Source organism: Cavia porcellus, unplaced genomic scaffold (genome assembly GCF_034190915.1).
Source record: "Cavia porcellus strain 051 isolate PalLab524CR breed Dunkin Hartley unplaced genomic scaffold, mCavPor4.1 scaffold_3, whole genome shotgun sequence".
In the NCBI taxonomy this organism is placed as follows: domain Eukaryota; kingdom Metazoa; phylum Chordata; class Mammalia; order Rodentia; family Caviidae; genus Cavia; species Cavia porcellus.
Genome location: NW_026947486.1, coordinates 75949704 through 76238061, shown reverse-complemented (window position 1 = coordinate 76238061; position 288358 = coordinate 75949704). Strand labels below are relative to the sequence as shown.

At 35.9% G+C, this 288358-nt stretch overlaps 2 protein-coding genes, 1 long non-coding RNA gene, 2 other non-coding genes and 2 pseudogenes across 8 annotated transcripts; 4 read left to right on the top strand and 3 right to left on the bottom strand.

Moving 5' to 3' along the window:
- Nucleotides 1-21829: 21829 nt before the first annotated feature.
- Nucleotides 21830-21922, top strand: LOC111756160 (small nucleolar RNA U13; annotated as a pseudogene).
- Nucleotides 21923-44485: 22563 nt separating this feature from the next.
- Luzp4 (leucine zipper protein 4) lies at nucleotides 44486-53076 on the bottom strand. The gene is given in 6 exon segments (XM_023564143.2): nucleotides 44486-44589; nucleotides 44592-44710; nucleotides 44712-44986; nucleotides 47687-47853; nucleotides 49310-49423; nucleotides 52962-53076. Coding segments are annotated over 6 exon segments (894 nt in total).
- An 805-nt stretch (nucleotides 53077-53881) lies between these two features.
- LOC100720963 (small ribosomal subunit protein eS12-like) lies at nucleotides 53882-54246 on the top strand (annotated as a pseudogene).
- A 47275-nt stretch (nucleotides 54247-101521) lies between these two features.
- On the bottom strand, nucleotides 101522-247849 carry LOC106027193 (uncharacterized). Of its 2 annotated transcripts, none has more exons than XR_010046629.1 (4): nucleotides 247798-247849; nucleotides 116469-116570; nucleotides 102548-102643; nucleotides 101522-101805 (listed from the first exon to the last, which is right to left on the bottom strand). It is a non-coding gene; the product is annotated as an uncharacterized LOC106027193 (long non-coding RNA). The 2 variants fall into 2 exon arrangements; XR_001200754.3 differs by lacking the exon at nucleotides 247798-247849 and adding an exon at nucleotides 117797-117852.
- Lrch2 (leucine rich repeats and calponin homology domain containing 2) lies at nucleotides 164218-268565 on the top strand. Of its 3 annotated transcripts, XM_013150180.3 has the most exons (20): nucleotides 164218-164615; nucleotides 195404-195548; nucleotides 198084-198210; nucleotides 203290-203395; nucleotides 203479-203615; nucleotides 213798-213931; nucleotides 217347-217434; nucleotides 217720-217831; nucleotides 218012-218109; nucleotides 218198-218256; nucleotides 220321-220428; nucleotides 234166-234214; nucleotides 234293-234409; nucleotides 240156-240200; nucleotides 250191-250241; nucleotides 252958-253015; nucleotides 254393-254505; nucleotides 254744-254881; nucleotides 255027-255104; nucleotides 266395-268565. In XM_013150180.3, the coding sequence occupies exons 1-20, from the start codon at nucleotides 164252-164254 to the stop codon at nucleotides 266512-266514; spliced, it is 2247 nt and encodes a 748-aa protein (XP_013005634.1). In that variant the 5' UTR covers nucleotides 164218-164251; the 3' UTR covers nucleotides 266515-268565. The 3 variants fall into 3 exon arrangements, with proteins under 3 accessions (XP_013005634.1, XP_013005635.1, XP_023419923.1); XM_013150181.3 differs by lacking the exon at nucleotides 250191-250241; XM_023564155.2 differs by lacking the exons at nucleotides 240156-240200; nucleotides 250191-250241.
- Nucleotides 250904-251032, top strand: LOC111756156 (small nucleolar RNA SNORA35). The gene has a single exon (XR_002790636.1). It is a non-coding gene; the product is annotated as a small nucleolar RNA SNORA35 (small nucleolar RNA).
- On the bottom strand, nucleotides 254013-254149 carry LOC111756148 (small nucleolar RNA SNORA2/SNORA34 family). Its single transcript, XR_002790629.1, has one exon. It is a non-coding gene; the product is annotated as a small nucleolar RNA SNORA2/SNORA34 family (small nucleolar RNA).
- Nucleotides 268566-288358: the final 19793 nt, after the last annotated feature.

Sequence of the window (288358 nt, the reverse complement as noted above, 5' to 3'; positions counted from 1 at the left end):
AAAATAGACCTCTCATCAATTCTTAGATGCTTAAATGGTTTCAACAGTTACCTGGGCACTTAACTGGAAAGAAGACTAAATAAAAGCATAATCAAGCAAAATTGGCAGTTACCAGACTCCATCTTTTTATGAAAATGTTGTTAACAGGCTTTTGGCCCATTCCATAGCTCTCAATGTATTCTATATTCTTCTTGTATGATGAAAATGTGAATGAAAGGGATCCTTGGCTCTCAAAACCTCCCCAGTGTAGTACCAGATATGGTGGAAGGCAATCGTGATCCCAGCTACTCAAGAGGTTGAGACAGGAGGATACTTTGAGCTCAGGAGTTCAGGGCCAGTCTGAGAAACAGAGTGAGACCCCATTTCAAAACAAAACCAAACCCTCACCTATGGCAGGACATGAAAAATTGGCTTATCTTTGCAGAGAAAACAGTTTCACTATGTTGAGAAGTCAAGCCAGTCCAAATGATTTTAATAGTTTTATACTTCCAGCCTGTTCCATAGCTGGAAAGTGTCGTGTTTTAGGAAAAAATACATGACACTCCTCTACTCTTAGCTATGTGAACATGCAGAATGTTCCCTATTCTCCTCTGTTTTTCAAGCAATGCATATACTGCGTTTGAGAAGGATGGCCTTACATCCAGGTGCATGAAAGGACAGTAGATGCTAATGGGCAAATTCTCAAAGACTGATTTAACAAAAGAGAAATTGTCTTCATAGTATCATATCTTCGTAGTCTGATTTTCTGCCCAAATTTACAGACTTTATATGAGGGAACACTTTTGCATATATGAAGGTACACCCTTGTATGTGGCTAAGTGTCTGCAAAGTCCAAACTAATCTCTTTTCTTTTTACTGATTTCCGGAATAGTTTCAAAGCAGGCCAATGGTTGTAGTTCCCTAGTAGAGTGTATACCTAGTATGTACAAGGTGCTGGGTTAGATCCCTAGCATGGGACAATCCAATAACAAAAACAAAAACCCCAAAGAGGATTCAAGATACTTCCTAATGTCTGATTAACCTCACCCTCCTGAGGTCCTTCTCAACTCATTTATCCCTTCTGATTTCCATTAAAGTCTTTCCCAAGTCTGAGAAAATAGAGACACAGTTAACCCCTGTCAGAAGCCTTTTCTTACCCCCAACAGAAACATTTTATTTTTTATTATTAATTTTCAATAAAGAAACAAAAATATAAGCAAGAGTAATTTTCTATTTACTTAAGAATTTTAAAGTACTACAAAGTGAATTCTTTGCATTTTAACAATAAAAGCAGTGAACAATGTTTTGATAGGATAAACAGCAGCCCACTGGCTGGTAATTCTTAACTGTTATTTATTAGGCACAACAAAATAGACACCAGACTCTTCTGGCAGAGAGAGTTCATTAAGAGTCAATTTTGAAAACCAATCTAGGGTGCCGAGTACAGTTTGCTGTGCTGCATATGCAAATACTATTGGTAATATCATAAAGAAAAGCAAGGCATATCTCGACAAAGGCTTTGTGGATGGTCACACTTTGTCCACATGGGGTAGAAGAGATACAAAGACACTGGACCTTAAATTGAAGTGTCTTCTTGTTCAGCTTTGTGAGTTCAACATCTTGAGAGTCAGTTTACCCAAGGATGATTCAGCCCCATCATGATTCACAATTCTAAATCTGCGCTGCACCAAAATTCATATTTTAACTGTCTGCTTTCCTCCTATCCTATCTCCTTGGTCAGGAGGCCCATTAATATTTAATATATTGTGGTATAATTTAGTGATGCGAAAATCAAAATAAGTGAAATAAGGCAACCCTAAGGGGCCTTTTTCACCTTCCTAATGGAGCAAACTCTACCATCTAAATATTTCTTCCCAGATCTGTGCCCAATTATCTGAGATAAGAACATTCTCTCCCTGGGTAGTGCTGGAGACAATGTAAATGGACCTATAAATTGAGTGCGGTGGTGCATGCCTATAATCTCATCTCTCTGGGAGGCTGAGTCAGGAATATTACAAATCCAACCCTACCCTGGGCAATGTAACCATTTGACAAGACCCCGTCTCAAATTTAAAAATTTAAAAAGAGGCTAGGAATGTAGCTCAGTGTGAAGGCCCTGTTGATTTTAGAAGAAAAGTCTATAAAACACTTAATGAAATTCTTATTTTTCCCATGATTCATTAAAAACTTCTGACTCTGTGTGTGTGTGTGTGTGTGTGTGTGTGTGTGTGCACATGCTCATGCTCCTGTGTGCATGTGTGTTTGTACACTGGGAATTAGGCAAGCACTGTACCTCTGAGCTATATCCTTAGGTCTTAAATTCCCATTTAAAAGTGAAAGATTCCCTTGTTTATCAGGTGCTCTCATCAGAACAAGGGTTCACCCTAACCCCTTTGAGAAGAAGTCTGAGATGCCCTCAATCCTTTGGTAATGCCTAAAAAGTCCTTTTTCCCTTCTAGCAAGGAATGATCTCTCTTGGAACTTGATGTCTGCCACAATGTGACAAGGAGGCAAGGTGAAAGCAGTGGCTGGGATTTGTGAAAAAGCAGCAGCTTTACAAAGGGAGAATGAAGATGCCTAGACCATCTTTGTGCTGGATATGCTACCAATTTTCCCTGATTTAGTAAGTTCTTTTCTAAGCCTTTCAACCTCAACCAGACATCACTTGCCGCTTTTTTCTTCTCATCATCCCTTCTTTCCTCAGATATGTTTTGACTACAGTACTGTTGCAGTTACCAATATGTGGCTGCAGGGATTTGTAGCATCTTTTATTCCTTACTATTTCCAACTTCACATAGGGCTTTCTAAACTGGTGTACATTCTACCTCTGAACTGGACTCTGCAACCGATACTAATCTTTTCTTATCACAGAGAGACATTTTCCACAAAGATAATGCAAATGAGTTCATTTGTACTCTGCAATAAACTTCTTAAGATATGTAACTTGGGGCTGGGGATTTAGCTCAGCGGCATAAGTACCTGCCTTGCAAGCAGGCAGTCGTGAGTTTGATCCCTGGTACTGATAAAAAACGAAAAAAAAAATATGTAACTTACTCTCTCCTGATTCCTTAATATAAATACTATGTACACTCCAATATTATCATAGAAATGGAAATTTCAAATCATCAGAGTATAATAAGTAGTGTATTGAAGTGTTGAGATTATTTATGTGTATATAATACTGAAAGTTGAAAGCAAGAGCATTCTATCACTGAGCTACAGCCCCAACACTTTTCTTTTTTTATTTTATTTTGAGACAAGATCTCACTAAGTTGCCCAGACTGGTCTTGAACTCCTCTTGCCTCTTGAGTAGCTGGATGATAGTCATGCTCCACTGTACCTAGAAAGTGTCAAGACCTTAAAACAGAATTATTTACTAAGAAACTCCAGTGACATTATAAAATCAGTAAGACAAACACGATTTGCATAAATTACATGGCAGAGAGACTCCTCTACTTACGTAGCCTGCTGTGATGAAAAGAGGACTAAAAGTGCAGGGATGAAGAGACCTAATTTGTTATATGTTTCGTGCCATTTAATTTAATTTCCATATGAAGACTGACATTGGGCTGTGCAGCAATTACATACTAGTATGCTCAAATTGTTTTCTGTGGAGTGTCTCTGATTGGTCAAGGCCCAAATCCCATCAATTGTTAAATATTTGTAATATTATGTAAAAACACACTAAGGTTATATTTTTATTTACATTTTAGAGAAAGGTTTAGCAAAATTTAGACAAATCTATAAACAGTAAAAGGCTTCATGTGAACCGTCCTGTTAATCCCTTTTAATACTTCTTCTACATTATCCCTTACTATTGGGTATTATCCCAACTTTAGAGATGAGGATACTGAGACTAACAAGATTAAATAAATTTTCCTAATCTGCCTGGTTGGAAAAAAGCAACAGTTTAAACTCAAGCCCAGATCTACTTGACTCAGAAAGGTTCATTCATTTCATTATACTCCACTGTCTTCTAGATGTTTTTGCTCTGTATTTGCCACTAAGCCAGTCCTATGTCAATATGGGTTCCTAGTTTTGTACTGTTGGTCTTAGTCACCTGTTTATTTCATCTGTATCCAATTCTAAGGTCTTTATTTAAGCATTCAAAAAGGCATTTATGGATAATTCATCCCCATATGGTGCGTGCTTTTGATGATCAGTTGTATCATTCTGCTTGACAATTTCTCTTCTGTACAAAGAGAGGAGGAAGACCTCCATGCTCTGGCTGGGTATTTTCCAAGTATGCTTTGTTCAGCATATGTCTTAGCTATTTTTTGTTATTGCTGCTGCTGAGACAAAATACCCAACACTCACAAGTTCAAGGAGGCAAGGTTTATTTAGCTCACTGTTTGTAGAGGTTTCAGTTCATAGTTGGTTGGCTTGAAGGCAGAGTGGCATGGAAGCAGGGGATCACAGAAGAGAAAGAGTCCTGGGATGGTAGGCAGAAGACAGCAAACAGCTATCTTCTTCCTTTTATCCCATCCTATCCAGGCTACCAGCCTTTTGGATGGTGTTACCCATATGCAGAATGTGCCTTCCTACTATCCATACCCAGAGCTGTGCTAAACCAATCAGTGGACTCATTTAGTACCAGACACATTTAATTTCAGTGTCATACACACTAGATCCAGCCAGCTCTGAAAAGTTTCAGGTAGGAGCTCACGAGGCTTTGTGGGGACATCTAGATAAAAGCCATAAGAGTGTTATTGAGGATATAATTAGTTAATTCTGACTCTGTAACTGGAATGCCTGGGGTGCCAAAACACTTTATGGCTTCAGTATCTGCGCTGTTCAATATTGTTTTTGAGAGTCTTTTCTCTTCCATGTTTTGTACCACAGCCAAATTTTGAAAATATAGTGGAGTGGAGATTAGATTAAAAGTCAACTTCAGAAAACCTGGGTTTTAGTCATCATTCTTCCATTCCCTAGCTGCAGGAGTTTAAACAAGCAGTTTCTTTTTTCTTGGTTTCTCATACTTTAGTCTTCTTGGGTTGCTTTGGTATTAAAGGGGATAATGGTGTCAAAATGAGTTTTTCGACTTTTTTAGGGAGGCACTTTGTGCATGCCAGACAAGAACTCTACTACTGAACTAAATGCCTAGCCCCCTCAAAATAATTTTCTCCTCTTTTATAGTAGTAGAGATTGATTGAACCCATGACCTTCACACTGAACTATAGCCCCAGTCTTTTAATATATATAAATATAAACTTTCAGACGAGGTCTCATTGAATCACTAAATTGCTTGAATTTGCAGTCCTCCTGCTTCAGCCTCCCACAGTGCTGGGATTACAGGTATGTGTCACCATGGCAGGTTTCCAAATGATTTTTAAACTATATTTTCCTTTCAAGATACATTATTACATTCAATATTTGACCACAGAATTCCTTTAGAACTACAGAATTTTAGCATGTCTTTTATATCTATTTTGATAGTTGGAAAATATTTTCTAAATAAAATCCTTATTTCAATAGAATCTGTACTAGCAAGAGCAATAAGTAAAATAAAAAGATAGTCACCAGATTTAGCTCCTCTTATTGAAGTAACTAACATTGGATATGCTCAATCACTGTAACTGCTGTTCTTTACCTTCACAGAGCTGCCTGAATCTCCTGCTTAGAATCTTAGGTTCCCACAGAAACACAAACTGAAAATCATTATACAGTCTACACCCTCACGCACAGATGAGCCCAAGTCCCAGAGAAGGAAATTTGCTTAGTGCCATCCATCTCATAAAGGGAGAACTGAGATTAAACAGCTCTCAACTCACACACAGTATGGCAATGTATTGTTCTTATGTAATGGTAGTTTTGATTGAGACAGGAAAGAATACTTTAATGGACATAAATTTTCTGAATTATCATAAAAATATTTTAAGTGACTTTTGATTTGGTTTGATTTAGATATTTTGGTATGAGGAACATAAATCTACAGAGTCTGACTATAAAACTTGTGCCCTTTATGTGTTAAAAGAACATACATACCATAGTGTCTTTCACATAGCAATGTTAAATATATATTAATTCTCTCCTAATCTTAAAGCAAACAGGAAAGAAAGAAGAGAGAGGTGGCTAAAACAACTGACCATCAACTCAGAACATATGGAAAGGCAAACATGGAGTTAATATTCTTAATCACCTTCCCTACTTTCCACCCTTGAAAATCGTCCAGTTTGATCTTCAAGTCAATGCACTCCAGCTGGCTGCTTTCCTGCCATAGGACTTCATCCAATCTACACCCACACAAGCCATGTGTCTGCTCCCTCCTGTATCTCATTAAAGGCCATATTGATGACCCAAACAAAATGGGAAAATTATGTTTAGAGAGAAGACAATATATCTGGATACACTTGGCTAGGAAAGAGTTTGCCTGTCTGCAGAAGTTCACTCTGATGAAAGAGGAAATGCTACTTCTTATCCTCTCCGGATATAGTTTGTAATAAAGTTGCATTTGTGTTACACTTTATTCTTTCCAAAGAATTTTTGAAGATTTATCACACATTATCCTCACAAGAAAATTTTTAGTGAGGTAGAGCTAGTTCTTTCAGTAAGTAATGCATCCTACTATGTGCCAGGCCTTGTGCTACGCCTTGGCTGCAGCATCTGAATAAGGTTAACAACTAGTCATCCTCCTAGGTGGACACAAATGTCATTTTCCCAGAGAAGGCTCTCCTCCCCCTGCCCATGCCATGTTTGTATCTTTCATGGGATTTGTGATACAACTATTTAATTATATACTTATACATTTATTCTCTGGCTTGCCTTCCTGCCCTGCAAGTTTTCAGAGGGTTAAGACTTTGTCATGTTCCCCAGTGTGAGAGTCTTGATGCCTTGGAAAAAAGACGTCTGTTTGGAGCAGAGACCTAACAACAAAAGGAACAAATTATATTGATATGTGTTAGAAAAAACTTACCTGAGGCAGTTATATCTGAGCAGAATCTTGGAAGATTATGTGAGAACAAAGACAGGTAAATGTGCCCAAGAGGAACAGCTATATAGGCAGTAACATGGAGTCCCAAAGCAGCATGCCATACTCCAAGAACTGTACCATTTTGGTGATTTCTGGAGCATGCTCAAGTGAAAAGGATGTGAATTGGCAAGGGATGATCTTGAAGGAAGCAGGAGTCAGATTAGTATGAGGTCTTTGATGCTGCCTACCCTACGTGAACTTCATCCCATTCATAGTAATGCAGCTACCATTTATTGACTATTTCCATTTATAGTGACAGTATTTATTATTTTATTGACCACTTTGATCTGAGTGTTTTACACACCTTTTCTTCCTCCCCATTTTTTTGCCATACTGGGGATTAAACCCACACTTTTCACATTGAGCTATATTCCTATCTATTTTTTATTTTGAAATGGAATCTTACCCAGGCTGGTCTCAAATTTATGATTCTTTTGTCTTGGCCTCCCAGAGTGTTGGGATTACAAGAACATGCCACCATACCCAGCTATATATATATTTTTAAATTTTATTAAATATCAAATATATGCAATAAGTATAGTAAACTTCCATATACCTGCTGCTCAGCTTCAACAATTATCAACTCATGCCAGTTGCTCTGGTTTCTTAGTTTGTTTTCTATTGCTAATTAATCCAATACTAGACTTGGAAAGTTATAAAGTGAAGAGGTTTATTTTGACTCATGATTACAGTCCTAGGTTGAGAGGCCACATCTGAAAGTGGCCTTTTGGCTAACAGGGTCCTGAAGCAGTGAAGCGCATCACATAAGAGACAGGGAGCTCATATGGCATCTAACCAAGCTGGCTTTTATAGAATATCCACTCTTCCCGAAAAACCACTTATCTCTTAATTCATCAATCCACTAGCCATAGCATCTGATTATATATTAGATTAAGAAAAATCACCCTGAAAATTCAGTTGCATATATAAAGAATTTTTTCATATTCCATGATTGGGGAGCAAAAAATTGGGCAGGGCTTACCCAAGGAATTCTGCTCCTTCTAAAACCAACTGAGGTCACTTAGTATTACAGATGATGGAGGGACTGGCCTAGAGGTCCGAGGCAGCTTCATTCCTACATCTGGTGACTTCATGGGAATGGAATTCCTAAATGTAACTTCTCTAGCATGATAGTCTCAAGCTAGTCAGAGTTCTTAGTGTCTTCTCCGTGAGGAAGTGTCCCAAGAGCACTAGATGGAAACTTCATTACCTTGTCTCTGAAGTCCCGCAGCTAACCTTTTGCTATACTGGCTCAAGTGAGCTATTTTTTTCCTTAGGCTTGCTAAGGTTCAAGGGGAGTAGAATCAGATTCAGCCTTATAGTCAGAGTGGGTGGCAAGATTATTTTGTAAAGATATACATAAGATGTGAGGTATTATTTCTACCATGTCTGAAAAAGTCTGCCATACCAATCTAGTTTCATCATCTATACAACCTGCCACATTCTCTGCATCTCAACAGCTAATCAGAACTAAAGCCTAAGCCAAGTGTGGAGGTACACACCTATAATCCCAGTACTCAGGTGGCTGAAGCAGAATAGCTGCAAATTTGAAAACAGCTTGAGCTACAAGTGAGTGCAAGGCCAGCCTGAACTGCATAGTGAAATCCCGTCTCAAAGAGACAAAAAACAAACACAAAAAACTGAACCCTGGGTCACCTTCTCCATCTTCAAAACTTTCTGCACAGCATATACAAACTCATTTAATCATTAGCCAACTTCTAGGAGGTTAGACATATTTATTGGCATTTTACAAATGGAGAAATTGAGGCAAAGAAAAATGTGTGTCACCTGTCAAAAGTCACAAAATTAAAGATGGTTCAGGCAAAATTTAAACTTAATATTTTTGATTCTAGACACTATGTCTTTTGTTATAATAGAGAACCCATGAGGATTGTAAATAGGGAGTAGTATAATCTTAGCCTGTTGTAAAGAACTTCCTAGTCTCACTAAGTGGCCAAAACGAGACAGAGAAACCAGCTACAAGGCCTTAATTAGTCTAGACAATCTTCTTCTCAAACTTTAATGTGCATATGAATCACCTGAAGATCTCGTTAAAATATCTGTTCCGATTTGCAAGATCTAGAGTGGAGTTCAAGATTCAGTCTCTAACAAGCTGCTGTTTGGTGGGAGACTACATTTTAAGTAGCAAGGCCCTAGGCCAGTGATGGCAAACTCTTTAAAGCTTTCAATAGTAAAAACCTCTCCGGCACACATGCTATTGATTCTCCCCCACTGGCCTAGGATAAGGATGAGGAGATTCTGAGCCAGGGAAGTGATACTAGAGAAAAAGGATTAGCAGAGAAAAGATGATAAAATGGATAGGAATTATTTGTCAAGACCTAGTACCAGTCGCACTTTTCAATTGATCCATAGAGGGAGTTAAGAGTAGTCACACAATACTGCTAGAAAGTATGAATGTTGCAAATAAAACCAAGCAACATGTCTTTTATTAATGCATTACACACAAGTTTTAGCTTGTATTCATTCCCTTTTAAATGTATCTCCTTTATTTTTTAAAACTGTTTCTGCACCTACCACCATTTCTGTAGCATTAGGTAGGAAATATAATGAAAAACTGTGTGCTTTACTAAATGAAGCTAAATAAGGTAACATTTCCTGGTGTTTATTTAAAGAGTACTAGGATACCCAGGTGCTATGTTACAGGGGTTAGGGGAGTACTTATACCCTAGGGTTGAATGAGAAAAGATTTTATAGACGGGATAGAATTTAATCCGGATTTCACAGAATGGGGAGATCTAGACAAGATGAAAGGAGAGGGGCATTTCCACAAGTACAATGGTGGGCATAAGACTCAGAGGCAAGAAAATAACATAATGTGATTGGCAAGACAGCTGTAATGGTGCCTACCTGTGGCCCAGCTACTCAGGGAGGCTGAATAGCTTCAGTCCCATAGTTTGAGGCCAGCCTGAAAATAAAGTAGATTCTGTCTCCAAAAAAAAAAAAACAACCCACATATTTTCCATATGTGAACTATATGTTGAGTTACATAGTAAACTGTTGCTCATATTTCCAAAAAGAAACCAGTTATAACAAAAAGGGAAAACACTGTGGAGAACCCCTGCTGAGCCAGTTGTTTTGGAGAGTGTTCTCATTTCTATTAGGGAGGGAAGGCAGATTGGGGATAGTGTAAGAATAGGAAGTAACAACAGAGATGAACACCATATCTACATACCCATCTGTCTGCTTAATGAAAATGTGTTTAATGATTATCCTACCTCTAGGGGAGAAAGCTCTCTAATTATTGTATTCAAGTCCTTATCACTATTTCCCAAGTCCAGAAAAATCCACAACTGCAGCAAATTTATGTTAAAACTATTTGTTTTCACAAGAAGCTGTACCATTTTACAATGTCACCGGCAACAACCAATTTCTCTGTATTCCTCATCAACAATTGTTTATTGTGTGACTTTTTTATTATAACCAACTTAGTGGGTGTGCAGTGTTATCTTATTGTGATTTTGATTTGCATTTCTCTGATGGCTAATAATGTTGAGTGTCATTGCATATCTTATTTCCAACTGTCTCTTCTTTGTTGAATGCAGGCATGTCTTTCATGACTCTGGTAACAGAGTCACTATAATACCCAATTCTACTCTTCTGTGAATACCCCAGAGAATTAACAACATCTGTTCATGCCCAAAAAACTATATAGGAGTGTTTATAGTTACAATATCAATAACAGACAAAAAGTGGAGACAACCCAAATTTCCATCAAAGGATGAATGTTTAAAACAAGCTATATACCTATGTATTGGAAAGTTATTCAACCATAAAAAGAGATGAAGTACTGCTGTATAAAATAAGAGGGAGAACTGGGGATCTAGCTCAGCGGCATAAGAGCCTGCCTTGCAAGTGTGCAGTCATGAGTTCAATCCTCAGTACCAAAAAAAAAGAGGGATAAAATTTTAAAAGCATTACGTTAGGGTGAAAGAAATCAGACACAAGAGGTCACAATTTCATTTATGTATAGGAGATACACAGAATAGGTAAATCCATAAAACAGAAAGTAGAATGATAGTTACCAAAGTTCATGGCGGGGAGCGGCGGTGAATGCGGAGTCACTGCTTAATGAATACAGGATTTTGTTTTCGAATGGTAGAAATTCTTTAGAACTAAACGCATACCACTGAATTGTCCACTTTAAATGGTTAATTTCACCTCAGGGAGCCAACTGAAGCCACCTCCTCCACAACACTACCTCAAGATTTTGTTCTGCAAAGTCAGAAAGATTCCACTGTTTATGCCTTGTGATACGCCTATGCCATTGACACAATGAGTACAGAAATGACCAGCAACTTGAATGGGAAGGCAAATCCCTAGTAGGCAAAACTTCAATAATAACACAAATACATTATCCCATAACCTCTCCGCCTACTTCTCTACCTTGTTGTTCACATTTATTGGATATATATTATGTGTCAGATGGTGTGGTTGATAATACTTTCTTCTTGTACTTCTTATAACATTTTTAGATCCAGGAAAATTGAAGACTTGAAATAACTAAGATTACACAATTTAAGAAATGGTAGACATGGAATTTAAATGTTGGTCTGCCATACCCTGTGCTGTCAACTTCAAACAATAGCCATAGATAGCCATGCTATAGCCCATAGCATGTTCCTTAGGTACACCCAAGCCATGGAATAACTGTAGCGGAGCAAGCACACGGCTGTTTGCCAAGACTTCAGTCTCCTTTCAAAACTCACGGCTCTAGAAGCTTCTGAGGAGCACTGGTGCTACTCAGTGTCAGAAATGTTGAGATCAGGGCCATGGGGCTTACGTTGATCTGAAGTTTGTCATCTCTTTCAGAAAATCCCAAGAGGAACTTAAATATTGGAGGAAGGATTACAAGGAGCTAAGACCTATGTTGTTTCCAGATACTTTTAGGACCATCTTTTCTGAAGACCTCACTGACTAGGTAAAGAAACACGTTTATAAGAGGAAAATGACTCTCCTAAGCTCACCTATCTGGTGTAGTTGAGCACTGAAACTAGGTCGTCATCTTCAACATCTCCCGTTCATCCCCTCTTCATGCTCCCTCCTTGCTTAGTTAGTCTGGATGTACTTTAAGGAGACTCTAGCGCACTCATTCAGACCAAGTTATAATAAGATAACACTCTTAAAAGGGGCTTATGGAATTTGCATGTTATTTGTATATTAATATCTATTTTGTTTACATATTTACATGTAGTTATTTATTTTATATGTAACCATGTTTTATATATGATTATATTATGAAAAACTTTATGGAATGATTATTGATTACTGGAATATTTTAATGCGTCAAACAGCATACTATTGCAAGGTATATATTAGTAAAGAAAGGTAGTGCGACATAGCAAAACACAAACATAAACTCCACATGGGGCTGAAGGGAGGAGACTTAGGTCATGTTTTACTTAACACCACTACTAGCCAAATAATCATGAAGAAGTTGTTTAAGTTCTTAGTCTCACACTTCTTTCCCTTAAAAAGAAAAAAAAAACTGAAAAAAAGATTTTATTAGTTTTCAGTGTTAAAATTCTGTATTTAAATTCCTCTAGGAATATTTGAATTTTTAAAGGGAACAAATATTTAATGTCACCCAGTTATCTGGCGAAGTATAGTGCATTGGGGAAGCACTGGTTAAAGCTGTGGGATGGGAGAGGAATTATTAAGAGGTAAAATAAAAAGTGTAAAGTCACACTTTGCAAGCAGCTGCCTAAATATCGTCACAAAAGGCTGGTCTTAACTACAACTGCCAAGTAGGACCCTAAGAAATGTGGAATTATGCCACCATTTCTAATTACTAGTGGACTTTCAATATTAGTTGTTTAGCCTGAAGGTCATCTGTTCAAACTAAACTGGGAAACTTCTGTAAGGACAAAATGCTTTCCAGCTTCAAATAAATGTCTATTTTCTGGGGTATTCAAATACTCCACAACTTGTTTAACTATAAGGTTTTTTGTTTTGTTTTGTTTTGCTTTTCCTTTTTTTTTTTTTTTTTTTTTTGTCTTTTAATGCAATGCATGTGCTGATTTCTGAAGGTCGAATGCTGCCATCTGCTGGCTTCTGGGCAACTCTTAACTGGAGCACGAATATCTGCCAGAATCCAAGTAAAAAATTCAAGTAATTTAAGGCATTAGATGTGTAAATCAAAAAGGTAACTTAGTTTTATGCGATGTTATTTTACTCACAAATGTGTTTATTTTTGATATCAGTAAAATAGGATTATCTCAAAATTTTGTAAGAATGGAAAAGGGAATATGAAAAAGTTTCTTTTAGCTCCTGAATTTTAACACATTACTGAAATTTTCCAGTCTTTGGTGTGCTCGCGCATGTGCGTGTGTGTGCGCGCAAGCGCTCGCATGTGCATGTATTGCTGCAATGGAATGGAATGCAGGGCCTTCTGCATGCTGGGCAAACACTTATCACTGAGCCACATCCTCAGCCCATTGCAATGCTCTTTCGTTCAAAATTCATTGAGTCTTGTTCAACAAATAATTACTTAGAGTCTTCTATATGCCAGGCATTTTGTTAGGTACTTAGGATGGAACTGCAAAGGATTCGGGGTGTAGCTAGAATAATATAACTAAGGATCAAATCACAAAGGGGCCAGGCCACACATAGAGCGCTTTGTAGTCTGCCCCTATTTTAATCCATTTAACATAACTGAGCTGCAGCTTGATGGATGGTTAGGATTCAGTCAGCGAAGGAGGGAAACTGCATCTCAGAGAGAGAAAGCATTAAAATAACGAAATGAATGTTCAATCTTTAGCACCAAAAGATAAGAAACAGAAAGACTGAGACAGGTGATAAGAAGCAGACAGGCATTTTAATTTCACTTGATCTTAGGTAGAAATTTTAGCTACCACTATGAGATAGTAATGTATAATGTCAGACCTTAGTATACATCACAGTTCTAAGTTTTGTTAAAACACAGATTGTTGGAGCCCACACCCTGTCTGAAGTGAGACCCAAAAATGTTTAAGTCTAAGGCCACACTTGAAAAATTAATACTGTGACTGATGTCCAATGAGGCATCAAATGACCTGATTCGTTACTCACAAACTGCCAAAGGTGGGGTGCTTAACTCTTGGCATTATCCAAATCAATGGCTTGTGTTTCTGTACTTTCAATACTATTTAGAAGAATAGAGTTCTATATTTTAGAGAAGAGTGTTCTGAGCTTTAAGCCTACTATTTAACATAGATAAGAGGACATTCAGAACTTGGAACATATTGCTTAGTTCATTACCACATGCTGTTTTTTAACAGTTATGACACATCAGCAAGCAAGACATTGGAAACAATTTCCATAGCATATTCTGTCAAAGAGAATAAAGAAAACAAGCCTTTCCTGGTAATGAAGATGTCAACTAGTAACACCTTTCTGGGCAGCAATTATCAGTATGTGTAACATTCTAAGCGTATATTATTTGATTTAGAATTTTACTTCTAGAAAATTATCATATAGGATGAATTAGAGATGTACTATGAAGACAGAAGTACAGTACATGGAGCTTCTCATAAACATAACTTATAAAACTCAAGCTGTAAACACCCTTAGCTGTCCAGCAATGAGAAACTGAATACTACAGAGAGCACTGCTGTGGAAATCTTAGTGACAAAAAATAAACATGGAGAGAGACAGATACAACTCTTACGCATGTGTACGTTCTTTCTTTCTTCCTTCCTCTTCCTTTTCTCCTCATCCCTCATCCCTCATCCCTCATCCCTTTCTCCTTCTCTTCCTTCTCCTTCCTCTTCATCCTCTCCCTCCCTATCCCTTTCCTTCTCCCATTTTCCTTGTATAAGTACACTGTTAAATGTGAGAACAGAATTTACAAATGCTAGATTTAAAAATACCAGTCTTACATGTAAGTACCGGTCCAAATTACACTTCAATAATTTGTCTGTAACCGGTCTCTATTACTCTGAACCCCAAATATCAATGGACCACAAAACTGTCATGCTTATATTCAAGCTTTATTTATCTGATGTATTCACAAAAAAATGATAGAGGAGTCTTAAGTTCTTATAAATCTGTCTCAAAGGTAGAAATACAAATTTCTATAAAAATGGAAAAGCCAGAATACAAATGTAATGGTTTCATAACCGGAGAGTAGAATTCAAACTTACAGACTCACTTGTCAGAGTATTTGGTCATAAAAGATACTTAACTACTTTGTCATATGGATAAAATGGAGGTTTCTTAGGAGTTAAGCAGTTTCCAGGAGAATAAAATCAAAGAAGCAATTTCTCTAATGTTGGAAAGACATTAAGTTCTGAAGTAGCTATCTTCTTAAAATCTCTTATTTGAAATAATCTCCCTTCTTGCTTTCCTTGCTATTTTATGCAAACAAAAGTTATACATTTCTTTCATTTAATTGCTTAATTTTGGCAGGGTATATAAAAACTTACACAGAAAAAATACTTTAACAATAACAGTAAAAGGGTAACTATTAAAGAATAATTCACCAGGAGCATAATTCACCAGTAAAGAACATTCTGGTCTTCAGGTCTGAAGAAAACTCCTGGTTGTCTCATGACTCTCAGTTTAGAGAATCTGTCATGGAGGGAAATCCTAGTCTGTTAAGAAGATAAAAACATTACTTTAGGTTACCAATATTACCAAATATTCATGAAACCTGGTTACTAAAAAGAGATAAGATGATTGGAAAAGATTCAGAGAGAAAGGCACAAACCCTTGTCAGCTTGAAAACACTGTGTAGTGTTTTCTGTGACCCTTAAAGCATGAGTATGCGTGATTGCTGGTGTAGCACTGAGGCTACTTCTTAGGTCTTATACCTAGATGGTGGAATCCAGGGCCTTTAATAAGCTGGACACTGAGGTTTATTCCTATAATTCCAGCTATTCAAGATGACACGTAGGAAGGTCACATGTTTGAGGCCAGCCTGAGCAAATTAGCAATTTATAATAAAATAAAAAGGACAAGAAATGCAGTTCTGGCCTCCCTAGGTTCATTTCTCAGTGCTAGAAAATAAACCTCAAACTTTAATGTAGGGAAGAACACATTCTATTACCCTCATTGTTAGTAGATAGGGTTTCACGGTGGCATGAGGGTCAGATTTATTTCTTCATAGCAGAGAAGAAATGCCTGAACTATCCCTAGAGGTTTGGTGATTTGCCTTTTGAAGGCAATCCTGGGGACAAGTGACTTCTAATTGCTGTTACTAGTCTACAACTGACTAGAATTTGGTCAAAAGTTGACCAAATTTAACTTCCAGTTGAGCCCATGTTCTCCCCCACATCTTCCACATATATCCTTCTTAACACATCCCCAAAACTTAAACCAGAAACCAGATTAGTACTGCTCTAAGGCACAAGTAGTCTGTATTTATTAGTATGTATTGCATGTTTTCCACTTGTGGCTTTTATACTTTTATGCACAGCACGATTAATCAGAACATGGATGGAAGAGTATATATACACCGTCACTATTCAACCTGTCACTAGCCGAAGATTGGCAGAAAATTCTGCCCCTACTGTGAAAATCCTTAAAAATATGTTAGCATACTTTCTTCCCTTAGTATGTAATCTGATAAATAGCTGTCTCCTTGACAACTGAGAATCACATTCTGTCTTAAGGCATCCACACATGTAAACACATAGCAGCTTGGGCTAAAACCATGTACAACTTGGAGTTCAATTTAAAGAGGAAGTAGTCAACAAGGTAGTACAGGCCTGTAATCCCAGCATTCTGGGAGGTTAGGACATGAGAATCTTAAATTCAAGTTCAGCATAGGCAATTTAGTAACTTAGTGAGATTCTGTCTCAAAATAAAAAAAATAAAAATGACCTGGGGATTTAACTTAGTATGAAGGCTTTGGACACAATCCCCAGTGCTGCAAAAAGAAAACAAAGTAAGTAATCAAGGCTAGCTTATTTGTTGGCTTGTGTGTCTTTCACAAAGGTAGAATACAGGGGAGAGATTTCTTGTATATTGAAGATTTTAGGCAGACTCCAGTTAACCACATTTTTTCCTATACATAAAGATACCCTTATATATATCAAGCAGGCCTATTTGTGTCTATTTTGTAGACACCAAATCTTTAACATTTAGGGAACAAGTTTATTGTACAATTCTATTCCATTTACCTGATTTCCTAGTGCATTAAAGTTGAATTTCAGGTATACTCCTTTGGGCTGGTGAAAAGAACCCTCTCCAGTATATCTGGTCTTTAGGAACACGGTTTCACTTTCATGAATTGTGTATCTGTCAATTAAACATGATATTTAATAAAATGTATATGGTAGCCACTAACCAGATGACAACTCTGGGGCCATTCAAAATAACCTTTCTGGGTCTTATTTGTATCAACTGTAAAATTAAGAAGGTATACTCAACGATTGATTGATTGATTGATTGATTGATTTTGTCTTTTTGAGACAGGTTCTTGCTATAAAGTTAAGGCTGGTCTTGAGCTCACTTTGTAGCCCAGGCTGCTCTCAAACTCACAACAATCTTCCTGCCTCAGTCTCTTGGGTGCTGGGATTATAGGAGTGCACTACCACGCCCAGCTCAATATTCCTTTTAGTAGTAAAATTTCAAATTTGGAAGGATTTAAGAATCATATGCACATAAAATCCTCATTGCTTGTTTGTTTGTTGCTGGGAATTGAACCCAGGATCTCATATGTGCTAACGACATGTTCTGCCATTGATCCAGTCTTTTTTAAAAAATATCATTACTGGGCTGGAGGTTTAGCTCAGCGACATAAGCGTCTGCCTTGCAAGCAGGCAGTCGTGAGTTCGATCCCCGGTACCGATAAAAAGGAAAAAGACAAAAAAAATATATCATTACTTCAAAATTTCCAGGGGTATCTTTCTACTGTTTAAATTCCAGGGAAGTTTTACTCTTATTTAAGTATGGCTATGCTTATAAGCACTTTGGTACAAAAGTGTCCAGAGCTTCCATATATAGAGAAAATTGATTTGTGATTGCCTTGGGCTGGGGTCAAGGGACTAACAGAAGGGGGAACCATTATCAGTGGGCTGGAGTCAAGGGACTAATAGAATGGGGAAACATTATCACTGGGGAACCATTATTAATTTGGGGATGGTGAAAATGTTCTAAAATCAGATTACAGTGATAGTTGCAAAATTCTGTTAGTATGCCAAAAGCCACCAATACCCCGTAGCTCATTAATAGACTTACCTGGCATGAAAGAGGCCCTAGGTTTGACTTTCAGCGCTGCAAAAATAAATCTCAAAAGCCACTGAATTGTGAACTTGGCAAACTTTATGGTATGAAACACACATCTGACTGGAAATGCAATTCAATGTTAGAATACTTGCCTAACATGCACAAGGCGCTGGGTTCAATCTCCAGAACCACACAAAAATTTTCTTCGGAATGTTGTTAATTAAATCTTAAAATAAAATTGCTACCAAAAGGGTAGTGTAGGCACTGGAGCTGGAGTTCAGTGATAGACCATTTGGCTAGTATATAGGAGGCCTGGATGGCTCTTCAGAGATATAAACTAAACAAAATTAAAAAAAAACTGTAGCACACAGATAACTTAGTAATTAATATGAAAAAGCAGTCTAGCTTTCCATAATTTTCATTCTGTCACATTACAAAAATATGCTCTATACAGGGCCCCCTGAATGGTTGCTAGTGGATCTGGTTTTTGCTTTGTCTTATAATAGCTCTTTGTGTAAATAAACAGTACAGAATGTTTTTTTAAAAATTTTTAATTGTTGGCTAAATAGTTCAAGGGAGTATCTATCACATATAGTCATAATCTATCAGAGGCACAGTACAAATGCAAAAATTGTGTTGCTATCTTGATACTCTCAATTCAGTTGTTGTAGTTAGTGGTTTTACATAAGTATTTTTAAGTTTTATTTTTGCTCTGGTTATAAATATTGTTCCTACTAGGAAAAGAGGAGACAGTGCTCTGATTAATTAACTAAATGTTAGTTCCTTTTTGTCCTTCTGGTGCTGAAAATGAAAAGAGTGTTCTACCACTGAGTTACCCTCTATTCCTGAGATGTTAATTTTTATTATAATTTTTTTCTTTCTTTTCCTTTAATAACACGTGTCTGATTTGATCTAATCTAATTTAATCATATAACGAAAGCAAAAGTCAGAATGGTTCAAAAGGAAAAGGATATGATATATCCTTGCCGGTCTAAATATGAAGAAAGACACGGGAGCGGGAATTCAGGCTGTCTCTGGAAAAACAGTGGTTTCTGAATGACAGGCAGCAAAGAACTGGATTCTATCTAACACTAGAATGACCTTGGAAGCAAATTCTTCCCCAGTCATGGATAGAAGAGCAGCCTGGCCACCACCATTTCATCTCTTTGAGACTCTAGGTAGAGAACCAGCTAAGCCCATTTGACCCACAGAAATGTGAGATAAATGAGTGCTGTTCTAAATTGTTTCTGGTAATATTAGTCCCTAGGCAGGTGTATTTAGGGTCAAAGTACACATACAGGGTGTAGCAGAGCTGTGACCTGTTAAATGACTGTTATGCCTTCCATCTTTGTGGTTGTTCCTTCAGCTAAGATGCTTTGAAGAAACAAGGAACCAGCAAAAACTACCAGGTCAATCTGACTCATTTTTTTAAAAGATAACCTAGAGTAAATCATGCTCTTTATGACGCAAAATTCCCCATCTACAGGCATTAGTATCTGTCATTTTTTTGAACATGTGATATACGACATCGAACAAGGATACTCAAGAATGTACGTGTCTCCACAAGGTACACTGCTCTCAGTCCTTGCTCCAAGTGTCTCTCATTTATCTCCTGGTTGTGCTTATTGCCTTTGCACTTACTAAGATGTGAACTCATTATGTTCAGTTTTCAGTAATTTAATTAGCATCAAAAAAGGAATACACTAGACTTTCCAGGAATTTAAACTCTTCTGGAAGCTGTGGATAGGCAACATGAAAGAGTACAGAGTCCGCAGGTTTTGTAGAAACATGAACTAAACTCAGACATTGCTTCTAGCACTTAGTTATTTGACTTTCGCTTTGGTGAAGCTAAAACAGTTTATCGGGTAAGTGTACAGCTCAGTGGTAGAGGCCCTGGGTTTCATCCCCAATGCAAGAGGCAAAATAAAACAAACCCTCGTGAGTTTTAGTTTATCTGTAATATGGAGGTGTTTATACTGACTGCACAGGATTGTCGGGTCTAAATTAAATTACAAAAGTAAAAATGCAGTGCTTAGCACATACTGTAATAAGCACTCAACAAATTTAGCTGTTTTTATTAATTTGCTTCTAGATTCACTGTACTTTCAACACTTTTCACAGGTGCCTTTGGTTAGGATCATTTCAAGGAGATTATAATAACATTTTTTTTTCTTTTCAGGCTGCATAGATACTCTTAAAAATTACTGTAGAATACTAGAAAATGCCATTGGAAATACACTTCTTTTTCATAAAGATTATTCTGAGCTAATTATTTTGAGAAACATGAGATGGGAAAAGCTTTGAAAAGAGTAGAAGGTACCCATTCGTGAGCGAAATTTGTATCTTTAAGGGAAATCCTCATTTGTAGGTCTATCTCCCCTCTTGTGCAGGAAGAGAAGGGTAAGCAATGAATCTTGCTCTTGTTTACCTTGCCCTTTAGGCCTCTCTCCTGTATAAGCCTTTCACCACCGTTCTTGATTTCAGGAAGGATGGTATTTAAGTATACAATCTAATACAACTCTTCAAGATCTATTCTTGGAGAGTTCCTTGAGAAACTCCCATATGTGCAGTAGGTATACAATGTTAATAAGCTTTGTTGTATTTCTTTCTTTTATTGCAAACTAAAAAGGGTAGAAAACTAATTATTTTTTGCACCCCAAAATCATCACGGGGCAAAAATTTGTAGTAGTGGGGCATAAACCACTTGGAAAATTAGTATACACAATTATTAAAATGTAGAGGTTTTAATCTTAAGAAAAAAATGAAGAAAAATCTTGAGAACACTGAGTTCTTCAGGGTTACAATTACTTTATAGAGATTACAAATACTTTAAGCAGATTACAAATACTTTAAGCAGAAAAGATACAACAAGGGTATATCAAGATATTAATACTTACCATAGGAAGGTGATGCATAGAACTTTTAAAAGTAAAAACAAAACAAAACCAATTTAAGAATTTTCTGATTCCTCATTAAGATTTCTTACAAAAGTTGTTAAAGATCATTTAAAGTCAGATTCTAAGATTCCCTGCTGGAGACTATATTTAATCTCTTTTTACCATCTTTTCTCCTAAGTATAACCAAATTAGTTGTACAGATGTCTATCTGCAATTACCTTGTAAAAGTTCTTTTATTTTCGTAAAAGTTATGCTCTTTTTCTCGTGCTACCTAAATTTTAAAAAAAAAAGTTGAGATAAATCATGTAAAAATCATCTTTATTCGGCACAAAGTACTTATTGGCTATATTTAAAATTGGCTCTGCATTTTCATTGACAATATTCTCTTTGCTTGATTCTAAGTCCGAAGGCTCAATTTCTTATGTTTTTGTCCTAAATCATGGATTCAAGAATACAAAGCCAGCAAATACATAGAGATCAATAAGTCCCACTCCCTCTCATAAAGTATAAGGAAACTGCAATTCAGATAAATCAAATGATTTCTCCAATGTTTTATGGCTAGTAGTGACTAGAAGAGAAGTCTATAGGATCTCTATGTGGCCTGAGTCTGAACACTGATTATATGGGTGTAGGGAAAAAAAAATCATAATTGTACATAAAATCTACAAAGAGTGGCCTCAAAATCTTAACTTATAATAAAGCTGAGACCTTGACTGTATTCAAGATAGCTAAGTGAGATTAAAAACTATTATTCCCAAAATTTAAATTTACAATAGGTCACTTCTACATCAATCAAACATTTCAAGTGAAAGTTAACTTTTTCAATAATTAATTTAAAATTCTTATTCTGCATGACATGTGCCTCCTTTGAACCTTGTTACGACCTCGGCACATTACCCATCTGACGTGAAAAAATAAATAAATAAAATTCTTATTCTTGTAGTTACTTTATAAGTGACAACATAGGTTACATCTATGTGTGCCAATGAAATGGACCAAAACATAATTAAAGCATTAAGTGTTAATTGACCCAGATCATTCTATAGTTGAACTGGGTTACAGTACATCCAATTATATGTGCTGCTGTTTTGTATAGTGCAGCTATTTTTATGTAATGGGCTAGCCAAAGTTATATAGATGTCCAAGTGGGTTTGGTATCAAAAACCTTGCAAATTCCAGGCAAAGTAGAAATCACTGAATAATGAACGAGCATGTTATAGATTTATATACTTACGTGTGTATGTTAAAATATGAATCATACAAAATTAATTAAAATATTAGAACTCAGAAGTTCATATTTTTAAAAGTATACATTTAAAAAGTAATCACATGGATATGAAATTTCAGTGATTATAATGAATAATTTGATATAATCATAGTCTTGAAATAAGTTCAACTCATACAATTCTTACTATAATCCATCTTTGTCCTAGAATGTTTAGACATATTTAAATTCATCAATCACAACAATCTAACCCCCACTTTGTAGTTCAGAAAACAGACTCAGAGTCTTTCTGAAGGTTCCTCAGCTACCATGTTTCATCAAATTTAAAACATCGTGATTATGACATACACATGCTATCATTTTTAAGTACCATTGATGTAAAACAATGTCACTTTAAGTATGATATGGCATTTAATTTAAGACATTTCGTCATCTCAGAAAACGTGAAACTTGAAAAAAACCAAGTGTGTGTTAGAATTGATGAACTGGAGTATTAAAGGCAGAAATATGATTGTTTCCAAGTATATATTTGTCATTAACCAGTAAGCTCCTGTAATTAACTACTGCACCATAATGCTTACATCTTTCACAATGCATAACTCTCTATTCTAAACCCTTCATTTGACAGGTGACTAAAACTACAACTAAAAGAAAGAAAAGTGACTTGTTCAAGGTCCTATATACACTCAGAATGTAGAAAAACTAAGAAAGGAAACTACATGTCTGCAATTATGTATTCTAGGGAGAGAAGTATCAGGAAACCAATTGTGAGCAGGAGTAAGTACTAGGTAATTTATATAGGAGGCACATCTATTCAGCAAAATAATTGAGTTAAATGTTTATGTCAAATACAGAGGCTATGTACTAAAAATAGATTTTTTCAGAAAAATGGGCTAAATTGGCATAATCCATAAACTATTCATATTATTTCTGCTATTAATATTCACAGATCTTCAATAAACAATTAATGAAGACAGTACCCTAGGAATATTAGGGTTGCAAAAGCATTATTTAAAACAATACGTGTTACAAATATTATTTTATCATCTCTTTTCATTTTTATCTTACACTCCTTTAGAACCTAAAAAATACAATGGGTTACATTAGGATGAGGAATAATGGACAGAAAGAGGGAAAATTTTATAAGCAATTGTACTATAAGGCTGGAAATACTTGGCTACACATGCAGACACGTGTGACAAGATATGCAGCTTCTTCATACACTGATGTTGGTAAATAGATTTAAAACTTATCAATCAATGTAAGTAAATTCCAAAAATAATGCAAGAAACAAAATCCGTAAATGGAAAACCTTGTCAAATGAAAAATGCTATGTAAAACCACAAATATTCTGAGCTATAAAGTTGAAAGTGTTACACTTACCCATTTATCTTTATTCGCTGGATAATTTCTTTGTGACATCCTTTCATAAAAGTAGTCATTTCTTTTTTCTATTGTAAAATTCCTGATTTAATCAAAAAAGGTAAACATTTTTTAAAAATCAATTTTTTACTTCAAAAGAACTTATTTAGATTATGCTCTGAACAGTATTTTTATTTTATATTTACAAGTTATTTAACATTTTTTATGATGAGAACTCTAGCAGTTAACTGACATTCAAATGTACAGTACTCAATTATTAGCTATATTCTTCATTATCTGTTATTTATCTCAAAAAATCAGATTAAGGATGCATCCAGGGGTAGACTACATGCTTACCATGGGTAAGCCCTGGGTTCAATCTCCAGCAACATGACTACGCATACACACACACTCACAGATAGACACGTGCTCTCACATCAGAGACTAGGCTTCAATATATGAATTTCTGTGACACAGAAACATTCAGATTATAACAGCCATATTGTTGACCCCATGCCCAGAAAACAAAGGCAGAAGGATCCCGAGTTCAAGTTCCTCCTAGACAACTTAGTGAGACCCTGTCTACAAAATATAAAATAAAAAAGAAGTTGGGGATCTAGCTCAATGGCAGAGTGCCTTTGATCCCCAGTACCAGAGAGGGAGGGAGGAGGGAGAGGGAGAGGGAGAGGGAGAGGGAGAGGGAGAGGGAGAGGGAGAGAGAGAGAGAGACTTTAAATTTAATGGGATTAGTGACATTATAAGAACAGTAAGAAGGGAGGAAAAAAGATGGCAGAGTAAAAACTAGCAGCAAATCAGCAAATCATACCCTTTGCAAGGCCTGCACTTGAGACTCTGGGAAAGCTGTGAAGAGAAAGCAAGAAAGATCTGGTAGGAAGACTAGAAAAGCACAGAGGAACTGGAGAAACTATAGATAATGCAAAGAAATGAACAAATCAGTCTGAAACACACCAGATCCCAGGGAGGAGGACCTGACACAAAATCAAAGTTCACAAAGAGTTGTCAGTCCCAGTGATAAACAATGAATGACAGCATTAGCCCCACGAAAAGCCCATGGTTGTTGTAATAAGAGTGCAAATATAGTGTGGGATTTCCCTCTGAAAATGACTCCCTCATGGCACGCTAAGCATTGGAAAAGAAATCCACTGCAGTACCTATCATATTTGGCAGTGCTACAATCAGAAGCCATCTTGAGTAAGAGTTTATTATTTAAGACTGAGCTACTTTGGTAATCAGAAGTCACCAAAAAATCCACATCAGGTTTCTGGGGTCATTACACTGCAGTGACTAGATCAGAAACAGGAATGAGAAGGTCATGCATAGGAGATGGACTAGTCACAGACCCCTTGAGAAGTTTAAGTTGTGATAAACTCCAGGTGTGGACAACATGGTGGTCCTATCCTCTGTGGTAAGAACCCAGACATGTTGCATATGGTTTTCTGAGAGAATTGGGTCTGAAAGGGCTGGGATTAAGTCCAGTGGATTGCCTTGCCCTATCACTACCTGCTTCTAGGACTGAACTCAGGGGACTGTTTGCTTTCCCTGTCTGCCAATATGATCAAGAATATCCCTTGACTTGAACATCTGCCACATCACAGAGTGAACAATGGGGCCTCTGGAGCAAGGCAAGTATTCATGAGCCCATAGTCACGAAGGTAGTTGAGGATACCAGTGGTTCAGTGCACACAGAATTGCATGAACACTAAAAGTCATTGGAGTGAATATAACCCAGAGACAGACAACAGATCATTGATGGGCCCCACACAGTGGGGCAAGTGGGATAGAAATCACCATCCACAAAGCCAAAAATGGGCAAGGAAACAAAATAGGATTCCTCCTTATATGGTAGATTCCAATACCACATGCCCTGGAAAGAAACTACTTACTCAAATGCTTCAACACAGTTCTTGGATTCATTTCTCTTTTTTGTTTGTTTTTGGGTTTTGTTTATTTTTTTCTTTTTTTTTTCACTTTGTTATTTTTATCTTCTTGTTTTTCTGTTACTTTTACTTAATTCAGTATACTTTGTCTTTCACTGAAATTTATTTTTCTTTCTCATCTTACTTTTCTTTCTTTTTCAAATTTTACTCATTTTCCTGTTCCCCATCCCCTCTTTTCAAATATTTTTTAAAGAGCAGAATATATTTATGGAGAGAAAGAAAGCATCTGTCTGAGAGAGAGACAGAAGGGATCCTAAGTGGGTTGCCAAAGACTCTGTCTTTTCTAGGGACATTTATAGAGTAAAATCATGAAGTGGGTCCAAAGTGAGGGAAAATGGGAACAAGCAAGGTGGGAATAAGGTGGGACAGAACTGTGTTCAACCAATAAGATTAATTGCTCACGTAAAATTGACCAAATCAGGGACAAATGGGGAAGCTAGTCATGTAGCAAGCGGGTATTCTTACAGAGCAGTGACTCTTTCTGTGGGGAGTTGGGATGGTGGCTCCTGGCTTCCTCAGGATTACTGAGAACTATTTAGGCTATCAATCCTTAAGATGCCTGTGTATTTGGTTTGCCTTGAGATTTGGCCCACATCAGGAGGTGTTTGTCTCCTCCAAGTTTGCAAGGTATATGGGTCTTCTGCACTGGCTCCTTTGAGGACCTAACCCTGTCTTAGTGCCTATAATATTTCTAAATAACTCATCTGCCTGTAACATATCCCCTTTGAAGTAACCCAAACTGCCATGAGAGGGAAATGGTGGTCGCAGTTGCTGAATAGCAGTCAGGGATATTCTGCAGAGGTAAAAGCAACATTTTTTTGTTTTTGTTTATTTGTTTGTTTTTAGTTGGTACTGGGGATTGAACTCATGACCTCACACTTGCCAGACAGGCGTTTGTGCCACTGAGCTAAATCCCCAACTACTCTTTTTAAATATTACTGTTAATCTTTGTTAATTCTTAGCTATTGAGCTTACTCTATGCTATTATTGCTGATTTCTTCACTATTGTGGATGATGGCATTATTATTTGCAGTAGATATTTACTGTTATGCCAATAGTTGGCTTATTTCTGTATTATTATTATTGCAGATCTTTCTATTATTAAGAATGGTATAGTTGCAGCTTTTATTGGTTTTTATATTATGTGACTATCCAGTTTGTCTTTGACTTTATTATTTATTGCTGATTTCTTTCCTATTGTTAAATGTGGCATAGTTGTTGCTTTTAATATTTTTTAATGGTATGTCAATATCTGATTTGGTTTTATGTTGTTTACTGTGGTTCTCTTTCTCCCCAAGTGGTGCTGGGAATCAAGCCTCCAGACAAAGGCTGAACACTAAAAAGGTCCCCAAATATTATGTTGAGTGAGTTGAAGAGAGCTATTAACACCAAAACATAACCAAACCCAAGGTAACCGAATCTGATTAAAGAAATCTCCACAGTAACAACAGTTTTTCAACCCTAACTGATGTTCGTGTAGTAGAAAAACTATAGAAACATAAGAAAGCAAGACAATGAAATGCCTCCAAAAAATCCTTAACTCCTCAAAGTTGATCTCACAGACACTGAAATAGAGAAAATCACAGGAAAATAATTCAAAACCAAATACAGATATTCTTTAAGAACCAAGTCCCATTCCTGTAACTAGGTCATTAAATGAATTTGTCACTAACTAAGGAATTACATATAGTAGATACGATGCAATATTTAGAATACAGAATTGGTCAGAGGAATCTCCAACTTAATTACTTTGCTTTTATTTGCATAACTCTTACATGCAATACTATAACGTATAATGGAACACAAACTATAATACTGTACTGTACAGGACAATCGGCAAAAACGATAGTACTGTAAAAACAGTGTACTACACAAAACAGACATTGAGGCTTTATAAACAAGATACGGAACTGTACAAAAAAAGATGAATAATCAGTCTGAGCCATGGGTCTTAAGTCTGAATAGGGCAACTTGGTTCTAAGTCACCTCAGTTGTTAAACAAGGAGGTCATTAAACAAGGGATATCTGCATTAAAAATGTTTGAAAAGATCAAAGAATAAACATATAAGCAAGTTCATTAGATGTATAGTACAACCAGGTGCGGTGGTCCAGGGAAAGAATTCAATACAATTGAGTACAAAAGGCATATGACCACATGACCATATGGCCACAACCAAAAATTACACATTTGTAATTCTGGCACTTGGGAGGCTGAGGCAGGAGGGTCACTGATAATTTCAGGCCAGCCTGGGCTACATAGTGAACTCAAGGCCAGGGTAAACTACACAGCGAGACCCTGTCTCAAAAAAAAAAAATGTTTAGTGAACTTATAGAGGACTTAATCAATAAAAGGTACAGCAAGCTTAAAGAAGAATCAAATGATTTGTTGATTGAGTTAAACAAGGTAAAAGAAGACAGTAATGGCCATGTTGGTAAATAATTAGAAATTACAAAAAATAAAAAAGACCAAGTAGGAACACAGGATATGAAAAATTCAATGGAAAGCATGGGTAACAGATTTGACCAATGTGAAGAGAAAGTAACAGAACTTGAAGACAAGGTTGACATAATAAATCATGTACCCACAGACATCCTAAACAAGACACCATGGAAGCTGGGTTCAATAGTTGCTAGATGACTAAACACACACACACACACACACACACACATACACACACACAATGTAGAATTAAAAGAAAAATTAGAAGACAGCTCAGAAGGTCTAGAAAACTTATTGACAAATAATAGAAAAATTTTCAAGTCCAGGGAAAGAATTCAATACAATTGAGTACAAAAGGCATATGACCACATGACCATATGGCCACAACCAAAAATAAAATCTCTTCCTGAGACTGCATAATCAAAATTCTAGAAATTCAACAAAAAATGAAAATAGTAAAAGCTATTAGAAAGAACAGCAAGGACTTAATATATGTCTATAAAATATTTCATTCCAACAAAAGAATACATATTTTTCTCAGCAGCCATGGAACATTTCTCAAAATTGATCATATCCATGCCATCCTTAATTAAATAAAAAAATTAAAACAATACTATAGTATCAAAACAGAATGCAATGAGAAATAAGCAATGACAGAAACTACAAAAACTCACAGAAATTAAACAGTGCATTGTTGACTAATAAATGAATCACAAAACTAATCAAGAAAGAAGTTTAAAAGTTACTAAAATCAAATGGCAATGGAAGTACAACATATAAAGACCTATGGGACACAATGAAAGCAGTGAGAATTTTAGAGTTCTACTATACACATTAAAGGATAGAGCAACCCTATAAAACAACCTAATTATGCATTTCAAGAACCTAGAAAAACAAGAACCATCCGAACAAGAACCTCCTTGTTTATAAAGGTAGAAGAAAGGAAATTATAAAGTTTAAAGCCAGAAATTAATGAAATTGAGACTAGAAAATACAAAGATCAATAAATTAAGGAGTTGGTTATCTGAAAAGATAAATACGATTGATATACCCTTAATCAAACTACCAAAGAAGGAAAGAAAAATAGTGTAACTATTTTTGAAATGAAAAAGGTGAAATCAAACGCGACACTACCAAAATCCAAAGGCTTACAAGAAACTTTCAAAAACATATCCCAATAAATTAACCTGGAACAACATAGAAATTCCTAGACACATGTAAACAACCCAAATTGAGCCAAGAAAATATAAAAAAACTGAAGAGATCAATAATAGGCAATGAAATTGAAGCAATAATAAAAACTCTACCAATTAAGAGTTTGAGTTTGATGTGAAAGCCTTAAACCCACCTCTCTCCTTCACTGCACCTGGAAGCCTGAGGGAACTCCAGCAGTCTGGGCGCAGAAATCCAGAGTCCTCCAGACACGCAGAGAGGCCAGTGAGGGCACCCCAGATCTGCCCAGCTCCTCCTCTGCAGACCTATGGCCAGGCGCAGCTGCCGCAAGACCTTATCACTTCGCATTTGCCAAGCAGGCACTTCAGCCGCTGAGCTAAAGCCCAGCCCGCGAGTTTGAGTTTGAGACCTAATGAGCGCATTGTAGAATACTACCAGAATATCAGGGAAGTTACAATGCCAATACTCCTAAAATTCCATTGAACTGAAAGAAAAGGATGGTAGTCAAATTCATTCCGGAAAGTTTGCATTACCTTGACATCAATACCAGAAAATAAAACTATCAGCCAATCTCCTTAATGAGTATAGATGTCAAAATCCTCAACAACAATATTACAACCATTGTCAAATTACTATCATCTTGTTTTGTAAATCTATGCTGTTATTATATTTGTTTTCTTATTGTTTGTCTGTCTGCATTGCTTTTTGTTTTTCTTTTCTGTCTTTTTAATATTAAATAAATAAAAAAGTAATTGTAAAAAAATCCTCAACAAGGTACTGGCAAACAGAACTCAGCAAATCATTAAAAAGATTTTATATAATGATCAGGTTGGTATCATCCCAAGGATGTAAGAACAGATCAACATATATAAATCAATTAATGAATACATCGAGTAGAAGCTAGAACAAAAATTACATGATCATCTCAATAGATGCAGGAAAAGTCTTTGACAGTATCCAACATCCCCTCATGATAAAAACTCTAATGAAAACAGAAATAGAGAAACTTATCTTAAACTAATAAAAGTCATTTATATCAAACTCACTGGCAACATCATAGTAAATGGGAAAAAATGAAAGTATTTCTTGTAAGAAGAAACTCAATAAAAGTGTCCATTCTTACCTCTTCTGTTCAGTATAGAATTCAAAACTTTAGCCAGAGCAATCAAGCACGAGGAAGAAATAAAAGGGATAAGTAAATAAAAAAGAAGTCATACTATCCTTACTTGCAGAAGACATAATCTTTTATAAAGAAGACCCACACCAATCCACCAAAAGACTCTTAGAATTAGTAATTCAACAAAATAGCAGGATACAAGTTACACAAAAAGTCAATAGTGTTCCTTTGTATCAACTACAGTATGAACCTTCTGAGAAATATATCAGGAAAACAAGGGGCCAGCTGTGGTAGTGCATGCCTGTAATACATACACTCAGGAGGCTAAGGCAGAAAGAGTCAGAAAAACAATCTCATTTATCGTAGCTTCAAAAATAACTAAATATCTAGGAATTAACCTAACTAAGGAAGTGAAAAATGTCCATAATTACAACTATAGTACTCAGAAAAGATTAAACTGGACATCAGAAAATAGAAAGATATCCCCTGTTTTTGGATAGGTGAGATCAATATTGTCAAAATGCCCAAATCATCATAAATAATATGTAGATTTAATGCAATTCCAATTGTTATGGTTTGTGTCTAGATGTCCTACCAAAGTTTTGTGTACTCACAGTTGAGGCTTTTCAGAGGTGGCTGGATCTAGAGTGTGTGATGTGGGTATTAAGGATGTGTGATTACTAAATTAGTCCACTGATTGGTTTGGCACAGTTCTGGGAGTGAATAATGAGAAGGTTCTTACTGGGTGTGAGTGATACTAGCCCTAAGGTCATGTAGTCTGGAAAGAATATAAGGGACCAAAAGATGCCTGGTGGGGTTGTTTGTTGCTTGCTGCTTGCTATGTTATTGCTTTGCTGTCTCCTGCCTTCTGCACACTACGAATTGTTTCTCTTCTTGTGATGGCCCTATCCCATGCCACCCTAGCTTGAAGCCAGCTGACTGTGGACTGAAATCTCAACAAACTGTGAAGTAAATATTTCTTCCTTTAACTTTGGGTGTTGGATATTTTGTCTCAGCAACAAGAAGAGTAACTAAGACACCAATCAAAATAGCAACAGCATTATCAACTAGAAGGAACAATCCTAAAATTTATATGGAACCAGAAAATACTCAGAATAACAAAAGCAATCCTGAGCAAGAAGAGCAAAGCAGAAGGCATCGCATTGTTGGATTTCAACTCATATTCCAAATCTACAGTGAGTAAACAGCATGGTTCTTGCACAAAAATAGATATGTTGATCAATGGAACAGAATTAAAAATTCAGAAATAATGCTAAGTTCCTTTAACCACTCAGTATTCAACAAAGGGACCAAAACATACACTGGAAAAAGGGTAGCCTTTTAAACAAATGGTCCTGGAAAAGCTGGTTGTCCACAAGAAAAGAATGAATCAATATCCATATTTCTCTCTATACTAAAATCAAGTCAAAATGGATCAAAGATATAAAACAGAAACAGAAAACCTGATGTCAGACACCCAGCCTCCTAGAATTGTGAGAAATTCCTATTTCTCACAATCCATGGTATTTTGCTATTGGAGCCCAAGCAGATTAAGATAATAACGGATGAAGAAGCTAGAGATCACTTTCTCCAGTTAAAACACCAAGTTAACAATGTATAGACCAAAATTCTTCTGTAAGAATTTGTGTCTAGTTGAGAGTTTATGGCACCTAGGCCACTATAAAAGCAAGATGAGATTCCAGTAAAAATGTGTAGCATTTGGTACACTCTCTTATGCTTATTCCCATATATAGCATCAATCAGAGCAATGGTGAAGAAAACTCCCACACTGGGATGCACCCTTTGGCATGGGAACAAAATAAAATTCATGCATCCAACATTCTAGCTTGTCCAGGTGCTGGCCAAGGAACTGGTTTCTGTTCTACCTGATACAGAGTGTTAAAAGAACTAATGACGAAGTTCAGAACCCACTGAAAACAGACAAGTAAGAGCCGCAGTTCATGGACAGATGTTAGGGTGAATAAGAGACTGGAAATGATTTGAAAAGTTCCAGCACCTCTAGCCAGGCTGACTGGTAATGGTCTTGCCTTGCATAAAGCCAGTATGCAAAGGTCATACGACATGCTTTTTGACATGCTTTTTTCTTTAAATATGTAAATTCCAGCAAAACATTTACTAAGCATAGAAAAGGAGAGGCATGACCCAAAGAAAGGAATAACAAAATACCTGAAAATGACCCTAAAGAAATACATATCTGTGAGTTGCCTGACCAAGAGTTTAAAATACTGTTACACTGGATGAGCTAAAAGAGAACACAGACAACTAAACAAGCTAGGAAAGGATACATGAACACAATAGGAATACCAATAAAGAAACAAACAAACAAAAAAAGAAACAAACAGAAATTTTGGAATTGAAAAACACAGTAACTAAAAATGAAAAATTCATTTGAGGGATTCAACAACTGACTTGATCAGGTAAAAAAAGAATTATCCCGAAGACAGATCATTTGAAATTATTGAGTCAGCGAAGATAAAAGAAAAAATGAGTGAAGTGAAAAGAGCCTAAGAATCTTATGGGGGCACTATCAAACTAATAATCAGATCCAAGAAGAGGAAGACAGAGATGACAGATAGCCAATTTAAAAACTTTTTAAATCTGAGGAAATCAACATGCACAGGTTAAGAAGCCAAGAACACTCCAATTAGAATAAATTCAGAAAAAAATTACACCAAGATTTAATATAACCAAAGTGTCTAAAATTAACACATAAAAAGAATATACTGAAACCACTATTATAGATTATATCTAGATCCCCCCCAAGAGCCTCATATACTCTTGAGCATAGCTTCTGGAATGTGTCTGAATTATGGATGCTTATAAATTAGTTGCTATTAGGAGGTGGGGACTGGTCAGAAGAGGTGCATCACCGGGAGCATGGCATGGCAGGATTTACCTCCCTCCCTAGCTCTTCCTTTGATTTTTCTCTCTGCTTCCCTGCTGCCATGCCATCATCAGCTTTTCTTCTTTTTTATCTCTCTGCCATGCTGTTCTGCCTTGAGCCAGGAAACTACATACTAAAGCCTCTACCAACTGAACCAAAATAAATCTTTTTTCCTTTAAATTTGTAGGTGTTTGGTGTCATATCTCAGTGATGAGAAAAGTGACAAGATGATCAAGAGAAAAGTGATTCATCACATACAAGGGAACTTCTGTAAATTATCAGTAGATTGTTTACAGAAACTTTGTGAACCAGAAGAGAGTAGAATGATACATTCAAAGTGGTGAAAGGAAAACAAAACTATCAATCAGAAGTAATGACTTAGGAGTTTTTTAACTGACTCAAAACTTGGTAGTTTTTATTTGTATTATAATTATTAACATATATTAATTATGCAAATTAATGAGATTCACTGGACTACTTTAATACATGCATTGATATGTTCCTCCAAACCTCTTGTATAGTCTCCCTTCTTTCCTTGGCCTCCTTCTTAGTCCCTAAAAGTTGCTATTTTCAGGGCATTTTTTTTCAGTTTCCACATATGAAAGGAAACGTGTGATACATGTGTCTGGTTTATCTCACTTAACCTAACAACCTCCATCCAGTTCTATCTATTTTCTCGTAAATGATGAGATTCCATTATTCTTCGTGGCTGAATAATATTCTATTTATACCACTTTTTAAAAAAATATATCCATTTGTTGATGGGCACCTAGGCTGATTTCATATCTTGATTATTGTAAGTATTGTGAAACAATCATGTATATGCATGTACATCTTCAGGATGACTGTTTCCTTTGGATGCACATGTAGGAGTGGGATACCTCTGATTATACAGGAGTTCCATTTTTAGTTATTTTGGGGAATCTTCATCATTGTTTTCTAAAGTGGCTTTACCAATTTACTTTTACACCAAAGGTTTCATTTTTAAGAGTTTCACTTTATTGAATGATTGATTGATTGATTGATTGACTGATTGTCTTTTTGAGACAGGATCTCACTATGCAGTTTGGGCCGGCCTTGAACTCACTTTTTGCCCAGGCTGATCTCGAACTTGCAATGATCCACCTGCCTCAGCCTCCTGAGTGCTGGGATTACAGGTGTGAGCCACTATACCTGGCAATAGTTCACTTTAGATCTAAGGACAATCATAGGCTTATAGTGAAAAGACAGAAGAAGGTATTATATGCAAATGGTAACAAAAAGAGGGCATGAATGGCTGTATTAATATTGAGAACATTAAACTTTAAACCATATTATAAGAGACAAAGAAAGGCATTATATAATAATGAAAGAGAAAACTTATCAAGAAAACATATCAATTATAAATATTTATGCACTAAATCTCAGGGCATCATGAAGTAAACTCAGCAAAATTGAAAGGAGGAACAGACTGACAGGAAGACAAAAATATTAATAAACCTCCATGTTGTACTTTAATGATGGGTGGGAACACCGATCATTAAAAGATCAGTAAAGAAACAGAGAAATTCAAGAATGGTGTAGACTGTACCTAAAGGACATATGAAGAACACTGTATTCAACAACAGAAGAATATAATTCTTCTCAAGTGTGCATGGAACATTCTCCAGGACAGACCATTTTAGGCCACAAAATAAGTCTTGAGAATTCAAGAAGACTGAAATCATACAAAGGATCTCTCTCTCTCTCTGCCTCTCTCTCTCTCTCTCTCTCTCTCTCTCTCTCTCTCTTTCTTCCTCCCTCCCTCTCTCCCTTTCATAGTAATTAAACCTAAGGCCTTCACAATGAACTATATCTCCAGCCCTTTTTAAAATTTTTACCCAGGGTCTGGCTAAATTGCTATATTGTGTAGTCTGGGCTCAAAGTTACAATACTCCTGCCCCAGCATCCCCGAGTGTTAGGATTATAGAGTGTGCCTCTACTCCCAACTCTCTTCTCTTCCCATCTCTCTCCCTGTTCTGTCAAATTATCAGCAAACTAGGAACAGAAGGAAACCATCTCAACATAATAAAGGCCATTTTTGAAAACTGACATCAAACATCATATTTAATTATTAAAGACTAAAATGTTTTCCTCTAAAACTAGAAAAAGTGAAAGGATGCTTGCTTAGGGTAACTTCTATTCAACACAGTATTAGAAGCCCTAGACGGATTGATTAGGCAATTCAAAAAAAGAAGTAATTCAAATTAGCCAGGAGTGATGGCACATGCCTGTAATCCCAGCACTTGGTAGGCCGAGGCAGAAGGACCACCATAAGTTCAAGGTCAGTCCCGGCTACATAGTGAGTTCAAGGTCAGCCTGAACTACACAGAAAAACAGTGTCTCAAAAAAAAAAAAAAAAAAAAAAACAAACCCGAGTGAGAGACAAGAAGATGGAGGCTTGATAGGTAGCTGGGTAGAGAGCCTCTTTGGGATCATGCAGAGGCCTGGACGAGGGGAGAGGGATTTCTGCAACCCGAGAGGAAACTGAGGGAAAAAGAAAAATAGGAAGAAGAAGAAAAAACGCGAGTGGAGGGCTGGAGCCGGATGCGATCACAGGGACCCGTCCCACGCTATTCTGGGCATGCAACAGAGTCAGACTATTCAAGGTTGCACTGAAGCCATTGCAGCCAATAATGGGAGTTGGCGAGTCACGAGCCCTTGGCAGGAAGACACGGCACAGTGTGGAGTGGAGCCAAGGGGGAGATCTGCATTAATTCTAGGTGAGGGCTAGAAATTGGGTCCCGCAGTGAGTGTGGCCAGCTGAAAGACATCTTGGAGTTAGGTAGAATAAGCCTGAGACCTGTGCCACAGTGCATCAGTCAGCTGCCCCTGGCCCAAAGCGGAATGGTGGGATCTGCCTGGGCTGAGTCAGGCCCCTGATCAGGATCCAGTAGCCAGGGATGAAACTGTCCCAACCCTGTGATGTCTACCACAGCACAGTCTAAGTTGATGAAGGTGCTTGCTGGTTGACTGGCTCAGAGGAGAGGGGCCAGCTCACAGTCCCTTCATGCACCTCAGATAATAGCAAACTGGGGAGAGCAGCAAACCCTCAGCCAGCACACTTCACAAAAACCTTAAGCAATATGAAGAGGGCCTGAGACCTCTACCACTCACACATCTGTCTGAAGGAAACCAGAAACATGACAAGAGAAAGAAATTTAAAAAAACCTCGAGCCGCTGATCCTGGGAAAATAAACTCAGGAGAGGTAAATACAAAAGGAGAACCAGTGCGGCAATCATGCAGTACTGGCCACAACATCAGTAGACATAAAAAAATACCTTTGTGATCTCATAGAGAAACTTAAAACTGAAATTCTAACACAAGTGAGGCAAGATATAAAAAGATTAATAAAAGAAATGCTAAGCCCCTCTGAAGAAGGCACAGGTGGAGAAACCCAGAAAAGGAAGAGAAACCTTTGGTGAAGAATATAAACAAAATCTAGAATACATGAAACAGATCCAAAGAGATTACCAGGAAATTAAAAACTCCATTGAAAGCTGGCAAAATGCCTTGACAGAAACTAAAGTTTCAAAACTTGAAGGTAGATTTGCAATGTGTGATCATGAAAGAATACACCTCTTAAAAATAACAAGGAACCAGTAAGCAAAAATTCAAAGGCTAAAAGATGACAAGAGGATCTATAACTTAAGAATAAAAAATGTGAGCGAAGAAGCAGGAGTAATCACAAAAGAATTACAAAGGCTATTCACAGAAATAATTAAGGAAAACTTCCCAAGTATAGGAAAAAGAAATGATATCCAGATAAATGAGGCATACAGAACTCCAGCCAACTACAACCAAAACAGATCTACACCCAGACATATAATAATCAAGATCCCAGAAATACACCATAAGAACAGAATATTAAAAGTGGTCAGAGAAAAGAAGCAGCAGATCACCTGTAAAGGAAAATTCATCAAAATAACAACAAATTCTCAACACAAACTATGAAATCAAGAAGAGCCTGGGGAAAAGTAGTCTAAGCCCTAAAAGAAAATAACCTCCAGTCCAGATTGATGTACCCTGAAAAACTCTCTCTCAAAATTAATGGAGAAACAAGATGTTTCCAAGACAAGGGAGGAACTGTGGGAGTTCATGGCCACCAATCTAACCCTACAAAAAATACTGAAGGACGAGAGAGAGAGAGAGAGAGAGAGAGAGAGAGAGAGAGAGAGACAAAGAGACAGAGAGAGAGAGATAGATAAATACCAGGATTCCAGCAACAGTGGCAGAGAGGCCTCAATGAATGGGGCAGACAGTGGAATGAAGGAGAAAAGTGGACAAATAATAGCAGAAAAATAGAATAGCGAAGATAAGGCAGAAAAGGTGGGCTATAATCTCTAATATAGATAGCCTTGATACACTAACAAAAAGAAATACAGGTAGAGTAGAATAGGAGGCAGGATCCATCGAGACGCTCTGAATAGGAAATGTACTCAACCTGAAAGAGGGTTAATAAACTGAAAGTCAAAGATGAGAATACGATGCCCTATGTGAAAGGGAACCAGAGAGAAATAGGGACAACTCGTCCAGCAGCTGCAGATAGGTTGGAAAGTCATGACACTTTGTGCAGTGGAGAACTGCTCAGCTAAAAGGATGTAAAACCTGTGGCTTTAGTTGATAAAGGAATAGAGTTCAAGATCAAGCTCAGGGGTAAAAAGGTTCAGCACTACTCAGATAGATAATGGGCTGCCCCCCTAATCTAAAAACTAAAGGAACTAGAGGGACCCAAAATATACAAAGCACCCTGAGAAAGGGAAAGGTGAGGAATTGCCTAAAAAGGAAGGCAAAGGACATTGTTAATAGTGTAGCAGGATTTAAAAGCCACATTAGTCTTATTGCTCTGTTTAGTTTGATTTTATTCTGTTCCAATCTGTCTACTCATATTAGATTGAGGACACAGACAGCTATCCCCAAAATAGTAGGTTATACCATGGTAACTATCCTTAATTTCCTATTAACTTAAACTGAAACCCTGTATTACTTACATTGTCTTACTATGACTGATCTTATCTGAAGCTGGTTTGTTAGACCACTGCTTTGTCTTGACTGATTTTTATTCGAATTTGGTATGCCTGATAGTATCAACTCTAAGAGTCGAGGCAACTACTCTGAAGATGACAAGCTGTAATAAGATACCCATTCTGGTTTGATTATTAACTGCTTTTGAAGTCCTACAATGTCTCCAATGTTGTTTTTATTAAAATTTCTATGTAATGCTATGTTCAATTATATTATGTCTGCTGATGTAGACAGTTCTATTGAAAATAAGAGAAAGCATAGTAACTACTATAGATCACCTAGTATTGTGTTTTTATATGTCTTTTTCATTTCATGTTTTTCTAGGAATTGGTTTTGTTACCTTGTTTTGCTCTGTTTTTCCCTATAATACAGAAAGGATAGGTATACATGTAGAGAATCACACATGGGGAGAATTTCTAAATAGTTTATGGGAACAGATTATATAATGCACGATGTAATGAACAGATACTCTGAAGAAGAAGAGACACTAGGATACCCAGTGCTAATTCTGTAGCATTATGATATAAAATCTCACAATACTATTATTCACTGTTCAGAGTGATATTAGACTGGTCTCTTATGTTTAATTTCAACATATGTAAAGATATGGACAGCTACTTTGAAGAGAATGAGAGACATTATGGCAATCATTGTTGACTTCCCCAATGTCAGGTCTTGAAGACCTAAAAAGCCTTCATCATCCTGTTATGATTAGATTAGTTCTATAATGTTCAGTAATGTATTCAATATGTGTGAAGATGGGGGAAAATATTTGGAAAAAATCTAGAGACAATATGATAGACAGTGAAGATCTCCAGTGGACTTGCTTTGAAATCTGTGTTTCTTTATTTTGTCTATCATATTGTCTCTAGTTTTTTTTTTAAAGAGGGTAAGATTAAATAAACTTAAAAAAATGGAGCAAAACAAATCATAAGGAAACAGTTTTGAAATCTGTGTTTCTTAAAACTGTTTCCTTATGATTTGTTTTGCTCTGTTTTTTAAAGTTTAATCTTACCCTCTTTAAAATAAAAAAAATTAAAAATCCGAATTGGAAATAAGTATAATTATTTGCCTACAGATGGCATGATCGTTTATGTAGAAAACCTTAAAAATTACACACACACACACACACCTATTGTATGTATTTTTTGCAATGCTAGAGATTAGACCCAGGGGCCTTATGTTTACAAAGTGTGCATCCTACCACTAAGTCGTTTTTTTGAGGTACTGAGGATCAAATTAAGATCTCATGCTTGCTAGGCAGGAGCTAAATCCCCAGTCCCCCCAAAATAATTTAAATTATAAATAAAATTAGCTGCACTTCAGGGTAGAAACAACATACAAAAATCAGTTGCAATTTTATATACTACCAATGAGCAATTCAAAGAAGAAATTAAGAAAAGAATTCCATTCATATTAGCATCAAAAAGAACAAAATACTTAGGTATAGACCTAACCAAGGAGGTAAGGTAAAAGACTTGTACACTGAAAACATCACTGAAGAAAATTTTAAGGACGCAAATAAATGGACAGGGATCCAGTATTCTGTAAAGATGTCCATGCGACCCTAAGTGATTTATAAATTCAATACAATCCATATTGAAATCCTAATGGCCTTTTTTTGCAGAAATAAAACATCACCTTAAATTTCACATGGAATTTCAAAGGACTCGAGATAGCAAACAGATTTTAAAAAGAAAAACCAACTTAGAGGGCTTATGCTGTCTGACATCAAAATTTTATAAAGCTACAGTTATCAAATTAGTATTATACTTGCATAAAGACAGAAAAAGATCACTGAATTAGAATAGAGAGCTTAGAAATAAGTCCGGATGTATGTAATCAAGTGATATTCAACAAGAGTGCTAAGTCCACGCAACTAAGAAAGGACTGTATCTTCAGCAAATAGTGTTGGAAAAGCTGGATCACAAGCAAAGGAATGGCTTATTGTCATATGCTGTGTACAAAAGTTAACACAAGATGAATTAAAAACTTACATATATGATCAAAAACTTTAAAGCTCCTAGAAGAGAGGTGGGGATTAGCTCAGTGATAGTTTGTTTGCCTGGCATGCACGAGGCACTGGGTTTGATCACCAGTACCACAAAACAAAAGAAAACAACCCTTCTAGAAGAAAACGAAAGGGAAAAGCTTCTTGAAATCAAAATAGACAATGATTTTGTGGGCACAAAGAGCACAAACAAAAAAACTAAAATTATATAAATGTGACTATATCACAATTTAATTCATTTATCGGTACTACTGAGGACTGAACCCAAGTCTTTGTGCACAGTTAAGCAAGCACTTTACCAGAGTTGCATCCCCAGACCTCCATTACCATTTAAAAACTTTTGTGTGCCAAAGGGCATAACCAACAGAGTGAAATGACAATCTATATAATGAGTGAAAATATTTGCAAGTCATATATATAAGGGATCCGGAATATATAAGAACTCCAACAACTAAGAGTCAACCCAATTAAAGTAGGCAAAAGACTTAAATGGATAATTTTTAAAAGACAATGCAAAAATAGTCAACAAGTATATGAAAGGATATCCCTCATTATTAGTAATCAGAGAAAAGCAAAGCAGAACCACACTGAGATATCACTTTATAACCATGAGGTTGGCTTATCAGAGAAATAGAAACTAACAAGTGTTGAAAACCATGTGGAAAAATTGGAAACACTGCTCACTGTCAAGACTGTAGAACGGTGAAAAAACGATATGGAGGTTTTTCAAAATATTCAAAATAGAGTTACCACAGGAACCAGCATTCCCACTTCTGGGTGTATTTCAAAAAGAACTGCAAACAGGATCTCAAAGAGATGTGCACGTGTATGTTTACAGAAGCACTATTCATAGCAGTCAAATTGTGGAAACAACCCAAATACATATTGCCACATGAATGAGTGAACAAAATGTGGCCCATACATAAAATGGAATATCATTTAGCATTGTGACACATGTTATAACATGGATGAACCTCGAGGATATTATGCTAAGTAAAATAACGAAGTCACAAGAGGCAAAACCTATATGATACCTTATATGAGGCATCTAAGTAGTCTAATTCATAGAAAAAAATAGAGTGATGGTTACCAGGGATTGAGGGAAAGTGAAAAGGAAGGGCTTTACGTTTAGGGATTTCTAAAATGAAAAAGTTCTAAAGGTCTAGGATATAAATGTAATTAACACCAATAAACTATACCCTTAAAAATGGTTAAGACGGGACCTGGAGGCATAGCTTAATGACAGTGTGTGTACTACGCATGCATAACTGGTTTTAAATCCCAGTACCAAAAATATTTGGTTAAGATGGTAAATACTATGTTATCTGTTTTAAACCACAATTAAAAGAAAAACCCAAACAATCCATTTTTAATGAACTAAGATTTTTTAGTTGGTATGTTTCTTTAAAGTCATGCAGTTGAAATGTTTTCTTCTATTAAGAAAGTGAGACCCAGAAGATTAATTTGTTCAACGTCACATTTTGTGATAGATTTGGGACATGGAACCATGTTATTGTGTTCTTATGTTGCTCCCACTCACTCAAGTTACTCATACTCCCTTATCCTTGAAAAGTATAGATCAAATTCTCACTGGCATCTTCAAAAAAACGTAATTGGGCAATAAATGGAATTAGGAAAAATGAAGAATGTGAGAATAAAAAGAAGGAAATCAAATAGAAAAACTTCATCCTTTAAAGTGAAATATGTTAGGGATCTGCAACCCAAAGGTCTGATTTAATTACTATAATCAGGACTGAAACAATTTCAGAAATTACTTAGAATATAGTAATATTAATATCCAAATAACGAGTGGCAATGAAACATTAATCATCAATCTTTAATTGGAGGCTTGTTTTTTTGTTTCTGCTTTTGACTGTTTTGCTTTGACATTAGCAGTTGAACCTAGGGCTTTATATACGCTAAGCACTCGCTCAGCCCACTGAGTTATGTCCATTTTGCCTGTAATTGGAATGGTAATAGTAAGCACTCCCAAACTAAATATCTCACTTTCTCTGAAGCTCTTATCTATACTTTCATCAGGTGAATAGGCCAGCTAATTTAAAATCCACAGATTTTGACTCTCATTTTATGTAAGTTATTTAGTGGGAGTACAAAAAATGGGTTTTGTTCTGCTATTCCTCTGTATTTATGAATCCAGCCAAAGAAGACATCAGACTGTCAATATAATATCAAGAAAGGGTAAATGAGATAACAATATCATCAAGTATCTTTTCTTATCCCCAATCCTGGGGTTTGAATATAGGGTCGTTACCCAAGCTACATGTGATGACACATTCAAGTTATTCATTATTTGTGCTATGGACATAAAATGTAATAGTAAAGATAAAGGAAAAACTAAAAAGATTTCTTCATTATATTTTAATTTGCGTTTTTTTTGGAGTGGTAGGGATCAAACTTAGGGATTTGCTTATAAAAATATATTTGCTAAGGCATAGAAATATATCACTGGACAATAATTCTAATGAAATTTTCAGTGCCTTATTGAAAGGCACTGACAAAAATTAATATATAAAATGAAGTATATCATGAGAAATCATAATAAATGCAGACATACTAATTGCTTGCTACCATTGTTAAATATATTTTAATTTTGCATAAGACATTATGCATATACTGCTGATATAAGTGGTATGGAGTCTTTATATGGAAGTGATGTCTGCAACAGATAACGCATGTATATATAATAACTGAAACACGCATTTTAGAAATATTTTAACTGTAATTGGCAATGCATAGTGGTTAGTACAAAGTCAAGTACTTGACCAGACTATTGGGATGTAAACAGAGGGCAAATACTGAGAAACTGAAACTATATTTTTATTTGCAATTCAACAAATTGAAATAAAAAATGTTGCCTAGAGCCATACCATCTTCATCTTTTCCAAAAAATGTCTTGTGATTTTAAAAAACCCATAGTACTATTTAAATTTCTCTGTTTTTCTTTTTTGCTAGGATCGACAGATCTATCCTACTAGGTTTAGAAGGTAACAGTGAATACATATATAATATATTCAAAATATATTCAGGCAGCTAATATTACATCCATGGATAGAATAAGCATCTTGTCCTATGGTTTGATTTGAGGAAAACAGAGAAGTTCAGCTGTCCAAAGACATATCTAGCACTTGTCTGCCGAAGACTCCCTAAGGACTCTTTAGGAAGAAGATAGAGAAGGGAAACAGAGATTTATTACTATAAATTATTATCTTATCAATTTAGCATAATTTGTTGTTATATTAGTTTCCTACCAGGTTGAAAAGTCCAAAGGGAATAGGATACTGAGTCAGTATGTTTTGATTGTTGAGTAGCCTTAGGAAAGTTTAACTGTTGGAGACCACTACCCAGTGGCTCTGAGCAGGATTTAAAATTAACTAATTGGCTTTCTATGTTTATCTGTGAGTCTGTCCTAGGCCTAGGCCCCTTGCCTGGCAACGGGAGCTGATGCATAGTAAGTGAACCTCTATGAATCACTGGTCCTGGCTGAGGCCTCTAGTGGCCTGTGAGGCCAGACATACCTCAAAGGGCAGGATAAGGCCACAGCTGAGGATACCTTGGCTCCAATACTAATTAAGTAAATAGAGACTGCAGCTGAAGGAATTTCACTTCTGCAGTCGCAATCCTACCATAAATATCATCATGGAGATAAGATGGCTCTCCTAAATTGACATAATTTATTGCTTGGAGAAGTCTTTAAAGTGACTCCCAAGGTCCTGCTCATTTCCTGCACTTTCCTCAGTTTCCCTGTCTTTTGTTGTTGATCCTATTAAAAGTGGGCTAGTCCAGAGAAGTCTTTGTTTTAGCCCTTGGAGTCTCAATCTCAACTAAAGGGTTTTGACCCTCCTGTAACCCTAAAATCATATGATTTGTCTCATTTTATTTAAACTTTCGTCATACACTTGTTTGGGAGACCAGGGATATAGGTCAGGACCTGATAACTGGAGCCTGAACAGGGACAGCTAACAAGTACATGGGACTCTGTTTAGATAAAATAATGGGACACCACGGGAAACAGGATGACAGCTAGAAGACATGAACAAGAAAGAACAATGATAAGCATGTACATATTACCTCTTCTCTCTTAACACTTGTGTCACAGTACATGTCAGTTGCACCAGATAGATATCTAGCCATTAAACTATAGAAATTTAAAGCATGCCTTTACATTTCCATGTTACTCAATACATTGTAATAATGAGTATGTATTCATTGTATTTTTACCTGTCAGATTTAAAGTCAGTTTCAAATGATGTTTTGAATCTTCCTCCTGAAGAGTATCTTCCATATCTCTCTGATTGGTCATAAAATCTCCCAGATTGACCATATCTCTCTGAGTGACCATATCTCCCTTTATAACGATGATATCTCTGTGAGTGGCCATGAAATCTCTCTGAGCGGCCACAAGATCTCTCTGAGCGGCTACGAGATCTCTCTGAGCGGCCACGAGATCTCTCTGAGTGGCCACGAGATCTCTCTGAGTGGCCATGAGCTCTCTCTGAGCAGCCATGAGATCTCTTTGAGTGGTCATGAGATTGCTCTGAGAGACCATGAGATCTTTTTGTGTTGCCATGAGATCTGTCTGATTGACCATGAATTTTCTTGAGTTGGACATGAGATCTCTCTAAGTTGTCTTGATTTTCTTCCAACTGGTGTTCTTTCTCCTCCAGTTGGACTTGATTTCTCTCAGATTGGGCCTTATAACTGTTGCTGTATTTCTCCTGCAAAGTACCACAATTATACAAAACATATGAAATATATACCCTATGATTTGATTAATTTATAGTGACACTTTTAAAGACCATTTCTATGGGCAACAGTTTCTTCTAGAGTTTCACGGTTCCCTTATATACCAATTCTCAAAATTAACTTGTAGAAGAATGCTGATGATTCATATCACTGGCACAAAGAATAGTATGCATATAAATCTTTAATAAACACATGGAATATTAGTAACTTTAAGAATATGAATATATCCAAAAATCAATTCTACCTAACATTTTCTAGATATATATCTTATACTAAAGGAACAAATTGTGTGACTTTAGTGAGGAAAGGCAAAATATTTAATAATATACTACAAGTCCTTGAGATTAAAGGAAAATCCAAAACCATACCAGTTACTCTTTGCCTGTCTGATGACCATTTTAAAAACCAGCTCTTCAATGTAAATAAGTAATTCTAAAGAGGAAAAAAAAGTGAGGAGAAAGAAATTTATAAAGGAAGCAAAAGGTTGTCATAATATTGTTCCAATAACTTGACCAGGTAACAAGTCAGCCTTTCTATCTTTCCATTTTTATAGAAAGAGAACTGTAGAGCGAATCAGTCAAATATAAATAATGAAAACTTGACAGACCTCTATGATGGTACGTAAAAGTTTAAATAAGGTCAGGTGGACTGAAGCTGAGGAATCAGGTTTATATGAGTTATGTTTCCTGAAAAACAAAATGTACCCTAGATTTGGGATTATAACTTTATAGTATAGCACTTTCTTGTTTGCCAGAAACTGAAAGCAACTACCAGTAGTAGAGAAATCAAAAGCACAAAGAACACTACGCACAGAAAACCTTAATAAAACAAGAAAAAATTAGTTGCTTGGCTAAAGAACAAATCCACAGACACTCTTCAGCATTTCTCTGACAAACCTAAATAAGTAGGCTGGGTGGAATGTGCAGGTACCTCTTCTTTGCCAGCCACTAGTATTGGGAGCACAGTGGGCCATCAAGAAAGATGGAACTGAAACCTACTTCCCTTTCCAGAGAAGATTATAGACTTTTCATAAATACTTACATAAAAATCTTCTTAGGGCTGAGGGCTGAGTATGCATGTGCAAAACCCTAGGTTCAATCCTCAGTACCCCTCCCCGAAAAGAAATATATTCATCAAGTTGAGTGCTACAGATTTCCTACTTTTAAAAAACAAAATGTATATCAGTTTTCTTTCCGTATAGGTAAAGCAGAAAACCTATGAAAAAGAATTATCGACTAAATACAATTGTGTCCTACAGATATGACGATTAAATCTTGCAAAGTCCAAAATCAGCTTATTAGAATTGCAAAGCATCGTTGAAAACTGACTATTCAATTTATTGGTAAGAGAGCTATGCTTAAATTTTCTTTACTGTATTTGTCTGGTGCATCCTGCTATACTTACAGTCTTAAGTTTCAAAAGTATGAATGATATAAAGATGCTTTCAATTTGAAAATATTGTTTTATATTATTCTGTTTATGCATTTTGGACTTCAGAAAAAGGAAATTTGTGTTCTTTGCAAACTTTATTTTTTAAAAAACCCTCATCCCATAAGGCCTGAATCAAATGACATCTCTTTCATAAAACTTTCATAAGTCTTCTTAATCAGAATGAATTACTTTATCCTTGCAATGTAAAACATTAACCCTATTAGAACATTTATTGCCTGACTGCATCTTTCTTCTCTTTCCATTTCACCTCCATGTATAATATTTGAAGCCAGCTGTTCTGATACTATAATGTCTGCATAGAGTAGTCACAGAATTAGTATTTATTTAGTCAACTTAAATTAATTATTCAAATACTTGAAAATGCAACATATCCCTTTCTAAAATAAATCAATGGATAAATTACATTTATATCATTTGACAAAAATGGTTTAAGCTTCCACAGTCATCGTTTTCTTAAATTATGATCATATAACATCAGAAGAATCCATTTCTATGCCAAGCTGAAACATTAACACCTTTTTGTCCAGTGACCAGAGGTGATGAATTGTACTACACTACATCCCTCCTGTTGATTTAAGAGTCTATTTCATAATCCACTTCACCTGGCTTCTGTTTTTTTACAATTGATATACAAAGCTATTAAAACTATTTTTATACTATAAAAAAATTAAAGACTGTATGGGTACAAAAATTCAAAAGATTATATGCAATAAATGACAATAACCAATTATCTATTTTAGCAATTTATAAATTCAAACTTGATAGTGAAGATTGAAAACAACAAAAATTCATGTTTATTAAAACAGAGGGGCAAAAATTTAACTAACAAATATTGAATTTAAATTATGTTCAAGGCACATGGGAAAATCTCTGCAATTAAAATAATTAAAAATAATTCTTTTTTGTATTCTTTGAGATAGAGTCTTGCTACATAATTCAGACTGGCCCAGAACTCACTATATACCCAGGTTGAACTAGTGAAGATCATCCTCTTTCAGCCTCTCACATGCACAACTACCCCCTGCTTAAAATAATTCTTTTTTTTTTTTTTTGGTACTTGGTTTTGAACTCAGCACTTTGTGCTTGCCGGTCAGATGCTTATGTCACTGACTTATATACCTAGCCTGAAAATAATTCTTAGTATTAAGAAATATATATATATATATATATATATTAAATTTGGGACATTCTGTATCAGTTAACTATTAGTATTTATTTACCTGCTTTCCTAAAGGTTGCTCATTTTTTAAAGGGCTTTGTCCAGATTTGCATGCAGAATTTTCTTGATGTGGATTTTTATCATCATTTGGGCTTTGTCCAGATTTGCATGCAGAATTTTCTTGATGTGGATTTTTATCATTTCTTTCTTCAATGTCTTTTGCTTGTTCTTTGAAAAATAATGATTTTTTTGTATGTTCAATCAGTAAATTCAACATGTCTTTCCAAAATACTGTCTAAGAGTTAATTTGTAAAGCTATACACTCTTTGCAAGACATCTTGATAGTTAATCTGATACCTGGTACTCTCACTGAATTCTACAACAGTATTTGCTATACTCTTTCTATTTAATTACCTTAATAGGATGTTATAGCTTGTATTTAGATGTTGCCCCAAAGCCTCATGCGCTCATAGGTGAAGCTTTACATAGGTGACTGGATTGAAGGTGTGTGAGTATCATTTAAGGGTGTGTGATATCTGGATTAGTCCACTGATTAATTAACATAGTTCTGGGTATGTTTGAATGGATTTACCCCTGTGCATGGGTGGCATCAATCAATAGGTTTGTAGACTGGACAGAATACAAAGCAACAGAAAGAAGGCAAAACAAGGCAGGGTCACTGCTTCCTGCCCGCCCTATCACGGACTATTTGTCCTTTGCTATCCCCCTCTGTCTTGAGCCACTTGTTGTAGGGCCAGCAACCTATGGACTGAAACCTCTACAAACTGTGAGCCAAAATAAACCTTTCCTCCTTTAACTTTGGGTGTCGAGTATTTTGCTTTTATGTAATAAGCAAATTAAACCATAGGATAAATTTTTTTAGAAAACTCATATATAATACCTCAAATTTGACTTCATACGTCACCAAAGTTTGAGCATGTTATCCTAAATTAATTGAACAAATACTCCAATAGAAAAAGGAAAGATGGCAGAAAATTGTCAGCTTTGCATTAGTCATATGGATATTTGTTCCAATTATGTTTGTTTTGGGTATAAAGTTTTAGAAACAACTTCTACTATGGCAATCTGTGCTACATTTATATTAAAATATGTTCACTGTACTGACCAAGGTGTTTAGGGCTACAGAGTTTTGTTTTGTTTTGTTTTGCTTGAGACAGGGTCTTTGTATGTAATCCAATCTGACCGTGGACTTGCTATATAGTCCAAGCTGTCCTCGAACTCATGATCCTCTTATCTCAACTTCCTGAGTACTAGAATTACAAGGCATGAGCCACCATATCTGGCCAGAGGACATTTTTCAAATGTTATCCTATTCTCTTTTTCCAACAACATTCCTGTTACAAAGTGTGGATATCATGGTTCCCAAATTATAGACCATGTTCTTAACCCTCCCATTTTACCTTCTAATGCTGGAATTTGACTAACCAGTCGGGTAGTGACATTTCTTAATCTATAAGAGTATTTTTTATCCTGCCCTCCCTTAGGGAAACTACTCATATAAGTTCAATATTTTTTGTTATAAATTTTTACCAATCCTTTATGAGTCAATGTCCAGGAAAAATAAAACAAGTAATATGATGCAACTTTAGAACAACACTGCAAGTTTTTGATTTTGTTACCTTTGTTGTTTAACAGATAATTGTAGGATTTTAGTGTACTTTACCTTTCTGCCAGTGATGCTCATGAACATCCAATTGTTCTTTTATATCATCCTCAGTCTTGTCAATTTCTTCTTCAGTGCAGCAATCTCCTATGTTTTTAAGGATTATAATGTCATCTGTATTCAAAAATATAAAAAAGTAGGGCTGGGGGATTTAGCTCAGCGGCATAAGCGCCTGCCTTGCAAGCAGGCAGTCGTGAGTTCGATACCTGGTACTGATAAAAACGAAAAAGACCAAAAAACAAACAAACAAACAAACAAAAATATAAAAAAGTGAAGAAAATGAGACAAGACAAATAACTGCTTTGATAAACATTTTATGTTATCATGTTTAAGAACATTTCAAAGAATTCGTAGCCCTGAAAAAAATGGTAATACTATAGTAATAATGGATTTGGAAAACCACAACAGATATCAAATAACACAGAAGTTTTTAGATTATTTTCCTCAAGCAGCAAGGAAAATTCCTTGAAACAGTTTTATGGTAACCTTATCTACCAAAAAATAAAAGCAATATCCCCTTAGAAAAACCACAAAATCATAATAATTCATTTATTTTGATGATTTTACTAAATGCTTTTTCTTTCCTTTTTTTCTTTCTTTCTTTCCTTGCTCCCCATTCCCCCTGCCTCCCGCCGTCTCCAGCAATCCAGATCAGGATCTTCACACTGAGCTACATCCCCAGTCTTCTTTTTGATTTATTTTTAAGACCGTCTTGCTACATAGCTCAGGCTGGGCTCAAATTTGTGGTCCTTTTGCCTTAGCCTCCCAGAGTGCTGGGGTTGCAAGCATGTGCCACCATTACTACATGTTATTTCAATTTCAAACACATAGAAGTCTTGACCCACAATGCAGTAATGTTCAAAGGTGGGGTATACATAAGTGATTAGATCATGAGGGTACCAGTCCTATCAATGAACTTGATGAATTCATAGCTGAGTGAGTTCCTAGGAGGTAGAGCCCAGTTAGAGGAAGTAGGGTACCAGAGGCAGGCTAGTGGTGACTACATCTCTCTAGTCCTTTGTTCTTTTTCTCTCTCCTGGCTGCTATGAGATCAGCTTTATCCCACCACACTCTTCTACCACAATATTCATGACTTGCCACAGGCCTAAAAACAATAGGGCTTGGCAACCACGAACTAAAACATCTGAAACCATGAACCAAAATAATCCCCCAACCCCAATTTTTTAAATCTTTTCTTGCTGGGATACAGGGATTTGAACTTGCAACCTTGCACTTACCAAGCAAGTGCTTGAACCACTAAGTTAAATCCTCAGCCTGTCTTTATTTTTCTTTTATCTTTTTGAGAAAAGGTCTCACTATGCAGTTCAGGCTGGCCTTCAGCCCACTTTGTAGCCTGGACTGGTCTTGAGTTCACAACAATCCTCCTGCCTCAGCCTCCCAAGTGCTGGGAGAGAGATAATCTGCTCTAAAATGTCTTTTTTTCTGAGTGTAGCCGTGCACACCTGTAATCCCAGCATTGAGGGCAGCAGAGGCAGGAAGATTACAAGTTTAAGCAACACCTGGACAAATTAGTGTCTCAAAATTTTAAGAATAATAAAATAGACTGGGGATGTAGCTCAGTGGTAGAGCACTTCTTAACATCTAAAAGGCCAGACTTCCACTCCTAGCACTGCAAACAACAACAAAAACTCTACAGGGATTTTTTGTTTTTCTTTTTGTATGGGGTATCAAACCCAGGGTGCTAGACATGGCTAGACATGTGCTCTACCACTAAAGTGTATCTCTAGATCCCTATTTTTTTTCTATTGCAGTATAAGGGCATGCAAAAAGGAATATTTTATAGGATACGACAAGAATATTTTAAAATCTATCTCCCTATTATCATTACCCAGCTTACAGGGACCCAAAGATGTTGACACCCTAAATAGGACTGAAGACCTTCAGAGAAGAGGAAGTGAATAGCAAGTTCACTTTTTTTTTTTGGTCCTTTTGTTTGTTTGTTTTTCGTTTTTGAAACAGGATCTTGCAGTGCAGCACAGGCTGGCCTTTAACTTGGGGCAATGCTACTGCTTCAGTCTCTCAAATGTAGAAATTACAGCCATGCAACATCATGGCCAGTGGGGACCAGCCTGTCTTATATCAGTCATTTAGAATTTGCAGTGACTCTTAATTCTTCCACTCCTCAGAGTCATCAAAGATAATTCTAGTGCCTAGTTTTGTCTTAATCTTATATAGGAAATTAAATAAAATAGTAAATTTCTTGGGGATCATATAGACCTAAAACTATAATTGAAAAACATTTATGTAGCTGGGTATGGTGGTACACACATGTAATCCCAAATACTCAGGGGCTGAGGCAGGAAGACCATGAGTTAGAGCTCAGTCTGGGCAATTTGCCCTGACATGTATCAGACACTCAACATATGGTATAATAAATAATAAAAGCAAAAAAACATTCACTGAGAGTCTATTATATACCAAGTTCTGTGCCACATCCTTTTTAAAATTTATTTAAGAGAAAAAAAAGACAAAAAAGAAAAAGGAAAAGCAAAACAGTCAAACGAACAACAACAAATTGCAAAACCACAAAAGTATAGGTTTTCAAAACAAGATGATAGGAATTTGACAAAGGTTGTAATAGTACACATAATTACCTTCAAAAAAGTTGCTTAATTACCAAATATAGACATGTAAAACTGATCTAATCATAAGAGTATTAACTGTTCTTTTCCAAGAACTAATAGAATGAGTAGTACAGTCATCTTAGCCATCTTACATATATATATATACCCTAATTTATGTCTTTTTCCATTTCCTTTTTTCCTCCTTTGCCCTATTCCATTTACTTTTCCTCTTTGAGTAGTTTCTTATCCTTACACAGCATTTATTGTGCACTTTGGATCTGAGGGACAGTTGGCTAAGATGTGCCCCATACTTAAAGGGCCACAGAGATTATCCTCGGATTATGAAGATGGAAACAAACTCATGAAGGTTATATGACACTTGAGGTCAAAAAATTAATACATTAACAAGTTGAGACAAATTCTAAGCTCATGATTTTTTTGTCTTTCTGAGACAGTGTTTCACTCTGCAGTTCAGACTGGCCTTGAACTTAATTGTAGCCCAAGATGGCCTCAAATTCACAGCAATTCTCCTGCCTCAGCTTCTTGAGTACTAAAATTACAAGAGTGCACCACCACACTTGGCCTAAATTCAAGATTCTTGCCATTCTACTTCTCCTTCACAAGAAGAATTATCCCAAGAATTAAGACAGTAGTTCCCAAGACAGTGGCCATTCACTGAGTTTGGTATTCCTTTTCCTTTCAATTCTATTTGAAGTTAACTGCATAATGCCAAGTTTTGAGGTACTAAGAAAGGAGTAGCATTTAAGTAGTATATCACCAACCTCTAATCCAGTACAAAGGCAGTCACTTTGCCCTGTCCCCTAGATTTCTTTAGCCTAAGATTCAGTATAAAACTATTGTCGGGCTTCTTTGAACCATCCAGTCCTACATAGGAAAGCTATAACATGGTTTTATATCCTGCCATTAGCATCATTTGCCTAAAGGGATTTAAGTAATAAGAAATTTCAATCAGACCACCCTGAAACTCACATTGTCCTTTTCAATTTAGGAATAAAACATATAAAATGGGCTACAATCAAATCATTCTCAGTTTATTTTTAGCTTACATATAATACTGTAAACATTTTTAGTGTCATTCTGGCAACGCCACATTAATCCCATAGGATTTTTGGAATTCTCTTCTGAATGTATCACTGTATGGAAGCATTTTTCCATCAACATGTCCTAATCCAAACAATATATGACTCTACAGCTGTGAATGAATAGATATCAAAGGAAGAGTAGCAAATAGCAGTAATATTTCAGAAAGCGAAGGGTTATAGATTTCATGCGGGATGGGCTTTTTATAGAAATATCTGGTAGAATCTTTCCCCAGTAGGCTTTGAAGAGATTGCAGTTTACATTCAGCAACCACTTATGCTCTTCATTATCTGCTACCTGGCCAACAGAATCAAGATATTTTGACTAGAAAATTGATCTGTTAATAAAAAGGCAGAAATAGACTCTAGTAGCTATGTAAACATACATTAAAAGGAATCTGAGTTGACAGTACATTGTTTTCTCAGTTAGCCTTAACCTATGGCTAACCCCACAGTGTAGAAATTTAGGTTTTCTTCACAATGGTCACTGCTTTCACCTAATTTATAAGTGATAGTACTGGCTTCTCTTTTAAGTATCAACATCCTATAACATGGGCTTAGTTTCTAACGACCACATTCACAACTGCTATGCAAAATTCTTTATACCAATCTTTGGTATGATACGTTTTCCATTTTTGTTATATTTATCTCACAATTTAATTTCACTTCAAAGAGGTTACTTGTGCAACAGAAGATAAAGAGAGCAGAGAGCAGAAAAATGAGCCACATAATAGGAAACAATCATTTGTCCTGATAGGCTCTAACACAGGAAAATGAAATTCTATTTGAAAGAAAAAGTTTTCCCTGCTGCCACCTAGTCATGTGGAGGCAGAAGCTTGCATGTGTTCAAGATTCGAATTTCATTCTAACCATTGTGGGAGGAGACAATGGACTGCAGTACTGCTTTACGAGAGATGGTGAAGATCGCTCTCATTCATGAGGATCTAACACATGGAATACGTGAAGTTGCCAAAGTTTTAGGCAAGCACTAAACCCACTTTTGTGAGTTTGCATCCAACTGTGATGAGCCATATATATGTGAAGGTACTGGAAACCTTTTGTACTTAACACCAAATCAACCTAATTAAAGTTGATGACAACAAGAAATTAGGGAAATTCATAGGCCTCTGTAAAACTGACTGAGAAGGAAAATTGTGTAAAGGTTGCTTGCAATTGTGTAGTGATTAAGGACTATGGCAAAGAATCTTGGACCAAAGATGTCGTGGAACAGTACTTCAAATGGAGGAAATGAACAAATAAAAAATTTGGCTCACTTAAAAAAGAAACATAGGATATCATGGATATAATTTACATTCAAAAATATTCATCAATATATTTGTTTCATTTAAACTGTCTCCTAAATTAGCTTTCTTAAAATAAGATTAAAACATAGCATTAACAAGCTGGGCATGGTGGCTCACACCTGTAATCCCAGCACTTGGCAGGCTGAGGCAGAAGGATCATTGCAAGTTCAAACCCAACTCAGGTTATACAGTGAGCTCCAGGCCAGCCTAAACTGCATAGTGAAACCCTGTCTCAAATATATATATATATATTTAACAAAAATATACAGGTAGAAAGAGACCAAGAATCACCCTGATTTTGGAATGGAAATATTTTGTAGTAAAAAGTCAATCTTTCATTTTACAGATGGAAAAATGAGACTAAATGTGAGGGAAGTGTTTCAGCTATGGTTACCTAGTGGCAGAACTAGATATGAACATAAATCTCTTAAACACTGGGGGCTTTGGAAGTCAGAGTATGATTTTTGGGGGGGGGGGAAGCAAAGGCTTTATTAGGTAAAATCCAGGCCTGGTGACGAGTCTCCGGGAGCCAATTTGGAGACTGTGCACCTCACAGCTTAAAGTCAGGACTTTATCTTTTTTTTTGGATCGAACTCAGGACTGCCTGCTTGCAAGTCAGGCACACATGCCGCTGAGCTAAACCTCCAGCCCTGACTTTTTATCATGTAAATCCACAATCAGCTGCTGGTCACACAATGTAAGGAGGGGGATGGGCGTGTGACACACTACAAAGCAGAAACGGCAATTGCAAGTCTCCCTGCATACTAGCAAGTTTAGATAAGAAGAAATCTTGTTTTTCTTAGTGAAGAATAGAGAAGTCTAACAGCAATTAACAACCTTAGTTACCTTACTTTAGCAACACAATTGTTATTTGTAGAGGGCAACAATGGTTAACATATCAATTAGGTAAGATTTTACAATTCTTTACAGAGGAGAGCATTGATTAACATATCAATCCTTTGCCCAGAGGGAAAGGAAAACACACATTTACAGTAAGGCCAAGTTACAGGTATTGCTATGATACAAACGAAGCTATTTTTGTGAAGAATGTACAATCTAATACAATCTAATGCAACTAACACAATTTGTGACGGGCTACCAGGTAGGGAAGACCTGGGGTGTCAGGAGCTATTACCTCAGGCCTTTGTTTTATGGCCTTTAGGAAGTTAAAACTTAACCTAGTTAGATTTGAAGGGAGAAGGGGAGGGGAAGCAGCAGGTGGGCTTATACAGAACAGACCTTACGGTGCGATCGCGATAGTTAGGGGGCCTTAGGTTATAACATTCCCCTCTGATGTTGTGACTGAGGTCAAATCTTTGACCTAAAGATCTCGGGGGACAAGTTCATACTTTGTTGTTTTACCATCATTAATTTTTTATGCTGCTAGAAGTCTGTGGTTCTCTACCTGGATGTGTATCAGAATCACTTGGGAGAATTCTTTGAAACACAGGACCTTTGTCCAAGATAATCACTCAGTCAGACTAGAGTGGGACTGAAGTATCTGTATTTTTAAAAAATCCTCCAAGTAATTTTGTTGCTCAGCTTGTACTCCAGACAACTGCTGTGGGCAATAGAGACCCTTCAAAGCTTACAAAAGTGAAATTATGAAAAGGATGCTTTAGGGAACTGTCAATTTGTGACTGGCAGATTATAGAATAGAATGACACTATGGAAACAGAAACTACTAATTTGGGGGTGAAGCAGATGGATGGTAGCAATCTTAGATTAAAGAGATAAAGTTTACACCACGGTGGTATCAGGGGAAAAGTAAAAGCTGTCTTGTCCTTTGCATCTCAGACATAAGGGGAACAGGGATGGTAGCTTCCCTCTTCCATCATGTTGTAGCTTGGCACAACTGATGCTGTCTTGAGCCCTGCATTTAACTAGTGCCCTGTATTTGACCAGGAAAATGGAAAATTACTCAGAGTGTAAGTCTCATGAGAAAAGCAGAAAGAGCTGTACACACAGGAGAAAAATTAACGTGCTCAACAAAAGAAGCAGGACACAGGTGTCAACCAAAAATTAACGCAAGATTCTAGCTAAATTGTTTCCAACAGGATATTTTTTGTGATTATCTCTTTTTAAAACTCTGTAACTTTCCAGTTCTGTGCCACTTGTTTGGACTCTGAAACGGGGCGGGCAGGGGGGGGGGTGTCGGTATACGAGTCGTCCTGAGCTCAGTTAATTAAATTCCAAATTTATCAATTTGGCTGCTTGGATTCCTATATTATTGTTCATGAACCCATCTCATACCACACACTTAAAAGCAGTAAATTCTTCCTTTACAGTTCACAGCATTCTTGCTGAGCCACCAGTTACCAAAGATGCTCTTGCCCCAGGTCAGTCAGCAAGGAAATGACACAAAATTGAGAAAGAAGATAAACAGAGGGAGGTGTTCTTAGAATTGTGTCAGTGGGAAATGCCTTCGTAGAATTATTTGATCCTGAAATACATCATTGCATAAAGTATTAATGTAAATGATCAATGTGACCTGAATATTAGCATTATACATTTGCTATTATATGTGTCAAATAGACTTGTACATTGCCCTAGAAACCTATTCATCCTTTATAATATTATTTCTGTGGAGAGAATTCTTTAGAAATCCAACTGCTTTCATACAAATGAAGTACTGAAACATAAAAACACATTTACCAGTTGTGAATTGCCTGCCTATGATTCAGTACCAAGTGAATGACACAGAAAATGAGTGTTTCAGGACTTCAAAGAAAAGACAGACTACTGTATCCTGGAACAGCTGCAAATCCTGGTGGTAGAGGAGGGTGAGATGTATAGAATTTGAATGAGAGGAGAGGTCTGGGCATTCCAGGAAAGAGAAAGAACTCAAGAAAAGATTTGGAATTAATATAATATGTTCATGGTAAGGATTATTTTGTTTAGAATGGAAGATCAGTGCTGAGGAGTTATGGGTTTAGACAAAAGTAATACAAATAATGAAAAGTCCTGCCTTTCAGCATCTCAACATACAGACTGGGATAGCAGTTAAGGCACAGTAATGAAGGTTAGTGACAGTCGTGAGAGAAAATCCCATATGATTTCTAATACAGACTCGTGTCAATCTACCAAATAACAAACATATTTTGAAAGAATTATGCGCGCTTGTTCATATGCTAGGTATAACAGGCTATCGAGACATTAGCCAAGGCTTTCAAATAATATAGAATTTATATGCTTCTTGTACAGCTATTTGAAAGGAATGCAACATTCTTTGTTACCTAATAATTTTTGCATTACATTTGCTACTTTTATAAAGGAAGTCCACTTTTTTGGTTTTCTGAGACACAGTCTAACTATATAGTTGAGGATGGCTTTGAACTCACTATGTAGCCCATGATGGCCTCGAACTCACCAGATGCTCCTGCCTCAGCCTCCCGAGTGCTGGGATTACAGGCATACATCAACATGCCCAATAGAAGTCCACATTTGAAAGAAAATTTATTTTAGTTAAAGCTATAAAGCTGTGAAACCACGAAAGAATACAATGCCCAGCTTAAATTTTATATAAATTATGTAATTACCTTGCGTGTGAAAAGCATTGCTATACTTTATAATGAGTTCAAAGTATTATTTTATATTTATAAGCATTTAAAACACAATTTTTATATATACTACTTCACCATTTTGAAAATATTTAAGACAGTAGAAACCTCAAAAACTATAAATGACAATGGTGCATCTCAGAGGTACAGTGTTTGTACAAACATGAGGGCCAGGGTCTGCTCCCCAGATCTGTAAGATTTTTTTTTAAAAATGAAAAAAGGAAAGAAGTGTGAGGCTCCTAAACATCGCACTGACTACATAAATTTTCAGAACCCTTAAAATACTGTGAATTGTACATTACTTGTTTAGTGGTCTCTTCAACTAGTTTATTAGGTATTTGAGAAAAGTTTATTGTTTATTTTAGTGTACCATTTCTAATACTGAGTGAATACTCTGTGGATATTTGTGGGTTTAGGATCTAACACACAGAAGTAAAGAGTTCCTTTCTTTCTAACCATAGTACTTTTCCTTAGTTTTTTTTTTAGACAGAATTAATGAATAGAGCTGGTACACTCTGGGAGGTTGAGGCAGGATAGTCACAAGCTTGAACTCAGCCTGGGAGAGGGGACACTGAGATGTAGCTCTATGCAAAGGCCCTGGGTTCAATTCCTAGTACCATAGACAAAGGAAATGGTGACTAGAGAAGCACAGTTCCTATTAAGTTCTTGCTATTGACCATTCCAATCTTGTTTTATTTTTTCTTGTATTTCTTTATACAAGAACTATAATATCTTTTGGGTATGTTTGCAAAGCACAAGAAGAAAAATAGATTTGTACAGTCCTATTTCAGTACTTATTAGAAGTGAAGCAATATCCTTTCATTCAATAACAAACTTTTTCTAACGCTTATTTTAGTTATCCAAAGTCAAAGATATAAATTGTTGAAAACTAGTATTTTCACTTTGAAAACAAGAAGAAATTTATCACAAAAGTAATTCATTAAATAGTAAAAATTAATATGCATTTGCTCATTATGATGTATTTTTCTTGCGTTCAAATTGGAAGGGCCTGGAACTAGTAAAAGTTTGCCCTTTTCTCAGACTCTCATCTAAGATGGTATCAATAGGTTATGAAGAGACAGTATTTAAAAAGCTGAAATAAGATCTCTCAACATTTTTTTACAACTCTATAGTACCAGATTTTATTCTCATATTCAGTCTTCAACTAACCTATTTGATTCAGCACCTTTCGTTAGCCTTAAGGAAATATGATATAGTATAATAATAATATAATATAATTCAAGCCAGTCTTTCCCAAATCAGACTCTTCAGTAACCTAGTTGTAATCACCTATTGAAATTTCCTAAATTCCTTAAATCTGCTATTGTCCATGTTATACCAAACAATCACTGCCTCAGTCTTCCAGACATCTAAAAGAAAACATCTAGGAGAAAACATCTAGCAGAACGCATTCTACATTATCAGTTGTCTAAACCTCGTATTTGTCCTGGATTTTTAAAATATTCATCAAACCTACTACATACTTAAAGTCCAATAAACAAATTCTGAGAAGGGCGGTTGACGAGCCAGGCACACTAAAATTTTAGGTATCCAAAAGTGAGGCTTTAGGTAGACTTTCTGGGACACCTATAATAAACATTTACTCTGCTTTCTCAACATATCAGGAACCATATGTTGTACACAATGTTTGTATTATCTCATTAAATTCTCAACAAGTCTACAAGATAAATACTATGTACTCAGATGAGGAGCCATAGGTCCTATGAGATACAGCAAGTATTACATTTTTTTTTTAACCAAGCCATTCTGTGACCACAGCCCCTATTATCTCTGAATTGTAACATAAAACTGTTTGGGCATAAAACTGTTTTCAGATTACATTATTTTTCTTCTTTTACTAGCAGCTGCTAAAGCACTAATTGTTAACATCAACACAATAACAAGTAGGAAAACTGTGAAGTTTTATCTCAGCACTATAAATTCCCTCTAGTCCTGGGTTTATCTGCTTTCTAGATCCCAGGAATGGAGCAGAAGCTGGCATGGCCTAAAGAGCATAAAATGTAGGAAAGTTTAAGCTAAAATAATATTTAATACAAAATTTTAATACAAATAATATTTAATACAAAATTTTCAAAAATACAAATTAATGCAAAAATAACCACTGATGAACCAAATGTCAAAATTTATGAAAGGATCAAGTCCTACACTTGCACAGCCCTAATTTACTTTGTCTTGTTTTAATTTCTAGGCCAATAAAATTATGTTTGTAAAATCAACCAAAAAGCTGTCGTGTTCCCATTTGATTTTTTAAAATGTTTCATTAAAATCTTAATTATTCCCATTACCAAAAATTTTAGCTTCTGTAAATATTTTTTGTTTGCTTGCTTGTTTTTTGCCACAGGCTTTCACTGTGTAGTTCAGGTTGGCCTTAAATTCACTATTTATTCCAGGCTGACCTCAGACCCATGGCAATCTTCCTGCCTCAGCCTCCTCAGTGCTCAGACTACAAGCATGTGTCACCACATCCAAATTTAAATTTTTTATACTTTGAAACAGTGCCTCACCTTATCCTACCTCCAAGCAATTACCAAATTGTTTTCATTTTTATGTGGTTCTGGCAGTAGAACCCAGGGCCTCATGAATACTAGGCAACCACGCCCCACCTCCAACCCTACAAATAGTATTTTTAAAAGTCATTTTATTGTCACAAATATTTCAGAACTCATGATTGTATTAGGCCTGGGAGCCACCCACCATTATGGAATCCACAAGGACTATGTATTAGGAAAGCCTATTGATACCAATCATGAAATGAATTGCTAGGAACACCTTAAAGGCAATAAGTAAGTAAATAAATAAAAGGCTTAGGTACTATTCATGGTGAGTCCCTCTCAGAAGTGAGGGAGGGAGTTAACTTCATCAGCCTCATACAGGCATTTGTGAAACCCCACACATATAATGATAATTAATGGCTGAAAACTGAAAACTTTCTCAGCTAAAATCAGAAATAACTCAAGAATGTCTATTCTCACTTCTAATTAGCATTATACTGATAATTCTTTTTCAGTGCTGGGGGTTAGAGCACAGAGCTCTGGTGTGTACTAGTAAGCACTCTACCATTAAGCTACATTCCCAGCTATGTTAGTCACTTTCAGTCCTTAAGTCAAAATACCTGACACCAATAGTTTAAAGGAGGAATTGCTCATTTTGACTCATGGTTTCAAAGAATTCAGTCCATAATTGGCTGGCTCTAAGGCAGAAAAGGCATGGCACAAGTACATGGTGAATGACAGTTGCTGGAAAAAGAGACAGAGAGAAACTGGAGACAACAGTAAACCATTTCAGATCTCCCTCCCAGCAATCCATTCTTCCAACTAGGCCCCGCCTCTTAACAGCATGAGCAGCTATGAACACAATAAAGTAATCCATTGATGAGCCTAGTGCGTACAAGACCCAACCACTTTCCAAAAGCCCTATTTTTAAGTACATGAGACTTTGGAGGAGGGCATTTTAAATTTAAACCATAACACCAACCCAAGAAATTCTACCTATCCAGAACAATTATTCCAGAATAAAAAGCAAGTAAACTAGATTGGAAAAAAGAAATATATCTATTCTCAGATATCATTACTGTGTATGTAGAAACAGTTATGTATACAGATTGGGGGAAGAGAAAGAAAGAAAGAGAGAGAGAGAGAGAGAGAGAGAGAGAGAGAGAGAGAGAGAGAGAAGGGAGGGAGGGAGGGCAAACATAAATTTCAGAAAGTGGCAGGACAACATCTAGACAGCAAAACAAATTCTAGTATTCGAGTTCTATATACAGATTAATATCCCCAAACTTAAATCTGAAAAGTGCTGAAACTTTTTGAAGACTTTAGTTTCAGATTTCAGAGCATTAAGGAATTTTAAAATGGTAAAATCTATAAAAATATTCCCAAATCCCAAAACTCCAAAATTTTAAACACTCTTGATTCCAAGCACTTCAAATGAGGCAAACTTAACCTGTACTAAGAATGAATTTTCCAAAAATGAAATTAAGAAAGCAATTCCACTGAGTGTGTTGGCACACGCTTGTAATCCTAGTACTCGGGAGGCTGAGGCAGGAGGTTTGCTGTGAGTTTGCGATCAGCCTGCACCACATAGTGAGTTCAGATCAGCCTGAACTATAAAGCAAGACCCTGTCTCAAAAGAGAGAGAGAAGAAAGGAAGTAAGGAATGGAGGGAGGAAGGAAGGAAGGAAGGAAAAGAAGTTAGAACCTATTTCACACCATATAATTAACTCAAAATGTATCAAAGATGGAAATGATAGATGTAAAACTAGAAAACTTAGAAGAAAATATGGGGTAAAACTATTTGATTTCTTACATATGACAACAAAGGATGAACAACAAAAGAATAACAAGATAAACTGAACTTTACCGAAATTACCCAGCACCAATTAAAATTAAAATTAAAACTCTGCTCCTTCCTTGTATACATTTAACCCTCACTGCTTGGCTCTGATTGGCATCTCTCGTTTCTAAACTCCACCCTTGTCATTCCCTGTCCTTTTCCAGGATGCTACCACAGCTCTACTCCTCCCCTCTTTTTTTAAAAGGGGCCTTGGTTCATTTCTACGTTCTTGCTTGAGTTTCTTTCTTTGATTGTTTTAAACAAATTCTCCTTATAGCCCAGTCTTGCCTCCACCCAACATCTTTCAGTCTCAGTCTCTTCTTCGTTTTGGGGTTTCTACCTTTAATGGCTTCCCTGCCCCACAGTGCCTCTTCAGTTTAAAAAGTCAGCCTACCGTTTGTCTTTCCTCATCCCCCATTTTGACGTCTACCTTCACATCCCATCTTGTTTTTTAAAGCAGATGACAGCCAAGCGGAAAACGTGGTCCAAATAAAACCTGTTTTTTTTATTGAGAATAGTGTGAGTGCTGTGGAGAGGGGAGCGCTAGGGGCCTTGGTAACAAATTTCATTTTTCAGGGCTTCCATCTTTACTTACGTGGTGGTAGGGATGGAGGTAAGAAGGGAGAGGGCACCAAACAGAGGAGCAAGTTGACCCAAGATTCAACAGCCCTGCGTTCAATTTCCAGCACCAAAACACGTATGAGAGTAAACCAACAGCCCAGGTGCCCCTTCTCTGTCTTTTCTGTACTCTCCCCTCAGCAAACTTGCACTGTGAAGAGCGTGTGTGGCTCTGTAGGCCTTAAGGTCAGGCTGCTAGGCGTCGTTCCTCAGGAAATAAAAACATAATGAAAAACCTACCTATATATCTACCCCAAGACCCCCTTACAGCAACTACTACTCCCCACACCAGTTTTGTTAGCTTCCGATTATAGAAGAAGGAGCATAAAGTTGCCACTTCCAGCCCATCCCACGCGGCAATATCCTGAGCCCTGACTAGGAATGGAGGTGGGAATCTGGGTTCTACATACCTAGAGACATATGTAGAAAGGATAGAATCCCCTTGTTCTGAAAGTCGGCCATCCCTTTCCAAGGAAACTTCAGGCTTCACCAGTCTCCTGAGGAGGACTGTATGGCAGCGCCCAAGAAACGGCTCCTCTAATAAAGCGCTTCCTACTGACGCAAGAGTCTGAGCAGCCAATCAGCATCTCCCTCACTGTTGCCAGGTGTCAAACAAGCTGTGAATTTTAGCATTACATCACTCAGAACATCTCCAATCAGAACCTGGATAATTAGGCGGGAGGACAAACTCACTCAGTAGCCCCTCCCCTTTCTACTCTACCCCCTCCAGTCAAGCTGAGACACACATTCTTTTTTTTTTTTTTTTTTTTTGTCTTTTCTTTTTTATCCGTACCCGGGATCGAACTCACCACTGCCTGCTTGCAAGGCAGGTGCTTATGCCGCTGAGCTAAATCCCCAGCCCCGAGACACACTTTCATAACTCCAGGAGTTTGAGCCTAGCCTGAGCAACTTAGTAAGTCTGTGTCAAAAAAAAAAAATACCACAACAACAACAACAACAACAACAAAACGGCTTGGAACTATAGTTCAGTCTAAAGGCCTCGGGTTTAATTTTTTTTTCCTTTAAAAGCTTAAAAAAAACAGTATAAGGGTACAAGTAATACAGAATTACAAAAAAAAAAAACCATAACAAAGCACTAGTTAATAGATTACATATTGTCATCTTAGAAATAGTTGTTTAAGTTACAGGATTAAAGCATACAAAGTGAGCACTCAAACAGTGAGACTGCAAACAGTTGAGTTCAACTATCCACCAAAAACTCAGTAATACAGTCATCTATATTAACATACCTAAACACACTTGCAGTTGTATCCTTTAGAGGATTTTTTTCCTCTCTTTTTTACAACAAAATTTACTCATTTTGGGTTTTATAACTCTCATAGTACTTATTACCCTTTTTTTGGAAGGGAATAAAACCAAATATGACAAAACAAAGCAGTCGGTCAAAACAAAAGACAGCACATGTTGTAAAAACAGAGTACAAGGTTATCAACAACGGTTACCATAATGCCTCTTGCTTCCTTAGAAAGAATTATCTATATCATTAGGTATAATAAAAGTGAACAAAACAGTACAGAACAAGACCAATGAAACCTAAACAATGGAAACATTACAGAACTTCAAAAGAAGATAATAGTCAAACCAGAATGAGTATCATAGTGAATCTTATTGCCTTCAGAGTAGTTGCCTATACTATCAAACTTGATACTATCAAACAGAACGGAACAGAGTCTAACCAGTCAAAACAAGATAGTGGTAGTAATACAGGGTTTCAAATCAAGTTAATAGGAAATCAAAAAAGTTACTATAATATGTCCTGCTGACTTTTTTATTTTTTCCCTTAATTAAAAAATAATTTATTAATTTTTTTAATGAATAAGGGAGAAATTGAGATAAAAGAGGACATAACATAACAATACAGGTCAAAGCATGACAATTTCAGTAACCTAGTGCTTCACCACCAAATAACCCAACTTAATAGTACTTACCATAGTGGCTCTTTCCTTGAAATATTTGAAAATAACGTCATACACTATAGCATCAAACATATCAAGACAGTGTGAAACCATTCAAGTGGATGAAAGTATTACAGGGTATTTAGAACCAGCTAACAGAAAAATGAACAATGGTTTTTATATATCTCCTTGCCTATAAGAATTTCTGTTTACACTATTACATACAATAAAATCCAGTAAGATACAACATGATAAAAACAATGGAAACAGAAAAGCAACAGTTTGGTGGGGCTTCAAAACAAGATGATATTAAACCAGCACTAGTTATTATGATGTCTTGTTTTCTTATAGCTGTTCATTTCATCACAGGCAATAATATCAAACAGCCCAGAATAAAGCCATTCCAATTAATGAGTGAAAACTTTAAAAGGCTTCAAGGCCACATAAGGGGAATCATGATTACCACATACTTTTATATATTTGAATCATTTCTTACACTAGGGAAACTATTCGGTATTCACACATGTGAGTTTGATTTATTTCACTTGTAGGTATGGTCTTAAGCTGCGCCCATTTATTTATAAATATCTCAATGAAATCCTTCTTTATAGCTGAGTAGTACTCCATTGTATAAAAATATCACAACTTTTTTTATCCATTCTCAGTTGATATAGACTTGAGTCGTTTCCAAGATCTGGGAGGCTGTACCAGTCTACACTCCCACCAGCAGTGCAGGGGAGTTCCTTTTTCCCCACAGCCTCTCCAGCATTTGTTGTTGATGGTTTTCTTGATCCTGGCCATTCTTTCAGGAGTAAGGTGAAATCTCAGTGTGGTTTTAATTTGCATTTCTCTAATGACTAATGATGATGAACATTTTTTATGTATTTATTTGCTATTTGTATTTCTTCATCTGAGAACTGTTTATTCATCTCAGATGCCCATTTTTGGAATGGATTTTGAATTTTAGGGGTCTGACTTTTTAAAAATTCTTTATATGTTTTAGGCAGAAATCCATTGTCTGAGGGAGAGTTCACTAAGTTTTTTCCCAGTTTGTGGGTTTTCTTTTCACTATGCTGGAGATTCCTTTTGACATGCAAAAACTTTTTCATAAGAGGTGATCCCAGTTATTGATTCTGGGAAGTATTTGCCATGCGGTTTGAGTCCTGTTAATGAATTCTCTACCTACCCCTATGTCTTCGAAGATTTTACCCAATTTGTCTTCCAATAGATTTAGTGTTCCTGTTTTAATATTCAGATCTTTGATCCATTTAGATTTTAATTTAGTGCATGGGGTTAAAATCTTTTTCATCTACTCTACAGTTTGTGTGCATTTTAGTTGTTTCCAGGATTTACCTATCACAAATTTTGCAGCTATTAAAATGGGTGCGCATATATCACTGTGACATGACCTTTTCAGTGTTTTTGGGAAAGTGCCCAGCAGGAGAATAGCTGGGTTGAATAGAATTTCCAATCCTAGCCTTCTAGAGTTATTTATACTGATTTCCACAGTGGCTGCACCAGTCTGCACTCCCACCAAAAGTGGAGAAGTGTTCCTTTTTCTCCACAGCATCGCCAACATTTGTTATCAGTTGATTTCTTGTTGGCAGCCATTTTTTCCGGAGTGAGATGAAATTTCAATGCTGTTTTAATTTGCATTTCTTGAATGTGGTGGTGGTGAACATTTCTTCGTATACTTTATTTGCCATTTCTATATCTTCATCTGACAACTGTGTGTTCATGTCAGATGCTCATTTGTGGAGAGGGTCTTTGAATTTAAGGGGCTTGATGTTTTTCACTTCTTTATATGTTCTGGATATAAATCCTCTGAGGGATTGCTGGCTCACATTCTTTCTCATCCTGTGAGTTTTCTTTTGACTTGTTGATTTCTCTTGAAGTGCAAAAACTCTTTAATACTGTGAGATTCCAGTTGTTGATTCCTTGAAGTATTTCCCATGTGGTTTGCATTTTATTCATGAATTTTCTGCCTACCCCCATGTCTCCAAGATTTCTACCTACCTTGTCTTCCAGTAGAACTGTTTCTGTTTTAATATTTAGTGTATCTCATTTAATATTTAGATCTTTGACCCATTTTTACTTTAGTTTACGAAATGTTTAGAGGCATGGATCTAGTTTCAGTCTTTGGCATGTGGAGAGCCAATTTGCCAACACCATTTATTAAAGAAACCATTCTTCCATTGAACATGTGTAGTCCCTTTATGAAATATAAGGTGGCTGAGTGTCTTTATAGTTGTGTTTGCATCTTCTAATATGTCCCATTGATCCACAGGTCTATTTCTTTGCAGTATAATGCTGATTTTATCACTGTTGCCTTGTAGTATAGTTCCAAGTCAGGAATTGAGATGCCTCCTGTCTTGCCTTTATTGCCCAGAATTGCCTTTGCTATCCTAGGTTTCTTCTGTTTCCAAATGAATTTTACGAGTGTTTTCTCTAGATTTGTGAGGTGTGTTAATGGTATTTTGATTGGGATTGCATTAAATATGTATAACAGTTTTGGGAGTATGGCCATTTTCACAATGTTGGTACTTCCTAACTAAGAGCAAGGAATATCCTTCCATTCTCTAATATCCTCTTCAACCTCCTTTTTTAGCATAGCATAATTTTCTGCACATAGGTGTTTTACATTCTTGGTTAGGTTGATTCCTAAATATTTCATTTTTAAAGATGCTATTGTGAAAGGAGATATTTTCACAATTTCTCTCTCAGTGGATTTTTTGAATGTGTACAGGAATGCTATTGATTTTTTAGTTTTGCCTTTGTATCCAGCTACACTGCTGAATTTGCTTATTACCACTAGTAGTCCTTTAATAGAGTTTTTTGGGTCTTCCATATAGAGTATCGTGTCATCTGCAGATAGTGACAATTTAACTTTTACCTTTCCTATCTCTATTCACTTTATTTCTCTCTATTGTCTGAATGCCCTGGTTAATATTTCTAGAACTATATTGAATAGGTGTAGTGATAGTGGACATCTTTGCCTTGATCCTGATTTTAGAGTGAAAGCTTTCAGTATTTGTCCATTTACTATAATGTTGGCTATTGGTTTGTCATAGATGGCCTTTAGGAGATTAAGGTAGACATGGTCTATTCCAAGTTTCTGAAGGCTTTTAAGTGTTGGATTTTATCGAAAGCTTTTTCTGAATCTATTGAGATGACCTTGTGGGGTTGTGTTCAGCTCTTTAATGTGATGAATTACATTTATTGATTTGCGTCTGTTAAACCATCCTTACACTCCTGAAACAAATTCCACTTGGTTGTGAGGTATAACATTTTTGATGAGTTGCTGCATTCTATTTGCGAGTATTTTATTGAGATACTTTGCATCAGAATTTATTAGTGAGTCTGGCCTGTAGTTCTTTTTTGGTTCAGTCTATCTCTGGTTTTGGTATCACAGTAATACTTGCCTCCAGGAATGAGTTTTGGAGGATTTCTTCCCTTTCAATTAAATTTTTGAAAAATTTATTAACAATTGATTATAGCAATGATATTTCTTGGCAGAGAAACCAACACTACATATATGCCCTATGAAGGTTTCGCAATTCCCTGTAGAATTGATCAGTGGAGATTATATCATGAAATAACTCTGTAAAATTATGTTTTATGCATCATAATCACCTGAAGAACTTATTAACACAGCTTTCTTGGCTCTACAGCTCTCTACCAGCAGCCAATTCAACATATGTTGCCTAGGTTAGATACTTTCCTAACTGATGATTCTACTGCTGCTGTGCCCAACTGTGTTAATTCATCATACAAAACCAAAACAAGCATTTTGAAGCATCAGTGAAACTATGTTATTATGATCACAATCCTCTAATAATTCATCAGCTCACATAAAATCCAAAGTGATTAGGAAAGGCTACATGCATCCCCAGTGACTTTCTTTAAACCCATGGAAATGAGGCCACATGAGGTGGGTTCCCAGCACACCAGCACAGGCCAGGGAGAGTTTAAGATGATCACTCCCAGCAGTTAAGTGCCCACCCAGCTTCCAGGAGCACTAAACTAGGCTAGACAGGTTTCCAAGCCTTAACTGAGCCATGCCCAGTGATCTTCCCTTAATCTGGGATGCTCAGGCCAAGACAGGGGAGTTCCAGCACACTGGCATGGGCCTTGGAGAATTTAAGATCAGGTTCCAGCCACACTAGTCTAGGGTGAGCAGGTTTCGCGGGCCTAACTGGGCCACGCTCAGTGACCTTCCCTTAATGTGGGGAGCTGAGGCCTACAGTGGGGAGTTCCCATCACAGTGGTGTGGGCCTGGTGAAAATTTAAGATTAGCATCCAGACACACTAGATTAGGCTTGGCAGGTTTCTCAGCCATAACTGGACCAGCACCAGCGAACTTTTTCAACCTTACAGGCCGAGGGCACGTGAGGGGAGTTCCCAGCACACCAGTGCAAGCCTGGGGGCAGTTTAAGTTCAAGGCTCCCCCAGTTCAGTGCTCATTCAGCTTCCCCCAGCAACACTAGACTAGGCTCAGCATGCTTCACAGGCCTAACTAGGCAACACCCAGCAACATTTTCTCAATCGCAGGGCTGAGGCAATATGAGGTTGGATCAACAACCACAGTGGTTAGGAGCATCCAGAATTCTGGAACACCGAGGTGGCACATAAGGTCCTATTGGCCTGAGGGATCATTGTCAGAAACCTCTGTTTAGTCCTAGGAGCCAAGGGCATAGGAAGTGATTTCCAACACACTCAGGGGAAGCTCTGTAACATAATTGGAAACACAGAAATATAGGGAAATGACAAAGCAAAAGACCAAAATGCAATCTCAAACCTCCAGTCCATCACAAGAAAGCGCAGGAGCAATGTACATAGAAGAAAATATAAGCCATATGTTGAAATAACAGCAACTGAAATAAAGAAGCAATTTGGAGAACCACCAAAGGAACTCAAATTAGAAATAATCTCACAGGTAAAAAAGAAATGACAAAAGGAATGAAAGAAATGCTGAACACATCTAAAGAAGACACAGCCAACAAATTAGAGGAACAATGCAAAAAGATAGAATCTCTAGATGAACAATATAAGAAGCAAACAGAATGCATGAAGCAGATTTGAAGAGATATGCAGGAAATCAAACAGTCCACTGAAAGTTGTCAAAAGCACCTCAATGAAAGTGAAAATAGAATTTCAGAACTCAAAGACAAGACTGCAACTAGTGAACAGGAAAGGCCAGATTTTTAAAAATAACAAGGAATCAGGAAATAACAATTCAATATCTAAAGATGATGCAAAGATTATGAACATAAGATGGATAGGGGTAAATGAAAAAGAAGGGGACAACACAAATGATTTCAAGAGTCTATTTACAAAAGTAAAAGCTGAAAATTCCCCAAACATGAGAATGGAAACTGACATTAGGATTAGTGAAATATCCATAGAACTCCAAATAATGATAAACAAAATAAAACTACACCCAGACATATAATGATCACCATCCCAGAAATGCAACACAAGCAAAGAATATTAAATGTGTTAGAGAGAAAAGATAGGTCACTTATAAAGGAAAACCTATCAGAATCCCATCAGGTTTCTCAATACAAACAATGAAGTCAAGAAAAGCATGGAGCAAAGTATTTCAGACCCTAAAAGAAAACGACTTCCAACCTAGACCAATGTAGCATGCAAAACTTTCCCTGAAAATGGATGGAGAAATAAGATACTTCCATGACAAAGAACAGCTGAAGCACTTCATGACCACCAAACCAACCCCACAAAGAATACTGAAAGACACTATAGATGAACATAGGAAAAAACCACTAAGCAAGGCAGACAGTTAAACAGAATGGAAACGAAAAGATACAACAGCAGAAAGATAACATGTCAACAATAAATCAGTGTATAACAGTTATAGCCATTAATGGAAATGGTCTCAATTCATCAATTAAAAGAAACAGACTGGCAGAATGCATCAAGAAATAGCTGCCAACCATATTCTGTCTACAAGAAACCCATGTAACCAAAAAAGAAACTCATAGACTGGAGGTCAAAGGATGGAAAACAATTCTTCATGCAACAGGAACCCCACCTAAAAAAGTGGGGGTATCTATTCTGTTTGCAGGCAAAGTGAACTTCAAAGCAAGAAGGATCCAAAGATATAAAGTCACTACATACTATTTAGGGGGAAACTTCAAGAGGAAGACATAACAATCTTAAATATATATGCACCAAATTCCAGAGTACACAACTACACAAAGCAAGCACTAACAGAAATGAAAAATCAAATAAGCAATATCACAATTATCACAGTAGACCTTAACACACCATTGACACAAAGGGACAGATCAACCAGGCAGAAAAAAAGTAAAGAAATAACAGAACTGGAGCTGGGGGTGTAGCCCTGTTGTCACAAGCCCTGCCTACCAAGCACAAGGTGGTGAGTTCGATCCCTGGTACCAAAAAAAAAAAAAAAAAGAAAGAAAGAAAGAAAGAAAAACAAATAACAGAACTGGATCACAACTGTGGATAAATGGATTTGATAGATGTCACAGAGTGTTCCATCCAACAACATCAGAATATACATTCTTTTCAGTAGTACATGGGACATTTTCTAAAATAGACCATATACTAGCCCACAGAACACATTTAAGTAGATGCAAAAGATCCCATGCATCTTATTGAATTATAGAAACAAGAAATTAATCATAAAAGAAACTGCAAAAACCCCACAAACACATGAAACTTCAATAATACACTCTTGAGCAATCAATGGATCACAGGGGAAAATGAAGAAGAAACAACAAAATACCTACAAGCAAGCAAAAATACAAATACAACTTCCCAAAATCAGTGGGATGCAATGAAAGCAGTCCTCACAGGAAAATTTATTGCACTGAGTTCCCATATCAGGAAAACAGAATGAATGCAAACAAGCAATCTGGTGCTACACCTCAAACATCTAGAAAAAGATGAGCAAGTAAAGCCCAAAGCCAAAAGAAGAGAGGAAATTATAAAAATCAGAGCAGAAATTAATGCAGTAGAGACTAAGAAAACAATCCAAAGAATCAATGAATCAAAGAGTTGGTTCTTTTAAAGAATAAATAAAATTGATAAGCCCCTAGACAACCTTATTTTAAAAAGGAGAGAAAAAGCTGAAATTCATGCAAAAAGGAATGAGAGAGGTGAATTCACTACAGAATCTGGAAATACAGAAGATCTTTAACACCTATTTAAAACATCTTTACTTTCATAGGTTCTATAACGCAAAGGAAATAGACATGTTCTTAGAAATATATGAAATGCCAAAGCTGGGTCAAGAAGATCTAAAATTGCTGAATAATGCATTTCTATTAATGAAATTAATAATATAATTAAGTCCTTATCTACAAAAAAGAGCCCAGGCCCAGATGGATTCACAGCAGAATTCTAGAATAAATACAAAGAAGACTTAATGCCGACACTCCTTACAATCTTCAATGAAATTAAAAGGGAAGCAATTTTTCCTAAGTCATTGCTGGAAGCAAATATTACCCTAGAAGCAAAATCTGAGAAAGAACCAACTGTAAAAGAGAACTACAGGCCAATCTCCTTAATGGACATAGATGCAAAATTTCTCAATAAAATATTGTCAAAGAGGATGCCGCAAATCATCAAGAAAATTACACACCAGGACTATGTTTGATTCATCACAGGTATGCAGGGATGGTTCAACATACATAAAGCAATAAATGTAATCCACTTTATCAATACAGCCAAAAGTAAGAATCACATGAAAATTTCTATAGATGAAGAAAAGCTTTTGATAAGGTCTAACACTCATTCATGATAAGAACCATATAGAAAATTGAGGCATTCTATATGAAACCATATAGAACCATATAGAAGAACCATATAGAAAATAGATGGCATTTGCCTCAATATGATAATGGCCATCTATGACAAACCAACAGCCAGCATCTTATTTAAAGGCCAAAAACTGAAAGCTTTTACTCTAAAATCATGCACAAGACAAGGATGTCCCTTATCACTGCTCATATTCAACATAATACTGAAAAAACTAGCCAGAGCAATTAGACAAGAGAGAGAAATAAAAGGGATAAAGATAGGAAAAGAGGAATTTAAATTATCATCATTTGCAGATGATATGATACTTTAGATAGAAGACCATCAAACTCTATTGAAATTCTCCTAGATATAATAAATAAATTCAGCAATGTAGCTGGATACAATGTCAATACTCAAAAATCAGTAGCATTTCTATACACTAACAAAAAAAAATCTTTGAGAGGGAAATAATGCAGCCACACCCTTCATGCTAGCATCCAAAAAAAAATGAAACACTTAGGAATTAATCTCACAAAACAAGTAGAAGTTCTCTACAGGGAGAATTATAATACCCTGAAAAAGGAATTGAAGAGGATCTCAGAATATGGAAAGCATCCCTTGTTCATGGATAGAAAGAAGAAATATTGTGAAAATGGCCATTCTCCCAAAACTGTTAAACAGATTCAAGGCAATTCCAATGAAAATATCACTAACATACTCATAGATCTAGAGAAATCACTCCTAAAATTCTTCTGGAACCAGAATAAAACTAGAAAAAGAAAGACAATTCTAAGCAGCAAAAGCAAAGCAGGAGCCGTCACAATCCTTGACTTGAAATTATACTTCAAAGCAACTGTAATTCAATTAACATGGTACTGGAATAAAGCAAATCTGAAGATCAATGGTATAGATTAGAGAATACAATCACAACTACACACACACTGAACCACCTTATCTTTGATAAAGGGGCCAAACATATTCAGTGGAAGAACTATTATCTCTTTAATAAATGGTGCTGCAAAAATAAGCTCTCCATATGCCAAAAACTAAATCCAGATTCATGCCCATCACTGTGTACTAAACTCAAATCTAAATGAATCAAAGATCTAAATAATAAGTAGAAATACTGAATCTGTTGGAATACCACGTAGGTAAAAATCATGAAGGTACACGGGTAGGTAAAAAATTCATGAACAGTTACTTCCAGAATCAATAACTGAGATCATATCTTATTAAAGAATTTCTATATGTCAAAAGAAATTTCCAGCATGAGTTCGGACTGCAGCTGCCGCACCACCTGGTGGATTGAGCTGTGTTACGGGTGCCTACTTAGGCCATGCTGGTGACCTTCTCTCAGTCCAGAGAGCACCACTGCCACCGCAGCCTGGAGGAGGGAGCTGCACTGCGGAAGCCTACTTAGACATGTTGGTGACATTGTCTGAGTCAGGAAAGCACTGCTGCCACCACCACCACTCCTGCCGCCACCTGGTGCACCAGGGAGAAGGTTTGAGGCTTGCCTGGGCCATGCAAGGTGACCTTCTTTCAGCCCAGGGAGCTTCGCCAGCCAAGGAGGTACATGCCTGCACAATATCTGATTCCCAGGAAAGTTTGAGATCCTTGCTCATGGTGGTTTGGGGACCCACCCAGCTGGCAGCCACACTGGATTGGGCTTGGCAGGATTCAGGCTCCCTGGACCATGCCTGATAGCCTTCTGTCAGTCTGGGGAGCTTTGCTGCCAGAGGTGGGAGCAGTACTGTTCGAGGAGGCTTTAGGCCTACATGACCGCGCCTGGTAAACTTCTTTTAATCTGGTGGCCTCACTGCCCAAGGAGGGAGCTATGCTAACAGAGCAGACCCAGGAGCCTAAGAAATAGCAGAAAATTTCCAACATGCCCGGGGGAAGCTTTGGAACAACAATTGAAACAGGGAAATACAGGAAATTGACAAAACAAAAGACCAAAATGCAAACTCAAACTTTCAGCCCATCCCAAGAAAACCTAGGAGACAAGTACACAGAAGAAAATATATGCAATACACCTGAAATTCCTGAAATAATAGTAACTGAAATAAAGAAGAAACTCCGGGAAGCTTTAAAAGAACTCAAACTAGAAATAATCTCCCAGGTTAAAAAATGATAAAAATAATGAAAGAGATGCTGAACACATCTAAAGAAGACACAGTTAAAAAATATAGAAAGAAATCAAAAAGATAGAATCCCTGAATGAACAATGTAAGAAAAAAACAGACTACATAAAGCAAATTCAAAGAGATACACATGAAATTTAAAATCCATTGTAAGTTATCAAAACTGGTTCAACAAAACTGGAGACAGAATTTCAGACTGTGAAGACAAGATTGCAGCTAGCAAACAGGAAATGAAAGGTCTCTTAAAAATAACAAGGAATCAGGAAATAACAATTCAACAGCTTCGTGATGAGTAAAAGAAAAACAACAAAAGATTGATAGGGATAAATGAAAAAGAAGGGGAGAAGACAAATGATATCAAGAGACTATTTACAGAAGTAATAGCTGAAAATTTCCCAAACATGAGTACATAAACTGACATTAGGATTAGTAAAGAATGTAGAACTCCATATCACCACAATCAAAACAAAACTACACCCAGACATATAATAATCACCTTCCAGAAACCCAACATAAAAATAGGATATTAAAACCTGTTAGGGAGAAGAGACAGATCCCCTATAAAGGAAAGCCTATCAGAATCACAGCAGACTTCTCAACACAAACAATGAAGTCAAGAAGAGCATGGAGTGAAGTATTTTAGATCCCAAAGGAAAATGATTTCAAACCTAGACTGATGTACCCTGAAAATCTGTCCTTCAGAATCGATGGAGAAATAAGATACTTCCATGACAAAGAACAGTTGAAGTACTTCATGATCACCAAGCCAACCCAGCAAAGAATAACGGCAGACAGTTTAGATACACATGGGAAAAAACCAACTAACAAGGCAGACAATTAAACAGAATGAAAAGATAAAGATGCAACAGCAAGGGGGCTGGGGATTTAGCTCAGCAGCATAAGCGCCTGCCTTGAAAGCAGGCAGTTGTGAGTTCGATCCCTGGTACTGGTAAAAACGAAAAAGCCAAAAAAAAAAAAAAAAAAAAAAAAAAAAAAAAAAAAAAAAAAGATGCAACAGCAATAACATCACGTCAAAATAAACCAATTTATAACAGTTGCAACCATTAATGTAAATGTTCTCAATTCACCAATTAAAAGAGAAAGACTGGCAGAATGGATCAAGAAACAACTTCCAACCATATTCTGTGTACAAGAAATCCATCTAACCAAAAAGGAAACTCATAGACTGAAAGTCAAAGGATGGAAAACAATTCTTCATGCAACAGGAACCCCCCTCGAAAAGCGGCGATACCTACTCTGTTTTGCAGAAAATGTGAACTTCAAACAAAGAATGATCCTAACGCGGTATCTATTCTGTTTTGCAGAAAATGTGAACTTCAAACAGAGAATGATCCTAAGAGACATAGTAGGTTATTACACAATGGTTAGGGGAAAACTTCAAGAGGAAGAGATAGCAATCTTAAGTATATATTCACCAACTTCCAGGACACTCAGTTATGTAAGTATTAATAGAAATGAAAAATCAAAAAAGCAATATCACAATTATAATAGGTGACCTTAACAAACCATTGACACCAAGGAACAGATCAACCAGACAGAAAATCAGCGAAGAAATAACAGAACTGAATCACACTTGTGAACAAATGGACTTGATAGACATATACAGAATGTTCCATCCAACAACATCAGAATATACATTCTTCTCAGCAGCACTTAGGACATTCTCTAAAATAGACTTTATACTAGCTCACAGAAAATATTTAAATACAAAAGAGTATTGAAATTATCTCATGCATGTTATCAAATCATAGCACTATGAATATAGAAATTAATGATGAAAGAAACTGGAAAAACCACACAAACACATGGAAATTGAATAATGCACTCTTGAGCAATCAGTGGGTCAAAGGGAAAATTAAAGAAGTAATTTAAAAATACCTACAAAGAAATGAAACTACAAATACAATGAACTGGAATCTTTGGCTGCAAGGAAAACATTTCTCAGAGGAAAATATATTGCACTGAGTTTCCACATCAAGAAAACAGAATGAATAAAAAAAAACCTGTTGCTATACCTCAAACATCTAGAAAAAGAAGAGCAAGTCAAGTCCAAAGCCAAAAGTAGAGAGGAAATTATAAAAATCAGAGCATAAATTAATACAATAGAGACTAAGAAAACAATCCAAAGAATCAATGAATCAAAGAGTTGCTTCTTTGAATGAATAAATAAAATTGATAAGTTCCTAGCCAACTTAATTTTAAAAAGGAAAGAAAAAGCTCAAATTCATGCAATAAGGAAGGAAAAAGGTGAAATCATGACAGACTCTGTGGAAATACAGAAGATCACCAACATCTGTTACAAAAACCTCTACTCTCATAGAATTGGTAACACAAAAGAAATGGACAGATTCCTAGAAACTAAGTACGAAAGTTGGGTCAAGAAGATGTACAACTGGCTGGGGATTTAGCTCAGCGGCATAAACGCCTGCCTTGCGAGCAGGCAGTCGTGAGTTCCATCCCTGGTACCGATAAAAAGGAAAAAGACAAAAAAAAAAAAAAAAGATGTACAACTGCTAAATAACCTAATTTCTATAAATTAAATTGAAAATGTAATTAAGTGCTAATCTACAAAGAAGAGCCCAGGCCCAGACGGATTCAAGGTGGAATTTTACGAGAAATAGTAAAAAGACTTAATGCCGACACTCCCTACACTCTTCAATGAAATCGAAAGGGAAGCAATTCTTCCTAAGTTACTCCTGGAAGCAAATATAACTCTAGTACCAAAACCTGAGAAAGTCCCAACTAAAAATAGAACTACAGGCCAATCTCCCTAATGAACACAGATGCAAAAGTCCTCAGTAAAATATTAGAATACAGGATGCAGCAAATCATCAAGAAGACTATACACCACAACAAAGTGGGATTCATACCAGGTATGAGGGATAGTTCAACGTACATATGTCAATAAATGTAATCCATCATATTAATAAACCCAAAAGTAAGAATCACATGATCATTTCTATAGATGCAGAAAAGGCTTTTGTTAAGATCCAATACTTACTCATGGTAAGAACCTGACAGAAAATTGGAATAGAAGGTCTCTACTCTCAATTTGATAAAAGCCATCTATGACAAACCAACACCCAGGATCATATTAAATGGCCAAAAACTGAAGGCCTTTACTCTAAAATCATGCACCAGACAATGATGTCTCCTATCACCAATCCTATTCAATATAGTACTGGAAACACTAGCCAGAGCAATTAGACAAGAAAGACAAATAAAAGGGGTAAAGATAGGAAAAGAGGAATTTAAATTATCATCATTTGTAGATGATAGGATATTCTACACAGAGGACCCCCAAAACTCCATTGAACATCTCCTAGATATAATAAATAAATTCAGCAATGTAGCTGGATACAAAGTCAATACTCAAAACTCAATAGCATTTTCTATACACTAACAAAAAAATCTCTGAGAGACAATTAAGTGCAGGCACACCCTTCATGCTAGCATCCAAAAAAATGAAATACTTAGGAATTAATCTCACAAAACAAGTAGAAGTTCTCTGCAGGGAAAATTATAATGCCCTGAAAAAGAAACCAAAGAAGACCTCAGAATATGGAAAGCATCCCTTGCTCATGGATAGGAAGAATAAATATTTTGAAAATGGCCATTCTCCCAAAACTGTTATACAGATTCAATGCAATCCCAATAGAAATACCATCAACATACCTCATATACCTGGAGAAATCACTCCTAAATTTCATCTGGAACCAGAAGAGACATAGAATAGCAAAGGCAATTCTAAGCAGCAAAAGCAAAGCAGGAGGCATCACAATCCCTGACTTGAAGTTATACTACAAAGCAACAGTAATAAAATCAACATGGTACTGGAATCAAAACAGATCTGAAGATCAAGGGAATAGATTAGAAGATACAACCATAACTACCAACGCACTCAACCACCTTATCTTTGATAAAGGGGCCAAACATATTCACTGGAAGCACCACTGTCTCTTTAATAAATGGTGCTGGAAAAACTAGCTCTCCATATGCTGAAAACTAAAACTAGACCCATGCTTATCACCATGTACTAAAATGAATCTAAATGAATCAAAGATCCAAATAATAAAAGAGGAAACACTGAATCTGTTGGAAGACAAAGTAGGTAAAAATCTTGAAGGTGTAGGGGTAGATAGAAATATCACAAAGAGTTGCCAAACTTCATTGGAAATACTTCCCAGAATCAATAACTGAGATCACATGTTATTAAAGGGTATCTTCATGTTGAAAGAAATCTCCAGCATGGTGAAAAGAAAACCTACAAACTGAGAAAAATTCTTAGTGAACTATCCCTCAGACAAAGGACTTCTGTCTAAAACATATAAAGAATTTTTAAAAAATCAGAACCCTGAAATTCAAAGACCCAGTCCAAAAATGGGCATCTGAAGTGAATACACAGTTCTCAGATGAAGAAATACAAATGGCAAATAATAACATGAAAAAATGTTCATCATCATTAGTCATTAAGGAAATACAAATAAAAACCATACTGAAATTCCATCTCACTCGTGAAAGAATGAGCAGGATGAAGAAAACTACCAACAACAAATGCTGGAGAGGCTGTGGGGGAAAAAAAAAACTCTCCTGCACTGTTGGTGGGAGAGCAGACTGGTGTACCCAGTATGGAGGTCAGTCTGGAGATTCCTCAAAAATCTAGGATGGAGGTCCCATTTGACCTAGCTATTCCACTTCTGGGCATATTCCCAGAAGAACTGAAAACATCATACCACACTGATATATGGGCAGCCATATTCATAGCAGCACAATTTGTAACAGCCAGATCTTGTAAACAACCTAAGTGTCCATCAACTGAGGATTAAAAAAAAAATTTGTGAGACTTTTATACAATGGAGTACTACTCAGCTCTAAAGAATGATCACATTGAGAATGATCACATTGAGATATTTATAAATAAATGGCTGCAACTTGAGACTATACTCATAAGTAAAATACGTCAAACTGAAATGTATAAATACCATATAGTCTCTCTGGTGAAACAAATGGTATGAGTACATAAGATTTTATGGTACCCATGATTCTCCATTACATTGCTTTGAAGCCTTATAATGATTTCATAATTAGTTGAAATGATTTTACTCTGTTTGGTTTGATTTTATTATGTGTGATTGTATGAACAGCTATTTTTAAGAAAAAAAAAAAGACATTATGGCATCCATTGCTGATTTAATACCATCTTGCTTCAAAATCCTACCATGCTCTTGTTCTTCTATTTCCACTGGTTCTATCATGTTGTGTCTTATTAGATTTTAACATGTGTGACAGCATAAACAAATTTTCTACGGAGAATAAGGTAATACAGTAGCCATTATTCATTTTTGGTTATTTGGTTCTGAATGCCATGTAATACGTTCATTCTCGTGAATGTTTTTATGTTATTTTTTATGTTTGATACTACTGTGTGTGAAAGTGTGCTCAACTATTTCAAAAAAAGAGACATTATGGTAGCTACTCTTAATATTCGTTTGTGTTGTTGGAAGAGCTGTATGGCTTACATTGTCCTGTTCTGATCTATTTTGTTCTGTCCTCTTTTGTCTTAATCTCTTTAAAATAAAAAAAGGAAGGCCTACATGGTCCCACATAATTAGCCTATTCAGCTACTCCAGTCCAGCTATATCAGCGTCTTTGTTGTTCCTTGAGTACACTAAACATATTCTCTGTCTGAGGGCCTTTGCACTTTCTGCTCCTTTGTCCTGATATCAGCATGCTCTTTTTCCAAATACTTTCATAGTTTACTTTTTCAGGATTTTGCTCACATACCACCCTTTCTGTGAAGCTCAATATAGGTACTGTGCCTTAAATTAAAATCTTACCCGTTTTACTTGAATCCTCTTTTCTTAGCTTATTTTCTCCATTGTACTAATTTTATTTTATTCTTATACTTGTCTTCCTCTCCCTCCCACTAGAAAGTAAGTTTCATAATGGCAGAAAGTTTTGTCTAACTTGTTCACTGATGTATTTCCAGCACATAGGGTAGTAACCGGCACATAATAAATATTTACACATTATGTTTCAATGAAGAAATTAGTATAAGATTCTTGGCCCTAAACTCTTATATCTCACTAGGTAAATAATATTTACTCAGCAAACTTGCACTGCGAACAGCACGTGTGGCTCTGTGGGCCTTAAGGACAGGCTGCTAGGCGTCATTCCTCAAGAAAGAAAAACATACTGAAAAACCCACCTATATATCTACCCCACGACCTCCGTATAGCAACTATTACTCCCCACACCAGTTTTGTTAGTTTTCGTTTATAGAAAAAGGAGCATAGGGGCTGGGGATTTAGCTCAGCAGCATAAGCACCTGCCTTGCAAGCAGGCGGTCGTGAGTTCGATCCCCGGTACTGATAAAAATGAAAAAGACAAAAAAAAAAAAAAAAAAAAAAAAAAAAAAAAAAAAAAGAAAAAGAAAAAGGAGCATAAAGGTGCCACTTCCAGTCCATCCCACGTGGCAATAACCTGAGCCCTGACGAAGAATGGAGGTGGGAATCTGGGTTCTACATACCTAGAGACATATCTAGAAAGGGTAGATTTCCCTTGTTCTGAAAGTCGGCCATCCCTTTCCAAGGAAACTTCAGGCTTCACCAGTCTCCTGAGGAGGACTGTATGGCAGCGCCCAAGAAACGGCTCCTCTAATAAAGCACTTCCTACTGACGCGAGAGTCTGATCAGCCAACCAGCATCTCCCTCACTGTTGCCAGGTGTCAAACGGTGAATTTTGGTGTTACGTCACTGAGAACATCTCCAGTCAGAACCTGGATCATTAGGCGGGAGGATAAGCTCACCCAATATGCCCCTCCCCTTTCTACCCTACCCCCTCAAGTCAAATTGAGAAACACTTTCACAGTTCCAGCAGGTTGGGAGTGGAAGGAGTTCGAGCTTAGCCTGAGCAATTTAGCATGTCTGTGTCAAAAAAAAAACAAAAACAAAAAACGGCTTGGAACAGTAGCTCAGTGTAAAGGCCTCGGGGTTAGTCGCCACTACTATAGATAGATAGATAGATAGATAGATAGATAGATAGATAGATAGATAGATAGATATAGATATAGATATATAGATAGATAGATATAACGTACATGTATATCATATATATGAATGTATTTCTTTCCTTATATAAACCGTCAGTTGCCTGGGAACTTTTTGATTCTGGCCTTTCCTTGTTCTTTCTTTCTTTATTTTTATTTAAGATTAAAAAGATACAGAAAAGAAAAACAAAGCAATACAGACAACAAGAAACCAAATACAATAACAGTAGAGATTTACAAAACAAGGTGACATGAATTTGACAATGATCATAATACTGCATATTGTTATCTTCAAGAGAGTTGCTTAGATTAGCAGATATAGACATGTAAAATTGATCTAGACATGAGTATTAACTGTTCTTTACCAATAATACAATTAGTAGTATAGTCATTTTAGCCATGTATATATCCACACAAATTTATATCTTTTCCATTTTTTTTCCTTCTTTCATCCTTTCCCTTATTCCAATTACTTTCTTCTTTGAATAGTTTCTTACCCTTAGCTAGTATTCATTGTAGATTTTGGAACGTGTATAATTTTTCATTTTCTTACACTAGGGAGACAGTATGGTATTTACACATGTAAGTTTGATTTATTTCACTTATGAATATGGTCACAAGTCGTGTCCATTTACTTATAAAATTCTTGATGTAATCTTTCTTTATAAATAAGTTGTAGTCCATTGTATAAAAATACAGCATCTTTTTTTTTATCCATTCCTCAGCTGATGCACATTTAGGTTGTTTCCAAGACTTGGCTGTTACATATCGTGCTGCTATAAACGTGGGTGCAGATATATCACTGTGGTATGATGTTTTCAGTTCTTCTGGGAAAATGCACAGAAGTGTAATCAATTTCCTTGCTCTTAAAAGGACCCATTTCTTACCAGGCATGGTGGTGCACTCTTGTAATCCCAGCACTTGGAAGGGTGAGGCAGGAGAATCCTTTGCAAGTTCGAGACCCTCCTGGGCTACAAAGTGAGGCAAAGGCTAGCCTGAGCTGTAGTAAGACCCTGTCTCAAAAGACAAAACAAACAAAAACAAACAAACAAAAAACTCATTTCTCCTCTTTACTGTTGTCACTCAAATAAAATCTTATGGCTTGATAGACTGTTTCTCTTCCCACAAGTTAGAAAAGCTATCACAAATCTTAGTAACTAGGGCCTAGGCCTGCACGGCCACATCTGTTAGGAAAATCTTAAAGGTATCTATGGCATTTCTTATGAAAAAATGTCATTGTTGCTGTAAAGGCCTAAATTTCACTCAAAAACACTTTAAAAATGTTAGTGGACTCAATGTGTCACTAGATCTTCAGTGGAAATAAAAATAAAATTAATAAATTTTGAAAACTGAAAAAGTATTCACATTCTTACAAAAATCAGAACAGAACGGTGTGAGGTGCAACTCCCGTCATCAACAGGACTGTTGTCCAGCCAGGGCAATTTAATGAGACCAGGTCTTAAAGTACAATTTAAAAAATAAGGCAAAGTAAAACAAATTGGAAATGTACTTTAGTGAGAAGGCCCTAGGTTTAGTCGCTGGCACCAGAAATAACTTTTTTTAAAAGTCTGAAAAAGCCCAGTGGTGCTGGCTCAACCCACAATACTAACTACTTAGGAGTTCAAAGCACAAGAGATGCCTTCAGCCCAGGAGTTTGAGTCCAACCTGCGCAAAATAGTGAGAGATCCAACCCACACCACATCTCAAAAAGAGTTGCATTTAATTAGATGTTTGACACCTAAAGTCCAATGATTAATAAAGATTTTTTCCACAAAGGATATATAGCTGATGGAAAGTAAGAAATACATACAAAATATTGATGTAGGTAGTATAATTCATTCTGCCTTTAAATATAGAAGGTATTTAGGTTCTGGGGATTCAAATGTCTACAGAATGTATCTGCAACCTAAAGGAGAAAATTCACCTAAGGAACCAAGACAAAATACATTTAAATTTTTTCTCCTTTTTAATTTTTTTATTTGCAGAAAAAAGCAAAACAGAAAAATGATAGAAATATTACACAATTTCAAAAAAACACTAAGAAATCACTAGTTGACATTTTGTCATCTTAGAAACTGTTCAAGTTACAAAATCAAAGCATAAAAAGTGGACATACAGTCAAACAATGATAGTACAAACCATTCTGTTCAACAAACCAACAAAAACATAGTAGTATGGTTATCTATCTCACACACTTAAACATACACTCAGTTATATCCTTTAGAGCATTTTCCTTCCCTTTCATTATTACAATTTCTATTATAGAGTTTGGATCTTATTACTTCTTCAGTTTTTATTGTTTTTTACACTACAGAGACAAAGTGATATTTACAAATATGAGTCATTTATTTCACTTATGAGGATAGTCTCCAGTTGTCTCAATTTACCTATAAAAGCCTCAAGATCATCCTTTTATATACTGAGCAGTATTCCATTTTATAAAAATACCAAATCTTTTTCATCTACTCTGCGGCTACTACTCTGTGATATTAATTTTTTAGTTTTGCCTTTGTATACAGCTACACTCCTGAATTTGCTTATTACCGCTAGTAGTCCTTTAATAGAGACTTTTTGGGTCTTCTGTATAGAGTATTGTGTCTTCTGCAAATGGTGATAATTTAACTTCTACCTTTCCTGTCTCTATTCCCTTTATTTCTCTCTCTTGTCTGATTGCCCTGGCTAATATTTCCAGAACTATATTGAATAGGAGTAGTGATAGTGGACATCTTTGTCTTGCTCCTGATTTTAGAGTGAAAGCTTTCAGTATTTGTCCATTTACTATAATGTTGGCTATTGGTTTGTCATAGATGGCCTTGAGAAGACTGAGGTAGACATGGTGTGTTCCAAGTTTCTGAAGGCTTTTTATCATGAACAAGTGTTGTAATTTATTGAAAGCTTTTTCTGCATCTATTGAGATGATCATGTGGGGGGTTTTATTGGTTCTTATTTTTTTGGATTGTAAAATGCAACAGAATAAAGCCAACTGCGACAGTGTAGTGAAATTGGTACAGAACTTCACAGAAGGTTACCAGGATAACAGTAATAGACATCAGAGTATATGTCATTATTTTCACAGTAGTCATACCTTCAGTCTCGTATATCAAAATAAAATGAAATACAGAACATTATAGAACTTATCAAAACAGAATATTGAATAGAGTAGTACCATTAATCAGAATAAAGCAAAACTGTAATAAAAATATTTACCTTCAAAGAGATGGTAGAAGCAAATCCCCCTTATTTTCTATGGTCCACCTCCCAAGAACTATGGTTCCCATTTGATAACAGGGGACAGGGGATTGGGGATAGGGGAAGTGAGATGGTTGAATCTCAGCCCATGCACCAGTATGCTCACTATTGCTTAGCAGGGAGGCAGGCTAGTTGCTTGGTTTCCCAGCATTCTAAGTTCCAACATGGTGCAGATCTCAGGAGACCCTGGTGGTTCACCCCATTCAGGGAACACAGCCTGCCACACCACAGCAGCCTACCAGAGAGGAGAACTGCTTTCTTGGTTTCACAGAGTCCTAAGTTCCAACAACATGCAGATCACAGGAGATGCTTGTGGTTCTCCCCATGGAGTGGCTGCAGCCTACCACACAACAGCTGCTTACCAGAGAGGTGAGATGCTTGCTTGGTTTCTCAGGGTCTTAAGTTCCAACATGGTGTGGATCTCAGGAGACACTAGTGGTTCTCCACTTGGAGGGGCCACAGCCTGTCACACCACAGCCACTTACAAGGGAGGGGAGTTGCTTGCTTGGTTTCCCAGGGTCCTAGGTTCCAGCATGGCTTGGATCTCAGGAGACACTAGTGGTTTTCCAATTGGAGGGGCCACAACCTGCCACACCACAGCTGCTTACCAGGGAGGGGAGCTGCTTGCTTGATTTCCCAGGATCCGAAGTTTCAACATGGTATGGATCTCAGGAGACACTGGTGGTTGTCAACCTGGAGGGGCCACAGGCTGCCAAACCACAGCCGCTTACCAGGGAGGGGAGCTATGTTTGGCTCTTTTGATGTGATATATTACATTTATAGATTTGCGTCTGTTAAACCATCCCTACATTCCTGAAATAAATTCCACTTGGTTGTGAGGTATAATCTTTTTGATGAGTTGCTGCATTCTATTTGCAAGTATTTTATTGAGAAACTTTGCATCAGAATGTATTAATGAGTCTGGCCTATAGTTCTTTTTTGGTTCAGCCTATCTCTGGTTTTGGTATCACAGTAACACTTGCCTCCAGGAATGAGTTTTGGAGGATTTCTTCCTTTTCAATTAAATTTTTGAAAAATTTATTAACAATTGATTATAGCAATGACATTTCTTGACAGAGAAACCAACACTACATATATGCCCTGTGAAGGTTTCGCAATTCCCTGCGGAATTGATCAGTGGAGATTATATCACGAAATAACTCTGTAAAATTATGTTTTATGCATCATAATCACCTGAAGAACTTATTAACACAGCTTTCTTGGCTCTATAGCTCTCTACCAGCAGCCAATTCACCATATGTTGCCTAGGTTAGATAGTTTCCTAACTGATGATTCAAATGCTGCTGTGCCCAACTGTGCTAATTCATCATAAAAAACCAAAACAAGCATTTTGAAGCATCAATGAAACCATGTTATTTTAATCAAAATCCTCTAATAATTCATCAGCTCATATAAAATCCAAAGTGATTAGGAAACGCTACATGCATGCCCAGTGACTTTCTTTAAACCCAGGGAGAGGAAGCCATATGAGCTGGGTTCCCAGCACACCAGCACAGACCAGGGAGAGTTTAAGATGATCACTCCCAGCAGTTAACTGCCTGCACAGCTTCCAGCAGCACTAGACTAGGCTAGGCTGGTTTCCAAGGCCTAACTGAGACATGCCAAGTGACCTTACCTTAATCTGGGAAGCTGAGGCCAAGAGAGGGGAGTTCCAGCACAGTGGCATGGGACTGAAGAGAATTTAAGATTGCCTTCCAGCCACACTACTCTAGGTTCATCAGGCTTCACAGGCCTAACTGGGCCAGACCCATCAAACTTTTCTCAATCAGAGAAGTGAGGCAACACGAAGTTGGATCAACACCCACAGTGATTAGGAGCACCCACCTTCTTGGACCACTGATGTGGCACTTAAGGTCCTGTTGGCCTGAGGGGACCATGCTTAGCAATCTCTATTCAGTCCCAGGAGCCAAACGGACAGGAGATGATTTCCAACACACCCAGGAGAAGGTTTGGAACATGACTTGAAACACAGAAATATAGGAAAATGACCAACAAAAGACCAAAATGCAATCTCAAACATCCAGTCCATCACAAGAAAACCTAGGAGCAATGTACATAGAAGAAAATATAAGCCATATCCTAAAATAATAGCAACTGAAATAAATAAGCAATTCTGGGAACCATTAAAGGAATTAAAATTAGAAATAATCTCACAGGTAAAATAAGAAATGACAAAAGTAATGAAAGAAATGCTGAACACATCTAAAGAAGACACAGCTAAAAATTAGAGGAAAAATGCAAAAAGATAGAATCTCTGGATGAACCATATAAGAAGCAAACAGAATTCAAGAAGCAGATTCAAAGAGTTACACTGGAAATCAAAAAGTCTATTGAAAGTTGTGAAAACCGCCTCAATGAAAGTGAAAATAGAATTTCAGAACTCAAAGACAAGACTGTAGCTAGTGAACAGGAAAGGCCAGATTTTTAAAAAGTAAATAGCCTTTTGTTGTTCCTTGAGTACACTAAACATATTCTCTGTCTGAGGGCCTTTGCACTTTCTGCTCCTTTGTCCTGATATCAGCATGCTCTTTTTCCAAATACTTTCATAGTTTACTTTTTCAGGATTTTGCTCACATACCACCCTTTCTGTGAAGCTCAATATAGGTACTGTGCCTTAAATTAAAATCTTACCCGTTTTACTTGAATCCTCTTTTCTTAGCTTATTTTCTCCATTGTACTTATTTTATTTTACTGTTATACTTGTCTTCCTCTCCCTCCTAATAGAATGTAAGTTTCATAATGGCAGAAAGTTTTGTCTAACTTGTTCACTGATGTATTCCCAGCAAATATGGTAGTATCTGGCACATAATAAGTATTTATGCAGTATTTTAATGAAGAAATTAGTGTAATATTCTCGGCACTAAACTTTTATATCTCACTACCTGAATACTTTTTCTTGCTTTGAATATCAGCTCTATTTGCTTATTTGTATACAGAAAATAATATCTTTCTTCCACACTAGATCATGTTACTTCAAACATTGACTACAGAATTTGATTGCCCGAACTTAGGAGGGCTGTCTACTTTTTGGCCAATTAATTGTAGCCAACATTATATATTAAAACATAGGTCCATTGGCCACTTAGGTATACATGAATGTGCTTGCATATGGACATGTGTGCTTGTGTGTATGGGGCAGTTTTCAGACAAGAAGATGTGGGTTTTATCATATATTACAAGAAGTAAAAACTAAAAATGAGTATGGGGGCAAATGCATGTAAATTCAGCACTCTGAGTAGCTGAGGTAAGTGAATAGCAAATTTGAGTTCAGTCTGGTGAAATCTTGTCTCAAAATAAAAAAAAAACTGAAGGATATAGCTCAGTGCAAAAGCTCTGCGTTCTATTCCCAGAACCTCCCCTTGTACCTCAACTATCAGGAGATGATCAGACTACAGATCATAGAGATAAGCATATGGAATAGGATTAAATAAAGACAATGCAAATATGGTTTGTGGAGAGTCCAGGAAGGCCAGAACGTTCTTAGAGCAAAGACAAAGACTTCTCTGGATTGCCCATATTTACTGGATCCATAGCAATTCAGGATACTGCAAGAAGTAGAGGGCACATCTGATGCAAGTCTGCAAAAATGTAAAGGTCTTGAGAAGTTAGAACAAAGACATGCAAAGCATTAAGTCTTGCTAAATGGGAGAACTGTCTCATCTCTTAGGTTGGCAGTTTATTGCTCTTGGAATTCTGAATGAGAGCCAAATGTCCTCTGCTGGGGTTTTACCTTGCCATAAAGAGGCTGTGAATATGAACTATTTTCAACATAGCCAGAGAATATTGTGGTCAGTCACTTACCCCTTACCAGCACAGTTCCCAAAACCTGCCCAAAATGAAAACTGCTTTGCCATCCTGCACTAAGAATAACATGCATAAAACAACACGTAGGTATTTTTGATGGCTAATTCTTCATAAGCCTCAGTAGTAGTATGTGATTGTTCAAAAAAAAATCAAGTAGTACTTCAGTTTTTGTAGAGGACTTTTGCCCTTACTTTGGATAATCAAGAAATGAAAACTACCTATTTTTGTCAAAATGACACCACTAGGATTTTATTGGGAGCCAGAGCCTGACTCCATTACAGACCCAGAAAATTTGCAGGAAACACAAGCAAAAACATAGGCACTGTTTTTCATCAATAAAACACACTAACTGTATGGACTCTGGCATTTGTAATTCAAGAAAAAGTAACAGCATCAGTTCATTCTGACAACAATAGAAAGGGCAAGAGCCATTTTATAGAAGCAGCAATGTTAATAGTGACAGCTGTAGTATGCAGTGGTTAGCAGAGGGACTGGAATAATTTTGAAGTGGAATTTCAACCGCTAGTCTAAATTTCTAAGTCCAGTTAGTCTAAGTTTCTGCACTTTTTGCTGAGTCTCTTTTTCTACACACTCTGACTATTCTTTGAGCTATCTAACACACTTTCAGTAAAATCTTTTTGTGCTTAAACCAACTAGAGCTTGTTTCATACATCTAAAAAACTAATTCTTGTTGACATCAGTGGAAATATTCTTGGTGCTATATATGATAACATCTTACTAAATGGACAAAAACTGAAAACTTTCAACTTAAAATCAGGAACAAACAAGGATGTCCATGGTCACCACTTCTATTCAAGATAGCTCTGAAAACATTAGCCAGAGCAATCAGACAAGAGGGAGAAATAAATGCAATACTGATAGGAAATGAAGTCATAAAATTATCTTTATTTGCAAATGATATGATACTCTACATAGAAGATTCTCAAAATTAAACCGAAAGACTTCTAGATGTAATAACCAAATTCAGTTATATAGCTGGATACAAAGTCAACACTCAAAAATCAATAGCATTCCTGTATACAACAAACTGACTGAGAGAAAAATAAGGGAAACCACACCCTTCATAGTAGCATCCAAAAACTGAATCTTAGGAATCAATGTAGCAAAGAAAATAAAAGATCTATACATTAAAAATTATGTTACTCTGAAAAAAGATATCAAATAAGATTTCAAAAAATGGAAAGATTTTCCCTGTTCATCAATAGGAAGAACAAACATTTAATGTCCATTCTCCAAAAACTGTTATATAGATTTATGCAATTCCAATCAAAATACCATTTGCATGTCTGACAGACCTAGAGGAATCACTCCTAAAATTCATCTGGAAACAGAAGAGGCCTAGAATAGCAAAGGCAATTCTGAGCAACAAAAGCAAGGCAGGAGGCATAATAATCCCTGACCTGAAATTACACTACAAAGCTATTGTGATAAAATCAGCATGGTATTGGAATAAAAGCAGACCTGAAGATCAGTTGAATAGATTAGAAGATACAGACACAACTAGAAACACATTCAGCCACCTTTTCTTTGTCAAGGGGCCAAACATATTCACTAGAAGAAAGATAGCCTCTTTAATAAGTGGTGCTGGAAAAACTGCCTTTCTATATGCTGAAAACTAAAACTAGAATAATGTCTATCACCATATAGTAAACTAAATTCAAAATGGATCAAAGATCTAAATATTAAAAGAGAAGCACTAAATCTACTGGAAAACAAGGTAGGCAAAAATCTTAATAATTGTAGGGGTAGGCAGAGAGTTCAAGAACAAAAATCAAACTGCATGGTAAATACTTCCCAGAACCAACAACTGGGCTCTAGTCTTATTAAAAAAGTTTTGTGTGCCAAAAAAATCTCCAACAGAGTGGAAAAAAAACCCATGAATTGGGAAAATAACTGCTGTAGTTAGGGGTTGTAAGGAGAACAATTAAAATCAGGACATGAAATTTATAATATTATTTTATGATGGTCACCCAGAATTAACACAAGAAAATGCAGGAAATATCCACAACACTAAAACCATGTGATATTTAGCCAAGGGCCTGAATTCCACAGCAATGTTCCACACAATGTCCAGTTGACCATCATGAGCTCATGACCATGTCTCCCACGAGTCAAACAGGAGATCTAGAGACCACAAGAAGGACTCATGCCATGGATCCATAGATCCTTGCTTGGAAGATCAGCAGTGGAAGCTAGAAAGGCTATGCCAGCAGGGTGAAAGAGCTGTGCTGGTAAGTTGAGAGTTCTGTACTGGAGCCGAGCAGTCACACTCAAAAAAAAGACCAGATCTGTCTGAAAAGTACCACAGCCATCCTCAGCGACATGGAGGTCTCGAGCTCCTCCGACGACAAGCATGGTCAAGTACATGCCAGGAAGCCAGCATGACAAGTTCATCCTGGAGATTAAGCAGCACATGTCTTCCCCTCCGGAGCCAGGTACCAATGCTCGATGTAAGGACCAGAGTTTCTCCAGAACCAGTGGCTCAAACAGCAACATGTAGGAGAACCCACAATGCCTCAGTGCCTCAATGCCTTTCTTTTCCTCCTTCTCCTTCTCCTTCTCCTTCTCCTTCTCCTTCTCCTTCTCCTTCTCCTTCTCCTTCTCCTTCTCCTTCTCCTTCTCCTTCTCCTTCTCCTTCTCCTTCTCCTTCTCCTTCTCCTTCTCCTTCTCCTTCTCCTTCTCCTTCTCCTTCTCCTTCTCCTTCTCCTTCTCCTTCTCCTTCTCCTTCTCCTTCTCCTTCTCCTTCTCCTTCTCCTTCTCCTTCTCCTTCTCCTTCTCCTTCTCCTTCTCCTTCTCCTTCTCCTTCTCCTTCTCCTTCTCCTTCTCCTTCTCCTTCTCCTTCTCCTTCTCCTTCTCCTTCTCCTTCTCCTTCTCCTTCTCCTTCTCCTTCTCCTTCTCCTTCTCCTTCTCCTTCTCCTTCTCCTTCTCCTTCTCCTTCTCCTTCTCCTTCTCCTTCTCCTTCTCCTTCTCCTTCTCCTTCTCCTTCTCCTTCTCCTTCTCCTTCTCCTTCTCCTCCTCCTCCTCCTCCTCCTCCTCCTCCTCCTCCTCCTCCTCCTCCTCCTCCTCCTCCTCCTCCTCCTCCTCTTTCTTCTCCTTCTCTGTCTCCGTCTCCTTCTCCACATTTCTATTATGTGCTGGCAAGTTTTCTCAGGTGAAACATCTATGCTCAGAAGCATGGTAATTTAATTCTGCTGGTGTTAAATTGACCACCAGTTTTTAATCCATAACAATGTCTTAGTTAACTGCCCCTCAGACAAAAGACTTCTATCTAGAACATATAAAGAATTTAAAATGATTAGGCCCCCAAAATTCAAAGACCCAATCAAAAAATGGATACCTGAGATAAATACACATTTGTCAGGTGATGAAATACAAATGGCAAATAAATACATGAAATAAGTTCAGCATCATTGGTCATTCAAGAAATGCCAAATACAACAACAGTGAGATTTCATCTGACTCCAGAAATAATGACTAAAGTCAAGAAATCAACCAATAAAAAATGCTAGAGAGGCTGTGAGGAAAAAGGAGCTCTTCTCCACTGTTGGTGGGAGTGTAGACTGGTGTAACCACTGTGGGAATCAGTGTGACATTTCCTGAAAAAGCTACAATTAGAATTTCCATTTGACCCAGCTATCCCACTTCTGGGCATTTTCCCAGAAGAATCGGAAATATCATACCACAGTGATATATGTGCACCCATGTTTATAGCAGCACAATTTGTAATAGCCATAGCTTGGAAACAACTCAAATGCCCATTAATTGAGGAATGGGTAAAAAAGATGTGGTATTTTTATACAATGGAGCACTATCCACCTATAAAGAAAGATTGCATCTAGGTATTTTTAAGTAAATGGACACGACTTGAGGCTATACTCAAAATGAAATAAATCAAACTCACATGTGTAAATACCATATTGTCTCCCTTGTGTATGAAACTGAAAGAGCAAATATGATTCAAAATCCACAATAAATATTGTGTAAGGGTAAGAAATTGCTCAAAGTGGATAAGTAACTGGGATAGGGGAAAGGAGGAAAAAAGAAAGAGAAAAGGAAAACACATAAATTTGTATATATCTATGTACGATAGCTAAGATGGCTGTACTACTAATTCTATTCATTCTTGGGAAACAGCAGTTAATACTCGTATGATTAGATCAATTGTGTAAAATTGTAAATATGTAAGCCTATGTCTGGTAATCTAAGCATCATTTTTGAAGGCAACATTATGCAATATTAAGACCACTGTTAAATTCCTGTCATCTTGTTTTGAAAAACCTCTACTGTTATTGTTTAAGATTTGTTGTGTTGTTGGGGTTTTTTTTATATCTTTTACTTTTTATTTTTCTTTTCTGTGTCTTTTTTCTTTTAAATACATAAAACAAATTTGTTAAGCAGGTAATACACTGATTTTTCCTTCATTTGTGTGCATCATGTTAACTGATGAACTTGATTGAAGCCAGGGAAAATCAACTAGGTTTGGGAAGAGCTTTAAATTATGTTACATGAGATACTGATGGAAGACATTGTGGATATTTAGTTTTTAGAACAAAAATCTCAGGGATCTGATATAACTATGTTCAAACAATCTGGTGGTAGAGGGAGCAAATTTATTACTCACTCTAGCAGGAGATGGCAGCACTAGCTCAAGTAAATGAAGTTACAGGAAAACAGATTTCTGCACTATATTAAGACAAACTTTCTGATAACTAACACTATCACAGTGAAATAAGTTCTCTTGAATAGTGGTGGAAATATTCAAGCAGAAATACATTACAGATTATTCAATGAGTTATATTCATTAACCTCTCAGATTGCTTATAACTCTGATATTACAGGAAAAGCAAACATTAACTTCTATGCTCCGACATATCAGATACATAATTTAAGAGATCCTTCTCAATTTCTCAGATTTTTTAAATGATAAGTGAGCACGATAGGAAAAAATGTATTATTGTTGCCACCTAGATAGATGCTAGCAAAATAGAAGATTGTTCATACTTTGAAGGGAGATTAAGCACTATGATAGTTCAGTAAAAAATTAGGTATAATTTACATAGCACAGAGTTATCATTTCATAAGCAGATTTTTTTCTTACACAGGGCAAAAATAAACTATGTTAATTTAGAGGTTGAATTCTTTAAGGAACGAATTCAATTATACACTTTTATTAGAATATTTTAGAAATAAAATATTGGCTAATGCTGGATTACATATTTATTTACTTATGGTGCTGTGCATGGAACCCAGAGCCTTGTACATGTTAGGTAAGCATTTTACTACTAAATTATATCAGTATCCTTCATTATACATTTTTAAAGTTAAGTGCAATATATTGTTTGGTTAGTAGTTATGTGATCTCTGAGAAACTAAATATTTATCTCAACAATATTTATGACAAGCCTTTACTTCCTCCTGTTTAAAAAGAACTTGCTATGAAACTATAATTTACATTGTCAACTTCATTTATATTTTGTATGCCATCTAGAAAACACAGATAGAAAAAATGACCAAATATTTGAAGATCACTGTGAACACTTTTTATATTTTCTCCTATCTATACTATTTGTGCAAAAATATTTTATACAAAACTTTCTTGGAGTCAGATTTGATGATGGACATCTGTAATCACAACATTTTTGGAGGATGAGGAAGGCATATCACTAGTGTGAACTATCTTGATAATTGAGACTCTGTCTCAAAATTTAAAATTTTTTAAAGAATTGGAATGTAGCTCAGTGTGAAGGCTATTGGTTCAATCTCAAGTATCACCTCCTCCCCAAGAAAAAACATATTATGCTATGGGTAATACATTTTACAATCCCACCAACAGTGTCTCAGTATTCCAATTTTTTCCATGTTTATGCCAACACTTACTATTTTTAAAAAAGCAGTAATTATCCTACTAATTGTGAAGTAATACTGTAGTTTTGATTTGCAGTTCTCTTATTAGTGATATTAAACATCTTTCATATACTTGTTGGTCATTTGTACATTAGTCCCTTTATTTCTAACTCACCATCTTCCAACTCTGCAGATGATTGAATGATAAGGTTTTCTATACTGTTATACTGATTTCAGTAATTTCCAGATGCAAGTATTTTGCATGCCTTTAAAAGTTATATTGTTTAAACTTTAAATGTTTATTGTATCTCATAGAAATGCTTTACATATAAATCATCTTTAATATAAGAAAATATATGACACAATGCCTAGTGTTCAGGCTCAGAAAATGCTACCCTACAGTGCTTTGGATTGAAGTGCAGGGGGAGGGCTTCAGAAGCAAGACAATCCCTCTAAAGTTCTTTTCTGTATAAGAGTTGTCCTTAAAAAAAATCTGTACTCAGTCCTCACACTGTGTTCCACATCCAGTACAGATTTGGGCTCTCACTGCCTCCCTTCTCATGAGTGAAATAAATTTGACCACATGTGTAAAAACCATATTGTGCCCTTAGTTTAAGAAACTGAAAAAGTAAATAAGATCCAAAATCTGCAGTAGATATTTTAAAAGGGTAAGAAACTGCTCAAAGGAAAGAAAAGGAAAGCTGTACTGAGCAGCCTGCCCACACCTGGACACCATCTCTGAGGCCTATGGGGACTGGGATTCTTCATCCAGCAACTGTCAGTCATCCATGAACCCTCTGTGAGGCCGATGGGAACTGGGAGTCTGCTCCCAGTGACACGCAGTCATCCAGGAACTCTCCAGTCCAGCAAGGCCTGCAAAGCTACACCCAGTAACCCATGTATACTCGGGAAAAACTGGGGAGGTTTGTGGCGATTGAGAAGCTGTGCCCATACTTGAGAATGCTATCTGAGGCATGCAGGGACTGGGGACCTGTGCCCAGTGACTCATAATAATAGGGGAGCCCTCAGTGAGGCCTCCTAGGACTAGTAGTCTGCACCCCACAACCCATCCATGCCTGGCAGCCATTTCTAAGGCCCATAGGGACTGAAAATATGTGCCCAGAAATGTGTAAGCATCCCAGAACCTTCAGTGAGGCCCTCAGGGACCAGGTGTCTGCACCCAGTGACCCAGAAACAACAGGAACATTCAATGAGGCCCATTGCCAGACAGCCCACCAGAACAGGAAGCAAGTAGGATATGGAATCTAGCTGATTCAGAGAAGCACAGGAAAATCCCAAAACAAAACAACAAAGTGCAATCTCAAACTTCCAGTCCATCCAGATCTAGTACAGGAGACAGACATAGATGGGTCTGAAAATCAGACACCGGAAATCTCTAAAATGATAACAAGGAACATAAAGAAACAACTTCAGGAAGCTGTAAAGGAAATCAGATCAGAAATAATTGCAAAGGTAAAAACGAACATGATAAACACAATGAAAAAAATTGATGAGTATATCCAGAAAAGACATAGATAAAAAAAATAGGGGAGCTTAGAAAAGTTCGAAACCCTGAATGAAGAATACAGAATACAGCTAGAATACATGAACAGTTTCAAAGAGATATTTAGGAAACCAAAACTTCCACTGAAAACTGGCAAAACCAGATAAATGGAATTGAAGACAGACTCTCAGACTTTGAAGACGTGATTGCAGCTAGTAATCATCAAAAGAAAGATCCTTTAAAAAAATCAAGAAATAACAATTCAACAACTGCAAGATAATACAAAGAGCAACAATTTAAGGCTGGTAGGTGTCAACACAAAAGATGAAAACACAAATGACATTAAAAAGACTATTTGTAGACATAGTAGCAGAAAATATCCCAAAAATGGAAAAGAACCTGACATACTTAGACAAGTAAAAAATTTATAACTCCAGTTATAATAATCAAGATCCTAGAAATTCAGCATAAGTACAGATTATTAAAAGCTGCTAGAGAAAAGAAAAAGATCACCTATCAAGGCAAAACTCACACCAACAATCCCAGTGCTAGACAATGAATTAGTCACAAATCCTAGATTCAGCTGCCTCCATGACTACACGAGTCCTGAGAGGTCACCTAGACACAAACCATACCCTTTCACCGCTGGCCACCCAAAGTCTCATGTACATCCTTTATGTAAAAGACATTTAATCCATCTCCAAGAGTTACCATGCACAATCAGCCACCTGATCTTTGAAAAAGGGTCAAAAACACACACTAGAGGAAAGACAGGCTATTAACAATTTGTGCTGGGAAAACTGGCTAATCACATATAGCAAATGAAATCTAGATCTATATCTCTTATGATGTACTAAACTGAAATCAAAATGGGTCAAGATCTAAATGTTAAAATAGAAATACTTAGTGTGCTGGAAGATAAAAATGGTAAACTTTTGAAGACATAGGCACAGGTAAGAATGTTCTGAAAAGAACCTCAATTGTACAAGAAATAGCATCAAGAAATGAGATCATACCAAATTAAAAACCTTCTGCACAGTACAGAAAACACTCAGCAGCATAGAGAGACAACATAAAGAGTGGGAAAATGATTTTGTCAGCTATTCTTCAGACAGAGGATCAATGTTCACAATATACAAAAACTAAAAACAATCACACCTCACCAAAGAGAAGACCAATCAAAAATGGACAATAGAAATGAATACTTCTAAGAAGGAAAAAGGCCAACAAATATTTAAAAAGTGCTTGATATATCTTGTCATTACATGAATGCAAATTAAAAAAACATGGAGATTCCATCTTACTGTGAAAATGATGGCTAATAACAAGAGATCAACCAATAGCAAATGATGGAGAGGATGTGGGCGGAGGAGGACCTTCTACATTATTGGTGGGAATGTAAATTAGTTCAGCTACTATGGAAATCAGTATGCAGATATCCCAAAAACTAAAAGTAGAAATTCCATTTGAATTAGCTATTCCTTGTCTAGATATCTTCCTCAAAGAGTTAAAGACATCATGTTGCAGTGATACATGCATATACCCATGTTTATAGCAGCAAAAGTCATAATAGCTAAAATCTTGGAACTAGCCTATATATCTAACAACAGCTGAACAGATAAAGTGTGGTATCTATACATAATGGAATACTACACTGCCATAAAGAAAGATAAACTTGAGTCATTTTTAGAACAATGGATGTACCTCGAAACCATAATGTTAAATGAAATAAATCAGACAGAATCTTAAATATCTCATGATTTCTCTTATATGAGAGAACTAAATTATAGACAAATTAATGGATAAATTAAGGGATAAATAATAGGAAACAGGGAGATAGATCTTTTGCAAATGTAAAGGAGACCTAGAGATGGAGGGAGGTAGGAGGGAAGGGGGAGGAAATAGGATGAAAAAAGAATTAAGATGTGTTATGTACGTCTACCAACTTCCATGATGAATGCAATCATTATGTACTGCAAACATGGACTAATAAAAAGAAAAAAAATTCCAAACAGGAAAAATTAAAATAAGTGACTAAAACTAGGCCATAAATATGATATTGAACATGAAATAAAAATATTCCATAAATATCTAAATGTGCACTGTATTTGTTGTTGTTGTTGTTGTTGTTGTTGGAGACACAGTTTAGCTGTGTAGTTCAGGATGACCTTGAACACACTCAGTAGTGCAGGCTGGCCTAGAAGTCAGGCTGATCCTCCTACCTCAGCCTGCCAACTGCTTGTATTTGCAGGTGTGTGCCACCACGACTGACTTAAATGCTCACTGTGTAACCAGGGAATGATGAAAAATAGCACCAGCTGAAGATTAGCTCAGCAGCAGAGTGCTCCTCTAACATGTAGAAGACCCTGGGTTTGATATTCAACACTGTCAAAAGATAAAAGAAGTAAAATGAAACTCAGCCCTTGGGTGGTGCCTATAATCTCAGCTATTTAGGAAGTTGAGGCAGGAGGCTCACAAATTTTAGGCCAGCCTATGCAATTTTTTCACCCTCTTTCGAAATAAATAATGTCTGAGGTATAACTTATGGTTGAGCATCTGCCTAACATGTATGAGACCTCGGTTTTATCCCCAATGAGGATTTGATCAGTAAGCCAACCAAGCCCTGAAGATGGCAGAGGAACAAAGAATAAACAGAAAAACTATATCTTGTAAGTCTGAGGCTCAGAAATGACAAGCTTTCACATCAGACCATATCCCTTTGACCAATGCCAAACCTTTTGAACCCTAACATTAAAAATATGGGCCTAGAACATGACTCAATGGCACAGCACCTGCCTGGCAAGTGCAAGGTTCTGAGTTTGATCCTGTTACAAAAAAATATCAGATAATATGCTTCAGTCCTCCTGAGATAAATTGCAAAATCATATGACAGATTGTGTGGAAGCTGTAACGGAGTGAAGAATTGTGACCCGTTGATCCATCAACCATAGACACCTTCACAATTATTTTCATTCCTCTATCCGCTGAGCCTGCTTCACCATTAGCAGGAAGTTAGCACAGCCATGACATCAGAATAGATCCCATGATCACCTGTCATTTATTGTTTGCCCTAGAGAGGCTTTCTCATTGCCTTTCATGCCTTTCTTTGCTGTCTCTTTCATTTAAAATGTTTGTATTTATATACAGTCAATTCCCTGTCTCCAAGTTTGTTCGTATAATCACTGGCAGCATTCATGATCTTCTGTTCTCACATATTCACAGGCCACACACGCAAGCAAATGGCCACAGGAATTTTCAGAGGAATACTTCACCTTGTCTTGGTGGATTATTATCGTATGACCCATGCCTGAATCTTTGGCAGGCCTCAACTACCTTTTGTTGGTACATTTGCATTCAGATATGGGCCATGAAGTGACTACTTGGAATCTTATTGACCCTAAGTGAGTTCGTTATCTTTCTGGCTTTATATACAGATAATTGCTTGAGGTCTCACATTATTGATCTAAAAGTTTAGAAGTTCCATGTGGCTTTTTAAAAATTTTGTTGAATTAGATAACTACTTTTTGATTAACTCTACACTCAAGAAACTGACTCTCATACTGGTATGTTAGCATGCTGCCCTGCAGGCAAATGATATCCTGATATAATTTAGCACCTTACCCTGGGACTGTTTCAACCAAGTCAACTAAACCAAACCCAAAAAGGCAAATATTATGCCCCAGCTTGGTTGCACGCACCCATATAATACCAGCACTCTGAGAGGCTAACGTAGCAGGATCACAAGTTCAAACCCAGCATGGGCAACTTGGTGTCTGAAAATTTAAAAAAAATTAAAAGATTTGGAGAAAAAAATTCAGTGTGAAGTACCAGGAATTGACAGCCAGTACCACAAAAACAAAATGTTATATGAGTCTACTTATCTAGGGTATCTAGAGCAGGCAAATTATTAGAGCTAGGAGAATAGTGGTTTTCAGAGTCTCGGAGTAGGAGGGAAAGGGAGTTACTTTTTAAAGGATATGAAGTTTTACCTAGATGATGAACAAATTCTGGAAATGACCAGTTGTAATAGCTGCACAACACTGAAAATAATTAATGTCACTGAATCATAGCATTAAAATGATAAACTTTGTTATATTTTATATATTTATATTACCGTAATAAACATCATGTTGTATTTGAAAGTTGCTGTGAAGTAAAAATCATGCAGTACTTGAAAAGAACAACTATACTGTTTGGTGATCAGTCAAAATAGTGTTCAGAAAAAGGCACTTTAATTACCATATTAAAAGTGACTAGGTTATGACTATCATTAAAGGTCACCACCTATTTCATACTATTTGAAGGTTTAAAATTCAATTGAAATATAATCCTCTAAGAACAAAAGTTACAAAACAAGGCTCAATAATAAAGTATTTATATTTATAGGAAGAAAACTTATAGTACTTAATGATGATTAAAAATTTAAATTGCATTCAGTTTGGCAAGGTATTTCCTCTAGTATTGTAGTACAATAATTAGTATATTGCAGAAAGATACACCCAGATCCTAACCTGTAGAACTTACAAATATTGTCTCTCAAAGCAAAATATGTGGCTATATTAAGGATTATTTGTGCCGTACTAGAGGTGCAACCTAGGACCTTGCACTAGCTGAGCACTCTACCACTAAGTTATATCACAGCCCCATAAGGGTCTTGAAGAACGAATTTGTCTTGTATTATCTGGGTAGATCCTAAACGCAGTTACATGTATTCTTATTGAAAGAGTTGCTGGCCCAGACCGGACACTTTAACCAAGAAAAGCCGCAGCCAAGATAGGGGGGTCCTGCCTCCCCCGCCCCTATAAATTTGCCTGTAACCCTATACCCCCATCCCTGGGAACCTGTTTCTGGCGCCAAGCATGTGCCAATGAAATACCTGTGCATCCCTAATGCCCCTTGGGGTCCACCCCAGTCAGAGGCTACTTATGGGCCTGACTCCACATGTTAGAAAAGAAGAGAAGGAGAAGAAGAAGAAGAAGGAGAAAGGGAGAGTGTGTTCCAGAGAGAGACCACTGGCCCCGGGTGCAGAAAAGCAGGGAAGTATACAGAAGGGAAAATGTAGAACAGAAAAAGATGCGACCACAAACCAAGGGATACCAACAGGAAGACAAAAGGTACAGATTCTCCAGGAATGGTGGTGCAACCTATGTTCCCGGCATTGAGGAAATCTGAGGCAAAAAGATCACAAGTTAAGGACCAGCCAGAGCAACCTATCAACTTAATAAGAACTTGTCTCAAAAAAAAAAAATGCAAAAAGAAATGGGGCTAGAGCACAGCAGAAAGACTCTAGGTTCCATTCATAATATCATTAAAATAGTCAAAATATGGTTTTCACATTTATTACTTTATTTCTACTTCATTTTATGTGATGGAGCAGGGGGCGAGCCTAAAAAGAGGGACCTCTAAGAAAGATGATGGTAGAAGCAGAGGCTCCAGACAAAAGTGATAGCGGTGATGTTTACCACTTAGTGCAGGTAAAGCAGTTGGAGAAAAAACAGAAGATCTTGTGGGGAGGGTTCATAGTTTTGGGGATAGAGGTGGGGATGGGTATCAATTTGATGGTGCGTGTGTTCGAAGAGCTCCTGAAATCGACGCGTCGTCTGAGGGCTCATACTCCTGCAATGCAAATAATCAAAAGTTTAAGTACTTGCCATGAAATATACAGTCCTGAATACACAAAAGTAGATGCTCATGGGAATTTTAGAGGTTATGTAGTTTATTAATTTATCAGTCATTAATTTATCACACTAAATATTTATTATTGCTTTGTTCAGGATTGAATTCAAGGCCTTACAAATGACCAGCAAGCGTTTTACGACTGAGATATGTACCCTGCCCTGGATTTTCTTTTTGAAAGTGAAATACCAGCTGAGTGTGTTGGTAAATGCTTGTAATTCCAGCACTCTTGGAGGTTGAGGTAGGAGAGTAGAAATTCAACACCCAGGGTAATTTAGCCAATGAGTGAAACTCAAAATTAAAAAAAAAAAAAAGAATAAAGGGCTGCAGATATAACTTAATGCAGGGGTCTTGGGTTAAATTCCCAGTATCAAAAAAGCATTTTGAACGTACTTTTTGACATCATCAAATGTTTTTCTCAAAAGTGTTTTTGTGTAGTTTATTGTCACAAAACATTCAGTACAATTTAAACAGTATAATTTAAGAAAATAATACCTGGATCTTTTCCATGCATGAAAAAGGTTTATTGTCTTAGAAATAAGATATATGGAGTTATTTAAACTAAAATGCAAGTTTACCAAAAAGTCTTCCTTGAGTCTTATTTTTTCTCTATTTAACAAGATGAATTTCTAACATAGCACTGAAAATGCTGTGCAACACAAAGTATAGTTACTATCATTACCTGGTTTCCGCATTGATCGAATTTTGTTTCTTGTTCTTTGATCTTTTATTTCTTTTTCTGTGTCTACGACGCTTCGACCTTGAATCCCCCATTTGCCTTCAAAAGAAATATACATTTAAGAATACTGTTTTTGGAAATCTTTAAATGATGTTGAATATAATAAAGCATTTTTACAACTTAAATTCTGAGTCATGACTATTTTCATAAAAATGAAGTATCTATGTGGCTGTGGGGCTAAGCACTTGTAGTGAGAGTAGTAGGCATGAAGAAATCTGCCCACAAGTCAGTTAAAATGAATAGAAACTTCTCAACAACAGAAGTATAATTGCCCCATAGGTTCATGAAAAACAGTTCAGCATCTTTGGCCATTAGGGAAATGCAAATCAAGATAACACCCAGATTCTATCTTACTCCAGAAAGGATGGCTGCCATCAAGGACTCCCACAACAACAAATGCTGTTGAGATTATGGGGAAAGGAACTCTTCTATATTGTTGGCTGGAATGTAGATTCCTATAACTACTTTGGAAACCGGTATGGAGATTTACAGAGAGCCATTCTGGACCTTGCTGCAGTCCAGTGGAGTTTATATTTGCAATCCTTAGGAAGTTATTGGAATTCCAATAAGCAATTCCAATCTACCACTTCCAGAGCAACCCACAGCGGGAATAAAGATATAAGCACATATATATATAGTGATGGGGAGCCCAGGAGGTCCTAAGACTACTTAGAACAATAACTAACCAGAACAAAGACTTCCACCCATTGTCAAACCTGGGTTTTATTAATTCATGAACAGGAGTGGCTCCATGATAAGTGATTGTGAGAATGGTGGGAAGCAAGTGAGTGCTGTGAGCTGTGCTAGTTAGGAAGTAAAATAGCACCTCTTGGCACCTCTGCAGCATGAAGAGAGAGGTATGCAACAAGACGAATCTTCATGCCTCAGTTTGAAGAAGTAATTTGTGTTTTGGGGTTGATGCTTTAGCTTTGATGCTCTGAGATGTCATAGATTCCTTTATGCTCTGAGATGTCATAGATTCTTTCTGGAGCTTCAGTCTCAGTCAACAGTCCAGCCTCAATCCACCTAGCTTACATATACTAGTTGGAGACTGTAGGTGGAGCGTCACGGACTTGTCTCACATTGCTTTAAAAGCTACAGATCACCATCTAGACTAGACCCATTTGCATTGTTTAATGCAAATTGATGTGGTAAATAAATATTCCAGCCAGTTCTGTGTATATCAATACACAGAATTAAGGCTAGTTTAACCAAAATGAAGACAAATGCTCTTCTTTTCAGTAGAACCACCCTGGTGGTCCTCTATGGAGATTCTTAAAACTAAGAATAAAGATTCTGTTTGACCCAGCCAAACCTCTTCTGTGTATGTCCCCAAAGAAATTAAATACCTCATATTAGCAGTGATACAAGCATACTCTTGTTGCTAGCAGCACAACTCATAGTAAGTAAAACTTGGAAGCAGCCTATAAGCCAACTGACAGATGAATGAATAAATAAAATGTTGTATATATACAAAATGGAGGACAACTTAGTCATAAAGAGGGATAAATTTGAATAATTTGTAGGAAAATCCACTCCTCTCCTCATGAGTTCTTACTGCTAAGTAAAATAAATTAGACACAGAAGGTTAAATGTGGCATGGTTTCTCATATGTCAGAAACTCAAAGTATAACAACTTAAGGAGAAAAATAAAAGACAAATGACAGGAAGCAGAGAGGTAGACTTTGTGGAAATGAGAAGAGATGGGAGGAGAAGAAGAAAGGAGAAGGGGATATAAAAAGAATGTGATATGGATATGCACCAATTCCTCATAATAAATGTATTTATTATGTATTGCACACACATACTAATAAAAACATTTTTAAAACATATTTTTAAAAAATATACCCCCAACTAGAGGCAAATAATCGCACATTTACTCCTAGAAAAAAATGAAAGTGAAAAAAGAGGTGAACCAAGTAGTTTTCCTTCATTCGTTGTGGACATTTTGACTGTTTTGCTATTGAAATTCAGACCTTAGAAACTAATACAGGAGAGGAGGAGCTGGGCAGATCTGGGGTGCCCTCACTGGGCTCTTTGCGTGTCTGGAGGACTCTGGATATCTCTGTCCAGACTGTTGGAGTCCCCCCAGGCTCCCAGGTGCAGTGAAGGGGAGAGGTGAGTTTGAGGCTTCCACATCAGCCTCCCCATTCCTGTTGCAGTTGGAGAACTGCTGAGCTCCCGACGGATGGGCGGGCCCACACTATCAGCCGAGCCCAGCCTGTTGTGCTGCCGCACCTGGCCATCGGTGTGCAGAGGAGGAGCTGGGCGGATCTGGGGTGCCTGCATCTGCCTCTCCGTGTGTCTGGAGGACTGTGGATATCCATGCAAGCAGGGAGGGACCACAGGTTCCTGAGGCGCTGAGGCCTGTGGTGAGTACCCTAACCTGGCTGCAATTGAAGAACTGTGGAGCTTCCAAGGGGCAGGTGGGCACACAGTGTCCCTGAGGCCCAGCTTGTCTGGAACTGCTGAGTTCTGAGCAGGCAGAGGAGGGCCACTGGTTCTGTAGTCCCAATGGCTTGGGGTAGCATGGTGCCAGAGTCTCAGTAGCTGCAAACATAGAAGGGGATTTTCAACAGATCCTGAGGAAGCTTTCAAATAAAACTTGAAACACAGAAATATAGGAAAATGACAAAACGAAAGACCAAATTTTTTTTTTTTAAGAGGAAAAAGAGATAAACACAAAACAAACCAAAGCGGCGTAAGGGTACACGCAATACAGAACTACAAAACAAAATAAAACAAAACAAAACAAAACAAAAAAACATAACAGTAAGAAATTACCTGCTAGTAGATTACACACTATTTTCTTGAAAATAGTTCCTCAAATCACAGTATCAAAGAACACAAGGTGGACATTCAAACAGGGAGACTGCAAACAGCTGTGTTCAATGTTCCAAAAACATTGATAAAGTCAGCTATTTAACACCTCCAAACACACTTGCTGTTATATGCGTTAGAGCTCTTTTTCTTTTTTTTTTTTTTTCCCTCTCTTTTTTACAACAAAATTTACACATCTTGGATTTTATTACACCTTAGTGCTTATTACTTTCTTTGGGGGGGGGGAAGAATACAGTCAAATATGGCAAAACAAAGCTGTCAGTCAATACCAAGGATAGACATAGCACATGGTGTAGAACAGAGTACAAGTTTATCAACCATGGTTATCAACGTCGTCCCTTGTTTCCTTAAAAAGAATTGTCTATCTTATTAGATATTATAAAGTTGGACAAAACAGTAGAGAACAAGACCAATAAAACTTAGGCATTGTAAACATTACAGGACTTCCAAAGAAGACAATAGTTAAACCAGAATGGGTATCTTAGTGAATCTTATTGTCTTCAAAGTAATTGCCTATGTCTTCAAACTTGATACTATCATATAGAATGGAACAGAGTCTAATCAGTCAAAACAAGATCGTGGGAGTACTACAGGACTTCAAAACAAGTTAATAGGAAATCGAAAAGAGTTGCTATTTATATATCCTAATTTTTTTGAATTTTTTCTTTAATTAAGACAAACATAAGAAATGACTAAATAATTTTTTTTGAAACAATAAGGGGAAGATTGAGATAAAACAGGACATAACAATATAACAATAGAGGTCACAGCATGACTGTTTCAACAACCTAGTACTTCACCACCTTATAACCTGACTTAATAGTAGTTACCATAGTGTCTTTTTCCTTGAAATATTTGGGTAAAACTTCATATACTCTAGCTTCAAATATTTGCGTATCAAGAAGCCCAGAATAAAGCCTTTCTAATTAATGAGTGAAAACTTTATAAGGCTTCAGGGCCACCTAATGGGGAATCATGATTACCACATATTTTTATATATTTGAAACATTATTTACATTAGGGAAACTATTCGGTATTCACACATGCGAGATTGATTTATTTCACTAATGAGTATGGTCCCAAGCTGCGCCCATTTATTGATAAATATCTCAATGTGATCCTTCTTTATAGCTGAATAATACTCCATTGTATAGAAATACCACAACTTTTTTATCCATTCCTCAGTTGATGGTCACTTGGGTTGTTTCCAAGATCTGGCGATTACAAATTGTGCTGCTATAAACATAGGTGCACATATATCACTGTGGTATGATGCTTTCAGTTCTTCTGGGAATATGCCTAGAAGTGGAATAGCTGGAATAAATGGGATTTCCAGTCCCAACTTTTTGAGAAATCTCCAGACAGATCTCCACAAAGGCTGTACCAGTCTACACTCCCACCAGCAGTGCAGGAGAGTTCCTTTTTCCCCACAGCCTCTCCAGCATTTGTTGTCGGTTTTCTTGATCCTGGCCATTCTTTCAGGAGTGAGATGGTATCTCAGTGTGGTTTTAATTTGCATTTCTCTAATGACCAATGATGATGAGCATTTTTTCATGTATTTATTTGCCATTTGCATTTCTTCATCTGAGAATTGCATATTCATCTCAGATGCCCATTTTTGGATTGGATCTTTGAATTTCGGAGGTCTGAGTTTCTTTAATTCTTTATATGTTTTAGACAAGAGGCCCTTGTCTGAGAGAGAGTTCACTAAAATCTTTTCCCAGTTTGTGGGTTTTCTTTTCACTATGCTGGAGATTTCTTTTGACATGCAGAAACTTTTTAATAAGAAGTGGTCCCAGTTATTGATTCTGGGAAGTATTTCCCGTGCGGTTTGAGTCCTGTTCATGAATTCTTTACCTACTCCTATGTCTCCAAGGTTTCTACCTATTTTGTCTTCCAATAGATTTAGTGTTTCTGTTTTAATATTCAGATCTTTGACCCATTTAGATTTTAATTTAGTACATGGTGATAGACATGGGTCTAGCTTTAGTTTTCGGCAAATGGAGAGCCAGTTTTTCCAGCACCATTTATTAAAGAGACTGTCGTTCTTCCAGTGAATCTGCTTGGCTCCTTTATCAAAAATAAGGTGGTTGAGTGTGTTCGTAGTTGTGGTTGTATCTTCTAATCTATTCCACTGATCTTCAGCTCTGTTTTGATTCCAATACCATGTTGATTTTACTACTGTTGCTTTGTAGTATAACTTCAAGTCAGGGATTGTGATGCCTCCTGCTCTGTCTTTGCTGCTTAGAATTGCCTTTGCGATTCTAGGTCTCTTCTGGTTCCAGATGAAATTTAGGAGTGATTTCTCTAGATCTATAAGGTATGTTGATGGTATTTCTATTGGGATTGCATTGAATCTGTATAACAGTTTTGGGTGAATGGCCATTTTCATAATGTTTGTTCTTCCTATCCATGAGCAAGGGATGTCTTTCCATTTTCTGAGATCATCTTCAATTTCCTTTTTCAGTGTATTATAATTTTCACTGTATAAGTCTTTCACTTGAAAGACCAAATTACAACCTCAAACCTCCAGCCCATCTCAAGAAACCCTAGGCGCGATGTATATAGAAGAAAATATATCTCATCCACCTCACATAACGGACACAATAGCTACTGAAATTGACAAGCAACTCCAGGAAGCTTTAAAGAAATTCAAACTCGAAATAATCTCCCAGATAAAAGAAAAAATGATAAAAGAAATGAAAGAGATTCTAAATATATCTAAAGAAAACACAGATAAAAAATTGGAGGAACTAAACAAAAAGATAGAATCCCTAGACGAGCAATATAAGAAACAAACAGAATACATAATGCAGATGCACAGAGATATACAGGAAATAAAAAACTCCACTGAAAGTTGTAAAAACCGCCTTAATGAAAGTGAAGATAGAATTTCAGACCTTGAAGACAGGATTGCAGCTAGTGAACAGGAAAGGAAAGATCTTTTGAAAATAACAAGGAATCAGGAAACAACAATTCAAAAACTGCAAGACGACGCAAAGAAGAATAACATAAGAATGATAGGGATTAATGAAAGAGAGGGAGACAACATGAAGGATGTCAGGAGGATATTTAGAGAAGTAATAGCTGAGAATTTCCCAAGCATGAGATCAGAAACTGACATCAGGATCAGTGAAGCATATAGAACTCCAAATAGTCATAATCAAAATAAAACTACACCCAGACATATAATAATCACCATCCCAGAAATCCAACACAAGAATAGATTACTAAAAGCTGTCAGAGAGAAAAGACAGATAACTTATAAAGGAAAACCTATCAGAATCACACCAGACTTCTCAGCACAAACGATAAAGTCAAGAAGAGCATGGAGTGAAATATTCCACATCCTAAAGCAAAAATGATTTCCAACCAAGACTGATATATCCTGCAAAACTATCATTCAAAATAGATGGTGCAATACTATACTTCCATGACAAAGCAGAGCTGAGGAACTTCATGAACACCAAACCAACCCTGCAAAAAATATTGAAAGACAGTCTAGATACACAAAGGAAAAAACCACTAAGCAAAGCAAATAATTAAACAGAACAGAAAGATAAAGATGCAACAGCAGAGAGATAACATTCCTACAATTAACCAGCATTTAACAGTAATAACCATTAATGTAAATGGTCTCAATGCACCAATCAAAAGAAACAGACTAGCAGAATGGATCAAGAAACAAAATCCAACCATATGCTGTTTACAGGAAACCCATCTAACCCAGAAGGATACTCACAGACTGAAAGTCAAAGGATGGAAAACAATTCTTCATGCAGCAGGAATCCAAAAAAAGGCAGGAGTAGCCATTCTGTTTGCAGACAATGTGAACTTTAAACCAACAATGACCATAAAGGACAAAGAAGGTCACTACATACTCGTAAGGGGAAAACTCCAAGAGGAAGAGATAACTATCTTAAATATATACGCACCAAACTCCAGAGCACCCAGTTATATAAAACAATTACTAACAGAAATGAAAACTCAAATTATCAGTAACACAGTTGTAACAGGAGACCTTAATACGCCATTAACACCAAGGGACAGATCAACCAGACAGAAAATGAGCAAAGAAATAACAGAACTGAATCACACCTGTGAACAAATGGGTTTGATAGACATATACAGAATGTTCCACCCAACAACATCAGAATACACATTCTTCTCAGCAGTACATGGATCATTTTCTAAAATAGACCATATATTAGCTCACAGAACATATTTAAGCAAATGCAAAAGAGTTGAAATCATCCCTTGCATGTTATCGGATCATAGCGCTCTGAAATTAGAAATTAATGATAAAAGATACTGCAAAAATTCTGCAAGCACATGGAAACTGAATAACACACTCTTGAGCAATCAGTGGGTCACAGAAGAAATTAAAGAAGAAATTAAACAATACCTAAAAGAAAATGAAAATGCAGATACAACTTACCGGAATCTGTGGGATGCAATGAAACCGTCCTGAGAGGAAAATTTATTGCACTGAGTTCCCACATCAGGAAAACAGAACGAATACAAATAAATAACTTGATGCTATACCTCAAACAGCTAGAAAAAGAAGAGCAAGTCAAGCACAAAGCCAAAAGAAGAGAGGAAATTATAAAAATCAGAGCAGAAATCAAAGCAATAGAGACTAAGAAAACAATCCAAAGAATCAACGAATCAAAGAGTTGGTTCTTTGAAAGAATAAATAAAATCGATAAGCCCCTAGCCAACCTTACTAAAAAAAGGGAAGAAAAAGCTCAAATTCATGCAATAAGAAATGAAAAAGGAGAAATCACTACAGACCCAATGGAAATACAGAAGATCATCAACACCTATTTCAAAAACCTCTACTCTCAAAAGTTTGATAACACAGAAGAAATAGACAGATTCTTAGAAGCATATGAAGTACCAAAGCTAGATCAAGAGGATGTAAAACTGTTGAATAACCCAATCTCTGCTAATGAAATTGAAAATGTAATTAAGTCCTTACCCACCAAGAAGAGCCCAGGCCCAGATGGATTCACTGCAGAATTCTACAAGAAATACAAAGAAGACCTAATGCCGACACTCCTCAAACTATTCAATGAAATTGAAAGGGAAGCAATCCTTCCTAAGTCATTCCTGGAAGCAAATATTACTCTAGTACCAAAACCTGAGAAAGACCCAACTATAAAAGAGAACTATAGACCGATCTCCCTAATGAACACAGATGCAAAAATCCTCAATAAAATATTGGCAAATAGGATGCAGCAAATCATCAAGAAGATTATACACCATGACCAAGTGGGATTCATCCCAGGAATGCAAGGATGGTTCAACATACGTAAATCAATAAATGTAATCCACCATATCAATAAAGCCAAAAATAAGAATCACATGATCATTTCTATAGATGCAGAAAAAGCCTTTGATAAGGTCCAACACTTATTCATGATAAGAACTTTACAGAAAATTGGAATAAATGGTCTTTACCTCAATATAATAAAGGCCATTTATGACAAACCAACAGCCAGCATCATACTAAATGGCCAAATATTGAAAGCCTTTACTTTAAAATCGGGCACAAGACAAGGATGTCCTTTATCACCACTCCTATTTAATATAGTACTGGAAGTACTAGCCAGAGCAATTAGGGAAGAAAGAGAAATAAAAGGGGTAAAGATAGGAAAAGAAGAAGTTAAATTATCATTGTTTGCAGATGACATGATACACTACATAGAAGACCCCCTAAACTCCATTGAAAGACTCTTAGATACAATAAATAAATTCAGTAATGTGGCTGGATACAAAATCAATACTCAGAAATCAATAGCATTCCTATACACGAACAACAAAATCACAGAGAGGGAAATAAGAGAAACTGGACTATTCACATTAGCAAGCAAAAAAAATGAAATATTTAGGAATTACTCTTACGAAAGAAGTGAAAGACTTATACAGTGAAAACTATAATACACTGAAAAAGGAAATTGAAGATGATCTCAGAAAATGGAAAGACATCCCTTGCTCATGGATAGGAAGAACAAACATTGTGAAAATGGCCATTCTCCCAAAACTGTTATACAGATTCAATGCAATCCCAATAGAAATACCATCAACATACCTTATAGATCTAGAGAAATCACTCCTAAATTTCATCTGGAACCAGAAGAGACCTAGAATCGCAAAGGCAATTTAAGCAGCAAAGACAAAGCAGCAGGTATCACAATCCCTGACTTGAAGTTATACTACAAAGCAACAGTAGTAAAATCAACATGGTATTGGAATCAAAACAGAACCGAAGATCAATGGAACAGATTAGAAGATACAACCACAACTACGAACACACTCAACCACCTTATCTTTGATAAAGGAGCCAAGCAGGTTCACTGGAAGAACGACAGTCTCTTTAATAAATGGTGCTGGAAAAACTGGCTCTCCATTTGCCGAAAACTAAAGCTAGACCCATGTCTATCACCATGTACTAAATTAAAATCTAAATGGGTCAAAGATCTGAATATTAAAACAGAAACACTAAATCTATTGAAAGACAAATTAGGTAGAAACCTTGGAGACATAGGAGTAGGTAAAGAATTCATGAACAGCACTCAAATCGCACAGGAAATACTTCCCAGAATCAATAACTGGGACCATTTCTTATTAAAAAGTTTCTGCATGTCAAAAGAAATCTCCAGCATAGTGAAAAGAAAACCCACAAACTGGGAAAAGATTTTAGTGAACTCTCTCTCAGACAAGGGCCTCTTGTCTAAAACATATAAAGAATTAAAGAAACTCAGACCTCCAAAATTCAAAGATCCAATCCAAAAATGGGCATCTGAGATGAATACGCAATTCTCAGATGAAGAAATGCAAATGGCAAATAAATACATGAAAAAATGCTCATCATCATTGGTCATTAGAGAAATGCAAATTAAAACCACACTGAGATACCATCTCACTCCTGAAAGAATGGCCAGGATCAAGAAAACCAACAACAACAAATGCTGGAGAGGCTGTGGGGAAAAAGGACCTCTCCTGCACTGCTGGTTGGAGTGTAGACTGGTACAGCCTTTGTGGATATCTGTCTGGAGATTTCTCAAAAAGTTGGGATTGTAAATCCCATTTATTCCAGCTATTCCACTTCTAGGCATATTCCCAGAAGAACTGAAAGCATCATACCACAGTGATATATGTGCACCTATGTTTATAGCAGCACAATTTGCAATCGCCAGATCTTGGAAACAACCCAAGTGTCCATCAACTGAGGAATGGATAAAAAAATTGTGGTATTTCTATACAATGGAGTATTATTCAGCTATAAAGAAGGATCACATTGAGATATTTATCCATAAATGGGGGCAGCTTGAGACCATACTCATAAGTGAAATAAATCAATCTCGCATGTGTGAATACTGAATAGTTTCCCTAATGTAAGTAATGATTCAAATATATAAAACCATGTGGTAATCATGATTCCCCATTAGGTGGCCTTGAAGCCTTATAAAGTTTTCACTCATTAATTAGAAAGGCTTTATTCTGGGCTTCTTGATACGCAAATATTTGAAGCTAGAGTATATGAAGTTTTATCCAAATATTTCAAGGAAATAGACATACACTATGGTAACTACTATTAAGTCGGGTTATATAGTGGTGAAGTACTAGGTTGCTGAAACAGTCATGCTTTGACCTCTATTGTTATATTGTTATGTCCTGTTTTATCTCAATCTCCCCCTTATTCTTTTAAAAAAATTATTTAGTCATTTCTTATGTTTGTCTTACTTAAGGGAAATAATTTAAAAAATTAAGATATATATATATATATATATATATATATATATATATAGTAACTCTTTTTGATTTCCTATTAACTTGTTTTGAAGTCCTGTAATACTCCCACGATCTTGTTTTGACTGATTAGACTCTGTTCCGTTTTGTATGATAGTATCAAGTTTGAGGATATAGGCAACTACTTTGAAGGCAATAAGATTCACTAAGATGCCCATTCTGGTTTGACTATTGTCTTCTTTGGAAGTCCTGTAATGTTTACAATGCCTAAGTTTTGTTGGTCTTGTTCTCTACTGTTTTGTCCAACTTTGTAATATCTGATGAGATGGACAGTTCTTTTTAAGGAAACAAGAGACAACATTAATAACCATTGTTGATAACCTTGTGCTCTGTTCTGCACCATGTGCTATGTCTATCCTTAGTTTTGACTGACAGCTTTGTTTTGCCATATTTGACTGTATTCTCTCCCCCCCAAAAAAGTAATAAGCACTAAGGAGTAATAAAATCCAAAATGTGTAAATTTTGTTGTAAAAAAGAGAGGGAAAAAAATAAAAAGAGCTCTAACGGATATAACAGCAAGTGTTTAGGGGTGTTAAATAGCTGACTGTATCAATGTTTTTGGATCATTGAACACAGCTGTTTACACTCTCCCTGTTTGAATGTCCACCTTGTATTCTTTGATACTGTGATTCGAGCAACTATTTTCAAGATGATAATATGTAATCTATTAACAGGTGATTTCTTACTGTTATGTTTTTTTTTGTAGTTCTGTATTACGTGTAGCCTTACACCGCTTTGTTTTGTTTTGTGTTTTTCTCATTTTCCTCTTAAATAAAAAAAAAAGAAACTAATAGGGATATTTAATGCTTTATAGCATACATCTAAGTGCAACAAACCAGGAAATGTGACCTAAAATAAGATGTATTTAATAGGTGCATAGTAGAAAAACCATAGTATATACATACAATGAAATGGTATTCCATATTTAAAAGAAATGAGCTATTAAGCCAAAAATAGAAATGGAAAAACCTTAAGTGCGTATTAAGTGAAACAGTCAAGCTGAGAAGACTGCATACAACAGTTTATAAATTACATCACATTCTGAACAAGAAAGAACTATGTAGACAGTGAAAAGATAGATAGTGTCCAGGAAATGGGAGGATAGGGAAAAGGAGGGAAGTACAAGTGGTTTTTTAAGACAACAAAAATATGTTTTGTCTGTAATGATAGACATCATTTTACAATTTTTTCTTCTGCTTTGCTGCAGTGCAGGGGATTGAACTTTGTCTCTTGTTCATGACAGGTAAGTGCTCTACTAGCAAGTAACATCTCCAGCTCTCATTTTGCATTTTTGAAGCCTACAGAATATATTACACAGAGTAAACCCTAATGTAAATTAAAGACTTCAGTTAATGATAAAGCACCTATTATAATCCATGGCTTACCTATTATAACAAATATCCACACTAATTCTGGGAAACTGGTAATGGGACAGGAGATATATGGGGAATCTCTTTATTTTCCACTCATTTTTCTTTAAGCGTAAAACTATTTTAAATATCAATTCATTTTTATAGGCAAATGCTTTACCACTAAGTTATAACCCAAGCCCAAGAAAATCAATTAATGTTTGAAAAGCTATTGAAACATTTCAACTTCTTCATTTCCTATATCTAAACTTGAAAATAAGCAACAATATGAGAATTCTCAAATTGATGCCCCTCAACTCATAATAGAATATTTTTACTGCAGTATGAATTGCTCAGAATCCAAAAAGCAAAATCAGATAATGGAATTACATATGGCACAGTGGCATTATCTTTTCAATGGTTAACCAAATCATGTGTGTGAAATGTTGCAAGTGGGAATGTGAAAAAAATAAAAGGCTGTGGTGTTGACACATACGATGGCACATCGCATCATTTTACCACCACTCACAAAGGCAGTGCTATGTCATAAAGACAGAGAACAGTGAACATTCTTGGGCTATATTTGGATTCCACCCTTACCTCAAGCAGTCATCAAAACAAACCAATGGAGGCTGAATATTTAGAATGAGCACTGCTCAAGTCCCGCTATATAAGACTAACATCTTATTTGACTTTTGTTATCAATCTCATTTCAGGGAATTTACAAGGTTTTACAAGTGTCAATTATGCCATTTCTAAAATTGGCATAATTTCCTATTTATAATCATCATTAAAGTTTCTATAATAATAAAAATCACTTTCACTGCTGTATGATATCAGAGGTGTCAAATGATTGGCTCAAAGTAGGAGGTCATAGTGAGTTTATGATGCTGACCCCTTCTCACCCTTGGCCCCTTACATCTCTCTGCACAGGTGCTTTAGAGCAGAGTCAAAAAGACATATCATACCGAACAATGAGCTAGTGATGCCTGAACTCTAAACTAGCTAGCCCAATTCCCAGGAGAATGTACATGGACCAACACTGTGATTTTTAGGAGTATAGGCAAAAGCAAAGAATTGAAAGTAGCTACTATTTAGGCTGCTACTTTGAGCCTAGCCTGAATATGCTATGGAAAAAGAATATACAATTAGAGTTAGAAACCTGCCGTTCTCTACCCTTACACTTGAGTTCATGAAGGATCATGAATTAATACTTTACAGTAGTGATTTCAGTTAGGTGTCAAGAAGGCCACACAACAGACTCCATACCACAAAGGAAGTGTCACATCAGGCTTCAGAGAGTCCAGTGTAGGAGGAGAGGAGACACTTTCCTCAGTAATACAAGAACACGCAGGATCATCCCCAAATTTTTCCTCCACGCTAAGGCTTCCTATCAGACGACTGATAGCTTCGAAAGGTCTCAGCTCACTGAAATAACTCTGACTTTGTCAGTTCATTGTCAAGCTCTGAAGGATAGAGTTATGATAGTGATTAGAAGCCTGGCTGACACATGATTTCCACCAAACTTCCACAATGGCAGAAGAAACTGGACTAGGGCATTTCAGGAAGGCACACCTCTAAAAGGCAAGGCATTCAACTCTGGTTAAGTAGTGGCTTTGAGCCTGACCTGAACTCAGAGTGGTGAAGCTTATCAAATAGCTTGGTTTCTTCAACCACATTGGCTGCTTTCCCAACATACCATACTTAACAGTGATAGCTAGTGAGTGTATGTGAACATAGCGCATACCCAGATAGGAACACAGGAAGCTCCCTGAGAGGATGACCATGAAACAGAGCCTACTGCACAGAAGGACTTGATAAAACACAATCTAAATACAACTGAGAGTCATGTTACATACCCTGCGGAAGGGCAAAACCAGGGCCTGAAGTCTGTCTGCGCTTGAGTCTGTACCCGCACTGGGGGAGGGTGGTACCCTTTGATTTTCTTAGAATACTGTCACCTGAAAAGGAAAGAAACTGTTATTGAAAACCCTTCCACAGATTACAAGGCAATATTCTCAAGAATTCAGTATTTAAAATGAAAAAAACCCAGTCTGTTTTAAATGGTTAAAACAATAAAATCTTTTGAGCCACTACATACCCTGAGGAGAAATAAGCTCAGTGCAGGGATGGCCTGGACTGCCTAGTGCAGAGCCCATTGAGATGTCATCCACTGTGATCACTGACTTCACAGTGTACTCTGCAGGCCTTCAGGCTGGCGGCAAAGGTCCTGATCAGACTTTTCTGCTCAGGTGCGCCACTGTCCTGAACTTTCTGAAATAAATGACCTATTGGCCCTACATCCACAAATACAGAAATGACCTCTCTCTTGTAGGGTATTGATCATGGTACTAGGTGTCAGTCAAGCAAAAGTTCAGATTCTACACAGACTTGTTACACAGGTAATTGTAAATAAGGAGCTGGTGACTTAGCTCTATGGATTTACAAAAAAGAAAAGAAAAGAAAGTATTTGTACATACAAGAATCTACTGGAAGGACCTGTTTATATACACATTCCAAAGAGATTGCTGTTATAAAAGCGTACATACGTACTGTGCTTGGCTCCAGGCTTAGTTTTTCAAAGTGTCAAAGGTTACAAGCCATGTACTATTGTATGAGCAACCCCAGAAATTCTGACCTTAATTGGGACCAGTTTCTACTGACAAACACCACAGTGTGCCTTGTATCAAATTCCAGGTGTTACCATCCAGCTAGTGGGTTTTGCTTTCAACCCAGAAGGAATTACAATATGGAGTCAGCAGAAGGTAGAGAAAAAGTGTTTATTGTAGAGCAAGAGAAGAAAGCAACATTTCTTGTAAAGCAAAAGCAAATAGTCCCTAAAGCAAATGAACCTAGAAGGGGACCCAAAAAGGATTATTAAAAAGATTTCTTTGTTTAGGGGTTTTTATACACAAAAATGATTACTTTTTTCCCAAGCTGAGATTGATCTACAAGGTTACAATCAGGAAAGTCTGGCATAGAAGTGAACCTATAGAGCTCAGGATAGGTATCAGGAGTACTTTTGGGAGTGCCATTAATTGTAATTTCAAATAGCCAATTTGAAAAGTCTTGCTGACTTTCTCTGTGGCTTGGCCTCCTCCAGGTCTCCTGGGTATCTATCTGGAATGTGAACCTCCTTTTGACAAAATATGTCCCACAATTCCCTCCCTTTGTAGAGGAGAATTACCTTGAGAAATCTGCTCACCCACCTATAGGATCCTGCTCTTGTAAGGTTAGGAAATGAAACTCAAACCTTAGAAAACAGAACCTCAGTCCTATCACAGCAGCGCAGAGCGCCTATTGTTCACTCTCCCCAGATCTTTTATTATCTACAGTTTCATTCTCCTTTTGAGTATGTTCTCCATCTGCCACTGGAGTAGAGGCTCAGGTCTTTTGTTATCTCCTTGTTTCACTAGAGGCATTACTATTTATTAGTGATGAATTCATAGAGAAAATCAATAGGAAGCAAAGTGCAGGGCTTGTAATATTGTGCACCGGCAGCTCTATACAAAGCTAACTCCTCAACTCCCTCAGGTGTTCACTTTTCTGTGGACTTTTCACCCAGGCTTCTGGGGAAATCTACCAGAAGGTACAAATGTCACTTTCATACCACACCATTCCCTTCCCCTGCTTAGTCTGCTGCATAGAATAGGAGACTATCCATCAGAAAATAGGAAAAACTTAAAGACAGGCATACAGAAGGACTTTCTAATCAAAACTACAATTACACAAAAATAATACCAAGAATCAACAAATGAGATTGTATAAAATTAAAAATCATCTGACTACCAAAGGAATCAATCAACAGAGTAAAAAGACAACCTACAGAATGGGAGAGAAATTTTTATTGACTACTTACTACTTCTAAGTACTTCTAAGTACTACTTCTAAGTACTACTTCTAAGTACTACTTACTACTTACTTACTTATTAAGGTTAGGAGCTTACAAAATGACACCTCTATCAGTTATAACATTAAAGTATAACACATTTAAGATTAGTACTATTTCTGAAATATGATTTTCATGATTAACTTGTATATTTTTTTCATGGGTAAAATAAATTTAGAAATTGATGTAATGATGTAGCCTATGTGTATAAAAGAAAATATAAGATTTGAGAGGCTAGGTTTATTTCATTTTGTTTGACAAAATTTCAATTGAAAATAATAGTTTTTAAAGTATTATTTTTAGTTAATAACATCCTCTAAGGGAAATATTTACAAATTCTTTTTCTCTATAAAAACACAAAAATTATTAAACTCTGGTACTGGGGGCCTTTTCAATTACATACATCCCCAGATTTTTTTTAAAATTTTGATACAGGGTCTCATTAAATTGCCCAGGGTAGGGTTGAACTTCAGATTCTCCTGCTTCAGTCTCCCAGAGTGCTGTAATTACAAGCATGTGCCATTGTGCCAACCTTCCATTGTAATACTGAAGACAATTTAGCTTACTACTGTTTTAATTCGATATATTATTTTATTATCTTAAATTTGATGTCAGAAAAAATGTTTATTCAATTTATCCTTTTTAGCATTATCCTCCCCCTCCTTTTCCTTAAGTTGCCTAGAAACAGCTCCAACTTGTGATCTTCCTGCTTCAGAATTCCAGAGTTCTGGAATTACTGGCATTCACCACCATGTTCAGCTAGAAACATTTACTTTTAAACTCTGGAATTCAAGTTACATGAAGCACTAATTTTAAAAGTAAAAAAGTAAAGAAAAAGAAAAAACATAAACTTTCTTTAGACGTCATAATGGTTTTTGTACAAAAGTGAAAAATGCATCCCTGGTTATATAGTACCTAAAAATCACAATCAAGAAATATGCAACTTCCTAGGTTTATGTGATTTTGAAACTACTCTCTTGCTAGGAATGTGGAGAAGCAACTTGCTTTAAATTCTGCTACAAATTAACACATTTGTCTTCTAAGTCTGCTTTTTGTTTACAATTCTGAACACTGAATCCAAGGCTGGGTAAATGCTCTACCTCTACCTAGCCCCTAAGAATTTTTAATGTCATTTTGTACTTTTATGAGAAGTGATTTTTTAGTAAAATATTTGAAATTAATCTGTCTCCGTATGAAGACATTCTGAATATTGCTAAGTGTTGGGAGCCGCGTCTGTGATAGCTCGCCTTGCGCGGCGGACGTGCGGCCTGTGGTAAAGAGCAAAGCCTGAGGTAGATTACCCCTCCCATCGAATATGTTAGTTTCCTGCTTACCGCGTAAACAACCCGCTCAACAATATAGTCTGCCTGGCAACTGATGATGTTAGCCAATCAGCTTGCCTTGCTTACTTTAACATGATTGGACACTGTACCCGTATATATACCGGTGCCACCCCTGGGCGGAAGAAGAAGCCAGGTAGAAGCCCAGAAGTAAAAGCCCAAAAGGAGCCGCGGAGAGCGGACCGGTAGAGGCTTTGGGGCAGACTGAAGCACAAAAGGAGCCGCGGGGAGCGGACCAGAGGAGGCTTCAGCTGGGAGAACCCAGGGCAGGCTGTACGGAGAAGGAAAATAAAAAGAAAAGGTTGTCCACTACCAGACTTTGTCGTGTGTCCTTCCTGCCGGCCGGGAGCGGACATCGACAGCTAAGTGCATTACAAAAGTATATAATTGTATACTACTAAGTGAAGTTCTAGAAATTGTATCTCAATCTATGACATTTGAATAATTTGAGTCCACAAGCTTCTTTTTTTTTTTCTGGTATAAATTGGCTAGGATTTTCTTACTCATTTTCTTCCAGTTCTCGCTTTTGTTCTACACCAAGTAAATCCAACTTAAAAATAATAATTCTGAAATGGTATACAATTTTAAAATAGAAAAAGCATTCTTAGGACGGTTCAGGTCAGCCCTGTCATTTTAGGGGCAAAAAACTGAACTCCACATCTGAAAAGGAATCTTTTCTGGACAAGGGCTCCCTAGATCTTGATAGAGAAGTCAGGAGGGACAGCCGAGGTGGCTGGGATCAGAGGGCCCCATAGCACAAAAGAAAGCCATTAACTGCAATTTCTGGAGGCTATTGATTATTAACATTTTTGTTGGTTTTTTTTTTTTTAATAATGACTTTTAGTGTTTTGTTTCTCTTGGGAAGAAATGCACTCATTCATGTGGCAAGGTATTTTAAAGATGTAAGCATAGGAGAGAGGGAGAGAGTATTTATCCCTGTGGGGCATATAAAGAGAAAGAGATTCATAGGAATTCATAGGAATTTTCAATTGCATTGACAATGTTTTATTTCTTTGCCTTAGTATTGGGAACTTGGCAAACTATATTTCTTCTTCAATAGTTTACTAGTATATCTGAGTTAATGCAGAATAAATGCCTTAAAATAAAGAGAAAGGAATAGAAAAAAAGAAACAGTTCTACAGAATACAGCTATTTTGTCTTCAGGAATTGGTAAAGGAAAACTAGAGAACTGATTTCCTGACTATTCTCCTTGTATATTCCTTGATAACTGCTTGTCAAGGTAACCTTGAGGTAGAAAGATGGTGGTGTTCTATTTGAAAATTTTTTTTGTCAAAACATATGTAGAGCATCTTAAGATTTAGCAAACATAGCTAAGAAGTTTCCCTTTGGAGTGAGAATTTTTGCTGCCTGCTAACTGAAATAAATTTGAAGGAAAACACAAGCATTAAAAATATGAAATGGAACAAGAAATCACTCATCCTTGTTCCTTTACTTGTCCCTTATGCTTAGCTCTGGAAATTAAAATATGCATATCTATAGTTATATGCATATCTATAGTTATAACTTCACAAATCCTCAGTGTCATGGTTAGGCTTTCATAAGCAATGTGCTCCACATAGACTTTGCTAATTTACACTCTTTCCACCCCTAGGCTGTATTTTTTTTCTCATTAGAGATGCAACATTCATGAGTTCCATTATATAAGCTCAGATAGAGGTACGTAGTTGAAGTCCTTCCTGAAGAGTACACCCAAGGAAACATGCATATTATGCCTCTCTCTGTCTCTGTCTCTGTCTCTGTCTCTGTCTCTCTCTCTCTCTCTCTCTCTCTCTCTCTCTCTCTCTCTCTTTCTCTCTCTCTCTTTCTCTCTCCTGTTCCTCGTTTTTTTTTTCTGAATGAATGGGAACAGCCCACATACAGCTCTATCCTAGCTGTGTGCAGAAAACCCATACAACTGAGTTTGGAAAATGCAAGAAAATAATTTAGAGGCCTGAATATGGAATATTCTACTTCATTTCTTTTAGTTTACTTTCTCTATGTGTTTATGGAAATTGTTACAGTCAAGTTATCACTTAACTATATCTTCTAATTAACTAATCAGGGTATTTTGCTATCTTCTACCTGAAAGAGAAAGAGAGACATCACAGCTATTTTTAGAGATTTTTTTTTTTATTTATTAACAAAACAAGCAAACACAACCACACATTCTTTCACTTTCTCCATGTAGACTACTGGGGAGTGATGTTTTCCAACATGATAATCCAAAAATGTATCACATGCTAAAACACCCAAGTAGCTAAAGTTTTGCTGTACATTTTAACTCAATAAAGAAAAACAATATTCTTTATAATATTTTTATTTAACAAACATTTGAGCAAAAATAAATTTAGCTCAGCCTACATTTAATCAAAAAGTCTATTTGGTCAAGGTATCTTAATCCCTGAACACTCTTTCAGGTTTCATAATAGATCATTTGTCCCTAAATCCCCATTACAGACATGGTATTGAAACAACTTCATTCCTATGAAAAACATATATTGTTTCAATAGAAAAAGTATTTTTTAGTTTTACCATATCTTTCCTTTGGAATTTCAAATACCCTTTTTATTGAGTAAAACATTCAGTAAGAGAGCTACACTCCTCATTATTGTAACCACTTCATTTTCTGGGATGAATCTTGTTTATCACTCTCTCCCACTGAGATATTTAGATAAATTACCTACTTTTGCAAGCTCAGTGAAGCATTATCAGATATATATATATATATATATATATATATATATATATATATGCATATTCAACAATTCTGAGATTACCCTAAGGATATATGAGCGTTGTTTTTCTTAAGAACCTTCTGCAAAAAGGGAACATTTTGTAGTTTCTCCACTATTGTACAAAGTAGCACATAATAACAGTAATTATGTCCTTTCAGTAAGCATCACATTGAATTGCTTACTCAAGTGCTTTTATTATGTAACATTCACCATTTGTTCTAATTTTTCATACAAAAAAGGTTTGCCATAATTGCAGTCCTACATATTGGACTGATGCTTTAAAATAGATGTAGTGTCTGGTGATGTTCAGAATATAAAACCAGGTAAAATAAATGAACTGAAACACCTTTAAAAGATAGCAAGTGAATCTCTTTACTTTTATCTTCTGATTTTAAGTGCTTTTTTGTCATTTTGAGACAAAATCTCACTATGCAGTTCAGGCTGGCCTTGAGCTCTCTTTGTAGCGATGGTCTCAAATAATGATTCTCCTGCCTCAGTCTCCTAAGTGCTGAGATTACAGGTGTGCACCACCGCACACAGCTCTTGAATTTAGTTTTTGGTTTTTATACGAGTCAATGATTATTTTTCAGATATTGTTACTGCTTTAGTTTGTAACTAAATAATTCTGCAATAATCTGTGCAATGCTACCTGGGCATGTATATTTTAGTAATAATACTGACTAACTAGAAAGCAAATACACTATCACTTGGACATAGGAAACTTACCAACTGTCCTCATTTGAAATGACTTTCTCTAGGCTTCCTTTTGCTCCAAAAAAATGGTAAATTTTTTACAACTATCTTAGTTGAGTTTGTTCAGGAAATGGGGTACGCAATTAACTCCACACAATTGATTCCTCTTTGTGAATTATATGCTCAATTTGAAATACATGTTAATATGTGTTCATTTATATATTTTGTGCAAATAAAAACCTCTAACCTTTATATACATATGCAGTCAGTATGTTTATACCAAGTTTTTCAGTAAAAAGAAAATAGAGTAGTCATAGACCTGCAAACCATGAACAGAAGTTGAGCTTTGACACCTCACAACTGCTCCTCCATCCAGGTGCGACGGAGAGTAGATTCTCTAGGTGTGGACACTTAAGGATGAGAAAAAAGTACTGGCTCAGGTTTTCCTGAAAAGCACAATGTGAAGCTATAATAATGAATTTTATTTAACTTGTTTTTAGCATGGGAAATAAAATACAAGACCACATAGTTCAAGAGTTAACATGTTTGATTACCATCAGAAGCAAATCCATGAACTGAACATATTGCAGTCCAGAGTTGTTAAACGTTCCACGAAGTCAAGATTCAAGTAGCTTCACCTGGTATTATTGGAAACTTTTGGATGATTGTCAGGTATATGCTAAAGTATAACACCTAATATTAGAGCGCTTGCCTAGCATATGTGATGCCCTGAGTTCAGAATCTAGGAGAGACTGAGAAAAAGAGAGAGGAATAAATCCTAATGGAAAAGGAAAAAAAGAGTTCAAAGAATATTGTCTCCATGTTTACAAATAGTAAATTATTTAGGACATTTATGTATCATATATGGAAAGCATTCTCTCAGTATTATCTCATGTGCCTCATTTGTTCATTCAACTACTATTTATTGAGCCACACAGTCATAACTAAAGAACAAAACTATTTGCTTTTGTAGAGTTTACATTCCAGCAAAAGAGATGAACTATAAACAAAATAAGCAAATATAATAAATTACATATACGATGGTAAATTGTGTACAGAAAATAAAAACAATGAAGAAGGTAAGAAGTTGTGCGTAGGAAGAGGCTGTAATGTTAAATAGGCAGCTTAGCAAAGATCTTGATAAGAAGTGACATTTGAGCAAAGACCTAAAGGAGAGAAGAGGGTCAGCTACGGGGAAACCTGGTGAAAGGGTCACAGAGAAAATACATAGCCACTTCGAATCCCCCAAGGTTGAGACAGTTACTGGCATCTTAGAACAGATTAATGTAACCTGAGTAGAGTGAGAGGGGAAAGAAAAGTAGAGGGACATGAAGTCAAAGTTTTAAGGCGGGGAAAGAGCTACTATTAAGCTGAATTTTTAAAATACTGTTATAAAAGTCTATTTTCAGTGACATAGCAGCAGTTCAAGTATACTCACTTTTTATGTAAAACGACACCAAAAGAGGCTTAGCTGACTGCTTACATTGTACCTTGCAAAGTTTCCAAATGTTGGTAGGAGAAGTAGTCACAATATATTCAGAGTCTGATTATCAGAGACATGGAAGGCAATGCTCGTAATAGAAACCCATTGGGCCACATAAAAATTTGCTTTAGTATAGAGATAGAAAGGAGACCTGAATTATCTCAATGGGTTCATACAACACAAACTATAACAATTAGATGTATTATTCACCTCTATAGGGAGGGAGTTGCCAAGAATAGAATCCTCTGTCCTGCGTGGCACTGGAGAAGTTGGCAAATTGTTTTACTTTTAGTTGGTTTTTGTTTGTCTTTTTTGAGACAGGATCTTGCTATGTAGTTCAGGCTGGTTTTGAGCTCACTTTGTAGCCCAGGCTATTCTCGAGCTCACAACAATACTCCTGCCTCAGCCTCCCACATACTGGGATTACAGGAGTGAGCCACCACACCCGGCTCTGGGTTTGTTTAATAGTCTGTTGGTCATCAAAATTGTTTGTTTTTGTTTTTGCATCAGGTTTGGTGGCACACAGCTGAAATCCCAGTTACTCTGAAAAATTACTAATTTGAAGGTAGCCTGGGCAATTTAATGAGATAAAATTAAAAAGGGGCTGGGGATGTAGCTCAATGGTAAAACATGCAGGAGCTCCTAAGTTCAATACTCAGCACTATAAAACCAAACAAAGACCCCCCCTCATGCCATCATTTTAGTTCTTTCTCATGATAGACATTGATTGCAGTTCATTATTATATTTAAAATTGATGCCTTGTGATTTAGCAACTCCTGTTTCAATTGCCAACATCCTCATCTCCTATATGGGTTATTTTACTGGAAACATTTGCCCATGTGTTAATTTTGTCTATTTGCTTTTGATTCTTTTAATTTTTAAGTTCAGACCATAACATTTCCTGACCTTGTCCAAATGTACTGAGGATGTGTTGTGTTTCTGTTGACTGAGTACAATTCACATGAAGACATTCTATTTTTTAAAAAATGTATATTAAATACATTTTACATCACCCAAAGATTATGACTTTCATATTCTTGATTTTAGTTAAATATCTCTTGAGTTTCTGCCATATCTCATCCTGAGGTATATTTGAAAACTTCTTCTGGGATTAGTCATGTCTCATTCCCATCACTCAACTGATTAACAAGTAAAGATCCCTTGCTTTCAAGCAACCAGTGAGGTATTTCCACACATTTAACCAATTTCTCAAATTGTGGTATGAAGACTGCCAAGGAAGAATTAAAAGCAGGAACCAAGACATTTGTTTAGTTTTATCCCACTAAACTGAGTTTTTCCTTATCTCAATTTAGATATCTTCTTAATGCTAAAAGGATAACCAAAACATGTCAGAAGTTTTGTAGTAAAAATGTAACCACATTATATTTCTTTAGAACAAAAGAAAAAATGGTCATTTGAGGGGAAGATCATTCCTGCTTTTTTATATTTTTGTGATTCCAACATTATCTATAATGATATTTTGTGAGATCATTTTAGTTTCCAAATACTTTCATGTTCTTTTGTTTTTTGTGCTATAACTATGAACTACCCTTCGTAATTCCTGAGAAATTATATTGTTGTGAGTTGAAATTTTCACTAGGATTTATATATAAATCTCTATGATAATATGTTACTAAAGGTGAAGAATGATTTAAACTTGAAGCTCAGAAAATGAACATTGCCAAAGCACTATGGCTGACCCATCATTATATTTTAAAGTGCAAGCCTTTTAATGATGAATCTCCAAGCCTCTCTGTGGGAGTTACCATGGACACTAAGAGACACTCCACTGTCAAATCGCATGGATATAAAAGCATGATTCTTTTAATATATTTCAGGTATCTGCAGCTTCCAGAATTGGTTCTGTCTCAAATAAATGGGATTTAACCTTAATTTATCAGAGACTTCCTGGCAGCATTTCATGTACACGTTTTCGTTTTATTCTCCTCTGCACTCTGCCTCAGTCTGTATTTCATTTACATGAAAGACCCAACAGGGCAGACATATGATCATTTCCTAAATGTTAGTTAGCTCTAACAACAAAGCCTAAATTGAACTGGTTGGACTGGAAGATAAAGTAAGAATTGCTTATTGTCTCCTCCTCCGCAAGGAGAAACGTTAAATCTTGGAGATAAAGACACATTTCTGCTTGCACCCTTTCATTTGATATCCTACATGTGATGTGTTCTTATAATATTTTGTTGCTATGCATATCCTAAAACAATGCATTTAAAATCAGTTTACGTTTATGGGAGAATCTTCTTTGATCGGAATTCATAATATCATCAAGTTGATAGACCTATAAAAGCTGTTTATTTAGGAAAATGTTTGATACATGGGGAAAATAATTATGCTATTATTTTTACCATAATATATATTTTGTCTTCTACAATATCTTTTAATTAAAGGTTATGAACTGAATTCAGTTCTATGGAGAGGGTAAAGATAGGATCACTTCTCTAATTATTACACAATAATTACATCTTTTCATATGTTATCAGTTTTCAAATATTCAATAAATTTATATCCTTTTATTATAATTTTACATTTATAAGAGTTCTAAAGCTGACCTATGATACTGGCTCACCAAGATACCATCAAAAATGCATGTCTTTTCTTCATTCTAATCATTTAAATTATCTTTACTTTTGAGCAAATTAAAAATTATCTTGGTATTAAGCCTACACAAATAAGTCCCCTTTCCATGAACTGCTCTATGCCCTTTTACAGATTAAAACATTAAATACACATAATTCAGCAAAGTGATACATAACACGATTACTGTCTTACCACATTAATTACCTTTATCTAGTCCACTTGTGCAGAATTTCACCTATATTGAAAAGACTATTATCTATTTTCATTTCTACAGCAAATACTCAATAGGTACATTACCCTAACAGGCAGACAGCTGGTAAATGATTCGTTTTCTGCCTCAGGGTTAGCAAAGCAGTTCTTCAAATCCATCTTTGCCTAATTCATTTCACATTATCATAATTTCCACATCCTCTGCTTTTGCTTCCTAAAGATTTGAGCATATCTAGTATATAAAAGATGATGAAACCAAACCTGCTTTTCATAAGTTTTGATATTAGGTAACAGAGTTTTCTTTCAGTAAGTTCTGAACTATGTATTCTTGTTATTTTTGCTGCTGTTGAATTAAAAGTGCTGTAACTGACAAATAAAATTACATATATTTTATGGTGTGTAATATGATATTTTGATATATGAATATATTTTGGAATGTCAAAATCAAGCCAGTTAACATATCCAATAGCTCACATACTTTTTAGTTTTTGTGATAGTGACACTTAAAATTCACTAAAATGCTTTTTTTAGTTGGTTCATCTTTCTTTTATTTTTAGTTACATTTTACAGCACCACTTTCAAAGATTATGATCATGAAGGTGGTAAATGTTATGCTTCTAATATGCTAAATTATACATATTCAGCATTTAATTTCAATATAATTATAGGTGGTTATTATTGTTGTTGTTGTTACAATGCTGATGATGAAATCCAGGGCATTATAAATGCTAACCAAGTACTCTAGCACTAAGCTATATCTTCAGCCCTTATAAAATTTTTGAGTCTGACTAAGTTTTCAATGCTGGCCTTGAACTTTTGGTCCTCCATTCTCAGCCTCTTGAGATAACCTTAAATTTTAAAAAATGGCATTTCTATTATTCTTCCTGGTCTGGTTAAAATCAGAACCATAGCTATAGAAATACAAGGAATATTGAAACCATTACTAAAATCTGAGGCAACTAGCAATTTTATTATGCAAAATACCAGGGTCAGAGCCAGGCACAGTACTGCACACTTGTAATCATAGCATTTGGAAGGCTGAGACAGGAGAATTTCCTCAAGTTCAAAGCTACCCTGGCCTCCACAGTGAGTTCAAGGTCAGCCTGAACTACATAGTGAGACCCTGTCTCAACAAAACAAAACACAGAACAACACAGATAGCCAGGTGTTCATCTGGAAATGTAAGCTATATTTAACCTGTGATTTTAGGTACTAGCTACTCCTGAACCAAAAGCAATAAAATATCATGATAATCTAGACAACTACTATTTACGGACCTTCACTCTGTTCTAGGCACTATATGTGAGCACTAACCAGGTGCAATTCCAAAACATTTCTGCTGAAAGTCAGAGCAAAAGACTGTTATACACACTAAGCAAATTATTAGAAATTATGGCAGAGAAATGGGATAATAAGTGCATTTTAATGTATACTCTATTTTTATTACATTGCAGTGGCTCTCAAAAACAGGTAAAAACAATACAGGTACATGAATCAGAAATCTGGATATTCCCAGTGTTCCTAGACTCTTCTTTCCCATCGCATAGCTTAATTATAAGTTTTCAAAGATCTTTTCACTTAATATGTTCTCCCTGGGTGAACCTATACACTTACAGTTTCAAAAGCTGGAGACTTGCAAATTTACAGCTCTGCCTCAGAGTCTTCTGCTTTACATACTATTTCCTATTACATCTGGATGGTCTAGAGGCTGCTCAGATTCCCTAAAATGAATGACCCCAAGCTCACAGATAAACAACAAACCAGAGTAAATGGGATATGATGATAGTACATTAAGGCATATCATAAAGAGCAGTAACAATACATAACATTCCCATCAAAAGTGGAACACAGACTCATCAGCAACTCAGTCCTCCATTTCAACAATCCCTGAGATTTTTTCACTGCAGTTGTTTTGGAAAGCTACCCATCACTATCAATTACTGGTTTTTCTCTAAAGTCACCAGACTAATAGTTTGCTTTGCCCCTTATTAGAAAGACGACAGACATACTATCTATCTTTTCTAACTCACAGTAAGAATAAGTACTCTGTAGCCATCCAACTCCACTCCAAATTCTGGCACATCAGAAGTAGTGAGAACCTTGAAAAACTTTGGAAATATTTTTGATCTCTAACAGATTAATGATGCCACCATGGCATACCAGTGGAGGGAGATCTCACACTATAAAAACAGTCATAAGCATAATTTTCTCACATGTATACAATTTGAAGAGGCCTGGAAAGATGTTTTTAAATTCATAAAAGTATCACAGAATGTTCTATTTTGGCTTTACATGCTTTAGTACATGCAGTGTACAAGATTAGTACCTTCTGTTATGATATCCTCTACTTCAAACATCAGGAAAAATTTATGAGGCAGAAAACATTTCTTAGATTTGGCTTTAGGAAAGTAAGGAGTGAAATTTTGTTGCTCATAAACCTGGAGTCTGAGGCTTTCAAAAATTGAAGCCAGAAAGATCATTGTTCCCAGTGGTCAAGGACTCGCACAGCTCCCAGCCACTAGGCTGGACTCCGCAGGATTCATGCTTGGCAGGGTCACTCTCAGTGACCTACTTTCAATTGGGAAACTCAGCTGCTGGCTGGGGTGAGTCCTACACACCATCTCAAGCCCCAAGAGACTTTAAGATCATCGCTCCCGGTAGCCAAAGACCCACCCAGCTTCCAGTCACACTAGACTACCCTTCGAAGGTTTTGCAGCCTGACTAGATTATGCCCAGTGACTATCTTCAATCAGGGGAGTTAAGAGAACATGAAGTGAGTTCCAGGGCATTAGTCTTGCCCAGGGAGAGATTTAGCCCATCATCCACATTGGTTAGGTGCTCTCCCAGGTTCCTGGAACACTGGAGGTGGCACAGGAGGGCCTGAGGGCCTGAATAGACCACGCTCAGGAAACTTCATTAAGTCCCAGGAGCCCAGGACTATATGAGATGATTTCCAACACACCCAGGGGAAACTTGGAACAATACTTGAAACTCGGAAATATAGGAAAATGACAAAACAAAAGATCAAAATGCAATCTCATACCACCAGCCCATCCCAAGACAACCTAGGAGCCATGTACATAGAAGAAAATGTATGCCATACACCTGAAATACCTGAAATAATAGGAACTGAAATAAAGAAGCAACTCCAGGAAGCTTTAAAGGAATTCAAATTAGAAATAATATCCCAGGTAAAAGAATGATAAAAGTAGTGAAAGAGATGCTGAGTACATCTAAAGAGGTTACAGTTAAAAAATTAGAGGAACAAAACAAAAAGATAGAATCCCTGGATGAACAATATAAGAAACAAACAGAATACATAAAGCAGATTCAAAGAGAGATACAGAAAATCAAAAATTCCATCGAAAGTTGTCAAAACTGACTCAACGAAACTGAAGGTAGAATTTCAGACCTCAAAGACAAGATTTCAGCTAGTGAGAACAAAAGGAAAGACCTTTTAAAAATAAAAAGGAGCCAGGAAATAACAATTCAACAACTGAAAGATGATGCAAAGAAAAACACCATAAGATCGATAGAGATAAACGGAAAAGAAGGGGACAACACAAATGATATCAAGGGGCTATTTACAGAAGTAATAGCTAAAAATTTCTCAAACATGAGAATGGAAACTGACATTAGGGTTAGTGAAGCATAAAGAAATCCAAATAGCCATAACCAAAATAAAACTACACCCAAAAATATAATAATCACCATCCCAGAAATCCAACATAAGAACAGAAAATTAAAAGCTATTAGAGGGAAAAGACAGATCACCTATAAAGGAAAATCTGTCAGAATTACAGAAGACTTCTCAACACAAACAATGAAGTCAAGAAGAGCATGGAGTATTTCAGATCCTAAAGCAAAATGATTTTCAACTTAGACTGATGTACCCTGAAAAACTGTCCTTCAAAATGGAAGGAGAAATAAGATACTTCTATGACAAAGTACAGCTGAAGAACTTCATGATCACCAAGCCAACCCTGCAAAGAATACTGAAAGACAGTATAGATACATAAGAAAAAAAATCTCTAAGCAAGGCAGACAATTAAACTGAAAGGAAAAATAAAGATGCAACAGTAGAAAGATAACATGTAAACAATGAACCAATATATAACAGTTATAACCATTAATGTAAATGGTCTCAATTCACCAATTAAAAGAAAGAAACTGGCAGAATAGATCAAGAAACAACATCCAACCATATGCTATCTGCAAGAAAAACCCATCTAACCCAAACGGGAACTCACAGACTGAAAGTCAAAGGGCAGAAAACAGTTCTTCATGCAACAGGAACTGAAAAAAAAAAGTTAGGGAGCTATTCTGATGGCAGAAAATATGAACTTCAAACCAAGAATGATTCTAAGACATAGAAAAGGTCACTACATACTGGTTAGGGGAAAACTTCAAGAGAAAGACATAACAGTCTTAAATATATATGCACCAAATTGCAGAGCACCCAGTTACACAAAGCAACTATTAATAGAAATGAATAATCAAATTAACAATAACACAGTTATAACAGGAGACCTTAACACATTATTGACACCAAAGTCAATCAACCCAACAAAAAGTCAGCAAAGAAATAACAGAACTGAATCACACCTGTGAACAAACGGACTTGATAGACATATACAGAGTATTGCATCCAACAACATCAGAGTACACATTCTTCTCAGCAGTACATGGGTCATTCTGTAAAATAGACCTTATACGAGCTCACAGAACATATTTAAATAAATGTAAAAGAATTGAAATTATCTCATGCATGTTAACAGATAATAGTGCCATGAACATAGAAATTAATGACAAAAGAAACTGCAAAAACCCTACAAACACATGGAATTGAATAATACACTCACGAGCGATCAGTGGATCACAGGGGAAATTAAAGAATAAATTAAACAATACCTACAAGCAAACAAAAATACAAATAAAACCTACCAGAATCTGTGGGATGCAATAAAGCAGTCCTCAGAGGAATATTTATTGCACTGAGTTCCCACACTAGGAAAACAGAATGAATACAAATAAACAACCTGATGATACACCTCAAACATCTAGAAAAAGAAGAGCAAGTGAAGCCCAAAGCCAAAAGAAGGGAGAAAATTACAAAAATCAAAGCAGAAATCAAGGCAATAGAGACTAAGAAAATAATCCAAAGAATCAATGAATCAAAGAGTTGGTTCTTTTTAAAGAATAAATAAAATTGATAAGCCCCTAGACAACCTTACATTAAAAAGGAAAGAAAAGGGGGCTGGGGGTTTAGCTCAGCAGCATAAGCGCCTGCTTTGCAACCAGGCAGTCCTGAGTTTGATCCCTGGTACAAAAAAAAAAAAAAAGATCCTGTCCCAGGAATCCCACCCCGGTCTGGGGGAACTCTCTTTGTCGCCTGGGGACAAGCGCACAGTTTCCTGCCGGGCCCAGCCAGTAGGGCCTAGGCATGGAATCCCGTCCCAGTCTCGGGGAACACTCTTCCTCGCCTGAGGGGCCAGGCTGCGGTTCCCTGTAGGCCCAGCCAGTCGGGCCTAGACACGGTCTGGGGGAACCTCTCCCTCACTTGGAACAACACTTGAAGCTCAAAAATATAGGAAAACGACAAAACGAAAGACCAAAATGCAGCATCAAACATCCAGCCCATCCTAAGAAAGTCTAGGAACCACATGCATAGAAGAAAACACATTCCACATACCTGGAATACCTGAAATAATAGTAACTGAAATAAAGAAGCAATTCTGGGAATCCTTAAAGGAATTCAAACTAGAAATAATCTCTCAAGTAAAAAAAGAAATGATAAAAGAAATGAAGGAGATGCTGAACATATCTAAAGAAGACACAGTTAAAAAATTGGAGGACCTAAACAAAAAGAATCCCTAGATGAATATAAGAAACAAACAGAATACATAAAGCAGATGCAAAGAGATATACAGGAAGTCAAAAACTCCATTGAAAGTTGTAAAAATCGCCTCAATGAATGTGAAGATAGAATCTCAGACCTCGCAGACAAGATTGCAGCTAGCGAACAGGAAAGGAAAGATCTTTTAAAAATAACAAGAAATCAGGAAATAACAATTCAACATCAGCAAGATGACACAAAGTGGAACAACATGAGTTTGATAGGGATAAATGAAAAAGAAGGGGACAACATAAAGAATGTCAAGAGGATATTTAGAGAAGTAATAGCTGAAAATTTCCGAAACACGAGATTAGAAACTGATATCACGATCAGTGAAGCAGATAGAATTCCAAATAGCCATAACCAAAATAAATCTACACCCAGAAATATAATAATGAACATCCCAGAAACTGAACAAAAGAATAGAATATTAAAAGCTGTCAGATAGAAAAGACAGATCACCTATAAAGGAAAAGCTATCAGAATCACAGCAGACTTCTCAGCACAAACAAGTCAAGAAGAGTATGTAGTGAAGTATTTCAGATCATAAAGGAAAATGATTTCCAACCTAGGCTAATGTACCCTGCGAAACTGTCCTTTAAAATCGATGGAGAAATAAGATACTTCCATGACAAAGAACAGCTGAAAAACTTCATGATCACCAAGCCAACCCTGCAAAGAATACTGAAAGACAGCCTAGATACATTTAGGAAAAAACCACTAAACAAAGCAGACAATTAAACAGAGCGGAAAGATAAAGATGCAACAGCAGAAAGATAACATGTCAACAATAAACCAATATATAACAGTTCTAACCATTAATGTAAATGGTCTCAATGCACCAATTAAAAGAAACAGACTGGCAGAATGGATCAAGAAACAAAATGCAACCATATGCAGTCTACAAGAAACCCATCTAACCCAAAAGGATACTCAGAGACTAAAAGTCAAAAGATGGAAAACAATACTTCATGCAACAGGAACCCAAAAAAAAGTGGGGGTGGCTATTCTGTTTGCAGATAATCTGAATTTCAAACCAATAATGATTAGAAGGGATAAAGAAGGACACTACATACTGGTTATGGGAAAACTTCAAGAGGAAGAGATAACTATCTTAAATATATATGCACCAAACTCCAGAGCACCCTGTTATATAAAACAAGCACTAACAGAAATGAAAAACCAAATTAGCAGTAACACAATTCTAACAGGAGATCTTAATACACCATTGACACCAAAGGACAGATCAACCAGAAAGAAAATCAACAAAGAAATAAAAGAGTTGAATCACACCTGTGAACAAATGCACTTAATAGACATACAGAGTATATCACCCAACAACAACCGAATGCACATTCTTCTCAACAGTATATGGGTCATTCTCTAAGATAGATCATATATTAATTCACAGAACATATTTAAATAAATGCGAAAGGGTTGAAATTATCCCTTGCATGCTATCGGACCATAGCACTATGAAATTAGAAATTAATGACAAAAGATACTGCAAAAATCCCACAAACACATGGAAACTGAATAACACAGTCTTGAGTAATCAGTGGGTCACAGAAGAAATTAAACAATACCTACAAACAAATGAAAACACAAATACAACTTACCGGAATCTGTGGGATGAAGTGAAAGCTGTGCTCAAAGGAAAATTTATTGCACTGAGTTCCCACATTAGGAAAACAGAACGAATATAAATATATAACCTGATGTTACACTTCAAACATCTAGAAAAAGAAGAGCAAGTCAAGCCCAAAGCCAAAAGAAGAGAAGAAATTATAAAAATCAGAGCAGAAATTAATGCAATAGAGGCTAAAAAAACAATGCAAAAAATCAACGAATCAAAGAGCTGGTTCTCTGAAAGAATAAATAAAATTGACAAGCCCCTAGACAACCTTATTTAAAAAAGAGAAGAAAAAGCTCAAATTCATGCAATAAGGAGTGAAAGAGGCAAAATTACTACAGACCCTGTAGAAATACAGAAGATCATCAACACCTAATTTGAAAACCTCTACTCTCAAAGGTTTGATAACACAGAGGAAATAGATTCCTAGAAGCATAAGAAGTACCAAAGCTAGGTCATGAAGATGGAAACCTACTGAATAGCCCAATTTCTATTAATTAAATTGAAAATGTAATTAAATCTCTACCTACAAAGAAGAGCCCAGGCTCAGACAGATTCACTGCAGAATTCTACAAGAAATACAAAGATAATCAAATGCCAACACTCCTCAAACTATTCAATGAAATTGAAAGGGAAGCAATCCTTCATAAATCATTCCTAGAAGCAAATATTACTCTAATACCAAAACCAGAGAAGGACCCAACTGAAAAAGAGAACAGACCAATCTCCCTAATGAACACAGATGCAAAAATCCTCAATAAAATATTGGCAAATAGGATGCAGCAAATCATCAACAAGATCATACACCTTGACCAAGTGGGATTCATCCCAGGCATGCAGTGATGGTTCAACATACATAAATCAATAAATGTAATCCACCATATCAATAAAGCCAAAAGTAAGAATCACATGATCATTTCTATAGATGCAGAAAAAGCCTTTGATAAGGTCCAACATTCATTCATAATAAGAACCTTACAGAAAATTGGAATAGATGGCCTTTACCTCAATATAATTAAAGCCATCTATGACAAACCAACAGCCAATATTATATTAAATGGCCAAAAGTTGAAGGCCTTTACTTTAAAATCAGGCACAAGACAAGGATGTCCCTTATCACCACTCCTATTTAATTTAATACTGGAAATAATGGCCAAAGCAATTAGACAAGAGAGAGAAATAAAAGGCGTAAAGATAGGAAAAGAAGAACTTAAATTATCATTATTTGCATATGATACTCTATATAGAAGATCCCCAAAACTCCATTGAAAGACTCTTAGATATAATAAATAAATTCAGTAATGTAACTGGATACAGAATCAATACTCAAAAATCAATAGCATTCCTATACACTAACAACAAGGTCACAGAGAGAGAAATAAGAGAGGAAACACCCTTCACACCAGCAACCAAAAAAAATGAAATATTTAGGAATTACTCTCACGAAAGAAGTGAAAGACCTATACAGGGAAAATTATAATACACTGAAAAATGAAATTGAAGATGATCTCAGAAAATGGAAAGACATCCCTTGCTCATGGAAAGGAAGCAATAATATTGTGAAGACGGCCATTCTCCCAAAACTTTTATACAGATTCAATTCAATCCCGATAAAAATACCATCAACATACCTCATAGAACTCGAGAAATCACGCCTAAAATTCATCTGGAACAAGAAGAGACCTAGAATAGCAAGGACAGTTCTAAGCAGCAAAAGCAAGGCAGGAGGCATCACAATCCCTGACTTGAAGTTATACTACAAGGCAACTGTAGTAAAATCAACATGATACTGGAACCAAAACAGAGCCGAAGATCAGTGGAATAGATTAGAAGATACAATCACAACTACAAACACACTCAACCACCTTATCTTTGATAAAGGGGCCAAACAGGTTCACTGGAAGAACGACAGTCTCTTTAATAAATGGTGTTGGAAAAACAGGCTCTCCATATTCTGAAAACTAAAACTAGACCCATGCCTTTCACCATGTACTAAAATAAAATCTAAATAGATCAAACATCTTAATATTAAAACAGAAACACTAAATCTATTGGAAGACAAATTGGGTAAAAACCTTGAAGACATAGGAGTAGGTAAAGAATTCATAAACAAGACTCAAACCGCATGGGAAATGCTTCCCAGAGTCAATAACTGGGATCACCTCTTATTAAAAAGTTTCTGCACATCAAAAGAAATCTCCAGCATAGTGAAAAGAAAACCCACAAACTGGGAAAAAAATCTTAGTGAACTGCTCCTTAGACATGTTTATGTCTAAAACATAAAGAATTAAAAAAAAATCAGACACCTCAAATTCAAAGACCCAATCCAAAAATGGGCATCTGAGATGAATAAACAATTTTCAGATGAAGAAACTCAAACGGCAAATAAATACATGAAAAAATGTTCACCATCACTGGTCATTAGAGAAATGCAAACTAAATCGCCAAAAATTGAAGGCCTTTATCTCAAAATCAGGCTCAAAACAAGGATGTCCCTTATAACTGTTTCTATTCAACATAGTACTGGAAATACTAGCCAGAACAGTTAGACAAAAGAGGGAAATAAAAGGGGTAAAGATAGGAAAAGAGGAAGTTAAACTATTATTATTTGCAGATGACATGATACTCTACATAGAAGACCCCCAAAACTCCATTGAAAGATTCCTAGATATAATAAATTAATTCAGCAATGTAGCTGTTTACAAAAGCAATACTCCAAAATCAATAGTAATTCTATACACTAACAGCAAAATCACTGAGAGAAAAATAAGAGAAGCCATACCCTTCACACTAGCATCCAAAATGTGAAATACTTACGAATTAATCTCACAAAACAAGTAGAAGATCTCTACAGGGAAATTTATGATACACAGAAAAAAGAAATTGAAGAGGATCTCACAAAATAGAAAGACATCCCTTGTTAACGGATAGGAAGGATAGATATTGTAAAAATAGCTATTCTCTCAAAACTGTTATACAGATTCCATGCAATCCCAATGAAAATACCATCAACATACCTCGTAGGTCTAGAGAAATCATTCCTAAAATTCATCTGTAACTAGAAGAGACCTAGAATAGCAAGGACAGTTCTAAGCAGCAAAGGCAAGGCAGGAGGCATTACAATTCCAGACTTGAAGTTATACTACAAAGCTACTGTAATAAAATCAACATGGTACTGGAATAAAAACAAATCTGAAAGATCAGTGGAATAGATTAGAAGATACAATCACAACTACAAACACACTCAACCACCTTATCTTTGGTAAAGGGGCCAAACATGTTCACTGGAAGAACGACTGTCTCTTTAATAAATGGTGCTGGAAAAACTGGCTCTCCATACGCCGAAAACTAAAACTAGACCCATGCCTATCATCATATACTAAACTAAAATCTAAATTGATCAAAGATCTTAATATTAAATCAGAAACACTAAATGTGTTAGAAGACAAATTAGGTAAAAATCTTGAAGACATAGGGGTAGGTAAAGAATTCATGAACAGGAATCAAACTGCATGGGAAATACATCCCAGAATCAGTAACTGGGATCACGTCTTATTAAAAAGTTTCTGCATGTCAAAAGACTTCTCCAGAATAGTGAAAAGAAAACCCACAAACTGGGAAAAAAACCTTAGTGAACTTCCCTCAGACAAAGGACTTCTGCTTAAACATATAAAGAATTACATAAAATCAGACCCCCAAAATTCAAAGGCCCAATCCAAAAATAGGCATCTGAGATGAATACACAGTTCTCAGATGAAGAAATACAAATGCCAAATAAATACATGAAAAAATGTGTGTCATCATTGGTCATTAGAGAAATACAAATTAAAACAACACTGAAATTCCATCTCACTCCAGAGAGAATGGACAGGATCAAGAAAACTACCAACAACAAATGCTGGAGAGGCTGTGAGGAAAAAGGAACTCTCCTGCACTGTTGGTGGGAGTGTAGACTGATCCAACCACTGTGGAGGTCAGTCTGGAGACTCCTCAAAAAGCTGGGATTGGAAGGTAAGAGAAATAAATGAGCGTATTGATGATCCCATTCAACCCGACTATTCCACTTCTAGGTATATTCCCAAAAGAATTAAAATCATCATATCACAGTGATATATGTGCACCCATGTTTATAGCAGCACAATTTGTAATAGCGAGATCTTGGAAACAACCTAGGTGTGCATCAACTGAAGAATGAATAAAAATTTCTGGTATTTTTATGTAATGGAATACTACTCAGCTATGAAAATGATCACATTGAGATATTTATAAATAAATGGACGGAACTTGAGACCATACTCATAAGTGAAATAAATCAAACTCACATATATAAATATCATATAGTCTCCCTAGTGTAAGAAATGGTAAGTGTTTCTGTTAATCATGATTCCGCATTGCATCGCTTTGAAGCCTTATATTGTTTTTATTCATTAGTTGGAATGGTTTTATCCTGGTTTGTTTGATTATATTATCTGTGATGGTATGAATAGCTATTCTGAAGAAAACAAGACATTGTGATAGCCATTGCTGATTTAATATCATCTTACTCTGAAGTCCTACTATGCTTTTGTTCTTTTGTTTCCATTGGTTCTATCATATTTTATCTCACTGGATTTTATTACGTGTGATAGTATAAACAAATTTTTATGGAAAAATGAGATAATTAGTAGCCATTGTTCATTCTCAGTTATTTGGTTCTGAATGCCCTGTAAAACTTTCATCCTCTTGAACGGTTTTATACTGTTTTGTTATATTTGATACTATTGTGTATGAAGATATGCTCAACTATTCCAAAGAAAGACACATTATGGTAGTTACTGTTATATATCAGGTTGTCTTGTGGTAAAATGCTGTGTTGCTTGCATTGTTCTGATCTGATCTGCTTTGTTATATCCTCCTTTGTCTTAATCTCTTTAAAATAAAAAAAAGAGCTGAACCCAGGAACTAAGTAAATGAATTTAGTGGTTAGTGTCTTCAAATGGAAATGGAAGTCGGAGAAGAGAGCCAGGTTTGCAATTAACAAAACATTGAAACACAGCAGGTTTAAATTGAAGGCAAGAATGGAAAGATGATCCCAAGTGTGATATGGAGGGAAGAGTGTTCAGAAAGTAGTAATGAGAAAAAATGATCATATTTGAAATTTTACATACATGTATATACATCTCAAAAGATTTTGAAAACATGCTCTAAAATAGTGCATAGAATCCAAATATAACGTGATGACTCTGAGAGTTATATGGCAGTTACTATTGTACTTCTCTATTCAGGGAAGAAATGCTTTTGAATATATTGTATGTATCATAACATAAATATGAATTAGACATAATGTCTGTCTTTTAGGAAATTCGTTCCAAGTGAGAGGCACAAGACAAATAAAGAGATGGTAATACAGTCTACAACTGATCTGATGTAAATAAGCCCAGAATGTTTTGAGAACAGTGAACCAGAGGGGAGTCAGTGTTAAGAAGTTGGAAACTTGTGTGGAGAAAGGATGTTTAATATGAGTCCCGAAGGATGAGAAAAAGTCAAACAGCGGAAAGAATTTGGAGAGGTCATTTGAGTGAAAAGTAATAGTGTGGTATGCAACAGGAAAGGTAAGTAATTTATTATGGTTCACCAGAGCATAAAGTACAAAGCTAGTGCATGGTAAAAACAAGACTGGAGAACGAAATAGGAAGCAAATCATGAAAACTCCATATGCTGTGCAAAGGTAACTGGATTTTCTTCTGTAGGACTTAGGGAAGCTGGGCAGTGACCATTTTTAGTAAGTCCCTCTGGCAGCAGAGTAAAGAAATGAAAGGACCAGAGAAGCAAGACCAGAATCTGTTGACCTAATACAGGAGAGAGATTAGTAGGCCTCAACAAAGGTAATATGTGAAGGATGGTAGAAAGAGAATGCGTTCAAGACTACTGAGACCCAAAGTCTTTGCACTGAGCTACATTCCAGCCCTTTTGAAAAGTATTTTTCATTTTGAGACAGTGTCTCATTACCTAGCTGGGCTTTAACTTGCCATCTTCTTGTATGTGTTTCCCAGAGTGCTGAAATTACAGACATTGGCCACCACGCTGACTCTTACTTTTCAGTGTTTTAAGTCAAGTTTTACTTTGACCTGTCTAAGAGTTAAAATCTAAAGGATTGACACATTGGCATCAGGGAAAGAATAATGGGACAGTACTAGATAATAGCATGAGACTTTATTGAGAGTAAGTTACATAATTTTTAAAAATTAATTTTGAGAATGATTTCTTTAAAAAAAAAAAAACCCTACTGGGTGTAGATGGCCCATGCCTGTAATCCATCTGCTCAGGAGGCTGAAGCAAGAGGAGTGCAACCTTAAGACTTTGCAATTTAACAAGACCTTGTCTCAAATAAAAAGAAATTAATAAAGTATGGTAGATGGCGGTGTAGTTCAGTGGCAGAGCATCCCTAGGTCCAGTCCCCAGTACCCACTCCCCAAAAATCTCTTTTTGCAAGAACCACTTGCCAATGTTGGTTATTTAGTCTGTTGAGAGTTAGTAACTCATGGGTGGTTTACCTTGCATTAGGAAATTGTGCAGTGGAAATAAAGTAAATTAGGGTCAGAGTGAGGGAGAAAGGCTCTACCAGCTGTCTCATTTTCCTCTCTTCAAAAGCATAAATACCCTCTAAGCAATCCCCCAAAAAAGAAACTGTCTGTGCTAGAAATCTCTATTCTGCAAAGGAAGAGGCCCGAGGACCAGATGGAGTGCAACTGACAGTGTTATTCAGTTTAGAATATAAAAGATCAACAAGATAAAGCTAGAATAAATGTTAAATAATTAGGGCACAGTACAGAATCATGGTGAATTAATTTTCAAATAATTTTCAAAAGGTTGTTAAAATCACAGATTGAGATAATCATTTAAAAATGAGTCTTGTCAGAATAAGAATATATCAGCTTATAATAGAAAGTTATAATAGAACACAATTATATAAAGTACATTATTTAAACTGAAATTGGAATTCTTAATACTGGAAGCTTGGCGCATAGCTCACTGAGAGGAAGTGTGGCCACCATGCCCAAGGCCCAACAGTACAAAAAAATCTTAATACCGAATAAATTAACTAGGAAGATATAGATAATGTATTATACTTAAATAAGAATAGAAAAGATTATAAGCTTAGATTATATAAATGTGATTATTCTCAAATATAGATGTGAAAGGAGACTTAAATGCTAAATTTGCACTGGAATACAATGTCAAGGAAGCAAGAGATAGAAGTAAGAATGTGAAGGAAGAGCCTAATGTCTCTCCAAGTCTTAAGTCTTCCTATAAAATAGCTTTTAAATCTGTCTTTTCAACAATTCCAATACCAATACATCTTATTCTATCATAACAGTTAATCTCTTCTACTCCACTTTCCTTCTACTTAACCCTTCCAGCATAATAATATCAGATTCTCCATAATTTTGCCTAAAGAATTTGATTGTATGTCCTCCTTCCAACTTCGTGGCTTTCTATAAACCAGGTCCACCCCACTCCTACCCCTTTTGCTCCGATTAGGCCATGCTGCCTATTGTCCTAAGATACCATGCTCTTATTTCTGTCTCTATCCCTTTTGAAGGTATAATATCTTTTCTTCTCTATCTATCCCACGATCCTTTGAGGTCAGATCAGATTTCCACTCCTCCATAGAGATTTCTTTATCTCTTTCATTTCTCTGATTTCTCAGTAAATTTTAGATAAAGATACTCGGTCTGTAAATAATATAGCTATTAATATATGCAAGTTTTACTTCATTGACTATATTATAAACTCATCAGGAAGATCTAATTCAGCATTACTTCATTCAATCATCTCAATTGATTCTAGTCTACTCTTACGCCAACGTTTTGACCATTTTGATACACTTTTTGACTCTTAGTACACACTGACTCTTTTTTCAGCAGTGGTAGTGATGGGACCTAGAACCTCACAAATGCTAAACAAGTACTCTACCACTGAACTGTATTCCCAGCTCAGAACATAGTGACTTCTTGCTAAACATATAAACTTTTGATTCAGAATTATATGTGACTATTGTTGTTGAGAGAGTACAATAATAACAAACTCAGTGTGTTAGCCTTTCCTGGCACTGGGACAAAATACTCAATACCTGCAACTAAAAGGAGAGATTTATTTTGGCTCAAGAGGAAAACTTTTCACATCATGATGTGTAGGAAGTAGAAAGTAAAGGAAAGAGCCAGAAGGGAGACGTATCATTTCAAATCATGCTTCCAGTGAACAGATTCTTTTGATCAGGCAACCCTCCAATAGTACTCTCAGTCACTGAATTTATTAGTGGATGAATACACTACTATCATTAGTCAATGAATCCACTGATCAATGCAATACCACATGATGCAATCATCTTGTAAAAACCCTGAATCTGAACACATAAGTCTTTGTTAGGGAGGGGCATTCTAGATCTAAACTATAACATTCAATTCACTTGGTGAAATTCTTTGACCAATTTTCCATTAGGTACAATAAAACATTTTCTATATAATTTTATCTTCTTTCAGTTTTAATCTTAATCTCTTCTGGGTTTATTTTACAATAAATATTTAGCAACTTAACACTTTCTTGAGGTTGTAATTAAAATTAAATATTGAACAAACTGAAAGTATAAAATTTGATGGATTTTGGCATATGCATATAACCATGCAACTCATTATAATTTAAAAAATGAATATGCTCTTCACTTTCAAATATTTCCTTGCATATCTTTGTGATTTATCTTCCTGTCCTCCCATTCATATCCCTCCCAATAAACTATCTATTCTCTTTCCACTTTTTTTTAGTTTTATGTAAACTAATCATGCATTATATACCCTTGTCTCTGGATTTTTTTCACTTAACATAACTATTTTGAGGTTCATATACATTGCTATATTTACCAAGAGTTTCTTCTTTTTATTGCTGAAAGATAGTCAACTTTTTGGGCATACCCCAATTTTTTTTATCCATTCATGTGTTAAGTTTTTGTATATATATATGAGCTTCCATTTCTTGTGAGTAAATATCCAAGAGTAGCACAGATGAATCATATGGTACATGTATGTTTAACATTTTAATAAAGTATCACGCTGTTTTCCAAAGTCATTTTATGTTCGAAAAGGCACTGTAGGGGGATAACACAAGAATGATAGAGTGGTAAGCAGCACAGAAAGAGCCTCTCTGAGAGTATCCATCCAGAAGCTGGAATACAGCAATTTGAGAAAGACAAGAAGGAGGAAAGCGGATCTAAAGTGTGAATTGAAGCCCACGGAGAGAGTGAAGAAGCTTCAGTGAAGGAGATAGCAGGTGTACCTTCTCCCTGAAATGAGGACTCTCTGCATAAAAGGAATGATTCAAACCTACAGACACATGGTGTCTGCTGTTGACCCCAGAGGCCTCCAGAGAGATCCAGCAGTGGAGAAGAGCAGTGAACATGAAGGACTGCATGAGCTAGTGGTGAGTGCTGAGGACCCAGTCATCCTGCATGACAGACCCATTGGCCAGAAGCCATCTTGGAAAGGGATCAGTCGGCAGAGCTCAGAACTCAGAGTACCTGATGGCCTCATCTAATGTTTTGCAGCTGGGTTCAGGACCAGTGAAGGTACACTGACAGCTGCAGGCTAAATGTGTCTGGCCTGGCCAGAAGATTCTGGCTCACTGAAATTGTCCACTACCACTCAAAAAAGTTACTGTGGGCTTTTTTTCTGGCTGTCTTGCCTGTTTTTTTGTTCTTGCTGTTGTGGTTTTGTTTTCTTGTGTGTGTTTTGGTATTTTTATTTCTTTTGCCTTCATTGTTTGATCTTGTTTACCTTCATTGTGGACACCATCTCTGCAGTCATCTGCAAAATTACTTCTGATTCGATTTTTTCTGGAGACTCATTCAATTGCTTTGTTGTTACCACTTCAGAGAGACGAGGGGGTGACTTTGAGACTGTCCCCTATCATTGCCTTCTGGATTTGCCCTTGGTGAACTGAATGTTCTGGGTTGCATCTTGTTTAAGTTATCTTCTCATTTTCTATTTTTTTCTAGTTTATTTAATTTTGATGCTGGGGATTGAACTCATGACTTTGTGATTTCCAGGCAGGTGCTTATGTTACTGAGCTGAATCCCCAGCCCTTTTTTCTAGTTTAATTCCTGAGGTTATGCTTGTAAATTGCCTATCGTGGGTTGCTTTATCGCTAATATTTAGAGCCCTTAGGAAAATAATTCTCTGAGGTATTTTCCAGGTATTGCTGGTTTTTGGGTTGTGAGCCTGTTGCAAGATCCTATATTCTCAATTTGTTGGGGATGAGAAGTTGCTAGCTGCTCTGTTCAGTCCCTGGTTCTTTGGCACTGTGCCACAATACTTTCTATGACCCTTAGTCAGTCTCCATCTTGGAATACTAGAAAGAATAGCTGTTTAGAACAATTATGTGATTTTTGACCAATGTAGTACCATTAGCAATAACAAGAGCACCAAACAAAGTCTAGAAATTACAAACAGAGCCACAAGCCCTCCCTGCAAACCAACACTATGCACAGGCCACTGCCACCTGAGGGACATCCAGATCCTGGTCTTTTCTTGTGAGTCAGAGTTATTTGCAGACAGTGGGGGAATAAAACAAGAAGTGAACAATAAGCAAGTACTCCCTGCAAACCAGTGCCAGGTGCAGGCTGCTGCCGCCAGGGGACAGCCAGAGCCAACTCCTTTCCAGTGCACAGTCTGGGAAACTAAATTCATTCTGGAAGCACGCATTACCCTGATAACCAGAGAAAGACTGAACCAAAAAGGAGAACTACAGGCCAATATCCCAAATAAACATAGATGCAGAAATCATCAATGTGATACTAGCAAACAGAATACAGTAAAACATCAAGAAGATTATATGCCATGGTCAATTTGGATTGATCCAAAGGATGCAAAGGTGCTTTGACATATATAAATGAGTACATGTAATCCACCATTTTAACAGTCAAGGACAAAATGCATATGATTATCTCAGTAGATGCAGAAAAGATTTTTTTAAAAGTTCAGCATCCATTCATGATAAAAAGCTTGGAGAAAATTGGAATAGATGGTCTTTATCTCAATCTGATTAAAGCCATCTATGAAAAACCAACAGACAACATTATACTAAATGGACAAAAACTGAAGTCTTTGCTCTAAAATTAGGATCAAGACAAGGATGTCTACTGCCTCCACTCTTATTTAAAATAGTCCTGGAATCTTTAGACAGAGCAGTTAGACAAGAGAGATAAAAGGAATAAGTATAGAGAAGGGAGAAATTAAATTAGCATTTTCACAGATAACATGATAGTTTACATAAAAGACCCCAAAAATTTCACTAAAAGACGGCTAGATTTTAATAAGAAAATTCAGAAGCATATCTGGATACAAAGTTAACATTCAGAAATCAAAAACCTTCCTAAACATGAATAAGCAACTCACTGAGGGAGAAATTAGGGAAACAAAGCCTTTAATGATAGCATCCAAATAAATGAAATACCTAGAAATAAATCTCATGAAGGATGTAGATAACCTCTACATCAAAAACTACTGTACTCTAAAAAGGCAGATTGAAGATGATGTTAGAAAATGGAAAAATATGCCTTGTTCCTGGATAAGAAGATCCACTATAGTTAAAATGGCCATAAATCCAAAACTGTTATACAGATTTAGTATAATTTTGATCAGAATACCAATAACACAGCTCACAGAATTAGAGTAAACAATCTTAAAATTCATTTGGGAACATAAGAGTCCTAAAATATCAAAGTAAATTCTGGGTAACAAAGGAAAACCAGGGAGAATCACAATCTCTGACTCAAAATTATATTATGAAGATATGGTGATAAAAGCAGCATGGTACTAGCAAAAAACCATGTTCCAAAATTGATGGAACAAATTAGAAAATACAAAAACAACTCCAGATATACTCAGTCATCTTGCCTTTGACAAAGGTGTCAAACACATTCACAGGAAGAAGACAGCCTCTTTAATAAATCGTGCTAGAAAAACTGATTTTGTACATGCCAAATATTAAAATTAGATTCATATTTTTCACCATGCATTAAACTAAACTCAAAATGGGTCAAAAAATTAAATATTAAAAAAGAAGCAAATCTGCTGGACCATAGAATAAATAAAATTCTTGAAGACATTGGCATAGGCAAAGACTTTATGAATAAAACACCAAGTACACAGGAACTATCACAAAGAATCAACAACTGGGATCTCATTTTATTAAGAAGGTTTTGCATAGCAAGAGAAACCACCAACAGAGTGAAGAGACAACTCACAATGTGAGAAAAAAAATATTTTCCAGCTTTTATTCAGATATAGGACTACTACTGAGGGCATATGAAAAACTCAAGAAAATCAGATCTCCCAAATTTAAAGACCCAATCCAAAAATGGGCACCTGAGCTGAACAAATGCTTCTCAAATGAAAAATCATAAACAGCAAGTAAATATATGAAAATAGATGTGACACTACTAGTCATTAGAGAGATGCAAATTAAAACAAGAGTGAGATTTCATCTCACCCCAGAAACATTGACTGTTATGAAGAAATCAATTCATAACAAATGCTGGAGGGGGTATGGGGTAAAAACGAACACTTTTCCACTGTTGGTGGGAGTGTAGACTGGTGCTACCACTGAGGAAATTAATGTAGAGAATGCTCAAAAAGCCAGGATTGGAGGTCCTATTAGGACCAGGTATTCCCCTTCTTCCCAGAAAAATTAAAAACATTGTGCCACAACAAACTATGTGCAAATATGTTTATAGCAGCTCAATTTGTAATAGCTAGATCTTAGGAAAAATTCATATGCCCATCTACAGAGGAATGGATAAAAAAGATGTGGCTTTTTTTTAGAATTGAGTATTACTCAGTCATAAAGAAGGATTAAACTGGTGACTTCTATAGGTGAATGGAGGCAACTTGAGACCATACACATAAGTGAAATAAACCAGACTCACGTGTGTAAACTTTGTATTGTCTCCCTAGTGTGAGAAGGTAAAAGAGTAAATATAATAGGTATTTTAAAATGGGAAGAGACTGTTCAAAAGTAAAGAGAAACTGGTATGTAGGAAAAGAGAAAAGAATGAAGGCGAATATATATATATATATATATATATATATATATATGTATTTGCTTTTCCTTCATTCTTTTATATATAATTGTATATATAATTATGTATACATATATAACATATTTATATAAAAATAGATAAGATAGTTATACTACTAATTTCTCTTAGTTCATTAAAAAAAGGTTTTTGTTAATATTGTTTGGACAATTAAATGTCTATATTTTGTTCTCTGAGTAACTAATTTAAAGATAACAATACACAATGTATTAACCATTGTTACTCCTATTATCTTGCTTTGAAATTTTGAGATTTTTTCCCTTTAAAATAAAGTTTAAATAAACTTTAAAAGATAAAAGATTTAAATAAAGTTCACTGTATGGAAATCCTTGCCAAGAATTTAATTTTATCCATTCTTAAGTGTGTAGTATTATCTCATATATTTTTATTTGTTTCTTAATGATTAATGATGTTATCTTTCTATATTAGTAGTTGCCATCCATACAATTTCTTTGTTTAACTGTTCAAATAATTTTGTTCACTTTATGGTCTTTTCCTTGCTTGTGATTCCTTGCTCTGGAGATCTTTATACATAGTGCAGATATAAATCTTTAGCATATTATGATTTGCAAATACTTCCTCCCATTCTGTGGTTTGGCTCTTTATTTTCTTAGTAGTAACTTTCAAGAGCACAGAGTTAAGCCAAGTGTGATGGCTAGCTGCATTCCCATCACTCAGAAAGGCTGAGGCAGAAAGACCACAAGTTGAAGCCTCATCTGGGCAACTTAGAGACCTAACATAACCTGTCTCAAAACGAAAGATAAAAGGGGTGGGAGATAGAGAACAGTGAGCAGCCCCTAGTAACATGACAGTGGTGGTGGTGGAGCACAGCTTTATGATTCTGCTGAAGTTCAATTTTAACTATTTCACGGATTGTGCTTTTTTATCACATATATCTATATGAATTAAAGCGTGAACTGAACTTTGGTATATTGATATCCAATTGTGTTAGCAGTATTTGTTAAAATCATTGTGTTTTTTCCACTGGAATCCCAGTAACTTTTTTCAGCAGCCACTTTTCTATCTCTTTGGGTTTCTTTCTTGATTTTCAATTTTGTTGCATTGATCTAATCTCTCTCTCTCTCTCTCTCTCTCTCTCTCTCTCTCTCTCTCCTCTTTCTTTCTTTCTTTCTTTCTTTCCTTTCTTTCTTTTCTTTTCTTTCTTTCTTTCTTTCTTTCTTTCTTTCTTTCTTTCTTTCTTTCCTTTCTTTCTTTCTTTTTTTCAGTACTGGGGATCAAACTCATACCTCACATTTGCCAGGCAGACACTTACGACGCTGAGCTAAATACCCAGCCCTAATCTAATCTCTATATGAGCACTACACTGTGGGTTTTTTTTTTTCATTTTCTATAATCCTTACATCTTTTAAAATTTTCTGTTAGTACACTTTTTGTAGCAGATAATGTTTACATGTCCATTGGGATTGAATCTTTAAATTTGGGTGGCCTGATTTTTTTCAGTTCTTTACACATTCTAGATAAAATTCCTTTGTCTAAGGGACAGCTAACCAAAATCTTTTTCCAATATATGAGCTTTACTTTCATTCTGTTGGCGATTTCTTTTGACATGCAAAAACTTTTTAATAAAGTGATATCCCTGTTGTTGATTCTTTTAAGTACTTAGCATGCAGTTTGTCTTATGTTCATAAACTCTTGGCCTACACATATGCCCTTGATGTGACCAATTCTCTTCCAGTATTTTTAGTGTTTCTGTCTTAATATTTAGATTTTTGATCCATTTTGACTTCAGTTTAGGGTACAGTGACAGACATTTGTCTAGTTTAAATCTTCAGCATGTAGAAATCCAGTTTTTCCAACAACACTTATTAAAGATGTCTTTCTTATAGTGAACATGCTTTCTTTTTTTTTTTTTTTAATTTTATTTAAGGAGAAAAGAAAAAAAAGCAGGGAAAGGGTACAAGTTATACAGATTTACAGAAAAAAATGAACAGTAGGAAATCACTAGTTAATGGATTACATATTGTCATCTTAGAAATACTTGTTCAAGTCACAAAATTAAAGCTTGTAAAGTGGACATTCCATCAATGATACTGCAAACAGTTCTGTTCATTGATCCAATAAAACTCTGTGATATCATTTTCTATCTTATACACTTAAATATACATGCAGTTATATAGTTTGGAGCACTTTCTTTTCCTCTCTTTTGTACCATGACTATTACACATTTTGGGTTTCATTGCTCCCACTGTTCTTATTACTTTTTTGGAAGAGAGTAAAACCAAATGTGACAGAACAGAATTGGTCAAGTCAAAAGGGTGGACATAATAGATAATGTAAAGACATAATACAAGGTGATCAACAATGGTTACTATAATGCCTCCCGCTATCTCTAATAGAATTGCCTATATTGTTAGTTATAATACAATTGAACAAAACAGTAAAGAATAAAACCGACAAAACCAAAACATTGGAGACATTGTAGGTCTTCAAAAGTAGATAAAAGTCAACAAAAATGGGCGTCATAATGAATCTCATTATCTTCACAGCTGATGCCTAAACTTTCGAACCTGATACTATCCAGCAAAACAGAATAGGGGAACATCAGTTAAAAACCAGATGGTGAGAGTAATACAGGGCTTTAAATCAAGGTAATGAAAAGTCAAAGTGGGTTACTATAATATATCCTGCTATTTTTTTCCTTTAATTAAAAGGATAAAGATAAAAAAGTAAATAATGGAGTGGAGATTGAGATAAAAGAGGGCATAACAATGAAACAGCGCAGATCAAAACATAACCATTTAAGCAGAATAGTGTTTCACCACCAGATAATCCTAACCTAAAAGTAGTTACCATATTGTCTCTTTCTTTGAAATCCTTGAGTACAACTTCGTATACTGTAGCATTAAGTATATCAAAACAATGTAAAACCATTCAAGAGAATGACAGCATTACAGAGTATTTAGAATCGACTAACAGAAAATGAATAATGGTTTCTGTATAATCTCCTTGTCTTTACAAGGTTTTTGCTTATACTATCATACATAATAAAATCCAGTAAGATACAACCTATTTAGACCATTGGAGACAGAAGGACAAAAGCTAGATGAGACTTCAAAACAAGATGATACTAAATCAGTATTACCTATTAAGATGTCATTTTCTCCTATCATCCAATCTTCTCTGCCTCATTTCTGTTGAGCTCTTTTTCTGTCAGTAGCTGTCAGTTTGTCTTCTTCATTTTGTTCTCTGCTCCATTCGTTGTGGCCTCTCTGCCATTATTTCTGGATTCTTTGTATTTTTCTTTTTTTAGAATATCCTGCAATACTCTCTGTAGAGTTGAATTGGTGGTTGCAAATTCCCCCAGTTCCTCTTTATCCTGGAAGCACCTTGTTTTTCCATCAATTTCCAGGGACAGTTGTGCAGGATATCTCAATCTTGGCTGGAGATTATTATCTTTCAAAGCTTGAATTATTTCCCCCCACGCTCTTCGTGATTTGATGGTTTGTGCCGAGAAATCTGCTGTAATTCTGATGGGTGTTCCCTTGAAAGTGGTCTGTTTCTTGTCCCTTACAGCTTTTAATATTCTGTTCTTGTATTGAATTTCTGGAACTTTTATTATTATATGCCTGGGTGTTGCTCTGTTTGGGTTGTAGGTAGCTGGGGTCCTGTATGCCTCATACATCTGAGTATCTTTACCTTTTGCTAAATTAGGAAAATTCTCCTGGATTATTTCTGTGAGTAGCTTTTGTAGTTCACTTGTTTGTGTCCCTACTTCTTCTTTTATGTTCTTAATCCTTAGGTTATGGATCCTCTTATCATCTTCTTGTCTTTGTATTATTGCTGTTTGTTTCTTTGTTATTTTTAAGAAGTTTTTCATTTCATTCTCCCATATTACAAGTCTGCCCTCCAGTTCAGATAGTCTGTCCTTAGTTTCTTTCAAGCTGTTATGCCAGTCTTCTATAGACTTCTTAGTATCTTGGTAGTCCCTTTGAACCTGCTTCACGTATTCTATGCTTTCCCTGTTTTCTCCATCAAACAATTCTCCCCTCTTTTTCTGTTCTTCCATTCCACCATCTGTTTTTTCTTGGGTGGGGCTTAGCATTTCTCTAACTATTTTGCATACTTCTAGCTTCAGGTCGTTGATAACTTCATTCCTGAATTGGTCTATGAGGCTCTCTATATGGTGCCTTATGTGTATTGGTGCGGTGTCTGCTATTGCCTGTTTCTCAGAATTGGGGGCCGAGGAGCCTTTCTTGTTGCTGCCTCTTCCCATGCTGCCTCTTCTTCTCTTTTCCTTATATATGCAAGCTTATATAAGAGGCCCAGCTTCTCTCCCAGTCAGCCACAGCCTGATCGAATTGCGCCAGTTAGGTGTTCCCGCTCACCGCTGCGCACCAGGGAGTTACGGACCAGGCAGTCTACGCGTCTCCCCTCCCGGCCACCGTCAGGCTCTGGGATCTGAGTTGGGACAGTCTACCAGGTCCGCCAGCAGCGTCACGCAGGCCAGGCACTTTTCACCAATCTCGCCCGAGAGGGGGATGTGTGGCTGGAGTCGCCACTGGGCCCTGCTCCCGCAGGACTGCTCAGACCCAGAAAGTCCTCCGCTGGAGTCAAACTGTGGTAGAGTGTCAGCTTCTCTCACTCACCTCACCACAAGTCAGTGCACGCCTCCCTGCCGTTCGCAGATTGCCGTTCTCAGAGCTTCTGCATGTCTCTCTCCTTGCCGAGCCACTGTAGAGGCAGCCAGCCGCCACGCGGCGGGAAACCCAAATCGCGGATTACAATGGCGCAGGGTCCAGCCTCCACACCGAGACTTTTCTGTTCCTGTTTTAGCACTAGGACTGCATTCCAAGTTGGTTTCTCTCAGCCCAGTTCGTTCCTGAGTCAGCGGAGCACATCTCTACCTGCTTATGTCTCCTTAGTCCGCACCATTCCTGGCTTCTGAGCCGAGTCTTTCAGAGAGCCTCCGGTAGTTGCTGTTATCTGTCCGCCATGTTCTCCCGGAAGTCAGTATAGACAACTTATGATCTGATTTATTATGATGATACAATTGAAAAATGGCAACAGCAAGTCCAATACTATCCTTATGTGCCTTCTGTCTTCATCCTCAGGGACCCGGGGCTCGAGCCCACGGCGGCCGGAAGTCTTCCAGGAGGGTCTCCGGCCTCCCTCCGCAGTCGGCCCCGCCTCTGAACATGCTTTCTTACACTGTCTTTCTTACAGTGAACATGTTTGGCCCTTGTTATGGTTTGAGACTGGGTGTGCCCTTAAAGCCTCATGCAGTCATGGAGGTGTTCTTCTAGAGTTTGTTAATGGCTTCATGGTCCAGTGTTTGGATTATGGATGTGAGTGCTACACCCAAGTTAGTGTGGCCTACATACAATGAAATGGACAGAGTCTTCTCTCTCTGCTCCTCCCGTTTTGCTCTTATTGCTTGTGCTGTTTTTTGTCACCATGAGCTGTTGCTCCTCTCCCATGTGCTACTTTGCCTTGAAGCCAGAAGACTATGGACTAAAACCTCCACAAACTGTGAACTAAATAATTCTTTCCTTTCTTAAATTTGGCTGTCAGGTATTTTGTCTCAGCAAAGAGACAAAATAACTCAGGCAGCTCCTGTGTCATAGAAAAAGTGGCTGAGTGTCTTTGTAGTTGTATTTGTGTCTTCTATTCTGTTCCATTGATCCTCAGGTCTGTTTCTTTGCCAGTACCATGCTGATTGTATTACAGCAGCATTGTAGTACAATTTCAAGACAGGAATTGTGATGCATCCTATCTTTTCTTTGTTGCCCAGGATTGTTTTTGCCGTTCTAGGCCTCTGAATGGTTCCATATGAATTTTAGGAATGTTTTCTCTAGATTTGTGAGGTATGCTACTGATATTTTGATCATGACTGTATTAAATCTGTATAACAGTTTTAGGAGTAGGGCCCATTTTCCCAATGCTTCTTTTTCTTATCCATGAGCAAGGAATATCTTTCCATTTTCTGAACTCTTCCTCAGTTTCTTTTCCAGAATACTGTAACTTTCAATGTATAAATCTTTTACTTCCTTTGTTAGATTGATTCTAAGTTATCTAATTTTTTATGTTATTGTGAAGCATGTGGTATCCTTAATTTCTCTCTCAGTGAGTTTGCTATTTTTGTACAGGAATACTATTGACTTTTGAGTATTGACTTTGTATCCAACTTTGTACCTACTGCTGAATTTGCTTATTAAGTGTAGAAGTCTGTTGGTGGAGTTTTGGGGGTCTCCTATGTAGAGTATCATGTCATCTGTGAATAATGAGAACTTAAGTTCTTCCTTTACTATCATTACTACTTTACTATCATTACTACTTTTATTTCTCTCTCTTGTCTAATTGTGCAGACTAATGTTTCCAAAACTATATTATTGAATAAGAGTAGTGATAGTGGACAACCTAGTCTTGGTCCTGATTTTAGAGTGAAAGCTTTTAGTTTCTGACCATTTAGTACGATGTTTACTGTTGATTTGTCATAGATGGCTTTTACAGGTTGAGACAAAGACCACTTATTCCAATTTTCTCTAGTATTTTTACCATGAATGAGTGTTGGACTTTATTAAACTTTTTCATCTATTGATATGATCATGTGATTTTTGTATTTCACTCAATATTGTGTATTACATTTATTGATTTGTCTATGTTGAAACATTCCTGCATTCCTGGGATGAATCTTACTTGCTTGAGATGTATATTATTCTTGATGATTTGTTGCATTTTGTTTGGTAGTATTTTATTGAGCATTTTAGCATCTATGTTCATTAGAGATATTGGCCTGTAATTATTATTTTTTGGTTTAGTCTTTCTCTGGTTTTGATATTAGGGCAGTATTTGCTTCCCAGAATGAATTAGGGAAAATTGCTTCCTTTTTAATTTCATTAAAGAGTTTGAAGAATATTGGTATTAAGTCATCTCTAAATTTCTTATAGCATTCAGCTGTGAATCCATCAGGACCTGGACTTTTTTGTTGGTAAGTTATTAGTTACATTTTTAATTTCTTTAACTGATACTGGATTATTCAGAAGTTTTCTATCTTATTGACTGAGGGAGGGAGAGAGAGAGAGAGAGAGAGAGAGAGAGAGAGAGAAGCAAATGTATGTCAGGGAGTGTAGCAGTGGCATTTACCTAGCATGAACAACAGAAACATCCCCTCAATCTGGTGACAACACACATTTAATAATCCACATGAGCTGACAGTTTTTAATATGCGAAGGTTTTGAATGACAATTTAAGTTTCCTGTCGGCAGGGGCTGGAGGCTGGGGTTGTGTGTGGTGTGTAGCTCAGTGGTAGAACTCTTGCCTAGGATGCAAGAGACTCTAAGCTCCATCCCCAGCATTGCCAAAAAAGAAAAAAAAAACAATTATTGCCAGCTAGAAAAATTGTATTTTAAGGCCATTTGTGACCCAGTTAGACTTAGAGCATTAGGTTTACAGATTCAGTCTCTAAAAGTCATTACTTAATCCATGAAAAGAAAAAAAAATCCCCTTTAGTCTAGATATACTGCCACCAGATGATTCTTCTAACACTGATCCATATCTTAGGTTTATTTCCTTGAAGGAGGTAAAACATAAATCATAAACCTGCCCTATTTTATGGAAAATAAATGCTAGTGAGTGTTGAAAGATTGAAGCAACATTTAAAGTAAATGTATTTTGATAGACAATTTCATCATTATTTAGTTCCAGCATTCATTTTGCACAAAAATTTTGTTCCAATCGTTTCTCTGTCTTTCTGCTTAAGAACATAGACTATAAACCCTACTAGCACTTCTATTTTCTCCCAAGATTTGAATCTAGCTTGATATCATTATTTCTGTAATACGCTTTGTTAATCGTGCTGGATATGGTGGCTCACATCTGTAATCCCAGCACTCAGGATGCTGAGGCAGGAGGATCATTTCGAGTTCAGTACCAGCCTGCGCTACAAAGTGAGCTCAAGCCCAGCCTGAACTGCATCATAAGAATCTGTCTCAAAAAGACAAAAAATGCTTTGTTGAAAGACAATTCATTTCTCTCTCACAAACATATCCTGTAGCAAAATAGTTGTTTAGGTTTTACTTTTAAGCATCTGCATTTTGGTTGAAAAGATCCCATTTCACATGCTCTGCCTCATATTTCAAAAGGGAGATATACAGATGAGCTTGTCCAAAAGAACATATGGCATGTCCACATTTATGCATAAAGAGGAAATATTCCAATGTAATCTTAAAGAAGACTAAAATTCTTCTTCAACCTTGTACTTGTTTCCTCTTTTCTCCTCTACCCTTCATTCCCCTTTCCTCCTCTCTGCCTCCAACCTCCCCCTCTTGCACTGGGGATTGCCCCGAGTTTTTGCACTATGCAACACCCACATTTTGTTTACTGTTTTGTATTCTGTATTATCAGACAGGGTCTGTTTAAGCACTAAACCACCCAGGCTGGGCTCAAACTGATAATCCTCCTGCCCTAGTGTCTGAAGTGCTGGAATTATAGGTGTGTGTGTGTGTGTGTGTGTGTGTGTGTGTGTGTGTGCAATTGATCACAGTTTTATTATATGTTCTAATTGGACATTAGGCTTTAAATTATTTTATGTAATGCTTCTCCTTCTTTTTCTTCTCCTTTCTCCTCTTTCTCCCCTCACTCTCCTCCTCCTTTTCATTGTTTTTTGTGAAACAGTTTCACTGTGTAGTACAAGCAGGCCTCAAATTCATGATATTCCTGCCTCAGCCTCCCCATTGTTGTGCTATCATACTCAGATCACTTTGCTTCCTTCCTTCCTTCCTTCCTTCCTTCCTTCCTTCCTTCCTTCCTTCCATCGTCCCTTCGTTCCTTTCCTCCTTTATTTTGCTTTTTCCTCTCTCTCCTTCTTCCTTTCTTTTTGTTTTTGGGATTAAATGTAGGGGTCACTGCTCTGAACTACAACCCCAGTTCTTTTGAGACAGGGTCTCACTAAATTGCCCAGGCTGGCCTTGAATTTTGTAGTTCTCCTACCTCAGCCTCCAGAGTGCTGGGATAATAGGGGATAATAGGGAAAACCACACCTTGCTATTTAGTTTTCTTTAGTCAAACTAAATTTAGCAAAATTCAGCAATCTGGGGTTGGGGGGTATAGTTTAGTTGCAGAGTGCTTGCATATCATTCACAAGGCATAGGTTCAATTCCTAACACTGTAAAAATGCTTTAAAAATTACATAAAATTTCATCAATCTGCATCTTTTAAATACTACTCTAGTAAGAAAACTCTTCAAAAGTTATAGCAGACTCATCACTCACACAAAGTCAATCATTTAAGTGAGGGTCTCATGAGTGTTAGACAAGTACTTTACCAGCCAGCTACAATCCCAGACCCTACTCCCATAATTTCAGGGAGGATTTGGAAGGGATACTTTAGTGTGCTTGGTTATATCAAGTTGAAACACAGAGATCAAAATCTGGAATTTCTCTAGCAGGAACAAGCAAGAATTGAAGTCAGTTTACCGACAGATACTGAATTTAGGGTGAATTAACAGGGACATAAGTGCATTAGCAACAGCACAAGAAAAAGTGCCTATTAGTGTTGGTGATACAGTAGAAGAGAAGAGCTTAAGAATTATTACATTGGACAGGGCACATGTCTGTAATGCCAGCACTTTGAGATGCTGACGCAGGAGGGTGGAAAATTTTGATGTATCCTGGGAAATTCAATAACTTTGTGTGACCTTGTTTCAAAGTAAAAAGTAAATGGACTGGGGATGCAGCTCAGTGTGGAGACCCTGGGTTCAATCCACAGCACACAAACAAAAATTGTCACTAGTAACTCTTCATCCATTCACTCAGTGTTCTTCTAGCAAGGTGAACCTAGAAGAAATGATAATAATTATAGTATGCTAGGCAGTTTATATAATTATCTCATATCATCCTCAGTACTCCTACTCCTCAGACATCCTATGAAATCTCTGGTTTGCAGATGAGGAATCTGAGACTTTGAGAGGATAAGTGACTTGTTTAATAACTCACTTTAGTAGGTTTTAGAGCAGGGATTATCACTGAGTTGTATTGAACCTAATATTGCTTATTGATATTAACACTTAAAATTGATTTGCAATAATTTCTTTTCAGTAATCATCATTCATTTTTCCAAATCTATTTTGAGTTAATGCTAACTTTGAAATTAATGAGGTTGTTAGGATTCATTAAAGTAGTGTAAAAGGTTCTCCAAAAGATCATAACCAAGGAAAGACAGCCTAAGGAGAATCAGGGAGATACTAAAACTGAAGGAAGGTCCCATGGAGGAATAGGGCTTCTTTTTCTTTCATTTATAAATACTTTACTGTATTTATTTATTTATTTATTTATTTAGGTAATGGGGATTAAACTCACGACCTCGCACTTGCCAGGCAGACACTTATGCCGCTGAGCTAAATCCCTGGCCCTGTGTATATCTCTTTAAAAAAAGAAACTTTCAAAAATACCTACAGGGGCCAGGAATGTAGCTAAATGGTAGAGTACTTGTTTGGGATGTGTAAGGCTCTGGGCTCATTTTCCAGCACTGAAAAAAAAAGAGTAAACTTTATCAAAAAGCCATTATCACATCTAAACAAATAGCTCCTTAATGATACCAAGTATCTGACATTTACATTTCCTTGATTTCTTGTTTAAAACAGTTTTCCAAGGTTGCTCAGATCTGAGTTAGAATATGGGGGTGGGGTAATAAATCTATGTCTTCAAGTTAGCGCTTTCATCTTGCTATGTTAAATTTCTCTTTCCTGTCTTTAGCGACACCTTGAGCACATTCTATAGCTTCTTGGTCACGTTTTAGGAACAGGAATTTTACTTTATTTTTAAAATTTTATCTATTTTTATTTATTTTTGTTTTATTTTCTCTGTCCTTTTCTTATAATTTAGAAAATATATGGACCGTATCTCTAAAATGGTGAATATAAATTAATTACTATTGTATTTTATATACTGTCTTTCATTGTTACATCAGGTTAACCCTCACAAAAATAGTTGTGTATGGAGGATTCAAACACAAGGTTTTCATCCATCATGTAAATTGATTCCAAGCTTCTCCATTTATATTTCACTCTTGCATCTACTAACGAATGCTTAAGTCTCCTCCACCCTTGCTCAATTCCAGACATAAAATTATACAGCAAAAATTCTCTTTACTTTCTTTGCTGTCATGTTTTTGTTCTTCTTTTCTTATTTCTGAAATATTTTCTATGTTATTTCTTTCTCTTTTTTTGTCCTTATATTCCACCTATTCTTTTTTTTTTTTTGTCTTCTTCCTTTTTATCAGTACCAGGGATTGAACTCACGACTGCCTGCTTGCAAGGCAGGCGCTTATGCCGCTGAGCTAAATCCCCAGCCCCATTCAGCCTATTCTTAATCAGAAATATTTTATTGCCTTCCTCTGTTATTAAAGTGTGAAATTTTGAAAATAATTTTTAAATTATGTCAATATTTGCTTCTTCAGATACTGATATAACCAGTATCTACTTTTTCACTACAACACACTGACTAGAATCAATCCTAATATGTTCATTATGGTGAATAGATGCATGAAAGTCAAAACCAAGGTCACAAAACAGGGAAACATTTTTACTAAAGAAATTTATACAGTAATGAAAGAATTTTCTACTCTATCCAATCTATAAGCATCAGCACAAAGCACTAAGAACAGGAAAAAACAGGGTAAAAAGATACTATAAAAATTCTTAATAGCTCAAAACCTTGTCTCAGACACTGAAGTTGAAGAAGTTTTAGAAAAGGAGCTAAAAATCTGATGTTTAAAATTGATGAAGTCATTGATATAGGGTAAAGAGACTCTCACACTGCTAGATATCTGGTATAATTTCGTATTCTCTACAAGCTTAGGAACAACAAAGGTTAAGAGAAAAATATATTTATTGGGAAAGAAAGCTTCTGTCCAAGAGAAAGACAGAAAGGGTGCTGAGTGGGTTGCCAGGGACCCTGCCTTTTCTATCAATGTTTACAGAGCAAATCCACAAGGTGAGGTGGGTGCAAAATGGGGAAAAATGGAAAACTGCAAGGCAGGCATGCAGGGAGACACATCTATGGTCTACCAATAAGATTATAAGTGTAATTGCTTAGGTAAAATTGATTAACTTGGGATCAAATGGGGAAGCAAGTCATGTAGCATGTGGGCGTGAACACAGAACAGGATTTTTCTTATAGGTGTTGGGTTAGTGGCTCTTTCTGGCTTTCTCAAGGTGATGGATGCCTACTTAGAATATCAATTCCAGAACAGGAACTTTAAAAGAAACTGAGCAAGTTACTTGTTCGCTTGTCTAATCATTTTGCATGCACTTCTCAGGGCCTTCTAAGGCCTGGTGTTGAGATTGGAGTGAATAGAACTACACATCTCTTTCTAGTTGCAGCTGCAAAATAGTTTAATATGGGATAAATGTCTTTTGGGCTTCTGATGCGTTTTTTGTGGTACTGGGAATCCAGCCTAGAGGGTCCCTACCACTGAGCTATATAGATCTAGTCTTATTTAACTTTATTTTTTGGTACCAGGGTTCGAACTCACAACCTTGCACTTGCCAGGCAGGTGCTTATGAGGCTGATCAAAATTCCCTGCTCTGAATTTTATTTTGAGGCAAGTTCTTTCTAAATTTCTTAGGCTGACCTTGGTCTGATAGTTTTGCCTCAGACTCCTGAGAAGTGTATTACAAGGTGTGTGCCCTTGTATTTGGCCTGATACATGTTTTAATGATACTTAATATTTCATTGCTCCTTATTTTTGCTCTGAATTTAGCTTTATTTGTTATATGTTCTGGGAAGAATTTTGGGCCTCACACATGTCAGGCAAATACTCTATCACTGAGCTACACTTCTTAGTTCTTTCTCTTGAATTTAGAACTTAATTCAGGAGAAAGAGCTAAGTTTTGGGGAAAGACACCAGAGATTCCCATCATTCTTTCCTGAATCCTGATCGGCATTTAAAAATGTTCATATTATAAGTTGAGCTATTAGTTTATTGCCTTGTCCTAGATGCTGTATTAAAATATATTTTATGTTTGCTTTATTCATGGACTGGAAAGAACATCTTGTATTCTTAGCCCACTGATCTTGATCTTTAATAGAACAATTTGTAGCTTTGGCCATTCAGCTGTGACTTTTCTACTCTATATTATTTATAACTGTTGAGGAACTACCAGCTTATTTGGACTAAGTTGACTTTAATTGGCCTGGAAGTTCAGAAGTCCTCTTGAGCTGTTTTGAATAGAAATTACATTTGCAGCTTGAAAGTGTTTTGACGCAGAACATATATGTTGTTCAAAATTTTCTTACCATCTCCTTGCTTTCCTTCTATAATTTTTGACATATGTCACCTAGTCTGGATGACTTATCAATATCAATTATACATATATGGCTTAAATAATTCTGAATATTGGCCCTAACTTAACAAATCAGCAACACATCATTTCTGGGATAACATTAAAGGGGTAATCACCATAAAATGTCCTCTGATACAGACAAAGAAAGGATTTATGCAACATATCAGATAACTCATTTCCTACAATTATCAGGAAGTTCACTTCCTATATTTTATGTGTTATTTTATTTTTTGAGAGAAGAAAGATTAATACTTATAAGTACCTAATACTATGTAATATTACCTACATGGAGAACAGTTTCTTGCACAGAGTAATTGTTCAATAAATGCTCATGAAATGAATGAATGTGTGCTGGGGATTTAGTTCAGCCAAACAAACACCTACCTGGCAAGCACAAGGTCGTGAGTTCAATCTTGAGTACCAAAAAACAAACAACAGAAAACAAAAAAGAATTTCATGAAATTAATGTCAAGTATTGTGCTTATTACTTTAGATAGGTGACCTCATTTATATTTCTTTATATGAGGAACGTACTATTTTCCCTCATCTATAATACATATGGATACATTACAGAAATATTAGGAAGATCCAGTGACTCAATTTACTTAATATACTTAGAAGAGTTCCTAGCAAATAGTAAGTTCTATTTAAACGTTATTATTATTGAATATTATTATTTTCCAGTGTTACCTACAGAAATTGAAGTACAAATATTTTAAGTCATTTTTCAAAATATCACAGGGAGCTAAGGGATTGGAGCAAACTTCTAAACTTCATGCCTTTCTTCTAAATCTTTTAATTCTTTTGACTTTGGTGTCCTTGCTAAAGAGTTCTACAAAATGCTATTTTTGCCTGATTTTCAGGCATACCTAGATTACTTTGTACGCTTTCCATTTTTCTTCCTTAGACTATCTTTCATTTCTTTGAAAGATTATTTTCTTTCTTAAATTTGTTTATATATGGCTTTTCTCCACTTGACAAGTTTACTGCCTCTCAGGATGTCTTTTTCCTGGAGTATGGTACATTGTTTTACATGGCTGCAAAAATTTTTGCTGGCTATTTATTTATTTATTTATCTTATTTATTTTTGGGTACTGAAGATTGAACCCACAACATCACTCACACTAGGCAGGTATCCTTCTACTGAACTACACTTTCCGCCCCTGGCTCATTACTAAAATATTTCCTTTCCACGTATTTTCTGTAATTAATTTAGTTTCTGTTTTTCTTCTTTTAAGAAGTTATCAGTCAGTACTTAATTTTATATGAAATATGAGAGGTGAACTATAAGGTACAATCCCTTTTCACATCAGTTGGGGTTTAATAATTTATTTTCACTTGCTGATTCACTATATAGAATGATTTTCAGTTCTGTTCTTTTGTAGCTCTTGAATATGGTGGATGGAATTTTTCACAACATGATCATTTTTATTAACCAATACGGCCACAAAGAAATTTAGACAAACTGTAATTGTTTCCTGTGTTGTTTCATAAAGTATTGCTTATAACAAATTTTTGCATGCCAGTGACTTCTCTAAGAAAATGAGACTGTTGATACATTGTTCAATTTTAAAAGGTACATACAGTTGAAATTTATGATAAATGAATACATCCAAACATTCTGATACTTTTCATTAGCAAGTTACTGAATATTAGTGAAAGACTTGAATGACTGTGACTGAGAATAGAGCTCTGAGATGGGTAGAAGCATGGTAGTCTAAAGAGACGGGTGATAAACCTGACTAGATAGCTTGTGGTTGGATTTTGGAGGTCATGAGTGCCTGATAAAGGACTGTCAACTTCCATCTCTCTTTGTCCTCTACATTGCATATGTTTTCAGGTATCAAGAACAGAACTAAAATCCAAGTTTGATTTGGCATACTCAGCATTAAATCTTCAGAATTTCATTTCAACCAAAACCTGTATTTCACAAGCGATCTTAAGGATCGACGATCAAAGCATTTTTAATTACCCAATACTGGTTTAATGAGAAAACACTGAAGATATCTGGAGATCTTGGCACAGCTTCCAAGAGTGATAGAACAAAATGTGGAGAGAACTCTTCCAAGTTTTACAAGGCAGTAGTTTGTCTGAAACGCTTGACACGTTTTAAAGAGAGGTTTCCTTGAAAACATCTAGTTTTTTCCTACTTTGCAATGCTACACGATAGCAAAATTCATGTATGCCTAAAACTTGATACTGTACTAATTTCCCTCTCCAAATGACTCCCCAGCGTTTCTTTCTGTTCCTGAGACATTTACAGTAAGTTTCTCAGCAAGCTGCCTCATAGCTCTTTGGAAAGCTGTTTCTATACATTCTGAAGTGAATCCCTTATCAACCTTATCGCATATATTTGTTTTTGTTTTGTAGAACAAAAAAGATGACACAAGTTAAGAGAGTTGGGGACTTATCACCCAGGGACCTATAGTCAGCTTGGTGTCGCTTCGCAACATCTTGGTGTTCAAAGTAGAGGAACTGGGACTTAGCATCCTTCCTCTGGTAACACTTAAAAAAAAAAAAAAAGAAAGAAAGAAAGAAAAAAACAAATATGCTTCACTTTCGAACATCGTCTCTTCCCAATTCAACACCTCCTAGTAGCCCGCCCACTGGTTCCTTCCCCCCTCTACCTCGCCCCTCCACCCGCCCCCAGACTGCGCATGCGTCCTAAGAATCCCCTACACTGGCGGCACAGGCTCAGAGTATTGTCGGGGGCTATTCTCTCTCCCAGGAACATGGCGGCGAGTCAGGGAGGTGGTGGGAACAGTGGGGGCGGCGGTTGTGGTGGAGGTGGAAGTAGCGGTGGCAGTGGCTCAGCCGGAGGAGGAGGAGGAGGTGGCGGGGCCGGAGGGGGAGGCGGCAACTGTGGCAGCAGTGGCGGGACCCTGGTGGTGCCCATCCCAGTACCGACTCTTTTCGGTCAGCCGTTCCCCAATGGGCCTCAGTGGAACCCAAGCAGCCTGCAGCCTCAACACACGGTGAGAAGCCTGGACCGGGCCCTGGAGGAGGCGAGCAACTCTGGCATTCTGAGCCTCAGTGGCAGGAAACTCCGAGACTTCCCGGGCGGCGGCTACGATCTGACTGACACCACCGAAGCAGGTGACAGTACTGGGGGGAAGGGAAGCTGTGCTGCGGGGGATGAGATTGGGGTGGTGGGTGGCTGCGTGGCCACGTTGTTGCTGTTCTGGGCGGGCTCTCGGGGGCGGCGAGATCGCCAAAGTCCGAGCAGTCTATTCTCCTGAAGTCGAGCTGCAGAGCAAGGAATAGGGGTGTGTGACTGGGGGCTTGGGGGGGGGGGGGATGTGTGGGAAAGATGTGAGTGTATGAGAGACTCTGTGTGTGTGTGTGTTTGTGTGTGTGTGTGTGTGTGTTTGGGGGGGAAGGCTGTGTGGGAAAGATGTGTGGGAAACTGGGTAGAACCTTAGGAATGAGAGCATTATTGTTAAAGCGAGTTTCCTGGCATGGGTGGGAGGGAGGTATTGACACCTTCCTTAGCACACTTCTTTCAACTCTCCTGGATGTTTCCATCTTTTCTGTGGGTTGGGGGTTGGGGAAGAGACAATGCATAAAGTATTTTCCTTAAAGGCATAGGAACCTGCAGAAATGGCTTAGCCCTTGTAGGAATACAACAGTATTGCCATGGTTTGTCTGTGTTCTTATTTTGCATGTGGTTTAACCATTCTAGGATATTGTTGGTTTCCTTCTTGTCACATATGCCTTTAAAGACTGAGATTTTTAATTTTCCTAGTGTTGAGAAGGTAGTGGTGGTTAAATTAGTGTTTGCTTTAGTAGCAAATTAAATTATCAATCACGTTACGTGACTGGTTACAAGGGAAGATAATCCTTGTTTTGAGTTATGTTAGAGTCATTATTTTTATAGAAGAGCCAAAAATTTTAAGGGCATTTTTTGAAAAAAAAAAACATTAACTCCATTCTTTATGGAGTCGTGAGTTAATGGCTTGTCATTTTAGTTAAGAAATTGGCTATTGCAATGTTTTTCATATATTCTCGGTTAGTCTTTGTTGTGGCTGGCATTTTTTGTTAGGAACACACTTGTCATTCCCCTCTGCTTTATAAATCAGTGTTGCTTATTTTAACTGTGTTTTGGTTTGCTGAAAGGGTTCTTTGCTTTTCATAATCTTTAAATTTGCTGGTTATGTTTGTTTCATTTACTGTGCTGAAATAAATCATGAAAAATTACTTTGATAGATCTAGTGATTTTGAAAGAATGTGGTAAGTAGATTCACCCATGGTAAACAGTAGTAAAATACCTTTTCTTCAAGACGGGACAAATTCAGTATATTCTGTTTGTAGAGATAAAGGAAGGTATGTGTGTTGGAAAAGGATGGAGAAAGGAGGAAAACCTGATATCAAAGCTTTCTATTCAGCGATTGTCTTAGACATTTTCCTAAGATCTATAAATGCGTAGTCAATACCTGGTTTTGTATTTTGGAAAGCACATTTGACTGTTTATTCCTTCACCTTCACCACATTTCCTAAATAATTTGCTCACATGTTTGTGATTCTGTTGTCAAGATACTGTATTATACTGCTTGATATATTCTTCAAGGACTTTAGGAAAAATGGCTTCAAATTGCATCATTAGAAGTATGTTTTTTCCTTATTGTTCTTTATGGCCTATGAAAGATCCTCTAATCTGCGGGACAAAGTTAAGCATCCTTGTTTGGCATTCAGGGCTTTCACTGTATGGTTCTCCTTTATTATTGCAACCTTGTCTCTACAAACCCTCCTAAACAGAATCTTCTCTTCCAACTAGGTCAGTCCCTTGTTCCTCACATACAGTATTTTGTGCAATTTTGTCTCATCTTTGTAACACGATTATTTACATCCTTGGGAATGCTTTCTTCTCTCCACTTACTTAATTTTTTGTTCAAGCTCCATCTCTTCCAAGAAGCTGTCTCCAACTCCCTTAGTCCATAGCAGTCTCTTGTTTCTTTGAATTCCCATGATATTTATTCTCTTTTCCAGTTGGCAGTGCTGACTTTATTTTCTTTTTGTGTCTCTGTCTTGCTGTCTCTAAAAAGACAGAGCCCTTGGAAGCAGAGAAAAGCCATATACTTGTTTAGTCTTCTCATTCTATTTTCCTTTTATTGTATTTGATATTTCTTGTAAATATGAATGTCATCTTACTTGGTTATAACCTTTGGCTTTTAAGTCTTGGTTTTCTGAGGTAAGCTGCAACACAGTCCAGAACCATATTTGCTCTTGGTAAACATTCACTCATCAAAATCTTTTATTTCCTTTCCTTTCCTTTCCTTTCCTTTCCTTTTCTTTTCTTTTCTTTTCTTTTCTTTTCTGATATCAAAGCTTTCCATCTTTCTTTCTTTCTTTCTTTCTTTCTTTCTTTCTTTCTTTCTTTCTTTCTTTCTTTTTTTCCTTTTGTGCTGAGAGTGAAAATGGAACTCAGGACATCATGTATACTAGGCAAACACTACCATTGAGCTATATACTTCTAGCCCCATTATAATCTTTATCAGTGTCTGAGAGTCTGCAGTAATATAGGAACTCTTGAAATAATTTCACTTTTTTTTAGTTTACTGTGTGTTCCTTGTGGCAACACTTTAAGAGTGAGAAAAATTTTGTGCTGTTCTTTCTTCCATTTAAATGATGTATCTGTAGGTGACTCATTTGTCATTTATTTTTGATAAAATTCAGCTATGAACTATTTGGGGCAGTATTTTTTGATGTAGAAACATCAGCATTCATTATATATATAAATGAAGATCTGTATATCAGAATTGAAGAAAAATAAACTGTAGTTGAGGTTATACATAAACATACAAACGTACACATACCTATAAACACAGTATATTTTCTACTTGATGAAAACATTTCTGTTGGTGATATTGTTATATGTTACTTAAAATGACTTTCAGTGGGATAATGTTTCAGGATCAAACTGAGTAGCCAGACAGTTGTAGACTGGTTTGTTTGATTGGGAAGAGACTAGAGGAAGGAAAAGAGTTAAGATGCTATTATATCTAATAAATCTAGCTGAGTGGTGTTGAGAAAATGGGCTGAAACAATAAAATGGGAGGTTGTTTTTTAGTATTTGTTTTTCCCCACCTATATAAAAGATGATATAGGCCAGTGGTTCCCCATCCTGGATGCACAGTAAAATTGCAAGGGAGTTTTCTTTTCAAATGTATGCTTTGGGCCCCACCCCAGACCAATTAAATTGGAATCTCAGGGGCCAAGATACTTTTAAAACAATCTTTCCACCTGATTTTAATGTGTACTCAAGGTTGAGGAAACCCCAGAATAGCTCATTTTAAAAGCACATAAGAGATACTTGTTTCTTTGAGTGGCAAAGAACACTGATAAAAACTTAGTGATTAACCTAAAAGCCACTTGTTCAGGTCAAAACCAAAACCAGGAACTCGGTTGTCAAGTTCTAGTTAAGTGTTCTTTTTAGTAAATTTGGGTGATGTGAACCTCACGTTTTTCATCATATTGCGTTTGTTTATTGTATATTCTGAATCAAACTTACTGTTAACCTATAGTTTATACATGACCCTAGTTTACATTTCACAGTAAGTTTGTGTTAAGAAAATAGTGCCCCCTTGCATGGTGCACACCTGTGATCCCAGCACTGAGGAGGTTGAACCAGGAAGATCCCTGTAAGTTCAAGGCCAGCAAGGGCTATATAGTGAGTTCAGTGCCAGCATGAACTACATAGTGACTCTAATTCAAAAAACAGTGAAATTAAGCAAAACAAACTATTGCCCCAAACCATGTAGCCAAAAAATACTTCTTTTATCTGTAACAGATTTTGCTATGAGAAGTAATGGAGAGTAGATAACTGTTGGCAAAGTTTATCTTTGGTATCTTTTTACCTCTCCCTGTATTTCTGGTGCATGTTCTTGTTCCGAAGCCCTCCTCACCTGCTGTAATAATGCTGGCTTCTTTGTTTTTCTTTTCCTCTCCAGCTTCAATCCCTTTCTTTACTAGAACAGAGTGCAAAGCTAAATGATTATGGCAGCCCATTCAATAGAGTAACATTTGAAAGGAGGCATTAGCTAATTTATTTGAAACTAATTGGTTTGTGCTCAATTTTTTGAGTATGTGCTTTTCAGAACTCCTTGAATAAAATTCTCACCTACAAAAGGATATATAAACAAGAATCAGAAAGTTGGTAACCTATTTTAGGAAGGCAGCCAAATCTTGCTGTAATGTTTACAATAAGATGGTTTGTACGTAGACTTGGCAAGACCAAGGACAGGAACTTTTTGGATACAATAATTTGCTGATTTGAAAACCAATTTACTATATCGAAACAAATCTTGAAGCTTTTCATAGTTGTGTCTAGTACTACAAATAAGGAGATGCATTTCACTCTACTTGCAATCTGTTTCTTTGTAAGTTGCTTTTTTCTGCTGTGCTGGGCATTAAACCTGAGTAATCACATGTGAGGTTAGTACTCTTATCACTGAGCTCCATCCCAGCCCATATACTACTTTATCATGTCCATGAGCAGTAAATTTAGCAGATGTTACACCAATCAGATTGTGCTGTGCATTGGATAAACACATTTTTCCTGAAAATCAAGAGTCAGCTAGTATTTCTTGCATGCAGGGGTTCACCTCTTCAACTATGGGACACAGCACTTTGTCTCAAGTTGTAAAATGGAACTGAGTAAACACAGAATCTGATTTGTTTACATAGGTGAAGGTCTTCTCAGTCAGTTTATTGTAATGTGCTTATAATTGTGATTTTGTGGACTGATTCACTTATCTTCCTTGTTTTAGGTAATAAATGTCTTCCTGGAAAATCAGTTGTGAAGTAGCTTTTTAAGTTGATGCATATTTTAATCCCTGTGGTTTAAATTTTAGTCACTGAACCTATAGTGATTATGCAGGGATAAATTCTATAAATAATTGTCCCTTGATTTCTTTCTTTAGCAGGTTCCTTAAAATAAGATGTTAACTTAAATTGGTGGGTACACTCATCATTAAAATAATGCCATTTATATAGCTGTTCATAAATTTCTAAGTGCTTTCATATATATGCATTATTCTATTGAATCCTAATAAGTAATGCTGTGAGCTTGGCAGAGTACATAGTAATTACGCCTTGTGGTTGAGAGAGGTTAAGTGATTTGCTGGCAAGAATAGCAGAGTGTGGGTTAGAGCCTAGGTTTTTTAGCTCTAGCACTGTCCCAGTGTTGTTTCTACTGTAATGGTTCTCTTTAAAACAAAGCTGTTATTAAACACTCAACCAATAAATTATTTATTCCAAAGAATAAATGCTTATTTAACTTCATAGGTTATAGTCATTGTGGTAGTTTGTGTTTTGTTTACTTGCATTGCTTTTTATGCCTTTTTGTCTAAAAGCTTTAAAATACATATTCATTAAACATGTTGAATTCCATCTTCAAAAAATGATTATTGACAATAGAAAAGAAAGACACATAGTTTTTGTCCTTGAAGGGTTCTTAAATAGTTGAATGTGTTTAGTAACATGTGTTACAGTTAGAAAAGAATTGCATTATACCATTTAATAACATTCAAATAATATTCTTTAATAAATTTTACAAATAAGTGATATGGCATATTGTATAAGTCTTAATTTTATTGAAGGCTAAATTAGTTTGGGAAAACTTTCTGAAAATTTGGGCAAGAGTATTGGGGTATGGCTCAGTGACTGAGCACTTGCCTAGCATGCATTAGGCCCTGGGTTTGATCCCCAGCACTGAAAAACAAATCAGCTATATGTTTACAGCATGACAGTTATAAGAACAGCTGTGGTCGATTAAGATATTTTACAGTTGAAGTTGGTGGAACACTTTATTTAAAGTTTAAAATTTAGTATTTCAGTTTAGATTACTTACAGTATAAACTCTGAAACACTTATTTGGCATCAAAAAGTGGAAGGTGGAAAAGATCCATCCAAGAGCTTCATTGACAGTGTAAGGGGTGATGCTAGGAACAGTTCACCACAACAGTAAGTGAAAACTTACATTGAGTTTCTGGGGAGTGGTTTGTTTATCATATTGATTTCCTGGGCAGGGGTGCTATTTGTTTGTCTCAAGGCACACACTGAAACTTTGATAAACATCTGCTATTCTCCCAGCTCAGCCCAGCAGCGCACAGTGAGTAATGCTTAAACTGTGTGATGCCATAGACAGCTATTCCAAAGGTAGCAAGATATACTACATTTTAAATTTCCTATTAACTTAATCGGAAGCCCTGTAGTGTGTTCACTGTCTTGTTTTGACACTTATTTTATCTGAATCTGTCTTGTTTGATCTCTGTCTTGTATTGACTGATTTTATTCGAATCTGTTATGTTTGATAGTATCAAGTCTGAGAGTATAGGCAACTACACTGAAGACAATAAGATTCACTATGATACTCGTTCTGGTTTGACTATTACCCTCTTTTGAAGTCCTATAATGTCTCCAATGTTTTGTTTTCGTTGATTTTGCTCTGTACTGCTATGTTCAATTTTATTATACCTGATGATATGGACAATTCTATTGAAGATAACAAGAGACATCATGGTAACCATTGTAGACCACCTTGTATTGTGGTTTTAAATTATGTACTATGTTCATCCTTTTATTTTGAATAACCCCATTTTTTTAAAATTTGGTTTTATACTTTTCAAAAAAAAACATGTGTGATGCCCACCCTCATTCTACAGAGGATGGTTGTTATCATGAGCTAGCAAAGGAAATCTTTTAGTTTTCTTTTTCTCTACAGTTTGAATATATCCAGATATTTCTTGAAGCATTATAATGCTCTTACAATATTGGGTCTTTGAAAAGTTTCACAACGAGTGTCTGCTTCTCTTTTATGTGAAAAATACCTTACACTCCAGGCCATCTTTTAATGTTACAAAAGAAAATTATGTGAGGCAGTTTTATAATGTTCGAGTTTGTGGCTGCTTATAACTAGTTCACTCAGTATAACAAATATTTGTCTTTCTGTCTGTCAAAGTATCTTGGCTGTTCTAGGATTGAAAGCAGGGTCCTGGAAGCTCTCTATCACCAAACTGCATCCTAGCCATGGAAATATTTTTCCCACAATTTGAGGATGCTACTGGCATCTGGTGGGAACAAGTGAGGGATGCTTTCAGGCATCCTTCAATGAGGAAAGGACAGCCCTCCACAACAAAGACTTTTCCAGTTCAGAATGTTAATTCCAGTTCAAAATGTGTCCAAGGTTCACTGATCCTAGGATAAAGATAAACATCATACCAAAAACAAAATTTAGTGCATGTTCAAAGAGGGAATAAATTATATTTAGCTGAATCATTGGAATATCATCGGGAAATTTATAAGGTGAAAGGTTGGCTTTAAAGGGCCGGACATGAAATTTTGTAGTTATGTATGGCAGGAAGAAGCTACATGAATATTGCCATCCTGGAGTCTCCTCAGACTCATTAAATCAAATAATAAACTCTTGTAAAAACCGTAGGCCCCCTCTTGATTCAGATCAGACATTTGCATGTTATTCTGGGCTCTTTTTTTCCTTCACCGTCTGTATCTTGTTAGGAACTAAAGTACGGTGGTCAAAGCTTGTTGAATAGCTTTCAGCTCTGTTTCCTTCCTGTGCATTCTCACTGCCATTGTCTTCTCTCTTCCTTACCTTGACCTGTGAACAGTTCCCCAATTTCTGTTTCCTATGCCTCAAGTTTGCTTCACAGTTAATCATCTACACTAGCTAGCTAAACTGCTCTTTCCAATTGTGAATCTGACTGCCACTTGTTACTCAACACTTTCAAACCAGTAGCTAGTGCCCTAACAGTACTTTTCAAGGTTCTATTTCCTTGTTCTTGGTTAAAAAAAATACTAATACACACTCTTTGCTTTAACTGTGGGCATTTTTATATTTTATTATTCAATATGCATTAACCTATTAAGATTCATCCAAATATGTGAAGCTGTAGTTAACTATTTTGAATGACTGAATTGTCTTACATTGTGTGATTGCACCTCATTCAATTCACTTTTCTATTGATGGCTTTTTTTATTGTTTCCATCTTTTTCTTGGTGAACAGTGCTGCCGTTTCTGCCTTTTCCCCCCTTGTGACCAGTTCTGCCATAAGCATTATTATGTATGTTTCTTACTGTATGTATAAAATTTGTTTCTTTTTATATACTTGGAAGTGGAATTGGTAGGTTATGTGATATGTCAGTGTTCAAACTAGTTTACACTTAGCATTTCCATGTAAATGTGTAAGCGAGCCTTATAAATCCACATCCCGCCCAAATACATAGTATTGTCAGATGTAGAAATTTTGGCCAAATTAGTTTAAAATGCTATTTCAGTGAAATCTTTATTTAAATTTTTCAAATCACCAATGATGATATCTGCTGAAATGCCTATTGGCCATATATATTTCTTATATAGAAAAGTAGTGTTGCATTTCTTTTGCGCATTTTCTATTGAATGTTTTCTCTTTCCTTATAGAACTCTATAATATTATGTATTATATATGTATAATATATTATAATTTTGAAATACTCCTTACACAAGTAATTTTTTCAGTTTTTTGTGTTATATCATTTCCTAGTTTATAATTTGCTTTACTACATTTTAGGGTATCTTTTGATGAATAAATCCTTAAAATTTTAATACATTTAAATTTATCAGTTGTTAATTTTTTAAATATTTTTTTGTCCTCTATAGCAATAGAATGTGTAAAATCTATTAATCTGCAGTTTTACTAAGGTTTTTTTGTGTGGTACCAGGGATAGAACCTAGCATCTTCACACTAAGCAACAACTCTAGTCCTTTTTGAGACAATTTTTTGCTAAATTGTGAACTTGCCCGAGCTGGGCTTTAACTTGTGATCCTCCTTCCTCATCTCTTCCCTGAGTACAGCTTCTAGGATTACAGGTGTGAGTCACCACACTTGGCTTATTTAGAGTTTTAAAGTGTTATTTTTGTGTTTACATTCTAAGTCCTTATTGAATTGATTTTTCAAATATGATATGGAATAGAGGTCCAGTTTCATGTTTTAATGTATCAGTTATCTTTCCAGAGGCGTCCTTTCCTATTTTTCTTTTTAACCTTTTTTTTGAAAAAAGAATTTACAAACCAAAAATTCATCCATTTGAAATGTATTGCTTATTGAATTGCATGGCCATTACTACAGTATAATTTAAAATATTTTCATTATCCCAGAAGAAATCCATATCCATTACGTCCCTCTTTATTCTATTTGCCTACCTCTGCCCAACCCTATCTAGGCTTGGACAGCCACTGGTCTGTCTCTATAGATGTACATATTCTGAACCTTTCGTATAAATGATTCATACAATATGGAGCCTTTTGTGATTGGCTTTTTTCATATAGTATCTTTTCAAAGTTCATTTATGTTGTAACATATATCAGTACTAGATTCCTTTTTATTTCTGCATAACATTCTATTATTTCCATTCTTTGGGTAGTATGAACAAAATTGCTGTGAGCATTTATGTAAAGGTTTTTGTATAGATGTGTTTTCATTTATCTTGGAGACATATGTGTAACTGATTGTATGCTGATTCTATGTTTAACATTTTGGAGAAATATCAAAATATTTTTCAGAGTTGCTGTACCATTTTACATTCCCATTAATAATGTACTATATAAGCATTCTAATGTCCGCATATCCTCAACAACATTTTTTCTGTATTTTTGCTTATAGCCATCTTAGTGGATGTGAAATGGTGTCTCATTTTGGTTTTGATTTGTGTTTCCCTAAAGACTAATGGCGTTGAGTAATGTGACAGATGCTTATTGACTATATGTCTTTGTAAAATGTCTATTCCATTAACTTGTTTCTAATTTTTTTTTTTTTTTTAGATTTTGCTTCGAGATAGGATCTTACTAGGTTGTTAAATCGTGCCTGCTGGGTTTGAACTCAATTGCCTCTGCATCAGCCTACCAAAGTGCTGAGATTATAGGCATTTGCCACCATGCTAAGCTTCCATTTGATTTTTGGGTTGCCTTTTGTTTTTGTTTTTGTTTTGTTTTGTATTTTTGAGACAAGTTTTCAGTATGCAATTCAAATTGGTCTTGAACTCACTTTGTAGCCCAGGCTGGTCTCAAACCCTCAGCAATCCTCCTGCCTTAGCCTCCTGAGTGCTTAAATTACAGATGTGTGCCACCACACTTGGCTTGATTTTTATATAATGATATCCATCAACCTTGCTGAACTAAGTTGTTTATTTTTTTAATTTTTTTTTAGTTATTTTTTGTGATGGAGGGCCTTCAAACTTAGGCCTTTGAGCATACCAGGAAATTCTCTTCTACTGAGCTACACTCCTGGCTCCTTCTAATGGATTTGTTAGGATTTGGCACATACAGGATCATATTATCTGCAAATAGAGATGATTGTACTTCTTCCTTTGAATCTGGACCCCTTTTATATCTATTTCTTGCCTAATTGCTTTGATTAGAAATTCTGAAACAACACTAAATTTTGTGAGAGTGGATATTCTTGTTTTGTTTCTCAGTTTAGAGAGAAAGCTTTCAGTTTTTAATCCATTAAATATGATGTTAACTCTGATTTTTTTAGTAGATGGCCTTATCAGGTTAAATTCCCTTCCAAACCTAGTTTTTTTAAATTAATATCTGTTTGCAATACATGAAATTTACATTATTTTGAGTGGTTTGTAAATGTATATGAAATATATTTATTATTTTACATTCAATTTCTCCCTCTTCTTCCCTAATCCTTTGTTCCCCTACTCCAAAAAGTCTCGCTTTACTTTGGTCTTTAATTTATTTAAAATGCATTTTTGTATATTTCTTGAGTCATAAAGAAGTCATTGGATTTTTTCCAGTGCCTTTTTTGTATATGGAGATAATCATACTTTTTCGTCTGTTAGTACAGTAATGAGGTGTATAACATTAATTTGTTTTCTAATGAACTCATTTTATATTCTTGGCCTACTATACTTCAGTTTAGTCCCATACAGCCTCCAAACTGTATTTCATGTCTTGGTTTTAAAAGTATCCTGCTGTTCCATGTCTCCATACTTTTCCCCCTTGAAATGACTAATTCTTCCTCTTCTCCACGTTCTGCATTTCTGTTGACCTCTTGTATTCCAGATTAGACCTTTCTTTATCGCTCCCCTTTCCCCTCATCCTCTACATGATTACTCTGAACTGCTATTATAGTATAGCAGCTATGATTGTTAATTGTGGTTAATATTTTTCATTCCGTATACCATGAACCATGAGTTTAATAATTCTGAAAAATAAACAATACTACAATAAGTACATATATAGGTTGCATAAATGTTATCATTAGAAAAAAAATATGTGCTTTTCATTTTATTGGATTTAGAGTTTAAAGTAGTGACTTTGTTGTCATTCCAGTAAGTAGTACAATATTGTGTGGCATACAGAATTTGTCTAATGTGTTTTATTCAGTTAAGCTTGCTTCGTTTTTAACAATTTTTTTAAAATTTTTTAAAGCCTGCTTCTCATCCTTGGTGCTTTTTTGAATGCTTCCACAATTTGTCTCTTTGCCTTTCCTCTGTATTTTTCTCTACTTCTTATGCATGTATCCTATAGTTCATTCAGTTCGGACCTCTCATTGTCTTTCTGAATTTTGCTTTTGGGGTGTGATCAAAGTAAATGGTTGGTGAGTTTTTCAATTTTTAAAAAAGTTGTTACAATAAAAGTCATATTGCCATTAATACTCTTTAAGATACCACCTTTCACTTTGCACATAATTGTTCCATAGTTCTTGCTACCTCCTGAAGCAGTTCTGGAAGTCATCTTGGCATGATTAAAAATACAGTGAATGTTGGTCCTGAGTGCCACCCAGTGGGAAAGCAGCTTGGTATAAACACTATATATCCTTATCTACCTTAGTCACCAGAGCCGGTACCGTACGACTTCTGGATTGTTCCTAAGGTCAAAATGATTATGGAATGTGAATGTTTTTAGTTGATTCAGGGCATTAATGCAGTCACAACAGCACAACTAAAGACATGCATAGAAGACAACTTGCAGAACTGCTTCAGAAAGTGGCAAGGACAATGGAATAAGTTAGAAGCAAAGGGAAATTACTTTTGAGGAAGATTTATAGCAATCTGTATTTTACTATACTTCTTAAATCACCATATTTTAATCACAGCATATATTGTTTTGTTATGGGACAATATTTTAAATAATGAAAAGTACCTAGATGGTGAAAGAAACAGCACATGATTGCTTTATCAGCAGAGATAGGATTATTAACCTAGCAATTTGGAAATCAACTGTAACTTTGACATATTCTGTATTACACCATTTGATATACTCTTAGAGTAGTTGGCTCGCTTTTTTGTGGTACTAGAGATTGAACTCGGGGCCTTTCCATTGAGCTGTATCCTCATCTTTATTTTTTGTTTTGAGATAGGATCTTGCTAAACTGGCTGGGCTGGGTTTGAATGTGCCATCTTATTGCCTCAGCTTTCTTTAGAGTGTGCTGGGATTACAGGCATGTACCACCATACTCACATGGTTGGCTACTTTGAAGTAGGTTAAATATTCAGTGAACTTAATTTGTAATTAATGTTTATGACAATAAACACTATGTTTACATTGAAAATAGTAAAATATAAAATGTTTTAAGGATTAATATATTCTTTAAACAGATTTAATCTTGAAAGTCCTATTTTTAAGTGAAGTCCAGGAATATTGGGAAGTAAATGCACATTTGTGGTTAGGTTTAGGTTTTTTTTCCATTTGTGTTTTAGCATGTCTTGGTTTAATTTTCTCTTTTTAAGTTGACCTGTTGTCTTTCATTTGCCATGGGCACAATTAAGATAGTGAATCTACTACTTTCAAGTTGCAACTAAAGTTGTCACATTTAGTTGTATCAGAGATTAATGACTAATATCAACAGGTATACAAGTTTACTTGTCCTATACAGTCTTGTCATCTTGTCACCCAAGTCTTCTCACATTTATCTATGTAGTAATATTGTTGCCTCAAAATCCTTCCCATTGTAGTCTGTTGTGTCCTTTTCTGAATTATTCTTTCTTAAAGAGTTTTCCTTATGTCACTATCACACTGAAAAGAAATATTTTGTAGCTTTCTTAGAGCTGGGTTTGAAACCCAGGGCTCTGTGCATACCAAGCATGAACTTTACTTCAGAGCTATGCCACCAACTTCTAAAACATGATTTGCTTTTTTAGTGCTAGGGCTCACATGCCATATCTTGAGCATAGTTTTTAAGGACCACCTAATCCTGCAATATTTAGATGCATCATAATTTAATAATTCTACTATTGTTATTTGTTTAAATTTAATAGGAATACACAGATGCAACTGTACTTGTTGGCTTTATACTGTTTTCCCTTAGAGGAATTTAGACTTTTTTAGGGCAGATAAGGCAATCTATATATGAATTCCCTACATTCATTGCTATACCCCTCTGGAACAGTTGAAAATACATCTTTGTCATTTTTTTCAGTACTAGGAAGCAAATCCAGAGTGTTGAATGCCTTAGCAAGTGCTTTATCATTGAACTACATCCTTAATCCCAACTAGTCAAATTTTTAAGCTGAAAATTATGGGAAGGAGCATGACAATCTATGGCTGTTTTATACATCAACTTCTTATAGTGTCTGATTGAAATCTATAGGAAAATGGTGCCCTGGTGATCTTAGATGTATTCATATAAACCATATAGGCCAGAGTCAGTCTTGCAGGAATATTCTACATTCCCCCAGTATATGATGAGCTGGAGGTACTTTTGAGGAGCTGTTATAGGGTCATTTTTTAATCCACCCTATCTTGTTAGCATCTCTTTTTCTTCTGGTGCTGCACAGCTATGAATATAAAATTGTATGGCTTTACCCCAGAGTTAATTGAAACATGGAATAACATGGGGTTTGTATTATCTTTCATTTGATCCACCCAGTTTGGCTTTGTCAAACAGGACTAGGGAACTGTTGAAGTAATAACCATGCTGATGGTGCCATCTCTGTATTAGTAATGTACTGTCTGAATCTGGTCTTACTACTGGCAGCTGCCACTGTGCTAATATGTTTGACTACTTAACATAATAATAGTGGAGGTTTTAAGGTTGGCTTATAGAATTTGCCACTACTGTATAATTTGTCAATTTTCTATAAATTGCTGTTAGTTTCAGAATCAGTATTTACTATTGTGCTGTTAAACAACTCAAGTAAGGATGGCTCATACTTTCTAAATGTAGTATTATTTTAAGGGACACAGTACAATAGGCTATAAATTTAGTCTTAATCTGGATAAATCAAAGATAAAAGAGATTTATCTAACATTACAAATTGCACTTGGCCACCTCCCTCCTTCAGGAATGTCTTAGTTACTTTTCTCTCGTTGTTGAGACAAAATACCTGACATCCACAGTGAAGCAAGGAAATGTTTATTTTCTTACAGTTTTGGGGGTTTCAGCCTATATTCAGTTGGCTCCAAGGCAGGATGGCATGGTGAGGCAACCGTTCATGTCCACTGCAAACAGCAAGTGTGAAACAGTGCGGAAAAAAAGGAAAGACATGCCTTCTTCCATGCCCTTACACTGTATGTTGGCTCCGCCCTGGGCAAGTGCAGTACTCACATCACCAATCCCAGTGCTAGACAACAAACCAATCACAAATACTAGCTGCATCCATGATTGTATGAGATTTTGGGGAGCCATCCAAACACATACTATAACAAGGAGGATCCAAAATCTACTGTAGTTATTCTGGCGAGTTGGATTCAGACTTCTCTCATTATGTCAGATTTTCCCTTCTCATGTAGAAAGATACCAAGGCAGTGATGGTGAAGCTGCCTTAGTGGGTGTGCAGAGTCCTCTCTCTCAGCACATGAGCTAAGCTGTCGAGGCATCGCATTAGCAGCAAGCATTAGATAACTGCACACAAAGGGACAGTGTTGGCACTTTGCAATAAATATGTGGGTCTGGCATTGCAGTTTGGGTGCTTGGTCTCTGTTATGGCTTGTGTCTAGATGTCCTCCCAAAGCCTCATGCAGTCATAGGTGGGCTTTTCAGAGATCATTTTGTGTAGGGTGTGTGGTGCTGAGATTAAGGATGTGATACTAGGATTAAGGTTGCTCCACTTTGGGTGTGAGCGCTATCCACCCTAAGGGCCAGTGTCCTAGTTGGAACATAAGAGAAAAAAAGGGAGCAGTTGCAGTCACTTGTTGCTTCACTGCTTTGCTACCTTCTGCCTAGCAAGAATGGTTTCTCCTCTATGAAGGCTGTCTCCCATGCCACCTTGCTTTGGGCCAGCAGACTATGGACTGAAACCTCTACAAACTGTGAGCTAAATAAACCTTTCTCCTTTGACCATGAGTGTCAGGTATTTTGTGTCAGCAATGATAAAATTAAGACAGTCTCTAGGTTTACCACCACTGTACTAAGGTATCTTAATTCATGAAAATAAAAAGTACAGTATGTAAACATTTGGTTTTCAATGGCTGGTTGACCTTTATCAAGGCAGAAAGATCACCAAAGTCAAATTAATCGCACATCAATTCAGCTGTCCTAGATATAGACATTCTTACCCAGACTAATAATTATTTAGATGTTGCAGGTTTTTTGTGTTAACAAAATAATTTATGTGAAAGCAATTTTCCATTAAAAGTTAAATATTTTAAAGATGTTCCTTATGCTATGGACAGCCATCCGTGCCCCTCAGATCCAATGTTTGTATACAAACTAGGACAGAAAAAGTTCCAACCAAGCAGAGTGGTGCGAGTAATAAGAGTTTTAATTCCTGATACACTATTAGATATATATTCTGCTGGTTTTTTTTGAGGACTATTCCTCCCCTTCACTCCCCCAGAATGAACTGTGTATTTTTGGGTCTCCCCAACACTCATAGTTTTGTAGTGGGGGGGAAACCTGCTATTTACTTAAGTGTTTCTGAACGTTCTCACTCCTGGGCTGGATTTCTAGTTATATTTCTTCATTTCCTAAAGCCTGTCTGTTCAACCTATCCATGTATACTGGTATAATTATCCTTGTTACTGGGGGCTGGGGATTTAGCTCAGCAGCATAAGTGCCTGCCTTGCAAGCAGGCAGTCGTGAGTTCAATCCCTGGTACCAATAAAAACGAAAAAGACAAAAAAAAAAAAAAAATCATCCTTGTTACTCTCTGGTTCCCTATCACATCAAGTTCCATTTTCTCATGTTTGATTTTGGTCCATATAATCTACTGCAGGCTAACTATATTTCCTATAAAGAGCCTCTTGGTGGACCCTATCTCTTGATCCACCCTGCCTGTTATTCTCTATTTTTTCCCTGAAGTTAGGGTATCTAGGCCATCTATATTAGAAATTATATCCAACCTTCTCTGCCTCATTTCTGTTTAGCTCTTTTTCTGTCATTAGTTGTCAGTTTGTCTTCTTCATTTCGCTTTCTGCTCCATTCATTGTGGCCTCTCTGTTACTGTTTTGGAATCTTGTTATTTTTCTCTTTTAGAATGCCCTGCAGTATTCTCTGTAGAGTTGAAATGGTGGCTGCATATTCCCCTAGTTCCTCTTTATCCTGGAAGCACCTTGTTTCTCCATTAATTTCTAGGGACAGTTGTGCAGGATATATCAATCTTGGCTGGAGGTTATTATCTTTCAAAGCTTGAATTATTTCGCCCCACGCTCTTCATGATAGCATAGGGGACATCTTTAATTCCCTGTTAACTCAATCAGGATCCATTTATGACTTATACTGTTATATCATGACTGATCTTAGTTAAATCTGACGTGTTTGATTGCTGCTTGTTATTGATAGATTTTATTCAAAACCTGTAAGGTTGATGGCAACAAGTTAAGGAGTACAGACAACTATACTGAAAATGACAATGATTCACTACGATATCCATTCTGATTTGAGTCCTACCTGTTTTTGTAGCTCTATACTATCTATAAAGTTGTATTTCTGTTAATTCTGTTATGTACTGATATGCTCAATTATACTTTATCTGATGATATAGCCAATTCTGTTGATGATAACAAGAAACCGCACAGTAACCAAGATAGAACTCCTTATACAGCAGATTTATATGTCTTTTTAGTTTTATATGTCTATAGGAAAAAGTTTAGCTCTGTCCTGCTTTGTTATGTTTTTCCCTCTAACATAGAAAGGATAGAAATACATGTTGACTCAAGCTTACGTAAAACCTATAAACAGTTTTACGTAAACTATAAACGTAAACAGAGCACTGATCTGATGACACATGATGAAATGAACAAAAACTTTGAAAGAAAGAAAGTGGCACTGCAGTACCCAATCCTGATTCCAGAGTGTTATGATGTGAAATCCAGCAATATTTAATCTTCGTTCAGAAGGATTTTAATCTAATATGCTCTGTTAGGTCTCAACATAAATGAAGATACGGATAAACGCATACATGTCTAAGTGTATAGGATTGATAGCCATAATACTTAGTTTTTGTTGGATAGTTGAACAGAACTGTTTGCAGTCTCCCTGGTTGAAATCCCATTTATATGTTCCACTTGTGTACCTTGAACAGCTATTTATAGGGAGACAATATGTATACATCAGCTAGTGATTTATTACTATTTGTTTTCTTTGAAAGTATGTACTATTTCTGCTTGTTTTCTATCTTCTTTTGTCTTTCTTTAAATAAAAAAAGTTAAATATTTTCATTCTAATTTGGATTTTTTAAAATGATGCCATACAGTAGAAATGATAATTTAATGTCACATAATACAATGATAGATATTTGGTTGTAGAACAAGTTGTGTTCCCATTAAAATAAAATATAATAGCCATTTGTAGTTAAGTATGTATTCATATATATCAGTCTTATCAGTGGGATATCTATGGTTAGAATTCAGTTTGCTTTGCAAAATAATAACTTTAAAATAGCATACTATGATTTTTTTCTTATAACAAAACAGTGCGTGCTTTATATAGAAAATTTGGAAAAGCATAGAGAAGAACGTACAAATCACTCCTCACTCCATCAACCCTAAGTAAATATTAATATTTTGGTGTATTTCCTTCAGCCTCTTGCTCATCTCTTTGCATATCACAGTATCAAAATTTATGCAAGTCTGTATAAAATGTATATATTTAAAGGAAACTCTGTATATAGTTTTGTAGTCTAAATATTCTAGTTACTACTCTGTTAACATATTTCCATATTAAGCTAAACTACAACATTTTTAAAGTCTATAAGATATTCTGTTTTAAGGAATATATATTTTACTTAACGTATATCCTTCTCTTGGACATTTCAGTTACTTCTTTTTTAATGGTACTGGGGATTGAATCCAGGGAGCATGCTGAACTACAATCCTACTGGTTTAAAATTTTTTTATTTTGAAATAGGATCCTGCTAAATTGCCTAGTCTGCAGTCTGTCTCAGCCTTCCAAATAGCTTGGGTTGCACATGTGCATCACCAGACCTAGATGCTTCTGAGTTTTTCCTCCTTTATTTTTTTATGGGACTGGAGATTGAACCCAAGGCCTCACACATGCCAGACAAGTTCTCTATCACTTAGCTATATCTCAAGAACTTTAGTGTTTTCAATAACGTTGATATGCAAGTATACCGTATTTCCATTTGGACCAAAAATGCTAGAGATTGAATTCATGTGTCAATAGATAGGAGCACATAGAAGGATTCATTTTGTCAGACTATTTTCCAGAAAAGTTGCCTTAGTTTTTATTTCTGTTAGTGGTGTGCAGAAGTGCCTGATTCAGAATAATCTTATGAATGCTGTTAAAAATCCTTCAAATTTGATGAACTAATTATGGTATCTTAATGATGGAATTTATTTTGATACCAATGAAATCAAATATATTTCCGTGTTTGTCATTGATGATTTTATTTTTTTAGATTTTTTTATTTTAAAAACTAACAACAAAGGATGAAAACAATACAGAATTTTAAGAAATAGATAGGAAATTAACACTAGTTAATATATTACATATTGTTATCTTGAGAGTAGTTGTTCATTTTTGAATTTGCTTATGTCTTTGGCCAGGTGATCCTTTTCATTTTTGATAGACTGTTGGTTTTTTTCTTATGTAGCTAAATTTGAAATCTTGTATTTGTGATTTCTTCCTTTAATATTCTGAAAGTTTCTCCCAGTTCTGTTAGGTGACTTCATTAAATATAATGTTTTTTTGTTTTTTGTATAGCTCACTTTCATGTTTATTTTTTCATCTGGGTTTTATTTTAATATCAATTATGGTGAGGTTATAATATTTGTCTTTTGAAAATAAAAAGTTCTACTTAATAAATCCTATATTGATTTGAAATGCCAAATTTATTATATATAAAATGTATAAGGCTTAGCCATTCTTAAACATCATTTTGATGTTTGAATGCCGATACACTGTTTCACTTGTCATCATTTCTTGGTGAAACTGAAAACTTTGTAGAATAGAGCTGACCTTTCCTCCCCATTTTTTAGAAAAGTCTTGTACTTCCACGTGACTTACTTCTTGCATAAATCACTGGCCTTTTATCGCTGAGCATATATGTAGTCTGCCTTCTGGTTAGCAGCTGTGATGTCTTCTTGAAGCATGCTTTCATTTGTACTCTTTCTTCTCAAAGTACCTGTGTTGTGTTCCAAGAGTATTCCTTCTTTGGTTGCTACAGGTCAGTGAGATCTGCTTGTTGTTGTTTCTCATAATTGTTAGTTTGAAAGCATTTTTCTCATTTTGTCTGATAGGTACTTTACAATTTTTTACTCTCTACTATGGTTAATATTTTAATTCATCATGAAGTAACAGAAGTTTTGTGACTCATACATCTTATTCAACAAGGTTTCAATGCTATAAACTGTTTATTATCTTGTCCTGAACTGTTTATTATCTTGTCCAGCACAGTATCCTTCTAGAGAATACGAAATCAAGAAATCACCTGTCTTTGCAGAGGGCATCTGTTGAAAGCAAATGCCCAAACACTGGGGTTGTCATTTCCCATCAGGCTCCCACATCAACCTCTTTTTTTTTTTTTTTTTTTTTTTTTTTTTTTTTTATCAGTACCGGGGATCGAACTCATGACTGCCTGCTTGCAAGGCAGGTGTTTATGTCCCTGAGCTAAATCCCCAGCCCCACATCAACCTCTCAATAATTTCCACACTCCGTTCTTCCATCAGCATACAGCTGTGATGCCTTATGTTTTCATTTTTCTATTGTTTCCAGTTTTGACAGTTCTTTTAGATTAAAAAAAGATAAGTATTAGAATGTGAGAGCATACTAACCAAATTTTATGTACCAATTTGCTCACATGTAACAATAGTAGTTCTCAAGTAGTAGACATTTTAAGCTTTTATTTTCATATGAGGAAAAAAAGGATGAAAGTTTTTTCATTTACATGCATTTTCCTAAACCATAATTCAGGCACACTTATTTCATTATCAAAAGAAATAAATATAATTGTCAGTGTCTCTTATTTTATTTCATATTTTTATGAATGTTGTTATTTATTATGCATAGACTGAAAATTTCCCTTTAGTTTTCTGTTCATTTCTTCTGAGAGTTTTACATCATTAAAAAATATTTATAGGGGGCTGGAGATTTAGCTCAGCGGCGTAAGCCCTTGTCTTGCAAGCAGGCAGTTGTGAGTTCGATCCCCGGTACCGATAAAAAGGAAAAAGACAAAAAAAAAAAAAGTATGTATTTTCAGTTGCTCTGGAATGATGATGAATCAAGTGACTTTGCCAGTGTTTTATAGGTAATAACTAGAGAGATTCAGAAGTATAGTTCAGCTTCAATCTAGTGGTTATCTGCTAAATACCAGCCCATATGACTTCTGTATACTTTCATGTAATACTTCAGGAATGACACAGTATTGGTTTGATCACAAAACTTTTGTAAAACTCAGTTTTAGTAGAACTAAGTGAAGGTGATTCTTTCTGCATTATTTGTTTCAATGAAGTGTTGCTCTCTAAGCAGATATTATTTGGTGCTGGAGTGGAACAAGAATTGATAATATCTAAAGTTGGTGTCTGAGCTTTTTAATCTACCCTAACAACTTGTGTTTAATCCATAGTTAATGTTAAATGAAATTTCCTTGAATGAAAGATAATGGCCTTGAGTCAATGATGCTAACCTAGGAAACAAGGAGAATAAGACTGGAAGGTGAAGATCAGGATTTCCCTACAGAGAGCAGAGAATTTGACTCTCATGATACTTAAATGTTATATTTTGCATATACTTTGTGGTTTGGTCACAACTTCTAAGCCTTAGTGTAAGAGGAATGATACTATTGGGAGATAGTTCTCCAGGGGTCTTACATTTCTGCAAATCTTACAAGTGAAGCATGTAGTGTTCTATGTTCTGATCTCTTCTCAAGGATGTTTGTACAGAGAATAGTCTTGCACAATAGGCATATCATCTCTCTTTAAAGTAAAAGTCAGATTTACTTGCATCCTTGGAAAAATGAGATTATATCTCTCTCTAGAATAAGCGACAGTCATGCTTACTCTCCAGTAAAAATAATGATAATGTCTCTCTTTGAACAAAGGGTAGGCATGCTTACTATTATAAAAGATTTGGGTTTCTTATGCCTAGGTTCCTCTTCCTATAATGTGATGTATGTGTATGATACATCTGGACCCACCTATATTGCTATTAAAGGATTTAGGGGACAAGTGGAATTGGTCCATATGTACTGTTTATGCCACTAGCTGTGCCATGAATAATAAAGTCCTTTTCTTTCACATAGGAATCTTGCATTTTATGCTACCATCAATACAACAGAATTAAGCTAATATGCTGGCTTATAAGTAAGGTAAAATCTCAGACCCCTCAGAGTTCTTGGTTGGTATTCAGCAAAGGTACAGTGGTTTTACCTGTAAGATGTTACCTGCTTAATTTTCTTTAATTATTATTTACTGATTTCTTTAAAGTATTGCAAAATTAACAAAGGCTCATATCTTTAAGGAAACAGAAGAGTATGTGTTTCTCACATGAAACAATTATGAAATGGCAAATTAGGAACAGCTGAGGGCTTCATAATAGCGTACATTAATTTCTGAACACAAAATTGGGACTTGAAGTAAAATTTGTACTCTGCTTCTTATTGCATGAAGCAGTATTGGGTATGTTGGTGGTTAGGAAATTCAGAATTCGTCTGACCCAGGATATTCTAAATGTGAGGCGGGAGTTCATAATAGTGGAGGAGTGGAAAAATCACAGGCAGAACATGGACTTTGAAGTAGTATCTGAGTTTGATACACCAGTGCTGTCTGCTCTTACTTTTATTTAGTTTTTTGTTTGTTGTTGAGACTGAACCAGGATATTGCTGAGTTACATCCCCAGCCCTTAAAAAAATACTTTGGGAGACTTAAGGTGTAATTCAGTGGTACAGCACTTGCCCAGCGTATGTGAGGCCTTCAGTTCCACTCCCTGCATTCCACACATTCTTTTTTTTTTTTTTTTTTTTTTTTTTTTTTGTATTTTGAGAGAGTGTCTTGCTACAACTGCCCAGGTTGGTGTCAAATTTGTGATCCTCCCACATCTGTCTCCCAAGTAGCTGAGATTACACACATACTTAGTCTATTAGTTTTTTTTTTAATATTTAATATTGGCATGTCACGCAGTTTGTTCTTGCTTCATAGCTTGAAGAGTAGATACCTCATAAGGTTGTTATAAAGATTAGAAATAACTTATATAGGAGGCTGGGAAGATGGCAGACTGATAAGTAGCAAAGTAAAGAGCCTCTCTGGGAGAAACAGCTCAGATGTTGGAATTTCACATCGTAGAGAGGACCAGATGAAAGGAGATGGATCCTCACGGCCCAGGGAGAAACTAAAGGAGGAAAAAAGAAAGAAGGAAAAAGAGAAAGAAAAAAAAAGGAAAGGAGAGGAGTGACCGGAAGGCTGTAGCCAAACACATTCTTACCAGAGCCTATCATACTGTGTGCGAGGTGTTGATGGAATCAGAGGAAGCACTGTTGCAATGAAGTTGGGGATTGGGAAACCCAAGGACCTTGGCAAGAGAACATGGTCAAAGAGGGGAGTGGAAGAGTGAAGAATGGAGCCAGTATGGAGATCTGTACTGGCCCACAGTGAATGCACAGAACTCAGTCCTCCCGTAGGAGTGGGTGATAGGCAGGGTGACATTTTGGAGTCAGGTAGGACAAGCCCAGTTCCAGAACTGTAGCAGCTTCAGTTAGCCACTCCTAACACAGAGCAGATTGGTGAGAATTGCTTGGACTGAGTCTTGCCCCTGTGTGAGATCCAATAGTCAACAATGAAGTTTCCCCTGAAGCTATCCTAAACTAGTTCCATCAGCGTGGCACACACTAATGTGAAGATCCATAGTGGTTGACCAGCTCAGAAGGGAGGTGCCAGCCTGCACCACCCCTGCTTGTACCTCAGTGGTCAACAACAGACTGGGGAGGTTAGCAATCCCTAGCTAGCAGCTTCAGAGTGATCATAACCAATACAAAAAGTGCCTGGGACCTCTGCTATACACTTGGATTCTGGAAACATCCAGAAATACGACAAAAGAAGGAAACAAAAGGAATTCTCCAGCCTCCAACCCAAGCAATACTGGCCTAGGAGAGGTAAACACAGAAGAGGGGGACAGCACAACTACAGTATCAGAAACAACATCATCTGACATCAAGAAAATATCTTCATGATATTGTTGAAGAACTCAAAATAGAAATACTAATATAAGTAAAGGAAAATATAAGAAAATTAATAAAATAAATGCTAAGTACCTCTCAAGAAGACGCAGATGGAAGAATGGAGGAGCCTAGAAAAAGGAGAGAAACCTTCCATGAAGAATATTTTAAAAATCTAGAATACATGAAACAGATTCAAAGAGATTACCAGGAAATTAAAAACTCCATTGAAAGCTGGCAAAACTGCTTGAAAGAAACTAAAAATAGACTATCAAAACTTGAAGACAGGTTTGCAACATGTGATTGTAAAAGGAAAGATATTTTAAAAATAATAAGGAACCAAGAAGTAATAATACAAAGGCTAGAAGATGACAAGAGGATCTATAACTTAGGAATAAAAAATATGAATGAAGAAGCAGGAGTAAGCACAGATGAAATTCAAAGGCTGTATACAGAAATAATTATGGAAAACTTCCCAAGCATAGGAAAAGGAAATGATATTCAGATATATGAGGCATACAGAACTCCAGCCAGCTATAACTAAAATAGATCTACACTCAGACATATAATAATCAAGATCCTAGAAATTCAACACAAGAGCAAAATATTAGAAGCTGTCAGAGAAAAGAAACAGATCACCTATAAAGGAAAACCCATCAAAATCATGACAGACTTCTCAACACAAACCATCAAATCAAGAAGAACTTGGAGTAAAGTATTCCAAGCTCTGTAAGAAAATAACCTCCAACTCAGATTGATGTGCCATGCAAAACTGTCTCTCAAAATTAATGGAGAAACAAGATGCTTCCATGACAAAAAGAAACTGAGAGAGTTCGTGACCACCAATCCAGCCCTACAAATAATACTGAAGGACATTCTAGAGAGAGAGAAGAAAAGGACCATGGTTTCAGGAAAAGTGACAGAAAGGCCTCACTGAACAGGGTAGACAGTGGGATATATGGGAAAAGTAGATAACCAATGGCAGAAAAATAGCATGTCAGAGATGAGGCAGAGAAAGTTGGCTATAATCACTAACATAGATGGCCTCGATACACTAACAAAAAGAAACACAGAGTATATCAGGAGATAGGGTTCATCAAGATGCTCTATATAAGAAATATAATTAACCTGAAAGAGGGTTTATGGACTGAAAGTCAAAGATGAGAAAATAATGCTTTATGTGACAGGGAACAAGAAAAAAATGGGGGTGGCTCGGCCAGCAGCTGCAGATAGGTTAGAAAGACATAAAAGTTTTATACAATGGAGAACTACTCAGTTATAAGAAGGAAAACCTTAAGGTTCTTGTAGGTAAAGGAATACAACTTGAGATCATGCTCATGGGTAAAAACTTTTAGAATCACTTAGGTAAATAGTTGGCTGGCTCCCTAATCTAAAACTAAAGGACTTAATGGGATACAAAATGAACAACACACCCTGGGAAAGTGAAAAGGGAGGAACTGTCTTAAAAGGGAAGGCAGAGGACATTTTTAATCTTGTATCATGATTTGAAACCATTTTGTTTTCATTGCTCTGTTTAGTTGGGTTATATTTTGTTCCAGTGTGTCTACTTGTACTAGATTTGAGGGTACAGACAGCTATTCCAAAAATTAGCAGGATATACTACAGTAACCATCTTTAATTTTATTAATTTAATCTGAAGCCCTGTATTACTTACACTATCTTGTTATGACTGATTTTATTTGAATCTTGTTTGTTAGGTTGCTGTCTTGTCTTGACTGATTTTATTCGAATCTGTTATATTTGATAGTATCAAGTCTGAGGGGATAGGCAAAGTCTGAAGACAGCATGATTCACTATATTGTCTTCAGACAATAGTCTGGTTCGACTATCACCCACTTTTGAAATCCTATAACGTCTCCAATGCTTTGATTTTATTAATTTTGTTCTGTTCTGGTATGTTCAATTTTACTGTACCTGATGATATGGGCAATTCTATTGAAGATAGCAAGAGTCATCATAGTAACCATTGTAGATCACCTTGTATTGTGGTTTTAAATAATGTACTATGTTCATCCTTTTGTTTTGAATGACCCCATTTTGTTTTCTTTCTCTTTTGATTTTATTTTTTTTTCAAAACAACAATTTATGCACATTTCATGGCATTCTGATATGTATGTACATGTGAACATGCACATATGATAGTTGCCTCAGTCTCACTAAAGTTGCTTATTTAGTTAGTTAATACTCATCTGAGATTGAACCAGGGCTTTCATGTTGAGGTACATCTGTAGCCCTCGTTTGAGACAGGATCTTTTAGTTGCCCAGTAAGAGTTGAGCTTGTGATCATTCTCCATTTAGCTTCCCAAGTTAAGGGATCAGTTATGCACCACCATGGCTGGCTCCCCTTAGGTTGATATGAATTCAGAGTGCAGTTTTCAAATAACTTTTCCATTAAGCTCCATGCTCCTTTAAGCTGAAATTCTTTTTCTTTCCCCTTTCCGGTACCCTCCCTCCTTTCCTCCCTTGGTCCCTCCCTCTCTCTCTTCCTTCATTTTTATCTTTCATTTTTGTTGCTAGAAATTAATCTTAGGCCTTTTGCATGCTAGGTAAGCATTGCGCCACTCAACAAACCCGACTCCTAGCACTTTTTCTAAAAATATTTTTTTGAAAAAAGATTTCACTGTGTTGCCCATACTGGTTTTAAATGACCTACAAGCAAAAAATCCTTTCATGTGATTTTTATTAATGATGAGGATATGTTCCAATAACACACTTCATTGTTAGAACTTTTACCATAGGCTTTCAAATACTGCCTAGGATTTTTTTGAAATGTGAGAGAGACTAGCAATATAAAGAAGAAACGTTCATCTTATTGCAAGTTTTGACAATTTGTACCAAAGGACCTCTACACCCTGAAAACTTCATGCATTTTAGGACAGTGAATGAAACTATAATTAGTATAATTAGTATAGTATAATACATCATTTCTGAAAATCATTTTCTCTATTTTGGCAGAAGTGGTAGCTATTGGGCCAGGAATTACACTGGGCAGCAGATGGACCCATCTGGGGTGCTTGTAGTTGCACATTGAGAGACAGCAGACAGATTTCCGTTCTGTCTGACTTTTTTCCTCCCTTTCCCTAGCTTCTTTGATCTTTGAAGCACAAATGTGGTTTAAAAAAACGCATAATTTAGATAAGATTAAGATGATCTATTAGCATCTCTAACAGGCTCCCTGCAGTTTTACAAGTAATGTCTTGAAGGAAGGCAGAAATAGAACACTGCCATCTGTCTCCTGTTGATTTATTGCCAGTACTGCTTGATATGATTTATAATTAAAGATGTGACAAAAGAAAAATAGTTCAGTGCTTATAAGGCTACTTATCCCAAGGTTATTAATACACTGAAGTTTCATCTTATTGTAAAAGAAAAAATACACAGCTATTTAATTTTTTAAAAATGTTTCCCAGGCATTCTTATTAATTTTGATAAACATTTGTTTTGCAGTTTATTAGTTTCCTGTGTTTCCTGTAACTAAGTACCAAAAATTTAGTAGTTTATAAAACAGAAATTTAGTCTCTCATAGTTCTGGAGTCCGTAAGTCTAAAATGAGTTTTATAGGGCTATAATCAGGGTTTTGTCAGTGCCACTCCCCCTTTCAGAGGAGGAGATTCCTTGCCTCTTTCAGCTTGGGGTGGCTGCTGGCATTATATACTCTCTTCGTGTGACCTTTCCCCTCAGTGTGTTTAATTTCCCTCTGCCTTTTTCCTATGAGAATACATGAGATGACATTTAGGGCCCACTGGGGCAATCCAGGATAATCTCATCCTGAGATTCTTAATTCATTTATGCTTAGCATTCTTTAGAATGCCACAGACAATGGAACATAATAAAAATCTTTTTCTTCAGATTCTTGGTCTTTGAATTTTTCTAGGTAACATGAATTTCATGTAAAATTTAAAAATTTCAGCCTTTGGCATAAATGGATTAATTCTATCTGCAAAAATTTTGTCTTAAAAAGTAATATTCATGGGATCCAAGAATTAGAACCTGATTATCCTTAAGGGTCACTATTCAGCCTACTACAGGAAAACCTCTATATTTTTTATTTTATTTTATGTTTTTTATTTATTTATTTTGGTACCGGGGATTGAACTCACAGCTTCGCATTTGCAGGCAGGCACTTATGCCACTGAACTAAATCCCTGGCCTTACTACAGGAAAATAAACAGTAAGTTTTAATCTCTTTTTGTTGTGTGAATAAAGTGAACAATCTTTGTAATATTCTTTCCCCACATCCTACTTGTTCCATAAGAAAGTAAACTTTGAAACTATTGTAAAATGAGTTTCAAAATAAGGAATAATTTAGCAGTTTGTTTTCTTATCTTAAAGTGGGAATGCTTTTCTTTTTGAAAGAACTTCATTAAAATACAAATTTTGCATGTACTTTTCAAGTATAGTATGTGATAATATTCTGGTTGCATTGAGTGTACATGTTAATTTATGTTATAAAATCTCTTATGAAGTATTCAACACAAGATAAAATTTAAAATCAGAGTTTAAATTTTATCTTCACTTTTTTCAGTATAAATATGAGATACTGTTGGTGTGAGATAGTTCAAAAAATTAAGAACAAATTGTTTTATTTCCCATTTTTCCTTCCATGATTATATATTTTTTTCTGGCACTGTCCTATTTACCCTGTGCTTAAAAAGGATGTTAGTCTTGACTTGATATGCTTGATGCTATAGTATATGAAGTTATAATCAAATAATTCAAGGAAGGAGGCACTATGGTGACTACTATTATGTTAGATTATCTGGGGGGGGGGTGAAACACAATGATGCTTAAATTGTTCGGTTCTGACCTGTGTTGTTCTAATACAATGTCCTCTTTTACTTCAATCCCACCCCTTTTAAAAATTAATCTATTTTTTTCTTACATATTTTTTTCAATTAAGGGAAAACTAAATTAAAAAATAGCGGGATATATTATAGTAACATTTTGTTTTCCTATTAACCTGATACGATCCCCAGTACTGCTCTCCCCATCTTGTTCTGTCAGATTTTACTATATTCTATTTTGTTTGATAGTATCAAGTTTGAGGGTATAGGCAACCACTTTGAAGGCAATAAGATTCACTAAGATGCCCATTATGGTTTGACTATTATCTTCTTTTGAAACCCTGTAAGGTCTCCAGTGTAGGTTTTATTGGTCTTGTTCTGTACTGTTTTGATCAATTCTATTATATCTGACCATATAGGCAACTTTAAAAAAAAATAGCAAGAGGCACAATGGTAACCATTTTAGATCACCTGATATTCTATTTTTACATCATGTACTATGCCCATCCTTTTGTTCTGACTCTGTTTTGTTTAGCCACATTAGGTTTTATTCTCTTCAAAAAAATAATAAGAATTGTGGGAGTAAAAAAACCCCAAAAGTGTAATTGTTATTAAAAAGAGAGGAAAGGAAGGTGGACTAAGGGATATAACTTCATGTATGTTTGAGTGTGTAGGATGGAAATCCGTATTACTGAGCTTTTGTTGGATCATTGATCGGCACTGTCTGCAATCTCATTGTATGAATGTTCACTTTACATGCTTTAATGTTATAATTTGGACAACTATTTCAAAGATGACAATAAGTAACCTATTAACTAGTGATATCTTACTGTATTTTTTTTCCTTGAAATTCTGTATTATTTGTAACCTTTTACTGCTTTGTTTTATTTTATTTCCTTTCTTTTGTTCTCTTTAAATAAAAAAGGATGTTAGTCTGATTTAAAATCTGAAATAGTCTACTCCTAAATTTCTTAATTCAAAGCCTTATAATACTTTGAGTTTAAATTTGAATTTATTATATTTTATTTGACTTAACTCCATTCAATTAGAATAATAATTATTGTGATTTAAATTTTGTTTACCAAATAAATATGTGAACTCATCCAGAAAATAGTTTATCAATGTAAAGGTCACTTGTGCTATTATTTTGTTATTTAACTAAATGTTTTGAATGGAAAGAACATAAAAAGCGTAAGACAAAATATGTTAGTAGAATGCTGTGTTGATAATATTTAAATTACTTTTTTTAGAATCATTTTTCTTATTGGTAGTATTTGTTTTTCTTCTGTCCGCACCTCCCCTTTTTTGTTACTGAGGATTGAACACATGACCTCACACTTGCCAGACAAGCGCTTATATTGCTGAACTAAATCCCTGGCCTCATCTTTTGTCCCTTTTTTAAACTTCGTTGCTCTCTTTACATGATTGCTGTGCTTTTTCTTGACCATTATTTTCAGTCTTACTGTTGTTTTTGTTCTACTGTATACAACTTCTAATGCTAACCTTGTGTGTGCTTGAGATTATTTGGGAGAGGAAGGAATCTAGAATGAATGCCAGGCTTTTGACCTGAACACTTTGCCAACAGAATGTTGGTGACATTTAAGAGGAAAAACATAGATGTTTGGAAACAGATCTTGAGTTAAAATTTTATACGTATAGAATTTGAGGTGCCCAAGGGAAATCAAGAGGAAATTCTGAGCTAAGCATACCTAAAATCCCAGCAGTGACATTGTGCCAGGAAGAATGCAAGGTTGATTCAGCCTGAGCTATATAGTGAGACCTTGTCTCAAACAAACAAAAAAGAGGAAGTCTTGAAGATTAGAAAATAGATATTAGGACATATTCTTCATTTGTAATTTCTCAGTATATAAATATAATTTGGCTCTAGGATTGGATGAAGCAACCCAGTACGTTGTGTATTTGAAGAAGGAAAGAGTACCTTAGTCACAACTTTTGAGAACTCTGGCATTATGATACAGGTACAGGAATATCTGCCAAAAGAAACTAAAAAGATAGCTAGCGAGATAATCCAAAAAGAAATCCAAAAAGGGTATTGTCTCCAGATCAATTGAATGACTGTTGATATGTTAGTAACCTTTGTGGATGTGGGATTGAATGGAAACCAAATTGCAATGGATCAGGTCCATGGTAAGTTAGATATTTAGTTTTGTTGTAATTTTACCTAAATGTAACAGTGAAGGAAAGTGAGGCAGATGAATTTGGGATTATAGAAGGTTTTTGTTTGTTTGTTAGCTTTTAAACATTAAAGAGAATTCTTTATATTTTAAAAAATAACATAGGATTTTAGAGGGATTGAAGCATATCAGAACATTTTGTTAATAAACATACTTTCTTTGACTATGTTCCTAAATAATGTTTTTTTCCTAGTTATTGGTAGATAATACTTTAAAATATTTTAAATATTTGCTTAGATTTTAAGTGATTCAACATGTATGAAGCTATTTCTGTTAATGAGCATGGATATAGATTTCTGTCTGACCTTCAAATGCTATTTTCATTTTTCAGATCTTTCCAGAAATCGTTTTACAGAAATTCCTTCTGATGTTTGGTTATTTGCACCTCTCGAAACATTAAATTTATATCATAATTGCATCAAAACCATTCCTGAAGCCATTAAAAACCTGCAGATGTTAACATACCTTAACATTAGGTAAGGAACAATTCTTAAAATAAATTTTGTGTTTTATTATGGTTCTGATCCTTTTTAGTAGCAAAAGAATGTGTCTTGGTTGCTTTCTAGCTTATATTTATCTTAATATCTTACTGTGAACACTCAACAAGTATAATAAAAACATTGCTCTACCCAATCAATGACTGATATATTGTGATTTAATTTTAGAATTCTTTTCTCTTTTCTTTTTGATTTGGAAGAGGAAGATTCACCTCACTCATGTCCTCAGTTGTATGTCTTCAGTCGTGTTACCTCGTGTACATACTATTTCAACCTAAAACACTTTATACTTTAAAATATGTGAGAGAAATTTGTTTCTGTTGCTATCAATCATTTAGATTGTACTTCTTGGCCTGGGTTAGGAGAGGTTGAAGAAAATAGAGTATTTTCAAGTTGTTTGTTTTGTTTTGTTTCATTTTGTTCTTTCATAAAAAAATGATTTTTCAAAAAATGAGTGACATTTCTATATTAATAAGTATTATATATCTTAGAGTTGTTTTACTAAAATCTTTCTCCAGTTTTATCCTGTTTTGATTTCTGAAAGTTGGCTCTGATGTTTGCTTACAGTCACATTTTCCAACAAACTGTAATCAGGTAACATTTGTTGAAGTGACTGGCTTCCTTTGGTTCACTCTAAAAACTGTAATAAAAATAAGTGATAATTATTGACTTACCATGTATAAAGAAATCAAATTCTGGAGAAAGGTGACTGCTAATAACTCAGTTGAGAAGCTTCTTGCTGCATGTGCTCATGCACATCTATAATTCTATCACTCTGGGAGGCTGAGGCAGGAGGATTGCAAATTTGAGTCCAGTCAATTTAGAGGCTTAGACAGTGGCATAAAATTTATAAATAAATAAATAGGCAGGCCTGGCAACATAGCTCAGAGTGAAGACTCCGGTTCAATCCCCAGTACTGGAGTGGGGTTCAAGGGAAACTTCTTTTAATGTGATAAAGTAAACTGATTTTAGCATAAGGGAGTCAGAATGAATTTACTCTTATTTTCCCATTTATTATTTTTATTTTTGCAAAAATATCTTGATAAGTTTTAAGATGATTTTTTCGACTCTCTTCCTGTATACTACTCCCATTTTTCAGTACCATCTTGCAGAAAGATCCTTTGTGCTCCATATGAAAGGGCAAGACACACCATGTTCTCAAATAGCCTGCTCGATTTTGAAATTATGAAAGATTGGTGACACCACTCCTGCAGAGTATTTGACATTCCAGTAACCTGACCAGTATTAGTAGTTGAGGGACATTAACTTTTTTTTTCAAGTCAGTTTGTGCTGTATTATTAAAGGCATTCTGTCTAGCCATTTGTAGATGTCCTTGGCAGGGACAAGATGACGTGAAGGGTCTTAAACCTTCCCTTAAATAACATTAGGCTTTTGTTGCTGTTTACATTATACAAAATGGTAGTCACAGATCTATAAACGTTACTTTGAGAAATAAGAAGGATAGTAGCTTATTGTTTGCCACTTTGTAGCATGTAAATGGACTGTGTATATTTTGATAATGAGATCATTTGCATCAGTCTGCATCACATTAATGGTTACAGGACAAAGATTCCAGAAGCGTATAGCCTAAGTTCAAATCCTGGCCAGTTCTCTTGCCAGCTGTGATTTTGAGCAGTTTACTTTTTGATATTTTTTTCATCTGTAAAATAAGATCAAAATAGTATCTGCTTTCCTAAAGTAGGATATTATGAAGGTTAATTTATGTGAAGTGCCTTGAACATTGCCTGGAACAAAGTGAATACTCAGTGTTAGTTGTTAATATACTGTAAAATTCTCCACAGAGAGAAAAATGTTAAATGTTGAGCTGAGATAAAAATAGTATTGTAAACTATAACAAAATGCGATAGATAAGAATTACTGCATGTTTTTAAATATATAATACTATTTATTGTTCTCATAAACTTAGATATAGTACGTGGAACTTTATTCCTGGAGTCTTTTCCTGGTTACAAGCATGTAGGTATTGAATATACTGAAATTATACTTGAGTGCAAATTTCTGCCATAATCTAGTTTAGAATCATTCTGAGTTTTTGAGTATCAGTGGTGTGGGACAATATCTCAGATGAGAGCACAAAATTTATAGTCAGATTTGCCATTTGAATATCTGCTATGTCTGGGCAAGTCATACAACCGGTTATGACCATCATTTTCTTACTTGTATAATGGAGATAATACCATCTATCTTGTGAAGCTAAATCTGAATATTAGATAAGATACCAAATGTAAGGAATATACTTATGCCTGGTACAAAGTAAGCACTCAATAAATAGTAACAGGGCAGGAGATTTAGCTCAGCAGCATAAGCACGTGCCTTGCAAGAACGTGGTCATGAGTTTGATTCCTGGTACCAAAAAAAAGAAAAGAAAAAAATAAATAGTTACTATTACTTAGTGAAAGCTTTTGTTTATCTTTGAAGCCATTTGTTCTTTTTCAAAATAGTGTGTCAAGTTTCACACATATTTTTCATAACTGACTTTCTTACTCTTTTCAGTCGAAATCTTTTATCAACATTGCCAAAATACCTATTTGATCTTCCTCTTAAAGTTTTGGTCGTCAGTAATAATAAACTGGTATCCATTCCAGAAGAAATTGGGAAGTTAAAAGATTTGATGGAATTGGTGAGTAAAATAGTTGTATTTTTATACATATCTACAGATAATATACATAATATGTACTGTTAACATTTTGGTAGACTGTCCATTCCTTTATAGAATTTCAGTGTATTTTTAAAAAATAAATACTTTGATAAATATTTAAATTCACTTTATTGAATTTTGCGCTATCACTGTATCTGATTTTGGCTCCAAACCACAAAAAGCCTATTTGTTCCTTAGTGCTACAGAAGATAGAAGACTTGTTTATGAGCTTTAAATATGATTTTCAAATGAAAAATAAGTACTTTTATTCATTTTTGGACACCAAAATTCTTAGGGAAGTTTTTTTTCAGTTTGTTTGCTTGTTTTTTTTTAATTTTATTTTATTTAAGAGGAAAAAGAGAAAAACACAAAACAAAACAAAGCGGTGTAAGGGTACACGTAATACAGAACTACTTTGAGACAGGATCTCACTCGGCAGTTCAGACTGACCTTTAACCCACTATGGAGCCCAGACTGGCCTTGAACACATGGTGATCCTCTTGCCTTAGCCTCCCAAGTGCTAAGATTACAGGCATGTGCCTCCATGCTTGCCTGGAAAAGTTGTTTGTTTGTTTGTTTTTAAATTTTTTTTTTCCTGGGTACTCTAGAGCTATAGAATGGAGATGAGAATAATTGCATCTGAGTAATTCAATTAACAAAATAATGTCTCTTCCTTATGCTTTTATAACACTTTGGAACACAGCTAAATGAAATAAGGCTGCTATATGTAACCAATTATAGAAACAAAATGACTTAAAGTAGTTACTTTGAATGTAATGTTTTAGTTCTACAGGATGTTGAACTAAGCCAAAGCACTGAACTATTTTCCTATCTTTTGGTTTCCCTCACTTAACACAGTATATCATTGTGTGTTTATTTTTATTTTCTGTTTTCTGTTGAATAATGCTTTTCTAATGAACAGATTTTTTAAGTATTTAGAAATATGATTTAATTATGTCTGGTGGGCTGACAGTTTTCTTGAGGGATTTATCTGAAATTTTGTAACAGAAACTGAAACCATTAATCCTGTTGTGTCACCTTCATTGGGTTAAGAAATACCTAGCAGATTAGTCACATGTACCTGGCTGGGTCATGGAGGTGTAGCCTTGAGTACTATGTATTTTCCCTTTCCCATCTCTCTCTGACATTGTTTCCTTGCTCTGCTTCCTGGCCACCATGAACTAAGCAGCTTTACTCGCCTGTGTCCTTCCCATCCTAATGTTTCTGCTTTGGTGTCAGGTGATTATGGACTAAAATCCCCTAAACTGTGAGCTAAATGAGATCATTCCTCCTAGGAAATTTGTTTCCTGGGATCATTTCACCATGCTCAGCAATCCAGACACTATAGCCATGGCCCAAGGGAGCCTGGCAACTGCTTCCATCAACAGCAGACCTTGGTGTCATCATTCATTTGATACCAGTTTTACTGGCATGTAGGATGCAAAAGATGTGTTATCAGGAGGCTTCCATCCAGATATCAGAGGAATTCATGGCAGGCCAGGGAAGGAGCTCCTGAGAAAACAATATATGAAGTTGTGGGAATAAAGGCAAAGGTGCAGTGGAGACCCCAGGAAACTGGAGATGCCAGAAATATGGAACATCAGTCAAAGAAAGCTACAAGTCATGAGTGCAGCCAGTCCAACAGAGGCCTTGCAAGCTGCAACTGGCAAAGCCATAGAGGTCGGGTCACTCAGGCTCCTTGGAATTGACATTTTTCTACCATGTGCTCAGTATGATGCACACGGAGGTATAGGACTTAATGTTTGCTCTGCTGGTTTTTGGTTTTGTTTGGTTGGATTTTTTCTCTCTTTTGGAATGAGAATATTTACCCTGTGCCATTATATAGTGACACCTTAGTCATAAAACAGCCCTTCAAATATAATGTTCTTGCCTTGTAGCTGGGTGATTATAGACTGGATCCTCCCAAACCATGAGCTAAAGCAAACCTTTCTTCCTTTAAATTGTGAGTGTTGAGTACAGTGTTGAGCAATGGGAAAGCTGACTAATAGAGGAACTTATTTTGATAGATAGGAGGAACAAATAGTAATCAGGAATACTTTTTATTCAGTAAGGAATGCTTTCATATCAGATTATGATACAAAGAAATTTTCTTGAATTTCACCTTTTAGAACGATAAAATTTTGAGGTGAAAGATTTTAGAAGTGATTATATATAACCACTTTCTAATACATGAATCCCTGGCATTATTATGTATTTTCAATGGTAGATAGCTCTTTGTGTGTTTAAGCTACCCCCGTTTTTCTTTGCAAAACTATTTGATGTTAATCTTACTTTGACACAAACTGCATTCCCCTATCACTTTTATGTATTGATCCTGGGACTACCATTTGAATAAAATACAGATGATAATGACCTTTCTTCCTTTGGTTGCTTGTAATTTGTGTGTGTCTATTATCCATTTTATCAATAATCTGTTTTTTATAGCATAAACATAGTTGTTGTCTTTCTGTCTCTGACATTTTTAGGTGTTTCAAATCTGAAAGTGTTTTCTTTTGTTAAAAGTCTCTTATAACGTTATACTCAAATATGAATTGAGATTCCAGATGTAATTTAACAAACTGGCAGTCAAAGGAGTTGTTTACTTTCTTTTTCTTGTATACCATTAATGTTTTTAAAAGTTTTATAAATGTTACACTTTAAGATTTTATTGCTCTGTAATTCCTTTATCTGTTCCCTCTTCCCTCTCTTGATTCCCTCCTTCTTTTCTCTCTTTAGCTTCTTCCGCCTTCTCCTTCGTTGAGTTTTTAGCCCTGTTTTGATGGTGGAGCTACTGGAGACTGAAAACAGGGCTTCTGCACTGAGCTATAGCCCTAACACTTTTCGTTTTATTTACTTTTTTTGTCTTTTGAGACAAAGTCTCCGTAAATTGGCCAGCCTGGGCTTGAATTTATACTCTTTCTGCCTCAGCCTCCCAGAGTGCTGGGACTATAGGTATGTGCCACCACACCCAGATTTTGGGTGTATGTGTTAAATTATATTACATGAGATAATTGTAGGTATATGAAATATCAAAACTATTTAAGGCCTTTAGATTTTTTTATTAAGTGTAGTAGAACTTTTAAAATATCAAATAATTAATAGTATCAAATAATAAATACTGTTAATTTATGTAGCACTACAAAATTATTATGCTTTAAACTCTTGAAATCAGTAAGAGTAGATGGGTAGGTAGCATTAGGATGGCTAATTAACATTGGTAAATTGTATAAGGAATTCATGAGTGTTTTATGTTACTGAAATTTTTTCCCACGATACTTTTCCATAAGAATGTGACAACCAAATGTAAAATTCTGTTACTAGGAAACATTATCTGGCCTCTAATCTCTAGCAGAGTATTTCATAGAGTACTCTTCGGAGTAGGTCAGTTTCCTGTGCTTGGGTTTATTTCTTCTGGGAAACGGCAACTAGCTGTCAAATTTCTCAAGATTTTCTATGGAAAGCTCAGTTATCAGGCAGCTTTGAAAAGAAGCAATAATATTTATTTTTAAAGGGCATTTCCCGAACTTTTAATGGCCATCATTTGAATAATAGTCTATTCTGTTCACTGCAGCTAAGATTATCCCATCAAAACATAAGTCAAATCTTATCATTTTTCTGTTTAAAAGTTTCTTGTTTCTGCCCATATCTTCAGTAAAAGTAAAGATTATATCCATTTCCTGTCCTTTTCTCTCCCTTGCTCACTTTCTTCTGATTACCTTGGAATCCTTGCTGGTCTTTGTACATGTCAGATGTGCTCTACCTAAGGATCTTTACATTTATTTTTCCTTCGGTGTAGAATATTTCTTTCTTATGTATTGGCATGGCCTCCTCTCTCAGCTCTAACAGTATTATCAAGTAATAATGCTTTCTGTTTGAGATGTTTTAAATTGCTAATGTTCCTTTCCACTATTATACCAAAACCATTTTCCTTTACTTTTTATATAGTACTTACTACCTTCTACCAAATTATTTACTCCGCTCCCCATGCTAGGATGCAAACTCCATGTGGGGGTATGAGTGCAGCAATATATGTTTGTTCCGTTCTTTGATGTGTATCTAGCCTCTAGAACAGTGGCTCACATACAATATTTCATAAATATTTGTTGTTCAAAGAAGCTTCGAGTATATTTTGAAAAAAGTATATAAGATACATTGTCAGAAATATATTTATTGAGTTCTTCTCTACATTGTTTTAATATTCTTTGGAATTGATATTCCTGTTATTCTACATTTTATGAAACTGAATGTATGCACCATTCCCTCCCTCTAAACTAATATCATTTTTGGGGAAAGCTAGAATTGGACTCAGTTACAGTGTGCCTGGAATAAGTGCTGTCTTAAGATCGGCTGCAGATTTCTCTTCCCTTATTTGTGGAGGTGGTTATGAAAGTGACAAGGAGAGGACAACCCAGTTATCTTACACTGTTCTTTATCTTCTTACTATGGTAACTTGATATTGTTCACATTTAAATTAGAGCTTACATTTTTATTGCATCCTGAGACACTTGATTTTGACCTCTAAGAGTCTCTTTGAGTTGTTTGAGTTCCTAACACTGAACAAATGTTTGAGTTCCTAACTCTTCATGTTTTATATTCCTTTGAGGAAAGCAATTTAGTTAAATTGATCCTGACCATAATCTTTAGTATTCCAGTTCATATCTGTAAATCCGTGACTTTCTCAACGTTTACCAACCCAAATATCTTGAATCAACTATAGTAATTCATAACTTATCATAGTGATTGATACTTACCAGTCTTTTATTTTACCTCTGTATAAAGAGTACCTGTATCATCTTTATTTTTGGTTTTAATGGGTGAGGAGTAGTTGTTCCAAGATGTTTTTGAAAGATTAATTTATGTAGTTTCTAAATTATAATTTCAAAGTTTTACATAGAGAAAATTGTGCTGATTGTGCTATATTGACTTCATAACATTACAAATATAAATTTTCTAGAAATAACATTAGAGGTAACTTTTGCTAGCTATTAGCTATATATTCTAATTTAAAAATTAGAATATATTTCTCAGTTTGTTAAAGTTTTACTCTCTTATTTTCTTTAGGATATTAGTTGCAATGAGATTCAGGTCCTTCCCCAACAAATGGGAAAATTACATTCACTCAGAGAACTTAACATAAGAAGAAATAACCTTCATATTTTGCCAGATGGTAAGATGCTCAGTATTTCTACTCATATGAATAAAAGAGTAACTATATATCCTTTAAATTATTCATTTTTCATTTCTGAACAGAGTTAGGAGATCTTCCTTTGGTCAAACTGGATTTCTCTTGTAATAAAGTGACAGAAATTCCAGTTTGTTATAGGAAACTGCATCATCTACAAGTAATAATTTTGGATAACAATCCATTGCAAGTACCACCAGCGCAGGTATGTAACAAAAAAATACTTGTTTCTTCTCATTTTCATTCATAATTTTATGTTTGTTATGTTTTATGTTTGTTAAATAAAAAAACACCAAGATGGGTAAGTTTGATTATTTAGGTACTGTTATCTAAGGAAGTTTTCTAAGCAGTGACTTTTTGACTTGAGTATGAATTTTAGTGTAGGTTATAGAATGGTGTTTGGACAACCCAGATATTGGCTTTCTGCTTGTGAACTGTTAATTCTTATTGTCAATGTTTTCTTAAAAAATAGACTCTATTATTCAGATATGAATCTACTTGGGACTTGTGGGATTGATTGCAACACATTCTTGCCACTGAGAGATGGAATTATAACAAAAAGAACAAGACACAAATGGAAAATAGTAAACCTGACCTAAAAATTCCAGTTTAATGGAATTAAATTTATGGGAGCAACAAAAAGGATAATTAAGGACTAAACTGAGATACAAGCCCAGAATGGCAAGCAATAGAGTCAGTGGGAAAAGAGATGTCAACAGAATTTTAGAAAATGTGAAATAGATGGAATAGTACTGACTGTCGCCTCTATTTTCATGGCACAAGAGTATCTGGCTAAGAAGTACTTGCCAGTGAAGCAGCAGGTCACACTACTTCAAAGCTGTGTGCCCAGGCTCAGGGATTGCATACATCCAGAAGTTGCCTTTTCCTTCCACTACAGGTATATTCCACTCATTCCCGAGGGGCTACCTTTTGTGAGTCTAATAAAGGTTGACTGGGGTCCTGCGAGTAGATATTATAGCAGAATGGGGAAGGCTTCAACTTGGGTCTGCAATGAGAGAAGGCAACAAGAAGTGAGTAGATTTACTGTGTCAAACCTAGGAATGGCTCAGGTATTGGAGGTAATATGTAACTCTGAACATAGGAATGAAGGACTGATTGTGCAAGACAGTGCTGTCCAGCAGAGCTTTCTGAATGCTAGAAATGTTTTGTAATCTGTGCTCGCTGAATGTCACTATTTGCCACATGTGGCCTATTTTGAGATAGGTGGTGTCCTGGGAATCAAACTTAGTACCTTGTACTCTACTTTGAGCTGTATCTTCAGCACCCCCCCCCAACATGTGGCTATTAAATGATTGGAATATGACTATTACAACTAGGGAGACATTTTTTAAACTTATTTTATTTTGACTTATTTTAATTTACATTTAAATAGCTACATGTGGCTGGTGTCTACCATACTGGACACTATGCAGTCTCAAATTCTTGCCCTTAGCCCCATTGCCACATAACTACCCCTCACTGGCCTCAGCAGAAGCCTAGAATTTACTCTAAGTTGTAGGTAGATCCTTAAATTTTGCTTTTAGCTCAGTAGCCATATAACGCAGTTCTTGCTTTGGAAGAACCTTGGAGTTTACTTTAAGGAGAAGTATTGCCATTAGTACTTTCTGGGGTGATGGAAATGTTGAATTTCTACATTGCTGAATGTGGTAGCCACAGTGGCTGCTGAGTACTTGAAATTATATATAATGATAGATAATTTGAATTTTTAGTTTTATTCAGATTTAATTTAAAATAGCCACATGTAGCCAGTGTTTACTATACTGGACAGTGTACCTTTAAAAGAGATTGAACTAGAATTAGGGACTCCACATGTTACTGAACCCCCAAATCATATTCATGTGCCTGATATACAACAAACATCAAGCACTGAACATCAGTGCTTGGAGCAAAGGAGGTTTCAACCTAGAAAATGAAGGGCAAAGTTTTAGATCCACCTTCCTTCAGCAAGCATGATGATGAAATACTACAAGGGAGAAGATTGCGAAGGGGGAGTTTGAGTAGAAACTGGTATTTTCATAGGTTCATGATAAGTCAGCTTTTTAGGTTTCTTGATGCTAATGGACATCTGGATGCACCATTGAGCAATCTACAGTTCTATAAATTAAAATTTTAAATTCTCTTATGATGCTATTAGTGATTAGTTCATTCTTCTATAACACAGATAACAAGAGTTAGCAACTAATTGCAAGAATGAGAACAGGGAGTCTGTTCAAGTTGTACATAGAAAAGAATCTGCTCCATTTTTTTTAAAACTTGAACTGGAGAGGGAGAGTGGTTCAAGAGAAGAAATGCATTAACTGTGTTATAGGGGCTTGGTTGTATAGATATAGCTGTGGACTGGACACTCCATACTGAGAATAATGAATGATTGCAAACTAAATGTTGGAACTTTCCTGTAGACTTTTCCCCCTTGGGTCTGAGAATGCCTGCAGCCTCTCACATATACCTCAGATAGGAATAGAGGCTTTCTTCTTTGGTAAATAGAGTGAATCAGGAGAAAACACTCATCTGTAAAGTGATCTTTCAGAGTCACCTGATGAAGTGGCCAGGGCCTGTTGGATCACCAGATATAAATGAAAGATCACCATCAATACATAGAGTATGAGCTCTATGTACTTAGAGCTTCCAATTGACTTTTTACTGTCTTTCTTTTTTTTTTTTTTAATTTTTATTTAAGGAGAAAAGAAAAGAAAGAAAAAAAAACAGTGAAGGGGTACAAGTTATACAGGTTTACAGAATAAAAAAATGCACAGTAGGAAATCACTAGTTAATGGATTACATATTGCCATCTTAGAAATAATTGTTCAAGTCACAAAATTAAAGCTTGTAGAGTGGACATTCCAACAATGATACTGCAAACAGTTCTGTTCAATGATCCAATAAAACTCTGTGATATCATTTTCTATCTTATACTTTTAAATATACATGCAGTTATATAGTTTAGAGCACTTTCTTTTCCTCTCTTTTGTACAGTGACTATTACACATTTTGGGTTTCATTGCTCCCACAGTTCTTGTTGCTTTTTTGGAAGAGAGTAAAACCAAATGTGACATAACAGAACAGAATCGGTCAAGTCAAAAGGGTGGACATAATAGATAATATAAAAAACATAATACAAGGTGATCAACAATGGTTACCATAATGCCTCCCGCTATTTCTAATAGAATTGCCTATATCATTAGTTGTAATACAATTGAACAAAACCGTAAAGAATAAAACCGACAAAACCAAAACATTGGAGATATTGTAGGTCTTCAAAAGTAGATAAAAGTCAACGAGAATGGGCGTTATAATGAATCTCATTATCTTCTCAGCTGATGCCTAAACTTTCGAACCTGATACTATCCAGCAAAACAGAATATAGGAACCTCAGTCAAAAACAAGATGGTGAGAGTAATACAGGGCTTCAAATCGAGATAATAGAAAGTCAAAGTGGGTTACTATATTATATCCTGCTATATTTTTCCCTGTAATTAAATGGATAAAAATAAAAAAGTAAATAATGGAGTGGAGATTGAGAAAAAAAGAGGGCATAACAGCGAAACAGGGCAGATCAAAACATAACCATTTAAGCAGAATAGTGTTTCACCACCAGCTAATCCTGACCCAAAAATGGTTACCATATTGACTCCCTCCCTGAAGTCCTTGAGTACAACTTCATATACTGTAGCATTAAGTATATCAAAACAATGTAAATCCATTTAAGAGAATGACAGCATTATAGAGTATTTAGAATCGACTAACAGAAAATGAACAATGGTCTCTGTATAATCTCCTTGTCTTTAAAAGGTTTTTTCTTATACTATCGTACATAACAAAATCCAATAAGCTACAACCTGTTTAGACCATTGGAGACAGAAGAACAAAAGCTAGATGAGACTTCAAAACAAGATGGTACTAAATCAGCATTACCTATTAAGATGTCATTTTCTCCAAAAAAAGCTGTTCCTATCATCCAATCTTCTCTGTCTCATTTCTGTTGAGCTCTTTTTCTGTCAGTAGCTGTCAGTTTGTCTTCTTCGTTTTGTTCTCTGCTCTATTCGTTGTGGCCTCCCCGCCCCTATTTCTGGGTTCTTTGTATTTTTCTTTTTTTAGAATATCCTGCAATACTTTCTGTAGGGTTGAATTGGTGGTTGCAAATTCCCCCAGTTCCTCTTTATCTTGGAAGCACCTCGTTTTTCCATCAATTTCCAGGGACAGTTGTGCAGGATATCTCAATCTTGGCTGGAGATTATTATCTTTCAAAGCTTGAATTATTTCTCCCCATGCTCTTCGTGATTTGATGGTTTGTGAAGAGAAATCTGCTGTAATTTTGATGGGTCTTCCCTTGTAAGTGATCTGTTTCTTGTCTCTTACAGCTTTTAATATTCTGTTCTTGTATTGAATTTCTGGAATTTTTATTATTATATGTCTGGGTGTTTCTCTGTTAGGGTTGTAGGTAGCTGGGGTCCTGTATGCCTCATACATTTGAGTATCTTTACCTTTTGCTAAATTAGGAAAATTCTCCTGGATTATTTCTGTGAGTAGCTTTTGTAGTTCACTTGTTTGTGTCCCTACTTCTTCTTTTATGTTCTTAATCCTTAAGTTATGGCTCCTCTTATCATCTTCTTGTCTTTGTATTATTGCTGTGTGTTTTTTTGTTATTTTTAAGAAGTTTTTCATTTCATTCTCCCATGTTTCAAGTCTGCCCTCCAATTCAGATAGTCTGTCCTTAGTTTCTTTCAAGCTGTTATGCCAGTCTTGGGTAGACTTCTTGATTTCTTGATAGTCCCTTTGCACCTGCTTCACATACTCCATGCTTTCTCTGTTTTCTCCATCAAGCAATTCTCCCCTCTTTTTCTGTTCTTCCACTCCACCATCTGCTTTTTCCTGGGTGGTGCTTAGCATTTCTCTAACTATTCTGCATACTTCTAGCTTCAGGTCATTGATAACTTCATTCCTGAATTGGTCTATGAGGCTCTCTAAATGGCGCTTAATGTATATTGGTACAGTGTCCACTATTGCCTGATTCTCAGGATTGGGGGTCGAGGAGCCTTTTTTGTTGCTTCCCTTCCCCATATTTTCTGTTCCTTATAAAATGTAATCTTACACAGGAGGCCCGGCTTCCCTGCCTGTCAGCTACAGCTTGATCGAATTGCGCTGGCTAGTTGTTCCAGCTCACTGCTGCGCCCCAGGGAGTTGCGGAGGAGGCAGCCTACGCGGAAGTCGGTCGCTCCTCCGGGCCACCGTCAGGCTCTGGGATCTGGGCTAGGCCAGCCTAGGGGGTCCGCGAGCAGCGTCCCTCCGGCCAGGCACCTTTCACCAATCCCATCCGAGAGGGAACTGTGCAGCTGCAGTTGCCGCCGCGCCCTGCTCTTACAGGACTGCCCGCGCCCAGAAAATCCTCCGCTGGAGTCAGACTGCGGTAGGGAGTCAGTTCCTCGCTCACCTCGCCTCCAGTCAGCCTTCCTTCCTGTCCGTCGCGTTTCCGACTCCGTTCCCGAGCTCGGCGGTCGCGTCTCTCCTTGCCGAGCCGCTGTGGAGGTAGCCGGCCGCCGCGCGGCGGGAAATCCAAACCGCGGTTTCCAATGGTGCGGAGTCGAGCCTCCACACCGAGATTTTTCTGTTCCTATTTTAGCGCCAGGACTGTATTCCAAGTTGGATTCTCTCAGCCCAGTTTGTTCCTGAGTCAGCAGAGCATATCTCTACTGGTTCGTATCTCCTTAGTCCGCATCATTCCTGGCCTCTGAGCCGAGCCTTTAGAGAGCGTTCAGTAGTTGCTGTTGTCTGTCCGCCATGTTCTCCAGAGTTTTACTGTCTTTCTTGAAAGTAAGCAGACAACCAAGGATCAGTAGAAATCTTAGGAATAATCTCTAAAATGAAAGGCAGGGACCAAAACCCTGAAAGGCTTCCAAAAGAGGGCACACTTTTTTTTTGGCTTATAGATACTCAGAAATATTTGTAACCCATGTGTCCTATAAGGGGTTAATATCTAAAATATATCAGTATCATACAACTCAATAGACAAAAGAACCCAATTTAATAATGATCAAGAGAGTTGACTAGATGCTTTATAAAAAGATGCTTGACCTCACTAAGCATCATGCAAATGTAAGTCAAAACCATTGACAAATACCACATTATGTCTCTTAGGATGATTGTTATCAAAAGTCAAAGGTAACAAGTGTTGGTCAAGATATGCGATAAAAGTCCCCTTGTACAGTGTTGGTAGGAATATAAAATCAAGTAACCATTATGGAAGAAAATATGAAACTAACTCAAAAAGTTAAAAGTAGAACTACTATATGATTGTACAATCCACTTCTGAATATATATCTGTGAAAGATAGAAAATCCAGTTTTTTTATTTTAGTTCTCAACACAGAATACATAACCTCTGATTGCTAAAATGTATAGGGATTTCTCACCACCTTCATGGCCACCAAGCATTTTTTAAAGCATATAGAATATCTTATAATTCATTTCAGTACTGACACTTCTACCTGGAGATAGCTTCAGATCTCACAGGTTAAGGACTCACTCCCACAAAAGTACCTTCCTTTTATATTTCTGACCCACTGGCTACTTCCTTGGACTCAATGATTTGCTAGAGTGTTTCTTAGAATGCGAAGAAGCACTACATACAATTACTGATTGTTTGTATTTCAAGGGTATTTCAAGGATACATATGAATAGTATAAGAGATGCTTAGGAAAAGGTATGCGAAGAAGGACTGTGAAGCTTCCATGCCCACTGTGGGTAGGTGAGACTGCACACACCTCCACGTATTCTGGAAGCTTTCAGGACCCCATCTTTTTGGGTTGTTAGGGCAGCTTAATTGTGTAGTCAGGATTGGATTCATCATTGGCCATTGGCATCAACTCAAACTCCAGTCTCTTCTCTTTTCTCCTCCCAGGTGATAGGGGTTGAGGGTGGTGGGATTGAATGTTTCAGCTTTCTAATCTTTTGGTTGCTTTCCCTAACTACAAACCCTACATCCTGAAGCTCTCCTGGTTTCCTTAGCCTGCCATCTGATTACTATAGAAAAGGACACTTAATCACTTAAAAGATTCTGTGTAGGAGCTATGTACCAGGAAATGGAAATAAGATAACTTATAAATCATTGAAAAGAAATGAAATTTGTGTATCAAATTGTTATCTGCAATTGTTTCATTATTCACAGTACTTAGTGACACAACATAAGTGTCTACCACCAAAGGAATGGATAAAACAGATGTGACATGTGCATGTGTGTGGCGTGTGTGTGCAATTCTGACCTAAAGAATGAAATGCTGACATTTGCCATGATATGGATGCATCTTGAGGGCATTATGCTAAGTGAAATAAGCCAGACACAGAAAGACAAATACTGAATGATCTCACTTATATATGGAATCTTTTAAAAGGAAATTGAACTTAGACTGACAGGGTAAAATGGTTGTCAGAAGCTGAGGGGTAGAGGAAAGGAGAGATCATGGTTAAGTAGTGCCATTCCTTAGTGTTTACAAGATATCTCATAGGCCTAATGTACAGCATGGTAATTATAGTTAATAACTATTTTGTACTTGAAATATGCTAAGAAAGTAGCTCTTAAGTATTCTCACATTACTCAAAAAAGATAAGTATATGATATGAGGAATATATTAATTGGTTTGGTTGTGGCAGTCATTTCACAATGTTTACATATAGCAATACATTATATTGTATATGCTAGATTTATACAGTTTTTAGCACTCATATTTCAGTAAAGCCAGGAGAAAAGACTAAGGAGACAAAAATTGGAGTACATTCATAGAACTGTTATCAGAATGACGCCTAGCAGCAGCCCTGAATGGTGCCTTCTCAGACTAAAGGCATAATTCTAGCTTTCTACATGCAAACTTTACTCAAATGTCAGGAAGAAAGTTGTTTTCAAACATGTAAACTATGAGAAATTTTAACTCCCATGTACCCCTTCTTAGAAAGCTAGCAGAATGTGTTATACCAAATGAGAACTAAACTAAAAGAGGCATTTTTCACATCCGAGATTGACAGATAGGCTCAGAGAGCAGCCAGTCAGTTTGGAGTAGTAGATTACCCCCTACTCATAAGATAAAGTTATAGATAATTTGGTGTGCTTGACCATGTGTTTTACAATTCTCTAAGAGACTCAAGGACAATTAGTGATAGGTATATAGAAAATTGTGCCAAACAGAATTTGGGCTCTTTTTGAGAAACAAAAATTAAGTTGAAAATAAATGTAATCCCATTACCCTATAGGGGTACATGTGTGGTTATTCTCTGATTATAATAATGTAAATATTGAATTTTGCTTTAATGGAAAATTGTGACTTCATTATAATCACAGCCAAGATTTTTGTTTTCATTTTTTTTTTTTTTTTTGCTTGCAATGCTGGGAATGAAACCCAGGGTTTTATGCATGTTAAACAAATACTCTACCATTGAATTGCATTGCCAGGCCCAAATAGCGAAGATTGAGGTAGCACTTAGCATGTTCCAAACATTGATGAAAATATATATATTAATTAATTTCTTATATCAATGGTATAAAAGAAGAACTTTTGTCATCTTTATTTTATATGTGAGGAAACAGAAATGTACAAGTTAAATGACATGTTCCAGATCACATGGCTAACATGGAGTGGTGCCAGGATTCAAACAAATGCTTTGTGACTCCAGAGTTTAACTATTAGTCTATGCTTTTGAACAGAAGGAAAGTATGATTATGTGAGTCAATGGGAGTTGAAAAAGGAGTACTGTCGTAACAGTGTTGGTGATGGTGATAGTGGCAATGTAAATCAATCAGTCTTCTTTAATGAGACTTAAATAACAAAATTTATATTTGAGAAGCTAAAAAAGTAATAGAAATGTGTTAATAGCACAAAATTAACTAAAAGTTTAAAGTCAAGATTGGGTCTCAGAGATTGAAAACAGAATGGAGTTTTTTTTTTTTTTTTTATTCTTTAGCTTTGTAATTCTGTTTCCTTTTTTAAACTCTTGGTATGAATTACCAAAATAAAAGTAAAAGTTTTCCTGGTGTGGTAACAATATGCTAGTATCTCAGCACTGAAGCTGAGGAAGGAGGACTACAAGTTCAAGGCCCGCCTGGACTGGAGACCTTATCTCAAAAAACCCTAAATGAAGCAAGTGTTTTTTGTTAAAATTTATAAAAGAAATAATTCACTAGCATTTAATTTGATAATGAAAGATAAATGTTTATCTAGTTTGGGCAGGTAGTAGGATATTATTTAGCACATTTTAATTAACAGTTAATGTATTTATATTCTCATAGTTCAAATATTGTTAAATTTTCATTTAAAATTAAAATTTTCAGTGGTCAAATCAAAATTATTATCCAGTAGAATTACCTAAAAATATTCTTCTTTTTTACTGGAAGTTATAATTGCTCTTAATGTAGTTGTCTTTTTGTAATCCTTGTTATTTTTATATGCAAGTGAAGATTTTGTTTTTATAGAACAAAACATTTTTATTTAAAATTTTGAGAAATACTTATTTGATATCACTCAGCGATTGTAATTAATCTTTGTGAAGCTGACTTCCTTTTTTCTCATTCCCCACTTTTTTCTATACTGAATACATACAGAATACATACTTTCCTTTTCTCAGTCTAGGGATCGGATCCAGCACTTTTGCAATGAACTACACCTCTAGCCCTCCCTTTTTCAATATTTTGTTGTGAGACAGAATCTTGCTAAGTCACCAAATTGCTCAGACAGTTCCTGAATTTGGTATCTTACTGTCCGAGCCTCTCAAGAGCTGGGATTACAGGCTTGTGCCATCTGCTCCAGCTCAAAATGCCTTCTTTTCACATTGTTTTTCGCCTTTCATTCCTTTCCAATGAAAATAGTTTCTCCAAAGTCTTATCCTCATTGAATTGTCTAATGTCATCTTTTGTGATTTTATTCTAACTTGTCTACTGTTACACCTCTCAAGAAATTTATTTTCCATATATTTACATTATCTTTACTATGGGCCTTTTTTCAGTATTTGTACCATACATCTTATTGAGATTATTTTCAAGAATTACATATTTGTTCTATTCTTATCATTCCAACAAATAGTAAATTTGTTTTTCAAGTAAAGGCAACTTTCATGCATTTTACATTGCTTAGTGGTTCAAGAAAATAAGTGATATATAGGAAAATTAACTTCTTCCAATAAAAAGAAATGACAGAGAATTTTGATTGGTATCCATATTGTCAGATTTTTCTAACTAGTGTTAAGAGTACAAATTATATATACAAAGTATCACTCAAAATTGTGATACTTTAACTTAAATTCAGATGAATAAAATGTGTACATAATTTGATAGGTACATCAATTTTATGTAGAAGTATATCATTAAATATTTCATTACTTATTAACAGATATGTTTGAAGGGTAAAGTACATATATTTAAGTACTTAAATATTCAAGCGTGCTGTAGAATGGATAAGAAACCAGATTCTTTGGATCTTCCATCACTGAGCAAAAGAATGCCCTCTCAGCCTCTCACAGACAGGTAAAGTAAACACAGTCTCTTTTGATAATTGTTGTTTTCTCTTTCTATGAAAGATATTTATTAATCTTGAGTATACAGTACTGAATATATTTAGGCTGATTGCCTAGTGCTGTCAGTAATTAGTTGAAGCTAAATATCACTGTCATAAAATGAACCAGGCTCCACCTCTTAACAGCATACTCAGCTGTGAACTCATCAACTGTGGACTGAAGAATATAGGTCCCCCTATCCAGTCACCTTCCAAACACATAATGCTTTTTGAGGTCATCGAAATCTAAACCATAACAATGTTCTTCATGATGTTGGTGCTTTCCTCATGAGGTTTTGAAATGCTAGATTTAGTATTGCTCCTACTTCAGCCATTCAAGATATATATTGGTCTGAAAAACTTAATGAAAATATAAAATTCCATGCTGATGTATGGAAATAACTTAAAACAAGGTCAAACTACATAATGGAAAAATATACCCTTTCATAAAACATTTAAAGATTTGTCATTGCGTATATGCTATAGATTGCTTAGAATAGCTATATAATAAGTACTGTTCTGTTCCATACTATTAGTAGTTATTAACTATCATCACTGTGCTCTTCTTAAGTCCTATAGTGAATATGTGTCTTGTAAGTATTAAAAAGGGCATTCTCTTAACAATGCAAGTTCTCAGATTCCCAGATGGGACTTTTTTCTTAAATATTTCTCTTGTTTCAATATAATTAATAATTAAATGTTAGATTTAACTCCTAAAGATTATTTTGTTAATACTACTAATGGTAGTAGACCAAGAATTTGTGTGAAAATTAGAATTGATGCATATTCTAATCTGTGTTAATTTGATTTATATTTATTTTGAAGTGAATTTACTTTAGTAATGGCATTCATTATTTTAGTTATTTGTTTGCCTGCTGGTAGATTCATGGTGTGTTTTGTTAAATGCTCTACATTAACATTAATCTTGGCCCTCAAGGAGCTGAGAGAGAGAGGGAGGGAGACAGACAGACAGACAAACAGAAACAGAGACAGACAGAGAGAGAGATTGAGAGACACTGACTTAACCCATTTTGTGCTCTAGAACCAAGTACCTGAGATGGTGATTAAGAAACAATAGAAGTTTATTTGACTCAAGGTTCTGGATGCTGGGAAGTCCAAGATAAACCACTGCTGCTTCTTGACTTGTTGTGAGGTTCTTACTACTGAATCACAGAATGAGAGAACTCATCACATGGGCAAGAGACAGAAAGCACTTAAGAGGGACTGAATACTCTTGCAACAGATTTATTCCCAGGATAATGAACCTACTCCAGCAATAACAACATTAATCCATTCATTAGGGCAGACCTCTTATGATTTAAATAACCTCCCATTAGGGCACACATCCCAACATTTTGCAGGAAGGATTAAGTTTCTAACACATGAACCTTGGGAACACATTCAAACATAGCATGTGTGCACATACTTGTATAGCATGGACCCGATTTATGATGGCTCCGCTTAGTAGTGTTTTGCTTTATAATGGTGCTTAAGTGATAAACATTCAGTAGAAACCATTTTGGGTAGGTGGTATATGGTATCATTCGTATTTATATTCTCTGTCTCTGTCTCTCTCTGTGTCTGTCTGTCTGTCTGTCTGTCTCTCTCTCTCTCTCTCTCTCTCTCTGTCTCTCTCTCTCTGATGGGCAGCAGCAGTACTCTGCAGCTAGCTCCCTGTCAACCACTTGGTAACAAGGATGAACTGTCAGTACTGTACAGTGAACCGCACTGTGTTGCTAAGCCATGATTTTTGTTAGATTAAATGTGTTAAACGCAGTTTTGACTTACAGTATTTGCGAGCTGAAAAGACCTTAGTGTCTTCAAAAATGAGCAGCATAGTTGGAGTAGAGTGACTGAAGTAAAGGACCAAGTTGCCTTTAGAGAGATATTTAGGGCTGAGGTCATGTGGTGGCTTTGTGGTCTGTGGTCAAAAGTTTGCATTTTCTTTGTTGGGGGTGGGGATGAGACAGAGTCTTGCTAAATAGTCCACGCTGACCTCAGATTCACTGCAGTCCTCCTCCCTCAGCCTCTCTAGTGCTGGGATTTTTAAAAAAATACATTAGAAAATCTTTAGACCATTTTAAGAGAATACCATAACCTGATTTATATTAAATGATTTGGCTTTTAGGAGGATAAGTTGGAAATAAGCGAAAGTGAAAACACAGTTACCAGTTAGGTTACTGCAGTATTGCCCAGAGAACATGTGGTCTTAAACAGGGTGGCCACAATAGCGAGGAAAAAAAGTGGAAAGAATTAGGGTATGTTTTGGAGCTAACTTTTGGCAGTGCTATCTAATAGATAATATATGAGATAAATGCATAATTTTCATTTTTCTAGTAGCCTTTTTTTTTTATCTTTAGAGACAGGATTTCACTATGCAGTTCAGGGTATCCTTGAACTCACTTTTAGCCCAGACTGGCTTCTAACTTGATGGTCCTCCTGCCTTAGCCTACAGAGTGCTGGAATTCCAGGCATATGCCGCCACACCTGGTCTTTAATAGCCTATTTTAAGGAAAGTAAAAATAAACAGTAAATCGGTCTTAATAATACATGTTATTAAACTCAGTGTAAGGGCCAAGGATTTAGTTGAGCAGTGTAAGTGCCTGCCTAGCAAATGTGAGGTCATGAGTTCAATCCCTGGTACCAAACAAAACAAAACAACCCTCAGTATGTCAAGGTAGTACCCATTTTATCATGCAATTAATACAAAAATTAGTGAGAAAACATCACTGTCTTCTGGAGTTTTCACAAGAAATATAAAAGGTACTATTTTTAAAACACTTAACACAAATTTAAGCAGCCATTGTTCAGTGTGTAGTATATTTGTAAATTAAAGAGAAAAATATTTTCAACCTGAGTGGTATATTTTGTAATTGAAAAATTTATAAAGATAGCTGTGGTCACATACAAAAACATCTTATATTCAGTGAATTACATATTTTTCCTCCCTATATCATCCCTTTTCTTGATTATATGATGAGTATTACTTACGTAACTAAAACATGTTTTTAGAGCTATTGAAGAGGAAACTGTATAAAATTTAAAAATATTTCAAAGGCTAGTGATGAAATTTGCCAAACCAATAAGAAAAGTTGGCCTTTCATTCAGATAATTTTTGAGCAGGTTAGCCTGCTTTTCTGAATCTCTCAGAAGAAATATTTATTGCTAACAATTGATACTTTGTAAAAGTGTACATTGTGGAAAAATGCTACATGAGGGACATGAATAAAATATTTTCTAGGAAGATTTCTGATACTTCTCAAGTCCTTAAGGATCTTAGACATTAGACATATATGTTCTGCAGTGTCTAGTGAAATTTTAGGTCAAGTGTGAATTAATTATTTAAGACCAAGATCAAAGATGCCCTGACGATTTGTGTTTCCATAGTATGGAAGATTTTTATCCAAATAAAAATCATGGCCCTGACTCTGGAATTGGAAGTGATAATGGAGAGAAACGATTATCTACAACCGAAGTGAGTTTTTTTTTATGGCTGATAAATTTTTTTATTGTATAATTGTACTAGAGCCTTGAAATACAGTCACTTGCATATATTTAACTTTATTTGTTTGAAACCATGATCACTGCTATATTTTGTGACTTCATTTTGAAGAACAGAACAGTCAACTTTAACATTTTAACTTTTGGTTGAAAATTGATGAAGCAGAGCAGATATTTCATAATATGTTTAATTAAAAGGATGCAATCTTTATGATATGTTTCTAATACCTTGTTTATACTTTGTGTTTGTTTCTTTCAGCCGTCAGATGATGATACGATCAGCCTTCACTCTCAAGTATCAGAATCAAATAGAGAACAGACATCAAGAAATGACAGTCACACAATAGGAAGCAAGCCTGATGCTCAGAAAGGTAATTTATGTGGTGTCTGCTATTCTTATTTCATACAAATATCGTTTATTAAAAATGGGTTTTGAAAAATTATAGTGTCTTTATCTAACTCTTCTATTAAGAAAATAAACTTTATTGTAAGCACTTCAGTATCAGAGTATTTACAAATCTATTTTAAAGTAAATACTGTTCTATACTTAGACCAAGAGGTATATGATTTCATTGATCCCAACACAGAAGATGTCACTGTTCCTGAACAAGGCGATACACATATGGGACCATTTGTCTCTTTCCTTAAGGTAAATAAAGCTGTCAACAAGTATTCATAACACAGTTTCATTGGTTTTAGACCATAATATTTAAAATAATAATTTTCTCTTATATAAGGGAAAAGAAAAATGCTCTGAAAAATCACAGAAAAATGAAGAACTAAACAATGAAAAAAGGTAAGCACATGTGAATTTTGAAAATGAACAATTACTTATTAATACTTAAACTATTCATTGCATATTCCTACTTGAAAGAGTAAAGACTTTCTGTTAGGTTTAATTAATTTAAAGTAACTCATCTGTCTGAATTCCTTAACTTTCAAAAATCAAAATGAGCATTTCAGTGTAGAATGTACATGATTTTTCCCTCTGAGGTTTAGTAATAACGTCTCCTATTTTACACTGAGGACTGTACCTTCACATACTTTGCTTCCTTTGAGTTCTTTAACAAACCTTTAAGATGGATTGTATTGGATGGTATAAGGAAACTGAGACTTGCAATTTCAAATGTCTGCAACTCAAGTGTTCTCTCTGTGTCTTCATCTAACGTACTTTGCATTTTTTTCAGATCGCTTATGGCAATTTTTCCATATGTTATTAAAATAACTGTGATAGAGATCATTTTTTATCTTCCACCTTATGAAATATGGAGTATAACCTACCACATTATTTTTAGTTATTCCTTTAGGGTGCTGCATAGCTGCAAGAAAGAAGGAAGCAAAACTTGTTGAATACCTACTGTGTTCCAGGATTAGTATTGTATGCTTTGTCATGTTTCTTATTTAACATTCACTAAAACCATGCATTTTTACAAATGGAGAAAGTGAAGTTCAGAGACTGTATTTTTTTTTTTTTAATCTAAACCCTCTTAGTTAATGTCTGCTAGTACCTGGGGCATGAACCAAGCCCTCTCTGACCCACATACTTTTTTCTCTATATCATATCATATTTTGTTTAAATGACTTCATTAGTAACTTTTTTCTTTTTGGGGTGGAGTGTACCAGGGATTTAATTTAGAGCCTAGAGCCTCAAGTATGCAAGGCAAACCTTGTACCACTGAACTACACTACTGGCCTTATAGATTTCATTCTTCTATTATCTTGTCATCTTATCTAGTCAGAAGAGTTGCCTAAATTTGAGTCATCAGTGTCATGGAAGATGTTATAAAGATACAAAGGCTTACGGTTTGATTTTTTTTTTATAGTGCTGAGGTTCAAACTCAGAGGCTTTCTACCACTGAGCCAAATCCCTTTTAATTTTTATTTTGTGACAGAATCTCACCAAGTTCTTCAGGTGGAACTTGAACTTGCAAACCTTCAGCCTTAGCCTTCCAAAGTGCTGGGGTGGGATTATATGAGTGTGCCACCATGCTAGCAATATTATTAAGTGAAATTCTTTTTGAGATAAAATACCTGGAGTTTGGAGAATAATTTATGTCAATTTTTTCTTTAAATAATGAAAGCAACATTTTAATTAGCATTTCTGGCAAATTTAAAATTCTTATTTGAACTTTTTTTTATTTCCTTTAAATATTTTACGTAGACTTTTAAAGTCAAAATGCATGAACTGATAAAAGCAGTGTGATTCAGTAAAATGAGAAATTTTTGTAACAGTTTTTATTTATTTATAAAAGTGGGCTGTCTGAGCAGGGCGTGGTAGCATACACTTGTAATGTCAGCACTCAGGAGGCTGAGACAAGAAGATTGCTGCAAGTTCAGGGCCAATCTGGGCTCCAAAGTGAGTTGAAGGCCAACCTGAATTGCATGGTGGAACCTTGTCTCAAAAAAAAAAAAAAAAAGTGGGCCATTTAGAGCTTTGTAATCCTTATTAGGCTCAAGACTGGGCTATTTGCATTGCTAAATTAGTATGCCCGGTACCTTATTTCATAATTTTTTTTTTGTACTAGGGATTGAACTCACGACTGTATGCTTGCAAGGCAGGCACTTATGCTGCTGAAATAAATCCCCGGCCCTATTTCATAATTTTTAAAATGGTTATATGCTTGACCATTATTTGTTAGCCATAGATTATATTAATATGATTGTTATGCCACATTTATATTGAGTAGAGAATGTAGATGTGCTTTCTTTAAATATTCTTTGTTTCTTATTTTGGTATTTTAAATACAAGGGATTTTAGCTTTCATATGGTGTAGAAAACAAAAATGATTTCTGTGTCTAAAAGCTGTCATATAATAATCTGTCTTTCTTTTTGGATAACCATGTTTGTGTCACCTTTCAGACTTGAGAAAGAACAGTTACTTAGAGAAGAAGATGATGATGATTTGAAGGAAGTAACTGATTTAAGGAAAATAGCTGCTCAATTATTGAAGCAAGAACAAAAAAGCAGGTATTCTTTTCAGTAGCAAGATTTGACTGCAAATTTTATAATCATTAAATCAGATTATTTAAAAATAATCAAATAAAGTATATGAATTTTCAAATAAACAACAGCGACCTCTTAAAATCTGTTTCAAGAGAATACTAAAAGACACTAGAAAATACTAAGAAGTGAAATGTAAAATTACATGTACAGAAAAATATTGCACTGAAAGACACATTGCCATTAATTTTCTTCAGAATACTCTCTTGGAACATACCCCATCTTTCTCTCCACTTTATGAAGCAGTTCTGGAAGTCCTCTTTCATGAGTGTCATTACAAAGTATAGCAAAATAGCAGATGAATGCTGCTGCTGAGTGCCATCAAATGGAAACATTACTATTCTTATACTTCCTCAATTAATGAAAAAATAGAGTTTTGGTAATCTGTATTTAAATAATTGAATTGGTAAGTGATTAATGGCAGTATGTCTTTTACCATAATAAATTTTTTAAAAATATAAACATCCATCATAAGTTCTGATCATTCCTCATGCTTTGTAGACACTATATATATTTAGGTATTCTGTATTCCTATGTACTGAATCATAATAACTAATTTTTATCTGTCAGTATTTATTCTAGCTCACAGTAGTATTATTTAGTAAACATTTTTCCAAGCACAAGTATATTGTGTTTCTTATCAGATTTTGAATTATTTGGAATATGTACAGATTCCTTGGAATTGAGCTGAATTATAATATAATGATTGATTGAACCTGTGTGATGAGTTAAGAATCACATGTTCACTTTTGTTGATTTCTATTCAACAACTATTTCCTCTGGTTAGGCTTTCTCTGCATGCATATCATTGTCACTGAGGAAGGCATTGTGTGAATGTATATAAATCAAGGCAAGTCCATTTTTAATACAGAAAAGTTCTGTGTGCTACTCATGGTCAGATATTTTTGTCGTCTTCCTGTATTGAGAATATTTAATTTATAGTTTTGAAATAGTAAAGATTTGAGAGTTTTTTGTTGTTCTTGAAATTAAAAGAATTTTGGTGTTTTTAACATAGATAAGTAATAAGTATTTTACTTCACTTATTCCAAACAATAAATGCTATGGAATAATATGACCATATTTTTGGAAATTTCAAATTAAATGTAGTGGCATTTGTTTAAGTATGTTTTCAAAAATATAAAAATGTATCAAGTGACAATTTGTGTGTTTAGTCTATGGATTGGACCCGAGGCCTTCCACAATGATCTTCGGGTCCAGCTCTTATTTGTTTTTTATTTGAGTCAGGGTCTCCATAAGTCTCTAGGTTGCCCAGATGGAGCTTGAACTTGGAATCTTCCCATCTCGGCCTCCAGATACCCTCACATCTGGCAACTAATGCAGTTTTTAGGGAAAATTGGGTAATGACTAATAAGATAAATAACTATTAAGCTAATCATCATTTTCACACAGCTGCAATATGTTTAGATTTTTTAAAATGATATTAGGAAATACTGATCTTTATCCCTCCTATATCTAATGAATCCTCATTCCTAGATTAATTTTTTGTCGGTCTTTTCTGTGATACCCATTTTCTAATCTTTTCCAGTGATTCACTTCTAATGGACCTTGAAGAAATATTTGACTACTTATAAGCCCATATATGTTTCCTGCCTCCAATGTAGCATCGGTTTCTTTTTGAAAAAAAAAAAAAACACTTTTATTACTATATGTCCCCACAGTATAATGAATATATTAATCATCGGATATTGGTACATGTACATATTTCGTCTTGAGCCTTCTGTGGTTTAAGAGATTTGATGAAGCATGCCACCACTTTTCCATAGAATTAAAATAACAGTTGAGTTTCTGTCTCTACCTAGCAAGTGAAACCCCTGTATTTATTATTATGGAAAGAGAATATTGATATTGTTTTCCGGTATTACCATAAATTGAACCCAGGGATTTGCACATGTTTGACAGGTGCTCCACTACTGAATCACATCTACAACCCCTTTAGTTTTTTAAAGGACCCACAGTAATATCCAGTTTTCTCATAGAACTAAGATGAAAGAATTTTGGTGCTTAATTTTAGATTTTAACATTGCTATATATAATATTTCTATATTTTCCATTTCTACTCTTATCATGTTAGATTTTCACTTTTCATGTTCTTTATTCTTTTAGCCTAGGTACAGCATCAACTGAATCTTTCATAGATTTTATGTGATAGTTTTATTATCAGTACAAAACAGCACCTAACATTGTACCTTATTCATGGTAGGTTCTCAGTTGTACTTTTTTAGCTAATCAGCTCCTTAAAAGTTAAATTAGGAGCTATTAATTTCATTAAAAATATATTCTTCCTGAATAATTTCTGGTGTTCTTCAAGATATATGCAAAGTAATTTCTGTCTTTATCTAATCCTCATAATCCTTTTTAGATATCAACACATATTAATGTGAGAACTTTGAAAATATTAATAGAGTGACTTGATGATCTCTAATTTTGAAAGTATTAAATATTTGCAATAATCTGTTCATAAAGTACAAATTTTTATTTAAATTTAATTTTATATTAGATTGCTAATCATTTCTATTAATAACTAAACTTAAACTGGGTCTCAGATTTGTTTTGCTGGTTTTTTTTTTCTTTTAATGCTAGGGATTGAACCAAGGAGTGCTCTACTACTGAGCTGTATACCCAGACCTTTTAATGTTTTTATTTTGAGACAGGATTGCCCAGGATGACATAGAATTTGCCATTCTCTTGCCTCAGCCCCCAGAGTTGGTAAGATTACAATTATGTAATCTGTGTTCACAACTGAATCTCATAATTTTTTAATGCTGAATGTAGTATTTTTCTATTAACTGATCTTTTTTCCTTTTAAATATATTTCTACTGCTCAGATCAGTTAGATACAATAATTAACTTTTTTATTGTATAATACATGATTTGAATAATAACAAAAAATCTGAGTAATCCTACGTAAGAATTACATATAATCCTATATATTTTGCAGTAGATTTGATAATTTTTACATCTCTAGTTTTTAGATTTTTCTTTTTCAGTGTATTATTTTGTTTTATATTCCAACTTTATTATTGAAGGATCTGAAATGTTACTTAGTATATGTGCTGCTGAAGTGGGCACTGAAATAGTACTTGAAATTATAAGCCAAGAAATGTATCTATTTTATGTAACTTTAACACAGTCATAATTTTGTTAGTCTTGTTTAAAACAATTTATTTTGAATAAGATTATACTGGCATATGAGAAAATATCCCCCAGGACTGCTGCTTTGTATTCTAAAGCTTCTTCAGTTTGTTACCTATTGAAAGTAAATGCAGTGTTCCCCCTCATCTAAAAGAAGCCATGTCTATTCTCTAAAACTAGAGGTAACCTTTCATGTTGAGCTTAGGGATGCTTTTCTTATAGCAGTTTCTCACTTGTTCAGTTCAAACTATTTTTAAGAATATCTTTGATTCTTAAAGAAAGTTTGTATCACTATTTGATGAATGAACTATTCTAGGAAAATAATGAGTCTGCATAGAATTAATCAAAGTGGGTGGGGAAAGAGATCAGCAAAAGACCTACGAGGTAGCTAACAAGAAATTTGAAGTCTGAATTTTGGTAATTTAGAAGACTGTAACTTTTTGTCTAATTGAAATAAATAGTTTAAGGTACTTTGAAGCTGGGCGGAATAGTAGAAATGAATGTAGGCTCAGCTGCTCTGATGTGAAAAGATCACTTCCACAGTTCGAGGACAGTCTAGACAAGATAGTGAGATTTTATTTCAGAAAACAAAAACAAAACAAAATAAAACAAAAAAGATGAACTACTCTGCATTGACACTTTATTGTTGAATTATTAAAAACTAATCGGGGGCTGGAGATTTAGCTCAGCGGCATAAGCGCCTGCCTTGCAAGCAGGCAGTCGTGAGTTCGATCCCCGGTACCGATAAAAAGGAAAAAGACCAAAAAAAAAAAAAAAAAAAAAACTAATCTTTATTGCTCTTATGAATATAAGATGAGAATAAAATAATGCCAAAAGATTTCTTTATAGTCCTGGGATCAAAAAGAATATTCATAATAGTGACTTAAAAATAAAAGAAAGGAATTGTTTTTTGCTTTATTTAAGAGAAAGAAAAATAAAAAGCAAAAGACAAACAGCAACAACAAACCCAACACAATAACAGTATAAGTTTATAAAACAAGATGATAGGAATTTGACAATGGTTGTAATATTGTATATTGTTACCTTCAAAAGGTTTCCTTAGATTAATGGATATAGACATGCAAAATTGATCTACTCATATGAATATTAACTGTTCTTTTCCATTAACTAATACAAGTAGTAGTATAGTCACTTTAGCTATACAAATTTATGCCTTTTTCCTTTTCCCTAGAAAGGAAAATTTTTTGGAAAAAAATAATGTTCTGTAAATTACTAATCCAGTTTTCCAGGTTTTTATCAGTCCTACTCATGTTAGTATTAGAAATTAGTATTAGACTGTTAATATTAGAAAAGTGGCTACTACTCTTTTGGTTTAATAAGAAGTGTTTACTTGGCTTCTTTTTTTAATTTTTAAAATTTTAAAATTTTTTTATTATTCTGAAGGTAGTAAAATAAAACAAAACAAGATGGAACAAAGCCAATTTAGACATGTAGTGAAATTGGTACAGAACTTCACAGCAGGTTACCGAGATAACAGTAATAGGTATCACAGTATATCTCGTTATCTTCGCAATAGTGGTTCTTTCAATCATGTACAGCAAAATAAAACAAAATACGGAACATTATAGAGCTTATCAAAACAGAATAATGAATAGAGCAATACCATCCATCAGAAAAAAGCAAAACAGTGGTGAAAATATTTTCCTTCGAAGAGAAGGTAGAAGGAAATCCCCCTCATTTGCTATATTGCATATGGTCAACCTCCCAAGAAGTTCAGATCTCTGGCTCTCATTTGCTAATGGGGGGAGGGGTAGGTGGGATGTTTGATTCTTAGCCCTTGTGCCGGTAGGCTACATTTTAGCAGGGAGGTGAGCTGGTTGCTTGGTTTCCCAGTACCCTAAGTTCCAACACGGCTTCTTAAACTTTAGTTGGTTATCATCCTAAAGAAAGGAGTATCTGGAGCTTTGCAGTAAATAGCTTCATTTAACTGATTCCCACTGCATATGTATTTTTGTTAGTTTACTTTCTAATATTTTGTTGTATCTTTGCTTTTAGTAATTATTTTACTTGCTATTAGGTGTGTCTTAAGTGTTTTTCTTTATTGTGAAAGGTTATGTATCTGAGTATTGTGACATAGCTAAACAGTGAAAAAATTATGAAATTAAATAATTGAAGTATAAATCTGGATTATAGAAAATAAAATACGATTATGAAATTAAATAATTGAAGTATAAATCAGGATTATAGAAAATAAAATAGGAGAAATTTAGTTTGGAATTATAGGAATTATGTACATTACCTATTCTTGTGATTTCTATGTGGTTATGTGAGCATTTTAATTTGAGTAGCACTGCTTTAAGCTCTAGTTTATTATTACTATGTAGGTAGTTCTCTCAGCTCTTGAAATCTAGTCATTTTCTCTTTTCTGCTTGCATTACCAATAACTTCCTTATCTTCTCAAAACACACATGACTTCTCACATCTTTTTGATTGATAATTGTGAAATGTAAGTATAGACGGAGGCCTTTCAGCTTTGGGGCATCATTTAATAATAACCTCTGCCAAAGTATCAGATCAGTCTGATAGAAAGCAAGTGTTGTAGTTAGGGAGCTGCAAGGGAAACAATTACACACAGGAGACAGAATTTATAGTATTATTTATAATGGTCACTCAAGGAGTCAAATGCAAAGAAAGTGCAAGAAATCTGTCTGACCACTAAAGATCTAGAAAATCCAGCCGAGGGCCTGGATCCTACAGCAATGTCCTGCAAGAGTTCAGCTAAAGAGCTAGAGCTCATGACATTGTCCCATTGCAAGTCCAGTCGGAGGCCTTGAACCTACGACAATGACTCATGTAAGTCTGTTTCACGAATCACCTTTGGGAAGGCCCAAAGATCAGCAAGGGAAACCAAAAAATTTGTGCCAGCGAGATGAATGAACTGTGCTAGCAGGTTGAGTGTTCTGCACTGGAGCCAGGAAGCAGCATTCAAAGTAAGGACCAAGGCTCCCCTGAAAAACAGCACAACCATCTTCAGTGACTATGATGTCCCGAGCTCCTCCAATGATGAGAACAGCCAAGTTCATATCAGGAAGCCAGTGTGACAAGCTTCTCCTGGAGACTGAACAGCACACTACTATCTTTCCCTCCAGAATCAGAAAGTGATGCTTTAAATAAGGAACAGAGCTCCCCTAAAATGAACCGCAGCCATTCTCAGCAACAAGGTCCCAAGGCTGCTTTGAGGATGAGAACAGCCAAGCTCATATCAGGAAGACATCATGACAAGCTTTTCCTGGCGATTGAACAGCACTTATCTTCCCCTCCAGAGCCTGGAAGCAGTATTCCACATAAGAACCAAAGCTCCCCCAAGATGAACCCAGCCATTCTCAGTGACAAAGTCCCGAGCTCCTCTGATGAAAATCACGTATCAGGGAAGTCAGCATGACAAGCTCCTCCAGGAGCACCAACAGCACCAAACAGCAACTCCATGGAGAACCAACAATGCTTCTTTTTCTCTCCAGGTTTTCTTTTTATGCTGGCAACAGTCCTCAGGTGGGCCATCCATGCTCAGCACCATGCTGATTTAGTTCAGCTGGTATAACAAGTTGACCACCAGTTATCAATCCACAACAGTAAGGTATCCGGAGTTGGTGGAAGCCCTAAGTCTTAAGGGGCTAGGTTGGTGCAGCTAAATTGTGTAGTCTTTTATTTAAAATGAGTACAGAGAACTGGATTAGGGAGTGTTAGTAATGTAGAATAGATACTTAGGTAAAATAAATGTTTAACTGTTACAGAGTAAAACAGAGTATCAGTGTATATAGCAAAAGTTCACATAGGTGAATTATCAGCTATGTAAAATATGTTTTATAGGCTAGTGGATCTTTTTTTTCTTGCTGTGCCAGTATGCTCCATGAACATCGGTCATCATGACCCTGCTGAATATGGGATGGGGAGGAAACACACTGTAGTAAAGGGCACTGTAGTTTGAGCACTTTTCCACTCTTAAAAAATCTGATATTTCTCCCAAGGTAGTAATTAATGCCATTTCTTCCATTTTAAAAATCGCTCTTTTAAAAGTGCAGTTTTTCCTAATAGTCTTAGAGATTTAAGAAAATTTTAGTGTATGCCATATAAAGAAGAATACATATACCCTTAATTCTGAGATTATTTAGGCCAATACAGTGATTTGAATATAATACTTGACCTTTTGCATTTTGCATTTTCCTTCTAGTGAGACTCTATTAGGCCCAAGCTTGTGAGTGAGGCAGCCAGCATGATGGAGATGGACTTTTTTCATGGCCACAATATTTCTGTGACTACCAAGTTACATTTGGTTCATTACATATATGGATTTTATGAATTATTTGGATAGTTGACATCACAAGATTTTATTTTTAGTAAAAAGCAGATTTTGCTCCTTTATAATACTGAACTTCAAAATTTAAAAAATTATTATATTTATATCATAGAAATATTGAGAACTTTTAATTATAATTTAATTATATACTTATGCTAAAGAAAGTTAAAAATGTAATACTTTTGACTTTGAGATAAATATTTAGAATTAGATAAAGTCATGGACAAATAATTCACTTAAATGGTTTATAATTTAAATTTTTTGTTTTATTTTTTAGTGGTTTTCTTCAAATACAGTTTCATTTGGCTATTTAAAGTTTAAGGAGATTTTTTTTAAATGAGATTTGAACTTTAACCCTGCTTTTTCATTTAAAATTAAAGTTTATTATTTGGCTTTTGGCAAAATGATTATATGTTACATTAACGTATCATGTGCTGTGCTAGGAAAACTAAATCACTCAAAGTGGTACCTAAAACATCTATGTATATAAACCTTCTGTCTCAGCCAAAGGCAATAATAGCATGACCAGAAAGTCAAATCTCAAGAAAGGTTTATAAAAGAAGATGGAAGGAGTTTGTAAAATTTATTCTTTCATAAATCACAGGCTCATGATACAAATAGCATTTAAACATTGCTTGCGAGCAAGGTTTCATGGATAGATGCAGTTTATTTTGGAGATATTTTATATCATCCATATGAAGCATTTGCTATACTATATTCTGGAATTAATGTGTTGATTTACTTTTAGGATTCTTAATCATTCAGTTTCTATCATGAGAAACAAGCTGAAACAAACTGGAATATGAAAAGAGATATAAAATATCTGAGTCCTTATATATTTACTTTTTCATAATGAGAGTTGACTTTTGATAGTGATGTTTCTATGTAGGAGCTTTAGTGAAAAAAATTACATAAATGTAATATAAGTAGATAATTTAGAAAGGAAATATGTTGCAGCATGAGTTGAATTTATTTTTGATAAGAATAAAACCAAAAATCCTGATTCAGTGGGTTTTACTTGCAGTTTGTCATGCTGATAGACTCATTCATTCATTCAGCATTTATCATATCGTGATTACTGCCGTGAATAATGTTACTCTTTACATTTTATCTCTTTCAACTGGGTGTTATTAAATTCTTCTTTATGAATATATCATCTAAATCCACGTGTATGACTTCCCGAAAACTAGAAGAGCTTGTCCTATTTATGTATTCTTTTTGGTGGTTTGAAAATTTACGGCGAACTCAACTCTTGGGTCAGTCCTATTGGAGTGGAAGGTTCCAAGGCTAGGGGCCCATACAGAAGTCCAAACAGATTTAATATTTCTGAGTTTGGTGAATGCCCATTACATATTTACCGTCCTTAGAGCTTCAGATACACTGACTTTTTTTTTTTTTTTTTTTTTTTTGTCTTTTTCCTTTTTATTGGTACCGGGGATCGAACTCACAACTGCCTGTTTGCAAGGCAGGCGCTTATGCCGCTGAACTAAATCTCCAGCCCCGATACACTGACTCTTTATTATCCTCACAGTAACATTAAGTTACTGATAATAGTGCTACGAACTTAATTCTTTCCACAGTTCTGGTTGCAAACCAAATTAAATGAGAATGGAATCAGTGATAACCTTGCAAGAAAATTCGATCAACTTTCTTCAAATTCAGTTTGTGATCAGAATTGTGGAAAGAATTAAATTCGTGAATCAAGATACTACTGTATTAGCTTCTTCCCCAGCTTCTTAACTTTCTCTTGAGAAAATCTCAATTGCTCAAACTTCAAAGCTGTGATATTCAATCCAGGTATTTCCTTTATATGACTATTACTTCCTTACTTACAAAATAATCACCTCCTTCCTTCTTTACAAACAAAACCAAAAATTCTTTATTATTTTTCCTGAGTAATATAGTTTATGTTGAGTAATATAGTAAGAGTAATATAGTTTATGTTGAAATATTGGAAAATTTAGCAAACATAAAAAAAATCTCCCACTGTCTTACTCTCTGGAATTGACAAGTCACATTATTTTGGTATTTTCCTTTTTAGACCTTGTAATAATATGTTTTATGTTGCTATGACAAACTGAGGCTTAGCATCTTATAAGGAAAATAAATCTAGTTAGCTTACAGTTTTGGAGATTTAAGAGCATAGTGCTGGCTTCTGTTTGGCTCTGTTAAGGGCCTCATGAAATGGCATCACAATAGCAGGAGCATTTGCCAAAGAGATCAGCTGTCATGACAGGAAGTCAGAAGATTCAGAGGTCAAGCTCAGGCTCACTTTTTTTTTTTTTATAGCAACTCATTCTCTTGAGAACTAACAAATGTCCCATAGAACTACATTAAGCCTTTCCAAGGACAGTGCCCTATGACCTAGTTACCTTAAGCTAAGCTCCACCTCTTAAAATATCTTGTAACCTCAACGCTGCCACACTGTGGATCAAGCTTTTAACACAGGAGTCTTTGAGAAACACACTCAGATCCTATTCAAACCTTAGCATCTTTTTTTCTATATGTATGCACAAATAGTTGTACTTGTGTATGTGTATGTGTCTCATACATACACTGTAGAATTGTATACCCTGTAGTTTACTTAGCACTTCCACTTAAGAAAGTCAGACTTTACTTTCTAAAACTACACTTTTTTTGGAAACAGGGTCTTGCTATGTAGTTCAGGCTGGACCTGAATTCACTTTGTAGCCTAGGCTGGCCTTGAACTCCTGGAGACGCTCCTCGTAAACCTCCTGTGTGCACCACTACTCCCCGCCAAAATTACATCTTAATCGCACTTGTTATACCCTCAAACTTAAATTTTCTGATTTTTTTCCCATTTCAGAATATGTCTACTCCACTCTTCTAGTTGATCAGTTCAAAATCCCCACTGATCCTTAATTTGTCATTTTTTTCTCATATAGCATGGCTAATGTGTTAACAAATTTTTGACTACTTTCCAAATATTTCCAGGATCTGACCATGCAATACCAGTTTCAATTCTGCCACCCTACTTCTAGCCATGTCTTATTTGAATTATTACAGCCTCCTAACAGGTCATCTTTCTAGTTTTCTTGTTAGTTTTGTTTTGGTACTGGGGATTGAATCCAGCGTTTTCTCAATGAGCTACATCCAGCTCGTTCTCTAGTTTTTAATTTGAGATGAGGTCTTGGTATGTTACAAGGTTGCCCAGGCTGGGTTTGAACTTGAGATCCTGTTGCAACAATCTGCCACAATGCTGGTATTACAGGAATGGGTCACCGCACCAGGCTCATGGTCCTTGTATTTTAAAATAGAAATTTGGAATATGCAAATCTACAACTAATGGAAATGATTATCTGTTAGTGCCATTAGGCAACATGCACACTTGTAGGAATGACCTGGGAAGATTCTGGGTACTTCGATTTTAGAAGATGGGTCAGTTTTCCTGAAACATCTGGACAGCTTTGTACTGGAAGTGATCTGGTGAGCTACTTTCCAAGATCTCTAATGTCTTCTACCAATCAGTATGAGCCTGAGTTATTGCAAGTGTACAAAAGACTTGTAAAGAACTATTTAGAAGTGAGTTGGCAAGATAGCCAGATATAGGTGAAAGAGCATGGCCCTTGAAGTCAGGCAAATTTGGATCTGAGTCCCTCCTTCAGTACTTAGTAGCCACAAGGCTTTGGATAAAATTTTAAATCAACCTTAGTGCTCAACACATAAGTGCTTAGTAAATGTTAGTTTTCTGATTATTTCTATTTGACTTTCTTCATATGGAGAGGTAGATTAGTGATCAGAACTCAGCTGAAACTCTGAAGGAAGCCTTTGTATAACTTACTGCACATTACCTTTTCCTGTGTCGTTCTGGTCTGTGAACCCTACCCTTTTCCTGTTTGCTCCCAGTTCTATCTCTTAAATTGAGGAATGTCTGGGCTCTGCCTTAATTTTCCTTCCGTTGACTGTGGCCTGGAAACTCTCTCCATGCAGCTATTTGGCCAATTCATGTATTCACCTTGCTTGTTACCCATCTCTATGGGATAACATCCCCTTTTTTGCCTGTTAGGCCATTCCTTTCAGAAAGCATACCTCTTTGTATTTTGTCATTCTTTTAATTTTTTGGTCACTTTTACTCTATCTAGATAGAAAAAGAATCTAGATTTTTTTTGCTTTTTGTTTAGAGGTGAAATTTAGGGCCTCCACATATGCTAAACAAGCACTCCACCACTGAGTTACATGTCCAGCCTTATTGTCTAATTTTTATATTTTCTGTATTTATATTTGTTAGTGTTTGGTTTTGATTGTTTCTACCATAGGCTCTATCTCACTGTTTAAAAATTACTGCCAGTACATTTTTTTTTCCTGGTTTTTTTGAGGTAAAGTCTCACTATGTTGCCTATGCTGGTCTTCCTACCTCAGTTTCTCAGTTAGTTGTGTATACAAGTGCTCCCCACTCTGCCCACCTATTGCCCTTAATTTTCACATACTTTTTAATTGAATGTTTATTTATATATAAATTTTCTATACCATTCATGTTGATATTTGGTATGGAAAAGGAATCTAGTTTTTTTCCCTTTCACCTTTTCTTATTTTATCTCTTCCCTCTCTTTCTTTCTGTGTATATTTTACAAGCAGAAAACCAATTGTCTCTGTAGTATTTGTTATGTAATCCTTCATTTTGACATGATTGCAAATGTCACTGGTGACATAAGTTATTATGATTGTAGTACCATATTGGATTTTTTTTCCCATGGAAAAATCTACAGATCTGGAGCAAATATATGTATTGTATATATGGAATGGCATCCAGGGTCTTGTATGTGCAAGATAAAACACTCTATCACTGAGCTACACCCCAACTTTATTATTACTATAGTTGTGTATAATATATATTTTATTATCTGATAGGCATATCCTTTTTATTATATAACTTTTTTTGATCATTCTTTCAAATTAATTTTGAAATTCTTTTATAAAATTTCTAAAATAAGCCCAAAACACTTAATGTTATTATTATTTACAATTCATTCCAGAAGTTAATTTGAAACACAAGTTATGTTTGCAGTACTTTGTCCGTCCAAGAATGTTAAAATTATTCATCTATTAGACATTTATAATTTTATCATGCATTTATACATACGTAGCTAAGTTTCTGCCTACGTATTTTATACTTTCCTTTCGTGAATGGAATTTTTCCAGAGTAACTCATTATGATTGATACATAAACTATTAACTTTTGTACATTTTCTTTAGTTAGTAACCTTACGTCTTACAATAATAAGTACTTTTTCTCTCAAGTAATCATGTATTTCATGAATTTTGAAAATTTGAGTTTTTAAATAACTTTTATGTCTTTTTCTTCTACTGTGCAGAAGTTCCATAGGAATTTTATAAAACTGCAGCTCTAATAGGCTTTTTGTTTGTATGTCTTTTTTATAGTGGAAATCCTGTTTAAATCTCCCATCTACGACCCTCTACAATCATCTTTATCCAAACAGAAAAACTGGATGCAAAAAACTTCCTGCATAGTTTTCATTGTATTTAAAAAATTTAAAAAAATACTTTTCTGAGCTCTTTGGCATTTAGACAAAGAAAAATTCGTTGATTTTTGTCTTAGATTTTGGTAATTTATTTTGATACAATAAACTTCCTATCTATCCTTTAACTGTATGTCTCTATATCTTACATTTCTTTTGGCCTCTACACGGTTCTTAAAGAGAAGTCCTATCCACAAGGTTTTGATATAAAATAAACTCATTTTGGTCTTTCCTGTGGAGCCACAATTATTGAACAAATGTTTTTGCTAGCATTAAATTGTATGTTATTAAAAAATATAGGCATGGATAAAGTCTTTACTCTATATTTCCAAAATACAACTTTATATTTTATAACGTCTAAGGATTTTTCTCAATGTTTTAAGGCATACTAAAGCATATTTATAATTTTTTAGTGTCTCAACAGATAAAGTTAACTGACCATCATCACTATTAGTTCAAAGTATAGATATGGATAAAGTCTTTATACTTACAAAATACAGCTTTATATTCAATAATATCTATCCAAAGATTTTCTCAATGTTTTAAGTCATACTAAAGCATCTTTATAATTTTTTAGTGTCTTAGCAAATGAAATTAATTCACCATCATCACTGTTAGTTCAAAGTATAAGCGTGGATAAAGTCTTTATACTACCAAAATACAGCTTTGTATTTCATAATATCTAAGGATTTTTCTCAAAGTTTTAAGACATACTAAAATATCTTTATAATTTTTTAGTGTCTCCGCAGATGAAGTTAATTTACCATCATCACCGCTTGCATGGCAGGTAAAAGGAAATTAAATTATTACCATATATTCTATCTTGTTCTTATTTGTTTAGTTGAAAGAAATTGTCTCATTACAGCCCTTAGAAAATCAGAAGGATCAAATAGATGAGCACCAGTGGCCAGAATCTCAACCTATAATTTGGCAAAGTGAAGAGAGGAGGCGGAGCAAGCAGATTAGAAAAGAATATTTCAAGGTATTTCATTAAATTTTAAAGTTGTATTTTTATTTATTAATTTTGATTTTTATGAGTTTTAAGTTAATTTTTAGTTGAAGCTAGATTATACTTTAGCATATGAATATAGTAAGTATGTTTATCTTGGTTTTCAATACTAAACAGAAGTCATTGGCAATTGCCTTGAATGAACAGTATGAACTTGTTACTGCTCTGTAAGTAGAAATTTTACTGTCTGGTACCTTTTCTATTTCCCAAAGTATAATTATTGTCTAATAATAATTTTATCTAAACACATAGTATTTAGTTAAATTATGTGTAATACACAGTTTAATATCACTAATAAATAGGGTTTATTTTCTGTTTTTCTTTTTGGTAGAAATACCTTTCTCAATGTATATTTATCTGTTCCCATATGTGGGAACATAACATAGAAGTAGTATCATAAAAACAAAAAAATAGTTATATGTCTTAGAAAATCTGTGAAGAATTTAAGCCAACAACATATAATTGCTGAGGCCTTTTAATAGAACTTGTGTTAATAGGCCAATATGAGAGATACTGAAGAAATAAAAAGAAATGAAAAAAAAGGAAAAGACACTCTAAGAAGAATCCTCATCAGCAATCCCAAAAGTCTGTTTTTTCTAACATTTTAAAAATCCATACTTAGTTTTGATTTTGGTTCTTTTTTGTTATTTGTAGACCTTGAATTACAATTAATTTTGACCAGGCACTGATCAAAATTAGTTTATAGATAAATGTTGATAAATGACTGATGATGTGGGGAAAATTTTAGTATTTCTGAATAATAAAAGATTTGATGTTCATTTGATCTCCATTATTCTAATATAATCAAAACATATCAAGGCACTTTATAGCAAATACTAAGTGTCAGGCACTTCTCTAAGTGCTTTACAAATAATCAACTCATTTAATCTTCAGAACAACCCTATAAGGTATGTGCAGTTATTACCATTTCTGTTTTATCAATGGAGAATTTAAGGCAAGTTTGGCTAAGTAGAAATTTAAAGAGTACATAGGATCTAAAATGTATATTGTGAAATGAGAAGAAACTGCTCAAAAGGAAAGACCAACTGGGATGGGGGAAAGGAGAAAAAAAGGGGAAGAGAAAAAAAAAAAAAAAATATATATATATATATATATATATATATATACAAGACAGGGCTGGGAGTTTAGTTCGGTTATGTAAGTGCCTGCCTGGCAAGTGCAAGGTCTTGAGTTCGATCTCTGGTAGCAAAAAAAAAAAAAAAAAAAAAAATATATATATATATATATATATATATATATATATATATATGCAAGACAGCTAAGGTAATTATACTACTAATTTCTATTAGTTCCTTGAAAAAAAAGGTTTGTGCTTACATTGTTTGATCAATTTTTCTTACCTATGTCTTGTAATCTGAGCAAATGCTTTTGCAGAACTGGTGATCAAACTCACAACCTCACACTTGCCAGGCAGGCGCTTATGCCACTGAGCTAAATCTCCAGCACTGAGCAACTGCTTTGAAGATTACTGTATGCAATATATTAATCAATGTTAATCTCCTATTGTTTTGAAATTTTGTATTGTTTTTATTGTTCTTTCTCTTTAAAATAAAAAAGATTGGCTAAGTAGAATGCTCACTTAACTAATAAGCAGAGTTAAGATTTGAATTCAGAGGATATGTTATGCTTCTTCTTTATCTACTGTAGATAGTGTAATATCAAATTAACAAGTACTTTAAAATTAATACAATTTCACTGTTTAAAAAATAGACCCCTAAGCCTGGTGTGATGATGCACGCCTGTAATCCCAGCACTTGGAAGGCTGAGGTAGGGAAGATCACCATGAGTTTGAGGTCAGTCTGACTACATGGGAAAACCCTTTTTTTAAAAAGACAACAGAGAGAGAGAAAGAGAGAGAGAGAGAGACAGACAGAGACAGAGATAGAGACAGAGACAGAGACAGAGAGAGGGAGAGAGAGAGGAAAGGGAGGGAGAGAGAGAAGATAAAAGATGATTTGTTTATTAGCATCATTTATTAATTTTTTATGACTTAAAACATTTCTTCTAACATGTTGGTTATGTTATATAGCTGTTAGTAGATCAAATGGGATAATATTTGAAGTATCCATGCATAATCATTCAATAAATGTTACTTGTTTCTTGATAAAGTTGGTGCCAACATCAACTTTCAATTACCGTGGTTTTAAGATGTGTAGTTCTCCGCAATTGTCAGCAGATGTCAGTGTTAGTGCATTGCGAAAGATTTAAACAAGTTGACAGTTTTTCTGTCAAGAAGATACACATGCAGTGGGGCTGAGAGTATAGCTCAGTGGTAGACCATGTGCTTAGCACTAAGATACTACTTCCTAATTTAAACCTGAACTATAATTCAGAACTGCCAGAATTTTCATGATTAAAATATCCGAGAGTTTTTCAAAAATAGAAAAGAAATTTAATCACAGATCTGAGAATTAAAAAGGTTATTTATAGGATCTGCTGTTATGCCTAATCTGGATCTATAGTTCATTAAGGAATAAAATACATTCCTAAGGATGTTTATACCAAATTGTTGCTGGATAGTAATGACTCCTTTAGCTTGCTGTGTTATAAAACATACAAGCTTTTGTGTAACTTATCATAACATAGATAAAATGACTAAGCCATTAAATTTCTGTTTCTGTCCCATGGTAAATTATTTGTGAGCTGTTTTTCAGTGCATTTACTAAAAGTGTTTGTGTTTATGTACATAATGTGTGTGTGTGTGTGTTTGTGTGTGTGAAATTGGGCTCTTCATTTTTAATCCAGTTGACAAGACCAGTGTAGGGTAGTATTTTTTTCAAGTAAGCCCATGAAACTAAGTAAAAAAAATATCAACCTATTGGCCTGAGTATGTATACAAGAAGATAAATGAGGTCAGGTTATTTCAGTAAGTAAATCATAATAGGAGAACAAGCCACTATTGTGAATATTACTATTCTAGCATATAAAATTGGGTGTTCTTATAGCCACAGTAGGTCCAAGGTTGTATCTCAGGGGTAGAATGCTTGCCTGCCATGTGAAAGGCTCTGTGTTTAGTTTCCAGGAAGAAAAGGAAGGAAAGAAAGAAAAGGAAGGGAAACCAGGAATGAATCAATCTTCTTTAATTTTTTTGGATATCTTTTTGCTGTCTTTGAACTTTTCTTCTGCTTGCTGTTAGATTCTTGTCTTTTTTTTTATTACTCTAAAAGCTTTCTCTGAAGTGTTAATGACTTAAATATTTCTTGTATTCTACTGAGTCTTAATTCACATCTCGTAATGTTGTCTGTTCTCTAAACCTATATTTCTAATTGTCTGGCCTTAAATGTATATTAAATTTAATGTCTCTTCCCACTGCATATGATTTAACTTTCTCCTCTGTTCTTTTTTTAAAGTTAATGATAGTAATGTCTCCTCCATTGTCTTAACTCTATACTTCAGTCTTCTTTTATTCTTTTCCTCTTTCATTCTTACCTGGTTGGTCACTCTATTAATCCGCTTTTTGTCACTGTTACCAAGTACCTGAGAAAGTCAACTTTGAGAAGGTAAAGTTTATTTTGGCTCATGGTTTCAATTCTTAGTCAGCTGGGCTGCACTACTTTTAGGCTCTTGATAAGGCTGAAATTTCATGGTTGGAAGAGCATGGCAGAGGAAAGCTGCTTAATTCATGGCACTTAAGAAATAGAAAGAGCACAAATAAGCCAGAGAAACGATAACATTCTTTAAAGGCACGATCCCAGTTGGTCCACCTCCCAATAGCTCACTTGGCTTTGAACTGATCAGTACATTAAATCTTATAATCCAATCAAGCTTGCAAAAAGATTATCCTAGTCATTGTCACTGCTAATAATATGTATCCTTTTTCCTATCCACCTCTATCTCTATTGCCTTTATCTTTGCTGGAACACTTATACTTCTTGTATGGACAACTGTAATATATTCCTAATAGTTCCCCTTTCACCAATCCCTTGAATCAACCCCGGACTCTCTATGCTTTCTTTATTGGCTCTCTATTACCAATAAGATAAAATTTGTACTTCTCAAAATTTAATGGACCATTTCTTATTACTTTTCAAATTTCGTTACCTACCACAACTCACTCTCCTCACCAGCTTCACTTACATACACTTTGTTTTCCATAGAAGTGTGCCTTTTTATTTCTTTGTGCTTCCCCTTCTGAAGATGCCTATTAGCCCTTTTATTCCTGGCATATTCCTAGTAATCATTTGAGATTTAGACATAAGAGTATGGCATAGTGCTTGAGCTTTTAGAATCAAATCACTTAGCTCTTAGTCCTTACTTAAAATACTTACTATGTGAATCTGGCAAGTCACATAATCTTACTGATTTTATTATTTTTTTTTCAATCTATAAATGGGTCTAATATTACTTTCCCTTGTAAGACTGTTAAAACTTTTAAATTATTTAATAACATTTAATAGCATACAGTGCTTACAATATCACTGGGAGCAGCGTAATCATTTAATAAATACTGGTATATTATTCACTCAATGTCACTGTTTCATCCGAGTAGAACAAAACCAAAAATAATTTACTTCAGTAAGCATCTTGCGTAAGGATGGCAAATTGGTTACTTTTCTTTTCTTTTTGTTTTTTGCTGTTGTTATTGTTTTGTTTTTTCTTTTTTGCTCATACGTCACTCTATGACTTTCTGGAACACTATATTGAAAGTATGTTGAAGCTGTGTCTGGGATCAGATGGAAAGTTTAATTACAGTTGTCAAAGGAACATGTCTTATATTCATAATTCCATCACAGTTTACTCCCCAGTTTGTGTTTAAGATATCAGGTAGAATATTTTTCCAAGAAATATGGAAGATATTACTGCATTAATAAAGAGGACTACTAAAGAAAACCTTGAATATCAGGTGAAAAAATTTGGATATAATCTAAAAATTAGTAAGTTTTTCAATAGGACAGTCATGAGTTGCAAGCAGAAGCACAGTCTACCTCTGGTTCACAGGCTCATTTCCAGTAAGAAGGAATCAGAACTTTGGTAGTTGTCATACTGTGTGTATTTGATTCTAAGAAACTTTTTGGCACATGCTAGTATTTTTTTATATCAAGCACATTACCTTTGTATGTCATTGTGAAACAAGGTTAATAGTACTACCTCATAGGATTGTTATAGAAATTAAATGATTAATACATATAAGGCACTTGAATTAATACTGGTTTCTAGTCAGCCATAGTGTGTTAGCTATTATCACTATTACTGTTATTATATAGTCAGTATGTATGTTTAACATAGTATTCTTTTAAAATCTGAAATCAGTAGATTTCCTAATAATAGATGACATCTTACAAAAGTGAGATTACAGACCAGCTGAGAGCTCATAAGGGTCTGAGATAGGATGATAGTTTTAAGAATTCAGAAGAGGCAAGTCAGAGAGAGATTGTAAAAGAACTGACTTGGTAACATACTGGTATAGTGAATTAATAAAGAAATCTCTAACACAATCCATAGGTTGCAAACCTGAAAGAATGGGAAATGGATTTGCTTAGGAAGGAAATAATACTTGGTATGTTGAAAGTATTTTAAACAGTGCCTTGTGTATAGAAAACATTATGTATGTTAGTAGTAGAACTATTTCAACTGGCTACATACTTAAGTTTAATATTAAGTAATTTAATAACGTTACCAAGATATGAATAAACTTCACATGGAATTTGCTAGTAGATGGTGTTGAAAAAATAAAGTATGCGTTTTAAATATTTTTCAGTACAAATCAATGAGGAAGAGTTCAAGTGGCAATGAAAATGATGAGGTGAGAAAAAGATGGTAATATTAATTATGACTTGAAATGTTTGTTTTTTTGTGTTTAGTTGGCTCAATCAGTTAAATATAACCCATTTTTTAGTGTCATTGTTGTGGATTTAGTGTATGGGTTTCTCTAAGAATAAAAGCTTCTGAGCATTACCATGAAATTGTTAATCAAATCATGTAATTTCTATATTTCCTATAGATGAAAATTTCTTTAGATTAGTTTTAGAATTTTATTATCATTTGTCACAGACCTATAGTCCATGAATTTAAATTCATTAACTTTCCCCCTTTTTTAACTTCTTAAATCTAAGGAATGGAAATGGTAGTCAATTGATACTTTTTTAGGAACTCTTTTTAGAACGTCTTTGCACATATTCTGTACAGTGTTTTAATTACATGTATAGTTGATACATGACCATAAACTTTTCTATTATACCAGATTAAACTGCACTGCAGACTAACATTGTTGAAATGATACATTCTCATCACTATAAATACCTGAGTTTTATGTATTTTTGGTTGAGGAAATTGGTAGTTAATTGATGTTGGACACTTTGCAGCATTTCTAAACATGCCTTTATTCTTAAATAAAATCATGCAAAAATAATAAGTGGAGCAAGATGATTTCTTTTTCCACAGCTCAAATGCCAAAATTTCTCCATATGCTTTGTCCCAGTAGAGTATACTGGGATAAAAAAAAAATTGGCAGTTATGACAAAACTGTCTGTCTTTTTACTGTTGGTATCTATGGTTAAGCCTAAATGACATGCTTTGTATAGATATGCTTGGTAATATTTGCCTGTTTTTTTTTTTTTTTTTTGTCTTTTTGAGACAGTGTCTCATTATGTAGTTCAAGCTAGCCTTAAACTCACTTTGTAGCCCAGGTTGTCCTTGTACTCACAGCAATCCTCTTACTTTAGCCTCCCAAATGCTGAGATTACAGGTGTGCATCACCAGTTTGTAAACACAGTCAATTCCTGTACTTGACCTTAGTTTTCCATTGCAATAGATCTGCAAATCTCATTTTTTTTTCCCTAAAAGATAAATGTTCTCCAAATGATGGCCCACTGTGTTGTTTCTCGAGTGACTTTTAGCTTGGCAAGATTTCAGTGAATAACATCTGTTGATATGGGCAGAAAAATGACGGACTCCAAAAAACTAAAAAAAGTGCTTTATTAGCTGAGCTCAGCGGTCACACTGTCCCTGATGGCAGTCAGAAAAGTGTACACCCTGAGCCAGGGCCTGCAGAGAGTTATAAAGTAGCAAGCCGTAAAGGCAGGGGTTAGAGTCTTAGGATCAGTTTGTCCCCATAAAGGAACCAGGGAGGCAGAACAAGCAGTTACAGGAACCAGGGAGGCAGAACAAGCAGTTACAGGAACCAGGGAGGCAGAACAAACAGTTACAGGAACCAGGGAAGCAGGGAGAGGAATGTTACATGGTGGGTATGTTACAAGGTTGGTATGTTACAAGGTTGCAACTTAACTGGCAATTACACAAGTTTTACAGGAAGAGAACAGGTTATAATAAGTACAGCACATTTTGGATTTTTGAGGTTATAATATCCCCCACTGCTTTTTATCATCGAGTCAAATCTTTTTGACTCTGTTGCATAATCATATGTGGGTAACTGGTTATATTCTTCTTGCCTAAATACAAACATTTTAACAGCTTGAAGTCCGTCCTGGTTTAGAAGGCACTTTGTAATGTATGGCGCTAGACAGCTACAGCAAGTAAAAAGGGACTAATTGGTCCTATTAGAGCTGAGAGTAGGGTGGTCAGTCAGGGGGACAGTGAGAACAGGTTTTGGAACCAGTTTTGATTAAGTTGTCATTGTTGCTCCCATTCATGGGATCTTTATTTTAAGCTTGTTTATATTATCTTGTATGACTCCAGAGTGATTGGTGTAGAAACAGTAAGCCTCTTCTAAGGCTACGCATAAACTACATTTTATGAATAATACATCTAGGCCCTTACGGTTTTCAAGAACCGCTTCTATCAGAGACCCTAGGGATTCTTCCAATTTGGATACAGAATGTTTTAGTATTGCCACATCTTTGTCCATTGGGACACTTATTTCTCGGTAGTTTTGGTCACCAATTATTAAGCTTGTAGCTCCTGATGCTGTGGCTCTAGAGAGACCTAGTCCCATCAGAACTAGTATTAACATAGGGACTGCTCAAGCCATCCTAAAGAGGTCAGATTCTAAATTTAAGTTTTTTATTCCACTAGTGTCAGAATACCAGTAAACTTAGGAAAATACATGTGCAAGAATACATAGTTTTGTATGCCTAGTAAATATATCAAGCATGACACAAGGAGTTAAACCAAAGTACAAGCAAACCAAGATCCTGTAGCAGTTTCCAGGTGTTGACTTGGTGCATAAGAGACATTCGTTATTACAATAGAATCAGAACATAAGTTTGCATAGGGACTAGAGTTGAGGTTATAGGCAGCAGATCTGATACCGTTCTATTACCCTGAATATTTCTTAAGGTAAGGATAGGTCATGTTCAAGAGGCAATGCAACCATTTCCCAACAAGCAAGAGAAACCATCATTATCAAGAACATTTTGACAGTTTGAGTCTTAGAGGGTGTTCAGTCTCAGTAAAAGTCCACTTATCTGTATCCTGGGTATCTGGAGGGAGGACCTTGATGTGTGAGTGATGTATCCAGGTAGGTTTTCCTGCTACTTTGACAGCCATAGGGGTGCCTGAGGACAATGGTGTATGGTCCGGTCCAGCGAAATTCAATAGAAGATTTGCAGGAACAATGCATAAGTAGCATTCAGTCTCCCGGGCTTGTGGCCAGAGGGGTCTCTGGTGTGTGTGGCTTGCTTGATGGTCTTGGGAGAGTTGGTGGATGGAAGTCAGCACAGGTTGAAGAGCCTGCAGGGCCTGTGGTTAGCAGTCTCTGCCAAATGGATACTACCAAGGTGGGCAATGAGGGGGTGGTGGTCTAACAAAGACTGCCTCAAAAGGGGTTATTCCATTTATATACGGAGTACAATGCGCATGCAAGAAGGCAAAAGGAAGAAGACTCAGCCAGTTTTCGCCAAACTCTAAAATCAATTTGCTAAGCATCTCTTTGAAAGTTCAGTTCATCTTTGCAACTTGACATGAACTTTGGGGATGGTAGACACAGTGAAATTTCCAATCAATCTGTAATAACTGAGCAATTTTATTAGTAATGAAAGCTATGAAAGCCAGGCCATTGTTGGACCCCATAGATAAGAGAAGGCCAAATCTAGGAATTATTTCATATAAAAGCTTTTTGACAGCAATTGAGGCTGATTTGGTCTCCGTCAGGTATCCCTCTGTCCATCCGGTGAAAGTATCCACCAGAACCAGCAAATACTTATGTCCATGTAGTCCTGGTTTTCCCATGTCTGTAAAGTTAATTTCCCAGTGTTCTAGAAAAGTTCCCTGGTATCGAATTCCCTGTGAGATAGTGGTAACTTTGATATTTACATGCAGAGCTCTTGTTTTTGCTCTCAGTCATCTAGCTAGCTCTTGATCTGACTCGGAATACACCAATTGGCGAACAAGGGGGTGGCAGAACTGGCAGCAAATGGGACGTAGACTGTACAGATGACTTTAGAGCTGCCTCCGGAGCATTCCTGTCAGCGAATGCATTTCCTATCGAGATTGGATCTTTCCCATCTGGTGGCCCCTACAATGTACCACTGCTATAGATTTGGGGAGCTAGACAGTGGCTAACAATTCCAGGATAAAAGGAGCATTCTTTTTTTTTTTTTTTTTAAACCGGTACCAGGGATCGTGAACTCACGACCACCTGCTTGCAAGGCAGGTGCTTATGCCGCTGAGCTAAATCCCCAGCCCCAAAAGGAGCATTCTTAATCTTTGAACCAGTAGAGGTTAGGAGCCCCCCTCTCTTGGTAGATTGCCCAATGTACATGAACAATAGCAAAAGCATAACAGCTATCCATGTAGATAGTTGCCCTTAGATCCTTAGCCAACTTTAGGGTCTCCGGGAGGGCAATGAGTTCGACCATTTGAGCGGAGGTGCCTTGATCTAGGGGTTGGGCCCAACTTACTTGTGTTTGAGTGGTTATGGTCACCCCTGCCACATGTTTACCTTCAAAAAGGAAGCTGCTACTGTCGGTGAAATATTCAACATCTGGATTCTCTAATGGAAGACCAATAAGGTCTTGAGGAAGACTGACAGTGGTAGAGAGCAAGTCCATGCACTCATGGATGGGTACCTGTGGATCATCATCTGGCAGCAGGGTTGCTGGGTTTATGACAGTAGTCTCCTTGAATTCAGTAAGGTCAGAGTTAAGCAAGAGGGCCTGGTATTGTACAGTCCTTGAGTTTGAGAGCCACCTGTAGGGTGGGATCCTGAGGAGGGTTTCAGTTGCATGAGGAGCCACAACTTGGAGTTTCTGTCCAAAAGTTAATTTACTTGCCTCTTTTATTATAAAGGCAGTGGCTGTGATGGCTCAAAAGTAATTAGGCCAGCTTGAAGAGACTGTGTCCAGCCTTTTTGAGAGATAAGCAGCTGGGCAGCGCCATGGTCCCAACACCTGAGTCAGTACCCCCTTTGCTATCCTATGCTTTTCTGCAATGTACAGCAGAAAGGGTTTGGTCAAATCTGGTAGGGCCAACACTGGAGCTTGCGAAATGGCCAATTTTAGTTTTTGGAACACTTCCTTTTCCTCTCAGTCCAAACAGCTGGATCAGAAGGGGTTCCCCAGTTGCAGTGTGGAGGTTTTGTGTTCAGCAATCAGAGAAGTATTGAAAGCGGAGCATGCGGAAAATAGCACTCTTTCTTGCCACATGGGCACCTGTCCACGACTTCCATCCAGCTCTCTTGTTGGGTGTGTGTCCTCACTTCAGGGAAGGTGTAGGACAAAACTGTTGTTCACCAGCAGAGTGCACCTCACTCAGTCTCAAGGAATGAAGTGGCAGGGGTAAAGGGCAGGGCCAGCACATGGCTTTAGGGCTCCTGCTGGCAACAAAAAGCATCACCGCGACTGAAGGACAAAAGAAGACACTCCCAAATAGGGGCAGGCACAGCACATATCAAAGGGAGTCAGGGAAGATGCCAGTACTTGTGGCCCATACCGACCGCCTTTACAGGATGACCCCAGTTCCTATCCAGCAGGCGGTATGATTTGAGAGACTTGTGTGTTCACATCAGAGAGGCCTCCAATAAAGGCCAACTGAGAAGTTGACAGACAACGCCCCAGTTAGACTATGGGAAAGAAATCAGGGTCCCAGGCCCGTCATTCCTCCCTATAGAGGACTCAGTCAACATTTGGGATTTTTTTTTTTTTTGGAATGGACACCAAAAATTGAACTCAGGACCTTGCCTTTGCCAGGTAGGAGCTTATGCCACTGAGCTTTATCTTCAGCCTCTGAGGCTGCATCTGGAGAGGAACATACCCAATGTGGCAAGGAGCAAAACTCCATGAAGGTGAACCTGCAGCTCTAAAATAAGAGCAGCCTAAGGAACAAGAAATACCCATGAGTCTTCACTCAGATAGCAACTGAAGAGTGTTGTGCCATGGACAATCAAACCAATGCAGAGTGCTCAGCACAGAGTATTTCTCTACCTTTACAGCTTTTAGACTGTGGCAAAATTCACAGGCCCAAACTCTGAATGGGTAAGTCACAAGACAAATGACGCTCACCAACTGCAATGCCCTGCATGCAACTTCTTTGCCAAGAGAAGTGGGTCACAGGAGCTGAGCTGTGTCAAGAGCCTGCAAGGCCTGCACAGGCCCTGCCATGCTGTACTCTGTCAGGAGACAGCAACAAACTCAGGAAAAGCCAACCTGGTTTACTGACAGCAGCAATGCTCCTGTGCTCCTTTTCCCCAGCAGCTCGGGAATAGTGCTTCCCCTGACAAGCCTGTGCAGCTGTGGCCACAACAGCACCAAGCTGGGATGCTTATGCCCAGTGACTTTCTGAGCGATGGCTACCTAGGCCACTGGGTCAGACTCTGCAGCCGTGGTTGAACTCAAAGAGGGCAGCATGATGCTCCATGCGTGGATGAGAAGGAGAACTAGAAGAGAAGATCACCTGGATGACTAGAGGAACCTGGGGGAGGCATCCTAAGCCTTGAGATTGTGCCGTGAAGGGTGCTTGAATGCTGCTAGGCCCCAGGAGTGACACTCACTGGACACTTCCAGAAAGATGCTATTCATCAATTCTTGACCTAGATAGTGCCTTCTATTGCAGTAACCACTTGCATGTGATGCATGCCGAAGACTCAAGCAGCTGCAGGAACAGAAGCCTGACAGCCTCAAGGACAGTCTCTTCCTTTGGCCCATAGCACATGGCACGCTTGCATCCTTGGCAGTCAGCAGGGCCAAGGTCAGTGCCTGCATCCTCACACCATGGAGGCCCCATCAAGGCGATCCTTTGTGCCTGGCTGCCTGGGGCATCTCACACATGGAATAGTCTTATGCATAGCACGCCATGTCATTTCCATTTACATAGCCCTCTGAATCTGCACTAGGAGATGGTGCTTACCAAATCCAATGAGCAGAAGGATCTAGGAACAAAAAGCTGCCCTCCAACAGGAAGTCCACATGGTAAAGCGGAAGGGGCTTCACCAACACAACGGTGCTGCAAAGCCACCCATGGTGCAACCTTCAACATAATCCAGTGGCCGAGGTGGTGGGCACCTTGTCAACATCTCTTCCTATTCTGCAAATTAGGACTACCAACGACCGGTTCCTGAGATGGGAAACACCTCTACAGGCAAGGGGCATGGAACAAGACCAGACATTGAAACACAATACCCAGCCAAGGCAAAATGACATAGTCCTCTACCAAAGGCTCAGCCTTCCCCGGTAGTTTTCTTCTGAAGGCTAACCCCAGGCCACAAAAACAGCTGCAGGGTCCATGCAGGACAAAAAGAGTCAGAAACAAATGCCAACAGGACCCCGAATGACATGCAAAAGAAGGGTAGGACTTCCAGAGGTTGTGCCAGCTCACCAAAATTCAATATCAATCAGGAAACCTATGGGTTGCCCCCCCCACACACATACACACAGTTAAGGTTACTCGGGGCTCCAGGGGAGTGGACCAACCCTGAAATTATCAATCTTTTTCCAGTAAGACCCAAGGAGTGGTTTAACTGGTATGAAAAACCTCTAAAAAAACGGCTTACATATTAGGTCCAGCTTAAATTGCAAGGGTTCTCAATAATGGATGAATCAGGGACAGAACAAGAAGACGAAGGTACAGGAGAGCTAAGACAAAATTTTGGCGACATCTCGCCTCAAATAGGAGCAAACCTGGAAACTTGACTCCTCAAATGTGGTGCACCCAGCGGAAGTCACTTCCTCCCTCAAATTGCGGTAAATCTGCCCTAATTTTGGCGACTCTTCGCCCAAATGGGAGCAAGCCTAAAAACTTGAGTCCTCAAGTCATAGAAAGGAGAAAATCACAGCGCAAAATGAAAGTAATAAGTACTTGCCGGTAGAAGGAAGCAAAGGCAAAGAGATCCTGATGTCATCCGAAGAGTAGGAGCCTGAGGGGGTGGTAAATCCTGTAAAAGGTTGGATCCCAGACAGAAATGATCCCCCAAATGATATGGACAGAAAACTTAAAAAGCGCTTTATTACCTGAGCTCAGCAGTGACACTGTTCTGACTGCAGCCAGGAAAGTGTGCGCCTGAGCCAGGGGCTGCAGGGAGTTATAAAGTAGCAAGCCGCAAGGGGAGGGGTCAGAGTCTTAGGATCAGTTTGTCCCCAGAACAGAAACCAGGTAGCGGGTTACATGGTGGGTATGTTACAAAGTTGCAACTTAACTGGCAATTACACAAGTTTTACAGGAAGAGAACAAGTTATAATAAGTAGGGCACTTGATAAGTGTTCTCCAAATAATGGCCCACTGTGTTGTCTCTAGGGTGACTGTTAGCTTGACAAGATTTCAGTGAATAACATTTGTGTACCTACTGCTACCTCTCAATTTTACTTATAGTCCAGGCTTCTCCCATGAGCCTCAGACCCTTATAATCTTATATCCATCTTCTACCTGCTTAGAATCTTTGCTGGATGTACCTCATACACCTACCTAGGGCTCAGTATATTCATTTGTTTGTTCATTTTTTTGTTCTAAATGAACATTTTCAGTTGGTACAGTGCTTTTCAAACTTAGCTGCATTTTAAAATCACCTGTGAGGTTTAAAGAGTACTAATGCCTGTATCTCATTCTCAGATTTAGTTGGCACAGGAATAATGTCACGTGGTCTGGACAATGAACTGTTTAAAATTTCTTATATAAGTTTAATATGTAGTCAAAGTTGAAACCAGTGTTGATGGAATCACCGTCTATCATCTCACTAAAGCAGGAGTTGGTGAACTATGGTCCAGTGCCAAATCTAGCCCTCTGGCTGGGTTCATTAACAAAGTTTTATTGGGAAAGAGCCATACCAATGATTGCTTTTGTATTACAATAGCAGAGCTGAATAGTTGCCACAGGGACCATATGTACCAGAAAACTGAAAATATTTACTCTAGCCTTTTGTAGAAAACATTTACTGAACACCAAGATAGTGTTCAACTTGGCTGCTACTCTTGTCCCATTATACTCATTTTTGTTGTCTGCCACAGTATCTAATCTGTCACACAGAGACCTACCAATTTATTTACTTATTTACTGGTGTATATTTTTGATACTAAAATATTTTGCAAGGGCTAGAGATTTAGCTCAGCAGTATAATCACCTGCCTGGCAAGCACAAGGTTCTGAGTTTGATCCCTGGTAACAAAAATAAATAAAATATTTTGTATACATCCTCCATCTTCCTTTCCATGGTGTCCCTCATCATTTTTTGCCGGAATTACTGCAGTAGCTTTGTTACTTTTCTCCCTTTCTCTGGTCCATTCTCACTGCAGCCAGAAAGGTTTCAAAGAGAACAAATATAATTGGGACATTGACTTGCTCAGAAATCTTCAATTTCTCCCCATAACTTAAAAGGTAAATTATTATATGTATTTTTTATCAGGCCCTTACTTAGCACATCAGCATCAACTCACAGGTTGCCCTCCTTCGCCTTACTCTCTGGAATAAAGAACTACTCAGATTTTCTTTCTGTCTTCAACTTTCTAGTTACTGCTTTTGTATTTTTGTTATTCTCCTCTCACATCCATCTTTTTCTGATAAACACTTAGACTGTGCTGTCCCTCAAACTCCTGAGCTCAAGCAGTTCTTCTGCCTCAACCTTTGGAGTAACTGAGAGCGTACGCATGCACTACTACGCCCGGCTTTTACTGAAGTTTTTACTTCCCTAGGAGACTTGCTTTTTCCATATTTCCCCATTACCTCCTCCATCTTCTAACAGTGTTTTTTCTGTGCCTCATAATATGCCATCATAGAGTGAAAATGTTTTATCAGTACGCATGGATCTGTTTTCTCTCAGGTCTGAGATTCTTAAAGGGTAGTATTTTACTAAATTTTATTATTCTCAATATCTTACATAGTATAAGTGGTTGGCCAATAATTATTTATTGAATGAATAAATGTTTGATATGGTGTACATATTCCAGGTTAAGTGTCAAGATTTTTGTATTCAGTTGGCAGAATAGTCATAAAAATGATGACTGATTTATTTTTTTCAAGTAAATTCTTTTTAATTTTTCTAAGCTTATATTGATTCACATGATTTTCCTGTTAAAGTCCTTATTGGGGTGATGGAATTTTTTCACTCCTTCACTTACTTGCCTCAAATTATAACACATCATTTCTATTGTGTATAGACAATATTTCTCAAACTTTAAAATACTTAAAAATTACTTCAAAACCTTATATAGATTGTGATTTTTGGTTGGGGCCAAGATGCCTATGTTGTTGCTTCACAAATCATATTTTGAGTTCCAGAATGCTAGAAGTATATTCCAGATTACTTTCGTAAGCAGTTGATCAAAATAGTTTTCAGTTTTCCTTTTGCAGTGTATTTCTAAATCATCATTTTCTATTTTAATTTCATCTTTCATTTTTTTATTTTTATATTTTAGCAAGAAAGTGACAATGCTAATATGTCACCACAATCTCCAGTATCATCTGAGGTACAAGTTCTGTTTTGTTTGTTTGTATATGTCTTTTGTGTTTTATGTAGGGTTCTTCCTTGCCTCTTCTTTACAGTCATCTTTTTTTTTAACAAGATAACATTTACTTCTATTGTAGAATCTATGGTAGGTTAGGGTATACAAACCTTTATGAAAGATTTTAATGAGGGGCTGGGGATTTAGCTCAGTGGCATAAGCGCCTGCCTTGCAAGCAGGCAGTCATGAGTTCGATCCCTGGTACCGATAAAAAATGGAAAAAGACAAAAAAAAATTCTTAAAAAAAAAAAAGATTTTAATGATACCATTTTTATGTAAATATTCATGTTAAATATCCCTTGTTTGTGATTTTAGGGGACAGTATCTATAGATCACAACAAGAAAGCACTATGAAATGTTTGTTTTCTAATTTATCTATACACTAGTTCCTCAGTTCACAACTCAGTTCTCTCCATGATACTGATTCTAAACGGAACTGCATGAGAACCAAATCAAATTTTCCCAAAAGGTTAATATTGAATCTGATATTGAATTTGATTTGATTCTTGTCCAACTTAATTTGCTACCAAGATCCTAGAAGGAATGAAGTTCATTAACATAGATATTTTAAAATTTGTGTTGAATCATCACAATGGCTTTAAAGTTTTTAATTTGAAAAGGCACTTTAGCATTGTACAATGGCCTTTGGTTTTTCTTGTAACCAGTTAGGTCTGAAAGCAATGCAAGAGAAATTTCCTTTTTCCACGAGAAACATCCCTGTAGTGGGTTGTTCCTATCGACAGGAGGTTACACATTTCCTGGCATTTTAGGGGCAGTGCATATGGGGAGAACCAGTGTATGAAAGTCACAGCATGTAAAATTTTGACAGATCAAATACTCTGGTAGTTTAAATGACTGATTCTTCTAATTTACTTTAACCTCTGGCTTTATAGTAAAAGATTTAAATTTAAAACGTTATAAGCAGTATCTTTTCTACTTCAGATTATCTTATGTATATTATAAAGTGTACTGACATTAGTAAATAAATTATTATACATTCATATGGTGAATTCAGGGCTTATCTAAATGTTCAGACGGCCCAAATTCACTGTATAACTTTGGTTATATAGATAATATTTTACTATATATTAAATGTCACTGTTTTCTTAGAAAGTCAGGATTCTTTATTGTTTTGTATGAATTACTTTATAAAACATTTATATAGATTTGTTGGGCATGAGTTTTCTGAATTATCTGGAAGGTAAAATATTATACATGTTTTTAGGAAATAAATTAAAATATCCCAAAATTTGTCTTGGTCACATGTTTCTGTAAATCCTTTCTTTAATTTATATCAATACAAATATAAGTGACTACTACTTGTTTGCCTAGTTCCTTAATGATTTTATGGTTTATGTTTACAGAGAAAGGTATTAGTGCCAATTTTCTCATATAATTTCTGTTGCTTTCATAATACATTTTTGCTTATATTCAGATAAAATCTTTTATAGGAATTTATGACTAACCAAAAAATGAAAAGAAACTGTAAGGGTATGGGTGGATAGGTTGATAGGCATGTGTTTTCATAGTTCAACTAGCATCCAAATTGAACTACATAGCACTTGTTAATCAGTAGAAGATTCAGACACTCCAGAATTCTGAGTGCTTCAGTTTCATATGAAAAAATGCTAAAAGAAAAAATTTACTGTAGTAAAAACAATTTGCTTGCCCTTACATTTGAACCAAAAAGTAGTCCCATTACTGTTTCATTTTCATCATTTTACAGTTGAAACAACAAATAATTTTCCCAAAGAGCCCAATCAACAATAAGCAGCAGAAAAAAAGCGGCTACAGCCTAGGTTCTACTATTTAACAGAGTTGTTTCACAGATTAAATAAAATGCTGCTAAGATTACATTATTTTATCACTTTACAGTTGACAAAGAACTTTCATTTAATTACCTCATTTGATCTTCACAGTAAACCCATTTGAGAGGTGAAGAATCAATTGTAGGAAATTAAATGTTGTGTTGAAGACATAGCCTACAATTTCTGATTCCCAAGTTCAGATTTGTTTCATATGACACATACCCTTCCATAGCACACCACTGTGTGTGAAAGGACTTTGAAATAATGTGAATTCAGATAGAAGATAATAAAGTATCACGATCCAATATTCTATAACCCCTTTTAATATGAATATATAGATTGGTCTTGAATTATCTACTATGTTAAGTATCCAGTCAATAGTAGATAAGAAGTAAGTGTTGGTAAATTTATAAATCTGTAAGTATAGTATATTGTACTTCATTACTTTACAGACTTTAGTGTGTTTTTCCCCCCAAAAAATAATTTATACACTTTGCTAATAATGATCTTTTCATTTTCTTCATACTGTGAGAGAGAAATATTTAAAGGCAAAATTAGGTCAGTTAGCAAATATTTAATATTGACTACATAGGATCAGACTGGTCTGGAACTTACTATGTAGCCCAGTATGGCCTAAAACTCAAGGCTATCCTTTTGCCTCAGCCTCTCAAATGCTGGGATTATAGGTGTGTGCCTCCATGCCCAGCCCAGAGTTGATGTTTTTTTTAAAGTGGCATATTATCAATTTGAATTGAAATGCAGTTGCCCTCTTTTCCACTAATCATTAAAAAAAAGGTAGCTCAAAATCGGTGTGGATATGTATATGTACCTTGATTATTTTGAAAGAAGAGTTTTATTTCTTTTCTTTTTAGGAATATGACAGAAGTGATGCTTTTTCACATGGTCCCTTTGGATTGAAACCTAGATCAGGTAAATACATATTTTTGAATAAAATTTATTTTTGTTTAAAACTGACATTTCCCAACTTAAATGTCATTGATTCCGTGATTTTATGTATACATAGATTCTTTCCCTTCTCCTAAAAGCAACTCTCCATTAACCTTATTTGTGTTTCCAATTCTCATTTCCACTTCTTTCTTCCTCTTTACCTTGAGGCTCCTAAAACCTTGCCTTTTGCTTCGATATACTAGGCGTATTTCTACTGTTTTGTGATTGCTGTTGGGATGACCACTGCCAGCAGAACAACCACTGTTTGGAATTATAGAACTCCATTTTTTTTTGTGATTTTAAAAAGGTATCTCCTATTTGACAAGCCCAAAAGAAATGGATCCATGTTCCTTGGCAAGATACTGAATTGTAGTTTTTAATTCCTAAATAGCTATACTGACCTTCAAGAATAATTTCTTGTTTAAAATAATCAATTGCCATGCTCAATAATCACTTAGTACCTGGGTTGTGAGGTTTTTTTTAACGGGTGATTTAATATTTTTTATTTTTCTTTTCTTTTTTTTATTTTTAAGGGGGTAAAATTAAACACAACAAAACAGGACATAAAAAAGCAATGTAAATTTCAAAGCTAAACAACCTGAGATCTTCACTGTCTATCATATTGTCGCTTGTTTTCTTCCAAATAGTTGTCCATGTTTTCGCATACAGAGAATTCATACAAACAACAGCATAAAGCTGATCTGAACTGAATGAGGAAAGTGTTTTAGGTCTTCAAAACTAGACAATAGGGAAGTCACTAATGGCTGTCGTAGTCTCTCATTCTTTTCAAAATAGCTGTCCATACTTTCATGTATATTGAAGTTCTACAAAACAAAACAGGCAGAGGGGGAGGGGTTGCTTGGTTTCCTGGTGTTCCAGGTCCCAGCAAGATGTGGGTCCCAGTAAACGGCTCCCGTCCTGGGCCACCACAGCCTGCCACACTCACAGCTGCTCACCAAGGGTGGTAGGGGTTGCTTCAAGCTGTTTATTTCTAATGAATTGACCATTTCACTGCCCAAGTTCTGAAATGGCCAACAGACCATAGAAAGACATCTCTTTAGGCTCCTGCTTGAAACCAACAGTGTCAGGAAGCTGCTGGCCTTGATTAAGGGCCAGGAGTTTTTAATACCATATGTAAAAATAAAAACACGTTAGGTGGTAAAAATCATTATACTTGTGTTCCCTTTTGCTTTCAATTATGTAGACTTCAAATATACACTAGAAAAAATACTTAGATCGTATTAATAAGTATTAGTGTTTTATGTAGTTTTGTACTGATCCTATTATTCCTTTCTCCATCAATGTCTTTTCCTTTTACTGGCTTTGTAATTGAGTTAGTAAGTTTCTGTTTTTATAAAGCTTTTAGCCGCTCGTCCCGCCAGGAATATGGGGCAGCGGACCCAGGATTTACAATGAGAAGAAAGATGGAACATTTACGGGAAGAGCGAGAGCAAATACGACAACTTCGGAATGTGAGTCAGATTGACCTTTCTAGAAATTGTTTTAGGGTAGAAAATTGAAAAAGTAGAATTATTTATTTATTTGACCATTAGCAGGGCCAGGGATTTAGCTCAGCGGCATAAGTGCCTACCTGGAGAGCACAAGGTCTTGAGTTCAATCCTTGGTAATCGCCTCCCCAAAAATTAGCAATATAAGCATATGATATATGTTTAGATAGAATATCTGTGATTCATACTCATTTCTTTATAGAATCTTGAATCCAGATTAAAAGTAATTTTGCCTGATGACATTGGAGCTGCACTGATGGATGGCGTTGTTCTTTGCCATTTAGCCAATCATATAAGGCCACGCTCTGTAGCTAGTATTCATGTACCATCACCAGCAGTGGTAAGTTATGTCTATTGTTTGTCTGTTCTCCAAAGGAATATATAGCTTCTTAAAATGTTGAGTAATATACTTCAATAAATTTGTTTTCATTTTTAATTAATTTCTGTATAAAAATGCTTGAAAATGCATGTTTTCCTCTTTACAGCCCAAGCTGAGCATGGCAAAATGTCGAAGAAATGTAGAAAATTTTCTTGATGCTTGTAAAAAGCTGGGTGTCTCACAGGTAATTATTTGCCTAACAAAATGATCATTTAAGTATTAATTTGTTACATGAAAGCTTGAGCTTTTACAATAGCAATGAGCCATGTTTTCTGAATATGAAAACTAATATCTTTTCTTAATACCCTCTTAAGTAAGATCCAATAGATAGCTGCTTCCAGCAGCTAGCCAATAAATGGTTAAAGCTGCTTTGAATTCATTTCTAATATAGCTACCTGTATGGAAAAATTTATTAACCACATACATTGCTGACTGAACATAAGTTAGTAGCCATTACTGTAGCTTGGTTGTGATGCCATTGCTACTACCATTTTTTCTATTGCAATGAGGGTATATAGATTCCTTTGTAAATTCATGGGCGACTGAGTGGAAGATGAGACTGCATCAGGCAAGCAGCACTTTAAACTTTACTGAACATGTCAAACTGGAAATCTTAGAAACATATAGTATCTGCAATTGACAAACTTTGAAACTTATAGGAATTGGCTTATATTTCACATGACAATTGAGGTATTATAAAATTAATGATTAAAGTAATACTGTAAATAGAAAATTTGGGAAAGTTCATTTTTTCCTGGCTAGTATGACATTGTACTTGTTTTGTTGTTTCTATTTAGTTTTATTTTTATTTCAGTGTGTTTCCCATCAACTCAAAAGTAGTAATATACAGTCTTTATTATTTAATTATTTTTGTTGTAAGATATTTTCTAATTCATAATAGCTTTACTTAGGTATAATTGACATACAGTAAGATCTAGATTTTGAGAGAGTGCTAGGGATTGAGCCTAGGGCCTCGTGCATGCTAGACCAGCACTCTACCACTGATCCATATCGCTAACCCTGATAGGTTTTAATACATACTTGTATCATGAAATTGGCACCACAACTGAAGTAACAAACATCTATTGTTCTCCATAATTTCCTTGTGTCCTTCTGCAATTCTTCTTTTCCCAGGCAACTACTATCAGTATAGATTAGTTTGAATTTGCTTGAGTTTCTTAGAAGTAAGTTGATACACTGTTCCACATTTAGAACAATTTGTAATTGTAAATTTTTAGATAGACTTTAACTGGAGTATTAGGCTGTACCAGGTTGACAGCATTTCAAACTTTATTGAAAATATCAAATTGGAAATCCTAGTAGTATAATATCTGAAAAATTAAAATTGATTTTTTCTGACTTTTCACTTAGCATAATTAAGACTAGTTTGTGTTGTTATCTGTATAAATAGATAATTATTTTATTTCTGTGTAGTAGCCCACAATGTTTTGACGAAATCGTCTTTGATAGGCATTTTAGAGGTTTTTTTCAGTTTTAGGGACTACTAAAAGTAGAGCTGATATGTACAAGTCTTTGATGGATACACATACACACACACACACGTATATATATGTATATATATTCTTTAATTTTAATTAAATGCTTAGCTGTGAAATAACTGGAATATGTTATAGATACATGCCTAGCATTTTAAGAAAGTACAAAATTATTTTCCAGAATAATTGTATTATTTCAAATTGCTATTAGTGGTGTATGAGAGTTCATTTCCTCTCCCTCTTCACTAATTCAAAATAGTTAATATTCTTAAAATTTTAATCATTGTAATCAGTATATATTGGCTTGCTAATGCAGCTTTAATTTGCATATCTCTGATGATTAATGATGTTAATAATCTTTCCTGAAAGTTACTTCTTTTCTAGGGTTTGCTTGCCATCTGCATATTTCTTTTATTGCAGTGTATTTTCTAATCTTTTGTTTTTTAATTGGGCCATTTGTTTTCTTAGGATTAAGTTTGAAATTTCTTCAGAAATTGTGGATAAGTTTCTTTATTACATGTTTAATTCACAAATATTGTATACTAGTCTTTGGATTTCTTAATTCTTTATAGATTGGCTTTCAAAAAGCAGCAGTTAAAGTTTTTGACATTTATTTGTTAAGTGAATTATTTTTTGTGTCAAACTTGAACAACTCAAAGTCACAGAAACTTTTCATATGTTTACTTGTAGACGTTTTATAATTGTAGGTTTTACATCTGACTGTATTATCAATTTTGCGTTTATCTTTATGTATGGTGACAGGTACAGTTCTGGTTTTGTTTTTAAACTGAGATTTGGCTCATGAATTGATTTTTTTCAAACATCTTTATTGAAATATAATTAGTATTTCATAATATTCACTTACTTAAAATGCATGATTAAATGATTTTAATCAGAGTTGGTCAAGACAGTAATCTTTAAAAGCAGAATTTATTGTTACCCTTGAAAGAAACCTCTTACCCATTTGTAGACCCTTCCCTAGTCCATCTCATGAATTTGCTTGTTCTGGACTTTACATATAATGAAATCATGTAATATAAAGTCTTGTGTTTGCTTCCTTCACTTGAGTATATTATTTTCAAGGTTCATCCATGTTGTAGCACAAATTAGCAGTTCATTTCTTATTATGGCTAAGTGATATTCCATCTTATGCATATAACACATTTTGTTTATTTATTTATCAGTTGGTAGACATTTGGTTTGTTTCCACTGATTATTTATTATGGATAATGCTGAAGTGAAATTTGTGAATAAGATTTTATTTGAACACTTTCCAGTTTTCTTGGTTATATACTTAGGAGTGGAATTTCTAGCTCATATAGTAATTCAAAAAGATGAGGAACTGCCAACATGTTTTCCTCAATGGCTGCAGCATTTTATATTCCCATCAGCAATGTGTCAAGGCTCTGATTTCTCCACATCTTCTAGAACAACAGTTACTGTCTGCCTTTCTAGTTCTCGCTATTCCAGCAGGTGGTGGTTTCAATTCGCACTTTCCTACTACTAAATGATGTTAAACATCTATTCATGTGATTATTGACTATATGTATTCATTCGGGAGAAAATGTCTTTTCAAAGCCTGTGTGCAGTTATTAATTAGATTACTGTAAGTCCTCGATTTAGGAATGTGTTCCACTTTACAAGTCTGATGAAATGAGCCTTATATGCCTTTGACACAGATACATAGAGCACATCACTTTGCCCTTCCTAGCAGTCCCCTCCACATCATCACTGATTTTCCTCTTGTTTGTGGACATCCTGGGCTGTGAACACTGTCACACTGTATAGTAAACACCCAGCAGTATAACTGTGACAGTGTCCATCAGACATGATGAGCTCCTTCTGTGATTTGTTCACATCTAGAAATGTTTTTGATTGAAGTATGTTTATATTTGTTAAAGTTCACAACTCAAAATGTTTGTAAGTTAGGGTTTATTGTATTAATCTTTTTATGGAATAGTAGTTCTTTACATATTTCATGTGCAGGGTGCTTTTGAGATATACGATATGGAAATATTTTCTCCTGTGGGTTGTCTTTTCACATTCTTGGTTCTTTTGTTGTTGTTGTTGTTGTTGTTATTTGTGTGCTGGGTATGAAACCCAGGGCCTCAATCATTTTAAACAAGTGCTGTACTACTGAGCTACACTCACAACCACATTTCTTATCACTGTAGCACACAAATTTTTAATTTGATTAGGTACAGTTTACTCCCTTTTTTCTTTTGTTGCTTATGATTTTGATGTTACATCTAAGAAAACATTGTATAATTTAAGGTCATAAATCATGCATATATTTTGCCTGTATATTTTATTATATACATTATGCCTATATTTTTCTAAGAATTTTATAGTTTTGGTGTTTATATTAAGGCTTATGATCCTTTTTAATTCAGTTTTTGTGTGAGGTAAGGTTCCAGATTTTTTTTTACACATGTATATGTTGTTTTCCAAGTTTTGATTAGACTTTTTATTATTAAATTGTGTTGGCACCTGTTCAAAAATTAATTGCCATAAATATAAAGCTTCCTTTTTGGACTCTCAATTTTTTTCCTGTTGATGTCCTAATACAAATTGCCACATTTTTTTGCTTACTGTAGTTTTGTAGTATGTTTTGAAACCAAGCAATATAGTACATTTTACATTTCCTCTGGCTTTCTTCCATTTTGAAGTTACTTTGACTTTACCACATTTTCCTATCAATTTGAGTATTAACTTGTCGATTTCTGCAAAATAGCCAACTGGAATTTTGTTAGGGACTGAATTGAATCTGCAGAAAAAATTTAAGCAATATTGACATCCATAAAAATGAAGTGTCTTTCCATTATGTACATTTTTAAACATTAATTTCAATAATGGGTTGTAGTTTTCAACGTATTTCTTTTGCTGCTTTTGTTAAATTAAGCCCTTAATATTTTATTCTCTTTTAAGCTAGTGTAAATATTTTCTTAATTTAATTTTCTTTCTTTTTTGGGGGGGGAGGGATTGAACTTGCAATCTTGCACTTGCCAGGCAAGTGCTTATGCTGCTGAGCTAAATCCCCAGCCCCAAATACAGTTTTCTTTTTTTTTTTTTTTTTTGGTACCAGGGATCAAGCTCATGACCTCACATTTGCCAAGCAGGCACTTATGCTACTGAGCTAAATCCCTGGACCTTAATTTAACTTTCATATTTTGTCTTGCTACTGTATAGATACAACTGAGTTTCTTTTATTGATCTTTCATTTTGTGACTCTGTTAAACTGATTTATTCTAATAGTTCCTTTGTATTTGTATGCTTTAGGATTTCCTCTATACAAATCATATTATCTACAAATTGCGTTTTATTTTTTTCCTTTCAGTCTGGATACTTTTTGCTTCTCCTTGCCCAATTATCCTGACTATAATCTCTATTAGTAAAATTGAACATAAGGGGTGCCAGTGGACATCTTGTCTTATTTCTTGATGTTCGGGAAAGCCTTTAGTCTTTTATCTTTTAGTATGATATCAACTATGGTTTTCTAGAGATAGCTTTTTGGAATTTGAAGAGTTTTCCAAAGGGTTTTTTTTTTGTTGTTGTTTTAATGGATAGCATATTTCCCACAGCTGTTTTTTTGTTGTTGTTGTTGCTGTTGCACTTGTTTGCTGTACTGGAGATAGAACCCAAGAGTGTTGTGCCTCTGATCTACATCCACGGCTCCCCAGACCCCTTTGTTAAAATTTCAAGCAGGGTCTCACTGAATTGCCCAGGTTGGTCTCAAGCTTGCTATTCTCCTGCCTCCTGCCTAGTTGGGATTGAGCTGTTCGTTCACCTCCTTGTCTAGCTAACATTTACAAGCCCATTCTTTTAATATTTATTTGCCTTTGTATCTGCATCAAAAACCATTTTTCCATGTATCTGTGGGTCTATTTCTGTACTCTTTAATTTGTTCCACTGATACTTTTTTCTGATTTTTACATTGGTAAATTGTTACCTTGCTTACTGTAGATTTTGAAATCAAGTAGTAGTAGCTCTCTAAATTTGTTATTTCTTAAAGCTCTTTTGGCTATTCTGGGTCCTTTGAATTTCCATATAAATGTAGATAAATTTGTCACTGTCTAGAGAAAAACAATAAAAACAGATTATATTATTATAGAATCTCTGCTGAGTTTATAGAAAAATATAAGCAAGATTATATCATAATACTGGCTCTTCCTTTCAAAAAACAAAATATTTTCTTACTTGGTCTTCTTTAATTACCTCAGCAATGTTTTATAGTTTTCACTATACAAATTTTGCATTTTTATCCTTAAGTATTTCATATTTTCATATTTTGCATGTTGTGTTTATGCATAGTTTTAATTTAATATTTGATGCTTTATTTCTAATAATGTAGAAATACAGTTAGTATGTAGATATTGATCTATACCTTACAGTGTTGCTAAACTTATTAGTTCTAGGAGCTTTTTGCAGATTTCATAGAATATTCTACATGGATGCTCATTTTTTCTGTAAATAGAAACAGTTTTTTTCTTTCTTTATGACTTGAATGTCTTTTACTTATTTATTGTGCCTAGTTGCCCTTGCCAGATATCCCTGCATAATACTGAGTAGGGGTAGCAAGAGTAGATATCCTTGTCTTAGACCTGATTTGTTTTGGAGGAAAATTTCAGTGTTCACCCTTAAATATGATATTAGTTGTGCATCTGCTATACATGACCTGTATCAGGTTGAGGGAGTTTCCTCGTACTCCTAGTTTGTTCAGTTTCTCTCTCTCTTTTTTTTGGTACGGAGACTTGAACTCACAACCTTGCACTTGCTATGCAGGCACTTGTGCCATTGAGCTAAATCTCTAGCCCCTGTTCAGTTTCCTATCAGGAATGAATGTTGCATTCCATTGAATGCCTTTTATACAGTAATTGATGTCACATAGTTTTTTTTAAGTTTGTTAATATTATGAATTACTTTGATTTATTTTCAAATGTTACCTAGGTGTTGAATTCCTGGGTTAAATAAATTCCTCTTGGTCATGATAGATTCTGTTGTTCTTGTTTACTGCTTTTATGTCATTGAAATCAGTTTGTTAAAATTTAGTTTAGATTTTTTTCCATTTATATTTTAGGAGAACTCTAGTTTTTTTTGTTTTTCCCCCTCCCTTGTTTTCTTTTTCTGTTTTCCCTCTTTTTCCCTTTCTTGGCATGGGGTACAAACCCAGGGGCTGCTGAACCCCTTTTCTTTTCTTTTCCTTTCCTTTTCTTTTCTTTTCTTTTGTTTTCTTTTATTTTCTGACAAGCTCTTGCTAAATTGCTCAAACTACCCTCATAGTTTTAGTCCTCCTGCCACAGCCTCCAAAATAGCTTGAGTTTTAAGTATGGACCACCACAGCCATCTTAGTTTAGTTTTCTTTAAATGCCTTTGCATATATGTAACAAGGTAATGCTGACTTAATGGCATATATGTATATTCTTTCCTCTTTGCTTTTCTCAACGATTTGGGCACAATTAATATAATTTCTTTTCTAATTATTTAATCAAGTTTATTAATAAGCCATCTAAATCAAGAGTTTTCTTTCTGGGAAGACTTCAAACTACAATTTAAATTTAGCTCAGTGGCACAGCACTTTCCTAGCACGGTGAAACCATGGGTTTGATCCCTAGCCCTAAACACGCAAAAGATTTAATAGATACAGGGTCATTCTAGTGATTTGTTTCTTCTTACATGAGTCTTGGTAAGAATGTATCCATTTCTTCTAATTTATCAAGCTTACTATCTTAACATTGTTTATATTATTTCCTTGCTATTGTTTTAGTTTTTTAGAGTATCTTAGACAGGGTCAGTTCTGTTATCCCTGATATTAGTAATTTGTATATTTCCTCTTTTCCTGATTGACTAAACTAGAGGCATATTAACTTTTGAATTCTTCTCAATGACTTAATTTTTGTTTCACTGATTTTTTTAAAAATTGTTTTGTTTTTTCATGTTTTTTCCCCTTCCTATCTTCATTTCCTTCTTTCTGTTTGGCATTGGTTTAATTTGCTTCCTTTCTAGTTCTAAGGTAGAAGCTAAAGTAATAGATTTGAAACCTTTGTTTTTCCTAATACTTACACTTCAGTGGTTATTTGAATAAAAGCAAAATATGGTAGTTAAAATAGAGACAAGGAGATACTTTTTCAAAATTATTAAAGACTTTCATCAGTAGTATTTGATGACTGGGTTATAGTAATAAGGATAAAAGAAAAGACTTACGATTCTCACATTTACATTAATGGCATTGAATAGTGTTTTACTGAGTGAAAATTCTGTCAGTATATTACTAATAAAATATAGGACAGGCTAAATTAGTAAAAAAAATAGTTCTGCTTTAGACACATTGATTTTGATATCTTGGATATATCAACTAGCTATGTTCTATTGGCATTTGCTTCATGAAGAGTTCTTGGGAAGAAATAAAGATTCGTAAGTCACCAAGATGAAAGGGATCATTAAAATTATGACACTACCAACTAGAGGATACTGTGTGAAACAAGAAAAAAGTAGACAGAATTACTGAAAACATTCGGGATATTAGAAGAGGATTAGTGAAGACGAATGAAAGCGAATGCACAGTTGCTGTCAAAAAAGTTGAAGTAGCCACTTCAGCCCTTCCAGGGGGAGAACTAGCAGTGTCTCCTGAGATCCACACCATGCTGGAACTTAGGACTCTGGGAAGCCAAGCCAGCACCTCCCCTCCCTGCAAGCGGAGGCAGGGTGGCAGCCTGCAGCCCTTCCAGGGGGAGAACTAGCAGTGTCTCCTGAGATCCACGCCATGCTGGAACTTAGGACTCTGGGAAGCCAAGCCAGCACCTCCCCTCCCTGTAAGCGGAGGCAGGGTGGCAGCCTGCAGCCCTTCCAGGGGGAGAACTAGCAGTGTCTCCTGAGATCCACACCATGCTGGAGCTTAGGACTCTGGGAAGCCAAGCCTGCGTCTCCCCTCCCTGTAAGCGGAGGCAGGGTGGCAGCCTGCAGCCCTTCCAGGGGGAGAACTAGCAGTGTCTCCTGAGATCCACGCCATACTGGAACTTAGGACTCTGGGAAGCCAAGCCAGCATCTCCCCTCCCTGTAAGCGGAGGCAGGGTGGCAGCCTGCAGCCCTTCCAGGGGTGAACTAGCAGTGTCTCCTGAGATCCACACCATGCTGGAACTTAGGACTCTGGGAAGCCAAGCCAGCACCTCCCCTCCCTGCAAGCGGAGGCAGGGTGGCAGCCTGCAGCCCTTCCAGGGGGAGAACTAGCAGTGTCTCCTGAGATCCACGCCATGCTGGAACTTAGGACTCTGGGAAGCCAAGCCAGCACCTCCCCTCCCTGTAAGCGGAGGCAGGGTGGCAGCCTGCAGCCCTTCCAGGGGGAGAACTAGCAGTGTCTCCTGAGATCCACACCATGCTGGAGCTTAGGACTCTGGGAAGCCAAGCCTGCGTCTCCCCTCCCTGTAAGCGGAGGCAGGGTGGCAGCCTGCAGCCCTTCCAGGGGGAGAACTAGCAGTGTCTCCTGAGATCCACGCCATGCTGGAACTTAGGACTCTGCGAAGCCAAGCCAGCACCTCCCCTCCCTGTAAGCGGAGGCAGGGTGGCAGCCTGCAGCCCTTCCAGGGGGAGAACTAGCAGTGTCTCCTGAGATCCACACCATACTGGAACTTAGGACTCTGGGAAGCCAAGCCTGCGTCTCCCCTCCCTGTAAGCGCAGGCAGGGTGGCAGCCTGCAGCCCTTCCAGGGGGAGAACTAGCAGTGTCTCCTGAGATCCACGCCATACTGGAACTTAGGACTCTGGGAAGCCAAGCCAGCATCTCCCCTCCCTGTAAGCGGAGGCAGGGTGGCAGCCTGCAGCCCTTCCAGGGGTGAACTAGCAGTGTCTCCTGAGATCCACACCATGCTGGAACTTAGGACTCTGGGAAGCCAAGCCAGCACCTCCCCTCCCTGCAAGCGGAGGCAGGGTGGCAGCCTGCAGCCCTTCCAGGGGGAGAACTAGCAGTGTCTCCTGAGATCCACGCCATGCTGGAACTTAGGACTCTGGGAAGCCAAGCCAGCATCTCCCCTCCCTGTAAGCGGAGGCAGGGTGGCAGCCTGCAGCCCTTCCAGGGGTGAACTAGCAGTGTCTCCTGAGATCCACACCATGCTGGAACTTAGGACTCTGGGAAGCCAAGCCAGCACCTCCCCTCCCTGCAAGCGGAGGCAGGGTGGCAGCCTGCAGCCCTTCCAGGGGGAGAACTAGCAGTGTCTCCTGAGATCCACGCCATGCTGGAACTTAGGACTCTGGGAAGCCAAGCCAGCATCTCCCCTCCCTGTAAGCGGAGGCAGGGTGGCAGCCTGCAGCCCTTCCAGGGGGAGAACTAGCAGTGTCTCCTGAGATCCACGCCATGCTGGAACTTAGGACTCTGCGAAGCCAAGCCAGCACCTCCCCTCCCTGGTAAGCGGCAGTAGTTTAGCCCACTGCAGCCCTTCCAGGGGGAGAACTAGCAGTGTCTCCTGAGATCCTAGCCCTGTTGGAGCTTAGGTCTCTGGGAAGCCAAGCCAGCATCTCCCCTCACTGTGAGTGGAGGCAGGGTGGCAGCCTGCAGCCCTTCCAGGGGGAGATCTAGCAGTGTCTCCTGAGATCCACGCCATGTTGGAGCTTATCTCAATCTCTCCCTTATTCTTTAAAAAAATTATTTAGTTATTTCTTATGTTTTTTAATTAAGGGGAAAAATTTTTTTAATTAGCATATATTATAGTAACTCTTTTTGATTTACTGTTAACTTGTTTTGAAGTCCTGTAATACTCCCACGATCTTGTTTTGACTGATTGGACTCTGTTCCATTCTATATGATAGTATCAAGTTTGAGGGTATAAGCACCTACTTTGAAGGCAATAAGATTCAGTAAGTTGCCCATTCTGGTTTGACTGTTGTCTCCTTTGGAAGTCCTGTAATGTTTACAATGCCTAAGTTTTATTGGTCTTGTTCTCTACTGTTTTGTCCAACTTTATAATATCTAATGAGATAGACTATTCTTTTTAAGGAAACAAGAGACAATTTTGATAACCATTGTTGATAACCTTGTACTCTGTTCTACATCATGTGCTATGTCTATCCTTGGTTTTGAGTGGCAGCTTTGTTTTCCATATTTGACTATATTCTCTTCCCCCCAAAAAAGTAATAAGGACTAGGAGTAATAAAATCCAAAATGTGTAAATTTTGTTGTAAAAAAGAGAAGGAAAAAAAAAAAAGAGCTCTATGGATATAACAGCAATTGTGTTTAGGGGTGTTAAATAGCTGACTATATTAATGTTTTTGGATCATTGAACACAGCTGTTTGCAGTCTCTCTGTTTGAATGTTCACTTTGTATTCTTTGATACTGTGATTTGAGCAACTATTTCCAAGATGATAATATGTAATCTATTAGCAGGTGATTTCTTACTATTATGGTTTTTTTTTTGTAGTTCTGTATTACGTGTACCCTTCCACCACTTTGTTTTGTTTTGTGTTTTTCTCTTTTTCCTCTTAAATAAAATTAAAAAAAAAAAAGTTGAAGTAAAAAAGAGTGGTGTCGTAAAAGACAAGAAAGAAGTCAGGTTCTAAGGAACACATTGTTAAAGGGCTGCTGTGGTGAAGCAGTAGCCATCCAAGCATTTGATACTGAAGAAGGTATTGGTGATTTTTATCAGAGTGATTTTAGTGGCCAGATGCTTTAGGGGAAGCTGTAAGACAGTAGTAACGGAGTAGTGAGGACACTAGTGACCTATTCGTTTATGAATGTTTTCTTTAGAGAAAGAAGTTCATGTGTAAAGTAACAGCATGTTACTTTAGACAAGACCAACTTCTATCTTGTTTTCTTAGCGTAAATTAAGAATTTAAGTGCATTTTAGCTTATGATAGCTATAAGAGAAAATTTAGAACTGTATCTTTTACTTGAACTTTCACAGAAAGCATGTTTCAAAAATCTGATTTTGACTAAAGTTTTACTATGCTACTAAAAAAATGAATGTTCAAAAACCTTTTTTTTTCCCTCCCCAGGAAAGACTCTGTTTGCCTCATCATATTTTGGAAGAACGAGGCCTTGTGAAAGTTGGTGTTACTGTACAGGCGCTTCTTGAATTACCTACAACCAAGACATCTCAGCTGTCTATGACTTGATGTAACATTTTTAAAGTCATACGTGTATAGTTTCATTTACTTGAAGTGATTTCAGATATCTTGAGTTCATGAATAAGAATGTTCAATCAAAAATAGTTTGCCATAGTGTTTTTTTTTAAAAATTACATTAGAACATAAAACTTAAACTTTGAATTGCCCAAACTTCTCTTTGGGGGAAACTGGATTAATTTAATAAGAGTTTGTGCTAAATTCAAATTCTCTTTTTTCAAAATCATTTCATAACCTTATTTTTCAAAAAGCAGATTCATACTAACTTTAAAATGTACTTTCAGTTTAATAATCACCTTAGGTTTTTTTTTAACATAACATTCTAGTAAACATCTGGATGAAAGTGATAATTTTTTTAACAACTTAAAACAATTCTATACTTGAGTTGTTTAGTACACTTCTAATTCTACTTTATACACAGTTTCTTCAACCTTTGGTCTTAGTTTTCTAGAAAAAAGTGAGTAGAAAAAACGGAACTCTGACATTATATTCTTTTAGTACTATAGGTTGGTGCCAAAATATTTTCAGTTGTACTGTAGATTGTTTACATGTGAAGTGCCTGTGTAATTGATGAATCTTATACAGTCTTAAGCATTTTTACAATTTCTTTTTATGTATTAATAGACTCGATAGAACTTTAAAATATTTTAGTAGATTTTGTAAAGTCAGTAATATGTGAGGATTCAAATGTACCTCACATTGTGACATTTGTGATTTTTTTTTAGTTAGCCCATTGCAGTTCTCCTTAAATTGGTTATTTCATGTTGTCAAAAACCCAATGTTAATATGCTTAATTTATGCTATTTAATTTTGCAAAACTTAATCCTCTTAAAATATATTATTTGAAGAGTATTTTATTTCTGTATTGAAAATGTTACACAAAACTGAGATTTTTGAGAACTAGTAAAGTACTATCAAGGACATTTTGATACAGCTAAAGTTTGGGTTTATATCTTGACTTTCAGGAACATTACAACAGGGCTGGTTTTAACTATATTCAGAGAGCAACCATTGAGGAACACATTTTTATTAAAATGGCCATTCATAGATACTGTATACCTATGATCCTCAACTCAGCGTTAAATTAATCGTAGACTGTTTCATAAATATTTTCATGAAATACTATGACATATAAAGTCCTTGTTTAATTTAGAGATGAGTGACTTTATGTTGGTAGTAGTATAGGAATTTTTCAAAATCATTACTGTAATGGATAATTCAGTTTCCTGTAGAAGAACATTAGTAATTACTTTTGTAGTAACCAAGCAAGTCTCATATTAAATATGTGATCATTTGCACTTGTTACCTCTTAATATGGATGCAACTTATTAAAAATTCTGGCCTGGGTATTTCAAAGGGTATATATGAAAGGTAATAACTAGTGTGCCAAATGGTATAGGAAGAGTTAATTTAGGACCAACTCTACTTCTTTTGATCACTTGGCATGAAGCCATATATTAAACTTTGGCTTTGGAATACTGATGTGTTCTTCACATTCCCTAAGGGTCAAATTGGAGCTTTTAAAAAATTAAAGCTTCTTATGACTGTAAAATTTAAGAATTAAATTATTGGTAATTTATTACTTTAAATATTTGAGCTAATTAGTTATTTTTCAGTTGAATACAAAAAGAACCTCATTGGATAATTTACCTAAGAAATGACAAGTTAGTACCTTAGTTGCTGAATTTTTATTTTAGAAATTTGACAGTGTTACAAATTAAGAAACTGTTTAAAACAACTCATTCATACATCTTTCATAGTTATCGTGCTGTATAATTCTTCTTATTAATCTAGTGTTATTTTGTTTCATATCATTGAAGAAGTAGTGAAATGGTTGGCTATTCCTTTATTAGGTTTCACTCACCAGTTAATTATTACTTTAAAGAGAAAATACACTAGAACCTAACTGTAGCATTCTTTTCTGCAAAAAGTTCAGTTTACATCGATTCATCAGAGTTCCAGTCCATGCTAATTCATTTATTATTATGCCAAAAGACTATACCACCTCTAAAACAGTTTCACAGAATAGTCCCCAAAGAAAATATTGTACTAAGGCTCTGATGTATTTCTTTTAGTAGTTTTTAAGTATAAAATTTATTCTAAATGTTTTATGATGATTATATATTTACTTCATCAGTTATTAAGAATGATTACCATTATTTGAAGGGATTTATGATTTGTTGAGGGTTGAATAATCACTCTTAAATATTTTATTGGCCCCTAAAAATTCAATATATAGTTATTTCTGTTGAATTTTATGAATGTATGGCACAAGAAACAAATGATGTTGGATATGTTAGAATTGAAAGAAGTAAAAATGCATTACCTTTTGTTTAATAATTACCTTTATAGAATGCCAGTTTAATGACTTTTCTAACTGAAATTTTTGAAAAATTGAGAAATCTTTGTATTTGTCACAGATCTATCATAATTGATTTTCTGACACACTTAAAAATAAATGGAACACTAAATGTATATTACTGATGCAAACTTGGATAAAGTTGAATGAAAAAATTTAAGTCTTGGATTTCTTTTCTCCTCCTCTCTCACCTCTTTCACGATCACAGCATCCATTTTATGCTTAAAAAAAAACACACAAATCAGTGTTTGATAGCTTATGGCTATGTTCCCAAGAATAGAAAAACAAAGTAGGTTGTCATAGTTAGAAATGATGACCTGGATTTATAGTTCAGCTATTAGGAGACCAAGACAGAAGAATTACTTTAGGCTAGGGATATATGACCAGCCAGAGCAACATAGTGAGACTCTAGGTTCCAAAACAAACAAAACCAGGAACAAAAAGCAGAATTTAGATTCCCTTTATATCATATTTTCAGTAGACAAAATTTTCTTCAAAAGCAAAAATTTCGTGGAATATCTTCACAAAATAGTATCACCTTTATATAAAAATTAACACTTTACACAGTTAAACGATGAAGTAAAGAAAATACATCAAATTGTGATTATTTGTATTGTAGATTTTAGTGCTAAGTATATGACTGACTTAAACTATGTGATAAGAAATTTTGATCTTTCATATTCAAATGGCTCTAATTTTTTAGAAGTAAAAATTTCACATATTTTGTTAAAATTGCTTATATTTGTTTATAATTTTGATTGCACTAAAAGTAGATCATTTGTGTAAATTTTATTGAAGATAATATTACAGTATTTTATAGTTGCTTATCCTAAATGGTCAGATACAAAGAAATATTTAATTAAGTAAATATTTGGCATTAGGTATTTGAAAACTATTCCAAGTTTACAACAGAATTTTGAACTATCAGTAGGTAATGCTAGGCCATGGATTTAGTTCAGTGGCATAAGCACCTTCCTGGCAAATGTGAGGTTGTGAGTTCCATCCCGGGGCAGTGGGGCGGGGAAGAAGGTAATGATAGTAAGTTTATTTTCTGATTTAGTAAGTCTACTATTTTGATATTCTACGTGGATTGGTTCTAGGAGTTTAAGGAATCTACCTGAATTCTTCAGAGTATGCCAAAGAACTAAATCATTGTATATTAGATTAATTTGCAAATCCAGATATCTTGTGGAATTGGTACTTTGGAAAATACCAGAAACTCATTTAAGATGTAATATTTTTTCATTCCTGTGTTTTAAAAGGTAAAATAATCCTTAGGAGATTTATACAGTTTACAGTTTCTACAGCTGTGTGTCTGTTTATATGTGCATCTAATGTGTGTGTATCTAACAAGACAGTCTGACTACATTAGAAAATCAAAACTTAGATGAGGAAATAGCTCAGCGGCCCAGCGCCTACCTGTAAAGTGCAGGGTCCTGAGTTCTATTCTCAGTACTAAGCAAAGAAACTGAGTATGGAAGAAAAATTCTATGATATATGTAGTTTTTTTTTTCCCCCTTAGTACTGGGTATCAAACTTAAGACTTTGTACTTGCCAGGCAGGTGCTTATGCCACTGAGCTATATACTCGACCACTGCCACTTTTTTTTATTTCCAAAGAAAGAAAAAAAAAGGCTGGGGATTTAGCTTAATTGCTTAACCACCTTCCCGGTAAGCATGATGTCGTGAGTTTGATTCCTGGTATCAAAAAATAATTGCAAAAGAAAAAAATAATTTCAAGTTGAGATAAAATGGTAACAATAATTAATACATTGCATATTGTTATCTTCAGAGTACTCAGGGTATAACACAGATGCATGACATTTTAGTACAAACCTTCCTTTTCAATGAACTAAGAGAAACCGTACAATTATCTTATTTATCAAACATATATATTATATTTTCCTTTTCCCTTCCTTTATGCTTTCCATTCTGACTTAAATTGTTTAGGGTAGAAAATTACCAATTGAATCATTTGAAAGTTGCTAAAGTGAAGAGAAAATTCTTTAAAATATGGTGACTTTCAAATTTTAAATTATTACATATGTTTTTTGTTTGTCAAATTCATAATTTAGATTACCCTGACATAAGGTTGGGAAGAAATAATTCATTTTTACTCTATTACAGTGATATACATCTATTATCTACCAAAGTAGGTGAGTAGTATATTAGAATTATAGATAAGTAAATACATAAATAGAAAAAAAAGTTTCAATAACAAATTGAATTTTCTACATCTCTGTTCAAATATCTTAGTAATTTCTAATGCAAATAAATATGAAGTAGTGATGTACATTTTAGGGATGAAAATTATGCTTTAGGGCAGTAATTCTTTAAACTTTAATGTTCGTGTAGTTCCCTGAGAGTCTTGTCAACCAACAAAGATGGATTCAGCAGGTCAAGAGTGCAGCTGGTTTATTGACCAACTTCAATAATAGGCTTTACAGTTATTCTAATGTCATAGTAATATCAATTTACTGTACAGTAATAGTTTGGTGTTTTAATTTATGCTTCAAGATTTTTACATGTTGTTAACTTTTTAAAATACATCTCTAGCCAGGGATTTAGCTCAGTGGCATGAGCTCCTGCCTGGCAAGCATGAGGTCATGAATTCGATCCCTGGTACCCCCAAAAAATAATTTTAAAAATGCGTCTCTATTCTTAAAAGTGTTCTAATTTCTTTATATTTTTATGATTTTAAAAAGTGTAATGTGTAGTGAGATTAGTACTATTTCATGTTTTTCTTTTAAAATATTTTAAACTGCTTGGGGTAAAACACAGGACTTTGAGCATATAATTCACACACTCTTATCACTGAGCTATATCTTCATTCTCTATCAGTGCTTTAAAAACAAATGGCCATATAATTTTCAAGTTAAAGGAAATTAGTTACATGAATAATATGTGATTGTTATATATATAGGTAATATATGACAAGTTAAAAGCACTGTTAAATTAAAAATACCAAAGCATACCTCCCCCTTTTGCAGTGTTTAGAAACATACATTAATTTATCATGATCTTGATGTCAGTCCAATCTTTTTCTAGATAGCATCATCTCCACTTAATTTTAAATTGAAAGTACAATCATTTCCAGGCTACTATGGTGAGTTTAAATGCAGACCATATAGAAATGCACAGATGTTTACTTAACTCTAAATATTTATGACTTGTGATCAGAGTTTAAGTATATCTTTTTAGGGGCTGGGGATTTAGCTCAGCGGCATAAGCGCCTGCCTTGCAGGCAGGCAGTCGTGAGTTTGATCCCTGGTACCGGTAAAAAAAGGAAAAAGACAAAAAAAAGTATATCTTTTTAATAATTATAAGTAATGCAGTTTTTATACTTATGCCTGTGTCTGTCTCTCACTCATAACCTTTAACATGTAAGATTAGCTACTGAGTAGAAGTTAGTATTATGCTATAGCTTATATTTTAAAATCTTATATATCATGATAGCTATTAGTGAATCAGAAAATCTTATAAATATACATTTTTAAATATGAGTATTATTTATGTATTTATTTGTGGGGATACCAGGGATCGAACTCAACCTTGCACTTGCCGGCCAGGTGCTTTTGCTAGAGAGCTATATCCCTGACCCAAATCTATAATTTTTCTATAGCCAAAGTTTCTAGGTTTTCTAAGGATAAGACTAAAACAAATAGAAGATGTACTCCTGTGTGTAATCAAAAACTTAAGCACCATTAAAGAATTTTACAATTTCTGTATCACCATTCTTTCATTCGTCAGAGTAGGTAGCTGAGGCCAAAAATTATTATTTGAACAATTTTTAAGCACTGAATTTCATAACTATTCCTCGATTATTTACCTACTATAACTGCCTTGTATGATTTTTGATTTTTCCAAGTTCTTCAAGTTTAAAAATTTATGTATGATCATTTATCCACAACAGGGCGATTTTACTCTGAAAAATTAATTATAAAATAGCTAATTCAAAGCACTTCTTAAGTGCTTACTATGTACCAATTGTTGTTATTATAGGCCTTGATGATACAGATATAAAAGTATGGAATGATCCTTTTGCTTAGAGCTTTATAAAGTAATTCAGCTACTCGTTTGTGGCTGTTGAAACAATAGCATTCATAAAAATAGTTTATCATTATTCATTCTCATGTTTTGTAAGAAATACTTTCCAGTAGTAGACATTGTAATTCAGTATTACTGCTAGATTGTTAAAAGTTACATTTCTTTGAAAAATGATGCTATTTATTTTTTTCATTTTATTTTTCCCAGCTTTACTGAAGTATAGTTGACCCAAAAAATTTGTATGTATTTAAGATGCACAACATAATCTTTGAATTTCTTTTTAATTGATACATAATTATACAGTGTGATAATTAAATTCATATATAATATACAGTGAACAAATCATTTTAAGTAGCATTTTCATCTCCTTATCATTTCTTTATGTTTTGGGTCTTTGAATTTCTTTCAAATTCTTCTTAAAATATACAATAGGTTGTTCTGTACTCATCCTACTGTGATGTAGAACACTAGAACTTATTCCTCCTATCCTACTATATTTTGATACCCTTTATACAAACCTCCTTTATCTTCTCTAATCCTTATTTTTCCTTGCCTCTAATAATCACTATTTTACACTTTTCTATGAAATCAATGTTTTTAGCTTCTATATAAGAGAACATGTAGTATAGGTGTTTTTGCATGTGGCTTATTTCACATAATAATATTCTCCAGTTCTATGCATTTTGTCAAAATTACCTTATTTTCATTTTATGAATGAATAATATTCTATTGTGTATGTATATCACATTTTCTTTATCCATTAACAGCTGGTGGGCAAGTAGGTTGCTTCCAAGATTTAGCTATTAATTATTGTGCTACTGTAAACATGGAGATCCATCTATCACTATTACATGGCTTTAACCATTTCTTTTGTTTTCTTCTAGGAGCTCTGTAATTTTAGATTTAGGTCTTTGGCTTTTTTTGAGTTAATGTTTTTAACTAGTGAAAAATAAGGGTCTTGGTTCTTCTATACAGGGATACGCAGTTTCCCTAGCACCATTTATTGCAAAAATCATCATTTTCCAGTATATGTTTTTGATGCCTCTATTGGAAATCTGTTGGCATAGATATGTGGAATTACTTCTTGGTTCTATGTTGTATTCCACTAGTGTAAGTGTTGGCTTTTATGACTGTATCATGCTGTCATGATTACTGTGTCTTTGTAGTACATCTTGAAATCAGGCATTGTGATTCATCCAGATTTGTTCTTATTCAAGATTACTTTTGACTATTTAGGATCTTTTTTTATTCCATATGAATTTTATGAGTATTTTTATTTCTGTGAAGAAGTCCATTGATATTTTGATGGGAATGATATTGATTTTGTAAACTGTTTGATAGTAACAATATTAATGCTTTTAATAAATAAGGGAATTCCTTCTATTTTTGTCTTCAATTCCTTTTATTAGTGTTTTGTAATTCTTATTGTTGGGATCATTCACGTCCTCAGTCTCAACTGGAGCCTCATGCTTTTTAACCAATGTTTTCCTATTTGTCCCAGCCCTAAACCCTTGCAACATCTATATGAGTTCATTCAGTCTGCTATAATAGAATACCATAAACTTGAAACTTAAATTTTACAGTTCTGGAGACTAGGTCCAAAATCAAGGCACAGGTAAATTCAGTGTCTATTAATGGACCGCCTTCTAATTCATAAATGGTGTCTTTCCCCTGTGGTAGAAGAGGAACACAAGCTCCTTTGTGCCTCTTTGGTAAGGGCACTAATGCCATTCTTGAGGGTTCCGTACTCATAATCCAGGCACCTCCAACTAGTTCTGTCTCTTCTAACCATAGCACTAGGCATTAGATTTCAACATATAAGTGTAGGGAGGACATAAACATTAGGAAGTTAGCAGCCATCATTCTATTTTCTTCTAATATGAGTTCAATTATGTAAATGAGATCATTTAATATTTGTCTTTTATGCCTGATCTGTTTCACTTAGAGTCCTCCAGGTTCACACCTGTTGTAGCAAGTGACAATATTTTTTTTCAGAGTGAATTCTCACTTCCCCTGAATTTTTCTTTATCCATTTGGCTGTTGATGAACTTGTAGATTGGCTCCACATTTGGTTATTAAGAATGACACTGCATTAAACAGGGTAGTGAAGATATATCTTAAAAACACACATTTAATTTTCCTTGGATATGTAAAGAGATTACAGGATCTTATGGTAGTTCTTATTTTGATTTTTTGAAGAATCACAATACCATTTTCCATAATGGTCATGCTAATTTACATTCTCACAACAGTATGCAAGTTTCCTGATCTCTATATCCTCATTAACTTTATCTTTCACCTGTTTTGATAATCATCATTCTAACAGGGATGAAGTGGCATCTCGTTACTGTTTTAATTTACATTTACCTGAAGTGCATTCATGTGAAGCCTTTTTTTCATATACCTTTCGATCATTTATGTGTCTTCTGTTGAGAAAATGTTTATTCAGGTCCTATGTCAATTTTCAACTCAGATTGTTTCCTTATTATTGAATTGTCTGAATCATTTATATATTTTAATGTTATCAAATTGTCAGATATGTGGTTTGCAAGTATAGTAAATCCCCAACTAATGAAAAGTTCCATTCCAGGAGAGCGTTCATAATTTAGTTCGAAAGTCCAACAAAGTGCGCTTTACACACCTTTGGTACAAGCATACATTGTAAAGCATAAAAAACTCAAATACACACAAACTGTAAATAAACTATTTTTACTTTTAAGCACAGAAGAATAACTGTGACAATGTCTAACAGACACTCGAGCTAGCTATAATTTGTTCCCAGCTATGAATGTTCACAATATGACGTTGGTTTGTATAGAGAGCTCTTCCAGAAATCATCAAGGTCCAGGAAGTTTATATTGGTAATCCTATGGAAATGTCATTGGAATTCCAATAAACTAATCCCAATCTACCACTTCCGGTGCAACCCATGGGGAGAAAAAAGACACTAAGACATATTTATAGTTATGGGGAGGCAGTGGGCTGTAAATCTGCCAGGATGAAGGTTCATTGGAACAAAGGCCTTGACCCAGGGCCTAACCTGGATTTTATTAATTCGTGAAGAAGGGAGTGGCTCAAGGATCAGTGACTCTGGAAATGGGAAGTATGTGAGTACTATGAGCTGGGCTAGCTAGAAAGCCTAAAAGCATCTCTACAATATGCAAAGAGAGGGATATGCAGAAAGACCGAATTGCAACACAATTGGAGTAGCATTTAATGGTTTTGGGGCCAGTGCAAACACTTCTGCCCTAGGAAGTCACAGCCTCTTATCTCAAGGCTCATCCCTGTTGACAGCATGGAGCAGTGGCTCTTCATCCCACCCAGCTCAGCCATGTTTCTGGGAGTCACAGGGTGGGGAAACAGTGTCTGTCACGTAGCTTCAAAGACTACATCAGCACCTCAGCTAGCCATATTTACATTGCTTAGTGCCAACTGAAGAGAAAAGGAAATGGCCTAGCTAGGTCTGTTCATTTCATTACATGGAGATAGGGCCAGGTTTAGCCAAAGTGGAGACCACTGCTCTTTCCAAGGAGAATAACCAGGTGGTCTGCCACAGGTTTGTATCTGTGTAAGTTCTCAACTCAAATGTTGGTAAATCAAGGAGTTACTATATTTTCCTTCATTTCATAGGCTATTTCTTCATGCTGTTCATTATTTCCTTTACTGTGCCAAAGATTTTTAATTTGATGGAATTCTATTTCTGTTTTTGATTTTGTTGCCTATACCTTTGTGTTCATTATCTAAAAAATTCATTGCCCAGGAAGTTGGGCTAGAAGTAGAGCTCAGTGGCACAGTGCCTACCAGAACAGTGTCAAGAAGCTTTCCTCCTATTTTTTTTTCTAGTAATTTTATTTCCTGAGGTCTCACTGTCAAGTCTTTAATCCATTTTGAGTTGATTTTTTGTAAACAGTATAAGGGTCCATTCAGTTTCATTCTTCTGCATGTAAATATTCAGTTGCCCCAGCATCATTTACTGGGGTGACTTTCTTTTATCCATTGTACATTCTTGGCAGTTTTGTCAATATTAGTTGACCATAGATGCATAAATTTATTCCTGGGATGTTTATCCTGTTTCATTGGTATCAGGGACCTGGCTAAGATCTCCACCTGCCTGTATAAGGGGTATGACAAAAGGATGAAATAAACAGACATTTTTAGCAATGCAGGGAGCCTGGCTGGGAGCTTAATTCCCTAGGATGGATAGAAACAAGGACACTCCAAGCTAGTCACTATTTTTTAGCCAGTGTAGGAAAGGAGATAGTGCTTTTCCTGGAACAGTACAGAGGCTGTGGTAGAATGGGCAAGTTTAACATTATAAAGGAAACGAACCAAGATCCATCCCATCACCTGGGTGCTAATCTCATTGACCAGAGAGGAAGGTGATTTCCACATTCCTAAATTGGCCCACAAAGCAGGCAGGGCAAGGAGACCCCAGAACAGATACTATGTCAATTTACAATTCCTGATATCCTACACACTTGTCTTTTTCTTTTTTATGCCAGTGCTGTGTTATTTCGATTATAGTATCTTTTGTAGTGTATTTTGAATTTGGGTGATGCTTTCATCATCGCTCTTGGTTAAGATTGCTTAAGTGTTCTGGATCTCTTGTGGTTTCATATGAATTTTAAAATTATCTTACTTGTGAAAAATGTCATTGAAATTTTGGTAGGGATTATATTGAATCGGTAGATGACTGTATAGTGTGGACATTTTGACAATATTAATATCTTCAACTCATCAACATAAGGTATCTACCCATTTGTTTGTGTCTTCTTTGATTTCTTTCATTAGTTTTTTATATTCTTCAGTGTGTATATCTTTTAGAAATTCATTTCTAAATATTTTATTTTGAATATTGAAATTTTTGTTCATTTCTTTTTAGTATATAGAATTGCAACTGATTCTTATACTTTAGTTTTCTGTCTTTTCACTTTAATATTCTAACAGATTGTGGTGGAGACTATAGAGTTTTCTACAAGATCATGTCATCTGCAAATACAGACTTTTTCTAATTTCTTTGCAATTTGAGTGCCTTTTATTTCTTTTTCTTAATTTTCTGGGTCGAATTTCTCAGGCTGAGTAAAAGTGGTAAGAGTGTCCCTAAATTTATGAAGTTGAAAGAAAATTGACGGGAATTTTTCAACTGTTTGATAGAATTTCAGTGGTGAAATCATTAGGTCTTGGACTTGTTTTGTTGACAGTTTTTTGTTTGTTTTTTGTTTTTTGGTTTTTTTGTTTTTTTTTTTTTTTTTTTTTTTTTGTATCAGGAGTTGAACTCATGAGCTTGTGTTTGACAAGCAGACACATGACTGCTGAGTGAAATCCTCAGCCCCTTTTTGAGAGTTTTTTGATCACTGATTCAGTATCCTTATAATGTTTTGAGGCTGTTTCTTCATTACTCAGTCTTGGGAGGTATACATTTTTAGAAGTTGATCCATTTCTTTTTTATTTGTTCGTTTATTTTTTGTACCAAGAGTGGAACTCATGATCTTGCATTTGCCAGGCAGGTGCTGTGCCACTGAGCTATATCCCTAGCCCTATCGGTTTCTTTATGGTTATAGAATTTGTTGGTATATAATTGTTTATAGTAATCTCCCATGATCTTCTGTATTTCTGTGATATCGATTATAATGAATCTTCTGTAATTTCCTTCATGTTTTCTTAATCTTTCTAAAGGTTTGTCAATTTTATTTTGTCAGAAATCACCTCTTAGTTTCACAGATTTTACCTACTATTTTCCTAATCTCTAGGTCCCTTATTTCTACTGTCCTCTTCATTACCTCCTCACTTTTGGCCAAATTTTAGCTTCTTTCTTTAATTTTATAATATATAAATTTAAGTATTTTAGGTGAGATCTTTCTTTTTTTAAAATATAAGCACTTATTGCTTTCAAATTCTCTCTTACTATTTTTGCCACTCACAAGAGTTTCGGTATGTTGTATTTCCTTTTCGCTTGTCTTTATTTTTATTTCCTTTTTGATTTGTTCTTTGACCTATTGGTTCAGAATATTGTGTTTAATTTCTATATATTTGTGAATTTTTCAGTTTTCCTCATTATTGATTTCTAGTCTTATAGCATTATGGTACACAAAGATATTTGATATGATTGCAAACTTCTTAAATATGTAAATTTAAGATTAATTTTTGACCTATAACCTGTTCTGAAGGTTGCTCAATGTGCATTTGAAATTAATATATGTATATTCTGATTTTGTTGTGGGGGATGTTGAGTGTATATTTATTGCATGTCATTTGGTCTGTAATGTTGATCAAACCCACTGTCTCCTTACTGAGTTTCCCTTAGAATGATCTATCCATTCTTGAAAGTAAGGTGTCAAGCTGCCTCAGTACTGTTGTATTGTTCTTTCTTCCTTCAGTTCTGTTAATATCCACTGCATGGCCAGGCCAGGTAGCAATGCCAGTAATCCTAACACTCTGTGAGGTTAAAGCGAGGCAAGCTCAAATTCAAGCCCAGCAAAGGCAACCTGGTGACTTACTGATACCCTGTCTCATAATTCAAAAAGTGGAAAAAGGTTGGGGATGTAGCTCAGTATGAAGGCCCTAGGTTCAATCTCCAGTACCACAAAATTAATTAGTTAATTAATTCAATGTATATATTTAGTTGCTTCAATGTTGAATACATTTATATTATTCCTCTTTTTGTAAAGCTGCAGCTGAAAAATGTAAATCAAAATGATCTTCTTTTCACTGAGTATTTTCATGAAGCAGTATGCCTGTGCAAGCATAGTATTTCTTTACTCTTCAATCTGGTTATTCAGTAAGAAAGAAACATGAAAATACAACATATTATGTTTAGCCCTATGGCCTAGATCAGTGATAGCAAACCTTTTAGAGCTTTTAATGACACAAACAGCCTGCAGCACATGCATGCCATGACATGCATATATGTTTTCAAGCATTAGCTAATGTAATCCTTACAGCAACTCGTAAGGAGACTCTCATTAACCTACTTTTACAGATAAGAGAACTTAGGCCAGAAGTTATGTAATCTCCACCAATTTACCAATGCTGTAGGTAGAAAAACTAGGATTATAAGTTGATCCAACATCATAGAATGTTTATGCTGTCTACCACCTGTGGAAAATAAAGTTCTGCATTCCATCAAAGGAATTAAATATTACACCTGATCAGTTTTATAGAGTAAATGATATTTGCTTTGTGACCTATGTGTGCGTATGACTGAAGTATATCATGACTGTTTAAACTTTTAAAAATTTTTTATAGTGAAAGACATGTTGCCATGACTTCCCATTAAAATACTTCCCCTTGCTTTGAACATGATTATCCTTTGATTCTTAGCACTTTGTGGAGCAGTTTTTGAAGTCCTTTCATGAGTGTTTTTAGTTGTGCTGTCATAGCTGCCTCAGTGTCTTGAATGGATTCAAAACGTTTACCTTTCATGATCATTTTGACTTTAAGGAAGAACCAAAAGTCACACAATGTCAGAGCCAGTGAATAAGGTGAGTGAGGACTCACCAAAAATATATTTTTGGGTTTTTTTGGGTGGAGGGAGGTGTTTGGTACCGGGACTGAAGTGCACGACCTCACACTTGCCAGGTAGACACTGTGCTGAGCTATATCCCCAGCCCCACAAATGTTTTTATGACTCTACCTTTCCTTTGGATAGTATTGGACAGCAGCATTCACATTTTTTTAATAATACTTCATAAAGATACAAAAGAGGGCTTCCAGAATTACTTCAGAAAGTGGCAAAAAGATAAAATATTTGAAGTGAAGAGGACTATTTTAAGGGGGGATTAATGACATTGTGTCTATTACTATAATAAGTTTTAAAATTTAAACATTTACTATATATGTATGTTAATAACATCTTGTATATATGTTTTCTATATATACACTGACATGGTGTTCATATGTATTTCTATTTTAGTTATGGATGTTATAATTTTTCTTATATTGAGTAATTTGGTGGAATTTTATCTTTGAAATAAAAAATACTATCTACCACAACATGTTTCAGCATTTAAGCTGTAAAACATTCAAAAAATACTAATTACTTACCTCATGTCAGCCATTCTGTTCAAGAGCCAGGTATCTACTGGTCAATGAGACACAGTAAGTCCTTGACTAACAAGTTCCATCCCAGGAGAATGACAAGTTCCATCCCAGGAGAATGTTCAGAAGTTGGATTCACTCATAATTCAAAATAACAAAATAAGCCCTCTGCACCTTTGATACAATATATAATGAAAAACAAAAACAGTAAGGCCCCTACAATTCCACACTATTTTATACTACACAGTAAGCATGCAGCAGCATAATTGTGACAATGTCCAGCAGACACATGAGCTCCTTCTGTGATTTGTTCACATCTACGAGTGCTCCTAATGCATGGTCCATTCATGTCCATAATAGTTTGCGACTCAAATGTTCCTAAGTCAGGGATTTACTGTGTTCACAATCATCACACTGTTCCATGTAGAGGGTTTTGTTCAAGAATTCTTTCTAAGCAGAGTCTTAAAAACTTTAATACTTTGCACCAAGATTATCACTATTGTGATAGCTAATTTTGTGTCAATTTGGTGAGATTAAGGGGTGCCCAGATACTGATAATTATGTTCTACATATGTCTATGTGAGTGTTTCTGGAAGACATAGGAATTTGAATCTGTACACTGAGTATAGAAGGCCACCTTTACCAATACAGATGAATATCATCCAGTGCATTATGAGCCCAAAGAGCAAACAGTGGCTGAAGGCTGAGTTCATTCTTTATACTTGTGCTTGAATATCCACTCTGATTGTTTTGCTTTGACACAAAATCTCACTGTGTAGCCCAGGATTACAGGCATGTGTCACCATGCCCAGCTAGATATTCATTTTTGCTGCCCTCACATATCAGTGCCCCGGGTTCTTGAGCTTTTGAACTTGGACTGGGATTTACACCACTGGCTGTGCTGGAGTATACCACTAGCTTTCCTGGGCTCTACCTTGCAGATGACAGATTGTGGAACTACTCAGCCTTTGTAATTATGTGATCCAATCCATGTGTATATATATATATATATATATATATATATATATATATATAATGCTGATCTTTTCCAGAGAGAGAGACGTCTATACTGTGTTGGTTCTGTTTATGTCTGGAATCCTACTACATCACTGTATTTTGGAAGTACATGTCAGATTTTAAGTGTTCACAACTAGAGGAGAATTTTTCTTAGAAGCATATCTTGAGTCATTTTTATCTAATTTAAATGATGTTTGTATGAGACATAGGACTTTAGACTTTTAAATTTATGTTGCAATGACTTCAGACTTTCAGGACTCTTAGGATGGCATTAACACATTTTCTGTTTGATAAGATGTCAAATGGGTGGAATGGCAGGAGCAGAATGCTACAGACTATTTATACCCTCCCAACCAAATTCATATGTTGAAATCCCAAAATCCAATATTTTGATTTTTGTAAGTGAGACCTTTGTGAGGTTGTTATGACAAATTCTTCATGAATTGGGATTAGTGCCATTATAAAGGAGCTCTGAAAATTTCCTTGCTCCATCTAAAATGTGAAATTAGATAAGAATGATGTCTTTAAGCTAAAAAGTGAGCCTTTATCAGACACAAAATCTACTAGCCACTCCATACATGTTTTCTAACCCCTGTGACTGTGAGAAATTTATGTTGCTTAAAAGCACCTCAATCTGTGGTATTTTGTTTAGTTGACCAACTGAGCTGCTACAAATGCTATTTATACCTCACCTAAAAATAATATGAAGACTTGCATCAAAAGTAGGCAGTAACCTGCCACCCCATATATCTAGTTAGCAAAACACAAGATGGGGTAGGGAAATAATTATAGCAGAAAACCAAGACTAAAGTAAATTACTACAATTGTTTTTTTGAGACAGGGTCTCGCTGTGCAGTTCAGGCTGGCCTTGAGCTCACTTTGTAGCCTAGGCTGGTCTCGAACTCTCAAGGATCCTCCTGACTCCTTGAGGAGTCAGCCTCCCGAGTGCTGGGATTACAGGCGTGAGCCACCACGCCCAGCTAATTACTACAATTTTTGTTCAAACTTAGTTCTGAGTATTACTGCAGACAAAGAATACAATAATACACCAAGATTATTTCATACTCTAGGTAATGTATGTCATTCAGTACTGTACTTATTGAACCTTAAGTGCAATAGTGTCTGTTGCATAGTAGAATTTGCAACAGGACAGCTTTTAATGCCCAATTCCTTTTGTAGATACAAAGTTTTGTGATAAGTTCAACTGTCTGAGTCTACAGTATCACACAGCGTTGAGTAGATGAGATGAGAATGATGTAGATTGCATGGCATAGCACCTCATGCAAAGTTTCCCCCACTGGGATATATTAAACGTGTGTGGCCACAGGTATTTTGTTGTAAAGATTATATCCTATTTCAGATAGAGATCTTACATTGTTCTGCCATAGAGTTTCTTGTAAATAGGTATCGAACTTCCATTGTAAATGGGTACTATCTGCTTAGAAGTCTTAACAGTTGCTAAGTTTGAAATTCTGGATTTTCTCCATAATTTATGATTTGTCTTAAAGCCAGAAAGTACTAATCATCTTCTTAGAAAAGAAATAACTTTAATATTCTATGGAATGCTTGATTTTTTTAATTGAAATGCCATTCAGTGAACCAAAAAGTGATTTATAAACTTTCTTTCTTCAAGTTCATTCTACATTCTGAGTTGATTGATTTGCCTTCTGCTTCTTTGAGGAATCATTAATTGATTTAAGCTTCCCACTTTCATACTTAACTGCTCTTATATTTATTTGATTATCCAATAATATTACAGTTGGAAATACATCTTTTTACTTAGCAGTAGCAGAAATTCTTTAAATAACTGTTTCTGAGTGTTCTCATTTTTTGATTATTTTTACTGAATCTTTTGTTTTTTCCCTCTCTACCTGTATCCTTGCCTTCACTATAAAAGCAATATGCTAAGAAAATGCAAGAAGATAACTGGCCAGGAGGGTGACAGTGGCAACTGTCTCAGAATTGGTATTGGAGCAAACAAATGCTGTACCCCGAGGTGGGGGTGAAAGATAAAAATCAGATATGAAAATATAAAAGGCAATCTAGTGTCTAGGGCCTATGTGAGGGATCTGGATCATTCCTGGATCACAGCCCCCCCCATTCCCACCCCAGACCTGGCATACATTCCATCTTGGGAGATCAGACTGTGGGAGGAAGCTGGGCCTTTAATAGCCTGGCTGATGGAATAGACTCACATACACTCTAATCTCCCTGTGAGGCACTGTGAGTGAGATATATACAACCGCATGGAAACAGAGAAGCTGAAAGCAGAATTGGGTGGAACAAAATGCCACACATCTAGATTTTGTAATTAGTAGGCAAGCAGTGGAACTATGAGAACAGAGAAGACTTGACTGGCATAATAAAAAACAAGCTGCACTCGCTAGTTGTTTATAAAACATTTGGTGCACTTCCCCCAATTATCAGTGGGCTCCCATTGGGAGCCCCCAAGAATTCCTATCTGGGAATTGTAGAGGGCAGGGTGAACTGGATCTATGACAGATACACAGTGCAGAGTGGAGCAGGGACGCTCTGTGAAAAGACAGACACCTGTATGCAGGTCAGAGGGAAATTCTGCAGAACCAGAACAAAGTAGGCACTCTCCTCTGGTTGTCCCAAATACTGGAAAGACTTGAGATGGCATGAGGTCTTGCCTACCACTTCATGTCCTATGCAGGCAGAGAGGGCCTCTGCTGAGCCTGGGAGTCACCCTAGATTCTGTGAGTGGGACTGAGATGGCTGCCTGCCAATGGCCTTTTTATATATAATAGTTAAGAAAGGCTTGTGGAGAGAACACACAGAGATATCCATGATACTTATTCCCCAAATCAATTAAGATAGTATGATTCATGGAGGCCTGCAATGAGAGCACAGCTTGCAACCAGGACACATGTTCAGAGTAAACAGAAGCCCTTGATTTCGGCCAGGCAACTGGTGGTTCTACATGGGAAAACTGCTTGGCTGCTCACAGTCAGACTGTCACTCCAGTGACAGCTCCCACACAGGGAGCTGTGTGGACAGTGTGGGTTAGTGCTGATGTAACAGCTGTGAGGGTGTTTATTTTTATTTCTATTTTGGTTGATGTAGATATTGTGTCTTTGCTTCTTTGTTTGATTTGATTCACCTTTTTTGTTTTCATTTTTTTTCTATTTTCTAGTTCCTCCTTTACTTTTTTTTGTTATTATAGTTTTTGTGTTGTTCAAGATATTCCTCTTTTGATCTGCTTCCTCTTTTAGTCCTTTTTACATTTCAACTTTTTTTCTCTACTCATTTATTCTGCTGTCTTCCTCATGATCTCACCTTCTTGCCTTCCCCTCTTTCTTGCCACTTATTAAACTATATACTTGCAGTGCACAATGAGAATTAACCAGTGCTATAAATTGAACAGTATCATTCAAAGGCCTGTCAGGGTAATCCTTAACAAATTTGGGCTTAGAGGATCCCAAAACAACTACTTACAAATTTATTAACAGAGTCTAACAATCTCACAGCCTTCTGAACCTTGAAATATATTTCTATCCATGTATACCTCCTCTTGCCTACACAAATACTGTTTCACACCACCTCAACACTACCCTTTTACCACAACAATAAAAATAATTCCAACAGTCAAATCTCCTATATTTTACTTACTGACATTTCTGTTATCTCCTCTTGCCACTGACATCCCCCTTCCCCTTCTCACTTCCCTCTTTTCCCTAACCCTTCACATTCCAGACAAAACACAAACCTCAGTATAATATAGTCTAAAGGATATTGACAAAAGGGTGAAATTATCAAAATAAGTTTTAACGTTGATGTTTGATGTATGGGTGAATACGGTAATGCTGTTATAAGCACGAGAAATTCTCTCCTTACAACACAGTGAGATTGAATTCGCAAATAATACCTATTGACACAGCCAAGAACATATCACTGGAAAACAGAACCTAACTGGAGAGATCTTCATAGCAACAACAAGTTCTCTTCACTTTATATGATTTCAACCTTGAATGCATGTGTGTGCATACACACGCGTGCACGCACACACACACACACACACACAAATATAAAAATTGGCAACAAAATGCCTCTAACAACTCCTAACTCTCCAAAAGCAGATCCAAGGAATGCCATTGGAGAGGAAATCAAACACCAGATATCTGAGTTGCATGAAATAACTCAAAACGAAGCAAAGAAACTCAGCTCAAAAATGACATAACCCAAAAGAAAGTGAAACTGTCAAACTAATGAGTGTGGTTATGGGAGAAATAAATGAGAGATTGGAAGAGTAGACTAAAGTAGTTCAAAACATGCATGACAAATTTGCCAAAGAAATAGACTGCATGAAAAGATGCCAAACAACAATCACAGAGATAAAGAATTATACTAAACTCACAAACTCCAAAAATAACTAATGTAAAGATAGATCAAGGATAAGGGCCGGGAATTTAGCTCAGTGGCATAAGCATCCATCTGGCAAACACAAGATCTTGTGTTTGATCCCCGGTACAAAAAAAAAAAAAAAAAAAAAATCAAAGATAAAATGGAATCACATGATGATGTATGCAGAGATACTTTAAAAATGATATAAGAGCAAGAAAAAGTCATCCAACAGCTACTAGATTTTAGTAAGAAGACTAGCCTAAGATTAATTGGAGTTAGAAATTAGAGCACAGCACACATGGAATGAAAAAATCTGTTTACAAAAATGGTAGTAGAAAACATTGCCAGTATGGGAGAGGAAATCAATAATCAGATAATTATGGTTAAAAGATGGTTAAAATAATCACGACAAAAAAAAAATCTCTCCATGACACATTAAAATCAAAATCCCAGAAGTCAGCACAAAGACAGAATCTTAAAAGCTTTCAGAAAAAAAGAAGAAAAAACCCACTTTATAAAAGTAAAACAATTAGAATTGCAGAATTTTCACTACAAACTTTAAAAGTCAGGAGAACTTTCAGAGAATTGTTTCAAGTCCTAAAAGAAAACAGCTTCCAACCCAGACTAATATATCTTGAAAAGCTAACTTTCAGAATTGGTGGAAAAATAAGGAAATCTCTGTGCAAAGAACACCTTAACAGATTCATAGACATTAAAGGAACACTCCAGAAGAGACTCAAGAATGGCCTAGACAGAGGCAACAAAGCCAAGTAAGTCAAAAATCAGATGGAACGAATAAATCAAGTAAGGTGAGTATTTAAAACAAATAATAAAAGATACTGAGGTCAGCAACAGAAAAAGAATACAATGAGTGAAATAAAATCGAATACTTTTCAGGAATAATGTTCAGTATAAATGACTGCAACTCCCTGGTCGAAAGACACAGGTTGACCAACTGGATCAAAAAGTAAAACTCAGCAGTCTGCTGCATTTGAGAGATTTATCTAATACAAAAAATCATAGACTAAAAGTCCAACGATGCAAAGCAATTTTACCAGGGCCCTGAAAACAAGCAGAAATAGCAATTTTAATCTCAGATAAAGTAAACTTCAAGCTAAAACTGATCAGAAGAGGAAAAGGAGGTCACAGCCTCTTAAGGAAATAATTCAATTGAAAGAGATAACAGTTGTAAATATGTATGCATCAAATATTGGTGTACCTAACTTCATAAAACAAATACAGACACTCTTCAACATAAAGTATCAAATATGCACCAACGCAGCCAATGGATGACCTCGATACCCAACCTTCACAAATAAATCAATAAAAATTAAAGAAATATCAGATCTGTACCAAACCTTCAAACAACGGACTTAATAGCTACCTCAGAGTCTTCTAACTTATTACAGCAGAGTACACATTCTTCTCAGCAGTGTTGGGAACATTCTTCAAAGGACACCACATAGCAGTCTGTAAAGCCTACTTGAATAAACACAAAAGAATTGAAATCGTCCCATGTACACTATCAGGTCATGGCGTACTAAAAATAGAAACCATTTGCAACAAAAATCACAGAAAATTTACAAATCTCTTGCTAATAAATAACACACAACCAAACACTCAGTGCATCACAGAAGAAATCAAGGAAGAAATAAAACACTTCTGAAAATCAAATGATAATGCCAGTAAAACGTACCAAAACCTATAGGACACAATGAAAGCAATCCTAAGGGGAAAATTTATTGCTGCTAATGCTCACACTATAAAAATTGAGCAAGTGTGGTGGTTCACTTGGGAGGCTGACACACACACAGGAGGATTGCCATGAGTTCAAGGCCAGCCTACACTACAAAGTGAGACTGTCTCAGAAAATCAACTAGCCAACTAACCAACCAAACAAACCAACAAAAATAACAACAAAAATGTGATCATGTACCTCACTGCCCTAGAGAAACAAGAACAGTTAAACCCAAACCTAATACAAGGAGAAAAGTCATAAATACCAGAGCAA

Coding starts and splice junctions, on each gene's coding strand:
- Lrch2 (XM_013150180.3), top strand. CDS start 164,252: ATGGCGGCGAGTCAGGGAGGTGGTGGGAACAGTGGGGGCGGCGGTTGT. Junction 217,435..217,719: donor AACGATTATCTACAACCGAA/GTGAGTTTTTTT, acceptor TGTTTCTTTCAG/CCGTCAGATGATGATACGAT. Junction 217,832..218,011: donor CAAGCCTGATGCTCAGAAAG/GTAATTTATGTG, acceptor TTCTATACTTAG/ACCAAGAGGTATATGATTTC.